Source organism: Phoxinus phoxinus (assembly GCF_949152265.1).
Source record: "Phoxinus phoxinus genome assembly, chromosome: 16".
Lineage (NCBI taxonomy): Eukaryota > Metazoa > Chordata > Actinopteri > Cypriniformes > Leuciscidae > Phoxinus > Phoxinus phoxinus.
In genome coordinates, this window is record NC_136891.1 from 6,359,245 (window position 1) to 6,604,346 (window position 245,102).

The 245,102-nt window shown below is 37.5% G+C and overlaps 11 protein-coding genes across 31 annotated transcripts in view; 5 read left to right on the top strand and 6 right to left on the bottom strand.

Moving 5' to 3' along the window:
• afdna (afadin, adherens junction formation factor a) overlaps positions 1–76,209 on the bottom strand; it is a 109,956-nt gene extending 33,747 nt beyond the window's left edge. For 8 of the 16 annotated variants that reach the window (XM_079639783.1, XM_079639781.1, XM_079639777.1 and 5 more), the window contains exons 1-20: positions 75,697–76,107; positions 26,032–26,227; positions 25,093–25,205; positions 23,440–23,600; positions 23,043–23,200; positions 21,075–21,232; positions 18,073–18,166; positions 17,724–17,858; positions 16,668–16,709; positions 13,462–13,556; positions 13,124–13,377; positions 9,320–9,389; positions 9,124–9,230; positions 8,059–8,114; positions 6,824–7,029; positions 4,812–4,832; positions 3,852–3,997; positions 3,215–3,309; positions 2,297–2,562; positions 1–31 (exon numbers count right to left, since the gene is read on the bottom strand). The exon at positions 1–31 is cut by the window's left edge and continues 113 nt beyond it. In XM_079639783.1, the coding sequence (XP_079495909.1) occupies positions 1–31; positions 2,297–2,562; positions 3,215–3,309; positions 3,852–3,997; positions 4,812–4,832; positions 6,824–7,029; positions 8,059–8,114; positions 9,124–9,230; positions 9,320–9,389; positions 13,124–13,377; positions 13,462–13,556; positions 16,668–16,709; positions 17,724–17,858; positions 18,073–18,166; positions 21,075–21,232; positions 23,043–23,200; positions 23,440–23,600; positions 25,093–25,205; positions 26,032–26,227; positions 75,697–75,798 (2,506 nt within the window). In that variant the 5' untranslated portion in view covers positions 75,799–76,107. Of the gene's footprint in view, positions 32–2,296; positions 2,563–3,214; positions 3,310–3,851; positions 3,998–4,811; positions 4,833–6,823; positions 7,030–8,058; positions 8,115–9,123; positions 9,231–9,319; positions 9,390–13,123; positions 13,378–13,461; positions 13,557–16,667; positions 16,710–17,723; positions 17,859–18,072; positions 18,167–21,074; positions 21,233–23,042; positions 23,201–23,439; positions 23,601–25,092; positions 25,206–26,031; positions 26,228–75,696 lie in introns of all 16 variants that reach the window. The other 8 variants (XM_079639779.1, XM_079639789.1, XM_079639787.1 and 5 more) reach the window with 5 other exon arrangements.
• A 22,094-nt stretch (positions 76,210–98,303) lies between these two features.
• unc93a (unc-93 homolog A) lies at positions 98,304–104,323 on the top strand. The gene is made up of 8 exons (XM_079583745.1): positions 98,304–98,832; positions 99,635–99,816; positions 100,904–101,133; positions 101,217–101,342; positions 101,539–101,756; positions 102,883–103,018; positions 103,106–103,237; positions 103,930–104,323. The coding sequence occupies exons 1-8, from the start codon at positions 98,734–98,736 to the stop codon at positions 104,220–104,222; spliced, it is 1,416 nt and encodes a 471-aa protein (XP_079439871.1). The 5' UTR covers positions 98,304–98,733; the 3' UTR covers positions 104,223–104,323.
• Positions 104,324–106,823: 2,500 nt separating this feature from the next.
• ttll2 (tubulin tyrosine ligase-like family, member 2) lies at positions 106,824–110,905 on the top strand. Of its 2 annotated transcripts, XM_079583905.1 has the most exons (3): positions 106,824–106,836; positions 107,814–107,935; positions 108,776–110,904. In XM_079583905.1, exon 3 carries the CDS (start codon positions 108,793–108,795, stop codon positions 110,503–110,505), a length of 1,713 nt encoding a protein of 570 aa, XP_079440031.1. In that variant the 5' UTR covers positions 106,824–106,836; positions 107,814–107,935; positions 108,776–108,792; the 3' UTR covers positions 110,506–110,904. The 2 variants fall into 2 exon arrangements, with proteins under 2 accessions (XP_079440031.1, XP_079440032.1); XM_079583906.1 differs by lacking the exon at positions 106,824–106,836 and having other exon boundaries at positions 107,872–107,935; positions 108,776–110,905.
• A 202-nt stretch (positions 110,906–111,107) lies between these two features.
• On the bottom strand, positions 111,108–125,495 carry LOC306983898 (uncharacterized protein). Of its 3 annotated transcripts, none has more exons than XM_079584727.1 (17): positions 125,369–125,495; positions 124,862–125,163; positions 122,463–122,559; positions 121,978–122,163; positions 119,288–119,417; positions 118,372–118,471; positions 117,307–118,295; positions 116,761–116,845; positions 115,573–115,773; positions 114,627–114,725; positions 113,942–114,002; positions 113,767–113,828; positions 113,359–113,451; positions 113,140–113,277; positions 112,612–112,696; positions 111,507–111,627; positions 111,108–111,409 (listed from the first exon to the last, which is right to left on the bottom strand). In XM_079584727.1, the coding sequence occupies exons 2-17, from the start codon at positions 125,138–125,140 to the stop codon at positions 111,223–111,225; spliced, it is 2,913 nt and encodes a 970-aa protein (XP_079440853.1). In that variant the 5' UTR covers positions 125,141–125,163; positions 125,369–125,495; the 3' UTR covers positions 111,108–111,222. The 3 variants fall into 3 exon arrangements, with proteins under 3 accessions (XP_079440853.1, XP_079440852.1, XP_079440854.1); XM_079584726.1 differs by having other exon boundaries at positions 115,567–115,773; XM_079584728.1 differs by lacking the exons at positions 124,862–125,163; positions 125,369–125,495 and adding an exon at positions 124,250–124,384 and having other exon boundaries at positions 115,567–115,773.
• gpr31 (G protein-coupled receptor 31) lies at positions 120,156–121,974 on the top strand. The gene has a single exon (XM_079584729.1). The coding sequence runs from the start codon at positions 120,219–120,221 to the stop codon at positions 121,167–121,169; it is 951 nt and encodes a 316-aa protein (XP_079440855.1). The 5' UTR covers positions 120,156–120,218; the 3' UTR covers positions 121,170–121,974.
• A 720-nt stretch (positions 125,496–126,215) lies between the features above and the next one.
• On the top strand, positions 126,216–133,831 carry plg (plasminogen). The gene is given in 20 exon segments (XM_079584851.1): positions 126,216–126,332; positions 126,481–126,510; positions 126,788–126,914; positions 127,041–127,147; positions 128,033–128,147; positions 128,233–128,372; positions 128,859–128,979; positions 129,058–129,176; positions 129,262–129,424; positions 129,896–130,020; positions 130,151–130,307; positions 130,404–130,632; positions 130,635–130,826; positions 130,916–131,009; positions 131,125–131,239; positions 131,332–131,406; positions 131,689–131,829; positions 132,178–132,284; positions 132,412–132,557; positions 133,450–133,831. Coding segments are annotated over 20 exon segments (2,514 nt in total). The 5' UTR covers positions 126,216–126,283; the 3' UTR covers positions 133,612–133,831.
• Positions 133,832–134,225: 394 nt separating this feature from the next.
• On the bottom strand, positions 134,226–145,604 carry slc22a2 (solute carrier family 22 member 2). The gene is made up of 11 exons (XM_079584852.1): positions 145,165–145,604; positions 144,978–145,081; positions 138,473–138,627; positions 138,138–138,306; positions 137,038–137,152; positions 136,854–136,957; positions 136,565–136,779; positions 136,369–136,477; positions 136,116–136,228; positions 134,895–134,994; positions 134,226–134,809 (listed from the first exon to the last, which is right to left on the bottom strand). Exons 1-11 carry the CDS (start codon positions 145,573–145,575, stop codon positions 134,722–134,724), a joined length of 1,683 nt encoding a protein of 560 aa, XP_079440978.1. The 5' UTR covers positions 145,576–145,604; the 3' UTR covers positions 134,226–134,721.
• A 1,205-nt stretch (positions 145,605–146,809) lies between these two features.
• On the bottom strand, positions 146,810–190,374 carry igf2r (insulin-like growth factor 2 receptor). The gene is made up of 48 exons (XM_079584643.1): positions 189,154–190,374; positions 188,567–188,706; positions 181,989–182,107; positions 179,703–179,801; positions 179,159–179,294; positions 177,614–177,725; positions 177,297–177,399; positions 177,060–177,219; positions 175,166–175,352; positions 174,956–175,059; positions 174,597–174,752; positions 173,197–173,334; positions 172,818–173,105; positions 171,907–172,057; positions 171,567–171,744; positions 170,036–170,151; positions 169,015–169,174; positions 168,749–168,925; positions 168,541–168,642; positions 168,352–168,453; positions 167,441–167,615; positions 166,488–166,661; positions 165,894–166,037; positions 165,557–165,732; positions 164,586–164,673; positions 164,301–164,504; positions 164,068–164,198; positions 163,886–163,989; positions 163,461–163,594; positions 163,193–163,389; positions 162,305–162,431; positions 161,916–162,047; positions 161,350–161,612; positions 161,052–161,264; positions 159,863–160,012; positions 159,589–159,747; positions 157,993–158,191; positions 157,620–157,772; positions 157,197–157,434; positions 156,084–156,220; positions 155,892–156,012; positions 154,727–154,873; positions 154,440–154,624; positions 150,208–150,394; positions 149,977–150,123; positions 149,643–149,712; positions 148,848–149,543; positions 146,810–147,704 (listed from the first exon to the last, which is right to left on the bottom strand). Exons 1-47 carry the CDS (start codon positions 189,270–189,272, stop codon positions 149,169–149,171), a joined length of 7,377 nt encoding a protein of 2,458 aa, XP_079440769.1. The 5' UTR covers positions 189,273–190,374; the 3' UTR covers positions 146,810–147,704; positions 148,848–149,168.
• Positions 190,375–190,838: 464 nt separating this feature from the next.
• Positions 190,839–229,650, bottom strand: tdrd15 (tudor domain containing 15). Of its 2 annotated transcripts, XR_013794447.1 has the most exons (6): positions 229,574–229,650; positions 229,048–229,158; positions 210,966–216,505; positions 209,811–209,834; positions 209,362–209,730; positions 190,839–190,981 (listed from the first exon to the last, which is right to left on the bottom strand). XR_013794447.1 is itself a non-coding variant. In XM_079584644.1 (5 exons), exons 2-4 carry the CDS (start codon positions 229,053–229,055, stop codon positions 209,821–209,823), a joined length of 5,562 nt encoding a protein of 1,853 aa, XP_079440770.1. In that variant the 5' UTR covers positions 229,056–229,158; positions 229,574–229,650; the 3' UTR covers positions 209,219–209,730; positions 209,811–209,820. The 2 variants fall into 2 exon arrangements, 1 of the variants encoding a protein (XP_079440770.1); XM_079584644.1 differs by lacking the exon at positions 190,839–190,981 and having other exon boundaries at positions 209,219–209,730.
• LOC306983863 (cation-independent mannose-6-phosphate receptor-like) lies at positions 190,970–207,763 on the bottom strand. Its single transcript, XM_079584647.1, has 16 exons — positions 207,528–207,763; positions 207,033–207,172; positions 201,099–201,217; positions 200,297–200,395; positions 199,763–199,898; positions 198,540–198,651; positions 198,221–198,323; positions 197,984–198,143; positions 196,094–196,280; positions 195,884–195,987; positions 195,524–195,679; positions 194,599–194,736; positions 194,220–194,507; positions 193,301–193,451; positions 192,961–193,138; positions 190,970–191,674 (listed from the first exon to the last, which is right to left on the bottom strand). Exons 1-16 carry the CDS (start codon positions 207,644–207,646, stop codon positions 191,567–191,569), a joined length of 2,298 nt encoding a protein of 765 aa, XP_079440773.1. The 5' UTR covers positions 207,647–207,763; the 3' UTR covers positions 190,970–191,566.
• Positions 229,278–242,805, top strand: rfx6 (regulatory factor X, 6; the record flags this gene model as incomplete). 2 transcript variants are annotated; one of them, XM_079584646.1, is made up of 20 exons in its annotated part: positions 229,278–229,726; positions 231,548–231,729; positions 231,915–232,068; positions 232,181–232,304; positions 232,551–232,612; positions 232,732–232,809; positions 232,989–233,016; positions 233,618–233,725; positions 233,824–233,901; positions 233,992–234,105; positions 234,991–235,040; positions 235,156–235,315; positions 235,414–235,552; positions 236,378–236,487; positions 236,567–236,684; positions 237,708–237,830; positions 237,919–238,125; positions 238,833–239,348; positions 241,093–241,302; positions 242,277–242,805. In XM_079584646.1, the coding sequence occupies 19 exons, from the start codon at positions 231,678–231,680 to the stop codon at positions 242,453–242,455; spliced, it is 2,610 nt and encodes an 869-aa protein (XP_079440772.1). In that variant the 3' UTR covers positions 242,456–242,805. The 2 variants fall into 2 exon arrangements, with proteins under 2 accessions (XP_079440772.1, XP_079440771.1); XM_079584645.1 differs by lacking the exon at positions 229,278–229,726 and having other exon boundaries at positions 231,534–231,729; positions 242,277–242,788.
• Between the last annotated feature and the right edge of the window lie 2,297 nt (positions 242,806–245,102).

The following is a 245,102-nucleotide window of genomic DNA, read 5'->3' on the forward strand; positions in this document are numbered from 1 at the left end:
AGTACTTGTCCATGGTGAGGAGGGTCGTTGCCTTGAGAGAAAGAAGGTCAGTTATGATCAAGTTTATTAGGACAGTGGTTTTTAAAACTATATATATATATATATATATATATATATATTATGTTTACGTATTTATTTAATAATTAAATAATTAAAATAAAAACATTAAAATATATTTAAATAATAAAAAACATATCTGTTTTTTTAGGATTGTAAATAGTCTCTGGATACCACTGGTGGTACATTAGCTACAGTTTAAAAAACATTGAGGGCAACATATAAATATATGTTTGCACAAAAAAAAAAAATATATTTTTCACTTGACAGCAATGTCACATTTAAAACAGTATTTGTATATCATCATGATTGAATTAAAATATTTTTACTTGTAAAAAAAAAAAAAAAAATCCACTGTCACACTACACTGTAAGAGAATTCAAGTGAACTTTTAAAATCTGGTGACGAAAAACTGTAAAAAACATAATACCGGTACATACAATCTACACGTTCTCTTATACATTCCTATACATCTAAAATCTTGGCGTTGGGAAGTTGCCAATGCTAATTATCAACTACCCCATAACACAAAATATTTGTGAAAGCATGAACAGGCAACATAACCTAAGGTCACATTTTGAAAAATGACACATTATGTTCCTCCATCTTATAAAAACAATCATTATCTACACACAACAGACTAAGCCATAAGAAAGCAGCTCAAGGGATTATAATCCTGTTGTGCATGTTCATGCATGTTTTGCTGATGTTGGGGGGGTAAATGATTCCAAAAGAATAGAAAGAGCTCTTTATGTGGATGTGCCCACAATAATAAAAGTTAATAAATGGGGTAAATCATGTCTCGATTGTGTTTTAGGATTGGGCTTAGCAGTTACCCCCAAACTGGGGTATGAGATGTGACAGGGGGTACACAAAATGATGAGTTAGCCGTTCATTTAATTCTGCCCTGCCTTAAAATAACATTAAAACTGAGCATGTATTTCAAACAGGCAAAATGCAGCATCTTCTAATGTAAAAGGAAAGATTGCAGTGCAGTATAAGGTCGAATACATAACATCCAATCAAATTACCTCATCTTTTGCGGTCAAAGCTGACTGTATCCACACAAGCACCGTGCATATGATAGGTTGTGTGCAGAGTATGCTGCCTTAGCAAATCACGTTACATTACTGCCCTTCTCGACAAATAGCACTTACTAAGAACAAATATAGACACCGAACGTGCATAGAGATCGATTCAAGACTCAAACTCTCGAGGTCTTCTTTTTTTAATATTGATCATATATTATACGAATGCAATTCTCGAATATCCACACAACTGCAAATGTGATATTGATTTTATACAACTGTTCAACCAACGAAAAAGTAATACTAAGTGATGTACATTTTAAACAGTATTGTCAATATTTTTTGCTCTATTTTGCAACAAAACAATAGTTTCGATGAAAGCCACAGCAGAACTGTCATGCATCTCCAATGCACAGCAGTGTTTCGTTATTGAACGAAACTGCGGCTTAGAAAAAATTGGGAGAGTCAATGAATACTGTATTCATTGACTCTCCCAATTCAGCCACTGAATAAATACAGAATGAATACAGAATACAGTTCATAAGTACAGTCAGCCACTTGTTTCGTTACTGAATGAATGAATGACACGATGACTCACTCATTAAGACAGTGATTGTTAGTTTAATTTGTAAAGTATCACTTTGTTTTTACCATAATTTCATATTTCTCTATTGAACATTTTTATTTAAAATTGGCATTGTAATTGCATTCATGCCATCTCTGGGCGGCATTAAACTGTAAATACTGCAGTGCAAAGATGGCTTTCGTTGATACTGAATTCATTTTATTTAAATTATTGGTTTAGTTTAATTTATTGTTTTATTTACTATATTAATAAATAAATGAATGGTATTTTAAGAAAAAAACAAAACATGGCACATGCATTTAAATGGGGTTAAAAAAAAATATTTATAAAAAAAAAAAAAAAGTATCTGAAAATCAATTTAAGGGTGCAAATATTGTCCCTTAATAGAAAAGGTGCGACTGCAGCCTAAGTGGAAAAGAAGGGGTACGCAAAAGGATGTTATATGTTTCAGAGGATAAACCACTCTACAAAGTTTGGAACCACCGTCTACAGAAATGCAATTTATGAAAATGTTGTCAAAAATAGTAAAAAAAAAAATTATTTGGACCAGATAAAGACAAAATGTGTCTGTAATGGTTTAGGTATGGGTGTAGTAAACATAAATAAATAGATTTGTGTGTGTTACCTGGACTATGCGGCTGAGGTGGCAGTCTGCAGCCAGCTCCAGTCCCTGTTTCTCAGCCCATGCCTCGATATGGCTGAGCTGCTGGCGTAAGATGGCGCCCCAGTAGTGCGAGCACAGGCCCGAGTCGGCCTCCGTCACCAGCTTGTTAAAGAGCCACATATTGATGAAGTGGAAGAGCTGCGAGAACAGCTGGATGGTGAGGGCCGCGTTGACTCGGCACCGCCGCAGAAGGGACATGGCGCCCGTCAGCGTGTGCAGAACATCGTCTGTTTCAAAAGAGGAAAGTCAGGGGCTTTTTATGCAGCATAAACAGAAAAGGTACCATCATTCTTGTATTTATTTCATTTGCAATTAAAATGGTGCAATGTTAAGGCACTATAGCTATTAGCGGGGACAAATATTTATTAAATACATGTTTTGTGTTTTTTTGTGGGTGGTCCCTGATGTGGGTCATCCCTTAAAATGACCGTCCCTTGTGAAAAGGGTTGGGACACAGTTTTCTAGAGAACTGGAAGTGTTAATGTGTTGCTTAAGATGTTGACATTGTTCTAGTCAAGTGGGCATGTTTGTCTAGACTATTTGTCAAACATTTTTAAGACATTTTGGTGAAACAGATCTACTTGTCCAAAAAAACAACTTAGTCTACAATGACCAAGATAACATAGAAATTAAGACGCTATAAACTCCTGTAAAGGAACTGGAATATCACCGTTTTGGGAAGAGCACTTCTGCTGTTTAGTTTCAAAACCACCACTAGGTGGTCCCACAACTATTTCAATTCTCACTCCCAACTAAGACAAAATACTTAAGTCCTTTAAACACAGGTTACGGCCTACCTATCTGGTCATATTCATACATCCCAGGTCAAAAAAAGCAACTGTTGTACATCTGAAAAGGTGAGATTGGGTCTCTGCTCACCTATCTTGGGCCTCTGAGGGTTCTGCTCATCGGGATCATCCAGGAAAGCTGGCATGTAGTTATTCAGATCCGACTGCAGGCAGTGCACCAAGTACCTGCAAGAACACACATTATTTATTGTTCATATGTATCCACCAGCAAGGGCCTAAAGGAAGTTCCTGTAGAATCCCACAGTAAATCTGAGACCTGGCCGCTCCACAAACCGCACGGCCCGCACAAAAGCACAGTTGTTTCAGCTGGTCATTCCAGTGCTTAAATGAAACGGAGGCCCTCTGACCGCATTGTTTTTGCTGAAAACCGGCCCCAGGACCGTAACTCTCTCTCATAAACCCAAACTACAGCTCAGCCAATACAAGCCAGACCCAGACAATTCCTTACATTCAGCACTTCCTGACACCTGATAATGGTTACAGGAACACAGTATGAACAAGTTAAAATGTATTTTACAAATCACTTTTGTAATTGACCATTGACCAAATACAATTCAATTATGGATTATTGTTTTCATATGACATAGAAATAGTGCTGAAATGTATGTATAAATAAATTAGTTGTTAATAATTTAATATGTTGGCAGTTGTTTGACAGAGCTAATATTTTTTTAAGCATGAATATGCATGTGTGTGCAAGCACTAACTTGAAAGCCATCTGAACCAGGTGAGCGAGGACATCCTGTGCGTCTAGCGTGATGCGACTCAGATCCTTATCCTGCTTGATGAAGTTCAACAGCTCCGAGGCGTTAGCCATCCAGAAGGCCAGAGCCCCGGCGATGTTCTTCTGTTTCTGTGCAACGACAGACGAACACAGAGATCACACACAGCTAAAAATGAACCAATCCAACATACAAACAAAAAAAGAAAAGAGTTACAGCCATGAGAGTAGCACTCCCAGGATAGACATGTGCCTCTGTCCAACCCTCCCGGCCTCCAGCAACCAGTCACCGCGTCCAGACAGAGTAGAAATCATCCATGTGTTAGAGTTAGCTCAAGCTAGGCAGGACTGAATGGGAAGCTGCGATGACTGGTTGCTCTGGATCCCCCATCCCTGCAACACAGAGAGGGGATACACACGGCCCGGATCCAACCGGACCCCTGCGTATACCCGCACACGTCTATCCCACATAATGACGACGACAGCAAACCCCCCCGCCCCACCACAAACCCTACGTCAAACTGGCCAGAGGACGCATCCATAAGAACGATGACGTTCACCACAGACATGAAGTCAAATGAAAAGGAAATTTAAAGTTTTCAAACAAAGCAAAAGAACATGGGGTAGTCTCTCATCCACACTGAAGTGCAGTAAGCAGAGGTCAAAAATGGAAGATGCCGCAATTAAATGTTTTTTAGTATGACATGGTCCAGGTTGAGTCATAATGAGGGGTTATAAACGATTGCGTCCAGCTGTAGGAGGAGGGATTACTTAGTCGGCTTGGGTTGTTTGCTTTCTGTTATGGGGGGATAAAAGGGGCATGGAAGACGGAGCGAAGCTGCCAGATAGAACAGAGAGACAGAGAGAGAGAGAGAGAGAGAGAGAGAGAGAGAGAGAGAGAGAGACAGGAAGAATGAGACGCCTCCCTAGCAGTGCAAACTCCTACCTGATCACCTTCAGCAATCTCCTGTAGAGATAGTAGGTGTTGGGGGGGAGGAGGGGGAGACAGACATCCGACAGGACAGAGAGAGAGACTGTCAACAACAGCCATGGCATGGACAGAATTCACAGGCATGTAAACACATAGACATACACGCTCACACAGAACAGGTCACAACATCATCTTGCACCCACTGCCGTACTGGACGTTCTGCCACGCAAGGCTCGACTCTATGTGGTGGGATCCGTCACAGCGAACCAATTATCTAGAGCAATTTTACTCGCTTTTATGATTACTGTTGCAGTGTAACGACGCCTGTCAGTGCAACGGCTTTTCTTTGATGCCAAGGATAACACTAGCTGGACGGCATAGATAAAAGATCTCAGGAAGGTTGCAGAAATGTTTATGTACTGTAGATACAGTGGAAAGTGTTTTTAAAAAGGTTGCATGAGGTCATTCACACTACTGTACTAGGATATTTCTTTAAAGAAATTAATAATTTTATTCAGCAAGAATGCATTAAACTGATCAAAGAAACCTATTAAAAAATGTATCAGTTTCTACAATATATTAAGCAGCACAGCTGTTTTCAACATTATTGATAAGAAAAAGTAAATTGGTAAAAACTTTATGTACATGTATGTAACAATCATGTGTCCAGTCTACTCTCTGCTGTCTGCCTCAACCTAAAACTTTTGTAATCTTTTGGAGTATTAAAATCATGCAGTTATTGCAAGCCGCTGCGATTGGCATTTCACGATATGTACATTTGCGATATTTCAATATATCGTGCAGCCCTAATTTCTTAGAAAAGTTACTCTAAAACTCGAAATAAAAACATTCAAATTAGGAGCACAGCTTTAAAGGGGTCATCGGATGCCCATTTTCCACAAGTTGGTATGATTCTTTAGGCCCTAAAGAAAACCTTTAAATGAATGATGACACTAATGCTGGTTTTTAAAGAGACAGACTGAATCCGTTCATATAAATGACAGTCTGTCTCTCATTTTAGATGCTGAACCACAAATAAGGTCTGGTTATAAGGAGTAAGGAAATGGAATATTTATTAAACAACTATATGCATTTGAATATTGCAGTAAGCCCATGAGATATATAGTTTGAACACCTGGGTGGGCCACTCAAGAAACTGCAGGCACTGACCAAAAAAAGAACATAAACAGAGAGCATGTGGACCTCATTTCTGAACTGTAAAGAGGCGTTCACAGCCATTTGTGGTGACCAAATGATGAAAGTGAACGTTGGAAATGTAATAAGCGCATGTGCAGCCGAGAAAAGTTTAACTTTATGCAAAATGAGCAACAACGACTTATTGATGTAACTGAACGATTTTACTATTCTGTAGAATTTGTTGAATTCAGTCTTGTTCATGATATGATGTATTATGCACAGCTGATAGATACACCACTGTTCACAAGTTGAGTCTGTAAGATTTTCTTTTTAATTAATAAAAAAAATTTATTCAGCAAGGATGCATTAAATTGATCAAAAGTGACAGTAAAAGTAAAAAAAAAATTCAAATAGATGCTGTTCTATTAACTTTCTATTTATCAAAGAATCCTAAAAAAATCTGTTTCCACAAAAATATTAAGCAGCACAACGGTTATCAACATTGAGAATAATAAGAAATGTTTCTCGCTGCTGTAAATACAGTATGGCTCATGAATCAGGTAAAACAAGGCACAGAGATATAAACACACACACACACACACACACATACAAACAAACAAACAAACACAGGGGAAACACTGAGTGCAGTAGTTTAAGCACTGTTTGCTGAGGCAATGACCTGAATCGATGAAAGCAGAGTGAAACGAGCTTTAACGCTAAAACTACAAAAGCATGTATAATGTAACTCCACAGACAGATCTCTTCATCAGAACCACAGCGACATGTCAAAGTATTCATATTAAAGTTATAATATAATAAAGTTACACACAACTCCCATTGTAAAAATGGGATCAGAAGATAATTCTAGTAAAAAAATTGTAGACACCCACCTGGATAACTCCTTCCATCATGCTCACCATCTTGTTGACAATGGCGATGACCTTGTGCGTGCGCTCGGACGGGCTGATGTCGGGCCGGTATTGGCTGGACATGACGTAACGGCAGGTCATGTACAGGACGTAAGTGGGAGACAGCTTGAAGTGCACCGTTGAGCTGTTGGTGTAGTTAATTATGGCGGACAAGAAGGCATCTTCGGCTATAGGGAGGTAATGATGGGATAAAAGAAACAAAAAGAGTATTAATTGGGATGGACCAAGAAGGAGAGAGCTAGATTTTAAGATGCCCAATCATTTAAATGGCAGTTGCATGGCTAGTGCGTGGTGATTTTTTTTTTTTTTAGCCAGTCACCTGAGCCGTAAATGCCATGTTACTAATTACGCTATATTATAAAGCATGTGGAAAAAACAACTGTAATATTTTATAATACATTTCATTTTGCAAAGTGTATGTTGCTTGCAAAATATGTTATAAGGATCCTGCTTTTAGTTTTTTCCCATTACATAACTTATGATAACACATAGCATAACAAATAAGAACACATTACATATAACACATATAACATAACATGACACATAACACATCACATTACATAATCATATCATAATACATATAACAAAGTTTTAAACTCAGGTCTTTGTAATTTTATTTTGAGATACTTTCAACTAAATAAATATGCAAATTGGAATGTATGAATGCAAACAAAACAGTCTGTGATTATTTACTTTTAATATTTATTTATTTTGTACTTTTTTTGTGCTTAGTAGAAGAACATCTCTGTCTCCTAGCATAACACTCACTCCTGCCACCTAGTAGCATGGATGGACAGTTATATATTATTATTTTTTATGGACAGAATAATTTTTCCACAGAAAAATGTACATATTCAAATATAAATGATCTTGAACTGACTGAACACTGATATAACTTTTTTTTCCGCAGTCATCAATACTTTCCATCCATTGATCTATGATGCAGCTAACCATAAGTGATTTCTATAATTAGCTTTCTGATTTGCTCTGTAATCAGCACAGCCAATGAAAGCACAGCTATACTGCTTCTGCAACACCCAGGAAAAGCTAATGGCAAAACATGTACAGAAACAAAAAGCCGCCACACACCAGACAAAACACATGATCCATGACCCAGTTATGGTCGGAAGGCACAAACAGAAAGGAAAACAGCACAAATCAATCGGTTTTTCTTTGTAGATGGATGTGGTACTCACAGTTTTCCCTGAACTCAATGCTGGCCGGCAGTGTGAGCTCTGGGCCGTCCTGGGACCTGCAGGGAAAGAACTGTTGCTCGATGAACCAGTTAAGATAGGACAGATTGACACCACTGTCTACAGACGCCCACCGCTCCAGAGACCCCGCTCCTGTCCTGCCGTACAACATCCTGTCACAGATGTCAAACTGTGCTGTGCGTGTGTGAATGCGTGTTCTCATCTCCACTGGATTATTGATGATGAGACTGAAGCCAGGTGAGCGGCGGGCTCAGGTGTCTCAGGTTCAGACAGAGAGACAGGGTTAGGTTACATATAGAGACCTGTACCCGGCACCGACTCCATAGAGACCCTCACTGACTGATAGCTGACATGCACAAAACCTGCTGTTACTGAACAGAGAATGCAACTGACATGGCACTGTTTTCTGTGTCATACACTAAATCTGATTTTATTATATTTTCTGTGCAACTGCAGTGGAAAATCATCAGAATTCTGAATGTATTTAAAGCAACATCACATCAAAATCACCCCAAAAAATGGCAATGGTCTTATTTAACATAATTTAATAGAATAATAATGAATTATGCAAAAAAAGGCTAGCAACATTTATTAAAGGTAATAATAGTATAATAACAAAATAATGTGTATTAATAAAACAATATTTACATTTTATTAATTCAACTATTAATAAAATAATAATAATGGTTATTACAAAATATTATCACTTTCTGAATAAATGTCCCTGTCCCTGGATTTTGTATAATTTATAGTTATTTGCAAAATTATTTGAATTATTTCCTCTCTCTCTTATGGAACATAATGGACTTACACAACAAGATGATATTTTTTTCATCTAAATATTTAAGAAAAGCATACTTGTAAGTGATCACAATTATAATTTTTTTATAATTAGGATACAACATTTACCATATACATGACGTGCGCGACATCTTAATCATCGTGAAAATAACACATTGCAACTTAAATTTAAATAAGGGATAGTTCAATTAGATGATAAAAATCATTTTTTTGTGAGACCTTTTAATTTTGCGGCCAAGTTCTTACCTTCCGTCATGTTTGTTAAAGTCCTGCTGTTCTCCTCTGATCATGGGCTTCACCAGGCCTCTTTCACTGTTGTTTCCAGGACGTTCCATCTCCAGCTTCCCTGAACTCTGAAACAACCAAACATCCCATAAGAGATGCATCCCACCACACACAAATACATGCACAGAGATCAAAATGAAGCAGGCAGATGTGGCACCTTGCTTGTAGGGAGAGCAGAGCCACTATGAATGTCCCCGTGAAGGTCAAAGGTCGTCTCTGCGACACTTCTGGGATAGAGAAAGACAGACACAAAAAGAAGGGGGTGGGGGTTAAAAGGAAAAAGCAATCATTTCAGCAGATGTCATGAAAGTAAACACTGTTCGTGGCCAAACAAACAGACCTGCACACGCTCTAAAACACACAATTACATTAAACCTGAGCTGAATGGAAAGTCAAACAGCAGCGGCGGCCCACAGCCTCACGAACACCCGGATACATGAGAGTGTGTGCGTGTGTGTGAGCTCTGAAGACAATCAATAACACGCCAACATTCTTACCAGGCTAAATTAATGAGCAGGAATCCCACAGACTAACGATACACCCACACAGTGTTTGAACGAAAATTATACAAACGAAAAGTAGCGTAAAACAAGATTACAAGGCAGAAAACTGCTACTGTGTTCAACAGCTGTCAAACAGCTGTATCCAGCTCTCAGCTTTCAGATAGACACAGTATATCCAGGTATCATCTATACTGCAGCTTGGGTGTGGGCACTTCAAAAAGCTGCTTTATATATTAAATAACCATGTGGTAATGTCCATTTTTGAAAATCCAGAGAATTCAATATTTTACAAATGAAAGGTACAGTACTTTTTTTTGGAACTTGATGGATGCAAACCAAAAGATACGATTATTCTGATAATATATTAAGCCTGGCATCAGTGCGAAAACAGCTTCACATTATGTAACTCCAAACAGTACAAGTAATATTTTAAAATGGATAGTTCTCATCCAGATCTCTGATAGTTGAGAGCAGAACTGATTTTGATCAGAAATTGATCTACTTCTGTATTAATAGTAAAGCAAAAATGTTCAAAAACAACCTAAAGTTGCAATGTTGTTTTCACTACACAACATGAAGCAGATTTACAAAAATAGATTTTTTAAAAGAAACTAATACTTTTAATCAGCAAGGATGCATTACATTTATCAAAAGTGCCAGTAAATTAATGTATGATGTCACAAAATATTTATTTTTTCAAAGAAATTCTCTTTTTTTTTAAATGTCACATTTTCCACAACTGTTTTCAACATTGATAAGCATATTAGAGTTAGATTTCAATACGGTCATGTGACACTGAAGACTGAAGGAATGATTCAATTCAGCTTTGCATCACAGGAATAAAATACATTTTAAAATCTTTACAAATATCTTAAATTGTTATTTAAATGTTTATTTTAAACTCTAACAAGACTTGACAATACTGTTTTTACTGTATTTTTGGTCAATTAAATGCAGAACTGGTGAGCATAGGAGACTTCTATCAAAAACATTTGAAAAAATCTTTCCATCCCCGAAAATGTCTTTGCATTAACATGCAGTACGAGTACATTTTTGTACATGCGTGTACAGCACATAATCAGAAAAATCAGATACTACAAGGACTGAGCCCATGTCTGATCCTTCCCATCAGCAAGCTTCCCTGTCCTGGAATGAGCACCGCTGTAATCCAGCGGAACATCAGGACATCAGATTAGAGATTTATGCTTATTGCCACAAACACATTTGCTAAGAGATAACATGTTTTCACATCAAATTAATGCATGAAATGAACCTAATTGAACCTAGACATTACGAATGAATGACCTGAAATGACCATAGATTTAATTACAGCGCATTCACATACTTGCATGCCAACAGGATCTGCATGAAATCTACATGCTCACACAAACAGCTCAAAACACAAAATTACTTTGTAGAGTTGCGGGGGGGAAAAAACATACGAGTCAACATAAGAAACAGGAATTACAACACGGGGCATAGCTCACATGTTCACAATCTAATAATAAACTATTACTAATGAGCTGGGCTGGGAAAATTGGTGTGTTATGCAATTAATATATAATATTTTTTCATATTTCTTGAGACTGCATTTGAATTCACAAGAATTCATATATAATTATTAGTGCTGTCAAATCGAGTTTGTGTGTGTGTGTGCGCGCGCGTCTGTATATATACGTATACACATTTATAGGTATCTGTGCATTGTATAAATATGTGTGTGTTTGTGTGTATAAACTGTATACACAGACATTTATATATTATATAAATATAATATATATACACGCATATATATTATGTAAACAAAAACTTATGTTGATGTGATTAATCGATTTGACAGGACTAATAATTATATACAGGTATAAAAAGCCTTGGTAAAGTAATTTTTTTAAAAATATTTGATTAAAAAAAACTTTTGAATGGTAGGGTATTTTTTGATACAATATATATAAATATATTTTTGTTCTTTCCTCATATTTAAAATATTTAAAAATAATAATAATAAAATATGTTCCTCATATTTAACTTGTAGGATCATTAAAAACAATTATCCCCTCGAGACATCACTTTTGATAGAGTAGGTTTTATTGAACTAATATACAAGTATATATGTATATATATCTTTAGATACAAGCATGAAAAACCAATGTCAACTTACCACTAAAGTTGGTTTCAAAAGAAACTTTTGCGTTTAAGAGTTAAAAGACCGCAAATATAAAAATTTGCATTTGTTATTAGATAATACCAAAAAAAATTTATAATCCACAAAGCCTGCTTATAATTAAATAAAAGTTTGTGAGTAATAAACAATACAAAAAATCTTCATGGTCAGCTGATCACTCAAGTGTACAACTCGTGTAAAACATGGATGTACTCACCAGGACAGCTCTCCACTCCTCTCTTCCCTGTCTGATATGTTTTACAGTGAAGTGTGTGTGTGTGTGTGTGTCACTACTCTCCACCCTGTCTCAAACACAATTCGCCAGCGTTTCTCTCTGAAATGACACTGGGACACACCCCTCTCCAACCCACGCTGATCAGATTATAGACTCTCTCTGCCTGTGGCCAACATAACCTTCTGCTCACCCTCTCCCCGTCACTCCTCCAGCCTCTTTTCCAACATTTCTCACTGTAAAGGCTGCATTTAAGACTAGAAATCTGAGAGGACAGTCACTGCAGAAGACACCCGCGTGCAAAACCCGTGAAACTCCTGTTGCCATGGCAGCAGAGCATCCCATAACACAACTTCAGAGTGACGGCAGACACGGATATAAACGTAATGCACATTCTCGTTTGTTTGTTCTCTGTTTAAGACACTTAACCATCTAAATACCGCCATCTAATGGCTCCACAAGTGCAAACCATCTCATGAAGAACAGTGACATACTACTAGACGTCTGTAGCATTTTGAAGTCAACTTTAACAAAAACATATATATAGGTGCTGTCGTTATATAAAGACTAATAACTTTATTTTGTGGCTCTTTTGTTTTTTAATGAGTAGCTTGTCTGTAGTTTAACTACTTTAAATAAGTAGCTAGGTAAGCAACAAAAGAAGCTTCCCCAGCGCTGTGTATAATGTTACACAGAACAACAGATGGTTCATTGTGCAAGAATGCCACAGCTGGTCAACAAAAGATCCGTCGTCTATCGTCAAAACATTTAAACTATATTAACGCCTAGTAATATATTAAAAGTTGGAGAGTACATACATACTGTCTGCAGGCATACAGTACATACTCTCTCTCTCTCTGTATAATATCTCAAAGACAAAATCTGAACTATATTATCACTCAGCTCTAATCTGCTAAATGTAATTAAGTTATGAAGATATTAAGATATGAACATCATGTTTTTTTTGTAAAGCTGCTTTGAAATGTGTATTCTGAAAAGCACTACATAAATAAATATGTAATAAATAAGCTCTACGTGGCTGCTCTTAAAATGAAAATGGCTCACCCTGATTTGTGTCTTCCCTTCATCATGAGCCCCGGGTCTCTCTTGGACATGCTGTGGTCGTAGCTGGGGTCTACGAATTTGAAAACGTGAGTGGCCCCGAACTGGACAGTCACACCGCTGCGCAGAACCGTAGTGTCCGAGATCCGCTGTCCATCTACAAACGTCTCAGCGTCCAAACTGACGGGGGTCACGGTCACCAACCCGTCCGCATGCATCAGGTCACAGTGGTGAGGCATGATCCCAGGCCCAGCCAGCTGCAGTGTGGGAAAATCAGGGAAGTTTTAGGTCTTTAAACATTTCTCCCCGTTTCATTGTACTACGCCGAGCGGTTTCCTTACCTGTACGTTTCCCTCTTCACTCCGATCAGATCCGACTTCAGTGACGCTGTGCTGTAGTCGGTAGAGTTTGGGTTTATCCCTGGAGTCTGACCCATCTGCAGAGCAGCCACAGAGCAGTGAGACACACACATTTGCGTTTTCTGCATTTTACTCAATTAAAAACACAAGCATGCGCACGCTGGCACAACCCATTAGTCACTTCTGTGCTTGAGGCCATGTAAAAGATATGCAAAACTACATGTTTCCAAAATTGTCTAGTCAATGGGTTAGTTAAACTACTGTATAATTAGGCTCTTTCACCCCTGAATGTAAAGACGCAACTCCCCCGAGAGGGTGTTCCAGGGTTGTACAGTATGCTAATTAAAGCACTGCCTCTAAAAATACACTACTGTTCAAAAGTTTGAGGACACTAAGATTTTTTTTTATTCAGCAAGAACACACTAAATGGATAAAAAGTGACTATGCATTATAAATGTATTTACTGTTACAAAAATAATCTTTAAAATAAAAATGTTCTTTTGAACTGTCAATTCATCAAAGAATCCTGAAAAAAAGTGTCAGTTTCCACAAAAATATTAAGCCGGACAACTGTTTTCAACATTAATAGTAGTGAGAAATATTTCTTGAGCAGCAAATCAGCATATAATAATTTCTGAAGGATCGTGTGACACTGAAGACTGGAGTAATGATGAAAATTCAGCTTTGCATTACAGGAATAAATCACATTTTAAAGTATATTAAAATAGAAACCAGTTAATGTAAAAGATATTTCACAATATTATTGCTTTTACTGTATTTGATCAAATAAATGTAGCCTTGGTGAGCAGAAGAGACTTCTAAAGACATGGGAAAAAAAATCTTACAGACACCAAACTTTTGAATGGTACTGTATATACTGTAAATGCTGACCTCACTGATCAACTAGTTGTTTCTTGATTGACTAGTCAACCCTTATTACACATCCTTAGAAATAACTGTCAAGTAAATTGTATGAATACTATGCAAAAACAATTACTTTATATGAAATTGGAACCTGATCACGATTTTTAGAAATGTGCTAAGAAACAAAGTACCTTTACAGGAAATCCAGTGTTATAAATGATGATGGGATGGTTATGGTTATATTTTAAATCATAGATTAGTGAGATGACTGGCAATTAGGAGTTATAAGCAAAATGCAAAGCACAAACAGTAAAAGAAGGAAATAAGATTTTAAAACATCATGTTTTGTATGTTTCGTGTTTTTTTTAAATAGCCGTTAGCCCGACACAGTGTATAATAATGTAGGTGACGTATAATAATGTGAACAATAATGTAGGTGTAAGGTGAAAAGTCTTTGGAGAAATTTTAGAAAAATTAAAAAGACAGGTTTTTAAACAATAAAACCAGGAACTTGCATATAAAAAAAAGTAACCAGGTCATGTTGGCTTTTAGGTAAGGATCTCTAACCATGAATACACGGGAAAAATGTATATTTAGATATTTACTTTTTTTGTTAAACGCATCTTTTTCTCTCCGTTTTGGCCTTCCATCCACACTGATACAGCGTTTTTGTCTTGCAAAAACTGAGCTTTTTGAAAATGCTTACGCAAGTGAATAAATTTGAAAGGTATTTGAAAACGATGACGCATGTTTAGTCATGTGATGTACATTGAACGGATAAGTATGTACGTTTATACTGCTATTGTGCCTTATGAGCTATTCACTTTCACACTGTTGCTAAAGATATGTTACTTTGTAAACTCTTCATAATCACGGTACTGCAAAGATGCCAGAACATTTCCTCAATTGACAATTGCTGTCCAGTGGCAAATCATGAGAGCAGTTGCGTTTTAGACCAAACATATAATAGTGGTGACTAGGGATGGGAACCGAGAACCGGTTCTGTGAATCGATTCCTTTGAACCGTTAGCATGCCTGCTTAACGATTCCGCTCGTTCAAATGTGACACGACGTTACACACGTGCTGCGTTGTTTTGGTTCAGAATGTAGCAAACACTATGAGAAAACATGGCATCGAGTCAGAAGCGCTCTGACCGCGTCCTAACTACATGCGACGCGACGGTGCGACACGTGATAAAAAGTATCATTTTCCATGTTAATCAAAGTTTAACCAGCCTCAACACGCAACGATTCTTTTTGAAACGGATCCTATTTTACTGCGACGTCGCGCTGGAACAACAATCTCAAAGTGTGGCAATGATAATATAAGGTACTATTTATGTGCTTTATTTAATGTTAAAAGCGTGTATAATGTGACTGAATATCATTTAGTGCTCCCAGCTTTGTAGCTGTAAAAACAGCAATGGCTAAGTCACATCAGATCTTGAAATTAAACAAATGGAAACAAAAACGTTCAAAATGTGAAGAAAACTTGTGTATTATTTGACAAAGTTTGTTTTAGTAACTCAATAGCCTAATCCAAATGAGCACTGTTAATATTCCAAAAGGCACAAGCTCTTCCTTAACTGTTTTCAGTCTGTGTTTTTTAGTTTTTATGGCACATAAATGGCAGTTTTATTTAAATTTTTTGTCCGGACCAATGAATGTGAAAATTATCAATTTGATCAGATATTAAAGCGAGTTAATACAAACAAATTTGTACTTAATTCCTCACCCCAATAAGAATCGATAAGGAATCGGATCGATAAGCAATATTGATAATGGAATCGGAATCGTTAAATTCTTATCAATTCCCATCCCTAGTGGTGACTGAGTGCGAACTGGATGCATCAGTGAATGGTGAGATATTTTATCAATAAAAAGATCCTGCCAGAAGAATAGGCATGCGCAGTAAGGTGAATTTAGTGTTTTCTGTGTGGATGAGAAACTTTTGGATGCGCATGCGCAGTGAGGTGAATTTAGTGTTTTCTGTGTGGATGAGAAACTTTTGGAAAACGCTTTGAAAGCGCTAGTGTGGACGGAGAGCGTTTGAAACGAAAAAGCGTTTTTTAAATGTATACGGATTAATGTAGACATAGCCTTAGCAATTATGTAAGAGTCTGAGTGTGCAATGCTGGGAACTTTCTACCAATACAAGGAACAATGAGCTGTAAAAACTAAATGCTTTACCAGAAAATACCACATCCATCTTCTCTAGTGCCAACAATCAGAGCACATAACTGCACACATTTCTCTTTCAGAGTGTGTGAGAGAGAGAGAGGTAGGGCTAGCGGAGGGGTGAGGTGCAGGCAGGTTTGTGTTACCTTCATGATGGCGGTAGTAGTAGGCATAGTGACTCCCTCGCCCTAGGATGGGACACATGCACAGGAGCCAGGAGCAGACAGAACGCGGGACACACGCCAACAACGCGCCAAAGAGAGAGACAGGGAGAGGAAAAGCCAAGGAGTACCAAACGCAGCAAGAAAGAGAAAAAGCGCCATAAGCAAGTAGTCAGTCTCTCTGCTGACACAAACTCAAGAGATGAGTTAATATGTCAATCAATTTCCAAGCCCCAAAATTTGTTTCCAGAACCCTCATGACCACTTCTAGATTGTATCTACACCAGAATTTAGACGATGTCCTGCATAGCTACTCCAGCTATCTTCCATTTATATATATTTATATGTATGTATATATATATATATATATATATATATATATATATATATATATATATATACACACACACACACACCGGTATATCCCATGTAAAATATTTTTTTTATTAGATTTCGGTTTTAATGCTTTCATTGTAGGCAGCCTTGAGTGTTTTGCAGTCACGATGAGAATTCAGTCGCTTCCAGTGTAGAGACGGTGTCCTTACATATCAGGAGAGTTTCAGCTCAACTCTTTGCAGTTAAGAAGCATTGGTTATAAACTCAGTGAGAGGGTTAGTTGTGGGCCATAGCAAAGGGGAACAGTATGCAAGCAGCAGTTAGACTGAGAGACAGCGTTAGTGAGGTTTAGGTCTAGATGATGCGAATTTCCCACTCTAAAAAAAAAAAATTCATCAACTCAACTGAAACTAAGGTGTATTTTAAGGGGTTCTCTCTAGCTGACTATACAGCGGTCCAGAGACTGAACTCAATTGTTGGCCACAGCTCTACTCGTGCGTGAATGTCAGTGGGCAATTGGTGGGCCACTCTTCATAGCCGTCACATCAGTGCAACTGAAACTCTAGCGCAGGCTTAAATCAGCATGACTGATCTATGAACAGCTCTGCTACCATTCTATGATACACAAAAGCCTCTGTTTCTGCTCTAATTTTCCTCGTAAATGGATGTGATGTCATTGTGCATGTTTGTGTGTGTGTGTGTCACCTGGGCTCAGTTCAACCAGGTAGGGCAGTTTCTCAGGAGGAATGGATCCCTGCTGCCCCATCCTGGAGTCAGGCTTACGTCCTTTCCTTGGAACGTAGTCTGGAGGACGCTTTTTCAGCTGGAATACTAAGGCCTCTGTAAAATTGACAATTTTTATGTAATAGCACATTAAAGTCAACAGGGGGCGCTATAAGCTGGTGTAAATGAAAGGCTTTTTATTATCTAACTCCTTTAAATGCAATTTTATCAATTTAAGCATGCAAGAATGCATAACTAACATTAGGTGTATCTACATTCCAAAATGTGTCTGAACATGACAACAGAATAAGAAATGGGATGTTTTGCTGACCTTTATCACTGGTCCAGTCTCTGAGGATCTGCAGAGGGCAATCGGTGTCATCTAGGATGGTCTCCTTCACTTGTTTATCATTTACATGAATCACCTGCACAAAGTGAACATTCACACACTTTAAAGGCCAGATTTACTAAACAGGGCAAATTAGCATGAGTGCAATCCCATAAAAGCACAGATGGGAGTGGAAAGTTCTATGTGTGATCTACTGACGACACACACATTTAAAAAGACAGACGCAGCTGGATCATTTCCATAATGACCAACCAAGAGCTCTACCAAGAGCAGCGCAAATTAGCATCTGATTTAAGACATGCTTTTTTAGGGTGGTAAATAATGGTGCAAAAACGCATAAAATGAGTAGCGCAAACCTTAGTAAATCACCTTGCATGATTTATTTAAATACCGTACTCTCCTCCCATAAATTTAGCATCTGAAACTCCTACAAATGCATGTAAATAAGGTCAGCCACAAAAGTAACCCTGTCCACACATTTTCAGCGCTATTTTTTCACTGTCTCTTTTTAGTAAATCCTGACTGTAGTTTTTTAATACCAAAAGGGGGTTACAAACATGCTGTTTGTAAATCTGGCCCTAAGAGTTTAAAAATACACTTTTGTTGCCCAGAGAACTAATAACGTTTGACTTATTTGGCAAAGCACAGTAATATTTCACAGTTTGCACTCCAGGCAGGCAGTAAACACCTGTTTTAGTGACAGATACACACTCCCTGCCACGATTTAACAGCAGCTTTATGGACAAGCCGTGTATGTAATTAAAATTGGCCAGAGTGATGGGGTAAGATATTACGATGGCACACTTCTCTCAGAAACTCTCAATGTGATTGGCTGAGATGGCGGCTGAAAAGAGCTGTGGACCAAGGGCGCAGACAGCCCAAGGTTGACACTTTTGTATCAGCGATGTTCGTCATGTGTTGACAGCAGAGATTAGACCGGCCACTTCAAGCTCTTCCTGCTCTCCTCCTCTACACTTCCTCCTCAACACCACGTATATATCTCTCGCAACATACAGCACTAAACATGTGCAGGATGTGCAGCACTTTAGAACTGCACAATTCAATTACTCTCAGCTGAAGAGGTGAAGCACACGCCAGCTCCTGGCTTTAATCTGGAAGATAAATCATGCAGTGGCCTGATGAAATATGCTGGATTTGTTCACTGGAAGAAAAGGGGATCCACCGAGAGACGGACACGGGAGGGATGTTGAATCTGATAATAACTCGGACCAACATGTGCAACCACAGAAATATGAAGTAAGTTCCATAGATTTCAACAAAAGGTCCATCATTTATACAATTCTTATCTGCATATTTTGGCTTAAAGGCACATTATGCAGTTTTACGTCTTTTGTCAAACAGTGACCCCTAGAGTCGCTGTGGAGTATTTGTATTTAACGTTACTGTCGTAAATAGCACTCACACAGCGCCGTCTCTGCACTCATGGCCTGATCCCCTCCCCCTGTATACCGGTACCTGTTCAGTAGGATGGAAGCTGTAACGAGTGGAAATAAGGTGTGGCCCCTTTAAGAGCTGCGTGCGCCCTGTTGAACTGTCGGCAGTCTGTATTGTATGCGCGCCTCGAACACCCCATGTATGCGGGTTATTTCTGTTTGATGCTCATTCTTATCCTAATTTTGTTTATCAAGTAACGCTGTGGACGGTAGAACGTGTGACAGACAGTAACATGAGTTCGATTGGGGAATAAAGTGCAAGTTGTGAGATGCCAATCGCCTCCGCGAGTCTGTCTGGCCTCTGTAATAACTTCATCTGAGAGCTATCCATATTTTTCCTCCTGACACAACGCGTTACAAAACGTCGGACATCGAACAAGCACAGATAGCCTCTGAAGATGTCTACTAGTCCATCAACAAGAACGCTAGGTCAGCATCGCTGTTGCATCCATTGCTGTTTTTTAGCTCTCACCAACGAGTGAAAGCCTGACCGAGTGAGACTCTTGTCCGGTTCCACATGCTGCGTTTTTCATGTGCCATTTTTCCAGCGGCGTCCCACCCAGGCTTTGCTTTCGGGATGATTCGCCCTACTACGAGTTTGTTTACCATCGAAATGACTTTGAAGCTGTTATATTAAGGTACAATTCTTACATAGTGTGCCTTTAACTCTCAGCTGTTTTATTAGGGACCTTTTTCTATTTATGAAAAATATTAATACTGAATTAATTTATTTAATTAATTTATTAAAATAGGGATGTTTTATTATTTTATTATTAATTCTAAACATATTTTTACTTTGAAACGTTCAGCGCTCACATTTATTTAAGTGAATCATAGCCTTTTTAGGTTTAATAATCACATTAGGCCGTCTTGTGGTTCTTATTTTCCCATCCTTGAATTTAAGCCCTCTTATAATGATAATTAAGACTTTTGTTGCACCATTTAAGATATTTAAGACTTGACCTTAAATTAGATACAACTGAAACTGACTTTATGGACCTGCAGGGACCATGTAAATAAACAAGTGAATTTAGGCATCACAACATTATAACAGTATAGTATGAAAAATGGATATACATTTTGAGATTTGTTAAAGATTACATTTAACAGTGTTATTTACATTCATAAATTTAGCAGATGCTTTTATCCCAAGTGATTTATAAAATAACAAAACCTTCAACAATATTGTTTCATAATTGTTAGTCATTATTCGTGTTTTTAAAGATTAACTAAGTCAGCACTAGATTACAGCAAAGGTAATCTAAATGTAAAAATAGGGAGAAATGAGCACACAAAATGTAATATCCAACATAGACTCTGATTGATATGGATTAAATCATTAAATTTATAATATTGACAGGATAACAATAAAATACCAACATATTGTGCATCCCTCAATTCTACCATATTTAAATCCATCCTGCAGATTTTTAAAACAGTCAGACGATGCTGCACCACCAAATCTATCATCGGGAAGTACAACTCTCTGAAAGCATCCCATTGGAAAGCAAACACTGTGTTAAACCTCACCTGGGCGATGCAGTAATCTCTAGGGTTTTCCTTCTCCAGACCATATTTCTCCAGAGCCTCGGCCACAGCAAAGTCAGCCATATCAGTAGTTGAGAGCAGAATGGTCTTGTAGGGAATGTTGGGCTTCAGACTATCAGCATATATCCTCAGAGTCCCTCCTAAATGAGAGAGATAGTGTCAAAGAGAATTAAGACCTAATAGTGCATAGATTAGCAATAGACTGATACATTGGCGAGGCCAATTAATCAGATGATACCTGGCTTTTCCAGATTATCAGAATTGGCTGTTAATCATGCATATTAACTTACATCTACCTTGAGTCAGCTCTAAAGGCAGACCGATATATTGGCAATGGCATGGCCAATTACTTGGCCATTTGCGTCAGTTTAAAAACCTGCTGACAGCATAGTCAATGTACAGTATAATGCCAAATTACACTAACAGAATTAGCTGAAATTTTGCTCCTAAAACACCCTCCTTTATTCTGAATAATCATTTTGGTGGTGCCCAATGTAGGTTGTATGATTTTATTAGTTTCGCAGCACACACAGTGTGAGAACTCAAACGTCCCCAACACTGGGATCTAAACCCCACCGCGTGCCTAACTAAGCCTCTAACCATTTCACACACTGCTTAACTCTTGCCGGACGGGGTGAATGTGATGACTAACTGGGAGACTTTTTGTGTGCGTCACATTGAGGATTTGCCTCTGGTCTAAACCCTCGGTAGCAGACATACGTTATTATCCTGATTACATAAGCTTGGAAAATCTAAATATTCATGTCTGCCTAGAACAGAAAGGCTATTTTTGGTGTCGGTGTAAACAGAACTAGAATATAAAGTTTTATGTTGAGGCTTGAAATTGTTTTCCAATTGAAAGTAGGTGGTTCTTTGGTCCAACAAGTGTAATGGACCTGCCAGGGTTCTGGTTTGGTGCTCTCATTATAAAATTACAGTTTACGGTATCCCATGGAGACATACTGCTGACATCATAGCCCATTTTGCATGAAAAACAAACAGAAAGGACCTTGTTTTGGACCGAATGATTTCTAGCTCCACATCTAGACCTTATGCGCAAGAGAAATGAGCGTGCAGCTATCTTTAGAATTTTGTCTTAAAACTTCTGTTTTTGCAGTAGCTCTGTATATTTCTATGGCATCGATATCGAAGACTAATTAGCTGATGAATAAGATGTATTTATTGTAGAGCTAACAAAAGTTATCATGAGCATTGTAATGTTTGAAGCGAATGTAATAACAAATGTCAGTCGACCGGGAAGATTTTAAACCGAGCAGTTTGTTCATAAAGCAGCGAAAACAAACTCAGTTTAGTACAGAGAGGTGGCCTTTTGTGCGCACATTGGGTGGGAATGAGTAAAAATATGCAAATTCAAATGCGTGCCGCTGTCGGAGAGGTCATGAGAGATGTGTATTGAAAAATCTATATTTGAAAAATTATATTATATAGTCATCTTCATTTATATAGCGCTTTTAACAATGTAGATTGTTACAAAGCTGCTTTACAGAGATAAACGTATAATTTAAGGTAACAGATGGTTTACCTACATTGCACTTAGTTTATTATTTCAGAAGCCCTTTTAAAAGACTGCAATTGAAAAATGTATATATTATAAAATTCAACCCACAAAAATGGCTAGTAGGACTGACTGCAATACACACCACTTCTGAAATCCACCACGTCAATGTCAAGGCCTGCATGGTTATGTTATTATGCTCAAATTTGTGTTGCCAGAAAACCAACAAGTTCTAAAAAAAAATGCTTTTGTAGCTTGTAGTTTCAATAACTGTTCGTAAGACTTCCATATGCAAATAAGCTCTCTATCATGACTGGCTAGCCTCTTCGCTTGCAAAATGATTAACAATGGATTCTACTGAATAATCTGCTATGTAAATACAGGTGGTGATATTTCACTGTAGAAAATGTTTACAAAAGTAGTGCCGTACAAACCTGAGTCCGGTCGACCATCTCCGCTGCGGAATTCCTGCATCCTCTTCTCTAGCTTCTGCTGTCGTCTCCTCTTCATCACCACCTCAGGGTTAGAAATAGTCCGTGTAAAACTGGTCTCTGGCATGTCTTTATATACCTCAGCAGCCAACCTGGAGTCTCTATCAGGAAGAAGGTTAAAGACGGTCATAGAAATTAGCTATCCAGCACAACACCACAGAAAGAGAAACCAAAAATGTTCTTTCGTGACTTCTAAGTGAAATTAAAAAAGCTGAGTAGATTTGTTTTTTAAGATGCTCATATACGATTTACCCACAAACTGAGTTTTACAAAAATCCTTTTAAAACGACTATTGCCTTTATGTGCCCGTCTATCATACAAGGCGAATCATAGTCCTCACCCATCCTCACGGTTCAGCGCGTGATCGTCTCCATCTGGAATTCTAGAAAAGGCCTCCTTCTCCCTCTTCTTCTCTTTCTTCTTCTCCTTCTTGGACAGTGTTCTTTTGAAGTTCTGGATCACCCCCTCCTTCTCCTTCTCAGGGCCATTTGTCAGTGCTCTCTGATGGAGAGATCGAGAGGAAAAATAAAGATGTTGAGAAAAACTGCAGTGGGATATCAAGTAGAGTAGGTTATGGCTAGACCCACATGGATTCTATTAGGAATAGTAGAATTAATCCAGAAAATTCTTAGCATCGCTTTCAATATTTCTATATTAACTTTTACTAGCGTTTAATATTATTCATTTTTAATTATTTTTAAATAATCTCTTTTGCATTATTAACTTTTAATATTAGTTAAAGGGGGTGAAAGACTAATGTTGAATTATGTGGAATAATGTGTTTCTATTGGTTTCAGTTCTAAACACAGCTGTGATTTTGCAATGCATCATAGGAAACACTCCAGAACTTGTTACAGAGGGATTTCAAAATATTGCATTATGAATGAATAATAAAAGGCCAAAGAAAGGATTGCAGAGTTCATATTCAAGCATCCTGAACAAGTTACTCTACAAGAGAGCGGCCAGACGGATGTCACAACACCACTTCAGCACTACATCATCAAATGGTTGAGCTGAGAGCAACTGAATAGCTCATTTTATGAACGTATTGAGTTCACAGTTGATAAAGCAATCCGTCATAAATTACTGACATGAACCACTATTTGCACGCTCCTGGTTGCACTTATGCGCCTTGTTTTGCAACGTGCAAGTTAGTTATTTTCTGTGAATGTGTGAGTCATTAGCTGTTATAGATTAACTACAAGAATAACAAAGTGCTGTAAACAGTAAAGCTATTTGAGTTACAAACCAGAGTGTTTATGATTAAGATAATAAATAAAACATAATATAGCATGACCATATCCACTCTAATGTTAAAAATAAGACAGATAGCAAATTTCATAATAAAACCATGACACTGGCATCTTCTGATCCTGAGATGTTAAACAGTTGTACTTATGTTGATGACTCAAACATACAGTACCACGTTTTGGAGGGTGGAATCCAACTTTAATTCGGACTGAGCAATCAAAAGTGTGAAAACAGCCTAAAAGGCAGAAACTTGTTGGGATCTACCACCCACACACCTAAACACACACATTCTTGCAGACTCAGACAGTCCTAGCTCTGAGTTTATGTCTCTTTAGGGAGTATTGCTGCACACAACACTAAGAGCCACTGAAGTGAAGAGAGAGAGAGAGAGAGACAGACGGAGTAAAACGAAAAGAAAAAAAAAGAATTGATCTGCTCCAGTTAAGCGAGGAAATGAAGTGTCTGCTGATGCCTGTGTGTTTGTATGCCCTGAGAGGGTTTTTAACTGACGTGCAATGGGCCGGCTTGCGGAGAAGATGGTTTTAGGGGCCGTCTGAACAGCAGGGGACTAAAAAAGCTGTTCCAACATAACCAAGAGCAGAAAACTCAACAGGAACGAACACAGACACCCTTAGTGAATCATTGCAAATCTGCAGCTCCTGCATTCAAGCAGAACAAACCAAAGAAACAAGCTCTGTGAAAGGGAGTCGGCCTGGTCTCGCTCTCATCCACGTTTCCTCACCTTGGGCATGATGTCGTTCTCGTTCTTGAGGACGAAGCGGCCCTCCCTGTCGTCTTTGTTCCAGTTCAGCTGCACGACCAGTGGTTTCTCGTCCAAGTCCAGTTTCCTCTCTTCTGTCACAGAGACAGATTATGCCAGTCAGAAATTCACCTCTCTATAGACTTTAATCAGACTGAAACGAAAATGAGGCTAGTCCAAATGGGTCTCATTCTTTTCTTAATTATTGCATTTAATAGAACGTGATATTACTCAAAAAAAGAGATTATAAGTGTTTACAGAAATTTGCTCTGCTCATGTTTTATGAATAACCCAAAGTTGTGTTATTTACAAATATTTTGTGAACTACATATAATTTTATCCACTGCAAACTTGAAGATAGTTACATGTATTGAATGGACTAGAACTCAACCCAGTACGTCGGATTCAATACAATATTACAATACAATATTTATTTATAAAGCACATTTAAAAACAACCAAGCCTGACCAAAGTGCTGTACAGAACAATACTTGGTTTTTAGTCACTAATCAGTGACATTGCAAACCAAAAAGAGGTCTTCCTGACATATCGTATAAGCAAAAACAATATTATAGTGTTTTCTATAAATAAAAGGAAGAGCAAATATGAAATGTGCCATCAAATGCAACCAGATAACCTAAAATGTAAATATTAAGTCCAGAAACATACTTTGGAAGTATGCAACTACATGCAATGTTTTATGAACTACATTGTGACAACAACATGAAATCGAGATTGTATTGCTAAGCGTTCTTTCAAAAACATTTTTAAAAATCTTACGGCCCCAAACTTTTAAATGGTAATGTATGTTTCATGAAAAATTCATTATAACTTGTTGCTTCTGGAAGTATTAATTGTAAAAAGTCACAAAACGGCATTTTCATGGGGTGTTTTTTTTGTGTGTGTGTTCCCATGACTCACCGCCACTGACGTGGACCTCATAGAGGGAGTATTTAGGAGAAGACAGCATCCTCATGTCGGGTCTGAACTTCTCTGCCAGCGTCTCGATCACATCCTGCGTGGTGGCCGTGCTGGACACTCGGATACACTTTGTAGCGAAGTTCCCCGCCACACGGTCCTGGAAGTAAAAGCGCATCACGCCATGGAACTCCAAGTCCTGAAAGAAGAAAAAGAATACAACTATCAGTTCATGCGGTTTCAACCCTCATTTAAAGAGCATCTTCAACATTCAGATTCACATTCAGCCAGCCACAAAAGATCATCTCTTGCCCATCTGCGGTTAAATCTAGCAGTAGGCTACATCTGTACCATCTCTGTTGTGTGAAAAAAACGAGCAGCTCTGTGTGGCAACATTAAACCCGTAACCTGCAGCGGAGGCTGATATTTGAGCTGGCCGAGCAGAATGTATCTGGGACAAGAGGACAGCAGCCTTAGGACAACAGTGAAGACGTACTTGAAGAAGCCTTTGTGTCTGTATAATAGAGGAGCAGGCTATCAGCCTACACTAATATTGTCTGATTATACCACAGCAATATGAGCCGTTTCAAGAGTGTTTTACACTCATCTCGATGAGCTGTAACACCACACCACGGACACACAATCACACTGTACGCGGTCGTTTCTGGACACACCCGAACACACGCCTGCTTGTGTGCCAGTGTCTTACAGATGAGACCCTCAAGGTCATGAAGTTAAATTTAACACAAAATAAAAACAAAAAACTATGTATTCAAATTGCCCAGCACAGAAATTAATGCTATTGCATGTTTGTGAGATGAGTTTTGAACAGACAAGCCCCAGTCAAATTTGAACTATAATGATGCCATACAATCAAATGCATCTATTCTATACCATGAAGGAAAAGTAGACGTTGCAATGCATTTAACTCCTATAATATGACACACTTCTTAGTTAAAACAGCAGGAACTTGAATCATAGGATTTGATTTGAGGCTGCTGCACCTTTTGACCAATGAATTTCCCTGACTTTTTCAAGATCTTTCCAATCGTTTATACAGATAAAGATTTGAATATATATAATATATATAAATTAATTAAACATATGATATATATATATATATTATATATTCTTCAATAGCCGCTTTAGAAAAAAGGTGCCTTGATGTCTTAAAGCATAAGAAAGGAAAAATGACTCCTATGCAGTGGAGGGAAACAAAGGCTCATTTTGGAGCATAATAAATACACAAAACACAGATAAGGGAAAACATTTTGGGATTCTAATTCCTGAAACGTGAATGTGTGTGCGAGAGGTGTGTCTTCAAACATCAAGAGAACAAACACCATGGCAACCAGAACAATGAATGTCAGGAGAGTCACCATGTGTTTCCTCTAAACACAAAGGGTTATTTCCTGTCAGGTCTAGTGTGTACACCAACTTCAGCCGGTTTGATTCCATCGGTAACAAAAGGCCTAATAAAGAAATAATCAACTAGCGTTTCAGTGAATTTACCAGTTATGAGCCGTTGCTAGACACAAATCACGGTCAAATTAAATATAAAAATTAATAATAAAATAAAACGATTTTTTTTTAAATAAAATTATACATCACTTAATTTCTTAAATCACAAAAACTACACCAATTTGTTTTTATACATTGATCAGATTTAGAACCAGAACGGTTCATTTTATCATGCTGGACTGTAGTAGACTTCAATTATCTAGCACACACAGACACGGGAAGACAGCAGAACACACTCTTCGGCTTCACACAAGAATGTCTTTGAAGCGCGGTAAGAGGGTTTGCTGATGAAAAGGAGACACATGAGAGCTACGGCTGACTGTTTGCCCCCCGTCGTCTCACCTTTGACCTTGGAACTCTAAACCCTGCTGGAGAAAACTCATCCCAGCTTTATCATCATGCGTACAGAGGGACGCGCAGTCTGAAGCCCTGCACTGTGCCGTGGAGCTCATAAATCAGTAATGGGGCGAGTAGCAACCTTTCATCTCTTATCCATTTGAATTTAAGGAATTCTGAAGTCGAGTCAAACCTTCCATCCAGGCTGCTATCATCAGGCTTGTCTGCGGAGGACCATAAATATGTCAACTGTCACCGCTTTCGGCATATGGAAAAACACGTGTGGAGCAACTGGAAAAATATCAGAGGTGGAATTTGAAAAATTCCCAAAAACCTTGACGATACCTGATCCATTCAGGGAAGCTGGGTCCCTCGACGGTGGTTAAACTCCAGTTTTTCACGCATTACTTTTTTCCAGGTGGAAACAGCACATTTAATAAAAAAATAAAAAAAACGCTCTATACATTGAAAGATCCTTTTTAGGCACAGTAAAAATGACATTTGCAGGGAACTGCCTTTGACATAAGAAACATTGAAATTATACCAGCAGGGGGCGACGACAGGTTATTACAGCCTTCATGCAAATCACCAGACAGTTTAACAACAACAAGCTTATGAGATCATAGGTCTATCTCAAAGTGGAGAAAAAGCATAATAAAACATGTCAGTGGAGAATTTCGGTCAAGCTTGCGGCGACCCGACCTGACGATCACTCCCCAGGATAACTAAAAACACATGGGACTGCAGCCACCTCCCAATTCACACACCAGAAAGCATTTTAAAAGCATGTATCTTCCCTGAAAGTGGCGTTTAGTGACATCAACACAAGATTTTGTATTTTCAGATTTAAAAAATTTGAGTGATATGCATTAAAATGCAGTTTCTGTAATGTTCTGAGTGGTTTCTAACTTATGTTTAGCCTACATGTGGCAGATGCTATAATTCTAAGATAGGTCTACTTCATTCAAGGTATCGTTTATCAGTTTATGCATTCCCTAGGAATCAAAAACATGACTTTGGCATTGTTGGTTTCACTCTACACTGCTTATCTGCACTAAAATACCTTGTTCAAATCAGCCTGTATAAGCAATAATAATAATAGTGATGCTTGCCTTCACCAGTAGGCTACAAAAAAAAAAGTCGTCATCAGTATGAAACAATAGTGGAGAAAGCAAACAGGCTAATCTGCTCACCACACCGTGTATGACTAAACATTTCCATGTACCAAACTGACAGTTCTGACCATTGAGATAGGACTGAGTCAACAACTTCAGCCTGCATCCATCTGCAAACGTCTACATACAAGAATAGCCCTGAAGACCACAGGGTCAGTGTTCATCTCTGCTCGAGCGCAATTAGCATACTAATAGCCCAGCTCTGCTCTGTTCTTGTCTCCTGCCTATCAATCTCCATAAAGAGAAACAAAAACCAATCACTTGCGACACCAGCAGGCCTCGGTTGGCTGCTGTAGTGATCCGTTTAAAGGGATAGTTCACCCAAAAATGAAAATTCTGTCATTATTTACTCACCCTCATGTTGTTCCAAACCTGTATGAATTTATTTCTTCTGTTGAACACAAAAGAAGATATTTTGATTTGAAGAATGTTGGTAACCAAAAGGGACCCCATTGCCGAAGTCAACTGTTTGGTTATACCGACATTCTTCAAAAGTTTTGTGTTCAGCAAAAGAAAGAAATTCACAGAGGATTTAGAAGAACTTGAGGATGAGTAAATTATGACAGAATTTTCATTTTTGGCTGAACTATCCCCCTAACTTCTGCTCTGCCAGAACTACCTCAATGAGTTAAAAATACTCCTATCATAGAAAACAATATTTTTCTTGCTCTTTTAAAACAAAAGTGGGGATGCACAATATATCAGGACCATATTACTGACCTTTTGTTCAATGTTGGAATTTAAATGTTGATGCTTAATGCAACCCATCTTCAGATTTTAGACAACTTTTGCGGTCATGTAGCACTAACTTAAAACTATACTAATAATCTTGCACTATCCCTTTATCGCTTTAAGAGCACCATTTCTGGAAAAGCAGTCCCTCATTGATTATAGGAACTACTTCATCTCAACTATTCAACTTTATCATTACATCATCTTAAATGCATAGTATTAAATATTAACATCCATATTCCATACAGTACATTATAATGCTGGGATAGCTAAATAGACTTCAAAATTGATTTGACATAAAAAAAAAATACACTTTTTGATCTTTTGAAAACCATTGATATTTTTAACAAAATAGTATAGACTTTTAATATTGGCCATAATAAAAATCTAGTTTTTATTTAAAAGAAAAAATTGTCACTTCACCTCATTTCATAATTAACTTATACATTTATTTACCATATTTTATTTAAAAATGTAAGCGAAATTAGAAAATAAATGAAAAATTAAATAATATTATTAGTAAAAAAAAGAACAAAGAAAGAACTAGAGAATTTAGTAAAAGACTTAACAACTAACAAATATGGCCACCCGACCCGTTATTAGTAATTTTTCCTGCCCAGACGAACGACAGTGTGATCCATGCGGGGGTTTCTGCCAAACACAACAGAGGTCACTTACATTATAGGCTATGTATTAAATGTACAGTAGCAAAAACAGGCTGTTAAATACTAAGGATCTGAATGAGGGTCAAAAATAGTCAAGAAATATTGACTAACATTAAAAGTACACTTCAAAGAAAAATATAAAATGCTACAACCGGATACAATATGTCCCCTTTAATGTTCAGGTAATTAAAACCTAGTAAAGTACTAGAGAGGTCAGTGGGGCCATATTAAGTTGGTTTAAAAATGCAGTTAAGCAGAGAAAGCACATTCCTGCGTACGCACCTTTCACCTCTGACAGAGGCTGATCCCGCGGGAAATCAATGTGTTCAACAGGTCTCTGACCTGGATTAATGCAGTGGTGTGTTCAGAGGGGCAGCGTTAACCCCACGTCAGCAGGACACCTCGCTCGCACAGACAGAGGGTAAATTCCCAACACACCATTAACCCAGACAAGCGTTTCGTGGATTTGACCCCCCATAGAAAATGTCTGGGCCTGCAGAACAAACTATTGAAATAATGTAGTAACAAGGTCACTAAAGTCAAACTTTTGCTCTTTAACAAAAGAAATTGGAGTTAAAAAGGAAGCAGCTGCTTTAGCTGTCCTAAAACAGACGAGGAAAGACCAAAGCAGAAGTTGAACATCTAATTACATCCGAGTTTACAGAAGACAAGCAGCAAAACACTATATAAACAACACTACGAAGCCTTATAAACACACATACTGTACAGAGAGAGAGAGGAATGACAGAGAGAGATGGAGAGTGAGATAAGCTAAAGAATGTCAACCCAATATGAGTGAACAGGAAAAACAGGACACGAGAGAGAGAGAGAGAGAGAGAGAGAGAGAGAGAGAGAGAGAGAGAGAGAGAGAGAGAGAGAGAGAGAGAGAGAGAGAGAGAGAGAGAGAGAGAGAGAGAGAGAGAGAGAGAGAGAGAGAGAGAGAGAGAGAGAGAGAGAGAGAGAGAGATTTGTCCTCTTCCTTCTCTGACTCTGAGAGAAAGAGATCTGTCCAATGTCACACCCCATCTCATTCATTTTTAGTGTTGGCAATTGTTCTATGCAACACAAGTCACAGGAAGGGTGGAGCAAGGATGGACAATGAACATGCTTCTGTATAAATCAACAGAGCAGTGTTTAAATTAAAATTAAATTAAATAATTTTAGCAAAATAAAATACATTTTGATCTAAATAAATTATTTGGCAAACATTAAAAAAATATATATACAATATCAATTCACTTATGGCTGTATTTAAGAATATTCATGTATTAAACGCTTTTTTATGTGTGAACAGCGTGTAACAAAACACACACAAAAAAGCCTTAATATATTTTTGCCGGGAAAATCAGAAGGATGTGCCGTTCTAGTGCTTCCCAGAGCCTCTCATCCACTCCACTTTCTGTACTGTCATGGAGAAGAAAAAAAAACTGATTAATTCAAACTATAGCCTTACATAGCCAGTTCTATAGTCTAAAATATGCTTGATAACCAAATTATCATTGCAGTGTCATTTGAATGACCTCATCTGTCAACACGATGCCGGTGAATTGCAGAGCTCATGCAAACATGCATATCGCTATGATCAGATGCTTTCTTAACTGCGCTGTCATTTTTCTTGTGCGTTTATTTTGTTATTGAGAGGAAAGCGCGCCTCACATATTTACACATCGCTCTCAGCAGTGTGGACGGCATTGTGATGTTTGTTAAAAGTATATCACTGCAAAGGTATACCCAACTTGTTTTTACTTCTAAGAGAATAACAAAAATTAACTTTGCCGTGAGTGTATCGGGGCCTTGAATCATGTTCAGTCTCTTGTATGCTATGTGTGCATGAGTGTGAGCATGAGAAATAAGTTGATGGTTGCAGATCACTTAACAGCCACTGGTTTTGCTAATCACAAGGGTTTCTGAATTCTACATATAGCCCCACAACCAAGTAACTTTTTATTCTAGTCAAACATACACTGAATGTGTGATTTTGACAAAGAAGCCTCAACTTAGTTTATCAGTGACATCTCCACCCACATTCATCTCCCGATTAGTCATTTCTATCTATGAAACGATTACAACAGTTTCTGGTATAGTGATTCACACACACCCATAATGCTTCATTCAGTGTGGTGGATGTAGTAACCGGTCTACTCCACGGAGGCCGGGTGAGGGTTTATTCACAAGTCTGTGACAGAGTTGTCAGATAAACAATGAGCCATGGATGAGGTAAGCGTGTGGAAATGCAAAACAAGTGACATCATAGGAAGATAAACGCCACAGGACCACAGCCCGGAGCGACAGATCTATAATCACAGGTTTAAAAGTACCAGTAGGTTAATCGCCATTGTGCTGCTGTGCACAAGAGGACCGAAAAAGTGTTTTTTAATTCAAAATTGACATTTCTAGAGAAAAATAACCCAGTAAAGCTACTATTTGTCTTGATATGATATAAACCAGCATCACCTGAGCCTACAAACTATTAGGGAAGCATAGATTTAGAGATACAGATTTTACTTTGTAAAATTAGTCATTGAAATAAATGTATAACACAAAATAATAATAATTGCTTATTGCTCAGCCTGTATCCTGGCATAGAAAATGCATTTAAAATGTCTGAACTAATGATCATGACAAACATGAACCAAGGGCAAATGCAAAGGCTAACAACACAAAATGAGGACGACGAAGTGGACACATCTGTTCCATTCGACATCAAACCAGCACTGTTCAGTTCTCTGAGGAGCCCTAAACGAATGTGACAGAGAGCTGAGAGCAGGAAACCGAGAGATGCTGCTTTGAGAGCAGCCATTTATTTCAAAAATGGACAGAGAATGGGAACAGAGGGTAGAGAACAGTTGGTATGTGAAGTCGGGTCATGGAGAGTGAGAGGACTTCTGTTACTTTCATGTTTTAACCGACACTTCTTGTGTGTTATCGTTCTCCAAAGCCTCGAGCCTGTGGGACTGTCCTGATTAACACTAAACTCCGAGTGAACTTCCCTCTTCACACACAGCTCTAACGGAGACGCCATAATCTAAAACTCAAAGGATCTTCCATATTGTAAAGACACAGAGATAATCATCAACATGAAGTAAAAAAACTGCTAAATGGAGCCGATGGTGTGCATTTGGAGGGGGATTATTTTTTTACGGATGACTTCACCTTTAAAACTAAAGGAAATAGTTTTCTGTGTTCCGCACACAGTCGTGTCTGCACAGCTTTTAAAGTATAGTCAACTGGTGATGAGCGCTGACCACAAACAATGGAGAATGACATGCTTTCTTTGTTTACTGTTCTTGGCACATTGTGTTGTTTTGTATTGCTCGTCACATTCTTCTTCTACTAATGCACCTAGTGGACTCCTCAGTCTCAAAAAAAATTGGCTGTCTGCGGACAGTGCACAGACGTCCGCAGAACCTCCTGATGACGAAAATTACGTCCAACTGACACAGCGAGGAATGTGGAGGGCCGAAGTACTTTGGGCTTGAGGCTTTTGGGTGCACTAGTTAGTAATATGAATTTGTAATAGCCTATATAGGTGACTATATTATCATTAGGCAATATTATTACTTTTTTATCATTATCGTCAGTCTGAATCAACAGAATATTCAGTTTATAATTCCAATTTACAAAGCTATTAAACAGTTTTGATCTTAACTAATTAAAAATGTATTCATGTATCAAAGCATAAATTCAAGATACATTTTTTTTTTTTTTTAAATAGTCTGTGTACATATTTAAAATATTGGCCATGACATTGGCTATCAGTCCTAATAAACCTAATTATCAGACATCGGTATAAGTAAAAAGTTTAATATTGGTGCATCCCTAGTAAGCATTTCTCCATTCAGCTTCTGCCAGAGATAACAACGCTTTATTGCAGACACAGCAGTTGTAGGACCATAAAGATCTATTTATTTATTTTTTGCCATACATGAATATTCATTAAGACGTAAACAACACATACTTGTACACTGCAAGTAAGATTATTCAATAAAGCAATGTTAGATGCCGTATAAATGAGCCATGATGCCAAGGCCAAGTAGCTAGTTAAAAATCACCCTGCGTTCAATGTTCTAGACCTTCAATTACAGACGCAGTAAAAGCACCAACCTTTCTTGAGATTTTTAAACCTCACACTTTACAAGCTCCATCAATTCTTTACGCGTCCAAGCATCTTAAAGTAAAATGCTGAGCTAAACGAGACTCTCCACACGGTCCAGAGAGGACTGTGAATTTCTGATGGAAATAGACCGTGTCCAGCTATAAACAGCCTGCTTGCATCCCAGAATAGAAACATATTTAAGCATCCTCATGGTTTGCCCTGCTGGCAGCTGGCAGACCTGGCCGTGAGCTCGTGGTGAAGATGCTGTTAACCCCCTGCGGTGGACGGGACGCTCACAGAACAGTGAGCCGCTGATAACACCTATTATACATCACCGACCTGAGAGAGAAAGCAGAAAGAACTCTAGAAAACTTTTGTGAATTTTCACTTTAGGACCGCACGCAATCTCAGCCATATATATATATATATATGAAATATGCTGGGTACTAGGGATGGGACGATTACCGGTTTCACGAAAAACCACGATAAAATGTACTGACGGTTAGTATTATCGTCTACAATTAAAATTATCATTAAAACCATTTTTGATTATCGCGATTTTAATAACCTACTAGAAATCCTGTCCAGCCAGCAACAGTCTGACGCAGGCGCAGCGCGCGCAATGTTTTTTTGTTTTTTTTTATTCGAGAAGGAATGGCGGATGGCAGCGACCGTGCTCGGGACTAAATCTGAGGTGTGGTCATATTTTGGCTTTTACAAAAGTCCTGAGGGAAACTTAATAGAGGATGGTCACCCTGTCAAAAAGTCGCTGCAACAGAAACACTTAAAATCTGCCGAGTCGTCTTGTGTGACCAGCACCCACTGTTGTATAGCGAACGCAAGGCAAGTTAACTTTGACCTCAATACCAAAACTACGTCTGGGAAATAATTGGGTACAAAATGTTGTTTTGAGTTTAAATATTTTATCTCATTCACTTGAAATAAACGTGAAGCTTCCGCGAAGAAAAGTTTGCAGCGAGTGGCTTTGAGCCAAAGACGAACGAACAAGTTCAAACAAGACTATTATTAAGAGTGCCATTTAAGGGATAATAATAGATTCATTGTACACTTATTACACCGATTTTTTTTACCACATAATTACGGGGACATATTGAATTTAGATTAATGTTTTAAATCTTACTTGTTTATAAATCCATTTTGTAGCCTACAGCGTAAACGTTACAAAACAATCGTCCAGTCAAGATGAACTCTACAATATTACCAATCTCTGTAAACAATAAATCAACTCTGATTAAATTTTCAATTCAATCAAAAACGGAGACGCAAGACGGCAAGCTGTATTTGAATGAAACGAGAGCGCGCACCCGTTGCGATACATGGATGTGCGCTGTGTTATAATGCGTTTCTATGATGACGGTCATAATGAAGGAAATGCCACAGAATAGAATCTTGCTTAAAAAAGTGCATAGAGCTGCTTGTTTTATTCGTTGTTTGTTGATTTTCAAATATAAAACTTGTTGAAATGTTTTCAGTGTGAGCATCAGTTCTTTTCGAACACTTTCATAACGTTTTAACAAAACCGTGATAATATTGATAATCACGATAATTTTGGTCAAATTGGAAATTTTCATACCGTCCCATCCCTACTGGGTACAGGTAAAATCCATGTCATAAATAGCTGTTTATTAGGTTTTTGAGAACACTACAGAAGTGTTTTACACCTAATTTCACTCACAGCAGTAGTGGGAAAAGAATTCATAAACAGGCCAGCAGAGCAGACTCCTGCTGATTGGACCAGCGTTCAGGCGGGAAGACTAATCCTGATGCCGTCTGAGCTGCTGTTAGCAGGAGTGTGTATGTGCCTCCTGACACGCTCCAACTCACACCAGTCACATGACCACTGACCAGTCTTCCATGGGGTCTCATGTTCTTTTGCGTTTATCCATGCAAACAAATAGGTCCATTCAAAACAATGATGGGTTTTAGGGTTGGAAGAGTGGGCAAATTTGTGGGTTATTTTGTATAATTATAAAAGGTTAGAAGTTTTATATGCAGGTGAAACTCGAAAAAATAGAATATCGTGCAAAAGTTAATTTCAGTAATTCAACTTAAAAGGTGAAACTAATATAGTATACAGTAGGGCTGTAACGATTTACGATATTAAACCGAAATCGCGACACTCAGATCCACGAACCTGTGTCGCGGTATGAGAAGGCAGATCGCGATCGACACACCCCTTCCCAGACTTATCTTTCTCGTCCAGAATAGATCCTAGGGCTGTGACGGGGTCTTTTACATATTAGTTATGGGAATTTCAAGCAAAAATAATATTCGAAGATCGCTGGGTATCATTTGATTATTATTCAAAAATCGCACCTCGCCCCCACACGCACACACACGCGCGCGCGCGAGCACACACACACAAGCAAACACCAGAGCAAGTGAGCAAAGCGCGCGGTGTTTGCTTGTATGTGTGTGTGTGTGTGTGTGTGTGGCACCGGCGCGCGCGTGAACTGGAGCTCACCTCATAACCGAATCGAAACTTAGAAAGCTTGAAATACTTTTACTTGATTTAACGTTAATTCAAAACATAAAGAAATGGCGGCTTAGTAGGCTAATTCGTAGGAAGTGTGCATTTCTCTATATAGGCGCGTTCACTTTGTGGCAAGCGTTATTCCTGCGCTTGAGATGCGGGTCATGCGGAATAGGCAATATATTATTTGTGGTTTACAGCACAGACAGTAAGCCTCGGTTACCTCAGAAGAATTTTTAACATGCTCGAATCATCTCCACAATGGAGTATAGTTCTGTTTGTTTGTCAAAAGAAACAGAGTTATAGCTTTAGCTATTTATTTATTTATTTGGCTTTTAAAATCCTCCCTCCTCGCAAGAATCGCGGTTTGTATCGAATCGTGGGTCAGAAATCGGGATACGAACCGAATCGTGGGTTTGCTGTATCGTTACAGCCCTAGTATACAGACTCATTGCATGCAAAGTGAGATATTTCAAGCCTTTATTTGTTAAAGGCTAATTTTGATGATTATGGCTTATGAACTCTAGAATACACAATATTCTAATTTTGAATTTGGGGTTTTCATAAGCTGTAAGCCATAATCATCAAAATTATAACAAATAAAGGCTTGAAATATCTCACTTTGCATGTAATGAGTCTATATAATATATTAGTTTCACCTTTGAAGCTGAATTACTGAAATAAATGAAGTTTTGATATTCTAATTCGATATTCTAATTTTTCGAGTTTCACCTGACAGATTATCTTGCAAATAGTGATCCTTTAAAATTATTATTATTATTATTGAATAATACTACTACTAATAATAATAATAATAATAATATGCAATAAATATTGCAGATTAATATGAATAATAATTAATAATCATTTCATTTGAACGCTACCGATCCCGACCTAAATTCTGACTTGTGACGCAGCCTGAATCATAATCACACACTGTTCGTTTGTTGGCCAGAGGAGAACTGGCACTCCGACTGAGCCTGGTTTATCCCAAGGGCTTTTTTTCTTCTTTTCTCCATTCTGTCACCTGATGAAGTTTGGGTTCCTTGCCACTGTTGCCGCAGAACTGCTTTATAGGTGAAATAAACAAATTGAATAATTGATGATCTTTACAACTGACCTGAATCAACACTGAACTGCCTTCAGCTGACCAACAGCCGAAATGCACAATTTTCCTCTCATCACTGTAAAGCTGCTTTAAAAAAATCCATTTAGTATAAAGCGCTATATAAATAAAGGTGACTTGACTTGGATAATCCATAACAACAATTAATAATAATAATGAAAAATAAAAGAAAATAATGAGAGAAAGAAAACTAAATCCTACACAGGAAGTGATGTAATTCCTAAAAGCATTCTTACTCTTGATATCCCAGTGCATCATGCGGCAAAATCTAATTTTGTGCAAGATAAAGCATGTTTTGTGTACTGGTCAATCCAACTAAGTGGTATAATTAGTTTTGTTTCCTCAGGACATTAAAACGTTGGGCTAACTAACCAATTAATTTGGATAATCTCCGTAAAAAGCAAATCTCTTAATCTATCAAATCAGCCTGACTCAATAGCAGCCCCACGTCCTGACAGCGCACCAGAGACCACCTGTTCCTCCGTATATTCAAACACGGTAAGTGTGTGTTTGTGTTAGCCTGAGCTAAAAACTCAGCTGCTAGAAAGACCAATGTCACACTTTCTTGTAACGGAATAACACATCTGGGTCTCCATCTGTCACTCCAATCTCTGAAAACACATGGAGAAGCACACACACACACACACTGCCTAGGACTTTTCCCCCGACAATCTTCTAGATGCATGTAACCCGTTCACACACACTGTCCTGGGGCCAACGTAGAATATAACATGCTTGTGTGGGCCGTTTTCTTTTAACAAAGGATTTAGTGCAACCACATGACTAGTATGACAACACCACTACATGCAGATGAGGCCAGGCCAGCTTGGCCAATCAGCTCAGAGCTGCATGCTTGCTCAGCCAATAGGGAGACAGTATGTTTCCCTTCACCTCATCCAGGTCTAGCTGTTTGAGAAGGGAGTGGCTTTGAGCCAAACACATCCCTGTTAAATCTGATTAGCAGCTTGTTTGTGTAGCAGGATTAGGCATTCCTCGTGGTCTGGCCCTTGTGGCCCAAGCGTTCCTCGCGGTTCAGTTTAAAAGCTTGAGGACGCGTGCGAGAATAAAGAGTTAACCGCGTTAATAATGCACGGTTGACCACACCCTTCCTCCATGATTTCCACACGGTAGTCTATTTAAAATCAGAGATGAAGGAAGGGCTGCGCTTATCCACCCATACAACAAGGTCAAACTGGCAAAAAAGTTTGGGAACAGACTATAGACAGCGTATAAATTGAATGCCCATAAATAAGGGATAGAAGATCATTCAGTCGATAAAAAGATTTTTAAAATAAGTTGTAAATATGAGTTGTGACCAAGGAACTTAACATAACATATTTGCGACATACTTGACTGCATGTCTATCACTCGCTGCCTTGTTTTCCTTTGTGTCCCTTTAAATTTGCTGTCTATTTTTACTAAGGAAGGAAGGTGCTATGTTTGAGATTAAGTGCTTGATGAGAGATGCATCTTTTAATCAGTGGACATTCACTACAAGACATCAATTTTTGGAAACAGGGCATCCCTTCCCCCCAACGTCAAGAATCCAATAATGGCCTCGTGCCCTCATGTTCAATAAAACACAGTGCTTGCACAGCATTAACTCAGTTCAGTAGGATCTGGATGCAGCATCGGACATTACCACACAAGCATGAAAATTGTGTTTCTTGAGCACAAACTCAACATATTAAAATGATTCTTTGCCATCACAAGAATAAACAGCATTTTAAAATATATTAAACCCCACAAGAGTTTTTTTTTTTTAAAGTTGCCAGCATTTTTGATCATTTTTGTCTGCTTATTTCATTTGTATCTTTTTTCTATTGCATCTAACTATGCTTGTAATTTGTTTATTATTTTCTATGCAGATGCACTCCCCTACAAAATCACTCGAATCATCCTAGAATTATTAATTCTTTACAAATAGAGCTATTCAAATCATCTGGTGAAATTGTTTTCATAATCACAGAAAAACGAAATATCCCAATGTCAGTGTATTTCAATATCGTGCAGCCCTAACGTGTATAAGCAATGCTTTTATTGCTTGTTTTTGCTTGTTTTTTGCCTGTTTTGATCCAGAAATAATCTACTTTTTCAGAAATTGCATAATTGCACCCCCCACCGTAGACTGTAAAAAAAAAGTGGTTCTTCAGGGGTTCTCTTGCGGCTCTTCTTTGCAGTGCTTATGGTGCTATATAGCACCACTGCCATTTTAAGAACCTGTTAAGCCCCGTTTGGTTCTTCAGCGGTTCTTTGGGGTGGTTAAGGTGCTCTTATGGTTCTACATAGCACCATTTGACAAAGGTGAGGTGCTATATGGCACTTAAAGTGGTTCCCCTATGATTACAAGCCAATGAATCACTTTTAGTGCTATTTAGCACCATTTGTGTTTAGAGTGTGAAAACACAGAAAGCAGAAAAATTCCATCAATGGTGTGGAAAGCGGTAAAATAAAATAAAAATCCACCCATCTATTTATTTTTTCTCATTGTTATCACCATTACCTCCTTTTATAGAAAATGACTGAAAACAAGCAAGAATCTTCTTGCTGCTGATTCTGCTGAGCAAGAATCATGCCTAACTTGGTTTGACCACAAAAACAGGCTCTGTCAGCTCAAACGTTCAACAAGACCCAATGATAGCGGATGACATTGAATACATATGCCCACGAGGAGCATGACCACCATTAGTCGCTGAGCCGGGGCCCTGGTTTACAGTGGGGACCCAGCAGCTGTTATCAGTGGGGTGATTTGGAGCCCGTCTAGTAGGCTCACAGTCGTTCCAGTGTGATGGGCTGAGTGCTGACGGCTGCTGACCCAGGGACAGTCTCTCCACGGAGAGAAACAATAAGGTTCTTTCAAGCCGAACACTTGTTGCTTTCTTGCCAAGTCCCCCCTGCATGAGTCAACCCCTCCCCGAATCCTCAACAAGATAGAAAGTGGTTTCGGTCTCTCTCAAAAAGAGGGAAAGAAAGAGAGGGGGCGGGGTACGCGTGATGCTGATCGAGAGAGGGAGGAATAGTTGTAAATCCAACTCTTACACATTCCTTTCCCAATACATGCAGTCGACAGTTTGGGAGTGGTTTGTCAAGGGTTACTCTTAACCACTGGAAATAGAGCGAGACAGACAGTGTCCAGAAATTCCCATGGGAAGAACCATGGGTTCCCCAAAGAACCTTTCAGTGAATAGTTCTTAAAATAACCATTTTCTTTTTCTTAGTCTGAAGAACATTTTAATTATCTAAAAGCTTTTTCCACTATAAAGAACAAGGGAAATATTCCATTGATATTGAAGGCTTTTCATGGAACCATCAATGCAAAAAGAATCCTTTATTTTTAAGAGTGCGGGATAATGAGAATCTCAGGGCCACTGATTTACCAACAGGAATGTGGACTGCACATCTCCGAGAGAGTCAGTCAAGCCTATCCGCAGAGCTATTCCTCCTTGGAGACCGCATTCAGCTATGTGCTGGTTAGCACAGTCATGCAGGATAAATGGCATGGGGAGAAAAACAAAAGACCTGGTGCATGCTGGGATACTAGAGAGTGGCACTGATCCTGTGCCCAAGCTCGATGCTTCAATTCAATGAGGGGCACAGAGTCATGACTGAGATGTGAGAACGAAGCCAAGCTCATTTCTCATGTGTGACTACACAAAGCGCACAGGAAACATGGATGAAAGTTCACAGAATGGCCACATCCTGAGGGTCAAGGCTCCACCCTATGGGTCTGATGAGTAAATCCATGCATTGGCTGTGCTTTTGCAAGGATTCTGTAAGCATGAGACAAGCACAACAGTGATGCAAAAGGCAGTGATTTTATTATTTTTTTAATAAAAATAAACACCACCATTCAAAAGTTTGGGGGTCAGTAAGATTTTTTTTAAATGTTTTTGAAAGGAGTCTCTTATACTCACAAAGGCATTTATTTGATCATAATAAAAACTGTAATTTTGTGAAATAATAGCAGTATTACAATTTAAAATAAATATTTTCTGTTTTAACGTTTTAAAATGTAACATTCCTGTGATGGCAAAGCTGAATTTTCAGCATAATTTCTCCAGTCTTCAGTGTCACACGATCCTTCAGAAATCATTCTATTATAATGCTTTATGACATGGCTTGGTTAAATTCTAATGTAGAATGCGGTCTGTTATTTCTTGATAACAGACCGCTGCTAAGTATAACACCGTCGCCATGAAAAACAGAGCGTTGCCATGGACATGGTGTTCTTTAACGGAAGCAATACAATCGTTTTTAAATCAATAAACTCCTTTTTAAATCAATATGTTGTGTCAAATTATTGATTTATTTGGTAAGTAGCCATGTAATAAGCGAGATAATGTATAGCGAGGCGGTTCTTATAGCGAATACAACCCCAACAGGCTTCGCGTCGGGGTTGTCTTCGCTATTACAACCGCCTCGCTATACATTATCCCTTACTTGGCGCTCAGGAAACATTTGATGAATAGAAAGTTCAAAAAAAAAAATATATATATATATAGAAATCTTTTGTAGTATTATAAATGTCTTTACTGTCACTGATCAATGTAATGTGTCCTTGTGAATAAAAGTATTAAATTCATACTGACCCCAAACTATTGAACAGTATTGCTTGACAGATTGACAAGGGAACAGAAACCAAAAATGAGGTGTGAGATCTCTAATTGCTACAAAAAGGCGTATTTACAATGACAACAACATTTCAAACTTGTTTCCATCTGTGTGTCTAAATTCACTGGGTCTCCATAGGAACTGATACAACCTGAATACCTCTGTGGATTAGGGAATGTTCGTGTCAGAACAGGAACTTGAGAAAACAGCAGTATGCAAAATCAAGAGCCGGTCCTCATGATCACTGCATCAACACTGCATGTTTGCAGGGCGTTAAAAATGACTCTCAATCAGCCATAGCAGTGCATGACAGCCCAACAGCAACATCCGTATCCAAAACAGTCTGTGGCTGTGTTGTAAGTTAATATGCCTATCATAATAGTTAATAATTTATTTATATTATTACATTTTATATAATTATATTATAATATCATTATTAACATAATAAAATAAACGTTATAAATTTATTTAGCATAAAATACTAAAAATAAACACATTCTGCACAAATATAGCAGAACACACACACACACACACACACACACACACACACACACACACCTAAACTAGCCGAGATGTGGTTGTTGATCATTTTCAGTCTTAAACAAACAAACAAACAAAAACAATTAACCACTGCTAGTCATCTTGAATGAAACTTGCACCAAGCTTGTCTAACTGCAGTCTGGTATTGCATTATCAATGAAAGGTGCATGCAAAACTGCATTCAATTTTGGCAAAAAAACAAGGTATACAACCACCATTTTCCTGCATACAGTTTGAAACATAAAAAAACGTGCCTAAGGGCTACATTTAGTCCTGGTTCGCTTAGCAGCCATTCACAATGTCATTTTTAATACCAACCCTAAATGCGCTCATTGCATGCGTGTACAAATGATGGTATGTTTACCATTTGAGAACTCACAAAGAGCTTATAAAAAGTGCAAATGAGTCAGAACAGTAGCAGGAATTCCTCTGTTGCACACAAACGAAGATCTGCTGCAAGGAGACAGCATTTCCGACACCTGTACCAAACTGTAATGAACAACGTAGCTCTTATGACAAGAAAAACAGGTATGCTTGAGCATTCTGACCTTTTTAGGGTCACATCTAGTGACATCACGTCTTGTTTTTAGTTTAGATGTCCTTGGTCTGTGTTGCGTTCATATTTCAGTCGAACTACCGTTTAAGGGTCTGGATTGAGACCTCGATCTCGATGCACTTGTTTTGTGCGCACCAGGGTTCAGATAATAGCGTTCACACTTTATTAAAACGCAGTAACAGAGCAATTTTACCAGAGTTTGGTTTAATCCAACCGAATCTGCCAAATGTGAACACACCATAAGATGCTTTAAAAAAGTTGTCTAGATAGGCTAGAGACATGTTAAGGTAGACCTGTTGGTCCTCTTAGCCTCCGAATGTTTCTTGTACCTGAACAGAAGACTAAAATTTCTCAATCAGCGGCTAAAAAATATTGCCAAGGTTTCTTGAAGTTATATGGAGAACAGCTGGAGAACAGCTGCAGCAAAGCTGCATCTGTGCGGCTCCAGGCAAGTGGTCTCAGACAGGATAAGTGTAAAAGCTGAGCATCACTCTCTAGGGCCCATCCATCAGGGCCGAGGGTGAAGGGGGCAGGGCAGGTCTCTCGGGATCTCTCCATCACCACACAGGCAGGAATAGGCCAGGGAAGAAGGGTCCGCTATCGTCAGCTCTCCACTCACCCAGGGGAACACAAGCGTCCGGCCACTATCCCTCACGTTTACACGTCCTTCAGCGGCAAAGAAGGGTCGGGCTCGGGCCGCCCTTGGCCTGCCGAGAGCCCATATGTAATAAGGATGTTGCCGGGGACAACATCGATCTGAATTCGAATATCCGGTAATGAGTCTCAGGATACATCTAGATTAATACAGATACATTTGAAAACGCAACTTTTTCTCTTAGTTTTGGCCTTCAGTCCACACGGACATCACTCTTGTCCTGCGAAGACTGAGCTTTTTGAATACGCTCTCTCAAATGATTCAATCTCTAAATTTTAAAGTGGCATATACGCATGGTAGTGTGGACTGTGAAATCTCAAAAAGGTATTTGAAAACGATGGCGCATGTTTAGTCAAGTGACGCATATTGTAACAGGATTGTATGATTATACCAGCATTGTTGTGCCTGTCATTCATTTTCAAAGTGTTGTTAAAAATAAATGCTAATTTGTACAATCTTCATATTACATTCCTGCAAAGATGACAGAAAATTCACTCAGAGATGTCAATTTGGAGACCGACCCAGGCACATCAGTAAGTGGTGGGATATTTCCCTAATAAAATGATTGTACCAGAAGAAAAGCTTGAGAACTTTATTATGTCTGTTCTCTCGGTCATCTCAGTAAACTTATTACATTTTATGCATGCACAGTAAGATGATGTAAGGTTTTGTTTCCGACATTTTAGTGTGGACGAGCAACTTTTGGAAAATGCTAGTGAGAACGGAGAGCGTCTTGAAAAAAAAAAAAGCTGTCTTTAAATTGATCTGGATTAATGTAGATGTACTCTGTTATGGTTTCCAACCCCTCCAGGATAAAGTTACAGCGCCGAAGGCCTCCGAACTGCAATTGGCTTCCATCAAAACCATGGAATGCTGTGTTGCAAACAGACAGGTGTGCAGAAGGAAAACAACTTAAGAGGAAGCCCACTCTTGACCTTTTAATCACCAAGAGCAAACCACAATTTCCTCTATGTGGAAAGTTTTGACACAGCAGTCCTGAGGCAAAAGTGGGCTACACCCAAAACTGAGGCTCAAATACCACTATAGAGAAGCCAAAGCCAATATCGGTTTAGTCGCATTGAGGCCTTTACAGAAGCCTCCAGCATCTACAGCTCAGAAAATAATCCCATGATGGAGAACCTTCTTCGTATTCCTGCTAAAAAGTCAAATAACAACAGCATGACAGTCAGTTTTTGTGCAGCTCATTCATCATTGGTGACACGTAGGACCACAAGTGATGGTACACTGAGACCGCATTTCTGGTTACTGGAGGCACTCTGGTGGACGTTGTGCTTTGGGGTCGATGTGGTCCCACAGCTGTCAGAAAGCCAAACCAGAGGAATTTCTTCCTCAAGGGCACACGATGGCCTGGAATCCGGTAGTCTTGCATTAGCACCGCCACCAATTTGAAGCCAGGCCAGTTGACCTCTTGTTTAAATACCGCCACATCAGCAGGCACATTAATCCGTCTATCAATGTCAAATGTTTACAGGCAAACAACAGGGCCATAATCATGAAGGACATGTGAAATCAGGCCACTACGATCCAGTACTTACAAAAGAGACAGGATTAATGAAACGAGAGGGAAGAACCTACAGGGTTTATTCCCTCACATTGAGTCAAACTTCCCTTCAACAGGCACAACAGAGACATGGGAAGCAGCAGACAGTAAAAATGTGTTAATAAAGATAAAATACAGACTTTGCTTGGGGGAGATGGATGCTCATTGCCGGGAAGCGCATCAACTGTTCTAATTATCAGATAGTAAGCTCTGATAGTGTAAATAATCTTTACTGTGCATGACCGCAGTCTTTCCTAAACTTTCCCAAACTTCTCATTCTTCTTATTCAACTTCTTCAATCAAGACTGGTTTAAAAGTTTTACTTTGGTTAAATATACTATATATGAAAAATGCTAAACTAAATTATTTAATTGCTAAACAATTGGGGGGGAATCTCAAAAAAATATATCCAATATCAACTGATACATTCTAAAAAAAAATACATTTACAAAATACATAACAAAATGTATATTATGCATCCCTAAAAACAACAAAGTTCAATAGTACGTTGGGTTAAGACAAGGTTCAACCTGTTCTGATCAGGAAAAAAAAGGCTTGAGCTTATGCTATTTTTTAGTACTCATCATGGTTGCTTCATAATACTTCATAAGCCCTGAGCATTTCATATATATGTGAACTGTTTTGTTGTCAATCCACCAGAGGATCCGGGCGGTTTCCTACAGGCAGACTGACAAGGATTGTGGTCCAGCTGGTTTACCAGCCTCTTGTTGTCCTTTTCCTGTTTGAGGCAGGAAGAATAACAGCCAGTGGTGTCATGAAGACAAATGTCATACAGCTTTTGCCCCCTACCCCCTACGAAATGGACACGATTAGTATCCTTGGCTTGCGGGGGAAATAACCATTTAACTTGGAGGGAAGTCACTTCAGCATTCCCACAACTTTTGACCAATGAATTTCTATGACTTTTCCATGACCTTTTTCAGCAGTTTAAGTTACTGGATGAGGATTAATATCATTCACATTCCAAATGATTCACTGACAGATTCATTGAAACCAATTCAAAAGAATGATTAGCTTACAAATCAGACATCACAAAGGTTTGTGAGTTTTTACTTTACCCAAAAGCAAAATCTTGCTGAAAAACAAATTAAGGGAGGGACAAAAAGCATTGTTATATTATTATTGGAATTTCCACTACTTTTCTCATGACGTTTTAAGATTTTACATGATTGTACATGATTGGTTTTACATGATTGTGGGAACCCTGCACCTGCAATGGATGGTTTCACAGGTTGCAGAACAGACATTTTCAATTGCAGATTTCCTGAAAAGGGAAGAACGATTTGTCTGGACATTCAGGGAGCTGGTGCACCAATTCTAAGCAACTTATGTAATTGCGCACTGTACAACTAGACTGACATCTTCACTTAAAAATGCTGCTGCAGTGATTTCACATTAAAAAAATGGTCTCAAGTTAACACTGTTGTTTTTCCTGTAACAGGAAGAGGAAGGCCACACAAAGATATTCAAGCATCCTGAAAAGATTCATCCATCTTACAAAAAGGGCATGACTGAACCGAGATCATTTGTGCAAAATATCGACAGGACACCCAAGGTCGGAAGGCCAAGCCATACGCCCTCAGTGGCCGTCCTGCAATAGGGAGGAAAGAAACAGGGAATGTTTAGCAATCAGCCCAAACTGAAATACTTGACTTGGGCTACACTATTAATCGAATAACTAGCTTATCAAATATGAAATGAGTCTATAACCGCATTCCATTCAGTCAGGGTCCAGAAATGAGAACATATTCCCAAAATTCCTTTGCTTTTCCTTTCCTCCGAGCTGCAGCACTATATCATGCCCTGTTATCGGATATATTTACCTGTTCGTCTGGCAGCTGTCACCTGATAAGCAGAGACAAGCAGCCAAGCCTCTGAATAATGCATCGAGCTCCAGCGTTCAACATCTCGCCAACAAACAGGCCCCGCAGCTTCCTCTCTGCTAGGCCGAACCCAGCCAGAGACATGAATCGAGTGTGTTAATATTCGCCCATCACTTTGTGCATTATTAAAAGGGTGTCAAAACCATCTTCCAGTCAGTTGTTCCAAAAAAAAAAAGTAAAGAAAAAAAAAGGACTTTCAGATAGCAATGACTCAGTGGGAACGTCCGTGTCCTCCGTTGCCACTAAGGATTCACTGAGGTAGCAAAAAGAAAAAAAGACACTGCGTCTCTGTGTTGACATGAAAGAGAAAGCTTGCCTGTGTACGTCTCCTCCGCATATAAAAATCTCTCTCTGGGTTTTCCTGAGTCACATGAGTTTCCCGAGTAATGAGTCACATTACATCTTCCCACTCAATTAATCGGATTCTGATTTGACCAACTATTTTGGACGACGTTTTAATAAAAGGGGAAGCGCAGAGGGACAGTCTTTACTTTTTCTTGTCTGCAGACACTTCAGAATTCAAGCAGCATCACGTTCGCCTTTATCCCGTCAAGAGATCGGCTCATTCACCTTTGAACACTTAGCCTCAAACAGCTAGCGAAGTTATTCTGTCTGGTGATTCCTCCGAACACCTGACCCTTTCCTAAAACGCTCCCAAGACTAGCATCAAGTCATCTGGATAACTGCATAATTAACTTGATAATTGGCATCCATTATTTCTTCGCCAGATTAAAGATGAGGAAGGGAATTAAATGGGAAATGACGTTGAGCGAGAGAGAGACTAAGCTCTCAAATGTGTCGCGGTGTCATGTGATGGTATAGCAGTAGAAAATCACTTCACTAACCTCAATCAAAGTAATCGGGAAATAAATCAGACAGCCATGATAAAACAGCAAAGCTTCCGCATACAGGCTCACAGCACAGACTCAGGAAATAATGGCTTTCTAACAAAAACAGAAACTATATTTTGTGAAACTAGAATGCTAGATGGGGTGCTTAAGGGGGTCGGAAACGAGGAGCAAGACTCAGCTGTGCAGAAGGACAAGAACCTCCGGGCAAGTTAAAGCAGGGGTGTGACAAATGGCACCCGATACCAGCTGTGGTCATACTGTTTTTGAGTAGAATCAACATGACTTGACAAGTTTGGATGGCCTTCTGTTCACTACTGATGAAACATTAGCGGTCAATTTGCCAAAGCATCTGAAAAGTCAAATAGGAGCACTGCAGGGAAAATCTTTGGTAAAATGATTTAGGCTAAACTGAACTGAGAGCGTAACACTTCGCTGAAATAAAAGGATTACTGAATCAGAAAAATAATCATTTTATACAGTCTCAGAATGGTCAAAATCCTCAAATAGCCTGGCTGATGTATCAATCAATCACTGATTATCAAGAAGAAGAAAACTACAAGTAGGAGGAAATGTGCAGAATTTTGTAAATGTTGTTGCATCTTTCAATTCCACAGAAATCTGCTGAGCTTCCTTCTGAATTCTGCTTGTTTAGATAGCATCTTTTGTTCATGCCATTGCAGTGTGAGTGCTGTGAATTTTAACCCTGAGTAAATTCACAATCACTGTATCACAGATCTCATCTAGATTACAACTTCACAAACCCGACACATTTGTCATTCCAGAAACCATCTAATGTTTCAAAAGAATTTCTGATACCCAAAAAAACTGGTTTCAGGAACAAGCACCAAACATTCTTTCACACCAGCCTCCTTTGTACTTATCAACATTATTAACCCTTAATGAATTACCCATGAGTGCATCATTTGTGCAGTGACTGTTTTCCCTGGCTGTAATACAACGGAGGAAGAAATGACAACAGAGTTTTTTTCTCCACTTAAAAAGCAATTTCTGCGTCTCCTCACAGGATGACTGAGTAGAGGAGCTTATCCCCTCCTCGCACCAGGCCGAGACGGGACCGCTGAGGTATGCACTGACCGGGACATGACGAAACCCAAACTTTTGCTTTCACAAAAAGACCACCACATGCAGAGAGAGCACAGAAGATCAAAATTTTCAGCCCCTCGAGAAATCGAATGAGACAAACCCTCTGGAATTTGGGAGGGTTAATTTGCACAATGGAAAATACTTTGATCTAGCAGAAATAATTTCAGTACACTGCATCACTTCTTGGCTCTTTCTGTTGACGATTGCGGGTGTGACTGTGAGACTGTGTTGGCAAACTCTCTAGTTCTTCTGCATTGTGATGGACCAATCCATGCGAATTGACACCACTCGAGCAATGGTAACAAATAAAGGCTACGCCTCTTTCTGAGAATTCAGAGCACTCTCTTACTGGCCACTTCCTTGTGTCACTGTGGAAAATTACATGTCATTTAAAGCTAATAGCTTATTCCTAACCTTTCCTGGTGAGGCTGCGCTGAGAAATGCAATATAACAAGAATACTTGGTTAAGCTTTCGGTTCACGGTTCAAAATACCCTAAATCTCCAAGCTAAAGAGATCAAACATGTCCAGCACTTGAAAAAAAACATAAAACTCCAAAAAAAAGAGAGTCAAACTGACCAGTGACCACATATGGGCAGAAAAAGCCTCACGCGTTCACGCCTGATTCAGGTAGAACATCAGAGAGCAAACACCATAATAGGACATTTCTTCTCAACGGTAACAAGTTATTGTTTGAGATATGGAGCCAGTTTAAGCAAGCCCAGCAAAACCTAGGAGGTCCAAGAGCACAATCTGGGTCCATTCTGCCAACTCCATCAAAGACCCCAACAAACATGTGGACCCCGTTCCAAACCCATTTCACTTTCTTCTGCAGAACATAAAAGACGACACATTTGAAGAACATTGTTGGGGTCCAAACAAAAGTGGATCCCACTAAAGGGACACAAAAATATTTTCAAAAGATCTTAATTTGTGTTCCATAGAAGAAAGTCATTCGGGTTTTAGAATGACATGTGGGCAGGTAAATTATGATCATTTTAATTTTGGGGTGAATTATCCCTTTAAATCTGATATAAAAAAATAGATACGCCTACATCCACAAATATGTCTGCAGAGGGAAGGTTCTGCAAAGCAATTTCATTTCATTTATTGTGCTTGTTTGTCTGATATTAATAAATAATATATGAACTTTATAATTTCTGACCGTACACATATAGACCGCTAAATGAAATTACTTTGGATGTTAAAATGGGTTTAAAAGTAGGAGTAGGGCCCTATGATTTTCACAATGGGTTTTTGATAAATCAATTTAAACATAAAATTTGCTAAATTAATACAGACAACCAATAATACAACAAATAATATCTGAAAAAACAAAACCTTTCAAAGGGCCCTATAACTGTAAAAAAATTATTTCAATTCATTCATTTAACTGATTATTTTTAAATGAAATTTTTTTTTTTTTAAACAGAATCTAACATTTAAAAATATAATTTTTGTAAACTTTTCTTTCAATAAATTGTTGTTTCATGATTTCAATTATTTAGTCATGCTTTTTGATCACTAAAATTTAAATTTAAAATTAAAGTGGAAGTGACATTTAAAAAGAGATCACGAAACAGCAGGTTTGTCGTTCTGCTCTTATGTCAGTAGAACTGCAGGCCGCTTCTAAAAGAGCTCAACAGACACAACGGGCACCAGCTTAATTTGAAAGAAAAGGGCTAAAAGTGGGCCAGAAGGAACAAGAGGAGCAATCACCATGACTAAGGAAGTGTCGAGTCGGAGTTGATTTACAGCACAGGCCGCCCATCTCACCTCACTGAGGTTATTGGCAATGGCAGGTGGGCAATTTAAAGTCCTGAGATTGAGGGATTGCTTTGCGTAAATGGCTGACTTAAAAGCTAACAGAAACCGTTAGACTCTGTATTTTCAAACCTCCAGCTGGAATAACCATTAAGCAAACCCATGAAGTCAGAGCTAAACTCTTTAAATCCAGTCCCATGCTGAGCGCCTACTGTTACAAAAAGCATCTAAAAAAAGCTTTCATAATTGCGTTTGATCCGTGTAAACGGGATGTGCAAAAACAGCACAAGAAATGATGCAACGGCCAAATATTTGTCTATGACTGTGTACGTCAGCAGTGCTTTGAAGGGGATGAATAATTCTTTTTCACCACCAAAAACAAAAGATGCATTAAACTGATTAAAAGGATCAGTTTTCAGAAAATATTAAGCAGCACAACTGGTTTACAACATTGATAATAAGAAATATTTCTTGAGCAGCAAATCAGCATATTATGCTGCGTTCACACCGAAAGCGAATTGAGCATCAAATTCGCTTCTATAGCATCTACTTGGACGCTTGAACATTTTGAATCCACTTGCGCGTCAAAAGCGAATTGGACGCGGGTATAAATTGAGCGTTTGAAGCAAAATAGACGCGCATTCGAGGCGAAATTCGCTTCTTGTGGGAGGGGCAAGTGCTAGTCGGTTGTCTGTTTGCAAGATGGCTGATGTTGGTCGAGCATTCATCGAGAGAGTCACCGCTCTGTATTTGCTCTGGAGATATATAGCTCCGTATGACTGCTCACTGCCAACATCAGTCGTTCCTCCATGTTGAATGAGTGACTCCGGGCAGACCTGCCCCCGTTTATCACGTCACTTCACCACGTGACAGCAGCAAGCAGGCTCCTGATTGGTTAACGTGGCGCGAACAGAAGCCAAAGTTCAGAATTTTCAACTTGGGCGTCAGACGCAAATTTGCTTCAAATGCGTGAATGCACAAAAAGGACCAAATAAAATCACTTGCGCGTAACGCACAAGACGCTGAATTCGCCTCTTTCGTGCGAACTGGATGTGCGAATGAGGCGAAATCGCGTCGCGCTAAACGCGTCTATCGTGCCGCAGGACCTCCAGACATGCGTCAACGCGTCTTTACATTGACTTAACATGGAAATCACTCGCTCAATTTGCGTTCAGTGTGAATGCAGCATTAGAATGATTTCTGAAAGATCATGTGACACTGAAGACTGGAATAATAATGATGCTGAAAATTCTAATTTGTCATCACAGAAATAAATTATATTTGTAAAACAATTTCAAATAACTTATTTTAATAGGTAATATTTTTGGTGACCATAAGATATTTCTTTCAAAAACATAAAAAATATATTTTCAAACGATAGTGTAAACTTATAGTGTCAATCTTATCAAACAGCTAGCTCTTGGATGAATACTCGACAACCATGACTCATCCCCAACTGTGAAAAAGCAGATACAAATGAATAAACCATCCTCTCGGTCTTCATCTCAACAACAAAGAAAGTCTATCCTTCTCACTTTGAGTCGAGAGGGACCAATTAGGACCTTCTGAAGCTGCGCCCTGACAGCCTTCTAAATGTAAAGTGCCAGCCAGTCTTTTTTTAAAAGTCTTGTCTTGGCTAAATAAATAAATGATAAATAATAATCCTCCTCCCCACTCGCAGCTCGTGTTCACAGGCTGACATTAATGCCAGAGTCTCCATGCGGACGCAGCAGGAGTTTGTAGTGACTGTAATTTTCATTGTCAGTGAGAACATCCTCTGAGCCCTGGTGGCTTTAATTAGAGGAGCAAGACTGGCGGACGAAGACACCCATGAGACAAGACACCTGAGACCACCACGAGTCCAGCCAGGCACGTTTTATCACCGCCGACAAGCCCATCTGGGGGGAAAAGACCCAGAGAGTCCAGTTCAAACATGGGCGTCAATGAGATTAACAGATTAATAGCAGTTCTCTTTCGCAAATTAGGCCGGATTGTTATGCCATTTGCAGACCACATGAACCATTCGACAGATGCCTGTTTTCCAAACAGCTTTCAAATGAACCAACCTCTGACGTCAAACAGAAAGTGTGAAAACACCCTAAAATGGTTGGTTCCCTTTCAAACAACACTTACTTATTCAGTCCTGAATATGATCTAGTTGACTGTTAATTGGTTTACTAGGACTGAACTTTGTCTTTTCCAGCTTTATAGTATCACGCAGCTCATTAGATGAAGTAATGCTGCTAATGTGTGAGGAAAAAAGGCACTCAGCATGACAAAAAAAAGAAAAATATGGGGGAAATGAGAGTGGAGGAGGAGGATAATAAAATGAGGATCTGCACATAGTCACAGCAAAAGCAGGTTTCAGCAGAAATAAGATAAAACTAAACACCATTTAGAATAACATCTGAAAAGGCAATCCATTAACACCTGCTTGTCATATTTAACTACAAACTAAACAACTGCAAGCTCAGCGTTTCACTGCATGTAGCTCTCCCAGCTTGATTGAGGCAATATTTACAAATTATATCAGATGAATATGATGGCAAATTTGCAATCATCTCACATTGGCTCTCTAAAAGCAAACTGGCCATCCAGACATTCAAGAACAGTCCAATAGTTTGCTACTTTGACCCTGCTGGGATCAAAACCATACGATAGTCAGTTAAAAGATTAATCCACAGGAAGCAGAAAAATAAAACCATCAAGCCAAGGTGATCACAACAACCCAAAAAGTTGTAGTTTAACTACCAGCTATGAAGGATTCCTCTCTGAGCTTTAGTGTTTGGTTAATGATCAACGAGTCACGAAAGAACATTTCAAACAAGAGTTTCTCAAAAATAACTAGCATATCAGTTTAATAAAACATTACCTACTTGTCTTGAACTACAGCATCAAAAGACAGACACTTTTAAAAATTAAATGTATTATACCACCACAATATTGTTGTATAACTAGTATATGTTATTTACAAAAGCAACACAAACCACCACTATCACTACCATTTCTAAACCACCACGAAATGCTATGAAAACTCTCGTGTTTTTAGTCTAAACATTTTTTTATGCATTTCATGCATGCTTAAGCCATTAGCAGAACAAGAACAGTTTATTAAGTATTGTAATTTGTTTAACCAAAACTATCAATTAAACATATATTCTATTATACAGTTATTTGAGAAAAAAAAAAAGTCTATAACTTTTCCAAAACCCATCTAGTTTTTCAAAAAACTTTTCCAGGCGTGGAAATTACCATTTTAAAATTCCATGACTCCAGGTTTTTGACTGAAAGATTTATTCTCAGTCAATAATTATTGTTCGATAACTGTACACAAATATTACATGTCTAAGCAGAAAAATGGCAAAACATTTCTACTGTACGTGAAATGAGTTGATAGTCGGTCCATGTCCTGATTTTTACGGTTCTTAAAAGTTACAGTACTGCACATTCCTAGAAGCTAATAAAAAGCATCACCTGCTGATGTATACAATTCATACCAGCAATGAAACAAGCCCAAATTTGTTGTTTGATGAAGCACAGCGAAGACGAATGGTTACCTCAATATGTTTTAATGCTTTAAATAGGAAAGGCGTTCTGGAAAAACCCCTGATGTCCAAAAAACTGATATGCAAAGGTATATATGAGCAAAGAATAAAAAAAAACCGGAGAAGATGATGAATCATGGGATTGTGCTCGTTCTCCACCTTCCTGGTTAATAACAAGGGGGAGCCTGAGTTCATTTGTTAATCATCTGCACAAATGCACTGAGCAATGAGACGGCTCGGTCGGGTCAGCCTGCGGGGTCAGGATATGTGTGGCGTACAGGAACAACATCAAGGTCTCTCTATCTCTTTTCATGTAGCATTTGCTTTCCCTAGAGCAGTTCTGTGAGGTCTTAGCCAGAGGCTGCATTAGTTTGTGTGAATCACTGTGGATTGTGATGCCAGGACTATTCCCTGAAGATTATTACATTGAAGCGCTGCGTTCATTTTCATAACTGCACAAGAACGAAAGTATCAATGTACAAGACTGATGCGAAAAGTAGCAATCTCTGAGGCTACAATATTATAAATATAAAAATGAATTTGAATAAATTGCTCATTCATTATTATGAGATGTCATACTGATTTTCCCCCCGCCTCTATTTAGATGACACTGTTTTGGTTACCTAGAAAGTAGAAGCTGAAGGAATAATTAAGTACAAGTAATAGTTAACTACCCTGAACACTGTTTATTGTAATATCTCTGATAAAGAGGGTTTCCCATGCAGAGGCCACAAGCCCTGAATCAATCATGGGTGGGCCATGACGGCAGCAGGAGACCGCAGGGACGTGTTCTTTCTGTCATGTCTGTGTAACCCAGGTCAAATAATGACTCCTTAATTCAGAAATTCCTGAAAGACAAGCCAAAGTGCTCAGCAGGACAAGAGGGAGGAAAAATAATGAAAGGATATACTGAAGGATCGAGAGGCTGTTCTTCACCGGTGAGACTCGACTATGAAAATGACATTAATGGACTTTCACAAGGTTTTTCTGCTGATATATTGCAGCTTTCTTGCTGAAAGAACATGTACGTCATCAGAGGTTTAGCTGAGGCAGATGCTCCGCAGAACTGAGTCAGACTGAGGCTGGGTCGATCAAGGGCAAGATGGAGGCCACAAGGGACCGAGCTTGCAAAGGAAAGGACGTGTCTGCAGACCGTGGGTAAGCTCTGGGGATGACATGAGCACGCTTCTGCTGACCAAATACCCCTATAAGGTTGGGGTTGGTTTAGGGCATTTACACAATTGTGAAAACTGACAGCTCATTTGAATGAAAGGAATAGGGCTATGTATTTGGGGGGGGGGGAACACCATACATACTTACAGTATAACATAATATAACATTTCCAATTAATATCAATATTAATTTGAATATCTATATATATTTTTAAATCCCGAGACAAACCACTAACAAGTGTAGCCAGTTCCTTTTAAGTGATTAAAAAACAGTGCAACCAGTGCAGTCACATTCACAAACAAACCAATCGAACCTTTGAATAAATGATTCAATGACTCATAACACAAAAGTTACTTTTTGAATCAAGAACAAATGATTCTTAAGAGCCAATCCTTTCAATTAACCATTCAGAATGAAAGACACACGAATACGGAAGTGTGTTGTTTATAATTCAGTTGGTGACTCTTAAGAAACATACCTTTCAATGAATCATTCAAAACAACTCAAACACATAAATGACCTTTTAAATCACAAACAAGTGACTCTTATGAGCCGATCATTTGAATGAATCATTCAAAATGACTCACAAAATAAGAAGTCAACATTTGAATCAAAAACAAGCAAGTCTTCTGAGTCAATCCTTTCAATGAATCAGTCAAAAACACTCAAACTCCGAAGTAACCTTTTGAATCAGTTTGATATATCAGTCACTGAATTCATCAGAGTGATTAATCAATCAACGCTAGTTATATTTTCTAGGATAAATCCTTTTATTTTTTGCATTCTAGAAGCCAAGGTTCCTTGTATAATTTATAGCATTAGCTTAAAAGGAATTTCTTACATATAAAATCAAAATAGACATTATATCTGAAACATGCCCGAATGAATTGAAAACAAATTTGAAATCAAATTGAATAGGAATCATTTAATCAAACTGACAATCTGTGAATCAGAAATGAATACTAGTGCAGACATCCTTAAATTCAGCTTAAAAACTTTTTGAACCAATGAAATCTCACTACAACCCAGTGCAAACAGAGGCCAAAAACGATCAACCAAATGTTTTGTTGTGGTCACGGCTGGTTAGGACACTGTTAAGGCGAAATCTTGAATGAGACCGTTAAACCAATTTAGACACGATAAGATTCTCAATCTATTTAAGGGTCTTATCTTCAAGTGGTGCTGATCTCAGCTCTGAAGAAATTCCAGCACAACCAAAAGATCTTCGCTTATCATTTAGAGATTAGCATAACATCTGCCACCTCTCGCAGAGAGCTCCGCTATCATGACTCACTATCACTGAACGGAGACAGTTTGTGAACTACACTAACCAGAAGTTCTCTCTGTAACAGCATGGATTTCCGTGGCCGAATACAGCAGAGATAAATCTGTCAGACTCCAAGACTTTTCCAACAACGCCTCCCAACAGAACTGGATTTACAGGTCTCCAGAATCAAAACATCAAAATCCTCATCATAATACATGACGACAATGTCTAGTCCTACTTCACGAGGTTCATCTAAGGTGGATGTGGTTAACAAACCTAGACAGGTGGTGTGGTCCATTTGATGGGCCGCAGTGTTTTTTAAAGAACAAAAACACATATCCACATGGTTCTTCTACGAGAGAGAGCACTGCCCAATCATCCTTCAACGTCCTGACAAATGAAGCACAGCTCTACCACTAGAGGAAAAGCCAGCCCATTTGCTGAGAGACCATTAACCACAGCAGCTTGTAATGCCATTAGCTCGGTGTGCTTTGTTAAACTAAGAGGACATCCTCGCCCAGGTCACAGAAGACAGATTCACAGCTGTGCTGGACCGCTGCCCCTGAGATGATTTGGCAAAAAGAGCAAAAGACAGACAACAGGTTTCGGCTGATCACTTGAGATGTCAGCATTACGATCATCAGATATCATTAGACATCCAACACTGCTGGACAAAACTGAAAGTCTTACATTCAGAGAGAGTAACCAAAATCAAAAAATGAGTTATTCTATAAACCAAAAGTTATATTTGTTAAGAAAAAAAACAGCCATGTAAAATGTTTGAGTTTATAAACAAATAAACAAAACCATCCAAAATAATAAAACAAAATTTTAAATATTATAAAACAGTAGTGTAGATTGTAGTTTAATGAGAACTTAGTTAAAAAATGTTTGAAAGAAGGTCATGTGTATATAGGCCTATATATATATATATATATATATATATGACATTTATTCATGTGTCGGCAAAGCTGAATTTTCTCAATTTAATGCATCCATGACAAATAAAAGTATTAATTTATTTAGACAAAAAAGAAATCTTACTGCCCCTAGACTTTTGAATAGTACTGTACATCTACATTAAAAGAATCAAGCTGCAATGTGTTCTTTCCTTATCTTTTAATTCTTCCTCATCTTGACTTGTTTTGAATATGTCCTGCCTTGTAATTTTGGGGAAATTAAGGTCTGCTGCTCTTTATTATGTATTGCAAAAACCAGCTCAGATCTTATGAAAAAAGAAAAATCCAAACATGTTTAAGCCGAAGAAGAGCTTGCGGGGACCTGCACACCTGCCTGAGCTCCCATGTGTGTTCACTGAGGTGATCAAAATACAGAGGAAAAAAGTGGACAATTTACAGGCCATCAGTGTTTGTGTTCCTGTCACGGCATTAGCAGACAGACGGAGACCTCCACCTCGCTCTTTTTGCACCGTGTTTTTAAAATCAAGGTTGCAAAGTGTGAATTTCAAAAGGCACAAAGGAGACTTTGATCTCAGTCACTACAAAGTACAAAGAGAGAGAAAAAACGTTCAGCAAATCATAGTGGCGTGTCTTGGAAATTTTTCATTCAGTGCTTTAATACCCTGTGCTTTTTCAAAGACAACCTCTTAAAGACAACATAAAATGACATCTGCAGCACGTTTGGCACATTTCCAAATGAAAATGAATATCCATTGAAAAAAAAAATGTTTATCCAATTTGATAGGATCAACTAAAGTACAAGTAAATTGATCAAAAGCCGTTTTTGATTGAAAACAAAGCCATTTATAAATGTTACAAAAGATTTATATTTAAAATACTGTTCTTTTGAACTTTCTATTAGTTAAAGAATCATTAAAAAAAATGCACTTTAAATGCACTATAATAGAAATAGGAATAAACCATCTAAAACGCTTTGAATAATCATACTACTAAAACTAAATGTGATATGTTGATTTAAATGTTTCAAATTAATGCATTCTGATGTTTAGACTTGTCTTAATAACAACATGCACAGATGAATCATGTGCAAATAAGGACATTAAATAAACAATAAAAGTTAGTTTTAATGTTGATTTTTAAGAAAAAAACTTGGATGGTGTAGAGTCGAGTTTCTTTTCCAGACAGCTACGATCCGGATACTGGGCTAAGATCTCACAGCAATGTCGTGTAGTTATCTAAAAGGCCAAACACTCCTTAAAGGTGCGGTAGGTGATTCTCTGCAGAATTTTTTTTGTTATGCTGATTGAAAGTTTCCTCATATCCTGATAGCAATCACTCTGTTAAAAGCGGTCTATATGTATTTTTATAAATGTAGTCTGTGGAAGGCGTAGGACCATAAAATGTTTGTTCAATCGTTGCATTATCCGAACAGTCCTATATAGCATGCGTTCCCTGTCGGTCAATGTGTGTTTGCACACCACTGCGCAGGCCGTTCACGCAGACATAAGTCATCAGCGCGTTCACGTACGCTGTGCAGACAGAGCGAGAATGACAAGCAAGCAGCAACAACCTAACTTTCCTTCTGAACCGAGAACAAGTGGCACTGGCAAAGGATCTACTATCTATACATCTTCATCGGAGCCAAGCAGACTCTCATCGTGGAAACCCTCATGCAAGAAATATTATTACACACTGATAAATTTTGCTAGCTAAACAAACCGAAGACTTGCTGCATCTAATTCTGTTTTTAAGAATTTGTTTACGTTTTTAGTGTTACTAACTGTACTATAAAGTTTTCTCACCAATGACATGATGTATTGCAGTAATTTGTCTCCGGTCTTCCTGGCTGCGCGCGTTCATGCTTTCAGGAGACGTGGCTTTGGACAGCGATTCGCAAGGAGGGCGGGATAACGCTTTAACTGCAATCAGGCTAAAGTTAGCATTATGTCCTACAGAACCTTTAACCTGGCACGGTGTCTCCAGAGTAAAAACAACAATTGTGAAGCCGATGACAGTCTTTCCGATAAAGGGCCTGCTCCACATCAGTATCAGTAATTAATTCCAGATGCAAGTTGTCATCTCTCGTGGATTCATGGCCTTCGTCACACACCCACCCCTCCCATCGCCGAGCGCTCAGTAGGAGTAGAACAGCTGAGCGAAGGAGTCTCCTTCCCGAGTAAATATTTGCTGAGGATGATCAATGCATGACTACAGACAACTGTGTACAATTATGTCAGAAACTTCCTGAAAGTACACTTCAGAGAAACCACACCTATTAATAACCCATGAATCAAAACAGAACACAGTATAGGAACACAATTTATTAGAACATTAAACATCAGCATGAATCTGCCATTCAAAAACCCTAAGTGTTTACCCTTTTGTTTTCAATCTGCATTGGTTAAAGGGTTAGTTCACCCAAAAATGAAAATAATGTCATTAATGACTCACCCTCATGTCGTTCTAAGCCCGTAAGACCTCCGTTCATCTTCGGAACACAGTTTAAGATATTTTAGATTTAGTCCGAGAGATTTCTGTCCCTCCATTGAAACTGTATATACAGTATACTGTCCATGTCCATAAGGTAATATAAACATCATCAAAGTAGTCCATGTGACATCAGTGGGTTAGTTAGAAGTTTATGAAGCATCGAAAATACTTTTTGGTCCAAAAATAACACAAAATAAGACTTTATTCAGCATTGTATTCTCTCCCGGGTCTGTTGTGAATCTGCGTTCAGGACTCCGCAGTGACGCTGCTGACGTAAGACGCTGATGACGTGTTATCCGGTGCGCCCGAGCTTCGTTTACAGTCTGAGGGAGACGCACGCTATATTCAAGCTATTCTACATTGTTTGCGTGGATATAATTTTTTTAATGGTGCGTAAATGTGCATGTCGCGGATGAGACACTTTTACAGCGTGCGTTTCCCTCAGTCTATAAAGCTCGGGCGCACCAGATAACACGTCATCAGCGTCTTACGCCATCAGCGTAACTGTGAAGGATTGACAACAGACCCGGGAGAGAATACAATGCTGAATAAAGTCTTATTTTGTGTTATTTTTGGACCAAAAAGTATTTTCGATGCTTCAAAAACTTCTAACTAACCCACTGATGTCACATGAACTACTTTGATGATGTTTATATTACCTTTATGGACATGGACAGTATACTGTATATACAGCTTCAATGGAGGGACAGAAATCTCTCGGACTAAATCTAAAATATCTTAAACTGTGTTCCGAAGATGAACGGAGGTCTTACGGGCTTAGAACGACATGAGGGTGAGTCATTAATGACATTATTTTCATTTTTGGGTGAACTAACCCTTTAAGGAGTTACCAGATACGAAACAGAGCGGGTAGGTGTCATTTATTACCTCAACAACTGCAATGTCACAAATCAAGCTCGGCAAATACTCAACTGCGATGACAGGTGCGTTAATAAATGAGAGGACCAAGGTTAGGCCACGGCATTACAGCAGAAGCATTGTAACCGGAGCGATCACGAGGGTGCCGCTCCATTTACTGTCTCCTGAGCTAGAGTAATTTACCTCGGTCCTGAAATCTTCCCACAAGGCCACTGGGCCTGATGAGAACTGCCCCTTCAGCTCACACTGGCAGTAAATTGAGGGGAGGAAATAGTCCCGGGCAGTTAAATAAAATCCAGTGGTTAAGTGGCAGAAGATTTAAATGCTCTACCGATCACAGAGTGGGAGAGATTTTTTTCCCTTGACACTTGCAATTCAGCCGTGAGTCATGGGAAGTTACAAGGATCTCTCCTATAAAACCCTTCATCACGGACACACCGTGTCATTACAGCTGAAAAAACATAAACCTGTGGTGCGACAGGACAAGGGATAATCAGACAAGAAAATGACACACTCCAGAATACAGTCAACGTGATATCATGGACGTCACGTCATGTAAACGCAGTCATAAAACAAGGTGTAGCTGTCCAGATGGTTCGAACCTTTAAAGAAAAGGTCACATACACACATCCAATTTATCTTAATGTCTTTTAGAATCAACTGCAAATAAACATGTCATCATATGAACAACTAGTCAGTGATCATACCGATCAAAGGTTTAAATACACAAAACTCGCTTTGTTTTGAGACAGACATCACTTAAAGTAATGAAAACGTGCAGATCAGTGAGTGAGTCTGATTCAGTGACATGAGTTACTCAGTGAAGGATTCATCAGACTGATTTAAACCAGTTTGAGTATTTTTGAAGATTCATTAAAAGATGAAAGGTTTAATAAGAGACGGGGATTTGAACAAACCATTAAGGATCATGTGACACTGAAGACTGTAATGATTAATGATGCTGAACCGTAATATTCCATAATATTACTGTTTTACTATATTTTTAATCAAATAAATGAATGATTGGGGTGCATAAGAGACTTTTTCTTCTGTGAAACACAAAATGAGTTTAGGATTAATGCAATTTTGTTATTGTTTTTGAAAGAAGAGTTCCACTTGACTATTTCTTCAACATTTATGATAAGGGATTTTGGGGCATGTGCAAACTCATAGGTCTGAAAGATCCAAAACAGCGTGTGTGTGTGTGTGTGTGTGGTGGGGGGTGTAAACAACAGTATCAGGTTCAACTAGTGACAAATACACACACACCAAGCCCTCTAAATTATGCAACAGTGCGCAGTCCTATTACATCTGCCTTGAGTGGACTTGTACGGTAGGGAAAATGTTTTTGCTGACGCATCCAATTATGCCTGATTAATTCACAATTCATCAGGAAACGATTATTGTTCAGATTGCATCCATATTTTCCTTTCGAAGGCTTGCGTTAGCAAAGTTAACACTCTCGATGTGTGACTAACCAGAGAAACTTTGCAGAGAGGTGAAACTCTAGCCTCGTTTAAACTTTCATCACGGCCACGCACTGGTGCGATGAGCTACTCTTACAGTCAATGAATGCAATGTCTAAAGAGGGGAATTCAAGCCACACAACGAGGGTGCGCCGGTCGGTCACTTTAAATAGTTTATAAACAAACAACTCTGGTTGGTTTTTGAGGTGCATTTATGAACAATTTCAACACCTCCTTCCCTGCTTGTCTGTGGAAGCCAGACTGCAGACGGACTGCTCGTTCCATATGGAAGTGATTTTTTCAAGCAGGATTTCCCCCAAGGTTCACGCCAAGCACTACACCACCCACCAGAACCAGTCAGCATACAGTGGACCATCAGATACAGATCCATATCTGAGAGCCAACCACATCCCCACACCTACAAAACCACCCAGAAGGCCCGCAAACCTCGCCGGCCCCTTCATCTGCAGCCCGAGACGTTGCTCACGTCATGCTTGTAACATCTATACATGTGATTCCAAATTGGGCAGAGCAGGTTTCATAAACAGAAACAGATGAAGTGAAGACATCTGTGCAGGGAGGAGCTGCTTTTCATGTCGAAAGACGCTCTCTGGGGTCAAAAATCGCAGTCTAGTTCAATAACCATCTGAGGGGCGGTGCAGTACTTGGAAACTCTCCCCTGCAGAGGTCATCTCCCATACATGCATTGTCTACTTGTTGCAATATTATTGCTCTCGGTAGGTAATGTCCCCCCCCCCCCAGCTCGGGGCCCTGGTGGGGTGGAGAGCTACAACGGAAAGGCCCGGACGACTGCCAAAGAAAGCACTTGCTCCGCTCAGGTATGGCTGTTACAATGCAGAAAGATCTGCTTTTTCAGGCTGGATTTAACATTCAAAAAAATGTTAATGGACTAAAACACAAGCTAACACTGTTTATTGGCCTTATGGTGGACTGCATGGACTAAACGCAGGAAATTATGGCAGAACTGATTAAAAGGATTGTCGTCCTCATTATAAACTAGCCAATAATAGGCTTTACATCACAGCCTGCCAAAAGCACAATTTGCTACTTGCCAGTTGATGGTATTGGAAGTACCTTTGGAGAGAAGTACTTTTTAAAAGTGTAGGCTATACTTTAAAAACTTGCCTAACACACTAAAACAAATACACTAAACAACTTAAAGCCACAAACGATAAATAAATCAGACATTTACACCTCCAAAACACTTCAAATGTTATGATCAAAATCACATTTAGTTAGGATATGAGGAACAATCTAGTGATTTTTATATAAAAATTGGGAAAGCTTCAGGTCTGCTGTTCTTGTCTGTAGGGTTGCATAATTTGGTCCAAAATTGATTGTGTGATTATATATTAACATGACAATAAAATAATGATAATAATTATTATTATATAAAATTGTAAATGTAATGAGAATTAAATATTAGTATTTTAATTATTAAAAGTTTGGGAAGATAGTTGGTGCATTTTGCATTCCCATACACACTATAAGCAACCCAAACGAAGCACATGGAGAGATGAGCTCATGTCGAGCAGCATTTATTGTGAACCGAGCCGCTCTGAGACACTGAAATCATGATCTGCTCGATTGTAGAAGAACACATCATTTAGATTAATCATCCAGTCCTATATAGTTGTCACTGAAAACATAGACAAAAAAAAAAAAAAAAAGCTAGAGCATTTTTCCTTAGTGAGATCCTAAATGCATTTAAGAGCCAAACGAATAGATTCAGGAAGCAGAACATCCTCTCTGAGGCCTGTGGTTCTTCCACGCTAGTCGGGGACCATCAGTCATTAGGCATTTCCTGGGCTGTGATTTAGCTGAGCACTTTCAGACAGCGAGTAGCTGACAGGGCCGTCCCCGTTCTCCGTCCCATGAGAGCAGGAGGCCTTTCTGCAGTGGTTGAACTCTCATTCCAGTGTTATCTTAAGGCCAGCACACACACTCACAGGATGGCTGTGCTTATCTCCTCTGTCCAACACAAACAGAGAGCTGACGCGGTGGTCATTTTCCCTCAACCCCTCTCAGCAGCCGAGCTCGGCCCCCATAATTCAGCAGAGATTACGAGCACTGAGTTCTAAGCAGTTTTTTTTTTACCCATATACTTTTTAGACTGAATCAGTAGAAGTTTTTCTGCACTCATTTAGAATAAAGTTAAATGGATTTAAATACAATAAATGAATGCATTAAACAGAGCAATACTACAAACTTATTCTTAGCCAAAAGCATCCAAAATACTGAATATATGATACTAAAATGTACACATTCTTGCATGCACAACTTTCAAAACTCAAGTGTTTTGTTTTAGTATTACTAATCTGCTGCTGAACGAGGTCATATCCAGCCATCAAAATTGCACAACAATGGCCATTTTCAGTGCAACACGCATTACAACAACAGTGATATCAGCCGGTACGATACGGCCTGATTGTGCTCGGAGAAACCACTTTTAGCACTAAAAAGCAGTGAAGTAATAATGCAGCAACTGCACCGTACCATGAACCTTTCAACGAGCTGTAATGATGTCATAGCCACACATTCTATGACGGGCATTCCTCCGTCCAACCAAATGTAAAGCTCTATTGTGCTGAAGGACGGACAGGGACACTATACCTCACAGTTTCCAAGATAATATACGGCCGCGGTTGTACGGGGAGCGTGGATGAACCCAACGGGTGAATGAACACAATGGGTAGTGAATGCACACTCATTTGACCAAATGAGATTGTTTAGACTAAATGAGTTTGAACTAGGGCTAGAACTTATTAATCGAATAATTAATCTAGCGATTAATTTTTTCTGGTTAATCTATTGTCTATTTACTGAATAGCCAATTAACCCTTTGGTTAATTTACCAATAAATAATAACTAAATCTATGTATGAACTTGTACCAAATGATACTATTCTTGACAAAAGACAAAGTTTATGCAGAGTAGGCCTACCGTAATTAGGAAAGGTGTTTACTATGGCTGCGTTCAGTCACTTTACAGCCCCAATTTACGGCTTAAATCTAATTATTTAAAGTGTAAATCCAGAAATAGTTTGTTCATTCAGGAAATTAAAGTAGCTGCTTGAATATGTTTATTCAGCTGTATGATCAACAACCATCACAACCACATTCTTACTAGCCATAGTGGCAGTATCAAACATGATGGTGCCCATTAAAACCGTGAAGTTATTAAATAAATGAGTCCAATCGAGGTGTGAGTTCATCCATAAGATATTTTAAAAAATCCCCAACAGCGTTAAATGCTTTGTAACCGGTTGTAGAGAGCATGTTTGAACTGCAGTTCGTTTTTAAAGTCCCCGTGAACCGGAAGTTGCAACCGACTTTATTGTTGAGACTCATTTCCAAGTGAAACGGAATATTGAATAGAGGACAGGGTTTTATTCAGCGCACCTTCTCTCCATCCCTCGATCATAGCAGATTGACGGTTGGAGGGGAGTGGTTAAAGATGGTCAACCCAAGCCGTCAAACTGATGTAAATTTAGAGAAGAAACGTCTTTCCAGAGCGGAAGCAAATTTTCAGATTTTTTTTATTAAAGATTACCACGGCAAACATTTTTTTCTGTGTATTAGCCTAACTGAATCAGTGTGTGTGTGTGTGTGTGTTTTTGAAAGGCAAAAAGGTTTGAGAACCACTGGATTATGTCGACGCCTCATTCCAGCCCTAGTCTGACCACACAGAAAGTAAGACTGGCCCTGTTGGTCACTGAAAGAGTTGAAAGTGTGGAACATTCCAGAACAATGAAAATGGGCCAATGTGTGCGCCTCAAACATGGAATTTCCACTTGCTTAGTTTTCCTTAATTATGAGAGAAAAAGGCTTATTCCCATCAACCTTTTCCCTTATTTGACATTACGGCTAATCCCACCAACATTAAATTTTACTTTAATTATATATGGATTAAATTTTAATCCAATCTGCATAAAATATCTCCATCAAGGACATGGCAGCACAGTGAGCGCACAATATTATGAAATCATATATTGAGATATGGCTTACATTGGTAACATCACCTGTTTATTGATATTTTTATATATATACATTTTTAAAGAAATATATATAATAATAAAATATACATTGTTTTATCATTTGATACATAACTGTACCATGGCACCATCATCACAGTACTTTGAACTTTCTGTAACTGTTGGTAAGAACAGGCCTCATGAGCGGTCAAGAAAACTTGGACAAGGCGTTCCAGCCTGCTCGCCAACTGAAAGAGTTTCACGCTCATGGGAGGACACATGCGTAGTGTAACAACAAAAGATGCATTCCAAAATGTGCAACACGCCACAAAATATTTGGCTAAGCTTTGAGGAACATTTGGACTTTAGAACAGACTTCAGGAGGGTGTGATGGGTCAGATTTCTCAACACTAAGCATTCAAAACAAAACAATACCATCAGAGATTTAAAATTATGTATTGTAAAAAGTATATTCATGCCTAAATTTAGGATATTCATTCAATGAGTCAAGGGAATGTAAAAAGAGAATTAACTGAAATAAAAGTGTCTTGTCTTGAGGTTGTAAATTGATGAGAAAGCATGTTGGAAAGAACAGCACAAACAAACAAGTCAACAGCTCTGAAAAGCCGTCTGATCCTGTGAGGTCACCTGTGTGTGACTACACACACACACACACACACACACGCACAAGGCTAGCGGGTCAGCGCACAATGGGTGTTTGTTGGAGGGAACGATGGCCAATCAGGTCAGCCCTGGAGCGGCCACTGACTGACCATCGGGCCTCCCAGGAGATTAATAGAGAGTGACAGGCCGAGGCTAGGGCTGGGATCAGACCTCCCATTCACAGGACATCCATCCAGTCTAACGACAGCCATTCAGCACTGTGACAATAAGGCGTTTGTGTGCACAAACCACAGAACCACCTCACAAAAATAACAGGATCAAAGTCACTGGGTGGATGAAGGAAATCTAGGTGCCTTGATCTTGGACTATGTGGACAGGTGATGCATTATATGCATCAAATACTATAAAAACAACATACTGCTTCTGAATTGATACTTGTAGTCCATTTTATATCCCCAAAAATATGCAACTGGCACTAATTCATGTTTTTTACATGCACTTTAAAAAAATTAGGCCTTTGTGAAATTAACTACCGGTAATCAATAGCTATGTTTCCATCCACCTATTTGTATGTGAATTTTGGGATATCGCATTTAAAAAAAGCACTAGGTGGAAACACCAAAATGTGCATAAATTCCCATAAAATGTGCATGCCCATGAAAATACCTTTGCGCTCAAATGAGGCGGATCATTCTGGACAGAAACACATGTAGCGAATAGAGAAGTCAACTCATGTGACTTCAACAGAGAAGTCACAAAAATGTGATTAGATAACTGGACTAACCAGCGGATCAATTTCATTGCACAGCATCCCAAATGTTGGTTTGATCATTCTGTAATGCCTGAGCCAAATTCGGTCATCAAAATGGTTGGGTAATAATGACCTCCCATAAGTATCTCACACGTTTGCGTTCCCAAATACCAGACAACCGCTTCTGAACTCAAGATAACATGGCAGTGTTTATTGCGTTTCATCTACACGTCCTGAAACGCAAGTAATTTATGATGTACGAATAAAGAGCCACAATGGCTTCCCCGATTTCAGGAACTTTCCTTTTTATTACAGATATTTAGTGCTAATTTCCCAGGAAGTGATGATTTTGTTCTCTTGGACACATATGGAACTGGTGCTTATGCGCAAATGTCTTATGCAATATCCCAATTTTGCTAATTTGCAATTTTGGATGGAAATATAGCGAATATAATCAAAAAGTCAAATTCCATTGTGTTAAAATACATTTTAAAACAATTATTTAAAAAAAGGTAGGCCTAGTTAAAAAACATTTCATAGGTAAAACCAAATTCCTTTTTGCTATATTTTTCCATTATATTCTTTTAATGTAAACATTTCCATTAAGAAAAACAAAGCAGTTAAATTTCGATATAATCATTACATCGCAAAAACATAGGATACATGTAGGCTACAGTATTCATCATTTTGATCTACAAACTAAATGTGTTGTTGAACACCACATTCAAATTAACCGTAACTCAAACATTCTAAAGACAATGCAAGTACTGATGTTTTTATATAAACAGTAACTTTACTGAAAAACTAGATTACTCATGTCATTTATAAATCAATTATCCAATCCAACTAGCTGCAGCCCTACTTCGTAAAGTTAACACCAATTCTAAAGGTGATGATACACAGGGCAACTTTTTGAGCAATGTTGCTGGCCAATGTTGCCGTCAACGGGCAACCAGATGAGACACAGGTCCATGACCGATCTAAATTATCCAGATAGAAATGCATTGCCCATTTTCAGTGGGAAAGTGCCCAAGCAACAACCGCTCAGCAAGATTGCCCAGCACCTTGATTCTCTGTTGACAACCTCTCACGCTGAACTTGCACAACAGAGCCGATTAGCTGTTTTCAAAGCTCTCCTGCAGGAGGCAGGGTGAAGCACATGTGTGTGTGCGAGTGGAATGCGGTCGCTGTACGAGGAGGAAAAGCGTGAGACGTGAGAGTGGAATACAATGATTCCGATAGCAACCCCACCCTCTGCACCACGTGAGGCCACTTGTTATGATTCAACATGCAGCCTTTGCACAGGAGCTCAGTCAACGGCTAAAGGTTCAGAGAAAAACACCAGCCAAAACCTGAACCTGTCACAGAGCTAGTTTCTTTGTAGTTGTAGTTTCTTCAGGGAATCACAGAGATTTATAAACACAAAACAATTCTGAATAATAAATGAATGACTTCATAATGGATCAGAACTAGGAAATTGCTAAACATGGTATAGTTTAACAACCTCATGAAATAGCTTTTAGTTCATGTCTGTTAGAGTCGAGCCTATATACTAGTGAAATCCTAAATTGACAAAAAGAAAAGTATTAATTGTCTTCAAGCAAAATGGACCAAAAATATTTAAACACATTTTAGCGATTTACGTCCTTTCCAATTGAATTTACGTATTTTGAAAGCATCATCTCTTTCATTCACGGTACAAGTTGTCAAATGTGATGTAATTTAAACTGAATGCTATTGGCCATTTTAATCAAAAACATCTCGCCCTTACTTTCCTGTTTTAAAAGGAAATACGCCAACACAGGGGAAAATTCAGCTCTAACCATTTTATGGGAGTTTTTGTGATAAGAGACAGTTCCAAGGCAAAAATAAAAGACAGATAAAGCACAGAAATACTTGATGATGTACCCAAAAGTGCATTATAATCCCCTCAGATTAGGGAACCATGGATTAGGATTTTTAAATTACTGCTGAGGGAAACCTCGTGAGTTTTATACCTACACAATTACAGTGCAGACCGCAGTACATTTCTCATACAGGCTCAGATTGTGGCATGAAAATCACCATGGAGATGATTTCCCAGAGAGCCACACGCTGTTGAGGTGACAAAGCCTCTTCATTTTCTAATACAACATTTTCATACCCATCAAAAAGTTGCATCTTTTAGCTTGCGCACCTCCATTGAACACAAAGACTTGAGTCTCCGATGCCCTGAGAAATCAGAATTAAAGTTTATTTAATGCAGTATGTGATTTTAATCCACCAGTAAGCAGCACTGTGTCCTAATGCAGAGCTTGTTCTGCAAAGAGTTCACATCTAATGTTCTCTAACATCACTGTGTAAAATTAATTATACAAGATGAAGTTTGCCTATTTGCCTAAATGCTATATAGCCACTGCCTCCACTAACATTTATTTATCAGCAATTGTGCATCATAAACACATTGTGCAAACATGCAGAGAGACTTAAAAACATAATATCAGATCTAAAGCTCTATATAAAGTAAACAAGTGTAAATGGTTGCCAAATTAGCACTATTAAATACATTCAGTTAGATGCTTCAACCATGAGGAAGAGAGAGCGAGTCTACTCTGCATACACAAATATTTTCCCACGTCCACAAGTGACACTGAACTATATCACCTGCTGAGAACAATCAGGTTAAGCGAAGATACAACCATGGGAAAACCTGATTTGATTACTCTTCCACGTCACCTTTACCCTGAGATACACATTATATGCTGAAAAAATATGCTGACTGTGTCACAATCTGTGTCACAATCTTTAAAGGTATACCCTCTAGGACACTTATCCATTTTTGATGCAAAAACACTAAAGATTGAGGAATATTGAATTGCTTTATGCTTAATTGTCCAATAAAACACTTGAACTGAAATGTAATAATTTCTGCTTTTAGATCAACTAATATCTAAATCATTAGCTTCTGAACAGCCTGCTTTACTTGACTAATACTGTAGGGTTGTCAAAGTACAAAAATGTGTTTTCAAATGTATCCACTTTGGAGAGCGTTTTCAAAAAGCTTTGTTTTCGTTAATAAAAACGCTCAGTGTGGTCGGATGGCCAAAACGAGAGAAAAAGATGCGTTTTCAAACCGAAACGTACTAGTGTGGACAAGGCCTAATAAACAGAAAGCAAAAGAAGAGCCGTATCTTCACTAAGGCTCTCAATCTCTAAAGCACACGATTGCACTGAACTCTGCAATCTCTCGAAAACTCCCGGTATATAAAAAAAGGTGTCTTATGAACAATGAATCTCATTGTTTACACTTTGTTGGTTTTAATGAAAGGATTTACTAGCGTGCGACTCGCATTGGACAAAACAAAACATTTTGCGTTTTCAGCAGATTCTGACTAAAGCCCATGTATAATTCGTTTTTTATGCGTATGCATACAGTCGAACATGTAGCCTTTCAAAGTATAGTCCATTTGATAGTGTGTGCAAACGGAGGCGCTTGACACGCGCTCTAGAAATTTTCATCTTCGTTCAGTGTTTCAATTTAGTTCACATTTATTTGTATAGCGCTTTTCACCATACATATCATTTGGCGGTCGGGTCTGTGCTATTTTTCTCCAGAAGTTATAAAATGTCTGTATTCTTTTAAATTAAAGTTGCGGCTATCTTGTCAATGCGGGCGTCTGTTGTTTTTGAGGTGTGTGGCAAGCAGGACGAGGACTAGGCCGAGAGCCGTGAGAACGGGGCGAAGCCGGCCGCGTGATTAATAAATGAGCGTCCACTGCGCGCCGCGGCGCACCGGCCTCGGGTTTCTCAAGGAGGAGCTTCGGAAGCATAAAAGGAGCGATGACAGTAAAGGAAGAGAGAGGACCAGGCCTGGACTACTTTAAGTTGTGCTTTGTTTATGTGCGTGTGTCTTTTACTTTCATTTTGTGTTTGTTTATTAGTTAGTTTATTTTATATGATTAAAGTTGTCAAACGTTCGCCAGTTCCCACCTCCTTTTTCCCTGATCCTTTAACTTCGTTACACAGTCTTTGTTTTGTTGTTGTTGTTCCATCTCTTTAGTTTCATTTTTTACTGTGCAACAACAGCCTGCCACCTTTTGGAACAACTGATGATCAGTGCAAAACAAATTCATTGCGCAAAACTCAGGCAGATTCTACTATTCTAGTGACGAAAATTAAGTATTCCGGAATCTAAATCCAGAGACATTTTCTTTGCTAGATAATCATTTCCATAATCTTTTATTTGTTTTGTTTTTTGCCTTTTCAGCCATGGAATGGGCATCCAACACTTGCCAAAACGGTTTGTCACAGAGCCAATCTTAGCCAGTGTGAGACACATGGGAATGGAATCACAAGGCTTTTAGTAGGGTGGGGACAGTGAGGGCCATGCAACTGTTTCTGGTGGACATGACAGATGCAAATACAGGAAAATGATGGCATGCCTCATTTTGTTCCTCCATTCCCTTAAAAACACTGCGCTGATGGGTGAAAGGCTTGGTTTTTGTATTTCGGAATCAAATTTGTTTCATTAAACCATTCAGTTCCCTTATTACAAACAATTGCCTTATGCATCTTCTCTTAAAGCTTAAACAATCTTATGTCAGATTGTGAAAAATGTCATCTTTTAATCATCTTATAATTATCATATTAAAAACAATGTTCCATTTCCATTTAATATCTTAGTAGGTGCAGTGCTTCATCCAAAGCAAATTATAAACGAGCAACATCGCAATGTCTAAGAAACAGAGGCAGAGCGACAGGAAGTAAGCAGTCTTCATAAACATTATCCACATATTCAAACATGAAAAGTTGTATGCAACAGGAAGATGCCACATGCAAAACCATCCCTACTACAATCCCAGAAAATCATGATAAATTATGGATGTAAATGACTAAGCTAGTTAAACACACTTGCTTATTTATTAAATGTATAACAAGGCACTTTTTAAGTCTGCCCCAAATTTCTTTAAATTTGAACTGTAAACACACAGCAATCCCAAATGACTGCGATATTAAAACTGACAATGAAAGAACAGCAGAGTCCATCCTTGCACTACTACACATAGAGGCACAAAACGAATCCTTAAACGAATCCAAATGCAGCCCAGATGTATGCAATTACGCTTCTCTTTAAAACGTAGAAAATCTAAGTGGACAAACATGCATTTCAAATTGCATATTTTCATGCATGCATCTCCGAGCTAATGAGGTGACGTTAAGAGAGGTAGTCTGATAATCAGAATCTGTCCATGTTAACGTCTGGTCTACTGATTTACGACATCATTTGTGTCTCCAAAAATACACAGTAGCACCAGCAGAACCCTTCAATTATACCACTGCACATTCTACTGTAAACAACAGTGTTTCACAGCAAGTAACCAACTTATCTAATGAGCGGTTTAGTGTTTACATAAATTACTCCTTACATAACTCATTATCAAGTGAGAAATGCAAAGCATTTTAAACTTAACATCCCTAGCCAGCCACAGCCCAAAACAAAAAGATAAATGATTAGCAATCTAATGACTACAACAGAAATTCTCGATAGTAGATCTGCACATTGGTTATTTGGAGAGAGATAAATCAGTAAGGCTGTAAAACAATAATAATATTAGGCAATCTAGCTACTATACAATGTGCCAGTGAATAAAATGTGACAATAGAAGCAGGCTTGCAAATCGGCTGTCACAATTGGTTGGAGGACTAGACGATTACGTCATCACGGGATCTTCAACACTCCCGCTGATCTTTTAGGAGTTTGTGCTCTTAAAGGGGGTGCTTGTATGGGGTTCTGTTATGCACTGTCCACTTCTTCCTAATCACCCTCTAAAGACCAAACCAACCCTAATCTATAGGCTTTTATTATGTCACATCAGCAGGTGCTTCGGGGGCTCAATATCACTTATGCATGAATTATTAAGGGCCAAAGAATATTCTCAGAGCCTATGGGGGTTTCCAGTAAATCAGCAGGAGAGACCCCCGACCTGATGCTTTACCCCCCAACCCCCTTCATTCAAAGCATTCATGCACTGCCCGCCTAAAAACACTAATTCCCTACCAAAAGTGGCTTGCAATCCAATGCATCTGCAGGTGCCAAAGTGCATGCATGTAACGTTACTCAAGAAAACCAATGCTTGTTAAACACCCCATTGATCGCGCGATTGTTTGCATCGAAAACACACCGATCTAATATTTAAGCAAAAAATAGTCATGCACCAGAATGACAACATGCATGATATTCAATGACGCTTGCGTTTTAAATATCGGAAAACATACACCGTGCAAATAAATGCACAACCATCGGGGCATTTCAAATTATATTATTTATATCTAGTTTATGGTCGCTATGTTGGCCAAAGACACATCTACAGACATCCTAAAAAACATGTTTATTACATTAACGTACCATCTACAACATCATCATCCCGCACGATCATGCAGCTGGTCTGATCTAATCTGACAGTTTTGCATGCAGCTCTGCTATAAACTGCAAGCACCGATTTCCCCCCCCTGTAAATGACCGGCTCGTGCACGATAAGAAACGTTTTAACGTAAATCGAAAAGGCCAATGCAATGTTGAACAGCAACAGGGACCCAGCTAAAAGTGCTCGCATCTCATTCATACCAAAATATTTGTGTTTACTTCACATTTATAATGGGCATAACCTGTAATTAACTGACTCAAAAATACACGAAATAAGCCACAATGAACCTAATGTCGAGATTTAGTCGTTCCAGAGCCACTAGTCATTTAAAAATAGATCATTTATGACAGATCAAGCGCACGTTTCTTCACTATAACAATCTCGCGTGCTGGGGGAATGAATCTCGCGGCACGGACAGCCAGGAGCTCGTGCGGCCTGTGCTCGCTCGCGGCTCCGGGGACTCACCTCAGTCGGTTGGCTGATCTCGAACAGGTCGAGCCGGTTGGCGTTCCAGTGGTTGATGATGTCGGCGAGTTTCCGCCGCTCCTCCTCTCGACTCCCCGACATTCTCAAATCCCGACTAATTCTAGTCAAGCCGGAGAGAGAAAGAATCTGCCCTTTTCCCTCGTCGATTCGGTTTTATCCACTCAAACTGGCTTCTAATCCGACGACCTGAAATAAAAGTAAATCTGTTACACCCAGAATCTGGGCTTTCAAACGCGGTTTCTGTGGTGAGTGTCGCTCTTTCCCGCAGTCGCCGGTTAATGCACCTCAGCTCTATCGTCAACCGCTTCTACTGTTTCCGCGTTCCCTGCTCTCGTTTCGTTTGTCTTATCGCGCTCCGTGCGCGCTCCCTATGGCAAAGCAGTGGGACTGACTGGAGCTGTGCGCGCGCCCCCTATACTCCACACACAAAATTCATGAAGCACGCTTACGGATACGCGCATAGCAACATGAAAGAAACATCTCGTGCCAGGCACTTTCTGCTCTCTCTCTCCATTCAAAATACTTTATTGTGTTCGCGAACGTCGTTTGATTACATTTTATAGGCCTGTTTAAGATTTTCCGACGTGATTAGATAGATAGATAGATAGATAGATAGATAGATAGATAGATAGATAGATAGATAGATAGATAGATAGATAGATAGATAGATAGATAGATAGATAGATAGATAGATAGATAGATAGATAGATAGATAGATAGATAGATAGATAGATAGATAGATAGATGGACAGGTGGATGAAGAGAGAGAGAGAGAGAGAGAGAGAGAGAGAGAGAGAGAGAGAGAGAGAGAGAGAGAGAGAGAGAGAGAGAGAGAGAGATGCATTTGGTGGCCACAAGGCTGCTCAGTCAAACAGCATCATTATAGACCTGACATGACCAGCTGTGCACATCTGCAAAGCAATCAGCTCAATGAAGCAGGATGATCCACCATATAAAACTAATTCAATATGAGCCTGTAACTGTTACATCATCATAGAGTCCTGTTCCTTTGTGCACCCAAAAAGTACTCATTTCAATACAACGCACTGCAATTCTGAAGTTTGCAAAGACTTTTTTAAATTAGTGGTGCTTTCCGTTTTTCAAACCCCTTAGCCATAAATACATTATGTAACTTGTACCATTTGAATGAGACCTGAAATGATGTGGCTCATGAGTGATCTGACTTACTCACATTCTTCAGATAATGTGAAATACTTTAATAAACTAAATGGGTAACATGTTAACACAACACAATGACCCAAAAGAAAAGGCCAGACAAAACCAATAGAAAAAGCATCTCTCGTTTACATTTTGTCTGGTCTCAGTTTTCCACTGCTGGACGATTCTGTCTAGCGCTGCACTTTGGTGGTCTGGAGAGCCGGACATCAATTGTCCATTTGAAGGGCAAATTAAAGAGAAGATAGATTGGCAAATAAATCATCATTTGCTATCTAACTGATATGTGCTTTATGAGTCAGCGTTCTTTGTGGCAGCTTTCTTCACCTCAATCTTATTTCATATTGACGCAGATCCTGGGGCAGAAACTGACAAAGCACAAATGGAAAGATCTTGTTAAAAGTGCTGTAAGTGATTCTTTTGAATATAATACATGAGATATATCGACTAATAACTGCTGGACTCTGTAAATAATCAGAAAACTAGCATATCTGCCTTGGCAAAATATCGATAATGTAATATTTCCGATTCATATTCCAAAGCAACTGTTGCACTTATAATTAATTTCAAGAAGTTTTTTTTTTTTTTTTTACTTCCTCTGTTGCTTATCATGATCTTACAACCTGTAAATAATTTCCCCGCCTCTATTTTATGCAGTGATATAGTGGTGAGGTCAAGGGTAACAATAAGTAAATCACAGTGTCTCAAGCTGCAATATCTGTGGTAGAAACAGGAAGCTTGCGAGAGCCAAAGCAATATGGTTTCCTGCTGCGGTCTCTTTTTAACACCGGTTTCATTTCATCTCCCTACATACACACACTCACTTTAAAGCTGAAGTTTAAGACTGAACTTTGAACTCAGAGATGTGTTTCTCTACAGACATCTGAAAGCACTTAGAGGATCTTTATATCTGCAACCTTCTTCTGTGATAAGAATAGGTATTATACTGTTCAGAAACGCACACTGAGAGAGCTCTTGCAGTAAAAGCAGAGGAATGTGCACGCTGCAGGGTGGAGGGGGAAGGAAGGTGCAACAAGGGCAATATGGAAACATCCTGCATCCTGATGCCTCGCATATATAGTATTATCTCATTACATTCATGTAGGCAATTACGCATCACTGACATCAGAAAGACAACACTGTATGTTGTCATGCATTATAATTGGAAGTTACACTGCCTGGCCTAAACAAAAAAAGTCGCTGATTGGATCATTATTGCTGTGATTATTATATTTGTTATTGGCAACATGTTCTTCTAACCTTAATTGATGGAGTGTGTAGCTTTTCATTTCTTGAACAACCATAAGACATCATGGCCATATTCTGGGATGAAATTAATTGAAAGTCTTGACCAATGGCTCCGATAGACTGTTAAGTATTTGCATTTACATTTTTTTTGTCCGGTCAGTGTATATTCATAAGGATATATTCCACAAGGGATAATAAATTGTAATATTAATATACAAATTGATATAATAATATATATACTGTATATATATATTATACAGTAGTGGCCAAAAATGATGTCCGGCCTAGGAAAAATGTACCCTTTTTTACCCCTTTTTTTTAATGATTAAAATATTATTAAACATTTGTTAATCATATTATGTAATTGGGGTCCGAGTAAATTTTCTTTTTTTTTTGTGATAATGCAATGAAACATGCCAAATTGTGCAGACATAATTTTTGGCCAGGCTATCATACAAAGAAATGATGATTCATTCAAAGAAATCATTTGAAGCAAGAGAGAACTAACAAGATATGAATAACTGATTATGTTAGTAAATGTATGCTTTTGCTAAATGTATGCTATATATGCATTTTGTTTCACATAGTAAAATAAAACCTGTAGCTGTATAGTTTGCAAAATAATTTTGTCATATAAATATCTTAACCAAGTTTAATATCTCCCTAATATTTAGATTTTTTTATCGAACTTGTACACTGTAAAAAATGAGCAATACGTTATAACAATATGATTTTAAATTGCTCTCATCAAAATAAGTTAAGCAATTTTCAACTTTTTTAATAATTTATGTAGGATTTGAATAATTTAAGTCAGTTTAATGTAATTTAAGTACTTAAATATCTAAGTTAAAAATTAAAAAAGGCAGCCACTTTTTTTATAGGGTCATAAAAAACTAAAATCTTAGACATCACTTTTGGCCACTGCTATATATATTATAGTGTATATAATGAGCAAAACTATTCCAAAACTATAATATACTGTCTATATACTGTATATAAACAGTAAAAGAGTTTTGCTCAATGGAAATTTTCTCTAAAGAAATTACTGGAAGTCAAACTGGTTGTGAATGCTGTTACATGTTGATATTACTGAAAATGTGTGGTGCTTTTCTTACTTGTAAATCCAGGCAAAATACAAAGTGGTGAATATGAAGTTAGGAACTCAGCGTCTTGAGAAAAGTTACTCTTTAGGGACAAAAAAAAAAAATGAAAGCAGCTAAAATGACACACCCTGAGCTTCTCTGGAATATCATCCATGATTTAATAAACTCTCTTTTTATATCAGCTTGCACACAACGGCAATGCATCACTTCCACATTAAATATTTCATGGAACCAGATAAACATATTGTGGATTTCAAGTAAAAAGAGTAGAAGCATAAATGCATTCATCTGCTTTTTTTTTTTTAAACTTGTAATTTTCTGCTTTTGTATTGTGCAAAACAGCAATTTTAAAGATAAAGCTGTGTAGTAGAAGTAGTTCGCAGAAGTGTTCCAGATCATTATTAAGGTTAACAGGCATTTGAAAACTCAAAAGTTGGTCTGATAATCATGTGGAAGTTTTGACATTTGCACGGAACAACCCATGCTAAAGAACACGGGACATGCACAAAGCAGTCGCCATTACTGCAGTCAATGTGAAATGTTGTCAATCCATTTTACATCCATAATGTGACATATTTATGAGGGAAACAGAATATTCAGTGAGAAAAGATTGATTTTTAAATCGTAATGACTCATTTACAATAACACCAGACATTTGTATTTTACCTCCAGGTGCTTCAAGATATACATGTCTTACCCAGAGCCAAAAGTGTCTAAATGCTTTGTCTCACTGATCCATCCAGCCCATCTGTAAGTCATTGAATTGAACTCAAACCCAGTGAGACTAATTACCCACCATCTTGCACGTACATCACATTTTCACTGAGAGAAACCAAGGCTGAATCTTACATACTGTAAAGGTGACCGACATCAAGCACTATTTCGAGGCCTAAAAAAAGACAGATCTGAAATTAAGCTTAATTCATACTTGGTGTCAATACAGTGCAGTTTAAGTTTATGTTGTATTTAACAGTGTGGAGGAATGTGTTGAAGCATTTGACATAGTCAGCATATTCTGCAGAACTATAATTACATGTTCATCCTGCTTTAGTTGGCAGAGTGCAATATTTGTGTAGTTTTATGTCAAATTATTTCGCTATTGTACTGCTCTGCTCTGCATTTTGTCATTTAACATATACTGTGATATGCCTTAACATAACAATATAAAAACCAAAGATAATTTGATTGCTATCATGTTACAAAAATGCACAAACAATACAGCCAATAGCAAACAACATGCAAAGTCTGTCAAATGGAAAATAACAATGCACTTTCTGGACTATACAACTGACCTATAGTAACCCAGCTAACAGGGAACGTTCTGACAAGGTTCTCTCAAAGTTATGAGCAAATTATTTGTGTTAATTGAATGTTCAAGTTATCTGGTTATGTGTTGTCTAGTTTGTAATAATGTTCTCAAAATGTTAAAAGCACAAAAATGTTATTTAGTAGATCATAATGTTTTATTTTGAAACGTATTAGTTGGATGGTTATAATCTTTTAGAAATATAAGAGAACATTCAAGTCAAGTCAATGTAACTGGTACTCGACCTGCTTCGAAACAGGGTCTCCGATGTGGGATGCGGCCGTGCTAACAAGGACGCTAAAGACCGCAGCCGCTAGCATCAGTTGCTAGCGCGCCTCTTGAGGCCAGGGGAGTTAGATTCATGCACAGCTCTTACTGGCCTATGTCCACACTCAGCCACCTAAACCTCACTCCCATCCGGGTCACGGCACCAAATTTAACTGGTCCTACTCGCTCTGAGTGGGATTCGAACTGGGATCTCTGGCGTGGAGGCGGAGGCCCTTTTGTGGCCAGGGGAGTGAGGTTTACATACACAGCTCTTACTGGTCTATGTCCAATACATCAAGTCACATTATTTATATAGCGCTTTATACAATACAGTTTGTTTTTAAGCAGCTTTACAGTGATAATAAAATGAGTCAATGATGTTTATTTTGGCTGTACAGCCGCTCTAAAAGAAAATAGTGTCATTGTTCAGCTGAAGTCAGTTCGGTGTTTATTCAGTTCTGTTGTAAAGATCATCAACTAATAAATCAGTTAATTTCATCTATAAAGCAGTTCTGCAGAAAACAGTGATGTCATTGGCCAGCTCAGTTCAGTTCTCATCCAATAGTGCAGTCAAATCAGAAATATTGTTGATTATTAAGTGTCCCCAACTAAGCAAGGCAGAGGCACCAGTGGCAAGGAACCCAAACTTCAGCAGATCACAGAATCCAAAAGTAACGTAATGTTCAGAGAAGAGAGAACATTCAGAAATAACATTTTCATAATCTAATGGGAGTGTTAGCAAAATGTTCTTATATTTGTTAGCTTGGAACACAAATACACAACATCAAAATTTACAGTGAAATATAAACCTACAATCAACTTAAAAAAACAGTTTCAAACTTTTAGTTCTAGCAATAAATGCTGAATAACCCGCAGCGACACAATACTGTTTAGTTTCTTACACAGAATTCACCTTCATTTTTAGGAGTGGCCCACAAGGCCTGTTGGGAAAACATGCCGTTTACACAGCTGTCCCACACATCCTAATCATGATGAATATTTCCATCGCACTGGAAACTGCTTTCAGTTCTCCTTTAGTGCTGTTTAGGGGCAAATCCAACTTTAGCAATAAACTAATGTCTGGAATATATTATGAGGGGGAAAATGACAGCTAGAATGTTGCAGTTCACTTATAATTTTCTATGTTTCAATTTTCTTTATTTTCCAAATTCATGAACACAAAGACAATGATAAGAACTAAAACTGTAAAGATATTTTAGGAAAATTTAGCATGGGAGAATATTCAATAAAAAATATAAGGTTACCACAAATGACAATGCTGGAGTTATATATACAGATATATACATATATATAATGCATAGTTGCAATATATATATAATGCATAGTTGGTTTGTAATTTTAATTATTATTATTTAATGCATTTTAAGGCCTTTTTATCCGGAATTCAGTAGCCTATATTACACAAGGCTTTTTATTTTCAAAACTTTCCCAACCCCTTTTGAACCAGTGACTTTCCAAGACTTTGCCATTTGTTTGTGCACTGGATTTTGTCAAATAATTTTTAGCCAAATATAATTCAACAAGTAGGCCTATTTTTAGGCCTAAACTTTAGTGACCACCACAACAAATACATTTTTCTTTATAGGCCTACATAAATAATTTTTACCTGAAATCTTGATGTTGGAATAAAGAAGCTCATATACATGTCATATAAACTCTTTAGTAAAAAAAAGCTCCCGGTATTTCCCATTTGCTGCTGATTTAAAAGCCATGGACTCATTTGTCAGTTCCATAGTAGTACCCGATCAAATTTTCAAGGCTGATTGAATGTAAAAACCTTCAGTGTTGAGGTAAGGTTGCACAGACTTGCTAAGCTAACAACCAAATGGTCGCCAAATTAGAGCAGCACTCCAGTAACTGACACAAATTGCCAGCTCTTGGCCTGCGAGATAGCGTTCTGCCGGCACAGCTGTGTTTGATATTACTGCGGCTTTACAGTGAGACAGCAGAGGCCTCGGCGCCCACAGAGCCAGAGGAAGTCTTCAGGGGAAGAGTCTGCTCTCTGCAGCTCCTTTTCAACCCACTTATTTAGTGCAGATAGAAGCGGTGGGCAGTCGCCTCCAGTCCCTGAGGATGAGCTCTGGCACGGAATGCCGTTTCCGTGGCGATGGCTTGGCAATGGGGAAAGCTTCACCTCATTGAGCCTCGGTGCTTGTCAAGTGGCAGACGTCTCCGCATCTGCTTAGCAGTCTACACAAAAACAGAGAAGTGAGCTTTTATGATAGGCTGGTCCACGCTGATATAATTCAGTTTACATGGGACAAACAATAAGTTCCTGATCTTGCATTCAACTGATGTCTTTTGAACGGGTCTGAAGAGGGACCAGTTTAAACCATAAAACACGATGGGGGACGATTCACGAGCATTAAGTGAATAAGAGATGCCTTGAAGTTGCACCTGTTAATTGCATTTACCATAGTAACCGGTGCAACTTCTGCATCTGTGGCTATAAGAGAGAGTTTCCACCCACGCGCACACACTCACACACACTCAAGCAGAGCTGAGAGAAATTCATCTAGAAAACCACCAACTTGCAAAGGATTTACAGTTTATTCGTTTACTGTAACAGCCACAGACTTTAAAGGGGTCATGACATGAGAAACCAAATTTGCCTTGATCTTTTGGTATATAAGAGGTCTTTGTACCATTAAAACGTCCTGCAAGTTTCATAGCTTAAGACGTCCTCCCCATTATAAACGAATCATTTATTTAATCAAGCTCTAAAAACAGCTCGTTCTGGATCCATGGTAAGAAGTGACGTCACGGTACGAAGTGACGTACCAGCGTTTGCATATGACCGCCTCCGTCACAAGACAACTACGCTTTAAGCGCAAGGCAACTACGCTCATTTCGTATCGTTGTCGCGCAAGTGTTCAGTCGACGGACAGCGAGTGGGTCTGACTCTGTGTACAGGGGAGATTACGATGCCGCAGATGTGCTGTTCCTGGCTGTGGACAAACAACATCTTTGAATACGCTGCGAAAGATCCAGTCGTCAGGGAAAAATGGATGCACTTTATTTTTTGCGGACGTCTCAGTCACGGCAGTGTTAGTTTAAGCGTCTGTTCTATACATTTTAAGGGTGACTGTTTTGAGCTTTGCCAGAAAACTGTTGCTCAAAGATAAGTCCGTGCCGTCTATTCTGGGCTCAACAACGACGACGCAAACTGTAAGTAATGTATTTAAAACTTTAAACTACTTTTTAAATACGCTGAAAGATCCAGTCGTCAGGGAAAAATGGATGCACTTTATTTTTTGCGGACGTCATAGTCACGGCAGTGTTCAATACATTTAAGGATGACTGTTTTGAGGAAAAAATCCCAATATGATGCTTGGCTTTGCCAGAAAACTGTTGCTCAAAGATAAGTCCGTGCCGACTATTCTGGGCTCAATAACGACGACGCAAACTTACTTTTTACCATGGCTAATATAAACACATTTGTATAAGAGAATCTTGAAAATATGTCGCCTTTCTAGTAGGCCTACATGTGATAGAAAATTAAAAATGTTGCCTTTATCAATGCTGCATCTTCTAAGATGGCCTGTCTGTGCATGCATTTTCATTGGAATTAGTTAAATAATGTTAAACTGTTAGAAAATGAAGCTATAGGATAATTATGCACTTATCACTTATTTGGCAAAACTGAATTGCTATTTCAGGCTTTTCCATCTGAGACAAGCTAATTTTGAGCTGATTTGTCTGAAGTTGAAAATGTGCAGTGTGTTGCATATCAAAGAATTAGTTTCTCGCTGAAGGTCTGATAATGCAGAAACGGCTGTCTAGACAGTGTTCAGATACAGTACATCGGGGGATCTCTCATTCAGAATGTATGATTGAAGGGGTCAGACAAAAAATTCATTTCTATCATCATTTATTCAGCCAAACCAGGGTATGATGCTTTCAGGCTTCAAAAATTATGCAAAAGCACCATAAAATTGGTCAGCATGACTAATGTACTATATTCTAAGTCATGTGATTGATTTGTGTGAACACACCAGATTTTATTATTAACTGACGATTTAGCAACTGAATTATTGAATCAGTGAGTTGAACTTAAGCATCAAAAGAGTCCAATTCATAAATGAATCATTCAGACTGTTTTTTTTTAACTGTGGATGAACCAATTCATTTGATTCAAATAAATGATTCATTTACAAATCAGAGATTGCTACTTCTTTCATAAACTCTCAAAGGCCGCATTTACATTACATGATTCATTCTAATTTTTTTCCATCCATATGGCAAAGATCAGATATGACCCATGAACGTGTAAGCAGGAAAAAAATCACATGGATTCTGATATTCCCAGATTGGTTTCAGGCCTCATTCATATGTGGAAATAAATCTGATATGAGTCGGATACATGCATTTGTGTCTGCCGATTGTAAGCGGACAACTATAACTTTAAAGGAACACTCTTTTGGAAATAGGCTCATTTTCCAACTCCCCTAGAGTTAAACAGTTTAGTTTTACCATTTTCGAATCCATTCTGCCGATCTCTGGGTCTGGCGGTAGCAATTTTAGCATAGCTTAGCATAGATCATTGAATCTGATTAGACCGTTAGCATCTCTCTCAAAAAAATTACCAAAGAGTTTCGTATTTTCCTATTTAAAACTTGACTCTTCTGTAGTTACATCGTGTACTAAGACTGACAGAAAATGAAAAGTTGCGATTTTCTAGGCCAATGATCTATGCTATTACTAAGCTATGCTAAAAGTGCTACCGCCAGTCCCGGAGATTGGCTGAATGGATTCGAAAACGGTAAAACTCAACTGTTTAACTCTAGGGGAGTTGGAAAATTAGCCTATTTCCAAAAAAAGTGGAGTATTCTTTTAAGAAAAAAAAAGTGTGTTATTATAACTGTAATGAGGCCTCCCACTGACAACAAGTCTATGCAATTATTCACAACTCTTCGTTTTCTCCATTAGAGGTCGATGGTTGGCAGATTAACTAAATCTCTTACAAATCCTCAAAGTCCTCTGTCACTGTGCTACCCTGGAATGTATACAGCGTTTGTATTTTGTATCACGGTTTCATGGTCCACAAATGCTGCCCTGGCACTGCTAAAAAAAAAAAAAAAGTACACTTTTTTTTTTGTTGGGAAACCAGAATTCTGAAAATTATCACACATGGACAAAGCTATACAATACAGACAAAGCCAAAGGGAGTAATCAATAGGCAACTGTTATAGACAAGATTTTAATTATTTTTTATCTGTGTGATTAGAAATAACACATTACACATGCTGTGAATATAAAATCTGTGCGTGATAAAATATTCAGGGTAAAAGAGAGACTGATACCTATAGAAGATGCTAATGGGAGTGCTTTGAATTTTTGCCTCAATAATAGGTTCCTACCGGCTGTTACTTCTCTTTACAGTCAGCAGACAAAAGAAAGCTTGAGGAACACAAATTTCCCACAGTTCCTTTTCCCAATAGCTGCTGCGAGCGTCGACTGTAATTTGTCAGACCAATTAAAAGGCCATTTTGGGAAGTAAGAAGGTGCAGAAAGCCACACTCTTTTCTCTAGACCGAGCTGAAATAAAGCTGTCGAGACTGTGTGCTGTGAAGAGGAGCAAACGAAAAAGGGGGAAATGAATAATTCATGCTAGTTTTTTGTCACAGTTAAACTCCTTTTCTGTCTTATTTCTTTCAGCCTGACCTTGACACCACTCATTCAGCAGAAAATCCGGTATTTAACGCCTCACACATCGCTGTCTTCTGTCTGTGTCATTCATGCAGGGCCCCTATCTGACTCAATTCTGAATCACACATGAACAGAAAAAGCCATTGTAAGTTTGTCTTATCAGTTTTCATCACTATCGCAGTTATGATAAGGTGCTTGAGACAGTGGGTTTTGTTTGAATTATGCAGATGAGCGGTCTTCAAAAAATTCTGAATGAATGCTTATAAAATTTTATTCTTAATTTGGAACCAAATGGTATCAATAATTACATTAGAATTAAATTACACTGAAAATCATTTAAAATTATTATTTATCGGTAATTATAACTTAAATTTACCCAGTTAGATAATAGCCTGTTTTATTCATGTTGAGGGCTTTCCAAATTCTGAGGAAATTTGATTTGCGATGCATTATTTTCCTTTAGGAATAAAGGCAAGGGCAAACTTTTGAAAGCTCATGTTCTTTTATTTTTGTGGTCCAATTGGAAGATTCTATTTAAACGTTCAATCATTATTTGCATATCAATATGTGGTTGTTGGCAGTAACGCATTACAAGTAACGCGAGTTCCGTAATCCAATTAATTAATTTAAGTAGCCTAACTATAAAGTAACACATTAATTTTAAATTTACAATAAAATATCCAGTTACTTTTTCAAATAAATAATGCAGGTTGTTTTGTTGTCCCGTGTATTGACTGACAGCTCTCCTGTCTCCATGTTGAGATAAATCATGAGTAAGTGCAGAGGCGTTGTGTGTGTGCATTGTGTGAACAGTGAACACTAAACATGATGCTTATAAGTTCAAGACTAAATGTGAACCTGCATTTACTCATCTCGCTTGCAGAAAAACAGATTCAGAATTCCTCAAAATTAATTCAAATTAAAAGTTAAAAGCAAAATCAGAATTTAACGCAAACCTGCAATATGTCAAATTACACAAATATACTTTATTTAATCTCACTTAACAAAATGTCTTTGGTGGTGACCTTCGATGACCCAATCATAGGCCTACTAATGAGAAAAATTACTGAAGAGTCATCCAAAATCGCATACTTCCCTACTATATAGTAGGCAAAAAACAGTATGTGACAAAAGAAGCATGTCCAAAATCACAGTATAAAAGAGCAGGCAAAAAGTACCCGGATGACATATTACTTCCGGCAAGATTCTGAAGTGTGTATATGATGGACACTTTATATCCCACGAGGCCACGGGAGAGGATTTGTGAATGGCAGTGAATCTATGCAATCAAACACTGGTGGGCAATCAAACACAAGTTGTCATTTTTTGAGGGTTTGCAAAAACGCACCGTTTTGTGCCTGGCCCTTTAAATGCAAATGAGCTGCTGCAGAGGGCGGGGTTTCAAAAGCTCATGCAGCTGCGATTACCTCTACCTCACACTAAAATGACAGAAACTGTTCTGCATTTAATGTTAAAACGGAGTCAGACAAAGATGGAGAGACTCAAGAAGAAGTGACAACATGTAGAATGCAACAGGACGTCTCTGAATGGTTAGCTGATGAATTTATGTTGCTGATGTGGAGTTAACTATCTTCAATTAGCATATTCTGTCATGATAATCTATAAATCACTCGTATAGGAACTGTTGTAAGATGCACACAGAGTGACTTTCTATTGCATGTGAAAAGATGGATGCTAAAGTTTGAGCTGACTCAAAAATGTACTCGTCTCTTATACAACAACTTTTCCTCTTCTCGGACTGCGTGTTCCCGGGGGCGGGGTTTATGTACATTTTAGGGTTGGTGTCATGATGTCACTAACCCGGGAGGAATGTCCTGTAGTCTGTAGACCCTACCAGTTTGTTGTAGTCCTTTTCTTTAAAAGCAAATATTATCTTTGCTTTGAACTTTGAGCATTGTAACTTTGTTTATTCTCAAACAGCAACATTTCACACTAACTAAAGTTAGAAAAGTGAAATCATACTCAACCACCCCTTTAAACAATGAGTAATGCAATATTGTAACGCATTACTTTTAATATTAACATTCCTACACTACACTATGAAGTAACAATGACCCTAGACTGCAAACCCAGCCTGATCTGCCGGCGATTTGATTTTGCAATTCGCCCTGCAGCTCAGGCTGTAAACCTGTACACTCTTCAATCCTGCTTCTGTTACAAATTTGCAGGGATCAAACGCCTAAGACCGCTGATCAATCCTCCAAACCAACACGTTTGTTGACACGTTTCCTGCCTGGAGTTTTCGCAGCAAAGGATGTCACCTGGATCGTTGGTCTGATAGGTTGAAGGACTATTCAATTGCGTACAGACCCAAGGGGGTAATCCATCCGCGCCGGAAACTGAAGCCTCCCCGGGAGCCGCCATTGTAGCAGAACATCACCTGCTGTTAGCATTCCATTGACTCCCATTCATTTTGGCGTCACTTTGACAGCGAATAACTTTACATCTGAGGCGTCCAAAGACTCCATTTGTCCATTATTTATTTCTAAAGAAACACGACAATGTATAAAAGGCTTCATTACCTTGTATCTTACGTTATGGCGCCGTAGAAGCCTTTTTTGTAAAAATAGGCTAACGATTGCGTCATAACCACTCGACTCTCTGTCGCACAGTCGAGAAATTACCGTATAGACAGGCGGAGAAGCTCACAAGCAATCGGAGGGACGTGGAGGCATAAAGTCCGATAAAGTCAAGAGAGAAGCCCATAGAGAGTCATAAAGTTGCTCCTGCTGCTAGCTCATGGACAGCAAATACTCACACTATCCGTCTCTGCGAGATTCGGAAGGGAATGATTCAGATTTCTCTCGGCACAGCTACTAGAAGACTCACGTCACATCTACGTCATCAAGCTCAGTTTGAGTGCTTCTAATGGGGTTCACTTTTCTCCGTTAAAATCTATGGGGTCGCTGTGTCCATCTTATATACTGTCTATGTACAGACAGAGTCATTTATGCCCGTTGATACAGAGCAGACTCCCCAGACTAATGTTCAATCTTAAAAGATTGAGCTTGGCCCGGTGATAGCCAGATTACAATGACTACAATTACATTTTGCCCGCAAAATTTCGCTCAAAAAATCTGTGCTGATGACGAACGCTACGTCATATAAGAAACCGGTATTAATATAACCAGTAGTATTTTATTGTGCTTGATTTGTGGACAGACGAAACAAATTTAGCCCCGTCAAAACTTCACAAAACAAAATCATTTTGAGGCTTGAAGTCCGATTTAGCCCTACAAATCTGGCAAACCCTCATCCTCTCCCTTCCTGTCTTTCTCTCTTTTGGGAAGATGAGGTTAGGGGGGAACAGGGAGGACTGGTGGTGGTGAAGCACACACATGTCATCGTGAGCCGTTTCAATTTTGCTAAATAAAGACATTTTTGTTGGGTGTCAGCATCTTTGTGCCATTGTGCATTGTGCTGGGACCAGCAACAGAAAATGCCCTCCAGATCTACATCCACATCAGCAAACAGCAAACAATGGGCACTGCGAATGACTCACGCCTGTCATCGGTAGCTATCAGCAGGAAAAACCCGTCTGGCCTGCTGAATCACAAAGAAAACAAATGAGGTTGTGTGGGTCATGGAAATTTGGTGGCAAATGCCTAAATGTAACAAGCACCAGCGCCTCCTAGCATTAGAAAAGACACCATGCACTCATCTATCTAGTCTATTTACAGTTCATGCTTTCTGTTGAATGTCTCCAGTCACAATGACTCCAGTAGGAAGTTTCTGAATCAGCACAGGATCTGTTTAAAGTCAACATGAGTCTATTTAAAGTACATTCTTATTGCAGTTTCCTTTTTTTCCCAGTTGCAATGTTTTATTCCGAATAAAACAGAATCCTGAATGTTATCTCCAAATTTTAAAAAATGTCTTTAAACCAGTTTTTAATTCACAATTGATCAAATCACCCTCTAAACATCATGATTCACTAGAAATACATTGCTTTATAAATGTAAAATGATTTTGCACATTGACTTTAATATCTCACTTGTCTATTATAAGTTGTCTCAGTTGTCTGATGATATCTCAGTAATTTTTTTTAACTCTACTGTCAATAATAGTGTGTCCATTTTTATTTATCCAAAGGAATTTTGGAAGAAACATCTGAGATAACTTGATACGTATATTAAATAGACTGTAACTCCATTAAGTTTGACGAGCTGTGAATGAGCAACTTCGGAGCAATAAAAATTCCTCCAGGTAAGCAAGTGCATTTATATATTTATATTTCAGTCTCTCAGTTGGTCGGCCCATGGAGAGTGTTTTAACTGCCCCGAGGATAAGACGGATACACTGCTGCATGAATGTCTGGCATTCCTTAAGGGATTTGCACAAGAACAGGAGGCTTGAGAAAGGGGGGAAACTAGACAAACTACCACAGAGGCACTGCAAAGTTAGTGAGTGTGTGGACAATATTTCCCTCTTGAGCATACCTTTACATTTATGCATTGGCAGACAATTTTATCCAACATTACACACATTTTTCCAGTTCATGCAATCCCTGGGAATCATACCTATGACATTGGCTTTGTCATTATCTAAATATATAAATGTAATTTCATTAGATAACATGCAAAAAAAAAAAAAAAAAAATGCACACGTTTAATGCCAAACTTTTAAAGTGTGTTAGGGCTGAAATAATAAAACAATATATATATATATATATATATATATATATATATATATATATATATATATATATATATATATATATATATATATATATATATATATATATATGGACAGTATCTGTATATATTATTTAGACAGTTTTCTAGGTGTCAAATGTTATTGGAACATGTTAATACAGTAGTTAATGCCATAAATGTGGTTACTCTGCTAGGGCACCTGTGTGAAGCTTAGGAGAACTGACTTCATACAGCCACTCAAATCACCAAAAACACCATAAAAGATCCTCTAGCCATGATCTGTTAAACACTGACCTCTAGTGGTAGAGCCGGTAGACGCAACACCCAGAACGTCTTTGGCTGTTAGAATAGTAAACTAACATACCACTTTTATTATTCTGTAGAATAGGCATATTGTGTTCTATTAGGCCATTTTAATAAAGCAATGAAAGAGATGGCAGGTGCGGTGACCGGGAAAGGACATGTTCACTAAGTTTTGTCTTGGGCAACGTCAAAGTTGGGAATGTCATATTAACTCGTGGGAACGTAATAAGTCGTGATGACACAACGCGGTGTCAAGTTGTGGTCTCGAATTAATCATATGTTGAGGGAACGATATAGGCTATATGTATTATTATTATTATAATATATATATATATATATATTTTAATCGTCTCTAGGCCACGACTTTATGTTTTAGGACCGATAGGCCTATATCTATTTGGGCCACGAGTTAAATGCGTAAACAACCTGCGCGACCATAGCAAACCTGGCATTGCCAGAAATGGATAGGCCTATAATATTTATTTGTTTGGAACGACATGAGGGTGAGTAAAGGATGACATAATTTACTCTCTAAAACACTTTAATGAAAATTTTAAAAGTTGCCTTGACAACGAAATTAATTTTAGTTGAAATAATTTTAAAGTCCCACTGTAGTCAATAATTGTATCCCTTAGTTAAACTCACCTTTCATCTCCAAAATTATACATTTAAAGTTTTTTTCCTTGGAAAAAAAATCTTCATGCCTTAAAGTAGCTTGAATGTAAATCTACACCCTTGCCTCGTTTAGTAAGCAGTTCTATGAATTTGTAAATTAGCCCCGCCTCCATTCACTCATTCCAGGGCTCATTCCAAAGTTGCAAAACGTTTTTTTTTTAATGGAAACGGTGGTGCGTTGAACACATAGACAGTATATAAACTGGACACAGCGACCCCATAGGTTTCAACGGAGAAAAGTGAAGTCAATTAGAAGCACTCACTTCCTGATGGCTGAGCGTAGTGCGCAGGCTCAAACTGAGCTTGACGACGTAGATGTGACTTAGCCTAACCAACCTGTCTGAATCATTCCCTTCCGAATCTCGCAGAGACGAGAGCCTGAGTATTAGCTGTCCATGAGCTAGCAGCAGGATCAACTTTATGACTCTCTATGGGCTTCTCCCTTGACTTTATGCCTCCACATCCCCCCGATTGCTTGCGAGCTTCTCCGCCTGTCTCTACGATAATTTCTCGACTGTGCGACAGAGAGTCGCATGGTTATGACGCAATCGTTAGCCTATTTTTACAAAAACTGCTTCTACGGGGCCATAACGTAAGATACAAGGTAATTGAGTCTTTTATACATTGTCGTGTCTCTTTAGAAACAAATAATGGACAAAATGGAGTCTTTAAACGTCTCAGATATAAAGTTATTCGCTGTCAAAGTGACGCCAAAATGAATGGGAGTCAATGGAATGCTAACAGCAGGTGATAGCTTGATAGCCAATGGGGGCCCCGGGGGAAGCTTCGGTTTCCGGCAGATGGATTACCCCCTTGGTTGAACACTCTGTTCTGATGATGCAAGAGTTGCAACTATGGCAGCTGAGAAGGCCATTCTTTGTGTTCTTTTTAAAGAATTTTCGGAGCCTGATGAAATCGGTATTAAATATGTGTTTAATACTGCAAAATACGCTCAATGTTACAGTCATTGCCCTTGCCGTCCAGAATAAAAGAGAATTGACCCTTTGCAGGGAGCTTGACTGACAGGTGATTTGACTAATCATACTTCGCCATCCGCCATTTTGTCTGACAAAGTAGTCAGGAGAGTTAGTAGATTAACATGGGAGGATTTGAACTTGAAAAACGGAGTGTACTGATGCCTTTCCGCGATTAAAACAACATTCCTTCTTATGTTCATTCATGTTTATTTGATGCTATAAATTAACCTTTAGAAGGAAGAGATGATCGGTTCACGAGCAGCTTTAACTGAGGCTCTACAGCGATCTGTCAAGCACATTAAAGAGCCACAAAACGGAATTTATTGTTTAAATTTCTTTTTAAAAAATTGCAAATTTGAAAGGTGAGACTTTGTTTCATAGTTTAATATCAAAAGTAACCGAAATTAACCTGGTCAGGGAAACAAGTGGCAAAAAGATATGTTTTAATGTGGGTTTTGAAATCATGTAGTGATGAAAGGTCGCCGATATGTTGGGGAATAGAATTCCAGAGAGTTGGGGCATCGATACAAAATGCCCTTCCACCAAACGATGATAGTTTGTGGCGTGGGATCATCAACAGACCGGTATCGGAAGATCTAAGTGTGCGGACAGAGGAGTAGGTACGGATGAGATCAGAAATAAAGTTGGGGGCAAGACTATGGAGTGCTTTGAATGTAATTAGTATCTTGTATCGAGTATGAAAGCGAAACGGGTAGCCAATGTAGACTGCGTAACATCGGAGTAATGTGGGAAGATTTCTTTGTGTATGTAAGGACCCTAGCGGCAGAGTTTTGGATATATTGGATTTTATTTAATGATGAATTGGGTAAGCCATAGAAGAGAATTGCAGTAGTCAAGCCGTGAACTGATGAAAGTGTGAACTAGCATAGCTGTTATTTAGAAATGGACGTAAGCGTGGAATATTACGAAGGGAAAGAAGACTTAGTGAACGAGGAGATGTGTGGAAGGAAGGAAAGAGAGGTCTTTGACAATGGTGGAAGGTTGAACCAGTACTCCAGCAATATTAACATTGCCAATGTCAATACAGACACGGGATGTAGCTTGAGGTGAACCAGTAAGAAGTAGATCTGTTTTATCAGTGTTGAGGTTGAGAAAATTACTGGTCATCCAAGCATTTATATCATCAATACAAGCTGATATGGAATGCGTGGGGAAAGGAGCGTTGCGTCGAGAATGGATGTATAGTTGGGTGTCATCTGCGTAGCAGTGGAATTTAAAGCCATAATGACGGATGATGTTACCTAATGGGAGCATGTAGAGGATGAAGAGAAGAGGCCCAAGAACAGAACCCTGGGGAACACCGTGTGGGACAGAGGCAGTAGTGGAATTAGCCTGGTGGATGGAGATGTAATGCTGGCGATCAGAGAGGTGGGAGGTGAACCAGGATTGGGCAGTTCCAGAAATACCAAGAGCAGAGTCATGAGATGAGAAGATTGTGAGAGATTGTGTCAAATGCAGAGGAAATCTCTAGAAGAATTAGAACACTGGTGAAGCCAGAGTCAGTGGCCATAAGGTGATCATTGACAACCCTAAGAAGTGCTGTCTCAGTGCTGTGGAGGCACCCTGCAATCTTTTCAATCCGAAAGCCGGATTGAAAACATTCATAGAGGTTGTTGGATGACAAATGAGTTAGAAGTTGAGCAGCGACCACTTTCTCACGCAGTTTCGAAAGAAATGGTAGATTAGAGATGTCAGAGGGGTCGAGGCCAGGTTTCTTTAGGACAATAGTGACAGCAGCAGTTTTTAGTTCCAGAGGAACAGCACCTCCTTACTGTGTACTGTAACGTCATAAAGTGAACACTTACTGTAAACAATATGGCCTCAAATAAGGTAAGGAGTGAAGTGCACAGATAAACCCTGGTGGAATCACTGACGTGTAACTATGACTGTCCCCTCCCAGCTGTCAGAAGTGATTACATCGGTTTATCACATCATATGCATCACACAACCTAATCCAGCTGCTAAAACATTATCTGAGAGTGTTGACTGTAAAAGGTGCGTCTGCAAAGGCAAGTCACAATAAAAAAGAAACAATACAAATCCTTCTGGCTATCAGAGTCAATAAATCTAATCATTATACTAAGTCTTGTGTCAAATAAGACAAGCATGTGTAGTTATGATGAAAATTTATAAAAGTAACTCTGAAAGAATACATTTGATGTAGCTTCATGATGCTTTGATGTTTGGTTATACGTTCTTACTAATAACTCTAAACATGCAAATAACATCTTGATATTCTACTTGTGCAAAGATGATTAATAACTAAGATAACTGAATAAAGATATAGAGCGATTATCACATCCGGCATACATTCCTGATAAAACATCAGACTTGCTCTATTTTTAATAATATAGGTCATGGTAAATGACCTTTATTCTAATTGGACATGATAAAAATAAGTAATCAAAATAATAATAATTTATATATATACACTTTGAATGCATTGCATTCTAAATATTTTCCTTTTTTATCACAAAATGGACTGCATTTTGTTTTAGCAGGAAGACACTTAATGAATTAGCTTAATGAAAGAATGGTTTAATGAAAAAAAGATGTCCTTAATATTTTATTTCATAACCCTTGAATAAAATTAATAAGGCATGAATATTGTATAATCTTAGAATAAAGGGTTCTATATGGAAACTCAGCACAGCCTCTCGTATTGCTGATACTTAAAGGGTTCTGTCCTTTTAAGGGTTCCCATCATGGGATCATTTGACTGATTTTGTTTTCATTCATTTTTCATTTTAATAAAATTTAAAGTAAACAGCTTGTAAACATACTTTATCACTAGAATAACTAATAACACATTAAACACGAAAATATGCAATCATTTAAGACATGCCAAAAAGGTTAATTGGGGAAACCCTATTATAGAACCTTTTTGGCATAATGGGTTCTTTAAAACTAACCCAAGAAGGTTCTATATAGAACCCTGAACCTTTTTTTTTTTTCATTTTGTAGAGAAAAATAAAATTGTACACCATGTATCGTGCCTAACAACATTCACATTATAGCATGACCTCTAGTGACTTCAACACTATCAGAAAAATGGTACAAAAGCCTTCACTGGGTAAGTATCTTTTCAAAAGCTACTAATATGTACCATTTATGTGCTAATACAGTATGTTTCTTTAAGATACTTATGTGCACCCTTTAGGGATAAATGTCATGAATTCACTGAAGGCAAGCTGGTAGAGAAGCCAAATGCAATTTTAATTATAAAATGTGCTCAAACAAAAAAACCAAGAACATCGACTTGAAACATGCAATCCTAGACAACCACACACAGGTCAAACACGGTCAAACACGAGGGCTTAAATACACAAGACTAACAACAAGACAAGGGACACCTGTGAACAATTAAACAATCAACCAATGACCACATGACTAAAACAGGGGATCACATGACAGACCAGAACAAGAAACAAGAAACAAAACCCAAACCATGACAATAAATAAGGCACAAAGACCTTTTGAAAGGTACTGCCTCAGTGACAGCTTTTTTTCTGAGAGTAAATAGTCCGACATAATTTTTTATGATAGCAACAAAAGTTCAAGGTTTGTAGCTATATTGTAAATAAAGAATACAACCTCATATATAAATGAATTGGATTTCATTGCACAATACATAAGGGTGCGTATGAAGTAAACACTGCAATTAAAGGCTGTAGCAGTCCACACCAAGAAAGTGGTTCTGTTTTATATTGTTTTGTTGTTCATTGTGTTAACATGGCAACTGAGCTTCCACGTGCATAAGGAAGTGGTGTCCTTTATTATTGTTATGACCAAACTTAAAGGACAATTCCGGTGAAAAATGAACCTAGGGCTAATTAACACATAGTTATCGAGTCGATCGTTCTCTGGGATGCGTTTTCATGATAATCAAATGTAAGAGTTTAATCTCTAAAAACTGATTAGCTTATAACGCTAGTATATGGGGCATAGAATAGGTAAAAGTAAACCGCTAGTTAATACCACTAACAAGGCTCAAAATAGCCCCACACTAACACGGTAGCATAATGAGGGCCCCTACATGCAAACCGAAGCATTGAGAACTGTGTAAGTGTTCAAACAGCTTAATAAGAAGATACTTTCCATCTTGTCAAGCCACGAACGCCGTGCTAAGTGAGCTGGTCGATAGGAATTACGCTTGTGAAATCTAGCACGGCGTTCGTGGCTGTGTCACTGTTTTTTTAAGTTTTTCCTACGGCTGACCAACTTAGAGAGGTTAAAATGTATTTTTAACACTGTTCCTGAACATTATAACCTCAATGTTTGTTTGTGTGCTGCACATTTTACGGAGAACAGCATAAAGACAGAGTACGATGCAGGCTCGCACAAAAGCTTCTCCTGAAAGACGGAGCCATTCCCATTTTATCAGGACAATTTGTCTTATTATTTGTTTTACTAAAAGTTTTTTATTAACAGTTCCAATCATAAGCTTTATGTAGTTGCTTTGATAGCTATGATGTAATTGAAGGGCAAAGCTTTGCCTCCGCTAGCCTGCTATTAAACTAACAGTATTGATGCAGTGACTACTTTAGCTTTTGTAAGCTCTTGCTTTTGTAAGACTGTTTACCGCCCCTTAGGAAAATTATCCATGATTTTGTGATCAAATAAATTTTTGTATTACCATAGTTTTCAGACAAATATGATTAAATGGTGGATTTGGATAACATCTATCTCTAAGAAAACTAAACAAAAACAAGTTACCACCCCTGTGAAATCCGTGCGTGCAAAGCTTGAAATCCGTTCAGCACAATCCTCTTGTTTGTTAACATTGTCAGGGTCTGAATCAGGTTTGAAATGGTTCGTTTTTTGAACATTTTAACATGAAAATATATTCTAGTACATCCCAAAAACAAAATGAAGACTTCGTAAAAGGGCATAATTGGACCCCTTTAGCAGGTAATACATGTATTATAACTACTGCATATAAATAAATACAATTTAGTACCATAAATTATCTTTGAATATTAAATAAAAAAACATCAAACTAAAATATAGTACATTCATTCCATTGAAATAAAAAAACTGTAATTTTTAACCGCCACAGAAGGAGAACCGTTGTCTGTTAAACAGTCTCATTTGCAGATTCAGAGAGGACAAACTATGCAGTAAAACTTGTCATTAAATTATATTTCTGGTCAAATCTGCTGCACCTGTCTTGGCTGACGTGAATACACACATATAAAAATATATGTGAAATGTATCATAATAAAGCAATCAGCACACTGACACCAAAAACAAACTATTTGACAACTGCGTGAAAGACTATTAGCACAATTTTGACAAATGCCAGACTCTTTATATATATATTTTTTTATCTTGGGTTGATGTTTTAAGAACAGGAACGGGCTTTTCCATCCTAAAATTTCCTTGGAAAAACTTTTTGTAACTGATAAGAGATCAGCAATCATTGACCAAGCTTCAGTCATGTAAAATACTGGATGCTTTATGATTACACTGAACTTTGCCCTAAAGTATGTTCAGCCTAGATATATTAGTTCAGTGTGAATTCCAAATCAGTTTAGAATCCGTTTCGTTTTGACACATGACACATTCACTGGAAGCATTTACAGGAATTCAAAATGAAAAAATTTATGAGCCGAACCACCAAAAATGTCCTTGTGGTTTCTTTTGGATTTTTGCTCTTATTCACAGCATATGGAGGGCTGCAGAGTTTACAGGTAACTAATATAAATCAGAGATCATAGATTGTGTTGCATTTTTTATTTGTATGTTGCTTTGGACTGCGTTTGATAATGATGTCTAATAAATAATGATGTAAAAAATATTTTTGTTGACATTTCTCACACTGTAAAAAAAAAATTACATCCCCAAGTCAAAATTTTCTAGTGACTTGATAACATCTAATTTTTTCACTTAGTCTGACATATTATTTCTCATTGAGCCAATGTTAACAGACTATTGCAACAATTAATTCAATTTATTTTACAGAATTTCACTTGGGCCAATTAAAATTTTTAGATGTGACCAGTCAATAGAATATTTGGACTTGGAGAGGTTGATTTTTTTTTACAGTGCATAATCAAACTCTTGCACAGCCCTGTACAGCTTCAGTGTAATTTTCATATAACCAAATAGAAATGGAGCTCTAAATTAGCATGATGTTAGATGGCAGCATAGGTTATACTGTATATATAAAAATATATACATAAAATAAATACAATTCAACATATTTTTACTATTATTATGTACTCATAGGCCTAATTATAATTGAAATATGATTATTTGTACCCAAAATAAGATTCATAATAGTGAAAGTATGGTACATTTTACAAAAATTATTTACAATTTATGAAAACAATTTCTGATAGATTTAAAGCATTTTTTTAAAATCTTTATAATCATCTAAAGGGACAGAACAGTTACCCAACCGAAGAAACTCTGACATTGCTTAGTTAAATAAATGAGTGTATAGATTTGTGGATGTATTTATATTGACAGAAGCATGTTTGTATGTTACAGAGCAGTCTCAATGCTGAGGATGGAATGGGCGTTATATCGCTCAGCGTCATCTATGGAGCCATCATTTTGTCCTCAATGTTTCTGCCCCCAATAATGATCAAAAATCTGGGCTGTAAATGGACCATCGTTCTTTCAATGGGTTGCTATGTGGCATATTCCTTTGGAAACCTTGCGCCAGGCTGGTGCGTGTATTAATCCACCTTTTGTACTTGCTGATCTGTTGAATAATATACACAGATACTTAATGTAAGTGTTTAGTTTTAAGCTAAAATGTGAGAGACAGTTTCAAATCCCAGACATGTGTGAGATATAAGACAGAGCTTAAAGGGATAGTTCACGCAAAAATGAAATTAAAAAAAAATAAAATTCACAGAACATCTGCTCTCGCGTCAACACAATACGCATCGCTCCATAAAACTTAGAAGAGTTTAAAGAGTTTAAACCATTTGGGTCACATGGATTACTTTAATAATGTCTTTACCCTTCTGGGGCTTGAAAGTGGTAGTTAACTGTCAATGAAGGGACAGAAAGCTCTCAGATTTCATTAATAACATCTCCATTGGATTTCCAAAGATGAAATCTTACAGGTTTGGAACATCATGAGGGTGAATTAAAATTTTTGGTTGAACTATCCCTTTAAATGGATAGATCTGTATAACCATCATACAATTTGTTCATATGACTTGTTAAGGAAGGGTTATGGAAGCTAGCACAAAATATATGAAAAAAATAATATTTAAACTGTTGTTTAGGGCCAGTAGGATTTTTAAAATCTGTTTGAAAAAAGTATCTTACCAACACTGTATTTATTTGATCCAAAAATACAATAAAAACAGTAATATTGCAAAAAATATTACTAAAACTAACTGTTTTCTATTTTAATATATTTTAAAATGTAATTATTCCTGTGATGTCAAAACTGACATCCTTCAGAAACCATTATGATATGATGATTTGCTTCTCCTGAAACATTTCATATTATTATCAATGTTGAAAACAGTTGTGCTGCACACTTAATATTTTTGTAAAAAACGTGATACATATTGATACATTTTAATGAATAAAAATGCAATTTTTTTTGTAACATTATACTATCTTACTATCATTTTTGACTAATTTAACAAGTTATTGCTGAATAAACCTATTATTTCTTTTTAAAAAAATCTTACTAAACCTAAACATTTCAAAGTTAAAAAGCTGAAGGTTCTGTTAGTAAAATAAAAACCTGCAGTTACTGAATAAGTCTCTGAAATCATTTTGTTTCTGCAGGCCAAGTCTGATGACCACCTCTGCCATTCTGGGTATGGGAGGTTCTCCGCTGTGGTCTGCAAAATGCACCTATCTCACAATAAGTGGAAACATGCGTGGCCAGAAAATCAACAAAAAAGGCCAGGATCTCATAAACCAATATTTTGGCATCTTTTTCTTCATTTTTCAATCTTCTGCGGTATGGGGAAACCTCATGTCATCTCTCATATTTGGCCAGGACTCTAACATAGGTACAGTTGAATTAAATACTTTGCCAGCGTCTCTGTTTTTTGGTGACTGTAAATGCACTGAGTGAACGTCTATCCGTTTCTAGCCGAAGTCCCTGAGGAGAACCTGCAGTTCTGCGGTGTGGCAACATGCCTTGACAATTTCACCATCATTGGAAACTCAACCCGTCCAGCAAGACACTTAGTAAACACACTACTAGGCTGCTACATTGGTAGGTCATATTTGTGTACAAATATAACATCAAACATTTTTTTGTATGCTTGTATAGTGAACTGTTGAAATAGGACTTCCTTAATATTATCCCCTGAAATAATCTAGCTGAGAATGTTCAGCACTGTGTGAAGGCAACTAATTTTCATTGTTCTATAAAGGTGACTGTATAACCTAGTGTTTCCTGGTCTATGCAGGTGTGGGGGTTCTGGCCATGATTTTTGTGGCAGTGTTCTTGGACAACATAGACCAAGGACTGGCCAAAGAATTTCGAAAGAACAAGGGCAACGAATCATTTTGCAGCACCTTCCTGGCTACCTTCAAGCTCTTGAGAGATCCCAGATTGTTGCTGCTCATCCCATTGACCATGTTCAGTGGGTTCGAGCAAAGTTTTCTCTCTGGCGAATACACAAAGGTACCTAACCAAACACAGACTGGGGCAGAGTCAAAAAATTAAGGGGGCTTGGGAAACAAAATGCCACCAGAATTAATAAAAATTCCCCCCAAATGTAAGATATGGAGGCAAAAAAATGTTTTACAGTTAAGCAAATGGATGCCCTACAGTTATCTCCTTATATTTAAAGCATTAAAGGGATACTCTACAGTTTTTATGTTATTCCCTTAACTAAGACGAGTTGATACATACCTCTCTCGTCTCAGTGCGTGCACTTAATCGCTCTGGCGCACGCGACACTTTGACAGCACAGTTCATTTAATAGGGGCCAAGCAGAGAAGCTACCAAACACCTCCACGTTTTCCCTATTTAAATACAGTTACTCGAGTAGTGTAATTCGATCTAGGACGGTGACGCAAAACAAAACGTTGCGCTTTTCCAAGCGTGTAAAATGGATAACTATATTGTATGGCGGAATACCATAGCAAGTGCTTGGGAGCACTTCGACTTGGCGCAGTAATATCTTCACTCGTGAAAAATCCTCTCACAGGCCCCCGCTCACTCTCCCAGAAGATATTACTCCGCCAAGTCGAAGTGCTCCCAATCTTATTGGTATAACTTATTGGCTGCATCCAAATCGCATACTTCCCTACTATATTAGGTGAAAAACAGTATGTGACAAAAGAAGTATGTCCAAATTCACATTATAAACTTATAAAACACTTATAAAGGAGTATACAAAAAAAAGACACTTCACTATCCCATGAGGCCACAGGAGAGGATTTATGAATGGCAGTGAAGCAACACAACCGACACATAGACAGTATATAAACGAACCGACACTGGTAGGTCACATGATAATGACAACATGGCGGAAGTTGTACGTTAGGATTACATTCATAAGCCTACTACACACACTCATACTATACAACATAGTCTTTTAGCGGTCGTGGAGTAATTACTCCTTCACAAAGAACCTAAATTGAGAGAGTATGCGATTTCGGACGCAGCCATTTTGTTTGGTTGGTAACAGCTCAAGTGCTTATTCTAATTGAATTTATTGTTTAAACATTTCTAAATTTAAGGTCATTATGGGAAAGTTAATTTCTAATTCGTTCAATGTGTTTGTGATCTTCTTCCCTTCCAGAACTATGTGACTTGTGCGTTAGGAATACATTACGTTGGCTTTGTGATGATCTGTTTCGGCGCTACTAACTCTCTGTGCTCATTTGCATTTGGGAGACTGGCTCAATACACTGGAAGAATCGCCCTCTTTTGTTTGGGTAATACATGAACAGGTTGACATATGGTTTAAGGTTAAATATTGTCTCTAGAATTGATGCTCATTCTGTCTTACTACACTTTCACAGCTGCACTGACAAACCTGGGCTGTTTTGTGGGTCTTTTGTACTGGGAGCCTCATCCAAACCAGCTGCCTGTGTTCTTCGTGTTTCCGGCCCTCTGGGGCATGGCAGACGCTGTGTGGCAAACACAAACCAATGGTGAGAGCAATACTGCATACACAATCAAGTTATTGTTATGAATATTAAAGGGTTAGTTCACCCAAAAATGAAAGTTATCCCATAATTTACTCATCCTCAAGCCATCCTGGGTGATTATGACTTTCTTCTTGTAGCCAAACACAATCGGAGAGTTATATTAAAAATATCCTGGGTCGGAATGGCAGTGAATGGTACCATTTTTTTAAGCCCAAAAAAGCGCATCCATCTATTATAAAAGTGATCCATACGACTCCAGTGGGTTAATAAAGGCCTTCTGAAGCAAAGCTATGCATTTTTGTAAGAAAAATATCCATAATTATAACTTTATAAACTGTAATCACTAGCTTCTGGTAACGGCCGTCACGGGAGAGTCGAGTTCTGGCGTATGGCGTTTTACGTATGGCGTAAAACATTTCTCTTTAAAAATTCTCGTTTTAGACTTCTAATTCGTGACCTGGTGTTTTGTTTTGCTCTCTTTCCTCTGCGCTTCCGCATTCATCAATACGTCATGCGTCATTTTTTTTATTTTTTATTATTACTATAATTATTACTTAACATTAATTTTAAAAATGCTTCCACGGATGTTTAATGTGTTTTATATTTGTTGTATTGCATTTTATGGTATTCAGATTCACATTACATTTTTATATATTTTATTGTTATTTATTATACTGTGTATTATTTCATTGCAGCACTTTATGGAATTCTCTTTGCGGAGCACAAAGAAGCCGCATTTGCCAACTACCGCATGTGGGAGTCACTTGGTTTTGTTATAGCCTTTGCTTACAGCACATTCATCTGCCTGTCCACCAAGATCTACATTGCTTTGGCTGTTCTGGCCCTTACCATGGTAACTTACCTTTACGTTGAGTACCAGGAGTACAAGCATCCAACTCCACCAGTGATTATGGACGACTTGCATAAACCAGAAAAGGCCGACCTCAAAGAATTGAGCGATAAAGTTATTGCCCAGACACACTTGTAAATAGATTTTGGTTGATATTTCTGCCTCCGTATTTAAAATGTTGACTTTTTTTGTCTTTCAGAAATTATTTTGTACAGTATTACAGTATAAGTGTTGATGTAACATATAAATCTTCTTAATAACTGTACAAAGGCTAACGATTTCTTTCAGTATATGCTATGCATTAAAATACCTTTTTCTTTTAATATGTTTTTGTTTACCAAATTTTTACAGTAAGTGCAACAGAGAATGCTCATATGTTAAACATGAACACATCAGGTTAACATTACAGGATCAAAGTTTGGTGTTATATAACATGCTATCCATATAATACAATTTGTAGCACAAGATAATTATATAATCCTATACATAATTTTTTTATGGTCTAAAAAGAAATTATGTATAAGATTATATAATTATCTTAATATAATACTATATAATATTCTTTCCAGACATAATCCCTCAGCATGAAGTGGCAAAACCAAGAGAGAATATATGTAAATATTACCACAAGATTATGATTTTTGATTATGATTATCATACAAGATAATCTTTACAGCTTTTATCAGAAATGTCTAAAGGGCGTTTCTGCATACAGGATCTTCCTGAGATACTCATATAGATAGTCTGTGTGAGTCATCATGAAACATAATTTTTTTTCCCAAAGAATCATTTGCAGATTAAACTCTTCTGGAAGCTCAAATGGTGTTTCAAACGCTGTATGCATTATAGCAATGGCTATTACTGTTATTAATGGAAATGCTGAAATTTGAAGGTTACTAAATCTTTGAATGATGATAAATCTGTAAATAAGACATTCACAGCTTACAAGAAAATTTTTATGGCAGCTCATAAAAAAAGAAACACTTTAAAACATGTGATTGGATACTAGAAAATATAAAAACATTCTGTGTCCACATAATATATTCCCAAAATTCAAGGATTAAGGGATTTAACTAAAAAATAGTTTCAGAAAAAAAAAAATCAAAGAAATGTTATGATTAAAAAATTTTAAACTTAAAATAAAATCTGCCAAAAAAAAGGGCTGCATAATTCAGTGAAATTATTATATATTCTCTTTTTCTTGAAAGGGATATTTCATAATTTACTCACCCTCAAGTTGTTCCAAACCTGTATGAGTTTCTTTCTTCTGTTGAACACAAAAGAAGATATTTTGAAGAATGTTGGTTACCAAACATTTGCAGTAGCCATTGACTTCCATAGTATTTTTTCCCTACTATTGCTCAGTCAATGGCTACTGCAACTTTTTGAAACAGAATTTTCATATTTGGGTAAACTTTCCATCTGAGTATTTTACATGACATTCTACCTCCAATTTTAGTTACCAGGAGTCAATTAATTCCCCAATATAAACAGCTGGACTATCACATTGTCTCTGTCTGTACACAGTGTGCTGCTATAACTCACTGTAGTAGCCATTCAATTGTGCTTTCTCCCTTATGGTAAATATGAACTAATGCGATGGTTTATGGTAGGCCTATAGCCTGGCCTGCGCACTACTGTACAATATATTTAGCCTATAATATTACAGATCAACACACTACTGCAGCTAAGTGTTTTGCATTGTAACCAGTAGATGGTAGCATTCTCACTGAAAATAAATCAGATCTGAGGATAGAAGAAAGAGAGAGAGAGAGAGAGAGAGAGAGAGAGAGAGAGAGAGAGAGAGAGAGAGAGAGAGAGAGAGAGACCAATAACAACGTCAATAACGATAATAACGATTCGACTTCACTTATGTGTTAAATATGATTGCTCATTTAATTTAGGCCTACATAATAATTTAAATATTTTGTCAATTACAACCTTTCAAAATACACTAATCTCTTTACACATAGCACAAGTGTAGCTATTAGTTAAACTATTCGATTTAGACGTTTGAAACATATTATATATATATATTATTTTTACACACACACACACACACACACACACACACACACACACACACACACACACACACACACACACACACACACACACACACACACACACACACACAATGCATATTAGGCTATTTATCTGTCTAGATATATGTTTCAAAGGTCTAAATCGAATACAGTTTAACCAAGGGCGTAGGTTTGATAATGAGATTGGTGGGGACATCCCCAGAAGCGGAGGAATCAGGAAATTAATTGGAGAATGTATTAAGGTTTTTAGTCTATATTGACCTCAACAATACGTTAATTCATTAATTCTGTAGTGTTACTAATAAAGACGAGGAGGCAGTTTAACAGAGACTTAACTTTAGCTCGTTCATAGTGCAATGCAATAGTGCAATACTGTCTTGTTCCTTGCTTGTTGAAGAAGCCAAACACATGTCTGTATCTTTCATTAAAGGGTAGTTCACCCAAAAATGAAAATCATTTACTCCCCCTCAAACTGTTTCAATCCTGTATGAATTTCATTCTTCTGCTGAACACAAAAGAGTAGGCTATATTTTGAAGAATGTCGATAACCATAAAGTTAATGGTAGCCATTGACTCAGAAGGAAAAAATAATTCTATGGAAGTCATTGACCGACATTAATTCACACATAGCACAATTACCGACATTCTTCAAAATATCTTCTTTTGTGTTCAGCAGACAAAAGAAACTGGTTTGAAACAACTTGAGAGTGAGTAAATGATGACAGAATTATTTTTTTTAAATTAAGTGAACTATCCCTTTAACAGAAATTAACTCTTGGCATATTTGTTTCACATCAATACTGTCCAGTTTGTCCTGTTGGACATGGCACAGCATGTGTACAGCATACACAGCAATACTGTCAAGTGTCACTTGTGACCATTGCTCTGAGCCGTGTTTTCAGTGTCCTAAGAGCACTGAAACTTCTTTCAGTCCAGCTGATGAGACTGGGATGATTTGATCAAACAGGGAGCTCTCATTTCAACAAGACCAAGCCTTCAACAGACCAAGCAATGTTATTTTTTCATGTTTTATGGGGACTTTCCATAGACATAATGTTTTTATACTGTACAAACTGTGTATTCTACCCCCCTAGAGTGATCTCAGCTATCACAAAAAAACGTTCTGCATTTTTACATTTTCAAAAAACATCACTTAGTCTGATTTATAAGCTGTTTACCCCAACAACAACAACAACAAAAATCCTCACAAGGACAAGGATTTTTTTTTTACATTTGCATAATTTCTAGATTTTTTAAAAACATTTTACACGCACACACACACACACACAGTACTGTATATGTGTTCACTTTCACACTTGTAGCCTACTCACGTGCACACACACACTACACTACTACTACTAATACAATTATATATATAATAGTTAACATATATATAATATACATATAATTGTATTAGTAGTAGTAGGCCTAGTATTGAAAAACAATATTATAGCCTATGCCAGGGAGCAAGAAAATAATGTAGGCCTACCCTTTTTCCCCCCAGAGTTTTTCACAGCTTTCTTATTAGAAGAATCAGAAATCAGATACACACACAAAAAAAGGAATATATTGGAAAATATATTGATATGATATCGCTGATTCACGCATGGTGACGTCACCTGCTCTGACCGCGCAACACAACACTCGCATGTCAGCAGCTCACATGGCGCGCTTTCATTCAAAGGTTTCCTAGCAACGAAAGATGACCAGAGCAGAGAGAGGACACAAAAGGAGCCACAACAACCACAACCTGTCTGACAGGAGCTCTGAGTGTAGAGGATCTCCCAGACAACAAAGCTCGGGCAGGTAAGAGTGATTTAAACACACGGTGAAAACTAAAACTGGGATCAATTATATGAATAGAGGTTTAAAAAAAGATGCTGGCAATACATGTGCTTTGTTCATTTTGACACTGAGCAGAATTAAAACTGTTTTGTTTTTAGTAACGTAATTAAGTTAGTATTAATCAGTCGCATTTATATTGTGTCACGCGCTGCATTATCCTGACTACCACAACATTAAGCCACCCGCATATGACTGTATTAATCAGAAACTTGTAAGTTACACACACATAGGCTACGTTGTGTTTTCCAGTTTTGTGGCGACTTTCTTTGAGACAAGGATTTGTATACTGTAATTACAACTGTATATTCTATTCCCCTTACACTAACTCTAACGTTACATAAATAGCATTTATGTGAAACAAAGCTTTTGTTACATTATTCACGACCGTTCAGATGTTTGGGGTCAGTAAAAATGTAAATAAATTAATGCTTTTATTCAGCAAGGATGTATTAAATTGATCAAAAGTGACACATTTATAATTTATAATGTTACAAAAAATGTATATTGCAATGATGCTGAAAATCCAGGTGTATTTGGTGTATATTGGATCAAATGAATACACCCTTGGTGAGCATGAGAGACATATAGTGATGTGATTAATCATTATCTAACATAAAAGTTTGTGTTTACATGTGTATATATATATAAATAACTGTATAGGCCTATATATAATATATATATGTCATGGCCTGCATTGTAAGAGTCACGTGACTTGTAATAATTAAGAGGCTGTTTACATACTGTCCAAATGACTATCCAATGGATAATTAAATGTGATTTCTCTCATTTCCCATAATTCAGCTCTGGGATCTTCTCATATGGCCGAAAATGAATGTGGTTTTGCTCCTCTGGTGTTCCGACTGCATGGAGGAGCTCCGCTGGTGGTGCGTGAGGTTCTGCTGGAGCGAGGATGGGAGGAGTATGATGAAGACGAGCAGGAGGAAGGTGACTGGAACCTCTACTGGAGATCCTCTGGCTTCCGAAACTCAGACTACAAAAACATCCTGCCCTGGCAGAGACTGAACCACCATCTGAAAATGACCCACATTACACGCAAGGACTATCTAGCACGACATCTGAGAAGAATGAAGAGCGCTTTCGGCGCAGCCTTGTATGACTTCAGCCCTGCTGCTTTCATATTGCCAAACGAATACACAAAGTTTCTAGGGGTGTATACTAAGAATCGCACCACTGATGGAGGAAAGTCTTGCTACTGGATTTGTAAGCCTGTTCACCTGTCAAGAGGAAGAGGTATATTTCTGTTTAAAGATCTTAAGGACTTGGTCTACGACTCTTCAGTGATCATACAAAGATACATCAGCAACCCGCTTCTCATCTCAGGCTACAAGTTTGATCTGCGCATTTACGTTTGCGTAAAGAGCTTCTGTCCTCTAATAATTTACATGCACCAGGAAGGCCTAGTGCGATTCGCGACAGAAAAGTACACCCTCGCTTCTTTAGACAACCTATACTCTCACCTGACGAACACCAGCATCAATAAGTTCGGATTGTGCTACGCCATGGACAAAGAGCGAGTTGGCCGAGGATGCAAGTGGACCATGAGCAAATTCCGCAGCTTTCTTCACAAACAAGATGTAAACGAACTTCTCCTTTGGCACAGGATCAGCAATATCATCACGTTGACTCTGCTCGCAGCCGTTCCTTGCATTCCCTCCGACCCCAATTGTCTGGAACTGTTGGGGTTTGACATCCTCATCGACTCCAGCTACAAACCGTGGCTTCTGGAAGTCAACCACAGTCCGGCTCTTTCATTAGACTGCCCTGCTGATGTAACTGTCAAGAAAGGGCTGATCAATGATATAATCGACCTGATGAATTACAGGATGATGGATGGTTTCAGACAGAAGGAAGACCTCAGGAAGAGATATACAAGATCAGGGAGATGGTATTTACAGCCAAAAATTCCTCCGCTACCCGAAACTTTGCATGGTACTCCATCAGGCAAGAGAAGCTGGAATCAGTCTATCTCAACCTCTTCAAGTTCTCAAGACACTGTGTTGTGTTCTGTGAATGATTGTGCTAGAAATAACAGCAGACATGCTTCACGCCCCGTTCACCCCAATTCAATATCCACAATGTCCAGTGGACATGAAAAGGCTCCCCAGGAGCTGGAGAAAATGAGGCAGTCTCACAGAAATACACCATCTTCCATATTCAAGTTGCCTTCTCTTCACATCCATAAACTCAAATCACCAACCGTCCCATGGAACCGCAGGACTCAGGACAGAGACATCCCTCCTTGTCGTGTTGGCGACTTCATACTGACGTTTCCCTTTAACGAGGCTACGTGGAAAGCCGCTCAGGACCAAGTGGATGTTAAGGCTATCGTGAATGAGGTCCGTAAACTCACGAACAGACTGGGATCTTCCTTTAACGAAAAAAAGAGGACAAAGGCGGACAGCAGTCAGAGTTGTAATGCTGTCAGGGACAAATTTGAGTCTCTGCTTTGGGGGCCAAAAGATCCACCTCTTCTCAGCGAATGCTACTCCTCAAATTCAGAAACTAAGTAAAATAGTTTAAGTAGGCCAAATCTTTACAACGATTTGTAATCTCTTACAAGACAAGACAATTGGGGAGAGCATATATCATACATGCACATAATATAATAATAGCTTTTTTTAACTAATTTAGACAGAATTTTCTTTTTGCCTTATTTTCAATCGTTATACGACAATTAAACTCACTTGTGTATTTTTGTATGTTTTTTTTATTTTATGCTTACCAAGGCTGCATTTAGTTATGCAAGAATACAGTAAAACACTAATATTATTTAAAAAATTCTATTTTAATATTTTTTTTTTAAATTAAATGTATAATTTTTCTGACCCAGACTTTTGAAAAGTAGTGTACATGCTACGAATACAAAAAAAAAAACACGAAACATCCTCAGAAGTAATGCTTATATAAGATATTTATCCCAGCTCTTCCTTACTATTTTAGGAATGTTCCTCTACTACTGAAACCGGAGAGTTGCAATGTAGTACAATGTCACGACTAGGTCAGAGGGTCTTCACCTGAATACAGTATCAGATGCGTTCACGCTGAGAGAAACTCTTAGCAACACAAGACACCTGCTGACAGCACATGTTAAAAATAAATAGGCAGGCTTAGGTCACCCGATTGTCATTTACAGTTTATTGATATGTTTAGATCAAAGAGTTTACAGTAGATGATTTACATAAAAAAAAAACACATAAATAAAATTAAAATTAACTAAAATTAGAAGTTCACTTTTTGTCCATTATAAGGCATTCATTGTTCTTAATGTGAACCCTCCCAGATGAGAATTTTGTCTCTTGTCTCCCATCCCTGTAGACAGTTTTAACGGTTCCATCCGGGTACATCCTCCTCTTGTACAGTGAAGTATGGATCTCTCTCTGCCCATTAGTAAACTCCACCATCTTTTCACCATGTCTGTGGAAGCAGTGTGTGAGAGAGGGAGTACATAAAAAATAAGCAGAAAAAATAAGGAAACAAACCAACAAACAGGAAAGGCAGGCATTCATCTTACTGTGATATCTTGACAATAGTTCCATCTGGAAAAATGCTTTCCTCTCGACCATCGGAGTGGAGAATCTTGACGCTGCCATCCGGGAAGGATATTTCCCTTGTGCCATCAGGATGGTGTTTTTCTAGGGAACATTTCAGACATTTAAAATCCCAAATTCAATTTACACTGACATTTTGAAATACTTTCACTGAGAAAGTAGTAGCCTAAATTTTACAAATATTTACAACTGCAAGTAAAGGCTAATTCCTGTAGTAAAAAAATGAATACAAATATTTAAAATACATGTATTTTAAGCTAAGTATACTACAAATACATTTACATACATGTACTTAATACCCTGCAATTGTACATTTACTATACTAAATTATACTTAAAGTCTGCTAAATTGGAAACTAATTCTGTACTTAATGTACTTTAGTTATCTGGAAATAGTGTTGAAGTCCAACTAAAGACATACGCAAGTATATATGATTGTGCTAAAATTTACTTTTGGTACACTTTAAATATCTTGCATTTAAAGACTGATATTATACAGATATCATACTATCCGTAATAATAGTGATAATAAAACACATTTTAGGCTTAATATTGAGAAATGTGCTTAGTTGCAATAAAGAAGTAAGTACTCCAAATAAAGTTTAATTATAATATTTATATCTGTAAGTCTCAGTAATACATTTACATATAAGTAATATGATAAAGCAATATATCAGTAATAAAATGGTTTTGTAGTATACTTTTTTTAATGTTAAATACATTTTGGTATAGTTTTTTTTCACTAGGGTCACACTGCACTGACAGACAAAGACCAATGCCAACAATCACCAGATTACAGTGCGTCATTTCTCAGACATTACACGACCCGACAAAAGCAGACTGAACATGGAAACATTATGTAACACACTGATCAGACAAAACCCACCGAAGCGTCTGTCGCTGTTGGTCAGCGTTTGTGCAGTGTGGATTGGCATTAACACATTGAATTAAACATGAAATGTTGAAGTAGAAAGACTGAAATAGTAATGTATTCCAATAGTTTTTAAAAATGTATTTATTATTTATTTTTTACAGTGTATGTCAACAAAAGAACATGTTTATTTCTAACCTCTTTGGTTGTTTGGAAACTGTACAACCTCCAAACCAGATGGATAGGTTGAGTGTGTTGTTTGAGCGTCACAATAGTAGTATATCTAGACAAAGAAATACAATTGTTAACTTAGAAATTTAAAACAGTTTAATTGTTAACTTAAATGGCAAAACCAAACAATAATTTGCCTGGATGTTGTGCATTTGAAGCATGAACAAAAAGCTAAACTACTTTTAATTATTTTTTTGCGGTGCTTTGGTATAAAAAAAGCATTTTTTTGGTAAGAAAAAAACAGACATTTTGAAAACTATAAAAACCCTGATCTGAAGACTTATCTGAAAAATACAAATTCAGGAACAAAGACAAAAGGCGTGGTGAATTACGGCACACAAAATTGAAAGCTTAAGCCTGTAGGAACATGTAAATATTCTGGTGATTGAGCACAAGATAATGAGTAAATTTTGAAATGTTGCAATATAGCAGCAGTAAATGTGGGAACAGACTTGAAAAGACATCCTTATTATCTAAGGGCCTCATGATACACACCACAGTCCCGTCAGCCAGCGTGCGTTTAACATCTCCATTGAAGAAGGAAACAGTGACCGACTTGTCAACACCAATCTCTTTCTTTGTTCCATTGCGGAATGTGATCACACGGCATCCGTTCGAAAAAAGACGCTCTACCTAAGAGAAAGTAGAACGTTTTGAAAAAGGGTTGGAAGATGTGCGTAATACAAATTTCTAATTGCAAAACACCTTCCTTACTCTTCCATCTGGATAGTGAGTTTCCTCCCGTACTTTGTCTTTTCTGGCCTGGGATACATCATTGCAGTCAGTATGACGATAAAACAAACTTCCCTGTGAACAAAAGTGTCATTATGATACTATGATGCATTGCGCATTTCATAATAGAAACTGGGTCAGAATCTATTCGGTCATGATGAGTGATACATGGGATAAAAAGGTACAAAAGCTGTCACTGAGGTGCATATTAGCCCCTAAAAGGAACAAAAGTGTATTTTTTGAAAATGTACCGCCCCAGTGATTGCTTTTATACGTTTTTTTTTCTGAGAGTGTCCTGTGTTAAGTGTGTGTCATTCCTTCATGCTCTGAGAGTACTGATGTTGACTGCCTGCATCGGGTGAACTGTGCCTTTAAGAGAAAAGTAAATACCTTTCCGCCACTCACGCCACTGTTCTGTGGACTGTCAGTGGAAAGTGCAGAATTCCTTCCTTCTGAAAAACATAACACACAAGATATAGCAAGTTGAACACCGTAGGCTTAGATTCAGTGATGACAACTTGTATTTTAGTTCATAAGAGATGAAAAAGAAAGCAAACATACGTACTCAAAGAGTCGGCTGAGCATTCTGCTATCCTGTTAGCTTTGGTAAGACAGCGTCCATTTGCCTGCATCAAAGAACAAGAACCAAGAATAACTTGTAAAAATTAAATTTTTCAATAAACAGTATACTCCACTAATATCAGTATTTTTGTTCTGTTATCCATTAACATATCAAAAAAAGAAAAGGAAATTGATTTATTAATTTGCATAAATATTATGAGCTGTATGCACAATAACATGCACAGTGATTGAATAAATATATTATGTGAAAGTGATTCTGCATTTATTCTCTGTTTCATTATAGCTCTTTGAGTTCATAAATTATAAACAGGGCAAACAATTACAAAATAAAATCAGGATTTAACACTTACACTGTATGAAATGGAGATGGGTAGGCTATAGATACATTGCGCAAGCATGAATTAATCATAAAGAGCCGAGTCAATTATCTGACACTGGGCTTTGAGAGTCAACATGAATTATTTCTGAAGAGATTAAAGGGCACTTGAGAACACATTACACACCTCAACGGCTTTATAGCAATTGAGTTTAGCTGAACTAGTTGTATGGGTCCTTACAACAAAAGACCACAAATAAAAAAGGAAATATTTACTTTAAAGTAAAATAATATTTTCTTAATTCATATTTTATAGCAAGACCATGCACATAAATAATGTTAGCATACTAACATCACTCTGTTGTGTCCTATGGATGGTGGGTTTATGAAAGGCTGGAGTCGCGCTCCTAACACGAGGGGTCTTCTGTGGTTCCTCTCTGCTTTTCTCAAACTGAAGCACAACATATGTTATTCATTGAGGCATATATAAATAGAGATGTGTTTTTGTTCTGAGAAAAGATCATAACCGGCTGAGAAATATTGCCCTCCATGTTTAAATATTTAGGTATATGAGATAACAATATTTTTTTCAGAGCCTGTATGTTCGGTAACACTTTATTTCGACATTCTTCTATAACTTTGCAACTACAGTACATGTCAACTAGCAGTCATTAGAGTAGTAGACTGTCTGCTTAATATTTGCTAACATTTTAATTGATGGTCCCCTATCAGCATTCTACTGACTACAAGTAACTTTGCACCTACTTGTCAACATATTATACTAAATCTAACCTGACAGTCTACTAATGAAAGTTATGCAAATTAATGAGTTAGTTGACATGTAGAGTGTAATCAACCGTATGTTTATTCAAAAAGATCATTTTCATTTTGTCCTGCTTTCTATATATCTAAATATTCTTAAAATAAGAAATTTCCCTTGAGCAAAATTGCCAAATGTATAGGCACTTATAATAAAACGAAACTATAGGAGACTTAAATATAATAAATAAAGTTATATATTTAAATTGTATTTCAATAAATAAAAATAAACTTCAAAGTTCAAAGGGAAAGTGTACAATATTGGGAAATATTTTATAAACCTCTTTAAATGTAGTTCGATTTCTCTGAAAACAAAACTTAATGGCCTGGTTTCAGACAGGGCTTAGATTTAGCCAGGATTTGGCCTTGGTTCAAATAAGGACATTTAAGTAGATTTATAAATGTGTATAAAAAATATAGTTTAAATCCAATATTTAATCTGTGGATCATTATTGAATAAGGTTTGAATTTACTCTCACTGCGCTGTATGATCCATCATGAGGAGCAGAGGAACCAGCGGTCAGGGACAAACTCTTGTTCACATTAAACCCGCTGTGAAGCTCCCGGTTCTCTCGGATGAGGGCTTCCACACGGCTCTGGAGGAGACTGTGGGCCTGTGACCAGTGAGACTCTCTCTCCATCAACTGTTGCTTCAGAGATGAGATCTGCTGTCTCAGATCCTACAGTAAACACAGTGATTTAAACATGATGAAGTACTTTCTGAATGCATATTGCTATTAAACCATGTAAGGATCCAAAAAAAAGAAGTACATTTAAAAATAAAGGTTCTGGTTTGGCATCAATAGTTCCATGAAGAACTTTCCACTGCACGAAAGGTTCTATATAGTGGAAAAAGTTGGGGTTTGTAAAGTACTGGTTTCTTTGGGGAACCCAAAATGATGGTTCTATGAAATTGCTGTGAAACCCCCCTCTTTTGTAACTTGTATTTTAAAGGGGTGATAATGCCCTTTTCACAAGATGTAAAATAAATCTCTGATGTCCCCAGAGTGTGTGTGTGAAGTTTAAGCTCAAAATACCACACAGATATTTTTATATAGCATGTTAAAGTTGTCACTTTTTGAGGGTGAGCAAAAACGCACCGTTTTGTGTCTGTCCCTTTAAATGCAAAAGAGCTGCTGGTGGGCGGAGTTTCACAGACATGCACTAAAATTTCAAAAACTTTTAACCTTTTATGTTCAAACCAGAGTTAGACAATGATGGAGAGACTCAAGAAGAAGTGACAATGTAGAATGCAACAGGACATTTATGAATGCTTAGTTGATGAATTTATGTTACTGGTGTGTAGTTATCTTCTAGTCATTGATTAGCATATTCTGTCTTAAAAATCTATAAATCGTGTTCTGGGGGCTAACCCCGGAGGAATGTTGTCTAGTCCCTGCAGCCGTTTGTTGCTGTCCTTAAAAAACGATTTCTTTAAAAGCATATATCTTTCTTTGTTTTGAACTTTGAGGGTTGTAACTTTGCAGATGTTGTTTATGCTCAAACAGCAACATTTCACACTAACTAAAGTAAAAAAAAAAAAAAAACTGAAATCATAATCAACCACCCCTTTAATAGTGTATAAAAAGTAAAGTGGTGGTTCTTACAAGATCACACATGTGATGTGAAAAAGGAGGAAACTTTGGTCTAAAATGTCTTGTTTCTACCTGAGGTTCATGAAGTTCTTTCGTAAGCCTGAGCAAAGGTCTGCAGCCATCCTCTCCTTTGAAACCATGCTCTTCCATCTCTGACCTAGTCAAATTCAGGAATATGTTCAATCAGAGATAGAAACTTCGAAACTTTAAAACTTGTTCTGTTTTCAGTTGAAAACAATGTTCTGTAAGCGGTCCCTAAGCTAATAACTAATTAATTTTACAATGGAAATGAATGAATCAAAAACATACCCAGACAGCAAAATAGTATCAGCCCAGATACGGCCCACATCACACGTACCAGAAGTGGGCCGGATCTGGTCTGACACTATGTTGCTGTCTGGGTACTTAAGCTAGACAATGACTTTCTTCTAGAGCTGCTGTACAGCCAGAACAATCTTTGTTGCATTCATTTCCTATTATCACTGTAAAGCTGCTTTGAAACAATCTGTATAGTAAAAAGCGCTATATAAATGAAGGTGACTTGACTTAGGTTTCAGGGCATAGAGTTCTCTTCAAAATACCCAAAAATTGGTAAAAGTCATAATCTTTCTATAAAACCTGATTGAAGTATGTGGTTTATCTTTCTCCATGCCATGTGTGATGTCTTCTGGAGTAACCTTGACTTTTGGAAATGTCTTTGTGTGAGTGTCAGGAACAGAAGGTGGTCTAAAATCAATGTAGGTCCCTCTTTCTTCTGTTTTGTTGGAGCAGTTACCCATAAACCCCTCTAAGCTCTTGAGTTCAGAATCACTGCTGAAGCTCGAAGAACTAGACGTAGGAGTTGAAGTGCGATGTTCTTCATTGAATTGAGTCTCACTCGGGGCATCGCTAGCATAGTCTCCATCCGACAAATCCAGACTCTGATCTTTGTGATCCGTGTGCCTTGAAAGATAACGAGGAAACGGACTGTGAGGCTGAGAGTTGGGTCCGTCCTCGCTGCTTGTGCTGTCGTTAGATTCACTAAGAGCCAGTGACTCCATCACCTCATCGATTAAATTGACTTCTTTAGACGTCTCTTTGGTATGTCCACTTTGACGGTAGTTTTTGGTAAGACAGTTTTTCTCATGGATTTTGACAATGTGGTCATTAACTTTTTTAAAGCCAACACTCCTGCTTTGTGCCGGAGCAGATCCACTTGGCTTACTTCCATTGTTTTTACCATAATTCCTCACAACTCCTTCCCTGTGCTTACTTTTAAGTGAGACTGCATTGTTAGCAATATTAGCAGTCAAAGCTTTGACTTTCCCTTTGTTGTTTGATGAAAAATAATCGTCTTGTAGAGCAATGGTCTTCTTTAGAGAGTCTTCGAGGCCAGGTTTTTGGTCACTGAGGTTTCCCACAACCTTTAGTGCAGGACTGCTCCTATTTGGTGTCTCTTCAGTGGGTCGTACTGACTGCTGACTGGGCTTCATGTTCATCAATTGTGGACTAATAGAACATCTCCTCTTTAGACTTAGTGAGCAGTCCTTAACCTTCGAAATTTTAGATGTTCCTTCTCCTTTACGAAGAAAATTCCTCTTCTCTGCTCCTCTGATTTGTGTACTAGCCTGTAAAACAGAAAGGATAATGCTTAGAACACACTTAATCTGCACGAGAGTTTAAGAGTTGAAATGCTGCTCATACCTGATTCTCATCTTGGAGAACAGCCTGGTCTGTTTTTAGATGTTCTTCAACAAACTCTTCAAATGTTTTTTGCTCCTCTCTCAGTCCTGGTCGAATAGGCCTGTGTTTAAATGATATTTATTTTTAAATTGTACAGCTCTCATACTATACATACAGCAAAAGTCTTCTATTATACACTCACCAAGCTGCATTTATTTATTTGGTCAAAAACACAGTAAAAGCAGCAATGTTGTGAAATATGATTACAATACAATATATTTTAAAATGTAATTTATTCATGTGATGTCAAAGCTGAATTTTCAGCAGCATTACTCCAGTTTTCAGTGTCACGTGATCCTTCAGAAATCATTATAATGCTGATTTGCTGCTCAAGAAATATTTCTTATTAATAGCAATGAAACAAGTTGCTGATTAATACTTTTATAGAATCCATGATATTTTTTTCCAGGATTTTTGGATGAATATAAAGTTAAAAATAACTGTATTTATTTGAAATATAATTACATTACATTGCTTTTGTAGCAATGCACATTTCTTTACTGACACTTTTGATCAATTAATTTTATGCATCCTTGATGAAAAAAAATGTCTTTAGGAAAAATCTTATCCCAAACTTTTGAACGATAGTGAATGTGAAACCAATTAGCCTCTTAAGTGGCCTGAATGGCTTATTGCTTTTATTTTAAAAAGAACAGCAATATAAGGATGAATATCAATAAACAGTTAAATTAATCATAAAAAATATCAACCAAGTAATTAGCCTAATTGAGGCTGTTATATTGATTTATATAACTTTATATTTAAATGTGGGTCAAGTGTGTGTTTCAGCATTTGACAACACTTCAAAAGTGGCTCATCCAGTCACAATTTAGAGTCATAACAATGTTTATAAAAGTATTTTTGCATCATATAATACCTTTCCTCTGGGTTTGGTGGGAGACCTTGCCTCAGTCCGAAAGGGCTAAGAGGACAGTCGTCTCGTGCAGGTTCTGAAGACTCTTCTTCAATAGGAGACAAGCATCTGAGCTCTGCTGATGGTGCAACATCTGCCATGCAAATGGAGATCTCATGTAATATTATGACTCAACTTCTTGGCATAGTTTAGTGTACAAGAAGTCAAGTAACCTGAACTTCGAGAATTTTTTTAAATGGAATTCACCTTTCCAACATTATGTAAGATATAAATTCTTAGAAATGAACGTCTGCAGTGTTAGTAATAGTGAACTAAAAGTCGGCTTGCTGTGCAAATATATAAGGTGTGGCAAATCTTTTAAACAGGTCATGTCCTAAAAGGCAATACTTGCCCTTCAGCTATTTTTTCGTTCTTTCACATATCTGTTCAAGCTTGTCTGGACAAGCCACTAAATAGACTGTACAAGGTGTTTAGGAAAGAATATCAATAACCATCAAATTTTTTCATGTACATTTGTTATAACTTGCATGGTGAAGTCAACACGCCCACCATTGTCCTGCCTAAATATGTTCTTATTATGATCTTTGCAAATAGATTTGACTGTGTCTTTAGCTGCTTTAAAACAATTTTTTTTTTTTGTTTGCTTTGTCCATTGTGTCAACCTTCCTGATACTTGATCTCTATCAGTGCAGGCTCCCTAAGTGCTCTATAAAAGATTTAAACTTCAGTTGTCTTTGATGACTGCACTTTTTTTGTCTTTTTCAAAGCAGTTCGTGACATCAGACATTTCTCAACAGGTTGAGACTTGAACGCTCAGGCGGAGGTGTGGCTTTGCCTTTAAGACTGAGGAGCTTTAAAATGCTTTGCTTTGGGAGCACAGACATTCAACATCTACACACTTTAGGAAGCGGTTCAGACCAGGGATCTGTAAAATATGGAGAATTCAAGCGACGCGGACAACAACTGTCAGGAGAACATCGACAAAAGCCGAGCGCTGTATATTTTCTACTCTTCTGTGGTTGGGCTGGAGTTTATCTTGGGTATCCTGCTGAACATTTCAGTTATCCATCTCTTCATCTTCAAGCTCAAGTTCTGGAAATCTAAAACCATTGACATTTTCCTGTTCAATCTGGTCCTGGCTGACATTTTGTTGCTGATTGGATTGCCCGTAAAGGCGTATAACTTTCAGCAATGTAGTGAAAATAAGGTAGTGTGCAAAGTACAGCTCTTTCTGCAGTTTCTCAACCGAGGAGCCAGCATCGCTTTCCTGACGGTCATCTCCATTTATCGATATTATAGCGTAGTCCATCCAGGGAGGAGGAAACCCCTAAGGATTTTGAAACGATCACCTCAGATTTCGATATGTATCTGGGTGCTACTGGGAATTTTGACTATTCCGGCCATGTTGCAGAGTTTTATCAGGTGCAACAGCAATGAACATGATGAGGAATTCAACTATGTCGTTCTACTGAGGGAAATTGTGTTTTTTACCCAGATTCTGATCCCCTTTTTTGTTCTTGTGTACTGCTCAATACGGATTATCAATAGACTCATTCAGAGGTCGGTGGGTGACAAGACTAAGCTCCGGAGAGCGATGTTCCTCGTCACTACGGTGGTTCTCGTCTTTGCCGTCTGCTTCTTACCGTATGCCATTACAAGAGCGGTGCAGTTAAAGATGAATGGGCTTGTAATGAAAGAGGAAAAAGTTGCTGTCGTTAAACTGTACGATGGGTTTCTTTGTCTCTCTTATCTGAACTGCCTGCTGGATCCAATCCTGTACTGCCTGAGCAGCAGTAAATTTAAGAAGATATACATGTCAATGTATCTCCCCTTTCTGCTGGAGAAGCAACAACCGGAGATTTCAGATGACAATGCAGATGAGTGAACCAAGCATGCCAGCTGAAAAAGAGGATTCTTGGAAAGACTGTTGAGGGGAATTTTTAGTAAATTATTTGCAATTGTATTGCGTTTAATACATTTTGAATAGTTGACTTGACACATCATGACATCATGTCCAAGACTTATTTTTTTAAATGTTTTTATTTTATTTTTTAAAGTCTGGATTTTAGTTTATAAAAAAAAACACTAAGGAATGTATATTGCAAAAGTCTCTATCTTATGCACTGTAATAATTTTAAATGATAATTTTGCCTTTATAGTTCATTCTAAATTGTCCTGCGGTGTGACAATTTTAAACTCACAAATGGACCATGTATTCTCATTATGCATTCTACTCATGTCCTCGTATTATTTGACTATTTAACTATTTAAAAAGTATGAGGTTATGAAAGCTGTATGCATAATAATGACAAAACAATTAGTCATATGCCATTTCAAATAGTTTTAAATGAAGTTGCACGTCACACTGAAGCATTTTTAACAGCTTTATCTCCTGTTTACACAACGTGTCTTGCACATTTTGGACATTCTGATGTGAGTGATGTATTTGTGAATGTGACTCATGATCTGTAGTCACAGATAGTTGTCTGGTTTCTCTTTAACTGGAAAGTTATGATTCTAGAGACTTCTCTGTCAGGCACAGAGGAGAAAGAAATGTCCAAGTTTTTGTTTTACTTGCATTCTATGTTACTATATATTTTTTGCATGTATTATTATTGTTTTGATTATATGTAGAGAATATGTCAAACTGATTCTCAACACTATTGTAAGATAAAGGACTTCTCGATTCCTACCATTGCTGTTATTAGTTGCCAGCAGAGCTTCTGACTTATTCTCAACCAGGCCAGTATATGAAGGTTTGGTTGAGCTTTCCTTGAAGGGATCTAAATTCTCAGTAGTGTTGTTGAGATCAGCTTCTGAAGTGCTCGGAGGTGTCTGGGCTTGCCAGTGCGCTAAGAATGTAGGAGATAAAATCAGCCCTGAAAGAGAAAGGAAGGTTCTGTAATGACAGTGGTAAACTAAAGCGATAGGTACAGTATACTGCATTTGCAGTGCTGGCTTGGTGGTTAAAGCTGAAAAAAAGGTTGTAGTGCAAATGCCACAGGTCTAATAACAGATACAAATTTTGCATTACGCTTCCTCTAAGTATAATTAGAAAACTACAGCATTTCAGAAATGAAACCCTAAAGAATGAATATACTTTCGCAAAGATTTGTTTTTCTCAGCCAGATAACCATCATAAACAACTGTTATATGCATGAGAGTTTCTCAGTCATACCTGGACTGATGAGAGACAGCAGTGTGTTCTGTTCCTGCAAAACCCTCTGCAACTGCTTCACCTGACGCTGAAGGAGAAGCTCATTTTGGCCTGGATTCTGTTCAGACAGAGATATAAAAATCTAAATCTGCATTGAGATTCAAAATGTAAATATATACTCCATAATCTGCATCAAGCTAATAGAGTCACTAGCAAGTGTTGCAACAAAACTATTCCACACTTCTTTATATCTAAAATGATTAGAATCAAACTTTTTTTACTTTTAGGTTTTATTAATTTACAGTTAATTTACAAATAATCACAGTTAATCACGGTGAAATCAAACCCACAATTCCTATTTTTAATGGAATATTGCAGGATTTATTATTTATCCATGTATATCACACATTTTTGGGGGAATTAATGTGCCCTCATAATCTTTGATCTAAATAAAGCAGCAAAATATCTTCTATTGATGTGAGGGCGGGACAACCTGTCACTCACATGAGATCCACCAATAGCAAACCACAAACATCCAATCATCCAATCAATTCCCCAGAGAGAAAATCAAGTCCCGTCCTACATTTATTCTTGTTCGAGAATGTTTAAACCCAGATGTATGTCAAAAAGACTAAATTCCCTTCAGATTTTCTTATGGGTTTTTATAATGGGTTTTCCAATTTATGAGTGAAATGAGGTCTATGGTAAACATAACTTGACGGTACTTGCACATTTAACTCTACAACGTAAATTACACACCCATTTCGATTTTTATTATTATTATTTTTTATTTTATTTAAAAAAAACATGTTTCTAATAAGAATGTTTGGGGTGTGAATGTGTGCAGTTTAACAAAAACGTTAAAGTATCGGCAAGTTATGTTTACCAAAGACATATTTCATTCATAAACAAAGAATAATATCTACTAACACTTTATTTTGATGCTCCCCTAACAGACGTTCTACTGACTAAAAGTAACTTTGCAAGTATGTCAACTTATTCTACTGACCCTAACCTAACAGTCTACTAATACTCTAATGAGAATGAGTTGACATTGCAAAGTTACTCGGTTGTCTAAAGTGGACCATCGAAATAAAGTGTAACCAAAAATTGTTTAAACACACAAAAAATACACACTGAATAAAAATATTTGTGATTTTATATAACGATTAACATTTAAAAAAATAAATAATAATTCCTGCAAAATGCAGTACCATTACCGTACCATATCAAAATACAAATATCAAAGGTATCTGAGTGTTTTTCAGAGTGAAAGTCAGGACCATTTAATATCAGAACATCTTTTCTGTTTACCTGTGATTTCTTTATGCCATCTAAAGGTAGCCTATAGTATTAGTTAAAGGGGTGGTTGAGTATGATTTCACTTTTCTAACTTAGTGTGAAATGTTTGAGCATAAACAACATCTGCAAAGTTACAACGCTCAAAGTTCAAAACAAAGAAAGATATTTGCTTTTAAAGAAAAGGACTACAACAAACGGCTGGTAGTACTAGGGACTACACGACATTCCTCCCGGGTTTAGTGACATCAGCAACCCTAAAATGTACATAAACCCCCGCCCCCAGGAGCACGGAGTCCATCTTGAGAAGAGGAAAAGTTGTTGTAGTCGAGCACATTTGTGACTGAGTCAGCTCAAACTTTAGCATCCATCTTTTCACATGCAATAGAAAGTCACTCTGTGTGCATCTCACAACAGTTCCTATACGAGCGATTTATAGATTATCATGACAGAATATGCTAATTGAAGATAGTTAACTCCACATCAGCAACATAAATTCATCAACTAACCATTCAGAGACGTCCTGTTGCATTCTACATGTTGTCACTTCTTCTTGAGTCTCTCCATCTTTGTCTGACTCCGTTTTAACATTAAAGACAGAACAGTTTCTGTCATTTTAGTGTGTCTGCGTGAGGTAATGGCAGATGCAAACACAAAAGACTCAAGAGCTCTTGAAACCCCGCCCTCTGGAGCGGCTCATTTGCATTTAAAGGGCCAGGCACAAAACAGTGCAAACCCTCAAAAAGTGACAACTTTAACATGCTATAAAAAAATATCTGTGAGGTATTTTGTGCTAAAACTCTCTCTCTCACACACACACACACACACACACACACACACACACACACACACACACACACACACACACACACACACACACACACACTGGGGACGTCAGAGATTTATTTTACATCTTGTGAAAATGGCATTTTACCAACCCTTTAAGACAATACATTTCTGTATAAACATGGCTTCATCTTACACATCTTACACACCTGCAAATTCCAACTTGCACATTATTTACTGAGATTCTAAAGGCCACATTCAGCATTCATCATGTCCATTAACTCATTAATAAACAATACAAATGAATGAAAATGTAAATACCAAAAGAGACTAACCTCCTGAGGGGATGAGGATCTTTGAGACATGATATGTTGGGCAGGTTGGCAGGTGGCTCTGCCCATTTCAGATATCCGCTGTTCCTCAAACGCCTCCTGACTCACCGACTTATATGGAAAACTGTGGTCAGATTCACTCACTAGAGGTAGTTGGCGGATCGACTGATTTTCTTCATGATGCGGGACAACAGAGCCGACAGATTGAGACCCCAAACTGTCTGTCTTTGGGCTTAAACTGGTTTCAACCACAGTTCGGTTTTGTGGTATTTCTGCAGACATTGCCCTCAAATTTGACTGTAGAACTTTGGGGAAAGATGTTTGATCGTTGTTACTAAATCAATATAGCACTATTTATGGACAAACAAATGAAGCAAACTAAAACAAAATCAATATAATCTTAACAAATCTTAAAATGTCATGCCTTGAACAACTTAATTCAACTCCATGTAAACACATAATTGAAACACATAATCTATGCAATTTACCGTCAACAAAACTACAACTTACCTTGATCAATTCTTTAATCTGGTTAAAGTAAGCAATGAGCATGTACATGTGTAGACTAGTGCGGCCATGCATACCCTACAGCGGACAGTTTCAACTGTACTACAGTAGTTATAGTAACTGTAAACAGTGGATGTTGATACCAGATTAAAATGACAAACCTTGACTGCTTTCAGTTTTGCTGAATGTGGTAGACTGAGGAAAACAAGCTAGAAATCTAGTGTATTTTTCTGAGACTGCATGTTTTTTTCCCATTGCACTATTTTTGCTTTGTTAGCTTATTTCGCAGTCATTCCATTTATTTTCCATTCAGTTTGAATCTTGATTACACTAGTATTTTTCTCATTGTTGCTTGGCTCAATGTTCACAATTGCAAAATTAGACTGTTCTGTTTGTGTATTGGGTAGGATGGCTCTTAGTCTCTCAGTTGATAATTAACTTGTTGATTTGTGACACTGATGAGAATATTCTTTTAAGGAGGATTGAATTGATATGTATTTAATTTCATTACTTTAAATCCGTATTAAATTATTGAAATTAAATACATGATCTACTTTGCCGGGTCTAAAGAAACAATCTTGTAGTTTTTTTAATCGGTTGCTTTGTAATGGAGGACTTTCTCATCCTTTCTTCTCTACTTTATTTCTCACAGTTTTTCTCAATGCAATGTTAGTACCAAACCAATATGAAATAAAACCAATGATGTTAATCAAATAAAAAAGTCCAGCACGGAAAATCTTGTGATCAGAAACAGTAGTGGTGGGTTCAAACGCACTGATCGACAAACACTTTTGACCTGGTCCATGTCCTTGTTTGGACAATGATTGACTGATGAGTGACGGCCCTATGATGTTTGTTGTACTGATATGCTTAAAAGATTGAAAACCTCTCAAAGTCCCTGGCTGTCAATGCTCCAACATGAAGGTTCACAAAGCTGTTCTTTTACTTAGTCTATTCCTTTTTGCAGGTAAGCCAACAGATATTTATTCATAGCGCCTTAATTATTAGGCTATTTCTGCTATCTATAAATTAACAAAAATAAAATAAACAGAGTAAAACTATAACTAATAGCATTCATTTATCTGTATATCACTAACAACTCATGTTACCTTCAGATTTCCCAAGGGCCCAGACCGAAAGCACAGGCAAGTAAATCTGGTCATCTAAAAATGTGTTCTTTCAATTCATGTTTTGATAGTTCTGTTGATCAAATATCAGATCTTTATATTTTAGAAATAGTCTGTAGTACAGTTGGTAAGGGCTTACATGAGCTCTTGTTCAGGATAATTTGCTTTGTTGGTTTCACTGAATCTAGATAGCACGGTTCACAGAACCTATTTGTCTTACTTCATCAACATCGGTAATCATGTGTTTATGACTAGAAGCTCAACTTACTCTTTTTTCCACCCTTTTTTACATTAGATGTTCTGGAAGCATATATTAAAACGGATGGGGCCTGGATAGTGAAATTGCCTAAAGTTCAATACACTGTGAAAACAGTGGAAGAATGTGCCTCCAAGTGCGACAAAGAGACTTCCTTTACATGCAGGTGCAAGTCAGACCATAACTACAACTCTCAAAATATATTGTGTTGCACTAGTGCAGACTGGAGCAATGACACATGCTTTATTCTGCTCTATTATGTTAAAATACTGGGTATATATGTGCTTTGCAGGTCTTTTTTGTACCACGAAAAAGATCAGGATTGTGTAACATTACCTGCCAACTCAAAAACTGATCAGATACTGCGAAGAATGAGTGCTGTTCTTTATGAGAAAAAGGGTAAGATTTTATAGCCCAATCTATTTGATCACTTTACAGATTTGAAAGTTTAATAGCAGATGATGTAATGAATTATCTTCAGCATGCATTACTCTTGTTTATGTACATTATGAATTAGAATTATAAATGGTTATGCTTTTTCTTGTTGTTTCTTGTAAGTCAGTCCGAGTTAATATTTAATCTAGATTTATCAAAGTTTAGTTTGGTCCATGTCAGTAAACAAAGTAAAGAAGATTATCTGAAAATCTATCGTCCAATCAATGAGGGATTTCTCCTTCAAGTGCAAATGTATGTCTCGGTTAAACAATGAGAAATGTTTCAGTTTTGGATCGCTCGAAATATACCTGATGGATGTTGTCTTAACAAGCATACTTAAGGTCAAAGGTTCTCATGGTTTTGCTTTAAGACCCAGATTTTACATTTAAAATCATATAGTGAATAGTATTATCATAAAAAAGTCCTTAAAATTAAACATTTTAAAATTGTCACAAACTGCATAAGACCGTCAATGTTGAAAATGATTGACACAACATAGGTAGATTATAAAAATAGACCATTGTTTAAATGCATAAACAGCAGAAGTGTAATTTACTGGGCTAACCCTTGGCTATCGCATAGAACAAACACTGGGCCAAAATACCGTAGAGCTTGTTTCACCATACGTTGACATCAACAGATTTTGCCCTTCCTTTGATCTAAAAAGCCAGTTTATTTTGCCATCTTAACTAAAGCACTTATTTTGTCAGAAAAGACATGAGACCCATTTTTGTATCACAAACTACCTTGTGAGAACCACTCCACATGTGGGCCATAAGAATGTACAGTAACTACAATTAATGTGTTTTTAAGTATGTTGTAATGAATGCATTGAATTCCTTCATACAGAGTACTTACTGGAATGCATGCATGGCATTGGCATGGAATACAGAGGGACAAAATCCAAGACAAAATCAGGAAAAACATGTCAGCGATGGGAGGGAACTTTCCCCCATTTGCCAAAGTATGTCTTAATTAGAAATTTTCAATCATTTCAAATCGTACAGTGGTTAAGTCAGCTGATTAACCTTAATAGTAACTTTCTACAGCATATCGCCAAAGACACATCCAAAAGCTGACTTGGAGTTCAACTTTTGTCGAAACCCGGATGGAGACAAGGGGGGTCCCTGGTGCTACACTACAGATCCACAGAAACGATGGGAGAACTGCGATATCCAAGACTGCACAGGTACATTTAGCAAAGAAACTGCTAAATCTTGTGGGCTAACTGATGTGTGAATCTCATGCAAAAGTTAACCTAAAGTGTCATTGAGGTGAGCACTCTGAAGTGAGCAGGGCATTAGCTGTGCCACTGCCACTTTATCCTGTATCCATCTATGTATAACATTCTTAAATCCATATTTACAGTATTTCAACTTGTATACAGTCTCTTTGTGCAGCATTTGATAAAACTGGATTTAAATCCCCAGGAACATCACAACAATAAGAATTAGCCTAGGTGTTAAAATAAATCAAGAAGATGTGCCACCCAGAATCATGTATTCATTAGTTGCTTGAGACGTCTGTGCACATTTCACCAACGGCCTTGTGGAAAAGCCTTTCGTGAAGGGATTCAGTTGCTCACTTTCATTTGGAGCAACCTTTTGAAGCAATGTACAAGAGTGCAAAAATAGTTTAGAAATTGTCCCTTGAATCTGGTCTTTAATATCTCCAGAGGAATGTATACAGTGCAGTGGAGAAACCTACAGAGGCAAGATCTCCACTACTGTGAGTGGATTTACCTGCCAACATTGGGACTTACAAAAACCCCACAACCACGGTTACATCCCTTCAGCGTGAGACATTATCATTTATAGCACAAATGAGATCGGGTCTATTTAGTGCATATTTTGACTATGGTCTGTCTTTTGCAGTCTTCCTGATAAGTACTTAGAAGAGAACTATTGCAGGAACCCCGATGGAGAGCCAAGGCCCTGGTGCTTTACCACCAGTCCAACCAAACGTTGGGAATCCTGCTCCATTCCACGATGTGGTAAGCAATGTTCTTGTCAATCTGTAACACAAAGATGTTCGTCAAATGATTAGTTCATCATTAACTGGTCACCGTTTTCTTGTAGCAACTGAACCACCCACAATTGTACCAGAGATTGCTTGTACAATTGGAGAAGGTAGCTCCTACAGGGGCACCATTGCAGTGACGGTCTCCGGAAAAACTTGCCAGGACTGGGCTTCCCAAAGTCCCCAAAAGCATTCCAGAACTCCAGACAACTACCCATGCAAGTAAGCATCCACATGATGGATTTGATGAACTGGTTTTGACATTCATGGTTTGAATTTCCCAATGGTGTCAAATCCTACACATGGAGGACCGCCTTTGTGCTGAGCAGCTAATCAAGGTGTTCAAGATTACTTGAAACTTACAGGCAAGTGTTTGATCAGGTATCAAACTCTGCAGGACAAGGCCCTTTCCGGAGCTCCAACCCCATTTAGCACACATGAACCAGCTAATAAAAGTCTTCAGGGTTACTAGAAACTTCCAGGCAAAAATGTTGGAGTTAAACTCTGCAGGACAGGGCCTTCCAGGAGCAGGATTTGACACAGTTGAACTAGAAGAACAAAGTAGACGGACTCCTTCAAAGTCTGAATTATTCTGTAGGGCAAATCTGTAAAATGTAACTTGCCCCAGTATGCCAAACACATACAGAATAGTGACTGCACAGGGAATGCAACTAAAATTTGTTTCCATCCCAGAGGCCTTGACGGGAACTACTGCAGAAACCCTGATAGTGAAAGAAGTCCATGGTGTTACACCACAGATCCAGAGACCCGCTGGGAGTACTGTAGTGTGCCTACTTGTGGAGATCAACCTAGACCTGGTCGGTTTTGGAGCCATTACAAACCATATAACATTAAATATAGATTATGGTGTCCTTTCTTGGTATGTTACTTCATATGCCCATAGAACTGGTGAAAGAGCCATGTATAATGTAAATATTTGATTCCCAGAGGAGCCGGTGATCCCTGAGGGTGAAGGGTGTTATGAAGGTGATGGAACCTCCTACCGTGGTGCCATGTCAGAGACCATCAGTGGAAAGAAATGCCAGTTCTGGACATCCATGGAACCTCATCGACATTCCAAAACACCTCAGACATTCCCTAAAGCGTAAGACACTACACTGAACTATATCTTGAACTGTTGCAACTTTTGACTCCACTGATTTCCCCTCTGGCTCCTGCCATGATTTTACCCATCATGCAGAGATCTGAGGAGGAACCTGTGCAGGAATCCAGATGGAGACCGAGCCCCTTGGTGCTACACCACAGATCCCACAGTTCGGTGGGAGTATTGCAACATCGAGCGGTGTGAAACCAAACCATCAGAGGCTGCTGCTTCTCCATCTCTTACTCCACCTACTTCTCTGGAAATAGGTTCATCCACCTACAAGCAAACATATTATATAAAATGTCAAGATAACTATAGTACTGACTAAGGGAGGAAGTGAGTTACATTGGGCTTTGTTTCTTTTTACAAGATTGTAAGATTGGTAGCGGAGCAAGTTACCGGGGTCCCATATCCACTACTGTTATGGGAGTAACCTGCCAAGCATGGAGTTCTATGACCCCCCATCAGCATAGCAGTTTTACCCCTGAAACGCATCCAGACAAGGGTCTGGAGTCAAATGTAGGTAGAGTAAAATGTAAGAATTTCAAGGATTTTTTCAAGGCAATTCCTAAAATTTAAACACATTTTTTACTTGATTACACAATTAGCAATGCAGAAACCCAGACAGTGATGTGAACGGACCTTGGTGCTATACAACGGATCGGTCTAAGAAGTGGGATTACTGTCATATCCCAGACTGTGGTAACTGTTCTTAATATTCCTCTTGGAAATGCTTGACTCCAGTGGCATTGTTTTCCAGGCAATCAAATATCCTTGCTATGCAAGATACATGACATGCATATTCCTTTCTAATCAGATGACCTGAAATGTGGACAACCATCAACGAAACCCAAGCGGTGCTTTGGGCGGATCGTTGGGGGATGTATTTCCAAACCCCACTCCTGGCCTTGGCAGATCAGTCTTCGGACCAGGTATACCAACAAGCCACCCTACTTTTGCCTCTGTACTCACTTCCAGGCTCAGATGAATTATGGTTATTAACTCTCATTTTCTGTCATGCCAGAGGCAAAATTCATTTTTGTGGTGGAACGCTAATTGATGCACAATGGGTTCTAACTGCAGCTCACTGCCTAGAGAGGTGAGTGACTTTTTATTATTATTTGAGGAGACAACAATGCAAGTAAAGGGTTGAAAGTTTTCAGTTTCAACAGCACAGTAGTTCTCACTCAACTACTATGGATTCACAACACTGTACATTTTAATTGTCTGTGGACTCTCTGAAATGGAGTTGACAATCATGTACTCCATTAGCATATACAGATGACCTCAAAGCCCCAAAGAGACATGGAAAAAACCCACACAACTCTTTAATGGGGTCTTTATACAGCAAATGGTTAAATGTGTACGTACCACTATCCAGGTCTGATAGTCCATATGCCTACAAGATCTTCCTTGGAGTCCACACAGAACTTGCAAGTGAATCATCCAAACAGGAGCGAGATGTTTCGAAGATTATTAAGGGGCCAGCTGGAACTGACATCGCTCTTCTCAAGTTGGACAGGTTAGAGTATTCTGTTTCCATTGCAATTGAAACAACACTCTGAATCTGGTGAAGTGTTTAATGTTTAATTTGTTTATACTTTGTCGTATCCCAGTTTAATATACAGATAAAAGTATGAGTAAGTGATTTAACAGTTGATTCTCCAACACATGAGTTTTAGATGGGATTGTCTGTACATTGGAGTAATGGCAGATGGAGAGTGTTGAGGAATCCTTTGCAATTCCAATTGGTTACACTAGTGGCACAATACTTCTCGTTTAAGCATTATTTTATCTCCCTTTGAAACTGTAACCTCATTTTATTTATAAATGACATTATGAAGGAAAACAAATTTTGTCTTGATTTTAGGCCTGCAATTATAACCGATGAGGTATTGCCTGCGTGCCTACCAGAAAAGGACTACATTGTACCAAGCAATACTGAATGCTATGTAACAGGCTGGGGGGAGACACAGGGTAGGTAACTTTAACAAGTAGGTTTAGCGAAATGTATTTTTTATCAAATATCTTTACTGTTTTACTCGATAAGCATAATTGATTATTGATTAAAGTGTTCATAGCTTCAAGACCTTCTGTTTCCTAGGAACCGGTGGAAAAGGTGTCCTGAAAGAAACCGGCTTCCCTGTAATTGAGAACAAAATCTGCAACCGTCCATCTTTCTTGAATGGCCGCGTGAAGGAGCATGAGATGTGTGCAGGAAACATAGAAGGTGGAAATGACAGTTGTCAGGTAAGGGAGCTTGCACTATTTAGGTTCAGTCACAACCCTAGTAAGCTGCCTACCTAGGCACCACTTTTAGCAATAATTATAGCTGTGTCCCAAATGATTAAATATACACTACGCACTTACAGTATACACTGTGTACTTATGCACTATATACTCATCCGTGTAGTGTAGGTTATTTTGTCATTCAACATCCGAGTCTAATGTAATCAAGACACACCCCTCCCCCTCCACTACGTAATTAAAGTCGCGACAGTTTCCAATAACATTCCACACTTAGTTTCTTTCCATTCATTCCATCATCCGGGTATTTAAAGTGCACATTTTTTCTTTTTGAAATTTTCAGTGTGAACACACTACTTGCACTGTTTATACTTAAAAAACGTCATAGAATAGTGCAAAGTACGCAAATTGGGACGCACCTTATGAATAAAAACAGACATAGCCATGTGCAAATGCCTTGAAGGAAGCATTGCAAGTATTTGTCACTGATAAAGCAACCCTAAGAATACATTTATTCAACATCGAAATATACTGTTAGAAAATAGTTTTATCCAATTAAGAAAATAGTTGCATATAATAAGAATCATTAGCTTATAGCAACATATAACATCCCACTATTGCAATATTAGGGTTTAAGTAGCCTACTTCATGTGGAGAACACTATTTGTGTGGCATGCAAGAGGTTTGGAACAGAACCACTGATTTTCCGTGCATGTTATCATTTTGATCACAACATGTATTCGTTACTTTACCTTGCTCCTTGTTTTTGCTTAAATTAATACATTATGTTAGCAAACGGCATGATATGTATTCTCTTAGAACTGTAATTTGTATAATATGGACATTACTTGTGAATAACAGCTTAAATTGTGACGTATTCCTCACACTTATACAGGGTGACAGCGGAGGGCCTCTTGTCTGCTACGCGCAGAACACCTTCGTCCTTCAGGGAGTGACATCATGGGGTCTTGGCTGTGCTAATGCCATGAAACCTGGAGTGTATACTCGCGTCTCCAAGTTTGTCAGCTGGATAGAACGCAGTATGAAAGAAAACTGAGAATTAGTCGGACTAGTTGAATGATGTGCAGCGGAATTTAAGTTAACAACTGATGGTAAAATAATGAAATTTAATTTTATTGATGCATAAGCCGTTATAGAGTTTAAGTAACATACCCTGTTCAGATGTTCAGTTTTACAAACTGTCAAGCCCACTTTCAGTCTGTACGGTTATATGCACAAGGTTATAATTTACTATTAAATTTACATACTATTAAAAATGTGTATGTGTGTGTAATATATATATATATATATATAAATAATTTTTAGGTCTGTTAGAAGCCTGAAATTGACTGCTGCCTTTGAAGGGATAGTTAAACCAATTTTTTTAAGTTGTCCTTCTCAAGTTGTTCTAATCCTGTTGAACACAAAAGAAGACAATTTGAAGAATATTGGCCACCAAACAGTTTCTGGTCCCCATTGACTTCCAACTTCCAAGCCCACTTTCAGTCTGTACGGTTATATGCACAAGCCGGATGTGTTTCAATTTGAGGCAGTCCCCAGTGAACATGTTTTATTCAGAACTCTTCAAAGAACCAAAAATGTAATCAGATTTAAAAAAATTATTAAATTTAAAAAATGTTTTCCTACATTAAAGCGATGGTAAACATACTTGGAGAAAGTCTCTTTATTTGTGCTCCACAATACAAACAGTTTTGCTGTTACAGTAACAATGCTCTAAAATGTCCAAACCAGAAAAAATAAGTACAATTTACTATTAGCATGAATAATTTAAGGCAACATTTAGAAAAAAAATATATAAAGATATTTTTATTGGGAGTTATTTTAAATTGTTTTAAATAAACATTTTTGTCAAAAACATTTAAAAGAAATGTAAAAGTAAAACAATAACTATATATATATATATCATTAGTTTGGGAACAATAATTACACAGCTGTGGAAAATCATTGGTCCTTTGATTAGATATTTTATCACTTTCTCAGCTTGATTACTAAATCAAATTCATATTGTATTAGTTCATTAACTTTTGGAATGACAAAACCCTTTGAAGAATGAGAAATGGTTTTCAGTTTGTATAATTTAGAATGAATCCTCAAAGGAGAAGGGATAAGCAGCATCACATAATAGTCAAGTTAAAGAGGTTGCTATTCAGACTGCTGTAACCTCTTTGTTCGATGTCAGATCAGAGGGCAGCAAATTCTCGAGCTGTTGACCTTTCAGATGGTTTTCTTTGTTTCTGCATGTACAGTTCACATTTTTGAAGTAAGGTTCAAGGTGACAAATGTTACCATGGTGAATATATGCAGGGAGTAAAACCTCACCTCTTTGGATGTTCAATGTCATCAATGGTTTCTGGAAGAGGCACACCTTTGGTTTCAGGTAACAGAAGAACCAGTCCACCAGCCACAAACGCAAGAGCACCTGAGAGAGTGAAAATTGACTTCACCAACCTCACACTGGAGGTAGAACATGCTCAACATCACTTTACTCTGGCCAGGGGTGTCATGCATTTATTTTGAGGGGGCACCAGTGAAAGTCAAGCTAAGAAAACCCTTTTAATAGAGTTTCTGTGTAGCGTTCCGAGGGGACCTGGGTTCAAACTCTGCGATAATACCTAATTTGCTTTGTAATAAACAGAACATTTGACTGGAACATCCAATGAGGAAATGTTGGTCCAAGAGGGTCAAAGTTTGTCTGGTTAACATGAACCTACTAGCCCCTGGTTGTAGATGCTGTAACTATACTGTGCAGTGGGCAAAAATAATAAATAAATAAAGGTGTATATCTATACATTAATATATAATTTATACATTTTTTGGATCTTTATTTTTTACAAGTAACAATTAAGAGATTTTCTATATATATATATATATATATATATATATATATATATATATATATATATATATATATATATATATATATTGGGCGCTAACAAAACGTACTATTACAAATGTATATGTGTGTGTGTGTATACATATATATTTATATATATATATATATTATTTTTTTTAGGTCTGTTAGAAGCCTGAAATTGACTGCTGCCTTTGAAGGGATAGTTAAACCAATTTTTTGTTTTAAGTTGTCCTTCTCAAGTTGTTCTAATCCTGTTGAACACAAAAGAAGACATTTTGAAGAATGTTGGCCACCAAACAGTTTCTGGTCCCCGTTGACTTCCAATTTTTTATTTTCCCACACCATGGAAATCAATCAGCAACTCTTTGGTTACCAACATTCTTCAAAATGTCTTCTTTTTGTGTTCAACAGAACAAAGAAACTCATGCATGTTGAAAACAACTTGAGGGGGAGTAAATGATGACAAAATTTTCATTTTTGTGTGAACTATCCCTTCAACGTCTCACCTCAATAGTTTCCAGTGAAGTGTTTGGGACGGTGTGTGTTCTTGTGGTGCAATCAGCCATTCAGCAGTCAGGATGTCATTTCCCTGCATCTTGTAATTACTTACATTCAGTGCCTTACCTAACAACACAAACAACTCAGTCTGATTGTATGTGAAATAAACATAACATCTGTTTTTGTACCGAAAATGATAAGAGGTAGCTCTAGCCAGATGACAGAAAGCCTGTAGAGCAGGAAGGGCGCTATAATCCCTCCAATGTCACACAGTGTGGAACAGACCGATACACCCAGATTTCTGCAGCCAAACAACATCATATACAGTAGCATTATTGACCAACCTGACCACAAACCAAATTCTAGAAATTATATACTGATTCTTCACATTTTATATACTACATGCAATGCATAATGAAAGATAAACGCAATATAACTCACCTGATAACAGTGGGATACAGTTCAGTATTCACAAACACTACCATTTCAAAAGCCATAGTGATGCCCAGCCTTCCAACACAAGCAACAGCGCTTTTTAACCAGAACATACCTGTAGAAGATACAAAATTGAAAGTAAGCATCCATATATCGCCCCTTTTTCAGTCAACTTTAATTACAACCACAAATGGTATCTCACTGTCCGGGATGAATGCTGTGATTAAGCAAGCCGCTCCTGCCACGATATTCGCAGTTGCAAAAGGAAGCCGTCGTCCGATCCGCTCAATAGTGAGAAGGATGAGGAAAGCTGCTGGCAATTCCACGATTCCAGATATGAGGAAGTCCACATACACGTTTCCTCCGAGGATTCCCAGCCTCATAATAAGACCCTGGTAAACCACAGCACTGGTGAACCTACAACATGAGGTCACAGATAAAGGTTCACCCTAATGCACTTAATGTGGTGTTTAGGATCTGACGTACTGTACCAGTTGAAACTAAGGATGAACGTGTATCTTCTCAATTTGGAAGTCTTGAAGAGATCCATGAAAGAAGCAGTTGAGACAGACTCTGGGTTTTCACATGACAGTGTCTGATGGATGAATTTGGGCATGAGAAATTTGGGCATTTGGTATTAAATTCATGCTCCTCATCTATGTGCATATTTTGTACCTCAATATTCTTGGACAGTGTTTTCTTGTTCTCTTTGGCTATCATTTTAGTGATCTCCAGTGCTTCGGTTCTCTTGTTTTGGCTGAGGAGCCATCTTGGTGATTCGGGGATAAACCTGAAAAAGTATATTTCAATTATGCAAGATGGCTACATCTATCTAATATAGAGTAACACAAAAATATTTAACTACATGTATACAGTATCCTAAATGAAAACCCTGCTTAAGATTGTTCTTTGCGTTCATCCAGAAAGCCATGTCATTACAGTTTGGAGAGAATATAATGTTAAAATGTTACAGTATAATGTTCATCTGTTAAAGAGCACATTGTTTGGAAATTTGCATTTGATTTTCAGATGAAAATGCGCATGTCAAATAGATACACTACTGTTTAAAAGTTTGGGTTGGTACGATTTAAAAAAATAATAATTTAGAAAGAAGTTTCTTATGCTCACCAAGGCTGCATTTACATTACAGTAAAAACAGTAATATTTTGAAATATTATTACAATTTAAAATGACTGTTTTCCATTTGAATGTATTTTAAAATGTAATTCCTTTCTATGATGTCAAAGCTGAATTTTCAGCATCATTACTCTTCAGTGTCACCTTCAGACATCATTCTAATATGCTAATTTGCAGCTCAAGAAACATTTATTCTCATTTACAATGTTGTGCTGCTTAATATAGTCGTGGAAACCAAAAGAACAGCGTTTATATAAAAAATAAATCACATTATAAATGTCTTTAATGTCACTTTTGATCAATTTAATCCCAAGTCCTTGCTGAATAAAATTTTTCAATTCTTGCCAAATATATTTACTGACTTTTTAACTTTTTTAATGTTATCCAAACTTTTGAATGTTAGTGTGTCTTAAATATATACATGTGCTATAAAAAGTACTGGGTAAAACACACCAGTGCTTGTCTCATAGTTTATATTTAATCTGGGATATTCTTTCAAGTTTTATAAAGGTGGGTTGGTGGGAGATTATAAAAGGACAAAATATTTCAATACAAATTTGCACACAAACAAGTTAATAAATCTGTAAAACTCAATCAATTAAGTGCAGCCTTCCAAAGACATAATCCACAGGCCTTACCAATAGTAAGTCAGGAAGAAGATGTAAGGTACGGTGAAGACCACCTGCTGCCAGCGCCAGTTTGGTATGAGGTAAGCTAAGAGAGGAAGGACGAGAATGCCCATGCTGAAGAACATCTGATAGGTAACTCCCACCGTTCTCCTGTAGTCCACCCCAACCAGCTCTGTGACTGCAGCCAGGAAACATGAGGACATCAAGATGGGTAAACATTTCAATCAAGAACACTGCAGCTGGACCGACTGATCCGATCATTGTTAGACCAGAACTATGAGAGTACAATTAGCTGCACACATTTAAGTGTGATTAAATAACTGAAAAATGTTTCGTTCGGCTACTTAGCACGTATCCAACCATCCAGCCGCCCTTCACTCCGAAGCCGAACAGAACTCGGAACACCAGCAGGGCGATGTAATTCGGAGACGTGGCCACCAGAATCCCTGTTACTGCGATGAAGAAGTTGGTCATCAGGAAACTCTTCATTCTGCCATATCTGAAAGAAAATGGACAGACAATTTGCAATTGGATGGTTACTGAAACATTCATGTTGACATGCCAAAATAATAATAATTTGGTTTTTATTTTGTATAGGCTAGCCTACTGCTTGATAACATTTACTCTACCGTTCAAACGTTTGAGGTTGGCAAGACAAGTCTTTAATGCTCACCAAGGCTGCATTTATTCGTAAAAAAAATTCAGCATTGTTACTCCAGTCAGTGTCACATTCAGAAATCATTCTATTTGCTAATTTGCTAAATCAGCATATTAGTTTACCCCTCAAGAAACATTTCTTATTATGATCAATGCTGCGCTGCTTGATATTATCATTATTTTATTATAATATTTTTGTGGGAACTGTGACACATTAGTTTTTTTTTTGAGTAGATGAGTAGAAAGTTCAAAAGAGCAGCATTTATTTCAAATATTTGTTGTGATATTATCAATGTCTTTAATGTCACTTTTGATCAATATAATCAATCTTGCAGAATAAAAGTATTAATTTACGGATACAAACATGTATGATAAAAAAAAAAAAAAAAAATCCATCATACCATTAAAGGCCCATTCACAATGCCCACACTCTTAAAGGGTTAGTTCACCCAAAAATGAAAATTCTGTCAGTAATTACCCAGCCAACACACCCATGTGGGGCCCATATGGGTTACAAATGGGCGACAGGGGTACAGAGTGGGCATGGGCTCAAAATGGGCTTCTTATCTGGGGCCCACTTGGGTCAACTGAGTAAGTCCAACATGGGCAAACCCAGTTGGGCTCCCTTTGTGGGGCCTAGGTGGTTCACTAATGGGAAATGAGTGCATTGGTTGAAAATGGGCTACACTTGTGGATCAGTTTACAGAGGAAGTGCAAACAGTCAAACCCAAAGTTTTTTTTTTTTTTACAGATAGTACACACATGCACCTTTGAAATTACTTTTATCTATACAAATGCCAACAAAATTGCCATTTTAACCAATTTTCTGCCAATTAAAAGGACCAATACCCTGCAGATACTGTCACAGTGGTGCAGTCAAAAGTATGCACACTTTTACTCAGAATATAATTTAAACAGTTACAAAAAGACCTACAGGTACAGACACGGTGACAGATAAAAAAAAAAAAAAAAAACTTTTGCAGGATGGATCTCGCGAGATTTCATTCAGCGCCATCCCATGGATCTCGCGAGATTTCATTCAGCGCCATCCCATCCCCCTCGCCCTTTTCGCGCCCGCGACACCATTCACTCTCTAGTCTCTCACTCACTCTCTGCTGTAATTTTCGGGAGGAGATTTGGAAGATTCTCGCTGTCTTCGTAGTCAAGGCTAAGTCAAGGTAAGAAAGTTACATTTCACAATATAAATGTTAATTCAAAAACATTGTTTTCAAAACACGATGTTAACCAAAAGCTTGTCACTTTAGAATTTCGAATTCCAGATCGCGCAATATGTTCCCTTATTTCTGGCGCCAAGATCTGTAACGTTAACTAACATTCTTATTTTTTATGTTATTGTTAATACACCAACTGTGTTATGACAAATTGATTGGAGTTGAGACTCTACAATTTTACCACTGTTTTACGATAACGTTAAATCCCACAATGACAGCAATTTTTTAACTTGTATAAGATCGATGTGCACATCAAACAGCCAAAAGGAAAGCATTTCCTTATTAATTTTTCGAATGCAATTACAAGACAAGCCTGTTTAATCGTGTCTGCTCCCGTTTATTTTGTGATCACAGAACAACGCCATAACTTACAGCGACCATTTCAGCAGCTAACGTTAGCTGTTATTTTAAAAGTGTGCACATTCAATGAAAAAATCCCCTTCTCAAATGTTATTTTTTTTATAAATCTTTAATAAATGTCTATTTCGTCACAGAACAACTAGTATCCGCTTAATTATGAGATTCGAGAAGCTTTAACACCATCTGCGCGGCCTGTGCTTTTTTCCCCTTTTTTTATTTAACGTTAGTGCTAATTCAAATAACAAATGGCACAAAATAGGCTATATAGAATATAGTTAACGTTACACTTTAGAATACTGTTCCAATTCCTTCGTAATTTATGCATTATGAACTCATATAGTAGGCTAGTTATCTGTATGAAAAACAGCAGTTATTGATTAGTTATAGAACTACCACATTCAACTGAGGGCTATTACTATTTCATTAATCAGAGTTCCTTGTTAGTTAATATTAGTTAGTAGATAGTGTTTTACTCATTTGTTCCTGTGTAGTTATTCATTGATGATGGAAGAGTATTCTAAAGTTTCACTCAAAATATTAACTATTATAACACTTTACGGTAAGGGTACATGAATTATGCATTCATTCATGCATTAATATCTCATGAATCATCAGGAACTAGCCTAACCCAAGTTCAACGTTTTCATTTACAACTTAATGGATGAACAACACCTTAATTAAAACATTAACTAAGATGAGTACATCATCATGAAATATGATTTATTACGCATGATCATGATTCTTTCTTTTTTTACAGTTATGCCACCATATTGTTCATCAGTGTTTCAAAGGACCTAGTCAGCGTTTTAGTTGAGGGGCCACACACATGATGAAGTCATTGATAGATAATGCTTAGTTAATGATGACTACTGTATTTGAAAAATAGACCCCAAAATATACCAATCAATATACCAATCACAGCTCATCATAGCACTCCAATTTTGTTGCCATTCAAATACAGTAGTCATCATTAACTAAGCATTATCTATCAATGAATTCATCATGTGTGTGGCCCCTCAATTAAAATGTTTATAATAAAGTTAAATCATTATTAAATACAAGTGAGGTTCTACAAATAAAATAAGTAAAAATACACTAGTTACAAGCATAGGTAAATACAATAGAACAAAAGTTACTAAATTAATTTAACTGTAGTTTTCAGGTACAGGTACAGAACCAGTCCCTTGTTTGTTTGGTTAATAAACCTTTGCAGCAAAAATGTCGTGTTTGACAGAATATTATATCTGATACCATTATTGTATTACCTGAAAAATAACATGGTGGAGATTTCTGCTTTGTTGCAAGGGCTCAAATAAGGAATTTAATCTCACTCTAATGCTCTTTATCTTTTTTACAGGAAGCTTGAAAAAAATGCCCTTACAAACCAGATTACTAGAAGAGATGCTGAAAAGGCAGTGTCAAAGTGGCTAATCGGTGCCAGGGACAGGGGAGGAAACCGTACAGCGAGGGCACGTGGTGGAGAGCAAGATGGGTAAAAGTCATTATCATTAAAACTGCAAAGGAGAGAGAGCATTGGTGACAACAAAGTGAATATAATAATTACTACAATACTAATTTCTAGAAATTACTTAAAATGAAGTTTTATTAACTAAGTTCGGGAGGAGCACGTTCAGATAATTAACACGAGTGTATAGCACTCAGCAATCAACGATAAGAGGGTAAAAAAAGTGGTAAAAGTTGGTCAACATTTTTATCTTGTGCCTCCAATATGTGCAGTGTTCCGGGACAGGTTTGAAAACCCCTTATCTACATAAGCTTGATTTGGAGCACCACAAGACTAACCTGACATCTGAACTGTGAGAAAAGGAATTGCAAAAGTTGAAAAATGGTTGATTTATTTATTTTCTCTTTTCAAAGGGCCGTTGAGAGAGTGACAACAGAGGACTGAGATTCTGCACTTTTGTTTGTGAAATATAGAGTTGTCTGACAGAGGACTGAAAAGCTGCACTTTTGTTTTGTTTATGAAATATAGAGTTGTCTGACAGAGGACTGAAAAGCTGCACTTTTGTTTTGTTTATGAAATATAGAGTTGTCTGACAGAGGACTGAAAAGCTACACTTTTGTTTTGTTTATGAAATATAGAGTTGTCTGACAGAGGACTGAAAAGCTACACTTTTGTTTTGTTTATGAAATATAGAGTTGTCTGACAGAGGACTGAAAAGCTACACTTTTGTTTTGTTTGTGAAATATAGAGTTGTCTGACAGAGGACTGAAAAGCTACACTTTTGTTTTGTTTATGAAATATAGAGTTGTCTGACAGAGGACTGAAAAGCTACACTTTTGTTTTGTTTGTGAAATATAGAGTTGTCTGACAGAGGACTGAAAAGCTGCACTTTTGTTTTGTTTATGAAATATAGAGTTGTCTGACAGAGGACTGAAAAGCTACACTTTTGTTTTGTTTGTGAAATATAGAGTTGTCTGACAGAGGACTGAAAAGCTGCACTTTTGTTTTGTTTATGAAATATAGAGTTGTCTGACAGAGGACTGAAAAGCTGCACTTTTGTTTTGTTTATGAAATATAGAGTTGTCTGACAGAGGACTGAAAAGCTGCACTTTTGTTTTGTTTATGAAATATAGAGTTGTCTGACAGAGGACTGAAAAGCTGCACTTTTGTTTTGTTTATGAAATATAGAGTTGTCTGACAGAGGACTGAAAAGCTACACTTTTGTTTTGTTTGTGAAATATAGAGTTGTCTGACAGAGGACTGAAAAGCTACACTTTTGTTTTGTTTGTGAAATATAGAGTTGTCTGACAGAGGACTGAAAAGCTGCACTTTTGTTTTGTTTATGAAATATAGAGTTGTCTGACAGAGGACTGAAAAGCTGCACTTTTGTTTTGTTTGTGAAATATAGAGTTGTCTGACAGAGGACTGAAAAGCTGCACTTTTGTTTTGTTTATGAAATATAGAGTTGTCTGACAGAGGACTGAAAAGCTGCACTTTTGTTTTGTTTATGAAATATAGAGTTGTCTGACAGAGGACTGAAAAGCTGCACTTTTGTTTTGTTTGTGAAATATAAAGTTTGTCAAAAGCTTTCACTTTTGATACTTGTCTGTTAATATAAATATTATGTTAATAAAGTAAAGCATGAAGTAATTGTTTCTGTTCATTGATTACATATAATGTTTATATTTAGGGGTTTACTGTAAAATAAGGTAACCCAAAAAGACAAATATGGTAGCCCATAAATACACCTGTTGTGGCCCATAAGAGCCCTAGATAAGACCTATATGGGTCCCATCATCATCCCATGTGGGCAGACTCCTGTAGGCCCTAAATGGGAACTACCTAGGCTACCCCTATGGGCCCGATATGGAGCCCACCAAGAGCCCATCATCAACCCATCTGGGCTAACACATGTGGGGCCTCCATGGAAACTGCGGCCAAAATTAGCTGGGTCCCAGCTGGGTAGCCCGGGTGGGCCCTGGATATCAGCCCATTTGCAGCCCGTTTGGGCCCCACATGGGTGTGTTGGCTGGGTACTCACCCTCATGTTGTTCCAACCTCATAAGACTTTCGTTCATCTTCGGAATACAAATTAAGATATTTTTTAATAAATCTGTGAGCTCTCTCACTCCTTCACAGGCATAGGTAACGTTAGGCCTAATCGAAATCTGCCATCCCAGAAAAGTTAGTAAAGACATTGTTTAAAATAGTCCAAGTGACTACAGTGGCTCAACCTTAAGTGTATCAAGCGATGAGAATACTTTTTGTGCGCAAAAAAATAAATAAAAAAAATAACGACTTTATTCAACTATTCATTTTCTTCTGTGTGGGCCTTGAGTGAGTTCACGTAGCGCAGCGCTTCTGGGTTGTACTTCAGAACGAAGGCTAACCATTGCCCGACGCTGGTCATGTGTGTGATGCTGGTGAGCCTACGTTCTGACGAAGCGTTGCGCTGTTACAGTACTTGAACTCACTCAAGGCTCACACAGAAGAAAATTAATAGTTGAATAAAGTCGTTATTTTTTGGGGGGTTTTGCGCACAAAAAGTATTCTCGTCACTTGATAAACTTAAGGTTGAGCCACTGTAGTCACTTGGACTATTTTAAACATTGTCTTTACTAACTTTTCTGGGATGGCAGATATCGATTAACGTTACCTAGCAGCCGGTGAAGGAGTGAGCCAGCTCTCAGATTTATTAAAACATATCTTAATTTGTATTCCGAAGATGAACGAAAGTCTTACGGGGTTGGAACAACATGAGGGTGAGTAATTACTGACAGAATTTTCATTTTTTGGGTGAACTAACCATTTAAGACTTGTTTTCAGAGAATGTTGAGTCTTCTTGAAACTAGTGCATTTTCCAATGACAAATCCCCCCCAAACACCCCCGCACATTTTTTAATTTAAACAAGCTAAAAACACATGAAAGATTCTGCCAGTGCAGAAAGACAAAACAGGCTATTTTCAAGATAAAAGATATGAAACAAGTCTTAAATATCCTATGCAGCTTAATAATGTTGCTTATCAAGGAAAATGTATATAGTTTAAGGAGCTTTAGATTTTTATTTCTAGAAAAAAAGCCCCATGTTATGGTAAAAAAAAGAAGAAAAAAAAGAAAAAAAGTGTCTGTCATACTTGTCTGCCATGTATCCAATTGCAATGCTGCCCACTAAGAAACCAACACTGAGCGTGGCCTGGAACATGTCAGCATACCAGGCGTCTGCACACACTAGATCAAACTGCAACACACAGGTCTCATAAGACATTTTGTCCTATTCATCCACACAATTACCACCAAAAGAAAGTCTTGTTTTGTGATCACCTCAGTGACAAACGACTGTCTTCCCTTATAGTCGTACTCCCAGCCGTCTGAACAGCCCGTCGTAGCAGAGAGCTGGGCCCGGACAAAGTCACTTTCTGGATTGTCACAGGCGAGACCGGTGGCGTTCCAGTCCATGTCGAACCTCTTACACTGACTGTACGTCACCCCTGCGGAGCCGTTCATCTGGGGTACAGTGGCCCTGCGTGCGTCTTGGAGGCTCCAGCCGCATCTCTCCCGGATCTCACTGACGCCCGGGTCACGGCACCAATGCTCCGGGGTGAAGCCCTGGAACACAATCCCCACATAGACGAAAGAAAACGGTATGGAGACCAAACTGAATATGATAAAAATCCGCATTTGGCACCGACCAAATGCGCCAGCCTCCTCTAAGATGTCATCGAAAGTGGCCATGGTCAATGTATGTCTAGCGGTGGAGAAAGAGGTCTGCTAAAAAGAGGCACAGAGTATTTACCCACAGCTGGTTGACCAAAAGTCCAGAGGGGATTGAAACTTGATATATTCGTGCTGTGACTGACCAATTACATGCTGAGATGGGACAGGGGCCACAAAGTTACAGTTTAACCCCAGTGACATCTAAAGCCCGTTATGCAATTTGTCACTGTATAATTTCTGTTCAGCAAGTGTTGTATGAAAACGGTTGAGTAAGTGTTAAAGTAAACCTCTATTTAATTTTTATCCCATATCCAATGAGAAAAGTGGCACTTTTTTCACCCTAAAGCAACCTAATCTTGTTTATTAAGCAGTTTGTCATCAACTAAATTTGTCTAAATTTTGATGATTGAAAAACAGTTAAATATTAGAGAAAAAACTTTAACAAACAATAGAAATGTTGCATTGTAAACTAAAAGCTAAAGCACTAAAATTACTAACTGGAAATAAATAAGCTATAAATAAATAATAAAATTTAACCAGATCTACTCACCAAGATGAAAAACTAATATAATATTAGAAATGTTGCAATGGGAATGAACTGAAATAGGTTTAAGTTAAATTAAATTTAAGCACTAAAGTTGATAACCTGAAAATGATAAAATAGAACAAATTAAAACTGAACAAAGAGAGTAATATTTAAAAATATTAATTATATATATATATATATATATAAAACAAAACAATAAAATGACTAAAATTAACCCAAAAGTTAAAATGAAAACTAAATATATATATATAAATTGAAATAAAGCTGAAATAAATTATAAACAGTACAACTACTCAATATTAGATGAAAAACAAACTAATATTAGAAATGCTGTAATGGGAATTAACTGAAATAAGATTAAGCTAAATTAAGTTTAAGCACTAAAATTGCTGACCAAAAACAAAACAAAAAAACAACAACAAAAAAACACACAAAAATAGTAATATTTAATATAAATATAAAAAACATAAAATCCCATGATTTTACCCAAAAATGAAAACTGAAAACATAAAAATAAAAGCTAGTTCAAAATATTTATAAGATCTATAATCATAATATAAATAATGTTCAAATTATACTGAACAAAATTCACTCCGACACCATCATTCTACCAACAGCCGTGTGATGATTCAATTGCTGGAGTGAGAATCAGTGACTGCCCTCAGAATAGTTAAAGTAGCGAGATGAACCACAAGAACTCCTAGTAAGAATGCACGCAGAGCAGCTGATAAGTTTTATTTAAATAATGCCATCATATCTCAACATAAACTATTTAAATCCAAAAACAAGATGCTGTATAACATGACAAATACAGTCTGAGAAGAGCAAAAGCTTCTAACAGAAAAAAAAAAGAGATGATCTCAGGACTCCTGAAGTTCTTCAGAGAATTAAACCATACAATTTCCCATACAGCAGTCACATTTTTTTAGTAGGGAGGGAGAACCCGTGACGACCAATAGCTATCGAGTGTACCGTCCACCTTCTGCCCTAAAGGACAGAAGAAGAAAAAAAGTCCACCAAAGTGCAAAGTACTTAAAGAGACAGCCAGTCGTGCTTCACCTCAGTTTGATGTACCGTCTCAGGAACAGTGAGTTATGAAAGACATACAGAACTGCTGTGGCTTTATTTGGCAACCATATATGAGAGGAACACACTGATGGATGGTAATACAAGCCTATGAGACAAACTATTAGAGTCAGAGTGAAAAATACTGTAACACATGCTGTCGTACAGGACCAATGTCCTGTTTCATCGCCATGTGAGAAGAACGTTTTTTGGTAAATCATTTCCGGACAGCAGAATGCAACCCTGCAACACAACTTATGCAAATGTATGCATCATTCTTAAAACCGAGTTAGTCAGCAGGACAAGGTGAGCTGAAACTGATCAACAACACATTCAGCAAATAAAACGCATACAATTCGCAGGTGTTCAGGATGTTGTATTCGATTAATGTGACTAGCAACAAAACTGTTCATGCTAACGGAAAAAGTGCTTTGTAGAAGGCTTTCTGCTGCTTGCTGTACATGTGACTCCTTTCATAGGCACGGATTTCTTCTGTGCAAAGCGTAAATTTAAAAGAACGAAGAAAAAAAAAACACTTTTACAATGAAGTTCAATTTGTTAACATTAATTAATGCATTAGATAGCACAATCTAACAATGAACAAGACTTTTACAGAATTATTAATCTAGCTAAATGTTCATTTCTACATATATTAATACATTTGTAATACATGAAGTTGTATAAATTAACGTTGGTTAATGTTTCATGAATGAACATAACAAGTAACAGTATACTTATAAATTAATGTGGATTAAATCATTCTGGGGAGAAAAAAACATTGTTCACTGTTAGTAGTTCATACGAAGCCAAGGCGAAATGGTGATTATAAAAATTATATTTCAATGCTTTGCATTCTCTCGACTTTCTCAGAGAAGCTTAAAAATCGCTAAATATTTGCAATCGCTTACAAAAATATTGTGTTCCCCTGAGAAACTTTGCGCTTGCTTGCAAAACCACAGAAATATAGGTTTTCCCGCCACCTCATTATTTTCCAATCATTTTCATCACAAGTTTTGCGAGTAAACACAAAAACATTGAATATAATTTTTCCTCCCACTCCTATTTAAAAAATTTTTTTACCATCACCATGTTACTTTAGAGGCTCTGTAAGTTCATGATATCTAATATATTTAATAATGTTAATGAATTCAACCTCATTGTAAAGTGTTACGCAATATAATAATTACATAAATTTAACAATAACTTAACTAAACAGCACACGTGATGCACTTCTGATTGCGGTGAGAAATCACAATTCTAAAGGAAGCCTGCTGCAGTCTTACATGCGTTGTCATTCCTCTGTGCCACTAAACCTCTATATGCGCCCTGTGTTCTAGTGGGATAAGTAGAACATGCTTTTTTGGCAGAACAAGCGGGCAAAAGCATTGCACAAAACACTCAACGACGAATGGATGTTATGGTTAGATTAATGCTGATGCGGAACGCAAGCGCGAAGCTTGATATTTGAAGCTTTGTGATTAAAATCGAAACTTGACAAAGCGAATCAATCTCCTTTCGGTGCTACATGGCTCAAGATATGTGAAATACTGCTTCAGATTATAGTTTAGAAAAGGTCTTTGACTGTATCTGCCACAATCAATCAAAATCATTTCATAAAACAGTGTATTTTTCCAGTGAGCTGGTGTTAACAAAAAAAAAAAAAAAAAAAAAAAAAAACAGTACCCCAAAAACTTTAAATAACAATAAAAAATTCTATAGTCCATTTCTGTAAGTTCGTGGTAGACCGAATTCACATACGATGCTGTACACAATTCATCTTAATCAATGGGAAACGAACATACAAACAAATAAACGATCAAATGACAAAACCCTTTTTTGTCAGGAAGGCATCAAGTCAATTTAATGGACGAAACGACTAACTTGCTCCTGAAAGCGGTCTCGTAAAGATTTCCCTTTAGAAAACCAAAAATGGAGCAACTGAACATTTAAAGCGTGGTGGCAGAGACATTCAAAAGTTCAGTTCGGCTGCCCGATGCGCTCAGACTTTAAGTAGGTCCTCGTCGCTGTCGTCAGGGTCTGGCTGGGGTTTCCTCTGGTTTCGATCGCTGTATCTGGTCTGATTTCTGCTCCGTGTGTCCACCAGGAGCCCCACCAGATCCTCATCGCTCTCTGCTTTCAGCAAAGCCGACCGCAGCCGTGAGGAGGAGGACGATGAAGGGGCCATTCGGACCCCTGGGACCGTGAGCACCTCGTCCTCGCTGTCCTGTTCATCCAGGGAGAAGGAGCGCAGGGCGTCTGCGCTGACGGGTTTGGTGGTGATGTGACCGTTCTCTTGAGGCTCCCGCGTGGGCGTCCCGGCCTCCTCCATCAACCACTCCGTCTCATCTTCACCTCCATCCTCATCGGTGTTCACCTAAAGAGAGAGAAGAACAAAGACGAGGAGAGTTAAGGACAAACTCTTTCTGGACTCTTTTTGAAACGATAAAAGAACAAGAAAATGAGAAAACGTTACCCTGGAGTACTTGTAAGACACTGGATTTCCTTTCTTGAAGCAGCTTGACACTTTCTGCATTACAAGTTGCCTATAAATATATAAACATACATTTTAAGCAGCTCAAGTATTTGCTATATTTGCTGCTCATGAAACAATTTATATTATTATCAATGTTAAAAACAGTTGTGTTGCTTAATATTTTTGTGGAAAACCCTGATAATTTTTTTTCCAGGATTCTTCAATGAATAGAAATTTCAAAATCTAACATTATAAATGTCTTTACTGTCACTTTTGATCAATTTAATGCATCCCTGCTGAATAATAGTACACATAAAATTTAAGTTGCATTTACCTCCTTTCTCGTTTGTGCAGCAAGAGAACAAGCAAGCAGATTGTGAGCACAACCAACAGCAGGCTAAGCACCGCCCCTAAAGCCTGACTCCGCCCAGACAATCCAGCATGCTCCTCCCCTCCATCAGTGCTGTGTGGGTCCATGGAGCTGGATGAACAATAGGAGAACCAACGTACTTAAACTTCCATCGCTGACATATCTCTGTCTCAGAACTGGCTTTGTGATACTCACAAAAATGTACAAACGGTGGAGGTGTGCCAAACAAACAGATACTGGCAGCCATCCGTTTCCAGCAAGAATTCTGGGATACCCTCTCCTGCTGTAGGGCTGCAGTGGAACAGGATGATCGAGGACACGGTTTTGGTTTTGTCTCGCCCACATACGGATTCAGACGGTACCAAGACGTCAAGGTTTCCACCTGACAACATACAACATGCCAACAGTTACAACATTAATACTTTTTTCCCCTCAAAGTAAACTTAAAATATATTATGAATAATATATTATTTAAAAATTCACCCTAAGTGATGAAAGTGGACTTTTGATCAATTTGCTAATTGTAGCCAAATATTAACACTACAAAAAAAGACCAAATATTGAAAAAGTTAAGAAAAATCTTCCAAAATATATTACAAATAGAATTTATAAATAAAAAATAAATAAACAAAACAAGCTATTTCATATTTTAAAGGGGTCATGACATGTTTTTATTTATTTTATTATTATGTTCCCTTAGGTGCAATTATAGTATTACTATAGTTTTTTTTACAAAAAACTTTTAAAATGTAGTGATTTATGACCTTTTCCCACCCTGTTTCTCATCCTCTGATTCAAACAGTCTGTTTTGGGGGTGTTTCCCCTTTAAGAGTTCAGTGTTAACGCCCACTGTTATGATTGGCTAACGTCAGTGCCTATGCATCAATTATTAACGCCCCCAGCCAGAACATTTGCGGATTCGGCGCAACGGTTTAATAGCGGGTGATGCATGCGAAGCGATGGCTCTTGCAATGATAAAACCTCATGTTTGAGCCGGAATCAGAGGAAAATGAACCATCACCACAACAATGAAGACTGGATCAGCCCGTGTCCACATTGAAAGTGAAACTATTTTGAATTAATAAAAAAATTGTAACCCGAGACACTTGAAAACGGATTATTGTTGCATAATTATCCTATAGCTTAATTTGCTAACAGTTTAACATTATTTAACTAATTTCAATTAAATGATAGGGTGTACCACGGACAAAAATGCATGCACAGGCCATATTTGAAGATGCAGCATTGATAAGGCAACATTTTTAATTTTCTATCACATGTAGGCCTACTAGAAAGGCGACATATTTTCAAGATTCTCTTATAAAAATGTGTTTATATTAGCCAGTGATAAACAGTAAGTTTGAGTCGTCGTTGTTGAGCCCAGAATAGTCGGCACGGACTTATCTTTGAGCAACAGTTTTCTGGCAAAGCCAAGCATCATATTGGGATTTTTTCTCAAAACAGTCATCCTTAAAATGTATAGAACAAACGCTTAAATTAACACTGCCGTGACTGGGACGTCCGCAAAAAATAAAGTGCATCCATTTTTCCCTGACGTCTGGATCTTTCGGCAGCGTATTCAAAGATGGTAGACCATCCACTGAGTGTTGTGAGAAGTTTTTAAATGTTTTTTTGGACAAGGTTAACACAATTAGATCTGGTTTTCATGACTGGAATGGCTTGACAGGAGATACTTTAAAAAATGTCAGCACGTTTGATAAATTTGATTTGGTTTCAATTAAGGATATTAGCCTTATTATTGGTAAGTTGAAACGCCCTGCTGCTAGTTGGGATGTTTTGCCTTCTGATTTGTTGGCTGCGACATTCGATTATACTGGGCCTTGTATTACTGCTATCGTTAATTGCAGTCTTTATACAGGCACTTTTCCTTTAAGTTTTAAGCAGGTGGTTATTCAGCCCCTTCTTAAAAAGCCTACTCTTGACCCGTTGGACTTTAATAATTATCGGCCCATTTCAAAGCTGCCTTGTATCTCAAAAATTTTAGAAAAGGTAGTTTTATCTCAGTTAAGTTCTTTTCTGGCAAGGAACGAGGTGTTCGATGTCTTTCAGTCTGGTTTTCGGGCAGGACACAGTACTGAATCAGCTTTGCTGCGAGTCTCTAATGATCTATTACTTATTGCAGACTCGGGCAATACTGGGGCGCTAATCATGTTGGATCTTAGTGCAGCTTTTGATTTAATTGATCACGATATTCTTATTAATTGTTTGGAACACGTTGTAGGGCTGAGAGGGACGGTTTTAAAATGGTTTTCCTCATATTTAAGGGGGCGTTCAATTTCTGTCAGGATTGGGGATTTTTCTTCCGGGTCAGTTTCTCTGGATTGTGGAGTTCCTCAAGGCACAATTCTGGGACCTATTCTCTTTTCTCTGTTTTTGCTGCCTCTAGGCCAAATATTCAAGAAATATGGTATATTTTATCACCTATATGCCGATGACATTCAGATTTATTTACCGATTGGAGCTGGAGGATCAAGCCCGAATTTATCCCTGGTTGCTTGTTTAAAGGAGGTGACTAGTTGGTTACAGCAAAACTGCTTGCAGTTAAATGCCAGCAAGTCTGAAGTTATGGTGTTTGGGATGAAGCATTCACATGATGCATCTCATACCTTTTATACTACAGTTAAATCAGATCAAATGCATTCATATTATGAACAGCAGCTACGCTAATTATTTCCCATCTGCCTTTTTTGTTGTTATCTCGGGACGCCTGTCCCGAGATAACTCAAATAGAGTTCGTCAGCTCCAGTTATGTATCCAGCCTCTCATGGAGACTTCAGACGCCCCAACGCCTGTGATGAGACGACTCGACGCCTGTGAAGAGACGACCCAACGCCGGCGATATGTTATGCCCTAAATTTTATGATTAACTAACTGTATTTTTGTATGTATATTTTTGAAATGCATTTTCTGTAAAGCTGCTTTGAAACAATATGTATTGTGAAAAGCGCTATACAAATAAACTTGAATTGAATTGAATGAAGGCGGCGGACAGTGGTTTAACCGATTTTCTAGGTATATGGGAAACATACGTTCAGCCTAAAATAAGAAATCTAGGTGTAATTTTTGACTCTGCTCTTATGTTTGACCATCAGGTTAAAAATGTGGTTAAAAATTGTTTTTATCAGTTAAGGACTATTACGAAAATGAAATCTTTCTTGTCTGTTCCTGATCTGGAAACAGTGATTCACGCATTAATCTCCACACGCTTGGATTACTGTAATGCTCTATATGTAGGAATTAGTCAAGCTCTTATTTCAAGATTGCAGCTGGTTCAAAACGCTGCAGCGAGGCTCCTTACTGGTATTAAGAAAAGGGAGCATATTACTCCAGTTTTGAAAAGGCTTCATTGGCTCCCTGTGAAATATCGGATACAGTATAAGATTTTGTTATACGTCTATAAAGCTGTTCACGAGTTGGCCCCGGAATATATCAAGTACTTGGTGCTTATGAACTCTGGTAGATCCCAAAGGTCCTTTAATTGTTTATTGCTCTTTGTTCCAAGAACTCGTCTTAAAACTAAAGGGGATCGAGCTTTTTCAGTCGCTGGCCCTAGACTGTGGAATGCTCTTCCCCCTGATATTAGATCTGCACCGTCAGTTGATGTTTTTAAAATTCGTGTGAAAGCGTATTTGTATTGTGTTTCTTTTAATTGTTGACTGTCATTACTGTATGTTTTTAGATGTACAGTCCTTTGGTCTACGTTGTAGTAGAAAGGGCTATATAAATAAATGAGACTTGAGATGTTGTTTGTCCACAGCCAGGAACAGCACATCTGCGGCATCGTAATTTTACTGTACACAGACCCAATCGCTGTCCATCAACCACTTGTGAGGCGCGCAGGGCGACAGCGATACGAAATGAGCGTAGTTGTCTCGCGCTTAAAGCGTAGCTGTCTTGTGCTGGAGGCGGTCATATGCAAACGCTGGTACGTCACTTCGCACCGTGACGTCACTTCTTACCATGGATCCAGAACAAGCTGTATTTAGAGCTTGATTAAATAAATGATTCGTTTATAATGGGGAGGACGTCTTAAGCTATGAAACTTGCAGGACGTTTTAATGGTACAAAGACCTCTTATATACCAAAAGATCAAGGCAAATTTGGTTTCTCATGTCATGACCCCTTTAAATAAAATATTTTTGCAGTTTTGGTGTTGTTACAAACAAAAATTAAACATTAAATTAATAAAAAGAAAGAAAGAAAGAAAATACAGATTTTTTTTAAATTATTTTTCTGATTTTGTGTATAAAACCGAATAAATAAACAAACAAACAAATAAATAAATAAATAAATAAAGGAGGAAATAAACCCTACTTTGCCTTTCATTTGTCCCAACATGCCGAAACATTTGAGCACTGCTAACACATTGTATTTCCCGATATGGTTCCTTATAGAATTCCTCTTACCTTTGATATAATACTTGGCTTTGCTGGAAGAACCAATTTTTCGGTGGTAACTGCTTTCAATCTTGACCTGACAGATATTGGCACCCAGGCAATTGGAAATGGAGCTATCGGTGATGCCCGATAGCTGGATGTGGTAGATATAGCGATCTCCATTGGAACGAATGTCTCCTGTGGCGTTGTGGAAACTGGGGACAGATAAAACACTGTTTATCTCATGCACATAACTAGATGTAGTTGTAGGCTCTGTATTAAAGCGGGAGAATTGAGAGAGAGTGAGAGATACTCACTGGTGATAAAGCGCTCCCAGGCTGAACATGGCTCCTGTCTCTGGGATTTTGATGGTTCCGTTGACCATCTCGACTTCCTCCTGCTTTACAGCACATGCGGATCGAGTCTCCCACTCCACCCAGAACTCACATGCAGTTGTATCCTCCCTAAAACACACAAAGGCAAAAATATGAATCTTATTTAAAAAAATTTTTTTTCATATTATGTTCATAATTAGCCTGGCTAACGCCAGACCCAATTCTCGTTGAGACTTGGGTCTGGGAACCACATGTTCATTTTCTCGTATTTGAGGCGTGGTTTACGAATGCGCCGGCGCCGTTTATTGGGTGCTAAGAATGTCTATCAAATGCGCATAGCCAATCGTTTCCATTATACCAGATGACGTATGTAGAGAAATGGTTTAACGCCAAACGCTGCTCTTTTTTCTAAATAAAATTGCGATCTAAACTACTTAGAACAATATCTAAGGCTGCATCAAAAGGTAGCTTCGCGTCTGCTGCCATGTTGACTCCATAGATATAAACAAACTGCTTAGTTGTGTCGAAAAGATGTCGTCATAGTCTTGCTGCTCCCTCCCCGTTCTGTGATTGGTTCCCTAAACGAGGCGAAAATCAGGTCCATGGTTTCCAGACTGCCTTTCAGCGAGAATAAAATCGCGCTGCGCAAAGGCAGTCTGGGGAAACCCAGGCTAGTTCATAATATGAATCTTATTTCAAATGTATTTACCTGCCTGAGAAGTACTGTGGTAAAGTACCTTTATAAATATGTATGTATGTTTTTTTAAGTGAAGTTGATGTCATTAAAGTCAGCATGGAATTAAAATGGTCAATTCTTTATTGTTTATTGCAGCATTTATTATAAATGATTTATCAGTGCAAAACTTTTTTTTTAATTCATGTGCCCTCGTAATCTTTAATCAAAATAACTCACCCTCCCTCTTGCAGCAACATCTCTTCTCTTCTATAGTAATTTCCACCAATAGTAATTTATTCTCGATTACCAAAATAAAATCCAGTCTTGTTTGAAAAGCTGATTTACTCGGATACACGTCACAATGGGTAAGAAAAGACTATCGCAACGTCAGATTCATGCTAACTTTAACAGATTTTAAACACCAACACCACAAGTTAAGAATTCATTCACGCCAAGTTTCTCATAACTTACTTAAATAGACGTTTTGGATGACCCATTGTGCTGCCACACTTCAGCTGTATGATTGTTCTGGCTGGTTTTTTGTTTCCACACACCTCGTCACCCATGGAATAATTGACCAGGATCTTTCCATCTGGAGAAAATACATGCTGATGAGAAACCAACAAACCAAAACTATGTCAGAGAAGGTTTAAAAACACTTACCGATTAACTCCATGGTCTGCGTGTGCACACGGCCCAGAGTCTCCGTCTTTCCGTTGGCACGTCTGCGACACACGGCGGCTTCCGCTGCGCAACCTAGCTGGCCTCCATGGATGGCCTGGCACAGATTGAAGTAGTAACTGTGGGAACAAACAGTACAATAGTGACTTTCATGCATACTGAACAGATGCAGGTGCAATAGTACACAATTGTTCCGTTACAGATTAAATAAGTTGAGTCCAAGTTCTACTGATTTGAAAGCGTCACACAAAAACGTGAATACTCCAGAAATGCATGTTCGTGGACAAAAAGAAAATGCATGCACAGATGTAGCAATTTTAGGTAATTATTTACTTTTTTAACTGGTATGGCTTCAAAAATTATAGGTCAATATAATATTGAGGAAAAAACAACAACAATTGTGCAAACATTTTGTATATATATTCAGCATTTTTGTCCATCTTACTTATAAATTAGTATAATTATTATAATATTTTTATATTGGATATACTTTTAGCCACTCTCTAGATACTATACCATAATCAGACAATACAATTAAAATAAATAATCAAATAAATAATTATTTTAGGATATTGTTTATTTATAAATGTGTATATTTAGGTTAAATTTTACTTATTGTTATTTTTATTATTATTATTGATAATAATAATAATAGTATGTTTATACCTTGATTATTTATTGTTGGAAAAGGTTAATGTTAGAGGATTAGGTCACCCAAAAATGAAAATGAAAAGATGACCGAAGGTCTTACGGGTTTGGAACGACATGAGGGGGGAGTAATTAATGACTCACTTTTTGTTAATGCTTCGGGAAAAGATTTTTTCAGATGTTAAAAAAATATTAACCACTAACAGAAATCATTGATTACTTCATGCAAAATCAGACACAAACAAGATTTTTAATATCTTAAATATTGGCATGGGGGGAGCCATGATATTATGTTTTTCTAATATTGGCCTAATCAAATCGACTTAACTTATAAAGGTTTTTTTTGCTAATATTGGCCATTAATGATATTCTCAATGATATATTGAACATTCACATCATGCAAGAGAGTCAAATGAAATTCAACAGAACAACAGGTGCGAGACTCACGAATCTCCCCCGTGGCTAAATTTCCACGGCTCTGTAAGAGAAGAGAGGGTGCGCAGGTCGTAGGTCTGGTGTTGTCCTGCCAGCTTGCACTCCATCTTTTTGGGTGGGCACACCACATTCGTTCGCCACTGGAAGGTGGCAGAACACCCTTGGGTTTCGCTCATCAGCTGGGGTGTGCCACGGCCCGCCGCTGGGTCACACGTAAACAAAATGGACGACTGACGCTTCCCTCTTAGTGCTGTGAAATACACACACAAAAATACCTTAAAAGAGCCCTTAAGTCAAGTGCAGACAGAAACACATTTCTTATTCAAATCTTGAAAGCGCTTTTTACATCAATATAGCGTGTCCAGTTGCTTTATCCCCCCCAAAAAAGTACAGAACATGTATTTTATGAGGTTTTAGGCTGCCAGGGATTCGTACCATCAGAGCAGAAGCCCCATTTCTGATCTTTGTCATAGTTGCTTGTAGTTGCACACCACTTCCTTCCGTCAGTCCTGCCTTCAGTTGTGCAATCAGTATAAGACGTGCCCAGGAAATTAAAGGGGAAAGTGCACACTTCATCTTTATCTGTAACTGAAAGACAATTAACACACATTTTAATCATTTAGAGAAAAAGTGGATTCTTCCATCTTAGATTTTGAGCTTGCTTGATTGCAATACATTCTGGGATTGTCTTTACAATGAAACATTTACTTTGCACCTCACAAAGCACCACAGTTAATTATTACCTTATTATGCCTTAAAATGTGGTATAGTTCACTAGGTGTTTAGAGCGATTCAGTGTCTGTCTTACCTTGAGGACAGGTGTCTCCTCCACTATACTGCATGATCACAGCCTGCTCTTCCCTCTTGTAGTCTAGGTTCATGACTTTGCTGTTCCCATATGAAGCCGCTGAGCCAGTGGAGATCAGACATACTGCGCTGTCTTTACATTTTGTGTCTGCCACAGTCCCACACACAGTGATTGCAAAGGAGCCAGAGCTTACAGGAACCTAAAAGATGAAATTTCATTCAGCAAGGATGCATTAAATTGACTGACAGTAAAGACATTTATAATGTTACAAAAGATTTATATATTTTTTAATGCTGTTCTTTTGAACTATTTATTCATTAAAGCATTCTGAAAAAAAGTATCACAATTTCCCGTCTTCAACATTGATATTAATAAAAAAAAATTATTGAGCACCAAATCAGCATATCAGAATGATTTCTGAAGAATCATGTGACTTGTGTAATTCGCCTTTGGCTAAGCCACGCCCTAGAATGTAGATTGACCAATCACAGCGCAGCCAAGAACGAGCTCCCACAGAGGCTCCGACACTTTTTCACGGCGCTCCATTGACTTCAACGCAGGAGGCTCATATTTTTGGTCTCGGCAGGCTATTACGTCGTCGTTTTATAAAAAATATGGTTAAACGTTGTGCCTGGGGCATTTGTAACACAGATACGCGTTTCCCAGAGAGGTTGGAGGGGGGTGTTCGTTTTTTCCCCTTCCCAAAACCGAAGTTAAATACTGACAAGTGTCGTCTTTGGATTAAACTGTGTGGACGTCCTCACAGTCAGCGAAACCCCTCAAGGATCAACAAGCACACTTTTGCTCTAAGATACATTTAGCTTTTAACCTTACTGTGAAGTTATACTAGTTAGACAGTTTTATGCTGGTTAGGTTATGATTTCGGTTCTCTGCCCTAATTGTTGATATGCTAGCACACGCTGCTAATAAATACAACTTTATACTCGCGTAGTCCGTTTGCTTTGTAAATAATAACGATTATAGAAGTGAATAGAGACCTACCCAGCTTTGAATGACAGTGTTTCTCCTGATATTGTTAGTCACAGCCTCCGTCTCCATTAGGATATGCGGTGGGTCATGTTTTGACTGTGACCGTTATGCTTTTGCCTCTATTTGGATGCCTTGTTGTTGCTTGCGTTTCACCGTTTGTCTTAAATAAAGCCTTCAAACGCACACTGCAGACACTTTTGCCTACTTCTATCGGACACTTTATTTGCTGCTTTATAAAAGTTTGATAAAATTTCAGCAGGAAGAGCCGTCACAGCATAAGCCATGTTGATACCAAACCAGAGCCCAGATGAAGTTGTCGGAGGTAGCAACAGTAACTAAGGGGGGCGGGGCTTAGCCAAAGGTGAATTCAGCTTTGACAAATTGTAACAATTTGACAAATTGTTTCTATTTGAATTGTAAAATTGCATTTTACAATTCAAATAGAAAACTGATATAACTGTGATCACATACATGCAGCCTTAGTGAGCAAAAGAGTCTTCTTTCATAAACATTACTATTCAAAAATTTGGTGTCTGTAAGATTTGTTAGTATACTTATTTAAAATGTTCAGTCTTTGTTTTCTGGAAAAAAGTCTCTTGTCATTACCTGAACAGGTACTGACAGCGCTGAGAGGTCAAAGGTGTAACGCAGTTGGGAGACGGTCAGTCTGCAGCCCTGCACCGTGACGGTCTCCGGGCAAACCACAGGAGTGGCCCACTCGAACACATACATGCAGTCCTGTGCCCGGATCATCTGGGGAGAACCCTGTTCGTGGAAAACAAACACTTACACTCATGTATAACAGAAACAAATACCAACGACAAGTCGGTTTAAGTGGACAATTTATGACTCCAACTAAGGTTTTGGGTTGATCTCTTACCAACTCTGCCACTTTCTGGCAGGTGAAAATGATCTTGGAGGAGTAGTTGGCGGTGCGGTTAAAAGGGCAGATGGTGGCGCTGGTAAAGGTGATCTCCACCTCGTTGGTGTTGGTGTTATAAAGAGGAGGGGAGGTGATTCGTCCGATGTCCTGCACAGAAAGGAAAAGCCCAGACTGAATTTAAAATCGGATTCAAACATGTCACTATAGAATAGGGTTGATTCAATAGCAACCCCTGGTACCTCTGTATCAGTAATGAAAAATACTTCATGACATTATTCCTATTCATTTGACTGATAGTATGAGCTTTCTTCATCTAAATTGTGACATTTAAAGTGCAACATGCGAGACGGCTTCTGTAGCAGATTGGTTATTAAATAAACTAACAATACTATATTTTTATGTCTATGATGTAATTTTGTCTAATTAATAGAATATTAAGCATAAATTCAATATTTATGACTGTATAGCTGGTGTGCGCAAGCTGATAAGCAAAACATGCAGAGTGGGTTGACTGGCACAGAGGCGAGAGTATGTCGAGCGCACATTTGTGCTGTCGCGATACAAAAATTATGACTTCGATATGATACCCAACTAAAATATCGCAATACCAATACTGAAGCGATACCATGGCAAAAACTAAAATAACAGTAAAACTAATCGAATAAAATGAAAACTTAAAAATCATTGTTTTATAAATTAATTTAAAAAAACACACAACCTACACAATTAGGTTGGAATAGGGGTGGGTGATATGACCAAAATCGTATTTCAAGATATGAGTAATTCAATTTTGTTTTTAATGTAATTTGATATCACAATATAGTTTTTTTTAATGTAATTTGATATCACAATATAGTTATTTAATTTGATTTCATCTTAAAATATAATTAGCTATTTGCTAAACGAGTCAAGCCAACTAATATGATTCATATTCTTTCTTCACCCAATATTTTTATAAATTTAAATAATTAAATTATTGACTTAAATTATTATATTGAAATTATATATATATAAAAAATTGCACTGAAAATACAGGTATCGGTACTCGTATTGGCGAGTAACAAAAATTGTAAGTATCAAAATATTATATCAGAATTGTTTAACAAAAAGTGGTATCGTGCATTCCTACAATACACTATTTAAAAAAGCAAGAAAAGTGGAAATCACTGCTCATGCGTTTACTCACAATTGGTTCTCCATTAACAGGGTCCATGCACACAGCGGCCCCTGGAGGACAGTTGACCCCTGGGATGGGGTTGAGGGGCTGGCAGATGTTGATGTAGAAGTCAGGAGACTTCTTCCTGTCTACATCTTCATCGATAGCGGTGTAGTAACCAGTGAGATGGATCAGAGGACTCAGGTCAATATGGTTGGTTCCATTCCAAACGGAGCACTTCACCTGCAGAAAAGATGCACTAAATATGTCGCACGTTCAAATGAAGCGAGGTTCAGAAGATTGAACGTTTTAAAAGACTTTCCGTTACCTGTTGTTCGCAGACCAGAGGGGTGTGCCAGGAGAAGAAGTGAGTGCAAGTGGTGTCGTCCGAGTACACCAGCACGGGCTCATCCGTGCCTCCTCCCTCAGACTTGCAGACGAAGCTAAAGACGCTCTTGTGTTTGAAGGAAGGGTCAGCGGCGCACGCGTCTCCATCCTCATAGGTGAGCTCCACCACCTGATTCTTATAGACCAGTTTCCTTGTGGCGTTTCCGGCATTTATGACCATCGAATTGTCCTTGATGCACACACCTGCAGCAAAAAAAAACACATTTTAACATTACCATGTGAAGTCTTTGTTTAGGCTGCTTGATGATATGTAGCATTGGAAGTTGTCGTAGGAGATTTAGTCTCTTCGCCCTTTTTAATTTTTCAAATCGCTTAACTTGTATGTCTACATTTCATCTTCGTTATCACGAAACCCATAACACGCAAAGTTCTCGGGGGACCGCGCTGGTGACCAACTACCGTACCTGGTGTAAAAGCCCCTATAGAGTCCAATGTTCTACTTAAAAATAATCTTTCACTAAATGAAGGGGACAAATGGAAACATACCTGTTCCAGATGCACAACCAGTGTTTGCTACTTCTCCACACACGTTCAGTCTGAACATCTTCCTATGGGCCAAGGGATCATAGACCGTATAGCCACCTGTTCGACTGAGGCCGTTAAGGTCAAAGAGATGACCTGTGGAGACCAAACACAGTACATACACATCTTAGATTGATTCAGGGGACAAAGATAAATGCAGTGTGCTAGAGCATGTGTGAAAAAAACAGTTTCTGTATTTAGGCTATTTGCATGCAACAGACACATGCACCTAGAAGACTGTGTTATAAGTAGACAGGAAGTGTCTGGATAAGATGATTCAGTTGTTCTGGTTCTGAGTGTTCATGTGAGTAATTGTGTATTCTGCGTGACTGACGCTCAAGTGGGTGACTCACCTGTAGCTGGATTAGTGACTTTACAGTCTCCATGCTCAGTGCTGTTGAGAGGACAGGCTGCAGCAGTGAACCACACAAAGTTATACACACAGTTCTCCAGTGCCGTGATCAGAGTGGGTTCAGAGTCCTGTAGACAGACAGCAAGTCAGAGAGACAGACAAGAACAGGATTACAGATATATACACAGAAATAATTGTAATTATTATTATTTACATATACAGTAATTATAAATTTAGGTCAGTAAGATTTTTTTATGTTTTTGAAATAATTAAATTGATCAAAAATACAGTAAAAACAGTAATATTGTGAAAATAAATAACTTTTCTATTTGAATATATTTTAAAATGTAACTTATTTCTGTGATGCAAAGCTGAATTTTCAGCATCATTACTCATTACTTAGTCTTCAGTGTCACATGATCCTTCAGAAACCATTCTATGTTTATTTTCTGCTCAAGAAATATTTATTATTATTATCAATGTTGAAAACAGTTGTCTTAAATATTTGTAAGAATCCATAGACAGTTCAAAAGAACAGCATTTATTTAAAATAAAATTTTTTCGTGACATTATAAATGTGTACTGTCATTTTGATCAATTTAATTACGACCTTGCTTTATAAATTTATGGTATAATTTTTTTTTTGTGTATATATATAAAGTCCATCTGACATTTTATTTAAATTAACTTCTATCAGTGAACTTCTTTTTTAAAATAAGGCCTTTCAATAACTGAACCTTAAAAATAACTTTTTCATTGACATTAAGGTGACATTAAAAAGTGAAATTAAAGTTTTTGCATCTGAAGTCTTCGTATATATATACAGTATATATACACACACATACAGTCATGGTCAGAATTATATTCAAAAGCCTTAATAATTACATACCACTTTGTCAGGGTCGCAACTGAAGCGAATGATGGTGGTCCGGTTTCTCTTCTGGTCAGGACAGGCTTGTCCATTGGTGTACTTCAAAATCAGTATGTTTTTATCCCACTGTGGTCCTGCCTCTGCCTCCCCCAGATTCACATACTTGTCTCCGTCCTTCAGACAGGCCGCTGCGCTAGACGGGCAGCTCCACAACCCTGAGACAAACACCAGTTATAAAACCTATACTGAATGGTCAATACGCTCCAGCTGTGCTGCTGACACTCACCGGTCTGAGGCACCAAAGACTTGCACACATTGATATAGTAACGCTGCGTCTGATTGGCTGTTTCTGGCACGATCATCCAATTAGATTTGTGCAGGGCCAGAGAGGATAGATCGTAGGAATGGCCATTGCCATCACTGTCAAAGAGAGAGTAGATGATTTAGACAGTTGTATTATGTGTTAGGTGCAAATACGTGCAAGAAAGTTGGGTTGCACTTTAGTTTAAGGTGACGTAGTTACATTGTACTTACTCAAATAAGTACAGAGTAATATTAATTAACTACATGCACTTACTATAGAGTTACGGTTAGGGTTTGCTTTAGGGTTGGTTACTTGTAAATAATTTACTGTTATTCCTATAGTACGTACATGTAGTAAAGTGTAACTGCGCCACCTTAAAATAAAGCGTTACCAAAAGTTGCTCTTACTTGTAAGAGCAGGTTGTGGTTTTGAAGGAAGGGCAGGCCAAAGCTGTGTGCCACTCAAACAAATATGTGCAGTCTGCCGTCTCCTTTATGAACTCTGGCTTACCCTGACGAACAAAAAATAATAATTTAGGAAAATCATTCAACTTTTTAATAAACTTGTTCATTGGCTGCAAGAAACTCACAGGATTCTTGCTGTGGTCGCAGGAGAAGAGAATAGCCGTTGATCTCTCGTAGACCTTGTGGCACGTTTCCCCATTCGTGTAGTTGATCATGATAATCCCATCATCAAATGTGAGGTTTTGATTGGGTACCCCTGCAAAGGAGCATGGGAAAGGTTAAACATAAAAAAATAAAAAATCTACTACTAATCACCTACTAGCTCAGCATTGATACTGAGCTAAAGAAATAAACTCACCTGCTACCCTGTGTGTTTGGCCCTCGACCTGACAGGAGGACACAGTGTTGCTGGGACCGTGAGGGCAGACCAAGGTTGTAATGGGGCTGCACACTGCAAAGTGATACTCATAACCCAAACCCTTCACTTCATAGTCCTTCCCAGCCAGCGGTGTGAGATTGTATTCATAACCACTCTTGGGGTCCTGGACTTTACACTTTTCACCTGCAAAGAGCAGGAAAAACATTGAGTTAAAGCGAGAGTATTACTTAACTGTCCTGCGAAGGAATTGGCTGTTCATCTTACCCTGCACTCTTTTGATTGGACAAGCTTCTGAGGTTCTCCAGATGAAAACATACTCACAGCCGTCTTTGCGATCAAACATGGGAGCACCCTGTTAATAGAAGTAAGAAAAATGAGTTTTAACAGCTTCATCATAAAAACCTTCAGTCTCTTAAATACATGGGACACTTTCCAGAAATAGAGTACAACATTTGTGTAGATTTTTTTCATGTTTTTGAAAGAAGCATTTTCTGCTCACCAAATTTGATGGATAAAAAAAACTTTTGAGGAATAGAAAGCTCAAAATAACTTTTAAGGACATTTATAGTATTACAAAATATATCCATTACTGTCATGTTGTCATCTATGCTGAATAAAATAATTAATTTCTTTCAAAGAATAATAGTAATAGTCACAATAATAATTTTACCGAACACAAAGTTTAGAGTATAAAAGTTAGAGTATATATTTTTTCTTATTTCTTTGTTTTGTACAATTTTTGTAATCCAGTTATCAAAATAGGGGACATGAGTTTTATATTTTTTGTGATCCTGTTATTTGCCTAAATCTAAATAAAAATAAATAAAATACACCAGAATCAATAACCCTAAAGGGGTTACGGAATTTGCTCATATTTAGCTGTCACTAATTAGGGACCAAATATTGGTTTGTAGTTATTTAGAAACTTACATTATACTTATATGAACAATTTTTTTTTCTGCTATTAGCAGCTAAATATCAATACATTTTTGATCAATAAAATAATTTAACAATAAACATTTAGACACTGGAGGACACATAGATACAATGTAACTTTTATGTTAGATTATAGTTTAAATATACATTATTTTCAAAATCTAATAACTTAAATTCAAAAGAATATGAAATTACTTTTAAATTAATTAAAAAGGTAATGAGACACCAATTTGTTCCTTATTTGTGGAAAGTGCCATGGATAAAAATCTATTTGGACTTGTAAACATGCACTTGCTTACAGGACTGTCATCACACTGGAAGATGATCCGGGTGGAGTAACGTCCTAAACTACACTTATCCCCATTCAGATAAACAATACTGATGGAGCCATCTGGAGCAGCCTGCAGGCTGGACTGCACGTATCCCAGGTTCACACTCCTGCCGTTGATCTGGCCACACGCTCCAATCGCTCCAGCTGCCAACAACAGAAGTCTATTAGTTTATTGCGTGGTCATTCAGACCAGAAGTAATGCGACAACCCTTGGTTGCAGTTATAAACAAACCATCAATCACAAAATACCCAGAACCAAGCTAGAACCAGCCAAAGAATCTGTCAACACATCAGTAGACACTCACCAGGGCAGCCTTGGACACGAGGCAGTGGTTTACACACGTTGATGTAAAACTTTTGAGTCCGGGCCTGATCCGAGGTGTCCAGAGGAACATAATATTTTTCATCCAGGCTGAGGTCACCCAAGTCATACGTTCTACCTTGTAAATCTGGAAATGCAAGGGGAAACGGCTTGAGTTTGGTGATAATATTGGTGCAGAAATGACACAACTCAGTTTTAAAGTCACCATGAAATCAAAATGGACAATAGTTATAATAAATGGTTCATCCCTGTATATCATAATTTTTTTTAATTCATGCACCCTCATGATCTTTAATCAGAATAACTTCCCCTCCCTCTTGCAGCGACATCTCTTCACTTCTCTTTTCTGATGACGTGTTTACCGGCGCGAGACATACCTGACATCCACCAATAGCAAACCACAACTATCCAATAAATTCCCCATGGACAAAATCAAGTCTCACCCAACATTTATTCTTATTCAAAAAGCCGTTACACTCGAATATACATTACAATAGGAAAGACTTTTACAAGTTCCATTTCATGGCGACTTTAAAAGCATGTTTTTGTTAAGTAAATGGAGCATGGGAAGGCTTACCAGTGATTTGGCAATCTACAGGAGCAGGCTCGCAGGCTAGTGCAGTGGAAAGCTCAAAGAACACATTGTGGGTTACGTGAGTGCTTGTGCCCAGCTCTTCCTGTATAAGCCTCAGGGAAGCTGGAGTGGCCTTTTGGTCACACACAAGATTAATGATGAAGGTGTCTTCGGTGCCTAAAGTAGAGATGGGAAACAGGGTAAAAGTGGGTTCAGTCCGGGGCAGAACTGTTGTAACTTTAATGCAAGTCTCTCTATAGTACTTGATTCTGATGATCAAATTATCTGATGATTCCGTGATAAAATACATTTGTGTAATATTGCTGTCACTGGCAACAGATTTCCTACAAAGCTGTGCTAGTCTCATGAACACCCTAATATGATCATGTTAGGTACAACATTTTTTTTTATACAATCCTTATACACTATTGGTCAAAAGTTTAGGGTCAATAAGATTATTTTTCTGAAAGCAAGTAATACTTTTATTCAGCAGGGAATGCATTAAATTGATCAAAAGTCACAGTAAAGACATTTGTAATGTTGCAAAAGTGTCATCCTTCAAATAAATGCTGTTCTTTTGAACTTATGACTTATTCATTAAGGAATCATGGGAAAAAAATTATCCACAGTTTACACAAAAATATTAAGCAACACAACTGTTTCTCCAATATTTATAATAATAATAAATGTTTCTTGATCAGCATCTTGGAATGATTTATGAATGATCAAATGATGCTGAACGGTTATTTTAAACTAAAAGTAATAACATTTCACAGTATTACTGTTTTTTTAAATCAAATAAATGCATCCTTTGTGAGCACAGGACACTTTTTTTCAAAAAAAGAAGAAAACCTTTCATCTATAAGCTATTTAATCAAGTTTTTTTTTTAATCGGGACGCATAATGTCTCTAACTAAAAGTGCAGGTCATCAGGTGAACTTTGCACTGGCCCGCACCTGTTGGTATGTCCATGGCCCCTTTGTATGTAAGAGTGAAAGCGCCATCGGTGGAGAACTGGAGAGATTGTTCCACCCCGACCTGACTGACCGGCTTCTTATCTTCCAGCTCACAGCCGGACACAGGTTTATCTCCGACAGTTCCGCACTCTTTTACAGGGCCGCAAATGTTCACCTACAGTAGACAGGAGGGGTATGTGACTTTTGGTTTCAATTTGTCATAATTGCACTAAAGACGCATTTCAAGAGGGCAAAAAGAAACTGGAGACAAACTTAAGAAAGTAGGACTGTACAGAATAAATGTGCTGAAAAAAGTTAGCAGTATCAAAATTTTTGTACAATATGGTTTCATTATTTCTCAAATTCAAACTTAATAATAGTGAATACTTGACAATTACCGAATATACTGAAAGTCCCAGTTTCATTTCATTAGTCATCCAATGCTGTTATTGCTATTTGTTGCCTACGGTCTCTATTTAGTTTCTCTATTCACCGTACAGGTGAAACTCGAAAATGTTTAATATCGTGCAAATCTAGATTTATTTCAGTACCGTAATACCGTAAAGGTGAAACTTATATATTATATAGACTCATTACATGCAAAGTGAGATATTTCAAGACTTTATTTGTTATAATTTTGATGATTATGGCTTACAGCTATGAAAACCTTTTCACAATATTCTAATTTTGAATTTGGGGTTTTCATAAGCTGTAAGCCATAATCATCAAAATTATAACAAATAAAGGCTTGAAATTTCTCACTTTGCATGTAATGAGTCTATATAATATATTAGTTTCACCTTTTAAGTTGAATTACTGAAATAAAGGAACTTTTGCACTATATTCAAATTTTTCGAGTTTCACTACAACCCTACTCAAGAACATTTGAAAGATTTGAAAGTGCTTCATACGACAAAGTCTTTTCCATGAGCCTTGACATGGTATCCGCTTTCAGAGGCCAGCGGCTGAAGGTTGAACTCAAAGCCATTGTTGGGATTTTTCACTGAGCATGTCTGTGGATAAAAAGAGAAATAAGAAACAAAATCTTCTTCATTACCTCAAAGTAATCACTTTAAAAAGAAAAAAGTAAAAAGGTTGACCTGATTGGTTTCAACAACAGTTGAGATGGCACAGGCTGCTTCTGTGTCCCAAACAAAGTCAACGATACATTTCTGGTTCAGCACAAAGCGAGGGCCAGATGGCTAAAGAAAAAGAGCAAAGAAAAATATACTGTTATCATATTGTTGTTGCCACTGATTTATAACTAAATAAGCCTTAAAAACAAGTAAAAGATCAGGAATGACTCACTGCGGTCCCAGATGAGCAGACAAAGTGGATACGTGTTGTGTACGTGGTCGTCACTCCATCCGCTTCACACATCGAACCATTAGTGTACTCCAACATTAGCTGGTCCTGCTCCACTATCACCGGCCCTTTCTTAGCAACTCCCAAGTTACTGACCTCTACCTTCTCAGACTGGCCTTCCTGCTCAATTAACATGTACATTTGTTGTCAGTGTTGCAGTTTTATTTCACCATGTCCATTCTCCTCTAATGTTCAGTCAGTGAACTAACCTTGCCAATATCAAATTTCATCTCACAGACGGAAGCACTTCTGTCACAGCCAGGCACAGCTTTAAGAGGTTGACATACATTGATGTAGTACTTCCTTGGGCCGCTGGGGTCAGTCAGCTGCATGGCCTGCCAGTTCCTGCCTCCATTAGATACTGACAAACTGTGGAGGGGGAAGGAAACAATTGATTCAGTTTAAAGACATTGTTGTTAACACTGTCTAGCTTTCCTACCAGCACTTGTTCTGATACTGTCAAACTTGTATAGAAAAGATTACACTGTCTCAGGAATTGGTATATGGATTATTAGTGCACTTATATCAAGTAATCGTATCTAGTATCCAAAAACGTCTCCGGTATGGCAAGAGATGAGAAGAGAAAGAGTTCAATAAAATAAAAATAAAGTAAAATAAAAGAAACTCTTCGAAGTAAGTTGTTTAATATTTTGCATGAAAAAAAAGTAGTAAGTAACAAACCAATACTTAATTATAAATTCATAGTACAAAACAAATTACATTTACAAAAAAGCAAACCAACCAGTGAAAGTTGAGACATGCTATCTGTAGTCTAATGCTACAGAAAAAGCATAATTATTGCCAAATATTAAAGAAATATAGAGAAATTAAAGAAAAGTGATTTTAAACAAAATATTTTTGCCACATTTGTGTTGTTACACTGAACATTTTCAGAAACAGGAGAAGAAATAATTTGTCAATCTTAAAATATCAATTTCTATATTAATTTAATATAGACATTTAAAGGTTGATTCACTCAAAGTGTGGAACTATCAAAACATGGCACTGTTAGTTTAATCATCCGGCCAGCAACACTGGCTCAACCAATGACATGCGTTTGGGACGGGACTCTGTTTGATTAATCAGTGGCAAATGCCAAAGTATTCAGGTAACCAATTATTTGTTTAAACCAGTTTGATGACACTAGTGCAAAAATGTCACAGTTCACATTTACAGTAACATATTTAAGATTTCTCCAGGACATGAGTCTTTTGTGAAAGGAAAGCTAACCTGGACAGGTCATACTGCTGCAGAGTTTTGGGGTCCGTCACGACACACTCGTGTGGTCTCTCTGGACAGGCGTAGGAAGTGTACCATTTAAAGTTATAAGTGAACTCATCCTCATCCTGCAGAAAAATATTCATAAATTAAGGATATTTTTTGTTCCGAGACAAAACAAAAGCCTTAAAGCCCTTTTATACTTCAAGAGAATTTGAAGAACAAACGGGTGTGACGTCATTTTGCACAAAATCAGGCCAAAGCGAAGTTCGTTTGGAGTAAACACCTTTGAACTCCCATTGGTCCGTGGCCATTATGTAATAGATGGGCGTGACTCTGAGACTCCGCCTTCAATGATGTGGACATCTCTGGTTAATTTCATCTGGTCAGTCTGTCGAGCTCAGATGTCCGCAAGTAAAACATGGACACACTGGAGAGTGCTTTATAGTAGCAAATGAAGTTGTTAAAGAGCTAAGTCCCACAAAAGTGCCTTGAAACATGCAGCATTATTCAATGTGTTGACGTAATTTCCACTGAAACAGGAAGACCGGGCGGGACATATCGGACAGCCCCTCCCCTTTTTAAAATAGCCAATATCGTTTAAAGTCACAGCTCAGCCAGAAACGTTAAGCTCGGTAAAGCCTCAGTTTCCTCCTAAACTCCTCCATATCGCTTTAAAAAATAGCATTCTGTGCAGAATTCAAATGGGTTTGATACATTTTCTGGTCTGCGCCGACTTAAGCATAAGATCCGCTCTGTGTATCGTGTCTCTAATCCGGAGCAGACTGTGCGCGCTACGGCGGTTCGTGTGACACTAATGTGAAACCAGATTTCATTCGCCCCAATAGTAATCATATTTACACTGTCTGAATCGTTCCCTATCCCCTATATAGTCCACTATGCGACATTCACCATGGAGAAAATAGTAAACGCGTGAACAAGTGACCGATGTTATCAGCAGCTTCAGCGACTATTTATAATGTAGGGGGCGGGATGTTTTAGATTCTAGAGAGCATTTGATTGGACAGAATATCTGATGAGAAGCTGAAGTGCAGCTGAAGTGCAGAGTGATGGCGGAAGAGAGAGGCTGTAAGTTTTGAACGCTTATATCTTCTAAGTGCAAATTTTGGCATTGTTTGTGTACATGTATGTATGTAACATATTCATACTAAAAGCCAATTTTGATTTCATAGGGAGTTAGAGACTTTAACTGCTGTTTTTTCACTGCTGTCATTTTTGTTGTGTTTAATTTGTTATTAAATGGAAAGCACTCAGCACATATTTACATATTCATCTAAACACTGAACTAGCAGTGTGAGTTGCATTAGTATATACAGTAACCTAAGAACAAAAAACATTGCTGTAAGTATATCAGGGCCTTTATAGGAATAACGTCTGAAGGTGTGTCCAATGCAAAGCTTGAGACAAAAAATGCTTAGCACACATCCCTTTATGCTAGAGTAGCATTACTTGAGGTGAGGCTAAAAATATTTAGTGTGTGTAAACAGTCAGCACAAACAGAACAAATGAGCAGGTGCGATACCTGAAACTCTGGTTTGCCTGGACCGGCCTCTCTGTCACAGAGGAAGGAAATATGTGTGGAACGCTGCGTGTGCTGCTTGTTGTTGTACTGAGAGCCATTTTTGTAGGTCAACTGGATCATGCCATCATAGTAAGAAAGCCTGGAGTTGAACTGGCCGAGATTCCAAGAGTTTGTGCCGCTGCAGAGACCAAACAAAAAATGGTTCGCTCCACCCACAATCTTATTGGTTCAAAAATCACTGTTAAACATCAAATATGTTGTGATTGGCGAGATTCCGTTGCTTCATATTACACTTCACAAGTGAGGACAGAAGAAACTTGTTGGACCAAAGTGAACTTACCTCTGGTCAACTTGGCAAGCCCCTGCTGTTTCTGGACACTGTGCGGCCTTAACATCGCCACACACGTTGATGAAGTAGTCATACTTTTCCCTGGATATGTTATAATAACCTCCACTAGGTTTCTGAAGGGGGGACAAATCAAACGAAATTCCTGCAAAGAAACAGAAGCACATTTAAAAGCAGCCCTAAAAGACGGAAAATAAACCCCACGACCTTTAACCACTAAGCCAAACATCCCCTCAACAATAAAATAGCAGTACCGGTACACTAAAATTATAAACACTATGGATCAGAATTTTTTTTTAAATTAATTATTTTCATTTTAGTTTAATTAAGTGTAGTTTAATTTATGTATGTCAACCGTAGTTTAAAAAAAAAAAATTTGCATAGAAAAATCTTAACATGGTGGAATAATCCAGTCTGGAAGAAGACATTATAATGGATACAGATTAAATAGTTTTTGCCAATTGTACCAGCATTATTACTATTATAGGTTTTATTAATATTTTAAATTACATTTTATGCTGTCCGTTGTCATTTTATTTCAGTTAAAGTGTTAGAAATTTTGAAACTAAATGTATATGAGAAATATTTACATTTTAATTTAAATTTATTTTATTTAAAGTGAAACTAAAACTATTAAAAAACATTTGTGTTACTTATAATAATAACCCTGCATTTTAACTAAAAGTAAAACTATATAAAATAGGTTTTGGAAAACTTAACAAGAAATGTTAAATAAGTTGAAAATGTTAAGTTTCAAGAACATATAAGAAGTTTCAAAAGCACATAAGAAATCTACTAAAATAAAAATGAAAAATGAAATTATGAAAATAAAATCTAATTCAATATATTAATAAATACTAAAATAGTATATATATAGATAACACCAAAATAACACTGTCCAGTACCTGCTTGTGGGTCTTCCACCTTGCAGTCGTTCCCTTCTGTTTTGGAGAGGACGCAGGCCGTAGCAGTGAACCACTCAAACTCATAGATGCAGCCGTCACTGGACACGCTCCTCAGGACCGGAGCGCTCTCAACATCTCCAGGCTTACACTTCAGAGTGATGATCGTTTTCACCTTCATGTTCTCTCTGCATTTGTCTCCGTCAGTGTAAATGAGTCTGATGTCATCTCCTTCTGGCCCCTTTTGCGGAGAAGACAGGAATTTGCCCAAGTTCAATTTTTTTCCATTTTCTAAGAGGAGAAAAATTGGGTTAGAATGAATCATCATGAGTATGATACACATTTATCTAGATTTATCCAGGATCTCTAATGGCGCACTGACCAACTGCACATATTGCTGCGTCCTCAGGGCAAGAGCTGGCCGCCCCCTCCTGGACGATTTTATGACAAACATTGATGTAAAAACGCTTCTTATCAGACTCCGCTGCCACAGCCTCCCAGTTTTGAGATCCTTCAGATTCTGAGAAAACAAACATTCGCAATAAGTCACATGACGAGTTGGTACAAGTACTTTTTAAGATGTTTACAGAAACATTCATAGTTTTGAGAATGGGTTTCAAAGTACCAGTCTGAGATCATTTTATATGGCCCATCAAATGCTCACGATTTATACTTTAATCCAGTTTGCAAATACATTTCCACTTACTATACTACATTATGGTTTGAGTTTTAATGTTACTAATTTTAAGTCTGTTCCAGTGTCTAATCATAAGGCTTGTAATGGTGTTAAATAAAAAAAATAAAAAAATACAACTTTTTAGTACTTTTATACTGCAAGGATTCAGTAAAAAAGTTAAATAACCTAACCTTTTACAGTTTTGGAAATGTGTTTGTATTATATTTATTTTTTATATGTGAAGTCTTTTTTGATTATTCTAGTATAGCTACTGAGTTCATTCCCCCAAAAATAGTTTGTTAGCGTCACCCAACTCTCTGTCGTTTATTAGAAATTACTGGAAATTATCCATTTTTGAAAATAAAGTTTATAAACACAATGTATCCCGCACCGTAACAGAGGGCCTGGTTGAATCTGCCGGCACAGACTGGGGGAGGAGCCACAAATCCGTGCGTACAGTTTACAAACCCGTGGGAACGGATTGCGAAAGCGTGGGCACAGTTTATGAATTTGTGGGTACAGATTGCAAAAACTGAACACACGGTTTACAAATCTGAGAGCGTGGATTAGGAACTCGTGGGTACGGTTTATTAATCCGTGGGCACGATTTGTTAAACCGAGGGAACAGTTTGAGAATTCGTGAGTACGGTTTATAAACTGAGCGGACGGATTGCAAAACCATCGCCACGAATTGTTTTTTTTTCCCCACATGGGACTTCCCGGGCTCCGTAAATATTAATCACAGCACAGCTGTTTTTAACACTGATAAGAAGAAGAAATATTTATTTAGCATCAACTCAGCATATTAGAAGAAGCCCATGTGAAGACCAGGGTGAAAAATCAGCTTTTCCATAAAATATATTCAAATAGAAATTGGTTATTTTGATTTGTAATAATATTTCACAACATTACTGTTTTTAAATACCTTAAATAAATGCAGCTCTTGTGAGAATGAGTCTTCATTTAAACATATTACAACAATCTTACCAACCCTAAAATTTAGAACAGTAGTGTATTAACAAAACAAAAAAACATCATAAAGCAAGTTTTTATGATCGATCACTGCCGTCACTTCCCAGCACACAAGTAATCTTGCTCATCTTTACCTGGGTAGCGTGTTAAGGGTGACAGATCATAACGCTTCTTTTGGTCTGTGACTCGACACAGCAAGTCCTCCTTCTCCTTCACGCATGCGTACGCGGTTTGCCAGTCGAAGTAATACGTGCAGTCAGACTCTCCCGTAAAAACCGGCAGGCCATTCCCTGAAAACCACAAGCCTGCTGTGAGCGGAACATTTTGAAAAAACTAAATTTGGACATGAAACAAGGTCATCTAGGTCACGTCGTTGCAGTTCCTTCCTTTTGGTTCTCAGGCCATTAAGCTTCCTCAATCAGGCAGTGTTAAAACTGTGGTCTCATCAGCACTTGACTTCACAAGTGATGTGTTGAGTCATGGTGTTACTCACCAGCAGTTGCATTGCACTCAAAGTTAATAATGGTCATGCGCTGGAATCCTGTGCTACATCTGCTGCCGTCTGGGTAGATTAGTGTGAGATCTCCATCTGAATATCTTAAGATAAAAAGCAAAGAGTTAAGACTGCTCTTCGGTTTAAATTCTGCACTGCATTTAAGGGTTATGTAAATCAGTAACAAATAAAATGTGAGGAAAACCGAACCTCAGTTTTTGGTTCTTGTATCTCCCAGCAATATTCTTCATATTCCCGGTTTGTTTAACTTGGCAGGTGGATACGTAACCTTTTTCATCACCACACTGACCAGCTTTGGTCTCCCCACACACGTTCAGATAGAAGATATAGGTGTCGCTGCCACTTTTTGCCTCAGCCATATAGGGTGTGCCTGCAGCTAAAATATGAAGAATGGTAAAGCATTATACATCATAAATAAGTACTTGATGATGAACCACAACTGTGTGTACTTGTTATTGAAGGAGGTGTTTGGTGTTTTTGCTAAATTGTATGAAGTTCTGCTATTGATTTAATGAATGTTTCACTATGTTTACAGTACGGGTGCAACAGTTCTCAGTAAAAAAAATTAAATTGAACTGCACCATTAAGTCATTAGTGAACATAAACAGCCGAGAGAGACAACACGTGTATCAGTATTTTAGATACATGCATTATGTCTTAAAGTGACAGCAGCCTTATATTCCTGCTGATGTCTGTGTTTATGTTAATCAAACAATAAAATACAAAAAAAACACTCATTGCTCTTGACTGAATAACTTTTATATCTATAATAAGGATATTTTTTTACATTTATACAGAGAAGATTATATGCACTATTTTACATTTGATTACTTTATTCAATTTCTGCAACTGAATGCCACTGTTAGACCTACCTGAAAAAACTGAAAGGCATGGTTTATTTTAATTATATATTTGCTCCATTGTATTTATTTGTGCAATTGCTTGTTTATTGATTATTTTTTTCTTATTTTCTTTATTTTTGTTTGACAGTAGTTAACTAAACTACACTTCTATTTCGCCTTTAGTGGGGAAAACAAACTCTATATCCAACAAACTGCCCATCTGATTAATCTTACTAACATGAAAAATTGGCAAAATATACCATACCAAAATAGTACCATGGAAGCACCACGTTATGTGAACAGAGTACAATGCCAATGTCTTGTTTTTTGACTGAAAACCATGGAAATATGTTTTTGGGACATGGTACCATACCATTATCATGCTTTTAGACATGAGTGGTATCAGTGTTATTTTAGTATTATTTATATACCATTTGGCAAGGCAACACACGTTTTTCATATTTATATATTTATATTAGCTTTACTTCAAATAACGGAAACTTTTAATAGTACCACTGTAGCATGATACTGGTATATCTGTGGTTTATTCATTTAATGTACTCATTAAAGGTGTAGTATGCGATTTCTTAAACGCTGTTGAATGTGAATCAGATCGTGCACCACAACACACTTGTAGCCAATCAGCAGTAGGGGGCGTGTCCACTCATGATAGGGGAGGAGAGAGTGAGCAAGAGGGAGATTTGAAGAAAGAGGATGAGAGACATTACAAAAGAGAAAAGCTCAGAGGAATATCACTAGAAAAAGAAGGGTTATGATCAGGCAAGAGCTTTAGGACCGCGTTAGAGAGGAGCGCTGGAGAGGCCTTAAGTGTGAAGGACTGAAAACGGCCACTAAGGTTGTGTTGTTTCTGCTCCATAATGTATATGTAACATTGGTTTTGCTATAATTCACAGAACCAATAAATGCTGTTGTTGTAATGTTAGCTATAGTAACAGGACAGTTTTGAGTGCCATTGTTTGCCTGGAGCTGGTGTGCTGCTGGCGACTAACAACCAACTCTTGCTTATATATACTTTTATGTACTATATGTTCATTCTTTGTTCTTCCATGTTGTTCATTCGTCAACTTCGCTTTATTTTTCGATATTTGTTCATTTCAAATATCAACAGTGTTTCTCAGAAATCACTTACTGCACCTTTAAAGACCACATCAAATGAATCGCTCCTTCATTCTTTCCACAGAAAAATGTACATCACTTTCTAAACTATCAATGTAACTCACAGCCGCGTGTCAGGTGACTTAGGTCGATGGAGATGTCGTGCTGATCACTGGTAAATTTGCAGTCCTGACTCTCCAGGTAATCTCTGTGGCAGGCGTACTCCGTCACCCACTCGATCTCATACCGACAGTTTGAGTTGCTGATCATCTTAGGGTTACTTCCCTGATAAACCATTGAGAAAACTGAGCTCAAGGAGTACAATAGGTTCAATAAGATAAAACACTTAGCCATCTTCTTACCGCCTGTCTTGTAGAGGGACAAATAAATGTAATCGTCACCGCTGGACTGTGGCCATTACATAATTTTGGAATTTGTTGGACTCCCTCGTACCGCAGCCTTAGTCTGAAAAAGAGAACATCAGTTATGCTGTTCCTGTTTTCAACACTGATAATAATGAGAAATGTTTATTCAGCTGCAAATCAGCACATCAGGATGATTTCTGAAGGATCATGTGACACTGAAGACTGGAGTATATATATATATATATAAATGCCTTTATTTCTGAACAGCAGTGTAATAAGCTTAACAGCAAATTAGCTAATAAATGATCCCATACTTGTCATTGGAAAGCAACTCGAGCTGCTTAACAGGCTGACCCATGTCGAAGGAATCTTTGCCAGAGATGAGACAGGCGGCAGATCCCTCGGGACAGGCAATTCCAGCAGGATCTGAACAGAGAGACATTAGTTATCTGCATTGCACTGTTAAATGATTTGGTTGTTTAAATAAGAACCTGCTCAGGTGCTTTGCGGATTGTTTGGTTTAAAGCAGCTATATAATCAAAACGTTTGTTGATTGGTTTCCAAACTCTTGAGAAGTGCACACACTCACTGCTATGGATAAAAATGATACAAATAATTTTTTTGAAACTCACTTAGACTTCTGCATGCATATATATATATATAGATTTTTTTTTTTGGGTCAATTATTATTATTTATTTGTAACAATTTTTATTATACAGAAAAAAAAGTGTACATTAAATAATTAAAGATACAAGCATAAAAGATAAAAACATTGTCTGCACTTTTATCTTTTACACATTCCTTTCCAACATATAACTAAATGAGGAAAGAAAAAAAGAAAAAGAACCACAGCAACAACAGAGTAACCACCACCCCAACCCCCTCCCCCCACCCACCCAGGAGGATTAGAAAATATCAGCAGTCTCTACAAACGATTATACTTTTAAAAAAACAGTAATTGTATGTTATCAATTGTATGAAAAAGCATACCTAGATAAAGAAGAAAAAAAACTTAATTGAGAATAGTATGAAAATATGCATACACATAAACATGTACGTACACATACGCCTATTTAGGAGGAGAGAAGAAAAAAAAGAAAAAAAAAGCTTGCACACCCATGATATATTTAGTGAGAATCTAGTGAGGATACAGAGTCGTAAAGATTTAAAATCGGGTTCCAAATTGTATAATGTGTATCAGTTGAGCCCCGAGTTGAATATTTCAATTTTTCAAGTTAAAGGAATGACATCAGATCCGTTGGACACTTCCAATGCAACAAAATGCACCTTCTAGCGATAAGAGAAGCAAAAGCAATAACCTCTGCTTTCTGTCTCATGATGGATGACGAGTGAGACACACCAAAAATGGCGACTAGAGGACATGGAGATAGAGAAACCTGCAGAGCCCTAGACATGAAGTCAAAAAAAGAAGCCCAACATGAGACCAGTTTTGGGCAGCTAAAGAACGTACGGGTGTGATTGGCGGGAGAAACGGAGCATCTGATACAGGAGTCCTCTGTTTCTGGAAACAATCTATGAAGTTTGGCTTTGGTAAGATGAATTCGATGAAAGACTTTTAGCTGAATGAGACTTAGCCGAGCACATACAGAAGTAGAATTAACTCTAGCAAGGGCCTCAGACCAAAGCTCTTCCGATAACTTGATTTGCAGCTCATTTTCCCCAAGTCATCTTTAGGCAGGAGAGAGAGGACGTACTAGATGAAAGTAACATGGTGTAGACAGAGGATATACGACTAACACCTGTAGGGGCTGACAAGAAGTTCTCAACCAGAGATTTTTCTGGTAATTGAGGGAAACTAGGGAAGTTAGTCTTAACAAAATTGCAGAGTTGAAAATACCTGATAGACTTCTGCATATATTAATGTAGAAATCAGTTTCATCATCTGGGTCGTCAACCAGGTAGCCGTCCGACAGTTTTATCAGTGGGTTGAGGTCATGCTTCTTTCCATCCGAGTCAAAGGCATAGCAGGGGACCTTTAAAAATGCATTGAATGGTGAAAAGAAATGTACAACTTTACTACAAGAAAGTTTAGTCACTGCCATTTCCTCTGTTTGATATATAAGATATAAGGCAGAATATCTAAAAAAGTGGATTTTCACATTTTCTGTGCTTGGATTAGCATAATAAAAGAATTAGTTTTCCCCCAAATTCATACATATACTATTTCAACAGGTAAATATATACATAAATAAACTGTGAAGCAATTCAATTAACTTATATGTCTATGCATAACTCAGGAGTTTGAAAAAGCATGAGTTTAATTAATTATTTTCTCACTGAGAACAAATAAAAAAGCCAAACACACACATTTAAATATTCACACCTCCCCCCACATTCATGCTCCAACTGAAAGGTCAGCATGTCTCATCAACTTTACTCACCTCCTTATGTGGTGTAAATTTACCACGTCTGCAGGCGAAATACGTCCTCCATTCAAAGTAATGCACACACTCAGAGACGGTGACAAACTCAGGTGTGCCCTTTGAAGAAAAACAATAAAAAACAAATGTAATGTAAATCCGCAAGCAATGTGACAAAAATGTTTGCAGCAGGGTTATTATTGTACACAAACTATGTAAAATATTGCTGTTAATTGAAATAAAAATGGAAATATATTATAATATATATATATATATATATATATATATATATATATATATATATATATATATATATATGTGTGTGTGTGTATGTATAAATTAGTTCTGTCATATCGAGTAATTGCAATTAATTGCATCTAACATAAAAGTTTCTGTTTATATAGTATAGGCTATGTATGTATGTATGTGTGTGTGTGCAGGGAACTACACTGCGACCAAAATGGTCGCATATGCGACCTTTTGAAATGCCATTGCGACCCTAATTTTTAATGGGTCGCAAATGTATCACTGATTATTTTTGTTCCTACCTTATGTTTTAGGCAATATGCTATGATTTACTATGAGCATTTATTAAAACAGAAATGTGTATTTTAAGAATACGTTTTATAACGTGCTCTGAGCATTCAACACAAAGTTGGCTTCAGCCCCGCGACTTAAAGTAATCGGGTTGATGAGCGCGTTTATGTCACAAGTTTCCCGCTGTTCGCGCATTACCATTCTCCTCTAGACTATTGGTTCTTTATTTGTTTTAAACAGCAGACGTAATATTAATCCATCTCTGGTCATGATTTGGAGACAATGAGCATTGAACCGTTTTGCCGTGCTGCTTATATTTATCACGCAGTAAAAATGCCCCTCCCCGCGGCCAAAACCAGTCGTCTGTGGATGAGAATCCATAACAATTAGTGGGACGTTGTCCTGCTTCACTTCACAGGCGCTGAGTGAAATGAGAATTTTAGAATAACGGGACACTCATTTATATGACACTTTATTCAACAGGAAGAACAGCTCGTTCCGCGCGTCATACGTCATTATGCGCAGTCCTTTCAGTTTCGGTTTTCAATCCGATCAAGTGTTGACGTGTTCTCTCGATCGCATTACAAAAGGAATAAACCACCCCTTTCAATCCGATCGAAATTGCATTCGGATCGAGCTCAACCCGATCGATTAAGGTGTTTACATGAAGATTTTTTTAGTCCGATTGAGCCGTCAATCCGATTATAAGTGTCCATGTAAATTGAAGCTTCACAATGACAGTATGAAGCACGCGAAATGTATAGACCGGTACATATCCCGTGACGCAGCAGCACTCCCCACTGCATTTCGGCATCAAGCAAACCAAGCAAGTGAGGAATCTGAATTGATAATTAAGTTCAATGTAGCTTATAATATAGCCTTATTTGTGGCTTATTATATTTAACTTAATTGTGAAGTAGACATGCATTTTTAAAAAAATCTTTAATACTGAATAGTCAATAGCTGCTGAAAATCTATTATTATATTATTTTATGGATTATATTTATTTTATTTTAAGAGTTCAGGAGTCTGCCCATCTGTGGCAACCATAGCATGTTGAAATCCAAAATAATTTAATTTTGCACATTATTGTGTACTGTATTTTCTATTGCAGTAAATCTATCCCAACCAATGTTAAAGAAAACAAGGCGGCATGTGGTTTAAAAGATGGCAAGTAAAATAAAAAGCACATCTGTATGCAATACAGTTTCATTATTGTTCATTATTATCCAGAGCGGCTTACTATAAATAATTTGTGCGACCAAATCATGTTTTGCGCCAGTAACTGAAAAAGTTAGTAGCGCAAGTGCCACCAGTGGAAAAGGTTAGTGTAGTTCCCTGGTGTGTATGTGTGTATACTTGTATGTATCTATTAATCGATTTGACAGTCCTAATATTAGTTGAGAAACTAAACAAAATGTGAAATGTTGCCTAAGTTGGCAATGAACTGAAATAAATTGAAAAAATATGCATTAAGAAAAAAAAAACTATATATAGGGACAAATTTCAGCACAAACAAGCAATACATAAATATAATCTAGTGATAGAAATAACAAGCCAAACTATACAAGACGTTCAAGTATCCATCAAAGCCAATTTTGAGCAACTTCAGCCACACCTACTTTCACTTTGCCTCATTATTTTATCAAGTTTTCCATCTATGTCATTTCTTCCTGCGCAGCAAGAAGGTGGAAGGAAACAAACAGCAAATGCCACAGTCTGTTCACAGGCACCTCTGACTAACAGCGCATGCTGCGCGCCAAAACTCACCATTGTTTTGCCGCATTGAAAGGTGATGCTGCTCTGAAAGTGGCTGCTATTGTCGTTGCATTTCCTCGAGCTGTTGAAATCAAGCACAGCAGAAGAGTCTTTCCGCAAGGAGAGCTCACCTATGGAGAAAAATAACCTTGTTAAAAGCAAGTCATTTCTATTGTAACAATAGAAATTAAATATTTTCCAAATAATATTTTACACGTTTATAATATAAATTTTTCACTGTATTAATTGGGTCTTCTTTATACATTTATACCTGAAAGTTATTGCTATAAATTAACACACTGTATAATATGCATTTAGACTTTAGTAATACAAATCAAATTAAAAGTATGTTGTAAATGCAGAGTTGTGTCTAGCACGAGAACAACAGCCACACAAAACTGTTCGTTCAAACCCAAGTCAACTAAAGTTTATCAGCACAAACAAATCAGAAAATGTCTCTGTGACACCCAACAAGATAAAAATATTACAGCATGTGATCTGGAGAGGTTGGCCAAACATCTAGCAGTTCACAACCCATGGGAACAAGCAGCATGAGAAGAAGATAACCTAATAAATGCAACAGACGGTTCCATAAACATGTTGACTACAGCCGGACAAACTACGGCTGAAACTTTAGGCCACTCGAGAACATTTATCATGCCATGTGTGGAGAAAGCTAATAAACTCTAGTGTACTACTGCACATTATACTACAGGGCCGTTGAATGCTTGAATCTGATTGGTTGACGAACGTTCTGAGGTGTGCAATTATTTTCAGGGAACCGCACGGCTAAAGTAGTTCCGGCAGGTCTTGACCTCATTACAGTTCCATATCACTTCGCGTAGTCAACTGTAATAACGGACAATACGATACAATTCATAACAAGAAAAAGCTGCAGCCCCATGCGCTTGATCTGCAATTTTCAATGTCTAACTTCACAATCAATGAAAACATGCAGTTTAATTTTAATAAATAAAGTAAACAGTCCTATTCATAATCAATAGAAAATTAAACTGAATATTTAAATAAATTGATAGTCCTGTTGCACGGGTTTTCGTAATTATTGAAGATAATATAACAAATAAATAAAATTGATAGGCCTATACTTGTTAAAAGGGCTTTGTGTTTCATTTATTAGTCTAGTCTACTGTCACTAATAGAAAAAAAGAATGAACGAATTAATTAAAACGAATTGAATTAATAAATAAATAATAATATTGACGGACATGCTTCTCTCTAAGGCCGGTTATGAATGTAATTTGATACTTATGTTATGACTGATCATGCACGCGTTTTCAGCGCGTTCAGTCTGTGTTCACAGCGGTGTTTAAAATCTGCTGCATTCACAGTCAGAGAATGTTTCTAGTCGTTACGTGTGTGTCCAGCATTAGTCTGCTATCAGTGGCTCAAACCTCCGTTACTAACTCTAAAATGACGTTTTGGAATTAGCAACGGAGCATGGGTTTAGATGCGCAAGGAATTAGTCCTACATACAAGAGCGTTTTAATGACAAAAACTTTACAAACGTCTTGAAATACATCATCTGAACAATATTTCGAGGTGTGGTAACTGTAGTATAAGCGGAATAATTGACTCCAGGCCGTTGAATTATTATAAAAATAATGCACACCCGAGGTGTAACGGCCACTCCGCTTCGCGTCGTGACCGCATTACCACCTCGGGTGTGCATTATTTTTATAATAATTCAACGGCCTGTCGTCAATTATTCCTTACGTATTCTACATACTATATACATTTTTATTTCAAAACAGTGGGCATCATACAAACATAAATGCTTACAAAGACAGTAGAGCACTACACTGTCGTCACATGACCTCATTGTGTTGTTTATATTTAATTCAGTATGTGCCACTTCAATTATTTCATTGAAATGTTAATTAAACAAATATTATGCATGATTATTGCAAATTAGTGTAAACTTGTCTTAACATTGCACTCATCTCAAATAATGAAACAAGAAGGATCAAAATTGACATACAATGCTCATGCAGTGTGCTCTGCTTATACATTTCACACTTTGCCAATTGCATGATATCATAAAGGTATTCCATGCATAAAAAAGGCATATTGCACACAGTATACACACTGCATTAATACAATTTGTACATACAAACTTGTATTCTATGCTATTATGTTTTTTATATAATGGCTCTGTTCAGGATGCAACATTCTAAGGCTTTAATTCTGTCAAGCAGGGGCCGCAAGCAAATTATGCGTCCATAGAAAATGTTAGTGTAAAATTATAAAAAAATATAAATATAAATAAATAAAATCAGTAATACAGGTAGTAGAAAAAAATGTAACCAGAAAAATGTAATATTTTCCAAATAATATTTTACAAATATTCCAAATATATTTTTATTCACATTTATAATATTAATATTTCACTGTATTAATTGGGTCTTTATACATTTATACTTGGGACCCTCAGGGGGCCGCAAGGGAACTCTAGGGGTTCTGTGGAAAAATGTTGTACAACATTAAAAAATAAATAAAAAATAAGATTAAACTACATAAATAATCCGGGACACCATTCAAATAAACAATCCTCTTGTTTCCGACGCTGGGATCTTTCTGAAAGGGAGAGTTCACCCCTAAAAAGAAAAATCTGTCATCATTTACTTCTCATGTTGTACAACCTTTATGAGTTTCTTTATTCTGCTGAACACAAAAGAAGATATTTGGAAGAATATGGGTAACCAGACAGTTGACTTCCATAGTATTTTTTTTCCTACTGTAGAAAATCAATGGCTACCATCAACTGTTTGATTACCAACATTCTTCAAAATATCTTCTTTTGTGTTCAGCGGAATAAAGAACGTCAAAGGATTGGAATAACTAGAGGGTGAGTAAGGGATGATAACTTTTTCACTTTTGGGTGAACTATCCCTTTAAGCCTGTACAGAGACGCAAAGGAGTGGTTAAAACTGGACGCATCAAAGCGAACCTTCTTTCATTCTTCCATTTGTCCTGTTGTCGACAGACTCAAGTGCGTGGAGTGTATGTCAGAAACTGAACGCGCATCTGTATACTGTATCCAGTGTGACAGCATCAGTGATTATAATGGCTCTAATTGCTTTTGACGTGACGCAATGATCACAACAAGGGTGGGCAATGTCAGCTGTTGTGACTGAATGCAAGTGGGCGGGGCCTATGATGGGAAAATGTATTCATCAATGTTTTGCTATGGAGGCTGGCATATGTATTTGCATGTGTGACATCACAGATCCAGCAATATCAAAACAAGCCCTTTTTGGAACTTGCTTAAATTAATGTTTATAATGAGGAGGACGTTTTAGGATAAGTTCCCTCACACAAGGATGATTATATTTGGAAGTCCATAGTATCTAAAAGAGTATCTACACTTCAAACCTCTAAGATGTCACAAAAATAGCTTGTGATAGGACTAGAGCTTCATGATTTATAATATGTGGCAGAGTCTGAAATGTTAATTACTGCTATTTAAATACTGTCACTTACTTACAAAGCAGGCATTTTTCTAATAGTAAATTCTACTAGTGCACCTGCTTCTAGATACCTTTGACCTACTTACTGTGAATCATGAATAAACGACAGCAGGAAGACGAGATAAAGAATACCAAGATGACACTGAGCAGGATACACACTTAAATGAATGCAAACGCTTTAAAATGCATTGACAATATTGTGTGAACCACACATTAAAGGACCGGAAAGCCCCATAACGGATGCAAACCAACCACCAAAGAGTGACACCGAGAACAACTATAAACAGCATGAAATACTATATAAATAGACATTACACAATACTGTGTTTGAATGCTTTCTTACAGAGGTACAAAATAAACAACTTATGCAATGTATTTTAATATGGCTGAAAGTGAATAATAAATATATAGCACAGATTCAATCAGCATGATTAAAGGGAACCTATTATGCCCCTTTTCACAAGATAAAAAATAAGTATGTGAAGTTTTAGCTCAAAATACCCCACAGATCATTTTTTACAGCATGTTTAAATTGTCATTTTTGGGGGGCTGAGAAAAACGCACCGTTTTAGTGTGTCTCCTTTAAAAGTTAATGAGATGCGGATCCACGCACAGGGGGCGGAGCCTAACCAGTTCGCACTCAGAGCCAGGACAATCTTATCTCACAGAAAGATGATAATATCAAAACAGAAACTCACAGTAACGGTGTTCGAGTCGGACAATAATGCCCACAGAGCTAGAGAATATATGCTGTATAGAGATAGAACAGGTATGTTTATTTTAATTACGTTTATAACTTGTATATGTAATCTGCTCCACTATTAATACAAGCCTGCTGTAGTAGACCCCGTCTGAATGATGACCAAAATATACTGAGGAGTTCAATTAAGTTTATTGTACATCACACAAAAGATGAAGCTTAGTTTTACTGCAGAAAATCACTGTAAGAATAAACACAGTATAAGAAGTCTTATCCATAAACTCTCTCTTTCTCCCTTTCATTATCATGGAACATAACGTTACGTTACACCGCGAAGTACACAAAACACTCCTTACAACTAACAGTAAACAAATATATACACACCTTTTCAGTGGGTGCTTTATAAACTGGTAAACTGTATATCTGTAAAGCGACTCGATGAGCTCGAGCTGTCATGAAGTGCTCGCTCTCACTTTCATTTCTGCCGTGATCAGTAACGTTAGTCCTGTCGCTCCGGAGACTGTAAGCTCACGAGAGCAGCTGTACTGATCAATCCTCGAGTAACAACGAGAGTGAATGAAGACTGCTATGTTTATTCTAACATCCAAAAAACAAAACACCTCAATCGCTTTCGGAGACATTCTCCAGCGTCGAAACAATGGCGGACTGTGTCCAGCTCACTCAGGGCGGGTCTATGCGCAAACTGCAGTGTCAATCAACAGTCGTGGGCGGGGCTTGTGCAAATCTACGTCACATTGCATTGATTCTGAGAACAGCTCGTTCTGAGACCGTGCTTATGATTTATGGGGATTTAAAAAAAAAAACACTGGTTGGATTTGTATCATTATAGGGTGGTTGTGTACACACACTGCCAACACACATTTAGGTTCAAACACCATGTAAAAGTGAATTTTGCATAATAGGTGCCCTTTAACACCTGCAAGTTGTCTTATTTTGTCATTGGGTCACATGGTATGTGATGCAATATCGGGTAAATATATGGTGTTTGTTCTGACAACAAATGAAATTGACTTCATTTAGCCTAAATCTCAGGCTAACAGAAGCAGACTCAGATCGCTATTAGTCAGGGTATTCATTTGATAGGTTTGTTTGGAGGTCAGCTGACTGGAAGGATAAGGCCAAACAAACAAATGCTCTATCTGTGCTCTGTCATGCAGCTCTCGCTTACAAATGTAAGGTGCCGTGCAAAGTTATATGACATGTTTTATAACAGCCCTGGGTTTATTGGGATGTTATCTAATGCAAAGAAAGAAAATGAGAACTATTTAGCTCACTTCCTTTAAAGAGTTTTAATGTTTAACAAGAATATCCAGACTAAGCACAAAATCTGTTGTTTCTTTCTTTGTCCAACTGAGTGTTTAGACTTGAATCAATAGGAAATGGTATCACATGACCAAACCGATTAAATGGTGAATCTTGAGCGAAAACATGTTTTTTGTGTTCACATTTCACCACAAAATTAAAAGATTAAAAAAGAAAATGTATACACTACCATTCAAAAGTTTGCGTTCAGTTCTTTTTTTTGAAGTAGTTCATACTTTTATTCATCAAGGATGCATTAAACTGATCAAAAAGTGAGAGTAAAGACATTTGTGTTTTTATAAAGATTTTGATTTCAATCAAATGCTGTTCTTTTAAACTTTCTATTCATCAAATAATCTTGAAAACAAACAAAAAAAGTATTAGTTTCCAGACAAATATTAAGAAGCACAACTGTTTTCAAAATTGATAATAATGAGAAATGTTTCTTGAGCAGCAAATCATCATATTAGAATGATTTCTGAAGGACACTGAAGACTGGAGTAATGCTGAAAATTCAGCTTTGACGTCACAGGAATAAATTACATTTTATCATATTAAATGGTTGTTTTAAATTATAAAACAAACTGTTTTTACTGTAATTTTTAATGAAATAAAATGCAGTCTTAATGAGCATAAGACACTTCTTTCAAACATATTCTAAAGTCTTACCCAATCTTTTGAATGGTAGTGTATACCGTAAGTAATTATATATGGCATAAAGAAAAAAAACTCTATTTTAGGACCGATAAAATTGAAAAACAAATGAAGAATGAGAATTTGGAAAGTCTGATAATGTTCTCATAGAGGTCTTGGATCCGTGCTACTCTCACAGATGGTATCATGTCTATCTTAATTACAACTAAATCAAACAATCATTCAAATTTCTTATCAGCATACAGTAGACCTGGTAATCATTACCCTATGCCAGAAAACAAAATATTCACACACAAAAAACACTTGGACCTGATAAAAAAGCACAGGTAGGTACAATAAAGTTTTGTGCTTTTATTTTATGAACATTGCTGTTGTAGTTTGGGTGTGTATTGTGTGATCTTGGCACATTGATGCAATGCACTTACCCACTGACTGGTACTGGTTGCTCGTACGATTGTGGGCACAGACCGCACTTCCATTTCCACATTCTGTGTCTGGAGACGAATCACAGATCTTCAAAGCGTAGCTCACATTGCTGTCCTGGTCGATGGCCTCCCATTTGTAACTTCACAGTCACACACACACACACACACACACACACACACACACACACACACACACACACACACACACACACACACACACACACACACACACACACACACACACACACACACACACACACAATTTAATTTAATTTGAACCCATTTCCAAGATAAGAATGTATTTCAATTACATGACATCATTGGATCATAAAACAAGCTGAATGTCTAACTGAAAGCATTTCTTTTGTCTCATGTGACACAGTGTCTGTTATGGTTTTGAGTAGGTCCAGGCAGGTAACGTTCCTTGATGCACCCAAGCTAAAGAAGGGCCATAAACTGTATAAAAGCAGTGATCAGCAAACTAGATCATATTTAAACGCAAATATAAAGTGTGTATATGTTAACCATCACGGTTTGCCAGCAATAATCAGCATTAAGAGTGTTTGTTTATTTATTTAAGATCTCACCTGCACAGATCCTTGTACCATGGGCTGTCTTCCGACTCCACTGCTGATGTGACATACTGAAGCAGTATGAAACTAGTAATAAGAGTAGCGACGATTCCGCAAACACGAATACGACCCATATTTTACGCAAGAAAATAAATTAGTGTGCACAGTCCGACATGATACAGCAGTCCTTTCTGATTACTGATCATTACCCGTGTACAGGAACCACTCAGTCACATGACGGCATGACATGTGGTACAGGTCACGTGGTTCGCTCCGCTCGAATAAGCAGAATGACCGTTTATATACTGTCTATGAGAATGACAGCAACGTGGAAAGGATCGTCCAAAATGGGCGTGACTTAGCGGCACAGACATTTTAAAATTATATGTAAGAGACTATTTAAAATTACAGCGTCATTATCGAAACATAAAACCCTGACTAGAATCATTACACTCAGTAGTCATCTTTTCTGTAACGTCTGGCAGTCGGCTTACCAAATAAATCATTATATTGGTTTGTGTTGATAGGAATGTTGGTTTTGACATCTTACTTAAATATTTCGCTAGGAAAAATCCATTGTAATTGCAGCCTAGAACAAAACAACAAAAGGTATAACAATGTTACATTACAACTATAATAATTATTGTTATTGATCCTTGGTAAAAAAAAATAAAAAATATATTTTTTTAATCATCAATTTTGCGTCAAATTTAAGATTTCGTCTTCAAAGTTATCTCCCTTTCTATTTTATCATTTGTTTTAAAGTCTATGATTTTTACCCGCATTTGGCGGGTGTTCATTTCATACGAACCCTGATTATACGGTCAATGGATGATTTGTCTGTTTAAGCCATAGACATACATAACAAAGGATAGATGTCTTACGGCGGAGTCTCTAACGTCATCACCCGGTGGCCATCTTGTCACAGGCAAGCTTTCTGGCGGGCTCTGTGGTAACTTACCTGATGTAAGGAGTGATCTGCACGAACACAAATACTCTTATCTCGCTGAAATCTTGACGGATTTGCAAACGCTCTGGTTTCTTACAAACGTTATTAACGTGGCTATAATTCTGGATGCTTGAACATGTTGAAATATATAATATTATAATTATTCATAAGTATGCAGTGTCATAACTACATCTCTGACGTTTATAACAAACCAACCCATTTGAAAATCGGTAGAAAATTGAGCAAGTTATGGTTATTTAAAAAGTACATGCACCATTAAAACACAATGTTACGAGTGAGCGAGCTGACTGTGACAAGATGGCCGCCAGGTGCGGACGTCGACCTCCATCTAGTCTTTATTATGTATTTCTATGGTTTGAGCCACCATGCGCCCCCTCGTGGACGATTTTTTGTGTCGCATGAAACATCTAAGAATTAGTGTGATATGTGCCATCCACTATTTGCCAATGAGTCATCGTTACAAAACAAATGTATGCCCTGTTTAACTAACTACACTATATTCCACAGAGAAACATTCATCAAATAAAACATTCATAAAAAACAGTGATGTGTACATGCAATCAAAATAACCATTTTAGAACAATGTAATATTATAATTATGTGTGTTATAACCATGTGACAACAGTCAGGATGGCCGAGCGGTCTAAGGCGCTGCGTTCAGGTCGCAGTCTCCTCTGGAGGCGTGGGTTCGAATCCCACTTCTGACAACAAACTTTTTAAACCACAACTTCACAACATTATCTTTTTATTATTGTGTGTTCCAACAGAACAGCAAATATTAACATCTTCACAAAATAACAATCACATTGTTTTACACAGCAAAATAAAACTGAGGTCAAACGTCAATCCTTTTAATAATAAACAAAAGTTTTGCTGTTCAGATCTTAAAGCCATCAGGGCAATTCTATATATTCTATGTTTTGTAATTCATAGTACAAAACAAATTACATTTACAAAAAAGCAAACCATCCGGTGAAACTGGAGACATGCTATCTGTAGTCTAATGCTACAAAACAAAAAGCATAATTATTGCCAAATATAGAGAAATTAGAGAAAAATTAATTGAAATTAAAATATTTTTGCCACATTTGTGTTGTTTACACTGAACATTCTCAGAAACAGGAGAAGAAATACTCAAAGCACAGTTTTTTCCAGTAACACCTATATTAGTTTAATATACAGAGACAAGACATTTAAAGGTTGATTCACTCATAAAGTGTGGAAATATCAAAACATGGCACTGTTTGTTTAATCATCCGACCAGCAACACTGGCTCAACCGATGACATGAGTTTGGGAAGGGACTCGCGGAATGCGGAAGTATTCAGGTAACCAATTATTTGTTTAAACCAGTTTGATGACACTAGTGCAAAAATGTCACAGTTCACATTTACAGTAACATATTTAAGATTTCTCCAGGACATGAGTCTTTTGTGAAAGGAAAGCTAACCTGGACAGGTCATACTGCTGCAGAGTTTTGGGGTCCGTCACGACATGACTCGTGTGGTCTCTCTGGACAGGCGTAGGAAGTGTACCATTTAAAGTTATAAGTGAACTCATCCTCATCCTGCAGAAAAAAAATCCATAAATTAAGGATATTTTTAGTTTGAAGACAAAACAAAAGCCTTAAAGCCCTGATATACTTCAAGAGAATTTGAAGAACAAACGGGTGTGACGTCATTTTGCACAAAATCAGGCCAAAGCGAAGTTCGTTTGGAGTAAACACCTTTGAACTCCCATTGGTCCGTGGCCATTATGTAATAGATGGGCGTGACTCTGAGACTCCGCCTTCAATGATGTGGACATCTCTGATTAATTTCATCTGGTCAGTCTGTCGAGCTCAGATGTCCGCAAGTAAAACATGAACACACTGGAGAGTGCTTTATAGTAGCAAATGAAGTTGTTAAAGAGCTAAGTCCCACAGAAGTGCCTTGAAACATGCAGCATTATTCAATGTGTTGACGTAATTTCCACTGAAACAGGAAGACCGGGCGGGACATATCGGACAGCCCCTCCCCTTTTTAAAATAGCCAATATTGTTTAAAGTCACAGCTCAGCCAGAAACGTTAAAGGAACACTCCACTTTTTTTGGAACTAGGCTCATTTTACAACTCCCCCAGAGTTAAACAGTTGAGTTTTACCGTTTTCGAATCCATTCAGCCGAACTCCGGGTCTGACAGTCCCACTTTTAGCATAGCTTAGCATAGATCATTGATTCTGATGAGTCCAGTAGCATTTCTTTCAAAATGACCAACGAGTTTCAATATTTTTCCTATTTAAAACTTGACTCTTCTGTAGTTAAACCATGTACTAAGATCGACGGAAAATGAAAAGTTGCGCCTATATGGCTAGGAACTACTCTCATTCCGGCGTAAGAATCAAGGAACTGTGCGGCTGTACCATTGGTGCAGCAGGCGCAATGATATGACGAAGCACTTGCCGTCAACAAACCAACGTGACAACCTGCTTGCACAGGGAGCGTGCCTTGTAGCATGGAGACATTTGTGAGAGACGATTTAGATGACATTTACTTTGGTGCTGATCCCGAACCGTAATTATTTGGAAACCTAATTTGCCGCCTAAAAACTACATAAACTTAGTCCCGGTCATGTTGGAAGTTACCGAGCTGGGGACTATTTTCAGGTGCTTCGTCATATCATTACGCCTGCTGCACAGGCACTCAGCGACATATTTATATATTCATCTAAACACTGAACTAGCAGTGTGAGTTGCATTAGGATATACAGTAACCTGAGAACAAAAACATTGCTGTGAGTATATCAGGGCCTTTATAGGAATAACGTCTGAAGGTGTGTCCAATGCACAAACAGAACAAATGAGCAGGTGCGATACCTGAAACTCTGGTTTGCCTGGACCAGCCTCTCTGTCACAGAGGAAGGAAATATGTGTGGAACGCTGCGTGTGCTGCTTGTTGTTGTACTGAGAGCCATTTTTGTAGGTCAACTGGAGCATGCCATCATAGTAAGAAAGCCTGGAGTTGAACTGGCCGAGATTCCAAGAGTTTGTGCCGCTGCAGAGACCAAACAAAAAATGTTTCGCTCCACCCACAATCTTATTGGTTCAAAAATCACTGTTAAACATCAAATATGTTGTGATTGGCGAGATTCCGTTGCTTCATAGTACACTTCACAAGTGAGGACCGTAGAAACTTGTTGGACCAAAGTGAACTTACCTCTGGTCAACTTGGCAAGCCCCTGCTGTTTCTGGACACTGTGCGGCCTTAACATCGCCACACACGTTAATGAAGTAGTCATACTTTTCCCTGGATATGTTATAATAACCTCCACTAGGTTTCTGAAGGGGGGACAAATCAAACAAAATTCCTGCAAAGAAACAGAAGCACATTTAAAAGCAGCCCTAAAAGAGGGAAAATAAACCCCACGACCTTTAACCACTAAGCCACACATCCCCACAACAATAAAATAGCAGTACCGGTACACTAAAATTATAAACACCATGGATCAGATTTTTTTTTTAAATTAATTATTTTCATTTTAGTTTAATTAAGTGTAGTTTAATTTATGTATGTCAACCGTAGTTTAAAAAAAAAAAATTGCATAGAAAAATCTTAACATGGTGGAATAATCCAGTCTGGGAGAAGACATTATAATGGATACAGATTAAATAGTTTTTGCCAATTGTACCAGCATTATTACTATTATAGGTTTTATTAATATTTTAAATTACATTTTATGCTGTCCGTTGTCATTTTATTTCAGTTAAAGTGTTAGAAATTTTGTTAAACTAAATGTATATGAGAAATATTTACATTTTAATTCAGTCAACGTTTATTTTATTTAAAGTGAAACTAAACCTATAAAAAAAAAACCATTTGTGTTACTTATAATAATAACCCTGCATTTTAACTAAAAGTAAAACTATATAAAATAGTTTTTGGAAAACTTAACAAGAAATGTTAAATAAGTTGAAAATGTTAAGTTTCAAGAACATATAAGAAGTTTCAAAAGCACATAAGAAATCTACTAAAATAAAAATGAAAACTGAAATTATGAAAATAAAATCTAATTCAATATATTAATAAATACTAAAATAGTATTTATAGATGACACCAAAATAACACTGTCCAGTACCTGCTTGTGGGTCTTCCACCTTGCAGTCGTTCCCTTCTGTTTTGGAGAGGACGCAGGCCGAAGCAGTGAACCACTCAAACTCATAGATGCAGCCGTCACTGGACACGCTCCTCAGGACCGGAGCGCTCTCAACATCTCCAGGCTTACACTTCAGAGTGATGATCGTTTTCACCTTCATGTTCTCTCTGCATTTGTCTCCGTCAGTGTAAATGAGTCTGATGTCATCTCCTTCTGGCCCCTTTTGCGGAGAAGACAGGAATTTGCCCAAGTTCAATTTTTTTCCATTTCCTAAGAGGAGAAAAATTGGGTTAGAATGAATCATCATGAGTATGATACACATTTATGTAGATTTATCCAGGATCTCTAATGGCGCACTGACCAACTGCACATATTGCTGCGTCCTCAGGGCAAGAGCTGGCCGCCCCCTCCTGGATGATTTTATGACAAACATTGATGTAAAAACGCTTCTTATCAGACTCCGCTGCCACAGCCTCCCAGTTTTGAGATCCTTTAGATTCTGAGAAAACAAACATTCGCAATAAGTCACATGACGAGTTGGTACAAGTACTTTTTAAGATGTTTACAGAAACATTCATAGTTTTGAGAATGGGTTTCAAAGTACCAGCCTGAGATCATTTTATATGGCCCATCAAATGCTCACGATTTATACATTAATCCAGCTTGCAAATACATTTCCACTTACTATACTACATTATGGTTTGAGTTTTAATGTTACTAATTTTAAGTCTGTTCCAGTGTCTAATCATATGGCTTGGAGTAGAGTGTTAAATAAAATTAAAAAATAATACTTTTTAGTACTTTTATACTGCAAGGATTCAGTAAATTGACAGACATTTCTAATGTTACAAAAGATTTATATTTCAACTAAATTGTTCATTTGAAACTTTCTATTCATCAAGAAAAAAACATTCATCACGGTTTCTAATATTAATCACAGCACAACTGTTTTTAACATTGATAATAAGAAGAAATATTTATTTAGCATCAACTCAGCATATTAGAAGACCATGTGAAGACCAGGGTGAAAAATCAATAGAAAAAATAGACATTGGTTATTTTGATTTGTAATAATATTTCACAACATTACTGTTTTTAAATAACTTAAATAAATGCAGCTTTTGTGAGTATGAGTCTTCATTTAAAAATATTACACCAATCTTACCAACCCTAAAATTTAGAACAGTAGTGTATTAACAAAACAAAAAAAAACATCATAAAGCAAGTTTTTATGATCGATCATTGCCGTCACTTCCCAGCACACAAGTAATCTTGCTCATCTTTACCTGGGTAGCGTGTTAAGGGTGACAGATCATAACGCTTCTTTTGGTCTGTGACTCGACACAGCAAGTCCTCCTTCTCCTTCACGCATGCGTATGCGGTTTGCCAGTCGAAGTAATACGTAAAGTCAGACTCTCCCGTAAAAACCGGCAGGCCATTCCCTGAAAACCACAAGCCTGCTGTGAGCGGAACATTTGGAAAAAAACTACATTTGGACATGAAACAAGGTCATCTAGGTCACGTGGTTGCAGTTCCTTCCTTTTGGTTCTCAGGCCATTAAGCTTCCTCAATCAGGCAGTGTTCAAACTGTGGTCTCATCAGCACTTGACTTCACAAGTGATGTGTTGAGTCATGGTGTTACTCACCAGCAGTTGCATTGCACTCAAAGTTAATAATGGTCATGCGCTGGAATCCTGTGCTACATCTGCTGCCGTCTGGGTAGATTAGTGTGAGATCTCCGTCTGAATATCTTAAGATAAAAAGCAAAGAGTTAAGACTGCTCTTCGGTTTAAATTCTGCACTGCATTTAAGGGTTATGTAAATCAGTAACAAATAAAATGTGAGGAAAACCGAACCTCAGTGTTTGGTTCTGGTATCTCCCAGCAATCTTCTTCACATTCCCGGTTTGTTTAACTTGGCAGGTGGATACGAAACCTTTGACATCACCACAATAACCAGCATTGGTCTCCCCACACACGTTTAGATAGAAGGTATAGGTGTCGCTGCCACTTTTTGCCTCAGCCATATAGGGTGTGTCTGTAGCTAAAATATGAAGAATGGTAAAGCATTATAAATCATAAGTACTTGATGATGAACCACAACTGTGTGTACTTGTTATTGAAGGAGGTGTTTGGTGTTTTTGCAAAATTATATAAAGTTCTGCTATTGATTTAATGAATGTTTCACTATGTTTACAGTACGGGTGCAACAGTTCTCAGTAAAAAAAATGAACTGCACCATTAAGTCATTAGTGAACATAAACAGTCGAGAGAGACAACACATGTATCAGTACTTTAGATACATGCATTATGTCTTAAAGTGACAGCAGCCTAATATTCCTGCTGATGTCTGTTTATGTTAATCAAACAATAAAATACAAAAAAAAAACAACAACACTCATTGCTCTTGACTGAATAACATTTATATCTATAATAAGGATAATTTTTGTACATTTATACAGTGAAGATTATATGCACTATTTTACATTTGATTACTTTATTAAATTTCTGCAACTAAATCCCACTGTTAGACCTACCTGAAAAAACTGAAAGGCATGGTTTATTTTAATTGTATATTTGCTCCATTGTATTTATTTGTGCTATTGATTGTTTATTGATTATTTGTTCTTATTTTCTTTACTTTTGTTTGACAGTAGTTAACTAAACTACACTTCTATTTCACCTTTAGTGGGGAAAACAAACTCTATATCCAACAAACAGCCCATCTGATTAATCTTACTAACATGAAAAATTGCCAAAATATACCATACCAAAATAGTACCATGGAAGCACCACGTTATTTGAACAGAGTACAATGCCAATGTCTTGTTTTTTGACTGAAAACCATGGAAATATGTTTTTGGGACATGGTACCATTACCATTATCATGCTTTTAGACATGAGTGGTATCAGTGTTATTTTAGTATTATTTATATACCATTTGCCAAGGCAACACGTTTTTCATATTTATATATTTATATTAGCTTTACTTCAACTAACGGAAACTTTTAATAGTACCACTGTACCATGATACTGGTATATCTGTGGTTTATTCAATTAATGTACTCATTAAAGGTGCCGTAAGCGATTTCTTAAACGCTGTTGAATGTGAATCAGATCGTGCACCACAACACACTTGTAGCCAATCAGCATGTAGGGGGCGTGTCCACTCATGATAGCGGAGGAGAGAGTGAGCAAGAGGGAGATTTGAAGCAAGAGGATGAGAGACATTACAAAAGAGAAAAGCTCAGAGGAATATCACTAGAAAAAGAAGGGTTATGATCAGGCAAGAGCTTTAGGACCGCGTTAGAGAGGAGCGCTGGAGAGGCCTTAAGTGTGAAGGACTGAAAACGGCCACTAAGGTTGTGTTGTTTCTGCTCCATAATGTATATGTAACATTGGTTTTGCTATAATTCACAGAACCAATAAATGCTGTTGTTGTAATGTTAGCTATAGTAACAGGACAGTTTTGAGTGCCATTGTTTGCCTGGAGCTGGTGTGCTGCCGGCGACTAACAACCAACTCTTGCTTATATATACTTTTATGTACTATATGTTCATTCTTTGTTCTTCCATGTTGTTCATTCGTCATCTTTGCTTTATTTTTCGATATTTGTTGATTTCAAATATCAACAGTGTTTCTCAGAAATCACTTAGTGCATCTTTAAAGACCACATCAAATGAATCGCTCCTTCATTCTTTCCACAGAAAAATGTACATCACTTTCTAAACTATCAATGTAACTCACAGCCGCGTGTCAGGTGACTTAGGTCGATGGAGATGTCGTGCTGATCACTGGTAAATTTGCAGTCCCGACTCTCCAGGTAATCTCTGCGGCAGGCGTACTCCGTCACCCACTCGATCTCATACCGACAGTTTGAGTTGCTGATCATCTTAGGGTTACTTCCCTGATAAACCATTGAGAAAACTGAGCTCAAGGAGTACAATAGATTCAATAAGATAAAACACTTAGCCATCTTCTTACCGCCTGTCTTGTAGAGGGACAAATAAATGTAATTGTCACCGCTGGACTGTGGCCATTACATAAGTCTGGGATTTTTTGGACTCCCTCGTACCGCAGCCTTAGTCTGAAAAAGAGAACATCAGTTATGCTGTTCCTGTTTTCAACACTGATAATAATGAGAAATGTTTATTCAGCTGCAAATCAGCACATCAGGATGATTTCTGAAGGATCATGTGACACTGAAGACTGGAGTATATATATATAAATCCCTTTATTTATTTTTTTTTGAACAGCAGTGTAATAAGCTTAATAGCAAATTAGCTAATAAATGATCCGATACTTGTCATTGGAGAGCAACTCGAGCTGCTTAACAGGCTGACCCATGTCGAAGGAATCTTTGCCAGAGATGAGACAGGCGGCAGATCCCTCGGGACAGGCAATTCCAGCAGGATCTGAACAGAGAGACATTAGTTATCTGCATTGCACTGTTAAATGATTTGGTTGTTTAAATAAGAACCTGCTCAGGTGCTTTGCGGATTGTTTGGTTTAAAGCAGCTATATAATCAAAACGTTTGTTGATTGGTTTCCAAACTCTTACGAAAGTGCACACACTCACTGCTATGGATAAAAATGATACAAATATCTTTTTTGAAACTCACTTAGACTTCTGCATGCATATATATACATATTTTTTTTTTCAACTTAATTGAGAATAGTATGAAAATATGCATACACATAAACATGTACGTACACATACGCCTATTTACGAGGAGAGAAGAAAAAAAAGCAAAAAAAAAAAGCTTGCACACCCATGATATATTTAGTCAGAATCTAGTGAGGATACAGAGTCGTAAAGATTTAAAATCGGGTTCCAAATTGTATAATGTGTATAAGTTGAGCCCCGAGTTGAATATTTAAATTTTTCAAGTGAAAGGAATGACATCAGATCCTTTAACCAAGAGGTAGTTGGACACTTCCAATGCAACAAAATGCACCTTCTAGCGATAAGAGAAGCAGAACCAATAACCTCTGCTTTCTGTCTCATGATGGATGACGAGTGAGACACACCAAAAACGACTAGAGGACATGGAGATAGAGAAACCTGCAGAGCCCTAGACATGAAGTCAAAAAAAGAAGCCCAATATGAGACCAGTTTTGGGCAGCTGAAGAACGTACGGGTGTGATTGGCGGGAAAAACGGAGCATCTGATACAGGAGTCCTCTGTTTCTGGAAACAATCTATGAAGTTTGGCTATGGTAAGATGAATTCGATGAAAGACTTTTAGCTGAATGAGACTTAGCCGAGCACATACAGAAGTAGAATTAACTCTAGTAAGGGCCTCAGACCAAAGCTCTTCCGATAACTTGATTTGCAGCTCATTTTCCCCAAGTCATCTTTAGGCAGGAGAGAGAGGACGTACTAGATGAAAGTAACATGGTGTAGACAGAGGATATACGACTAACACCTGTAGGGGCTGACAAGAAGTTCTCAACCAGAGATTTTTCTGGTAATTGAGGGAAACTAGGGAAGTTAGTCTTAACAAAATTGCGGAGTTGAAAATACCTGATAGACTTCTGCATATATTAATGTAGAAATCACTTTCATCATCTGGGTCGTCAACCAGGTAGCCGTCCGACAGTTTTATCAGTGGGTTGAGGTCATGCTTCTTTCCATCCGAGTCAAAGGCATAGCAGGGGACCTTTAAAAATGCATTGAATGGTGAAAAGAAATGTACAACTTTACTACAAGAAAGTTTAGTCACTGCCATTTCCTCTGTTTGATATACAAGATATAAAGGCAGAATATCTAAAAAAGTGGATTTTCACATTTTCTGAAATTATGATTGGTGCTTGGATTAGCATAATAAAATAATTAGTTTTCCCCCAAATTCATACATATACTATTTCAACAGGAAAAAATATATACATAAACAAACTGTGAAGCAATTCAATTAACTTATATGTGCTTTTCACAAGTTGAAAATGTTAATGTTCTTCTTAGATCATTCTTTATGCAGACTATGCATAACTCAGGAGTTTGAAAAAGCATGAGTTTAATTAATTATTTTCTCACTGAGAACAAATCAACTTTACTCACCTCCTTATGTGGTGTAAATTTACCACGTCTGCAGGCGAAATACGTCCTCCATTCAAAGTAATGCACACACTCAGAGACGGTGACAAACTCAGGTGTGCCCTTTGAAGAAAAACAATAAAAAACTAATGTAAATCCGCAAGCAATGTGACAAAAATGTTTGCAGCAGGGTTGTTATTGTACACAAACTATGTAAAATGTTTCTGTTAATTGAAATAAAAATGGAAATATATTATAATATATATATATATACACCGGTATATATATGTGTGTGTGTGTGTGTATATATAAATTAGTTCTGTCATATCGAGTAATTGCGATTAATTGCATCTAACATAAAAGTTTCTGTTTATATAGTATATGTATGTGTGTGTGTGTGTGTGTGTGTGTGTGTGTACTTGTATGTATCGATTAATCGATTTGACAGTCCTAATATTAGTTGAGAAACTAAACAAAATGTGAAATGTTGCCTAAGTTGGCAATGAACTGAAATAAATTGAAAAAATATGCATTAAGAAAAAAAAAACTATATATAGGGACAGATTTCAGCACAAGCAATACATAAATATAATCTAGTGATAGAAATAACAAGCCAAACTATACAAGACGTTCAAGTATCCATCAAAGCCAATTTTGAGCAACTTCAGCCACACCTACTTTCACTTTGCCTCATTATTTTATCAAGTTTTCCATCTATGTCATCTCTTCCTGCTCAGCAAGAAGGTGGAAGGAAACAAACAGCAAATGCCACAGTCTGTTCACAGGCACCTCTGACTAACAGCGCATGCTGCGCACCAAAGCTCACCATTGTTTTGCCGCATTGAAATGTGATGCTGCTCTGAAAGTTGCTGCTATTGTCGTTGCATTTCCTCAAGCTGTTGAAATCAAGCACAGCAGAAGAGTCTTTCCGCAAGGAGAGCTCACCTATGGAGAAAAAAAAACCTTGTTAAAAGCAAGTCATTTCTATTGTAACAAGTCATGTCTATTGTTGCAGAAAGTTGTGTCTAGCACAAGAACAACAGCCACACAAAACTGTTCGTTCAAACCCAAGTCAACTAAAGTTTATCAGCACAAACAAATCAGAAAATGTCTCTGTGACACCCAACAAGATAAAAATATTACAGCATGTGATCTGGAGAGGTTGGCCAAACATCTAGCAGTTCACAACCCATGGGAACAAGCAGCATGAGAAGAAGATAACCTAATAAATGCAACAGACGGTTCCATAAACATGTTGACTACAGCCGGACAAACTACGGCTGAAATTTTAGGCCACTCGAGAACATTTATCATGCCATGTGTGGAGAAAGCTAATAAACTCTAGTGTACTACTGCACAGTATTCTACATACTATATACATTTTTATTTCAAAACAGTGGGCATCATACAAAAATGGACCGTAAATGCTTTGTAAATGCTTACAAAGACAGTAGAGCACTACATTGTCGTCACATGACCTCATTCTGTTGTTTATATTTAATTCAGTATGTGCCACTTCAATTATTTCATTGAAATTAGAAATGTTAATTAAACAAATATTATGCATGATTATTCCAAATTAGTGTAAACTTGTCTTAAAGGGGTGGTTCAGGATTGTGGACATCGGACCTCATTTTCAAGTTAGCCTAGTTGTTATTCATCAGTGGAGACAGTTTTCAATAATGTTCATCCAGTCCTTCCAGTTGCTTAGTTCGCCGATGCTAGGCTAGCGCGAGTCAACGGTATAAGCTAGCCTGTCATTAAAAACTGTTTTACCCACTCCACAGTACACCAAAAGCAAATAAATTATAACGCCAGACTGTCGATGTAAATGTCTATTGAGAGAATAATGTTAGAAATCAAACTACCCTTTCATTGCATTGCAAGAGTTATACTTTGTTCCCTGTATTTATTAGCACAGTCTACAGCAGCGGCGGAGTGATATTAAGTTACCTAGGCAACCGAGAGAGTCTCCACATGACGCAAGTGTGTTTACCTGCCGCTGACACTCATCACTACAGAAGCAGAGGATATTTCACTAAGAAATCAACATAGGACTATGGCCACGTTTGAAAGCCATGCCAATGTTTCAGACTTTGGAGACGAGGAATGTGTTTTAATCAACGAACTGTACATGTATGAGCCGGAATACACAGACGAAGAACTAATCGAGATGGATGCTAAAAGGGCATAAATTGAACTGTAACGTTATCTCCACTAACATTGTCATTGTCATTCTATCAGTTATGAAAGGGACTAGCTTCATAGATAGCTTTAGTAGCCTAACAAAAGTTATTACCTGTTCATCTGCTGTTGGTGCATATGGAAAGACGGCTGGAACTGCATTCCTTGTCAGTGACTTATGAACGTTTCGATGATGGGGGTTTTCAAAGTCGTCTGGTCTAAAATAACGTTAATCACTACAAATTCGCAACTTTAATAGTCTCTGCCGGTGTCTCGTTGTCCAAACCAGCAGAAAGAAGTCACAGTTGGATCCTTTCTGGATCTCTCAATGGAAATTTGTGGAAACTTTTTGCATGACCATCTATTTGGTTTATTTTTACAATTTCGAAATGCACAACGAATCACCATGTTGCCAATTCCTTAGTTTACAATCAAATGTTTTTCAATATCGTTGTTCATGGCTACTACTAGCTAGCTAGACGTCCCGTCTGTAGTGCGCGCTTCTGTTCTGTGTTTACTTTTCGGCGCAGTACTACTAACCGGAGCAAAGTAAAATTCCGCCGCTGCTGAGAAACTAGTTCCTGTAAATGTAATGCGATCATTGAGATGTAAGAGAACCGGTAGTTTGATTTCTAACATTATTCTCTCAATAGACATTTACATCGACAGTCTGGCGTTATAATTTATTTGATTTTGGTGTACTGTGGAGTGGGTAAAACAGTTTTTAATGGCAGGCTAGCTTATACCGTTGACTCGCGCTAGCCTAGCATCGGCGAACTAAGCAACTGGAAGGACTGGATGAAATTTTTTGAAAACTGTCTCCACTGATGAATAACAACTAGGCTAACTTGAAAATGAGGTCCGATGTCCAAAATCCCGAACCACCCCTTTAACATTGCACTCATCTCAAATAATGAAACAAGAAGGATCAAAATTGACATACAATGCTCATGCAGTGTGCTCTGCTTATACATTTCACATTTTGCCAATTGCATGATATCATAAAGGTATTCCATGCATAAAAAAGGCATATTGCACACAGTATACACACTGCATTAATACAATTTGTACATACAAATTTGTATCCTATGCTATTATGTTTTTTATATAATGGCTCTGTTCAGGATGCAACATTCTAAAGCTTTAATTCTGTCAAGCAGGGGCCGCAAGCAAATTATACGTCCATAGAAGTCCATAGAAAATGTTAGTGTAAAACTATAAAAAAATTATAAATATAAATAAATAAAATCAGTAATACAGGTAGTAGAACATTTTTTTACCAGAAAAATTTAATATTTTCCTAATAATATTTGACAAATATTCCAAATATATTTTTATTCACATTTATATTATTAATATTTCACTGTATTAATTGGGTCTTTATACATTTATACTTGGGACCCTCAGGGGGCCGCAAGGGAACTCTAGGGGTTCTGTGGAAAAATGTTGTACAACATTAAAAAATAAATAAAAAATAAGATTAAACTACATAAATAATCCGGGACACCATTAAAATAAACAATCCACTTTTTCCCGGCGCTGGGATCCTTCTGAAAGGGAGAGTTCACCCCTAAAAAGAAAAATGTGTAATTTACTCCTCATGTTGTACAACCTTTATGAGTTTCTTTATTCTGCTGAACACAAAAGAAGATATTTGGAAGAATATGGGTAACCAGACAGTTGACTTCCATAGTATTTTTTTTCCTACTGTAGAAAATCAATGGCTTCCATCAACTGTTTGATTACCAACATTCTTCAAAATATCTTCTTTTGTGTTCAGGAATAAAGCGGAATAAAGAAAGTCAAAGGATTGGAATAACTAGAGGGTGAGTAAGGGATGATAACTTTTTCACTTTTGGGTGAACTATCCCTTTAAGCCTTTACAGAGACGCAAACGAGTGGTTAAAACTGGACGCGTCAAAGCGAACCTTCTTTCATTCTTCCATTTGTCCTGTTGTCGACAGACTCAAGTGCGTGGTGTATGTCAGAAACTGAACGCGCATCTGTATACTGTATCCAGTGTGACAGCATCAGTGATTATAATGGCTCTAATTGCTTTTGCAGGGGTTAAAGTGAAAAAAAATCCTGAGCCTGAAATTTTCTTGGGGAGGGGGGGGGGGGGGGGGGGGCTTCATTGGCACCATTTATTTTCAAGCATGTTAATGGCATATTTTTATGAATGAAGACCAGTATCACTGATATAGCTACTTATGTCTCGATGAAAATGTATTTTTCCAAAATTTGAAACATTTATTAGGCTTAGAAAAATATAACAACTTTTAATTTAAGTGAACTTAAAACAATCCTCACTTAAACCCATAATAAATGTCATATTTACCTTCCTGTCTAACCGATGTGAATTATATAGAAATTGAATACGTTTATAAAACAGTTCGCACTGCATAAATTATAAATGAAAAATAGATTAATCCTTAAGCGTTGAGCAGTTAGTAATTTTCTCTGTTCCCATTGTTCTTTGGTTAACTTTACTAACAGAGAGAATTGCTGTCACTTTAATACCCGCCGCTGCTGACAGGATCTCATTCTCTACTCTTTACTTCCATTTAAGATTGCATTTAACTCATTTGACTGTTCTTGTGAAGATACTCGACAAAACTGACATTTTGGCATAAATGTGTGCGTTATCGTTCAAGCGCGAAAGAGAACTCGATGGCGCGCGTCTTTCTATGTGTGTGTGTGTGTGTGTGTGTCAGTGTGTGTTTCAGGAGGACATTCACTGACAGCGCGTTCTCTTTTATCTTCTCGCGCATTGATAGTTTAAAACATTTGCGTGAAGGAGAGCATGATCATATAACCCAAAGGATGACAGAAAGAACGGACGCTGCAATAAATATTTCAACACGTTAAAGCTGGACAAAAATTAATCGCATGCGTTTACGTTGTCATACATTGCTGACAGAAAATGCTGCGGTTTAAAGTGGACTCGTTTTCATGGTAGGCCTACACAGAATGTTTTTGGTTTTTTGTAAGCTACACAGAATATTTAATTAAATATTAAAATTAAATAAGTCTGAAGTTACCAAGCAGCAGTTAGCGTTAGCTAAGTTATCAACAGGTGTAGACAGAAAATATGATTATCCTGACCTGAGCTAATTTACTGAATCAACCAACTCACATCTCCTTTCTTTCTTTTCATCCATGATGACATTAAAGTCACCTGTTGTTGTTTCTGGCGTTTCATCGCTGTCTGTGCCGCAACCGCTACTCGCTCATTAGAACATTCAGTGAGCTTTTACACAGGCTCGGTCCTGCTCCTCCGTGGCAATGACTGCGTGCGGTGAAACATAACAAACGAATTTGGGGGGGGGACAACGGGATTTTGGAAAGTGTCCCCATAGGAAATTACGCCCGTGGGTAGGACATCATCCCCAAGTTTCATGAACTAGCGCTCCTTTCACCGACAACATATAAATCTCAATCACACTGTGTTGCCAGACCCCGCCCTGCTCCGCTTCTGATAGGAAATGCTTGTAACGTTAGTAAGAGCTGCGTTCCTTTCGTATGATTGGTAGGTGAAATCAATTGACTCGAAAATATTAAACCGCATGCAAGTTACAATTTATTTATTTTTCTTCCTCACGGCCGCACGCCGGAGATCCGGCACGGTGCCGGAATACTTTAAGCCCTGCTTTTGACGTGACGCAATGATCACAACAAGGGTAGGCAATGTCAGCTGTTGTGACTGAATGCAAGTGGGCGGGGCCTATGATGGGAAAATGTATTCATCAATGTTTTGCTATGGAGGCAGGCATATGCAAATGTATTTGCATGTGTGACATCACAGATCCCGCGATATCAAAACAAGCCCTTTTTGGAACTTGCTTAAATTAATGTTTATAATGAGGAGGACGTTTTAGGATGGAGTTCCCTCACACAAGGATGATCATATTTGGAAGTATGTTGGACATTGATAATAATGAGAAATGTTTCTTGAGCAGCAAATCATCATATTAGAATGATATCTGAAGGATCATGTGACACTGAAGACTGGAGTAATGCTGAAAATTCAGCTTTGACGTCACAGGAATAAATTTAAATAATAAAATATATTTAAGATTATAACTGTTTTTACTGTATATTTAATTAAATAAAATGCAGTCTTAATGAGCATAAGACATTTCTTTCAAACATATTCTAAAGTCTTACCCAATCTTTTGAATGGTAGTGTATACCGTAAGTAATTATATATTGCATAAAGAAAATAACCTCAATCTTAGGACTGATAAAATTTAAAAACAAATGAAGAATGAGAATTTGGAAAGTCTGATAACAATGTTCTCATAGAGGTCTTCAGTGCTACTCTCACAGATGGTATCATGTCTATCTTAATTACAACTAAATCAAACAATCATTCAAATTTCTTATCAGCATACAGTAGACCTGGTAATCATTACCCTATGCCAGAAAACAGAATATTCACACACAAAAAACACTTGGACCTGATAAAAAAGCACAGGTAGGTACAATAAAATGTTGTGCTTTTATTTCATGAACATTGCTGTTGTAGTTTGGCTGTGTATTGTGTGATCTTGGCACATTGATGCAATGCACTTACCCACTGACTGGTACTGGTTGCTCGTACGATTGTGGGCACAGACCGCACTTCCATTTCCACATTCTGTGTCTGGAGACGAATCACAGATCTTCAAAGCGTAGCTCACATTGCTGTCCTGGTCGATGGCCTCCCATTTGTAACTTCACAGTCACACACACACACACACACACACACAATTTAATTTGAACCCATTTCCAAGATCAGAATGTATTTCAATTACATGACATCATTGGATCATAAAACAAACTGAATGTCTAACTGAAAGCATTTCTTTGTCTCATGTGACACAGTGTCTGTTATGGTTTTGAGTAGGTCCAGGCAGGTAATGTTACTTGATGCACCCAGGCTAAAGAAGGGCCATAAACTGTATAAAAGCAGTAATCAGCAAACTAGATCATATTTAAACGCAAAAATAAAGTGTTTATATGTTAACCATCACGGTTTGCCAGCAATGATCAGCATTAAGAGTGTTTGTTTATTTATTTAAGATCTCACCTGCACAGATCCTTGTACCATGGGCTGTCATCATACTCCACTGCTGATGTGACATACTGAAGCAGTATGAAACTAGTAATAAGAGTAGCGACGATTCCGCAAACACGAATACGACCCATATTTTACGCAAGGAAATAAATTAGTGTGCACAGTCCGACATGATACAGCAGTCCTTTCTGATTACTGATCATTACCCGTGTACAGGAACCACTCAGTCACATGACGGCATGACATGTGGTACAGGTCACGTGGTTCGCTCCGCTCGAATAAGCAGAATGACAGCAACGTGGAAAGGATCGTCGAAAATGGGCGTGACTTAGCGGCACAGACATTTTAAATTAATATATGTAAGAGATTATTTTAAATTACAGCGTCATTATCGAAAGATAAAACCCTGACTAGAATCATTACACTCAGTAGTCATCTTTTCTGTAACGTCTGGCAGTCGGCTTACCAAATAAATCATTATATTGGTTTGTGTTGATAGGAATGTTGGTTTTGACATCTTACTTAAATATTTCGCTAGGAAAATATCCATTGTAATTGCAGCCTAGAACAAAACAACAAAAAGTATAACAATGTTACATTACAACTATAATAATTATTGTTATTGATCCTTGGTAAAAAATAATAATATATATATATATTTTTTTTTTAATCATCAATTTTGCGTCAAATTTAATATTTCGTCTTCAAAGTGATCTCCCTTTCTATTTTATCATTTGTTTTTAAAGTCTATGATTTTTACCCGCATTTGGCGGGTGTTCATTTCATACGAACCCTGATTTTACGGTCAATGGATGATTTGGCTGTTTGAGCCATAGACATACATAACAAAGGACAGATATCTTACGGCGGAGTCTCTAACGTCATCACCCGGTGGCCATCTTGTCACAGGCAAGCTTTCTGGCGGGCTCTGTGGTAACTTACCTGATGTAAGGAGTGATCTGCACGAACACAAATACTCTTATCTCGCTGAAATCTTGACGGATTTGCAAACGCTTTGGTTTCTTACAAACGTTATTAACGTGGCTATAATTATGGATGCTTGAACATGTTAAAATATATAATATTATAATTATTCATAAGTACGCAGTGTCATAACTACATCTCTGGCGTTTATAACAAACCAACCCGTTTGAAAATCGGTAGAAAATTGAGCAAGTTATGGTTATTTAAAAAGTACATGCACCATTAAAAGTAAAACACAATGTTACGAGTGAGCGAGCTGACTGTGACAAGATGGCCGCCAGGTGCGGACGTCGACCTCCATTGGTCAAGCAGCTTGGACGAGACATCTAGTCTTTATTATGTATTTCTATGGTTTGAGCCACCATGCGCCCCCTCGTGGACGATTTTTTGTGTCGCATGAAACATCTAAGAATTAGTGTGATATGTGCCATCCACTATTTGCCAATGAGTCATCGTTACAAAACAAATGTATGCCCTGTTTAACTAACTACACTATATTCCACAGAGAACAATAAAACATTCATAAAAAATAGTGATGTGTACATGCAATCAGAATAACCATTTTAGAACAATGTAATATTATAATTATGTGTGTAATAACCATGTAACAACAGTCAGGATGGCCGAGCGGTCTAAGGCGCTGCGTTCAGGTCGCAGTCTCCTCTGGAGGCGTGGGTTCGAATCCCACTTCTGACAACAAACTTTTTAAACCACAACTTCACAACATTATCTTTTTTATTGTGTGTTCCAACAGAACATAAAATATTAACATCTTCACAAAATAACAACCACATTGTTTTACACAGCAAAATAAAACTGAGGTCAAACGTCAATCCTTTTAAATAATAAACAGAAGTTTTGCTGTTCAGATCTTAAAGCCATCAGGGCAATCAATAAACTGATGGTATATTTCATCAGTCACACACGTTCATTTTAGATACACAAGTCCTGCCAAAAAGCTAGAAATTCACTCTTTAATTCTAAAACTAGATTCTTTAATCAAAAATTATGTGATATGTAGTTGCATGGTTAAAATGTTTTGATTTTAAGATCTTACTATGACTAATGTTTGAACAATACAACCTCATAAAGCCAAATGCTCTATTTTTACAAAACACTTAAAGAACATCATAACTAAGAGGGCAAAAAAACTAAAACAAAACATCCATCCATTCCAAAACTGGATTATTCTTTGATACAATGCAGAGCGTAACCCGCTAGCTTCTCGGCTCTGAAATAAACCAATGGGGAAATTAAGTTAATCTACATACTAAACATACAGAGAATCAATAAAAATGTTGTAATACTTACATGAGCCTTCTCACATCAGTGCACCTAAGAAATTAAAGAAGAAAAAAAGTCATACAGTAGGTTATTTATAGGTCTTTAGAAAACACTACCAGTTAAAAGTCTGGACAGTGGACACACTTAATGATTTTATATTATCTTTTAATCTAAAGTTTTAGATTAGATTAATCTAAAGTTTTAAATTAGGAAATTTCCTTAAATTATTTCCTAAATATTTTTAACCCATATGACCACAGGAATCAAAATAAATTTTTTTTACCAACAATGACCAGTAGGTGTCACTATCCCCAAAGTTTACAGGTATGCTTAGATCAAAGTGCCACTGACACCTACTGAGCTTTGTTTGTCCAAGCATTGCAGAACTAACACCCCAATTTTTTTTTTTTTGTAGAGCAGGATGGATAAAAAAAAAAAAACTTACAGTAGCTGTCAAAAGTTTAGAAACATTTTTTGTTTTCTAAAAAATAAAGCGTCTTATGTTCACTAAGGCTGCATTTATTGGATCAATACTGCAAATTATCATTACAAATTAAAATAACTGTTTTCTATTTGAATACATTTTCAAATGTAATTTATTCCTGTGATGTCAAAGCTCTATTTTTAATCATTACTCCAAGTCTTCAGTATCACATGATCCTTCAAAACTTCACGTATGAGCAATTAATTTCCCTCTTTTTTTAAAAATCTGACCACAAATGTTTGAATGGTATCATTGTTTCCACAAAAATGTTAAGCAACAAAAACTTTCATCATTGATAATAATAAGAAATGTTTCTTGAGCAGCAAATCATTATATTATAATGTCTAATATTATTAAAATAGTAATAATAGAGTATTAAAATAGAAAACAATGATTTCAAATAATAATAATTTACAAAGCTATAGTTTTTACCGTATTTTTGACGAAACAAATGCAGCCTTGTTGAACATTAGAGACTTCTTTCAAAAAAATTAAAACAATGTAATGTTTCCAAACTTAGAAAAATAGATCTTGTAGAAAAGTAGACTTGTGTTCTATAATCCTATTCTGTAACATTATATAGAACTATATATTTTTTTCCAACCAAAAGTTACCTTGAATATTTAACCCCTAATTAAGAATACGTAGGTGTGTCCAAACATGTGAAATTAAACCAATAAATCAAATTTCTCACTCACATTGTTTGATACCTGATGGTGGACTAAGCATTGCCCTCTCTACAGGTCCAAGATGATCACCACTGCTGTTCAAAGGGTGTGATGCGTCTTGCTCCACAACAGAATCTTGAGATGACTTTTGATCAAGCATGGACTCATTTGAAAAGATCTGCTGAGAACATGCGGCTTTGCATGTGTGCTCAGTTATCGTGGATAAACCATTCACTGTGCTGGAGATGTCCTGTTGTTTCGACTCTCTAATGGCTCCTTGCTCTTGCTGAAACCTGATTCCAAGCATATTATCGATATACATGGCATGGTCAGCATCTACTAACTCTTTTGCGAGATTTCGCTTTCCCGTGACAATGTCAACCTCCCATTGTGTCTCAGAAACAGGCTGTCTGAACCGGATCTGTAGGTTCCCATGACACATACAGTTCTGGAAGAAAACAATGGCATCATCAGACCAGTCCTGGCCATTGGGTTTCACTCCCCTCAGTAGACAATGATAGGTGACTTTAGGTAATCTACCGAGCTCCTCTGGAAGTTTTTTAAGCTGGCAGACATCGTGTAGGGACAAAACTGAATACAGCCCATAGTCAACAAAGTTTATGAGCACAGAAGTGGAATCGCACTGCACGATCTCGGCCCTGCACCATTTCTTCTTCTCCGCTGATTTCACCAAACAGCTCGCACCAGGAACAAAATCAACCTCCGGTAATGCCACCAAAACTTCGGGAATGTTCTCAAGAATGGCAGAGACAGTATCTACAATCAAAAGCAGGTCTTCAAGAATGATGTAAAATTCAGATGGGGTTGTGACGGCAGCTGCAAATCCTTTATATTCAAAGTTCATTTGGACAGGGGCCTGGAATAGGGTCTGTGGTCGATCCAAACTGATCTTTGAAGTGTCTGGGAAGGGAGGACGGTCATCAACAACAAGCAACTCATCAGTACTTTCCACTGTCTCAATATCTTCCACATCCCGCAGAGCAACGCTATCAGGTGACTTAGAGGTTTCATGATCATTTGCATTAAATGTAGAAACATTTTCCTGCAACTTTCTTGAAGTTTTAGTCACTGATATGCTTGTGTCACATGGTAGTTTGGCAAGAACCACGTCCTTAGGCTTTAAGTTATTTTGCCTCTTCTTGTACTTTCTATTCCAAAAGACACACATCGGGAAGTAAATACCTGCTTTCTTAATTGGCTTTGTTGGAACTGTCTGATTGTTTCCAAGTTCACATTTGCGTTGTGTGTTTGACTTTTTCTTTTGCTGGTAGGTTCTAACTTCTGCATGATTCTTTTTGAGTTCACATTTGCTTTGTTGTGTGCATAACTCAGTCTTTTGCTGGAAGGTTTGAACTGATTTAGCCTTGTCGGTGTGAGAATCGGTTTGGGTTTCAATCTGGGACACTTTTGGCAATTTGTCTTGACTAGACAAGACTACATCTTTGCTCTGATCACCATCATACTTTGAGTTCCCATGAATGTGGCCATCCTCAATCTTAATGCTCACTTCCCATGAATTTTCAAGCTTTTGAATTAATTCTACCATTAAAGGCTTGCCGACTGCTTCCTTGATAAAAGAGTCGTCGTTTTCAAAAGAGTAAGGTTTTGCGAGTGTGCACTGAGTGCTCAATCTGGGCTGAGACAAAAAAGTATTGGTTAGCATGTAAACATTCTTTCTGTCGACAGTTGCAGGATTGCCATAATCAATAAACTCAACTGCTAAGCGGCCACTGTTTGAAACGTTGGTGACAACAGCTCTGTACAAAGCCAAGTCTTCTTCATACTCGGCGGCAACAAGGTCTCCTACTTTTACTTTGGTTGTCACATTTTTCATGTTATCCTTGAAGACAGTGCTGTTTAGTTCTTCACCCATTTGAAGGATGTTTGTTTCATCGTCTTCCATCTGGATAAAGAAGCTTCTTACAGAAATGCAATGAGAGATGAAGCCCACGCCGCTAGAACCTGGTTTCATTTTGACAGCAGGAAGATCACATAGTTTTGGCAAGTTCTTATGTGGTGGCACTACTTTAGGAGAACAGGTAGTGTCCTGCAGTTTCTCTTTTATTGCTGCTTTATTACCACATCTCCTCTCTTTGGTGTTCACTTTACTGTTTAAAATGCAGACATCCGCTTCTTCTCTGTGGGAATCTAAAGCAGGTTCACTGACAGTCAGATTACGTTCTGTCACACTGCAAGTTGCCGTGAGCTCTCTGACTTTTTCATTGATGTGCACATCTCCATCATAAAGATCACAAACAAAATGTCCGTTGTTGTCCCTTGACATAAACTTGGCCTGGAAGGATTTGTTGAGGATGTCAGTCTCAAGCCACATGTTGACTTCTGGCAAATGTTCCCCCTCTGGAACATTCGAAAGGCTGCATCTCAGAGCCTGCATTGGTGTCATCAATAAATCACCCGCTGTTTTGGGAATTGGTATAACATTTGTCTTCTCAGAAATTTGCTTATCACCATAATCCACAAAGAACACGCTCACATGTTGATGAGATTGGACGGGGTGTGTCAGAGCCCTGTACCACTGGCCGTCACAGAAATATTTGGCCAGGCAAACATTACCGCTGCAGTCTTCAGATGTCGTAGTCAAGAGCTGACTTTCTTCAGCAACTCTCTCCATCAGCGTATCAAGGATCTCTGTATTCCTGTCGAGCTGAAAATAGATTTCCCAAGGACTGCAAACTTGAGTAACATGCACCAGTTCTTTGCTTCCAGAACTCAAGTTGAAAGATGAATAAATGAAGGAACGAGGGTACAATGATGAAATAAGCTGCTTTGGAAATTGCATTTCCACAGCAACACCTTTCTCTAAAAGATACGTGGTAGCCTGTTGATGAGGTGTATGAATGGTGACCACATAAAGGAGACCTTTTCCTTCCTCATAGAGCTGGGAATGAACTCTGCACATACTGGGTGAACCCTCAGACACAAAATCCTTGAACAAACTGCATGCTTCTGAACTCCAAGAACTTCCTCCAACAGGTTCAATCAAGTTCAAACTACACCTAAATGCTTGTTCATGAAGTTCAAAGAACTGTGGTACAAGAGCTTGGATGTTTTGCATCCTTTCCTGGAGAATTATGCCTAAGTCGACCAGGATCAAGCGGAGTTCCTCGTTGTTTTTCCCTAATATGCATGCTCTATGCCATCGGTTATCCTGTGAAGACTTAACTGCACAACATCCTGCTGGCGTTTCAAGTGCAACTGTGTGCGTTTGGTAAAATGCCTGCATCTCTTCCATCAACTTGTCCAGATCAACTTTTGTGCTCTCATTTTGGCACCAAAAGTCAGATGGAGAATTTATATGTAAGCAACTGACACTTACTACAGATCCAGGCTTGAAATGCATCGGTTTGAAAGCTTCAGCAGAAACGACCTTCAGTTTTGGCGTCACATTTGGAGTAGGTCTTTCAAGGTCATTCTGTTGTTCCCACTCTGGTTTCAACTGATTTGGATTGAGCCTATGAGAGGTGACTTTGCCAAAGGTCACCACACGAAGGTCCTTTCTATTTTTGATCTTGCTCAGAGCATTTCCTTTGTCTTTACATGGCTTCTCAACAGATGCTAATGCCGGGTTGTATCTCCAATCCAGGGCCACTTTTGCTGTTGTCATGATGTTTGCAATGCTATAGCTATTTTCAACACCTCTCTCAAAAAGATCAACAACATATTTTGCATTTTTTCTGTGAATGGCATGAACCACCAAGGATTTGTTTGATGTGACTTGCCTGAAGAAGTTGGATGCTGTGGTTGTCCAGATGTCCTCAATTGGAGCCACATGCGCTAAAGCACATTTCAGTGCAAATTCTGGATGAATGGCAAACTTTGGGGGAAGCTTCTTAATTAATATGTTTGGCACCTTTTCAGTGTTTCCAAAGTCAATGAAAAACACCTCAGCTCCATTTTCCAAAGTATCTACTACAATGGCCCTGTAGTAATGCATGTCTTTTTCATACATTGCACAGCAAAGTGCACCAGGCACTGGGTCTTCAAAAACCTCCTCTTTCAACTGTAGTTTGGTGAAGTATTCGGTCATTTCTTTCGTCATGTTTTCAAACTCAGGATTTTGTTCTTTGGTCCTTATCCAGAAATGCTTTGGACTCTGGACATGCACCATATAGCCCTCAAAAATAGAACCATCAGGTATCGATTGACTAGAAACTGAATCAGAAGTCTGGACCGCTTTCGTTTCTGTAGCATACATCTTTGAAAGGATATTGTGGGGAAAGTTGGACTTGCTGTCAAAAACTTTTCCAAGGAGTTTAACTTTGGCTTGCTCCTCTGAGTGTTTCTCAGCAGTGCTCAATGTGACCAAGTAGAAGTTCTGATCTTTGCAAAAGTCATCGATTGCAACCTCTAAAGCTTTCCCCAGCAACCCGGTTTTCAGAGCCACTAGTTGTTGGTTTTTGATGGTCTCATCTGGTTCTTCCAAGCATGAAAGTGAACATGGGAATGCCATGATCGGTGTTGAGATGAATTCTGATGGTAGCAGCAAGATGTTTTCAACTTTCACAGATTCAGAATAGCCACTGTCCACAAACACAACTTGGACCTGGGAGTTGAGGGGGAGACATTGCACAAAACCTCTGTGCCATTTTTCATCTTTCCCTTTGATTGCACAGAGCAAGCCAAGATTTTCAAGTGGTTTATTGTTTGGGTAACCACTGCCTGATTCACATGCACGAGCTAATTTGTCTGACATTTCTTGAAGGTCTTTGTCCATGGATGACAGTCGGCAGTAAAATAATCCAGGATTCACGGCTGCAGCTACAACAACTCTTACTTTTTGACCAACTTTCAGCTTTGGGCCATTAAGTGACAGAATTTCTTCAAAGCCAAGCAGGCTTGAGGATTTGAGACAACATTCTTGCCCTATTTGCTTTTCAATCAAGAGATCAGGAACAGATTCATTGTTTTGTAGAACTGGTTCCCCAATAAGAATCTCAACCAGTAGCAGAAATGTACTAATGTCCACATGTCTCCCAAACCTCATTCTTAACAAGTCACGATTAATGTCCGGAACTTCAAGAATGAGGACATGGTATGGAAGACGGGCATGGATGTATCCTTTGATCTGGCCGCCTATCAAGGAAGAGAAATAATTCTCTGTCAAACTGTCCCATCGGTTCTGCACTGGCAGTATATTGGCAAAGAAACCACAGACAATCTTTGGTGGGAGCATTAGGAGTGTGTCAGATATAGAGGATAAATGGTTGGGCCCAACAATCAACACATCTCCATGGTCAAGCAAAAACATGTGGAATAAATTGTTCTGTATGTTTTGGACTCTTCCTCTGTACCAGCGACCAGATGCTGCATCTTCTACCAGGCAAACTTCTCCAACTTGAACAGAAACTTTTGATTTCACAGCATTTTGAATTTCAACTTGAAGAATGTTGTAGTCCAGTTCACAGATAGTCATATATTGGCCCTGAAAGTGTATCAGGGTCTCCTCAGGACTACAGTCAATGTGAGTCAGCTTCAGCTCCACTGGCCACAAAACACATGGAGCAGGGAGCTTTGTCTCCTCTTTTGCCCTAAATTACAAAAAAAGAAAAAAAAGAAAATGGTTACAAAACTTTCTCATCTACCGTCTACATTCAGCAAATATGCATTTATATAATTTAAACAAGTCTTTGAATATTTAATAAACATTTAGTTTCACAGTCCTTGTAGCCGTGAGATCTTCTGAAGGCGCATTTGTAGACAATAGGGCTACGACATTAAATCGATGCATTGTGAATCGAGAAATGATTCTGGATCGATTCCGCGATTTTTCGAATGCATCGTGATTCTTTTTTTTCTTTTTTTCTCGAGATTCTCTCTCGATTCGATTCTGAGTTAACAGCAGATGGCACTGGCATTTCATTTTTATTTTATTTTTATGTAACAAATACAAACCTTGCCATTTTGATTTTTGTTTTTTATAAGTTGTTATGGTAAAAAAAAAAAAAAACCTTAAAGCTATACTGTGTAACTTTTTTAGTTTATTCTTAGCTAAAAACACTTAGTTCTTTCAAAAATATATGTGCTCATTAATGTATATTTACTTTGTTCAAGTAATAAAGTATTCTCGTGAGTGTATAATATGCCATTGAAAATACATACGGGTGAGGGGTTCGAATGCCGGTCGCCATGTTGCCCCTCCATCTTGAAAGTACATTAGCCAAAGAGGGACATACCCGTTAATTCACGCTTCGCCTTTCGCGTTTTAACACCCATGGCACCGTGTCGAATGTGAAGAGGGGGATTGCTTGAGACTGCTATATAAATACCTGAAAGCCTTTTTGAAAGTCTGTTGCTGATGGAAGATCACTCTTATTCTCGAGAATATGTATCAGAGTCGCCAAGGAAGCGAAAAAGAGAATTAAGACGGCAACGCAACAGGCAAATCAACAAGACAAATGAGACGCGAGCACACACACACACACACACAAACTCTCCGCGCACATATTCATATGAGACGCGAGCACAAACACACACACACACACAAACTCTCCACGCACATATTCATATGAGACGCGAGCACACACACACACACACAAACTCTCCACGCACATATTCATGAGACGCGAGCACACACACACGCACATATTCATATGAGACGCGAGCACACACACATAATACCTTAAAGATGTGGAAAAGTCGAACAAAAGGCTCGATGCCAACAGCGCGCGATGCAGTATTTGCGGTAAAATAATTGCTGCAAAGACCGCTACCACGACAAATATGATGAAGACCTTGACAGTGCACGGAGTAAACATAAGAGCAGAAAGTTGCTCCGTCTTCGACTGGTAAATGAAGAGATACCTTGTTGATCACTCCAGTGTTTATATTGCAATAAATAATAACCTACTGAATGTACACGGCCGTTCAAAAATGTCTTGGTTAGTCAGAATTTTTTTTTCAGTAAGGATGCATTAAAGTTATCAATGACAATGGTGACATTAAAACGTGTAATGTTACAAAATATTTCGTTTTTAAATAAATGCTTTTCTTTTTAATTTTTTATTCATCAAAGAATCATGAAAATTGGTATCATAGTTTCCAATAGTTACCTGATAGCTGATGTTAGCAATGAAATGGTAAAAAAAATAACGAAAACATAAAACTATTATTCATTTTACATAGATATCATAACTTATATGTTAACTGACAAATTAAATTACTGCAAATTATAATAGTTTTCTAAAGTAACCTCATCACTTGAAAGAACACTCATGGACGAGGTCGAACTGGAAGCCATGTTAATCTTGGACTACATTGGCCACCGTAGGAGTTAAAACGAAATCGGAATTGAGAGGAACAGAAACTAATATTCACTGGATGGTCATATACCTTTTCACCGCTAGATGGGAGTAAAAATCACACACTGTAGCTTTAATGAAATACAGTATTGTTTAGTTGGACTCAGACTTGAGTCGGACTCTATTGGTCAAAGACTCGTACTAGACTAAGGTGGACTCGAACCCAACACTAAACGTGTGTACTCTGGCCCTGCGCAAATTAAATGTGGACAGGAGAGTTCACATTTATAATTTAATACTAATGACAAATGACAACCAATTTTAAACCCTTCAAACTATGCTGAGCTATATCCGTTTGCACACTGTCATGTTCCAGTCATTTTCATTGTGTGGTGTATATCAAAATGTGTTACCTTGTCTTTATTTTATTTTTAAAAAAGAAAAAGATTCCCAGAGTTCACAAACTTTCCAGATTACTGATTGACTTTTTAATTAATTTTCAAATGATTTTTTTATAATTTATTAAATAATAAGTAAAATAAATATATATCAGCTTTATATTGGCCATCAGCCACCCTGCTCTCTAAAGCCAATTTTAAAATGTACTTACTTTTTACATAATGAAATTAAGTAAATAAACAACAAAAAATGCTCTTATATGAAACTACACAACCCTATTTTTATATATAGGCATCATATAATATTAATAATTGTTCCCACCAAAAGGCCTGCCTGACTGCCTCTATTTATTGGCCCGCCATAGTCTAATCTGTGCCGCCACAGTTTCATAATGAACCAAAAATATTTTTAAACTTCTCATGATAACCAGGAACGTGTTTGGGAACTAGGGCTGCATGATATTGAAGTACAATATGTTATGCGATAACTCGTTAAATAATGTGTGATATGATAATGCTTTAAGTGTGTAAAATACATTTAAATTATATTTAAATATATAAGAACTGAAATTGATATAACTATAAATTATAATATCAGGTTTTAGGGTTTCAGGTAGGCCTACATTAGTTTTATTTAACAACAGCAACCAAATTAATCAAATGTACAAAAAACAACAACCACTGCTTCCTTTTTACTGTATAAATTAAATACATACTGATTCTTATTAAAGCTACAAAAATTATTCACTCAAGAGCAGAGAATGATTTGATTAACATTAACCCTTTCGCACGTACGATCACACCGGTGTGATCAGTCTTGGCTGGTCCCTGGAGCGTACGATCACACCAGTGTGATTAGAACGGTCAGCGCATCACGTGATCAACTGCTAAATTCAAATGTGCTTTCGCGCGTTGGCTGGCGCTGAGCCAGAGATGGACGTGCTCGCGCTTATCATATATCACAACTATTCAGTGTTTTCAACCACATAATGTTTATTTTAGGTTTCAGGCATTTAAATCACATAAGTACTAGCAAACCAATGAATTTGAGTTTGTAAAATACACACAGATGTCTATGGAAGCGCCAATAATAATCCTTTCCATTATAATAAGACGACATGTTTTATTCATATCAGATACACAATGTGTAAGTAGCTTTACATTTTACCCTATTCTTCTCCTAGTTAACCTGCCACTTACTTTCATGTATTTCGTGAGAAGTGGAGGAATTGACGTGTTGTAAATCCAGCACAAACTAACATGGCGCCGCCCATCGCGCATACAGCTCAACTAACGCGATCGTTATAAAAGTGTTTAAACAACCAAACACATCCACATGCACATATTTGACAATCGGAATATCTGTGTTTCATGCTATATCTAACATATTTTTGAATATTTTGAATCAAAAAGAGAAAATTACATAAAAGCAGATCATCATTCATTCAGTGCTGTGTTGTGTTTGCGCTGTGTCACGTGACAAGCAATGACGCGTCACCATGGAAACGATAAAGTGACAGGTTCTAAATAACGGTCGCCTTGAAAAACTCACGCTGGGGGGTCAGTTAGAATATTTTAAACTTACGTGTGAAAGGGTTAACCACACAGGAGGAAGTTTAGTTTCTTTCTCAACTGTTTAGTCTACTTAAGGCATAACTGACCGTGAACACAGCATTTTGACATATTTTTGTGTGTATTTGACCATTTTAAGTACACAGTAGTGTTATCGATATTTCGATATGTATCGATACTGACATATCTGAAACCGTTCCAATACTCCTTTCCTGCAGTATCGATACACTGATACTAGCTGCGCGTTCTCGCTTTCTCTTCTCTCTGACACACACCCTCTCTCACTCAATAGTCTAATTTGCACCGGTTGAATAGTGCTTATATTAGGGATGCACCGATCCGATATTCAGTATCGGTATCGGCTCTGATACTGTCCTTTTTGCCAGATCGGGTATCGGTCAGACGAGGCCGATCCAAATCCGATATTGTGCATATAATATTCTGTGCTATTGTTAAGCCCCACAAAAGGCACAAAAACATTATAAAGCACAATAAAGTTGTCGTGCACTATATTATAAGTGTTCTGAAGCCATTATATAGCCTAGTATAATGTGAGATATAAATGAATATTTAAGTCATTCAATTCAAGATCACGTACACGTTTCCCTCCGCTGCGGCTGTCAGTCATTCTCCATTCAGCATCAAACAGCGCGTCGCGTTCGGTTACGACAGTCAACACGATGAAAAACTCCAAGATGATTCAATGTTACTATAATTATACTTGATCTGTAGATAAAGGTCTATGGTTTTGCATTAAACAACTTTATCTTGCTGGACTTTATTGCTGCATCATGTTACTTTCTACCGGGTTTCTCTCACAACACTGGAGTAGAGTCAGAGCACTATAACTGTTCTTCACGCGCACAGTAACTGACATTTAAAACTGTTAAAAGAAAATGCTCAAACTATTGCATAGATAGATACTGTATAATACACTACGCATCAATATGTCTTTCCTTTGTGCTTTGAACTTTTCAATGCGGACTCGAAGCGCTGTGACTCGTGTTGCTTCAAGCGCATCATTCTGCGCTCGGGATGCGCATAAGCACTGTATTGGAGCCTTTCATATCATAATACAGCGATGCAATGAACGATTATTAATAGCCTTTCTAGTTCTGTACTATCCATCATGTTGCTGCCTCATTAAACCGCTGTGCTATACATTTAAAACATGTCTCAATTTTATAGTAGGCTATAAAATAATAATAATAATAATTCATTACATTTATATAGCGCTTTTCTGGACACTCAAAGCGCTTTACATAGAAGGGGGCATCTTCTCAACCACCACCAATGTGCAGCATCCACCTGGATGATGCGACGGCAGCCATATTGCGCCAGAACGCCCACCACACACCAGCTTACTGGTGGAGAGGAGACAGTGATGAAGCCAATTAGTATATATAGGAAGATGATTAGGAGGCCATGATGGACAGAGGCCACTGGGCAAATTTGGCCAGGATGCCGGGGTTACACCCCTACTCTTTCGAAAGACATCCTGGGATTTTTAATGACCACAGAGAGTCAGGACCTCAGTTTAACGTCTCATCCGAAGGACGGCGCTCTTTGTCAGTATAGTGTCCCCGTCACTACACTGGGGCGTTAGGACCCGCACAGACCACAGGGTGAGCGCCCCCTGCTGGCCACACTAACACCTCTTCCAGCAGCAACCTGGTTTTCTCAGGAGGTCTCCCATCCAAGTACTAACCAGGCTCAGCCCCGCTTAGCTTCAGTGGGAAACCAGTCTTGGGCTACAGGGTGATATGGCTGCTATTCATTAAAATAATTAATCTTTTTGATTTTTGTTATCTTGTTTTTCATGAATGTATTTTACAACAATACAAAGAGCAATGTGTAACGTTTTACCAGATTTAGTGTTACACTTATTCTCATATTTGTTCCCCACTAAATGTTTTTTCATGTTTAGATTTAATACAATTATTGTGCACTTGTGATTTTTCTAGACTAAATTTTACTACTTAATTATCCACTATTCTAGTTTATAATAGCATTTTTTTGTCATAGAATATGGTCATATTTTTTTTATTTGTTGTTTTTCTTTATAATGAAGTTGTCTGTATTAAGTAGATTGTGTTTAACACACAAAAGAGTGATTATCAGTTCAACACACATAGTTATAGAAATTCTACTTGATTTAAAAAAAACTGCCCTGGTATCGGATTGGTATCGGTATCGGTCGATACTCAGAATTTTTGGTATCGAATCGGTTCTGAAAAAATGGTATCGGTGCATCCCTAGCTTATATGCCTCAAGTCATTCCCGCAAGTTTTATGCTTACACCAAAAGTGTGCGCACCACTGATCTATTTAAGTGTTATTTTACATTTGATTACTTTCATTTCTGTAGTATTTCTTACCTGAATACTACTGTGAGACCCATGCGAAAAACTTAAAGACATGTTTATTTAATTTGTCTCTATATTCTATTGTATTTATTTGTCCTATCATTTGCAAGTTGCTTATGTTTTCTTATTTAATTACTGACTGTTTACTTGTCTTTTTTTGTAAATGTAGTTCAAAGATTCAGATAAAGCCTCCCTGTGCTGTGTGTAAAAAATTACTCAAATGATCAAAAACATTATGAGATAATAACAAATTATCTATATGGCGGTTCTCCCCGTGGTATTAAAAATTGTATAGAATATTGATATTTTTCAAGGTATCTTATCAAAGTTTAAAACTCCAGTCTCGTTACAACACTAGCACGTACCTTTGTCTGATTTTCCAATACTTTTTTGCTTCAAATTTAAAGTTTGTAATGTTATGATTCACCTCCTAGCTGCTTGGTTTGGTTCAAGGCTTAAAACACTATAACAAAGTCTTTTTTTAAATCCCTGTGGGCAGAGCCGGTGTGCTGAAGAGATGAGTCCCAGCTTAGGACCCAAGCAATCCGATTGGTTCAAAGCACGTTTTTATAATTAATCGATTTAGTGCCTGGTTACAAATCAGATATCAGGTTATTATATAAGTCGTTTGAACTATGTTATAAAGACCATTAATGTCTTTTAACTTATATGTTTCATATACTAATTATTATAAATTAAACATTTCTTGTTTTTTTAGTTAGCTTAGATAGTAGAATAGCATACAGCTATCCGTAATTCTTAGAGATAACGTTTTTTTCACCATCTACGATATTTTTCGATAAAAAAACGTTGATATTAAATATGATACAAGCATAATTCTGTTTAAGAATGAATTATGACATGCTTGTAATAAAAAAGAAAAACGATATTATGCCTTATTGATTAACAATGTCACAAAAGATACCTAAAAATGCTATTTCTTTCACTTTGACTATGGTATATAAATAATCAGGGTAAAAATAAAATATTATTACATTAGTTAAAGTTTAATTGATTACATTAAGAATCGTGAGAACAGCTTAAAGGGTTATTAGTTCACCCCAAAATGAAAATTCTGTCAGTAATTACTCACCCTCATGTTGTATCGTACAAACAATATTGATATTGAAGGATATGGAAAATGTAATGTAGGCTATGCAATATATTATGTGCAAAAAAAGTGGTTAAAAGGAACACTCCGACTTTTTGGGACTTTAGTTGAAATAAGTTGAAGCACTGCTACTTGGGCACCTGAGACGCGCCGTGGTTAGCACCTGAGACGCGCTCTGAACGAACTCTCTGCTCCTAACCACGGCGCGTCTCAGGTGCTGCGGTTATCACTCCGCCCAAGTAGCAGTGCTTCGCCTTCAGAGAATATAGTTCCCAGTATTTATACGGTTAAAATATGTCTGTGTCTCATGTGACTTTGTTTTTTGTACACTCTGTGACTATACAAATCACAACATGTAAATAGGAAAATGTTTGCGTTATTTTGTCACTTATTTGGATTAGTATGCTAGCTGCAACCATTTACATCAAGTCTTTGTGCTAAGCTAGGCTAGCGGTGGGTGCGTCAAACAGACTTATAGCACGCACGGAGATGAAAAAGGTATGTATTAGGGCTGCAACTAACGATTATTTTAATAATCGATTAATCTGTCGATTATTTTTTCGATTAATCGGATATAAAAAAAAACATTCATTCCCAACCCTTTATTCAAAAACAGAACTGACAGTGCAAATTCACAGTGCAAAAAAATCTTCAGAAAGTGCACAAACAGGTCGCTCCTTGATAGGGATGCACCGATACCATTTTTTCTGAACCGATCCGATACCAAAAATTCTGAGTATCGACCGATACCAGGGCAGTTTTTTTTTTAAATCAAGTAGAATTTCTATAACTATGTGTGTTGAACTGATAATCACTATTTTGTGTGTTAAACACAATCTACTTAATACAGACAACTTCATTACAAAAAATAAATAAATAAAAAAGACCATAAATGCTATTATAAACTAGAATAGTGGATAATTAAGCATACAATTTAGTCTAGAAAAATCACAAGTGCACAATAATTGTATTAAATCTGAACATGAAAAAAACATTTAGTGGGGAACAAATATGAGAATAAGTGTAACACTAAATTTGGTAAAACGTTACACATTGCTCTTTGTATTGTTGTAAAATACATTCATGAAAAACAAGATAACAAAAATAAAAAAGATTAATTATTTTATAGTCTACTATAAAATTGAGACATGTTTTAAATGTATAGCACATCGGTTTAATGAGGCAGCAACATGATAGATAGTACAGAAGAAAGGCTATTAATAATCGTTCATTGCGTCGCTGTATGATGATATGAAAGGCTCCAGTACAGTGCGGCACACAGCGCTTATGCGCATCCCGAGCGCAGAATGATGCGCTTGAAGCAACACGAGTCACAGCGCGCAGCGCGTCGAGTCCGCATTAAAAAGTTCAAATCACAAAGGAAAGACATATTGATGCGTAGTGTATTATACAGTATCTATCTATGCAATAGTTTATTGAGCATTTTCTTTTAACAGTTTTAAATGTCAGTTACTGTGCGCGTGAAGAACAATTATAATGCTGCTCTGACTCTACTCCAGTGTTGTGAGAGAAACCCGGTAGAAAGTAACATGATGCAGCAATAAAGTCCAGCAAGATAAAGTTGTTTAATGCAAAACCATAGACCTTTATCTACAGATCAAGTATAATTATAGTAACATTGAATCATCTTGGAGAGAGTTTTTCATCGTGTTGACTCGTAACCGAACGCGACGCGCTGTTTGATGCTGAATGGAGAATGATTGACAGCCGCAGCGGAGGGAAACGTGTACGTGATCTTGAATTTAAATGACTTAAATATTCATTTCTATCTCACATTATACTATATAATGGCTTCAGAACACTTATAATATAGTGCACGACAACTTTATGATGCTTTATAATGTTTTTGTCCCTTTTGTGGGGCTTAACAATAGCACAGAATATACGCACAATTTTTTTTGTACATCTCCGTTTTGCGCGACACAACGAATCGATAATGAAATTCGTTGCCAACTATTTTAATAATCGATTTTTATCGATTTGATCGATTCGTTGTTGCAGCCCTAGTATGTATGGACTTATCTAACTCTGGGGGATAAGTTGAATAGGCTTTTAAGTCCCAAAAAGTCGGAGTGTTCCTTTAAAATCACATTACATTGTAACATTACCATCTAAAAACAAAAATGCATTTTTTTTTTAAATTGACTAAAGGCTAGACTAAAAATTTAAATAAAAACAAAAGCACAAAATAATTATATTAGCCTGCATTTGATTAAACCATTATAATGGTCACTTTCATAAAAATTTACTTGTAGGTTTAAAATTCTCCAACAACAAATATTGTAGCAATATGTATATTTTAGTCAGAATTCGCCTTTGGCTAAGCCACACCCTAGAATGTAGATTGACCAATCACAGCGCAGCCAAGAACGAGCTCCCACAGAGGTCCGACACTTTTTCACAGCGCTACATTGACTTTAACACAGGCGTCTCATATTTTTGGTCTCGGCAGGCTATTACCGTCGTAGTTTTGTCAAAAATATGGTTAAACGTTGTGCCTGGGGCATTTTGTAACACAGCTATGCGTTTCCCAGAGAGGTTGGAGGGGGGTGTCCGTTTTTTTCCCTTCCTAAAAAAAAGAGGTCAAATCCTGACAAGTGTTGTCTTTGGATTAAACTGTGTGGACGTCCTCACAGTCAGCGAAACCCCTTAAGGATCAACACGCACACTTTTGTGTGCTCTATTTTTGCTTTTAACCTTACTGTGAAGTTATACTAGTTAGACAGTTTTATGCTGTATAGGTTATGATTTCGGTTCTCTACCCTAATTGTTGATACGCTAGCACACGCTGCTAATAAATACAACTTTATACTCGCGTAGTTCGTTTGCTTTGTAATAACTATTATAGAAGTGAATAAAGAATAGAGTGAATAGAGGCTTAGCCAAAGGTGAATTATTGCGCTCATATTCTATTGTGCTCCGTCTGTTTGGCGCGCGTGCAGCGGAAGCTTGAATTTTAGCGGAGATTCACTTTCTATGTGAACTCGTACTTTCACGAGCCTTCTGCTCGTCCTCTCCTGACAGAGAAATTAACATTTGTTTACTTTGGAGTAAAAACATTTACAGCTGGAGAATATTCCTGTGAAATGTATGTTAAGCACAGTCTGCACCGAGGAAAGCACCACATCTCAAACGTATTAAACAGCGCAAGCATTTTTTATATGCATGTTAACAATTCTGTTGTGAATTTTTTTTTCTTCCGCGGAATCGTGCTACTTTTATACTGTTCCCGCGGGATGTTTTTCTAGGTGCAACGCTTCTGGATGCAAGCTGTCGTAAAAAGCCTTAAACCCATAGGCGTCGATTTCGGTGGGGACGGTGGGGACGCGTACCCACCAGATTTCGTCATGAGTCATTTTGTACCCACCACTTTTTAGGGTTGCTAGTAGGGCTGTAACGATACACCAAAGCCACGATTCGATTCGTATCACAATGTTTGACCCACGATTCAGTTCGTGTCACGATTTTTTGAAAAAAAAAAAAAATCGGTGCTGATGCAGTGGTGACCCGTTCATGTAACATAAGGGTGGCGCTGCCAATAAATCACCTAAAAGCTGTCACAAAGAACTGGCAAAAGTAATCTGAATATGTCAAATATCAAGGAGACATTTATTAATAAACAAGTGTTTTCTGTCTCGCTGCAAAGATGAAGTTGACGATGCTAGTGAACGCGGCAGAGAGAAATGCACATTTCATAAGGATTACATAATTTTCTTTCGTTTTGAATTGTTCTGTTTAAAAGTATGATTTAAAGCGTTCTGTAGATAATATATATATTTCTCAGGTCTGTGAGGCATAGGCTGTGCTGAGTTTCGGTTAATTTATGAGACCGGCGCCTCCCTGTCGTCGTGAGCTATCTATTATCTGCTTTACTTATTATTTATTAAATCCAGCCAATTGGTTGATGAAACATTGATTAAAATTAAGATACAATTAATACAAAACGAAATTCACTTTAAAGAAAGGCTTTGTGCTTTCTGATTGAGGTCTGTGAATGTTTTAAAGCATATTTTAGTGCCGATTTCAGAGCGGTCACGTCCGTAACCGAGAACTGTCATGTCTGTAACATCGTTTTTTCCTCATAAATGCGAATACGAAAAATAAAATAAAATGAATATTTTATGTTCTGTGGAGCTCGTTTAATTTTTTTCTCACGTTTATATTAATTTCTGCTTAAATACTGAGTGCATGGAGGAATATAGCCTATCCCTATTCCACATGCATAAATCTTGCCGCAAAGCACCGGCAAAAGCAGACTAATGATAACATGTCTGAAAAAATAATGAGGCATTTTTATTGTTTATTAATAAAAATATATATTTCTAAATCAGTGTCGGCTCCAAACATATCTATATACATCTCCATAAAGTGGATGCGCCTTTAGAGAGAAATGGATAATAATATACACACGGATTCATATGGATGACAGCCTAATCAGCCAGTATTTGCTTTCGATTCAAATTTTTTCGTTTAAAAGTGAACATTTCGAGCTTTATATAAAAATATTCATCATGTTTTTGAGGCTATACACTGTATTTCAGTTCATTATTGAGACGCGCTCCAGTTCACGCCATGGAGATAATTATTAGTTATAGTTAATTATAGTTTCCACTTCTTGATAGGAAAATGCAAGTGTTCGCGCCGACGCCTGCCGCAGTGCGCGCTCCACGTCTTCGCACACACACTTTGAATATGCACCTAATATCCATTTAATAGCGAACATTTATCTAGGTTAAAGTTAGAGCGAGCTGCCATGCCAGATGGATAAGTCATTTTCATGTTTAACAAATCAAATAATGCATTTTTGCCTACCGCGAGTAAGCGCTGCACCAGTTTGAAAAAGGTAAAAGCATAACGAGCGTAGCGAGGGGCCCCACTGATGTTGCTGCGTCTTTATATTAATATTTCTGATTGTTTAAATGATCAACCCTCTGGGGCCCCCTTAAAATGCGGGGCCCCAGCCAATTGTCTGCCCTATTGCGGCGCCTCTGCCAGACGGAATGCCATAGGCTACTCTAGGTTTTTGTGAAACGCCGCCACTGCATAGTAGCTTGCAGAGCTTGCATTAGTAAGCTACATGACGTCGTCTTTCAAAACATGACCTGCGCTAAAGAGAAAAAAAATGAATGCGTCATTGTACCCAGCACTTCTGAAAATGCACTTCCGAATGCGTCTCTGTCCCCAGCACATTTCAAACCAAACTGACGCCCATGCTTAAACCCCCCATAGTCCGCGGGTTGAAGAGCTAGATAGACGTTTGGGTAAGTTTTGGACGTGATTTGGATAGTTATTTTGATTTGAAACGGGGATGACTTTGTAATGCAAACCTGGCAACCCTGCATCAATTATTCAGTCAAAGCCTTACCTCTCCATTTGACTCGAAGGGTCAAGAATCCAATCTAACCATGCAGTCCTGGTAAATGTTAAAGTACCGAGCACGTCAGCCACAGCTTGGGGTGATGGAGGTCAACACACACTAATAAAATAGCGTTAATACAAATCATAACGTTAATATATGAACCAAAATACCTGCAATAGTCATATTAGATTGTAGCGTGATTTTTGTTATAGGCTATCAGAGTTGCACGACCATGCAAGAAACACTTGATGATTATATGATTTACATTTTAAAACTATATCCATAAACAGTACGGCAGTTCATCATTTATTAATCGTTTAAGCAGTAACGTTATTTTCTGAATGACACTGGCGAATCTGTCGACATGACAGATTTTCGACTTCAGATGTATTTAGGTTGAAAATTATTTTTCTACGGTGTTTTTTTATGAATACCGAATACATTAAGTATTATCTACAGACAAAGTGGTATTTTGCAGCATTTATGAATTGAGTAGTTGTTTTTAAATTAGTGTCTGACAAAATTAGCTTACCTTCTCGCGCATCATCTTTTCGGTATACGCGCGCGGCCTTGGCACGTGCTGTTAGGGAACGCTAAGCTGTAAACTCGTGGGCCAATCAGGAAGTGCCTATATCAACACATTCAAAATACATTTTGGAGGCCACCGGGGCTAGTTGTCACTCAGGTAGGTTGTCTGGATCTCCATAACTATTTGGGTCTGGATTCATGTCCAATTAAAAAAAAATGTTTGTTTCAAGCTATAGGTAACGTAATAAAAGCAAGTTAAGCATATGAAACATTATTATTTTTTAATGTTTTTCAGAAATACAGAAAAAAGCAGTAGGCTACTATTGTGAAATATTATTACACTTTGAAATGATGGTTTTCTATTTGAATATACTTTAAAATATAATTTATTTCTGTGATGCAGAGCTCAATTTTCATCAACCATTACTCCAGACCTCAATGTCACATGATCCATCCCTCAGAAATCATTCTAATATGCTGATTTGATACTGTTTGATACTGATTTGATTTGTTATTATTAATGTTGGAAACAGTTGTGCAATTTTTTTTAAAACCTGTGTTTCAGGATTTATTTAATGAACAATTAGTAAAAAAGAACAGCATTTATTTAAAATAGAAATATTTACAATCTATTTTCTAATCAATTTAACACATCCTTGCAGAATAAAAGTATTAATTTATTTCAAAAAAAGAGAGAAAGACAAATGACCTACCCCATACTTACAAAAGTTTTCTATTTTAAATAAATGCTGTTCTCTTTTTTTTTTTTTTTTTACTTTATGTTCATCAAAGAATCCTGAAAAAATATAAACATGTTTTGTGGCAACATTAAAAAGTAATCCAAATGACAAAAATTACTGAACTTTACAAATTTACTAAAACTTTAACAAAATTTAAATGAAATGGCAAAATGTAAAAAAATAAATAATTCAACATTTTAATAAAAACTATAATATCTCAGTAATAATAAAATTAAAATAAGCTGTAAAGTTTTGCTAATTTATTTGTATCCTACCTTTTACATTTGTTTCTGATTTATGTATTGTTTCGTAATTGTTTTCTAAATGTTTTACTTTAAAAAAAACCTAATGATAATCTGTTTAATTGAAGCAAGGTTGCTATAACGGGGCACGTTGTCACAAAATTTCAACACTTATACAGACATTACAGTCAAAACTGTCCCACAGCAACTCAACACCTAAAACTTTTAGATTAATAATATGCTTTCATTGTCCAGTCTTTGTGTTTATTTGTCCATTTTACAATTTCCATGCTTCAAATGTGGCGTTTTAAACTCTGTAAACTCCTATTATAGGCCAGCAGAATCTTCTCCTCACTGTTACAGAGGAAACCAGCCATACAGTGTGTGAATGGATGTAAACGAAAGGCAAAAGTAACATTAAGGAGGCTGGCTCTGATTGGGTCTATAGGCGAGCTGCAAGATTTCCAGATTTCAAGGAGATGATATCCCTCTTGGTTAATCATTAAATCCCAGAATCCATTGCCAGTCTTCTGTAAATAAGATAAATGGCCCTAAGGCACTCACCTCTGTGACGCACCATTTCAGAGAGAGCAGAGCTTTAATTAAGACTGGAAGGTGTTATCTTACCCATTCTTGGATTAATGCATTTTCACAGGATTATTGTTATATTTAAGCTGCTATTTTTAGTGTTTCCATCATGCTACAGGTTTATTTTGTGAGCATTTGTTTCTAGTGAGGAAAGGAAAAGCATCACACATAGTTGACAAATTGTTTAAAATTGTTTTTTTTGGGATGCTTTGGAGATGTGTATCATTCCAGGAATGGATATATGCATCACTTTGCCAAACGTGAGAATGGGCCGCGTTGATTTTGGAATGTTTTAACAATTTCGTTTTTTTGAGGGGCTCTATTTTTCTTATTATTTCACTTGGTGGGTTTAATTTTGCATTCCAGTTTTTCTTTTTTTAATTTCTCCTTGAACATGCCAATGAAAAGAAATATAGGGAGTCCTTTGAAGAATGACACGTTTCATCAACTACAAGCGTCGCAGACAAAGAGAGCTTGCAAAGACGCAGATGACCTCCACGCGACAATTCTTGTTGACCAAGACAATCTCGGAAAAAACATGTTTTTCAAAGCCGGGCTTGATGAGGAGGAGGATTCTGGCATTAAATCAGGTGGGGAAATCATCTTTGTTGTAAATTGTTTTCAAACTCGCTTTGATTAAACTACAGCTATGCTTTCTTTCAATGCGCTGTTTGGAAATTCTCAATCTGTCGCCAGTTTGTTTTGCAATTATACGTTATGAATAGTTTTGGCACACGTCACCGTTTGAAAGCTATGTATGTTATTCATTTGGCAGAAGCTGATGAAAGTAATGGAAGCATTTCCTCTGAAGAGGACCTGGGCCACCTGGATTATTCTAAGACGTTCTCTGTCAAACAAACTGTGCCAAAGAAAAGCATCAGTCAGATCATCAAGGACAAGAAGAAACAGACTCAGCTTACTTTACAATGGTACTCTCTGATCAATTCTTCTTTTAATGAAGCTTCCCATTGTAAATAATCTGCAAAAAGTGGAAGCAAAGAATGATATTACTATAAGCTTGCGTTCTGCTTTTTCTATCAGGCTTGAGGAAAACTACATAGTTTGTGAAGGTGTGTGCCTGCCACGGTGTATCCTCTACGCTCATTATTTAGACTTTTGTCGGAAGGAGAAATTAGATCCTGCGTGTGCTGCCACTTTTGGGAAGGTAAGAGGAGTTTTTATATCTTCTGTCTGTGATATGTATTATAATATCCGACTTCGAAAATAGATATTGCACCGGAACCTATTGCATTTTAGGTGTATTTTAGTTAATCTTTAGGAGAAATACCTGGTAAAAGGATGTGCTTCCCAAATATGCACATTATCAGACATAAATAGCTGTTGGTCTTGTATTTACAGTACATGGAGATCGATCTTACGATGTGTTAGAGCTCTAATGTTATCATTTCAGACCATAAGGCAGAAATTTCCTCTGCTTACAACACGAAGGCTTGGAACAAGAGGCCATTCGAAGTAAGAAAGAGCCACTTGACCCGGTCACTGACTGAAAACTTTATTTACTCCTATTTAATAATAAATAAATGCCTAAGTCTGAAGCTCTTGACAGTGTTTGTCCTCTGAATGTTTTTCAGGTATCATTATTATGGTATTGGAATCAAGGAGAGCAGTGCGTATTATCACTCTGTGTACTCAGGAAAAGGTTTGACACGGTTAGTTTTGACCTTCATCCCTTCAATTCAGCATCCAATCATGAGTCCTTGAATGTTTTGAATAATCGCATGAAAGGCGAGTGATTTCGCAATGCCCATGCTGAGACACATTATGTTTTTCAAAGTTATTTTTCATTTTAGTTTTGAAATGCATAAATGCTCTTATGTGTTTTGCACAGATTCTCTGGAAGCAAGCTAAAAAATGAGGTGGGCAGTCTAACTATATATATATACTGTACTGTATAGGTCCATTATAAAGTTTAGGGTCTGAATTTAAAAAAAAAAATGTTTTAATGTTCTCACCAAGGCTGCATTTATTTGATTAAAAGACTGTAATATTGATAAATATTATTACACTTTAAAATAACTGTTTTCTATTTTAATATATTTTAAAATAGAATGTATTCCTGTGATGACAAATCATTACTTCAGTCTTCAGTGTCACATGATCCTTCAGAAATCATTCTAATATGCTGATATAGTGCATAAAAATAATTCTTCTTAATAAAAATGATGAAAACAGTTGTGCTTCTTAATATTTTTGTGGAAAACGTTTAATATTTTGTTTTCTCTGGATTCTTTGATAAATATGAGGTTCAAAAGAACAGCATTTATTTAATAAAATAAACCTTTTGTAACATTATGAATGTCTTTAGTGCCTTTTGTGGTGGAATGTATGCTTGCAAAATAGGAGACTTCACATGCATTCCATATAAATATTTAGAAAATGTTGTCATGTGTTTCTATCAACAACATAGCAGAATATGATATAATGTTACTTATATTCCTGCTTCTTATTTTTTCACAGGGAGGATTCACCAGGAAATACTCTCTTAGTTCTAAAACAGGAACTCTTTTACCAGAATTCCCAAGTGCACAGCATTTAGTGCTTCTGGAGTCTGTTTCAAAAGAGAAGGTCTGTTCATTTCAATGGAAACTCATTCCAAAATGCTTTTTATATGTACCGCTTTTAATGTACTTACCTCAGATTCTGCTACGCTCTTTATTTTTTAGGTCGACACATTGATTATGATGTACAAAACTCACTGTCAGTGCATTCTGGATAATGCCATTAATGTCAACTTTGAGGAGGTGCAATTTTAAGCTCTTAAAGAATCTATTGTCATCATCATATCTAGATTCTAGAAAGAAATTCACTGTAATCAATCAAATTTGTTCCAGATCCAGAACTTTCTGCTTCACTTCTGGCAAGGAATGCCTGAACATCTCCTTCCACTGCTAGAGAATCCAGTTATTGTGGACATCTTCTGTGTGTGTGACTCTGTACTTTACAAAGTGAGTGTTTATGAAACATATCTGGGTGTTTCTTAAACTATGTTTTGTTCATAGGTTTGGGGTCGGTTAAAAATGGATGTTCTGTTTAATATTTTTATTCAAAATAAAAAATCTTTTGTAATTATAAATGTCTTTACTGTCACTTTTGATCAATTTAATGCATCCTTGCTGAGAAAAGTATTCATTTAGCTTACTGACCTCAAACTTATGAACGGGTCCTTTCATTTTCTTACATGGTCACATTAAAAGTGTCCAGGATACTATGACAATCATTTATTTTTTGCTACTTTTCAAGTGCCATTTATGTTTAGATTGTATTCTTGAGTCATAGTCCCAGACCAAGACTTTGAATGTTAAAAGATGAATATCAATCAAAGACATCTTGTTACATTTTTAAAGCTACACTCTTAGAATACATGGTTCTATATAGAACCTTAAAGGGTTCTGTCAAGCACTTCACATGTGGAACCTTTTAGGGGTTCCCATAATGGGATCATTTTATGGATATAGTTTAAATATATATATATTTTTAAATTCAATTTTAATCTTTTATGAATTAAGCAGCTCGTAAATATACTTTATCACTAGAAAAAAAAATTAATTACCCATTGAACATTAAAGTATTTTGCAATCATTGAATCAAGACATTTCTCCTTATAGAACCTTTTTGCCATTATGCGTTCTTTAAAATTAAGTCAAGGACCCTAGAGCTCTATATAGAACCCCATTGAACAATTTTTTCTAAGACTGTATAATAATATACAAAAGAGTGAAATAATCACAAACCATTTCAATATTTATTGTGTGAGAAGTTTTTTTACTGTAGTTCATTATTGTCACGTCATGTTTGACTTATCACCAGCTGGATAAATTGTTTTTTCACAGGTTCTGACCGATGTTCTCATCCCTGCCACTATGCAGGACATGCCAGAGAGGTTTGTATTTTAGACCGCTGCATGATATACACATTTGGTTATGCAGTGGATTCAAAAAGATGTTGACTTTCATACTGTTAAGTGTTTTTGAGTGAGTTTAGGAAAATATCTCCAGTCTTTTGGCAGATATTCGAAATTTTGCCAAGCACTGGGAACACTGGATGGTGTCTTCCTTGGAGAATCTCCCAGAAATCCTCTCAGACAAGAAACTGCCGATAGCTCGACAGTTTGTGTCCTCCTTAAAGAGACAGACCTCTTTTTTACATCTTGCACAGGTAGATGATTTACAGACACATCAATTTTCTTGCTTTTTGTTTATTGTAAATATTCTTGTAAATATTGGTGCAACTATAATATACTCATGTCTTTTCAGATCGCAAGACCTGCACTTTTTGACCAGAATGTTGTGACTTCTATGGTGAATGATATTGATAAGGTGGATCTGAACAGTATTGGTTCTCAAGCACTCCTTTCAATTACAAACGACCAAGATTCAGACTTCTATTCCGAATGTGAGTTACTGGTGGCTTGGTAGTCAAACCTTTGGATTTTTTTTTATTTTTATAGAGGGATCATGAATTGAGAAATCAAATCTTCCTTGATCTTTTGACATATAAGAGATCATCACTATACAAATATCCTGTAAGTTTCAGAACTCAAAACATCCTTGTTAGTTCAAAAACAGCGAATTAAACCAAGCTCTCAAAACAACTCATTTCGGAGTCTCAGTATGACGTAATAGTGCGACAAAAGACCGCCTGTGCAGAAGATCAACGACTACTTCTACATCATTGCCTCTTTAGCCCCGCCCACAGATTTGCATATGTCATGTCGTCGAGAGAATTTTAAGTTCCAGATCGCATCAGCAAGACATTGTTAATTTGTTCACTTTTACTGCGGATCCGTACTTAAAATCCATCTTGGTTGAAATAATAAAGTTTCACTCTAAAAAATGCAGGGTTGTTCCAAACTAAATTAAAACTTTTAGTTTAAATTAAACTTTAATTAAAAATGTTAACCCAACGGTTGGGTTCGTCCATATTTGACCCAGATTTGGGTTAAAACAACCCAGAAGTTTTTAGAGTACGCATAAAAGTTGGCAAATGTTTCAACTATGTAACGAGATAAACACCTTTCTGTAGCATCTTCGTTTCAACTATAATGTAATGTAATAAAATAGCCTATTACTTCTAAATTAGGATGTTTTTTGATGTAAAAAATCTTGCTAACATAATAAGTGGACCTCAGAGTAGATTATAAAATTTGTGACCCTTTTAAAAAAAACTCATATGCTAAGTCTCGAAATATCTTTATGATTTCTTTATCTTTTCTGCTAGATGACTCCATTTCAGTGTTTCAAGAGCTGAAAGACCTCCTGAGGAAAAATGCCACTGTAGAGTCTTTCATTGAATGGCTGGACTCGGTGGTCGAGCAGAAAGTCATCAAGGTTTGTTGCACTGCAATCCCACAGCAGTCAGGCTAGCCATGAATGTCATAATTGAATATGCATATTATCTGTCTTTTAGCCCAGCAAGCAAAATGGTCGGTCGGTGAAGAAGCGAGCTCAAGATTTTCTACTGAAGTGGAGTTTTTTTGGAGCACGAGTGATGCACAATCTCACCCTAAACAATGCTACCAGCTTTGGTAAACCTTTAGCATGCATTCATACACACTGTAGTCATCGATTCGGTTTCTTTCAAATACTCCAGATTATTTTAAAGTCAGCAAATGGAAGTTGCAATAGTATTTTCTTCCCTATTATGACTGATATCCAAGTGAAACTGCTTCTCGAAGAAGAATAAATGTAGGGCTGGACTTGATTTTGTCCATTGGGAATTGATTGGATGGTTGTGGTTTTCAATTTAATTTCAATAATTCAATTGAAAAAACAAGAATTTTGATTTCATGGTGACTTTAAATTCTTTAGGTATAATTGGAGCATCATAGTTTAGTCAGATTTATACAATTTGTATTTAGCTGGGGATCCACTGCGGAGAATAAGCCATAAAAGCCTGTACAAACAATCCTTTATCTTGTGCCGTGTGTGTGCGCCCTGATTAGAGCGTGACCTTTCTCAGTGTTCCTAACATTTGATGACCCTACAGGTGTTCACAAAGCCAAACAGTATCACCTGGAAGGCCACCCATTTGACCTCAGCACTAGCTCAGTGAAAACCCGTGGGAAAGTGAAGTTGAGAGCATTGCATTGTGGGAGACAGTACTCTGCGTAGTGTGCTAGTGTAGTCGCACACCGCTTTTTTTTTGAGAGCAAAGCCAGTTATGAGCAGCATGAGCGAAGCAGTCGGATACCTATTATTTTGGATTATTACTGTTTAGGAAGTGATTTTTGCAACATATAGCCTACTAAAACTATTTAAAGGGATATGAATTTGAATTTCTTTCTTCTGCTGAGCTCAAAAGAAGATATTTGGAAGAATATGGGTAACCAAACAGTCTATTGACTTCCATTGTATGGGGGAAAAGATGCTATGGAAGTCAATGGGGCCCATCAAATGTTTTGTTACCGACATTCTTCAAAATATCTTCTTTTATGTCCAGAAGAAGAAAGAAATTCATACAGGTTTGGAACAACTTGAGGCGGAGTAAATGATGACAGAATTGTCATTTTCTGGTGAATTATTCCTTTAAGCTTTAATGTTACTTTCAGGCTCGTTCCACCTCATTCGGATGCTTTTGGATGAGTACATCCTGCTAGCAATTGAAACACAATTCAACAATGACAAAGAGCAGGACCTTCAGAATCTACTGGAGAAATATATGAGGAGTGCAGGTACCCTAATCATTTTGTTTTATTATTAGTTTGTTTTTTTACCGTACACTATTATCTGCAATTATCTGTGATGTTTCCATTTTGACAGATGCTAGTAAAGCTACATTCACCGCCTCCCCAAGTTCCTGCTTCTTGGCCAATCGGAATAAATCCAGTGTGGCGTCCAATGATTCGACTGTTAAGGACGAGAACCCTCCAGAACATGATTTCCTGTCGCTCACAGCTGCACAGCAGGGGCCCGGGGCCAGTGCTATCGTGTACCATAGTACCGACCCAGACAACTTTACTATAACTGGTACTTAAAAACAGCAGCTCACACGAATTAGAGACATGGTCATTTTTAATATGTTTTTCGTTAATATTATTTGTTATAGAGCGCATTTTTTTCCAGGAGCCAAGTATTTTTCCAAGTATTTTTCCTATTCATATTCTCCAAAAGGATTTCAAACAATCCTTCAGCTTCAAGATGAATCATTTCAAATTCAAAAAAATTATTTGAAATCAAAGACAAGGGTGTCAAAGCAGGGAATTAAACTGTTAACTGTCAGTGTGCTGGTAGCGGGACACTTGGCATTTTGAAATTGGACATTGCATTACCATGGATAAGGTTACGTAAAACCTTTTAGCGAGCTAAATTTTTGTGATATCAAATTCAAAATAATATATTAATAATATTATTGCTATAGTTGTTAATATTATCAATGTTGAAAACAGTCTTTTGATCAATTTAATGGATCCTTGCTGAATAAAATTATTTCTTTCTCATTTTCATCATTGATAATAATTAGAAATATTTCTTGAGCAGCAAATCAGCAATTTACAATTTCTGAAGGATCATGTGACACTAAAGACTAGAGTAATGATGCTAATTCATGGGTGGAATAAACATATGGCAGGACGTTTACTTTCTGACCCCTGGACTTTACACCTCTGATTATGAATAATATAATGAATAATTTCAACATAATTTATATGAATATGATTACTAATATATTTTTCTAGGTCAAATGGATTACTCGCAGAACAGCGCCCCCCTGATGACCCCTCCGATCTCTCCAGCCATGATCAACCGCAGCAGCGTGATCAACCAGGGCCCGATGGCTGTGAGGCCGCAGAGCAGCTGCCCCATACAACCCCAAGTGTCCTGCCAGACTTTCCCCGACACCATGTACCAGAGTCTGCACAACGCTAGTTCTGCCTCCTACCCCAACTCCTCTTACTACCAGCCTGTGTTCAGAGCTCAGACTCACACTCCCACATCGGCCTATCAGGCTCATACCGAAAGCGGACGCTACGCACCCTTTTCTGGACACCAACTGACTAAAGACTGCTTCAGCAGCAGCTGCACCGGGTCTCCCTACAGCTCGAGGGTTGCAGCGACTGGATACGCAGCCACAGGTGACCCTGCGATGGACACTGAGGGCGTACAGCTGCTGGACTCCACAGGGTTCAGCTTTGGAGGAAGTGCTGCCAGTGGAGATGGATGTGCAGGTTCGGTTTGCAGCTCTGGGCACAATGGTAAGAGAAGCTGAAATTATTATTGGCCAATTAAGAGTGCACTTATATACATTTATACAAATATACACTACAGTTTAAAGAAAAGTTTAAGAAAAATATTTTAAACTTTTATTCACCAAGGATGTATTAAATTGATCAAAAGTGACAGTAAAGACATTATAAAGTTACAAAGATGACTTTTGTCAAATAAATGCTGTTCTTTTGAACTTTCTATTCATCAAAGAATCCTGAAAAATATTCAGCAGTATAAGTAATATTATATCATATTCTGCTATGTTGTTGATAGAAACACATTTTCTAAATATTTATATGGAATGCATGTGAAGTCTCATATTTCGCAAGCATACATTCCACCACAAAATACTTATGTTTTTTTAACATAATTAATCATTTGCATTAAATTGATCAAAAGTGACAGTAAAGACATTCATAATGTTACAAAAGATTTATTTTTTAAATAAATGCTGTTCTTTTGAAATTCATATTTATTAAAGAATCCAGAGAAAAAAATATTAGGTTTCCACAAAAATATTAAGAAGCACAATTGCTTTCAACATTAATAATAATATGAAATGTTTCTTGAGCAGTGAATTAGCATACTAGAATCATGTGACACTGAAGACTGGAGTAATGATCCGGAAAATTCAGCTTTGCCATTACATGAATAAATTACATTTTAAACATATTCAAATAGAATTTATTTATTCAAATTTTATTTTAAATTGTAATAATATTTCACAATATTTCTGTATTTTTTATCAAATAAATGCAGCTATGGTGAGCATAAGAGACTTTCAATTATTTTTATTATTTTAAATCTTACCAACCCCAAACTTTTGAACAGTATAGTAGTTAGATAAAAACTATTTAAAAAAAAATGTGTCTAGTCGTGACTCGTGACCTTAGTTCAATGTTGTCTCTTTTGTCTTTTATTAATGTAATTATAAAAAAACATTGACAAAACAATAAATGGAAAGAATATATTATACCAATTGAAGCATGTCCTATCCTTTCTTCACTATTCCTTTTTATATATTATATTGTCCACATATATATATATATATATATATTTAAGTTTTTTTTAAAGGGGACAATCAAAATATATATATATATATATATACACTGTATGTTATATTTTGATTGTCCCCTTTAGACAATCTGTTAACTATAAGTAACGTTGTACCTACAGTATATGTCAACTAACTCTCATTAGAGTATTAGTAGAATATTAGTAGACTGGTTAATATCTGCCAACATTTTAATTGTAATGGTCCTCCAACAGATGTTCTACTGACTATAAGTAACTTTGAAACTACATGTCAACTTATTCTAATAACCGTAACCCTAGTCTACTAGTACTCAACTAATACTCTAGTGAGAGTTAGTTGACATGTTGGTGCAACATAGTCAACAAAATGTCTAAAGGGGACCATCAAAATAAAGTGTAACCAAGAATAATAATATAAACATACAATGAAATAAAAAAAAAGTGTGTTGCCCCCAAATGTATCTGTAACCCGTGTATAGTGACCGACTGTCAACCTACCCTGTTCGCAGCCGATTGATGAATGAAATGAATGAATGAATGAATGTATCTGTAAGACATAACAAGCCCCAAAACTGAAAGAGGTCCTCGGAGGACAAGATTTATCATGTATTTTAATTATGTTACTATGCTGCTCAGAAAGGTAAATATGAGTCTGTTTGCTATTAGTACATTATTGTTCATCTTTCTCCTGAGCAGGATATTACAACAGCAGTGGTTACGTGGACGCTCAGAGGATGGGCACGTTTATCGATCAGCATGTGTCCGTTATCAGCAGCGTGAGCAGCATTCGCTCTGTTTCAGCCTACGCCGAAGTGCACGACCCTCTGAACATCCTGGACAACACGAGCAGGAAGACAACAAGACCCTACTACACCGAACTGTCTGCAATGGGCACACACACAGCAGGTGAGGACACACATCCTTCTAGGGGAGACCGGGGCTAGTTGTCACACAGGTGCTATATCTCAGCACTCTACACTTAAACATAACAAGAGTCAACAAGTTTAGTACGTTTTATTTTTACACGATCGTTCCAAAGTTTAGGGTCTGTAGTCTAGTTTAGAAGTCTCTTATGCTCACCAAGGCTGCATTTATTTGATCAAAAATACAGTAAAAACAGTAATATTGTGAAATAGTATTACAATTTATAATAACTGTTTTCTGTTTTAATATATTTTCAAATATAATTTATTCCTGTGATGAATTTTCTGCATCATTACTCCAGTCTTCAGTGTCTCATGATCCTTCAGAAATCATTCTAATATGCGGATTCTCTGCTCAAAAAACGTTTCGTATTATTGTTGTGCTGCTTAATATTTTAGTGGAAACCGAAAAATAAAAAATAAAATCAGTGATACTTGCCTCGCTCAATGTGTTTTAAATAAACTACATCTTTATTCTTTATTTATGTTCAATAGCTGTTTTCTAGCCAATAATATGTGCTTTATACGGAGTATGACAACTATTGTGTGTGTATACAGGAGAAACTCGAAAAATTAGAATATCGTGCAAAAGTTCATTTATTTCAGTAATTCAACTTAAAAGGTGAAACTAATATATTATATAGACTCATTACATGCAAAGTGAGATATTTCAAGCTTTTATTTGTTGAAAACCTTTTCACAATATTCTAATTTTGAATTTGGGGTTTTCATAGCTGTAAGCCATAATCATCAAAATTATAACAAATAAAGGCTTGAAATATCTCACTTTGCATGCGTCTATATAATAAATCAGTTTCACCTTTTAATTTGAATTACTGAAATAAATGAACTTTTGCACGATATTCTAATTTTTCGAGTTTCACCTGTGTGTATATATATATATATATATATAAGATGCTATTATATCAGTCTTATGCAATTTCTGTTCAATTTCAGGATCCAGCATCGCTCATTCCTGCTCCGTCTCAACACCCTGCATGTATGGAACTCCTGCTCCTTATCACTCCCAGAATGCACTGCTGCCTCTCCAGGGAACAACAGAGATCAGAGAAATTGTGTCGTCCCTGCCCCCCATCAACACTGTGTTCATGGGCTCAACTGGTGGGCCACCCTGACTGATACCTTATCTGTAATCCTACATCTCTATTATACTCACAGGAGGTGAGACATGTTTTAGTTCATCTGTATATCTTACAGAAAATATTTCATTGTTAAATAGATTGCAAACAGGCTAACTGAATTATTTTTTATTGTTTGATTTGAAATGGGGGGTAGACAGGTAATGACCCAATTATATAATTATCTTTTCTTTAAGGTTGTGTAGTATACTGTAATATAATCACAATTCTTCTTTGTTCTTAGTGTAGCATTCTTGTATATACTAATAAAAAAAAAATTGTTCGCATTATTCTGGAGGCTGAAATGTATTACTTAATAAACTACAAACTAACAAACATCACTGTGAAAATCTGATATTGGATAAGTTAATTTCGGCATTGTTCACTAGGTTAACATGCAAGTTGATAAAGGTGTTGACTAAAACTGGGCATCGAGGCCACAAGCTGTTCATACATTGCGACTCTTGGTGTGGGTTCTTTAAATTTGGCTTTGTTAGTCTTTGAGCAGATGGACGCTAATAAATCCATAATCAGATCGGCTGAAATGATATTGCATCATTATAATATATTTGTATGTATGCTGCTGGTGGATGATGAGGATTTCAGCATTTGTCTGTGTGTAAAGACGTGACGATAAATGATAAAACTGGCCACATTGCGCTGGCCTTTATCTCCTCAAAGGGAAAATCCATTTCAAGCCTCGGACAGGAACAGATGGCTTGAAATGTAATGATTACAAAATCCTGACGTTAAAATAGTTTAATTACAAAGTCAATAATGCCTCCAACAATTGCCAGGGCTTTAGTGTAAAAACAACAGAAGGCAGAACGCAAACCTTGGGACAATGTTTAACCAGAACTTTGCATTAGGCAGGGAGACTCCATATGCAGCTCCGGTAGAGCAAAGATCAACAGATCCTGTGTAATTATGACTGTGTGTGTGTGTGTGTGTGTGACAGAGAGAGAGAGAGAGAGAGGTAGAGATGGGGTCAGTGCAGTAATGTGTGCTTACCTGACCGGTCACAATCATATTTACCACTTATGCTTTTACAATCATTTTACACTCTTCTTACAACAGCTTTCAAATGTTAATTCACATCTGTAGGCTTTTTTCTCAGCACACGAGTATTGCAATCATTCGTTGCATCCATGTTAATACACCACCATTCAAAAGTATAAGTATAACGCATAAGCTAATATTGACCATAATTGAAAACGTTTTTGTCTAAATACGGATTAAAAATACGGTGTCAATGAGATTATTTACATTTTTTGAAAGAAGTCTCTTATGCTCACCAAGGCAGCATTTATTTGATCAAAATACAGTAAAAACTGTAATATTTTGTGAAATATTAATTTAATTTAAATGAACTGTTTTCAGCATCATTACTTCAGTCTTCAGTGTCACATGATTCTTCTTGGATGAATAGAAACTTCAAAAGAGCAGCACTTATTTGAAATATCACTATAAATGTCATGTTTGATCAATTGAATGCATCCTTACTGACTAAAGTTATTCATTTCTTTCAAGAAAATCTTACTGACCTGATACTGTCATGTTATTTCATAGATGTATAAGAAGTTTTTGTATCCAATGGCTAACTTTGAATGCTAATTTCATCCAAATTAACATTAAATGTACATTTAAATTCAACCAGCAGGGGTCGCTAAAGATCACTTCCAGCACTGTGATTGGAGCATTCAGGGAGATTTTTGTTATTGCCCTGAATTTTATTTGATATAATGGGTACAAGTGAACTACTAAATAAAATTACTAAAATTATTATATTTTTTGGTACATGCTACTTTGTTGTCACATGAACTCAAGTTGCATGTGTAACTCAACCGAGTGGTGTAAACTTGGAAATAAAAATGGTTATTTTGGTTTTTAATTCACGTTTGTGCACTTTTTGTCAGGCCGAGTCAAGAAAGAGATAAAAATATGGACATTAATTTTAGAGTAGATGCTTTAATTAGTTAGTTAAGAGTTTGAAGCTATTTATTTAGGATTTTTAGATCCGTAATATTGTTGTGTTTTCACTCACACAGCTATGCAGATTCAGACAGTTTACACGTTATCGCCTGGATCAGCTCTGCTGTAGAAGTGTTTCCTCAACACTTGAGATTGCAGGGTTGAGAGGAAAAGGCCCTACAGCATCTGTAGCAACACATCCATGAAGGAACTTTATCAGTGTGTACCGTTTGCGGAGGCTTTTTTGACTAGATTTCCCAGTAGGGGTTTGTTAACAGGTTGTCAGAGAACTTAGTGCCAATAGCCAAAGGAATGAGTAATGCAGTCCTTAAAGGGATAGTTCACCCAAACCCAAAAATTATAATTCTGTCATCATTTATACTCACCCTCGTGTTGTTCCAAACCTGTGTTAGTTTCTTTCTTCGGCTGAACACAAAAGAAGATATTTTTGAAGAATGTCGGTAAACAAACAGTTATGGTCCCCATTGAGTTCCATGGGGGGAACGAAATACTTTGGAAGTCAATGGGGCTCATCAACTGATAGATTTGGCCCATTTTTCTTCAAAATATCTTCTTTTGATGACAGAATTTTCATTTTTGGGTGAACTACCTCTTTAAGGTTGGATACTCTATCAAAAAACAATGTGATGTGCATTGCTTTTAAACTGCTTTT

Excerpts from the sequence above, each read along its gene's own strand:
- unc93a (XM_079583745.1), top strand. The coding sequence starts at position 98,734 with ATGAAAAAATTTATGAGCCGAACCACCAAAAATGTCCTTGTGGTTTCT. Across the intron at positions 98,833-99,634 it reads GAGGGCTGCAGAGTTTACAG|AGCAGTCTCAATGCTGAGGA; the intron begins GTAACTAATATA and ends TGTATGTTACAG. Across the intron at positions 99,817-100,903 it reads GGAAACCTTGCGCCAGGCTG|GCCAAGTCTGATGACCACCT; the intron begins GTGCGTGTATTA and ends TTGTTTCTGCAG.
- ttll2 (XM_079583905.1), top strand. The coding sequence starts at position 108,793 with ATGGCCGAAAATGAATGTGGTTTTGCTCCTCTGGTGTTCCGACTGCAT.
- gpr31 (XM_079584729.1), top strand. The coding sequence starts at position 120,219 with ATGGAGAATTCAAGCGACGCGGACAACAACTGTCAGGAGAACATCGAC.
- LOC306983898 (XM_079584726.1), bottom strand. The coding sequence starts at position 125,140 with ATGTCTGCAGAAATACCACAAAACCGAACTGTGGTTGAAACCAGTTTA. Across the intron at positions 118,296-118,371 it reads TTCTCCAAGATGAGAATCAG|GCTAGTACACAAATCAGAGG; the intron begins GTATGAGCAGCA and ends TCTGTTTTACAG. Across the intron at positions 113,452-113,766 it reads GTGGCGTGAGTGGCGGAAAG|GGAAGTTTGTTTTATCGTCA; the intron begins GTATTTACTTTT and ends TTTTGTTCACAG.
- slc22a2 (XM_079584852.1), bottom strand. The coding sequence starts at position 145,575 with ATGGCCACTTTCGATGACATCTTAGAGGAGGCTGGCGCATTTGGTCGG. Across the intron at positions 136,958-137,037 it reads CACTGTCCAAGAATATTGAG|ACACTGTCATGTGAAAACCC; the intron begins GTACAAAATATG and ends TTCATCCATCAG. Across the intron at positions 136,780-136,853 it reads TTCATCCTTAGTTTCAACTG|GTTCACCAGTGCTGTGGTTT; the intron begins GTACAGTACGTC and ends CTCATGTTGTAG.
- igf2r (XM_079584643.1), bottom strand. The coding sequence starts at position 189,272 with ATGGGTCGTATTCGTGTTTGCGGAATCGTCGCTACTCTTATTACTAGT. Across the intron at positions 158,192-159,588 it reads CGCTGTCAGTACCTGTTCAG|GTTCCTGTAAGCTCTGGCTC; the intron begins GTAATGACAAGA and ends TTCATCTTTTAG. Across the intron at positions 156,013-156,083 it reads GCAGACCATGGAGTTAATCG|ATGGAAAGATCCTGGTCAAT; the intron begins GTAAGTGTTTTT and ends TATTTTCTCCAG.
- LOC306983863 (XM_079584647.1), bottom strand. The coding sequence starts at position 207,646 with ATGGGTCGTATTCGTGTTTGCGGAATCGTCGCTACTCTTATTACTAGT. Across the intron at positions 207,173-207,527 it reads TGGTACAAGGATCTGTGCAG|TTACAAATGGGAGGCCATCG; the intron begins GTGAGATCTTAA and ends GTGACTGTGAAG. Across the intron at positions 194,737-195,523 it reads ACCCTTAACACGCTACCCAG|AATCTAAAGGATCTCAAAAC; the intron begins GTAAAGATGAGC and ends TTGTTTTCTCAG.